This window comes from Ovis canadensis, chromosome Y (assembly GCF_042477335.2).
Source record: "Ovis canadensis isolate MfBH-ARS-UI-01 breed Bighorn chromosome Y, ARS-UI_OviCan_v2, whole genome shotgun sequence".
NCBI classification, from domain to species: domain Eukaryota; kingdom Metazoa; phylum Chordata; class Mammalia; order Artiodactyla; family Bovidae; genus Ovis; species Ovis canadensis.
In genome coordinates this window covers 15,739,762-16,028,119 of record NC_091271.1, presented here as the reverse complement: position 1 = coordinate 16,028,119, position 288,358 = coordinate 15,739,762, and the positions used below count along the sequence as shown (strand labels likewise).

General features: G+C 42.7%; 1 protein-coding gene and 5 pseudogenes across 1 annotated transcript; all 6 read left to right on the top strand.

The window, feature by feature from the left end:
* The first annotated feature begins 18,282 nt into the window (after positions 1–18,282).
* LOC138431444 (testis-specific Y-encoded protein 1-like) lies at positions 18,283–21,881 on the top strand (annotated as a pseudogene).
* Positions 21,882–35,754: 13,873 nt separating this feature from the next.
* Positions 35,755–39,203, top strand: LOC138431443 (zinc finger protein 280A-like; annotated as a pseudogene).
* A 15,308-nt stretch (positions 39,204–54,511) lies between these two features.
* On the top strand, positions 54,512–55,782 carry LOC138431520 (zinc finger protein 280B-like; annotated as a pseudogene).
* Positions 55,783–76,562: 20,780 nt separating this feature from the next.
* LOC138431489 (melanoma antigen preferentially expressed in tumors-like) lies at positions 76,563–80,923 on the top strand. Its single transcript, XM_069573601.1, has 4 exons — positions 76,563–76,598; positions 77,936–78,252; positions 78,537–79,142; positions 80,347–80,923. The coding sequence occupies exons 1-4, from the start codon at positions 76,563–76,565 to the stop codon at positions 80,921–80,923; spliced, it is 1,536 nt and encodes a 511-aa protein (XP_069429702.1).
* A 31,388-nt stretch (positions 80,924–112,311) lies between these two features.
* On the top strand, positions 112,312–113,355 carry LOC138431441 (zinc finger protein 280A-like; annotated as a pseudogene).
* A 19,638-nt stretch (positions 113,356–132,993) lies between these two features.
* LOC138431440 (testis-specific Y-encoded protein 1-like) lies at positions 132,994–215,375 on the top strand (annotated as a pseudogene).
* The last annotated feature ends 72,983 nt before the right edge of the window (positions 215,376–288,358 follow it).

Sequence of the window (288,358 nt, the reverse complement as noted above, 5' to 3'; positions counted from 1 at the left end):
CCGTTCATCTGCTGATGGACATCTAGGTTGTTTCCATGTCCTGGCTATTATAAACAGTGCTGCGATGAACATTGGGGTACATGTGTCTCTTTCAATTCTGGTTTCCTCGGTGTGTATGCCCAGAAGTGGGATTGCTGGGTCATAAGGTAGTTCTATTTGCAATTTTTTAAGGAATCTCCACACTGTTCTCCATAGTGGCTGTACTAGTTTGCATTCCCACCAACAGTGTAGGAGGGTTCCCTTTTCTCCACACCCTCTCCAGCATTTATTGCTTGTAGAGTTTTGGATCGCAGCCATTCTGACTGGTGTGAAGTGGTACCTCATTGTGGTTTTGATTTGTATTTCTCTAATAATGAGTGATGTTGAGCATCTTTTCATGTGTTTGTTAGCCATCCGTATGTCTTCTTTGGAGAAATGTCTACTTAGTTCTTTGGCCCATTTTTTGATTGGGTCGTTTATTTTTCTGTAATTGAGCTGCATAAGTTGCTTGTATATTTTTGAGATTAGTTGTTTGTCAGTTGCTTCATTTGCTATGATTTTCTCCCATTCAGAAGGCTGTCTTTTCACCTTGCTTATATTTTCCTTTGTTGTGCAGAAGCTTTTAATTTTAATTAGATCCCATTTGTTTATTTTTGCTTTTATTTCCAGTATTCTGGGAGGTGGATCATAGAGGATCCTGCTGTGATGTATGTCTGAGAGTGTTTTGCCTATGTTCTCCTCTAGGAGTTTTATAGTTTCTGATCTTACATTTAGATCTTTAATCCATTTTGAGTTTATTTTTGTGTGCGGTGTTAGAAAGTGATCTAGTTTCACTCTTTTACAAGTGGTTGACCAGTTTTCCCAGCACCACTTGTTAAAGAGATTGTCTTTACTCCATTGTATATTCTTGCCTCCTTTGTCAAAGATAAGGTGTCCATATGTGTGTGGATTTATCTCTGGGCTTTCTATTTTGTTCCATTGATCTATATGTCTGTCTTTGTGCCAGTACCATACTGTCTTGATGACTGCGGCTTTGTAGTAGAGCCTGAAGTCAGGCAAGTTGATTCCTCCAGTTCCATTCTTCTTTCTCAAGATTGCTTTGGCTATTCGAGGTTTTTTGTATTTCCATACAAATCTTGAAATTGTTTGTTCTAGTTCTGTGAAAAATGTGGCTGGTAGCTTGATAGGGATTGCATTGAATTTGTAAATTGCTTTGGGTAGTATACTCATTTTCACTATATTGATTCTTCCAATCCATGAACATGGTATATTTCTCCATCTATTAGTGTCCTCTTTGATTTCTTTCATCAGTGTTTTATAGTTTTCTATATATAGGTCTTTAGTTTCTTTAGGTAGATATATTCCTAAGTATTTTATTCTTTTCTTTGCAATGGTGAATGGAATTGTTTCCTTAATTTCTTTTTCTACTTTCTCATTATTCGTGTATAGGAATGCAAGGGATTTCTGTGTGTTGATTTTATATCCTGCAACTTTACTATATTCATTGATTACCTCTAGTAATTTTCTGGTGGAGTCTTTAGGGTTTTCCATGTAGAGGATCATGTCATCTGCAAACAGTGAGAGTTTTACTTCTTCTTTTCCAATTTGGATTCCTTTTATTTCTTTTTCTGCTCTGATTGCTGTGGCCAAAACTTCCCGAACTATGTTGAATAGTAGCGGTGAAAGTGGACACCCTTGTCTTGTTCCTGACTTTAGGGGAAATGCTTTTAATTCTTCACCATTGAGGATAATGTTTGCTGTGGGTTTGTCATAGATAGCTTTTATTATGTTGAGGTATGTTCCTTCTATTCCTGCTTTCTGGAGAGTTTTTATCATAAATGGATGTTGAATTTTGTCAAAGGCCTTCTCTGCATCTATTGAGATAATCATATGGTTTTTATTTTTCAATTTGTTAATGTGGTGAATTACATTGATTGATTTGCGGATATTGAAGAATCCTTGCATCCCTGGGATAAAGTCCACTTGGTCAAGGTGTATGATCTTTTTAATGTGTTGTTGGATTCTGATTGCTAGAATTTTGTTGAGGATTTTTGCATCTATGTTCATCAGAGATATTGGCCTGTAGTTTTCTTTTTTTGTGACATCTTTGTCAGGTTTTGGTATTAGGGTGATGGTGGCCTCATAGAATGAGTTTGGAAGTTTACCTTCCTCTGCAATTTTCTGGAAGAGTTTGAGGAGGATAGGTGTTAGCTCTTCTCGAAATTTTTGGTAGAATTCAGCTGTGAAGCCATCTGGACCTGGGCTTTTGTTTGCTGGAAGATTTCTGATTACAGTTTCAATTTCCATGCTTGTGATGGGTCTGTTAAGATTTTCTATTTCTTCCTGGTTCAGTTTTGGAAAATTGTACTTTTCTAAGAATTTGTCCATTTCTTCCACGTTGGCTTTACAGACAAGCAAAAGCTGAGAGAATTCAGCACCTCCAAACCAGCTCTCCAACAAATTCTAAAGGATATCCTCTAGACAGGAAACACGAAAAGGGTGTATAAACCCGAACCCAAAACAATAAAGTAAATGGCAACAGGATCATACTTATCAATAATTACCTTAAACGTAAATGGGTTGAACGCCCCAACCAAAAGACAAAGACTGGCCGAATGGATACAAAAACAAGACCCCTCTATATGCTGCTTACAAGAGACCCACCTCAAAACAAGGGACACATACAGACTGAAAGTGAAGGGCTGGAAAAAGATATACCACGCGAATAGAGACCAAAAGAAAGCAGGAGTGGCAATACTCATATCCGATAAAATAGACTTTAAAACAAAGGCTGTGAAAAGAGACAAAGAAGGCCACTACATAATGATCAAAGGAACAATCCAAGAAGAAGATATAACAATTATAAATATATATGCACCCAATATAGGAGCACCACAATATGTAAGACAAATGCTAACAAGTATGAAAGGGGAAATCAACAATAGCACAATAATAGTGGGAGACTTTAATACCCCACTCACACCTATGGACAGATCAACTAAACAGAAAATTAACAAAGAAACGCAAACTTTAAATGATACATTAGATCAGTTAGACCTAATTGATATCTATAGGACATTTCACCCCAAAACAACGAATTTCACCTTTTTTTCAAGTGCTCATGGAACCTTCTCCAGGATAGATCACATCCTGGGCCATAAATCTAAACTTGATAAATTCAAGAAAATCGAAATCATTCCAAGCATCTTTTCTGACCATAATGCATTAAGATTAGATCTCAATTACAGGAGAAACACTATTAAAAATTCCAACATATGGAGGTTGAACAACACACTTCTGAATAACCAACAGATCACAGAAGAAATCAAAAAAGAAATCAAAATATGCATAGAAACTAATGAAAATGAAAACACAACAACCCAAAACCTGTGGGACACTATAAAAGCAGTGCTAAGAGGAAAGTTCATAGCAATACAGGCATACCTCAAGAAACAAGAAAAAAGTCAAATAAACAACCTAACTCTACAACTAAAGCAACTAGAAAAGGAAGAGTTGGAGAACCCCAGAGTTAGTAGAAGGAAAGAAATCTTAAAAATTAGGGCAGAAATAAATGCAAAAGAAACAAAAGAGACCATAGCAAAAATCAACAAAGCCAAAAGCTGGTTCTTTGAAAGGATAAATAAAATTGACAAACCATTAGCCAGACTCATCAAGAAGCAAAGAGAGAAAAATCAAATCAATAAAATTAGAAATGAAAATGGAGAGATCACAACAGACAACACAGAAATACAAAGGATCATAAGAGACTACTATCAGCAGTTGTATGCCAATAAAATGTTTCAAATTTTAAATAAAAATAATCTCACAATAGAGTTTCTGTTCCCCTGGTCTTGGCTTTCTTTCAGATAAGTGAGATGCATTCTTATTGTATGTAGCTGTGGAACATTCCTTTTGATTGCTGGTTAGAATCCCCGTGGATGAATGCACATAGTCTTATAGGTCCATTTTACTGTGCCTGAAATTTGAGGCTCTTATTTTGCCTTTTTGAATAAGCTGCCTATGAACCCATGTGTGTGTTTCATAGTAAGTTTTCTAGGATAGCTGTTTATATATGTAGATATGAGATTTTCTGATAATGCATGTCATAGTGGGTTAGTTGCTAAGTGGTATTTGACTTTTGCAACCCCATAGATTCTAGCCTACCAGGCTCCACTATCCATGGGATTTCCCAGGCAAAATACCACAATAGGTTAGAATTTCCTTCTCCAGGGGATTTTCTTGACCCAGGGTTCAAACCTGGGTCTCCTGCACTGCAGGCATATTTGATACTGACTGTTCCATTCTAATATGCAGGTAGAGTCAAATGCTTTTGCAAAGTGATTGAAGTAATGTGTATTTCCACTAACAGTATTGGAATTTCCATTTATAATAAAACTTGGCACTGTCAGTCTGTTTCATCATATATCTGAGCGGGACCCTGCAAGGCTTTCCCAAGCCCACCCCCCCCACCCCCAACCCCTCTCCCCCCACACCAATGTACCTTGCCTCTTATTTGTAGAAAAACTTTAGGTCCTAGACCTTCCATGAGTTTCAAAGAACAATTTTAATTAGAAGTGAAAAACTGAAGAAACAAGAAAAAAAGCAAGCAAGACAGCCAATAACTTGTTTTTGTGCAGTCATGTTCACTCTTTGCAACACCATGGATTGCAGCACACCAGGATTCTCTGTCTTTCATCATCTCCCAGAACTTTCTCAAGTTCAAGTCCATTGAGTCTGTGATGCCATCCAACCATCCCATTCTCTGTCATCCCCTTCTCCTCCTGCCTTCAATCTTTTCCAGCATTAGGGTGTATTCTAATGAGTCGGCTCTTCCCATAAGGTGGCCAAAGCATCGGAGCTTCACTTTCACCATCTGTCCTTCCAGTGAATATTCAGAGTTGATTTCCTATAGGACTGACGGGCTTGATCCCCTTGCAGTCTAAGGGACTGTGTACGTGAGAGTGTGTGTGTGTGTGCATGTGTGTGTGTGTCTGTGTGTGTGTGTATGTGTGTGTGTGTGTGACTTCCATGTCTCAGCTATTTCCTGGGATTATCCACATTTACAACTGTCTGCCGAGGCTGCTCTGGAGTACTGTCTGTGGTCATTCCTGACTTAGAGGTCTCAGGTGCTGCTCCTCCTCGTATACAGGCCTGCAGGAGACATTCAAAATCATAGCTATGACACTTACAGGTGCGGCCCTGCCAGGACTCTACTCAGTTGTGCCTTTGGAGCCTGCCAATTGCACAGGACCAAATTTCCTTCATCGGCCTCCAGTGCCCTTCCTGTGCCCTTGACCCCACCCCTCCTCCTGCTCCTGCTCCTCCTGAGAAGTGGACCCTAAGGGGAAACAGAAAGGATACAGTATTGGGCCAAAATCCAGGGATGCCCTGGATGATGGTGCTTCTCCGAGCCAAGGGATGCTTCCTCCTTTGATGGTTCTTGCACATGAATTGAACATAGGCCCTGAGATTTTTCTCATTCTCAAAACTCAGTTCCACTTGTAGGGCGGCCAGTGCCTGCAGCGCATCTAGCACCAGATGCTCACTCGAGCCTCCAGGCTTTCCTGGCCTTGCTCCTCCACCATCTTCTCCCCCAGGTCCTGGGAGAACCCCTGTTCCTGCTCCTCAACTGCCGTAAACTGCACCTCTTCCATGATGTCTTCCACCAGCTGCTACAACTCCCACCTGATCCCCGCCATGTCTCTGTCCACCAGTGCCTCGCCATCCTCCACCACCTCCACCCTAAAGAGGGTGGCCTCTTCACCTGACGTGACAACTGGTGGCTGCAAGGTCACAGCTATGCACAGCATTACAACAGCAGTCCACGTGGCCCCTGTCCCCTGAGCACCCAGGCTGACAACTAAGAAGGTTCGGGGATCCTGGATGCTCCCGCCTTCCTCTGACTACCTCTCACGCTCCTTTTGGCCCTGGCCATGAACCCAAGCTAAAGCTGAAACTCCATTTCTTTGGCCACCTCATGAGAAGAGTTGACTCATTGGAGAAGACTGTGGTGCTGGGAGGGATTGGTGGCAGGAGGAGAAGGGGACGACAGAGAATGAGATGCCTGGATGGCATCACTGACTCAATGGATGTGAGTCTGGGTAAACTCCAGGAGTTGGTGATGGACAGGGAGGCCTGGCTTGCTGCGATTCATGGGATCACAAAGAGTCAGACATGACTGAGTGACTGAACTGAACTGATGATCCCAAGCTTAGGCAAATGCAAAGACATGGGACATAATAGCACCACATCAAGTGGTGTACAGTGGTGGCCCAGGGTCCAGTAAACCTGTGGGACCCACTAGGTTTTTGTGGGCGGGGAGTGAGGGAGATAGTTGGGAGGCGGGGGCTGGTGTGTTGGGGGTGGCTGGAGGCTGAAGAAAGGGGCGGTGGACAGGCCAGGACAGGGTGAACAGGCCCTGGGAGATCGGTGAAACAGGCAAGGCCCTAGGCTGTGAACCACGCACAGGCTACTGGCTCAAATCTAGACCAATGGCCAAGAAGGTAGTGGGCAGCACACTTATAGACACACCTCTAAACCAGAGGGCGTCTTCTGTGGTTCCCGGGCTTCAGCATCCCCATGGGGCCACATTCTGCTCCAAGGAGGCAGCTGGTTTTGTATCTGCCTCTACCCCAGGTGGAAATTCCAACCACGGGTTCCTGCTCTGCAGTCCGAACAGCAGACTCCTGTGTCCCACGCGTCTTTCAATAACTGGGAGCTCTCCCTGCATAGAAAGCGTAAATCCACATAGGAAGTGTGGATCTTGGGTTTGCCTTGGGTATAAGGGATCCACCTGGTCCCTTTATAGCCACTCCCTCTGCTGGCAATTTCTCAAGCCTAGACTAAGAAAGTCTTTGATCTCCTCCAAACAAAACACACTTGTCTTGGGTACTTTCCTTGGTTTCAATACAAATGTCTGGTCCCTTTGTTCTTCTAGCCAGGTCCTGCGTGTCATTTTGACCTGACCAGCATGACCAATGAGGTGTGGTTGCCACAGAAGCTCAAGATGGTGAGCTGGGAGCAGCAGCAGAGGCAGGGCAGGAAGGCACTGGACTGAGAGTCCATGATGCTGCACTTGTCCAGGTCCTGCAGTACGGCCAAGGTCCTCTTGATCAGTACCTGCAGGGGCTCCAAGCTGAGGCTGGTCAAGTTGACTCCGCTGAGGCCCAGGTCCTTTAGCAGGCTGACATTCAAGAACGGTGACAGGGACATCATGTCTGGCTCCAAAATCAGGCAGTTGGCGATCAACAGGGTCTCTAGAGTGGTCTTCAGGCACCTGGGGAGAGACAGGGCATTCAGTCCCAGGGTCAGAGGTGGTGGGTGGAGGGATGTGGAGAGGAGAGGCCTGTTTCACCGGAACACAAGACATCTCCCTGGCTTGGAGCTTACCTCTCACCTTCTTGACAGGAAGGCAGGGGGTCTTCATGGGGAAAGGTCGTGCTCACATGGGTATGACCTCCCCACGCACAAAATGATAAACTATTTTCAATGTGGGAATCAAACAGTAACCAAATGTTATTTCCTATTTCAGCTTACTAGTATTTGCTTTGCTGGAATTAAGATGTTTTTACAGGACATGACTAGTTGAATTAAACAGCTGGATGCAGTGGACATGGGCTGATGGGTCCCTGTAGTTATAGATGATCCCTGGGTGAATATCCCCTAGGTATCCGGGGGACACAATCTGTCCATTACCACCTACAATTCTTTCTTTCTCTCTTCTTCTGGTTTCTAAGTGAATATATTTATTCCTAATGCTTGGAGTTTGCATCTGCCAAAAAGGGAATAAATGCAACTCATCCATACAGACAGTCTAGGCTGCATCCTCTCAGTTTTGATCACTGTGTTCAACGCAGAGCAATAACCTCTTACTGAGGATTTCCTATGTATTCAGGAGTCTTAGAAGAAAATGATTGTAATTTGGACTTAAAGACTTTGGAGATATTTCAACAATGATGCTCTTTTGACTTTTCCTTTTCTCTGGACTATGTAGGAGCCACAGTTTTCCCCTCCTGATCCCTCCTTGTCATCTCCAGAATCACCCACTTCCCGCAGCTCACCTGATGCCTAAAACAGCTCAGGACAGAAGTGGTAGGTAGGAGGGGACAGACAGAGGTTCAGTCTTCAAACCTCATGCCTGATAGACCAATGTCCTTCTCAGAGTTATCTGTCATCATCTCAGCTAAGACATCACTCTCTCGGAAAGAATACACAAGGGCATCACACCTGACCCCCACTGTGTGGATACCCAGTAACAAGTCCCCTTTGACAGCATCTAACCTAGGCCATGCCTCTGACCCTAACCAGGGAGATGACCTGACAAGACACCAGGGGACAGATCAGTGGCATCGTGAGGACTTCCGAGGGGCCCGTGCACTCTGACAATGTCCCCAGCGGGCACAGAGAAGACGCCCTGAGGGTAATGAAATGAGAGAGGTCTGTTCTGGTCTGTGGAGCGTTCTGCTGAGCTGGCACCACGCCTCACCTTGAGCAGGCGGCTCTCGAGGAAGGAGATGGTGTTCAGGTAGAGCTCCTGCAGGTGCAGCAGGTTCAGGAACTGGGCAGTGAGCTGGCCCATGCAGTGCTTCTCCTGGTCTGGGGTGGTGTGCAGCAGCATGTGGATTCGAGACAGGGCCTGGGTGTGCCTCCCGGAAAAGGCTGCCTTCAACAGCAGCAGGAAAAGCTCGATCGGGAGCTCCTCCAGGGCTGCACTGGCCAAGGCCTCATTCCACAGCAGGCTCTGGTCAGCCAGCTCCATGAGTCTGGGTGGGGCCTGAATGCCCATCCTGAAGAACCTACTCTGGAACGAGTCCTGGGGGAACTTCAGAGAGCAAGGCCGGGGGTTGGGGTGCAGGGGTGGTGGTGGTGGTGGTCTTCCTCTGGCCAAAGAACCGGTGTGCTGTCCCTCCACCTTCAGGGAACCCAAGGCAGAGTCAGAGACATCCTCTGGCCACAAAGTCACAGCTTTGGCCCCACTGGCACGCGGACAAGCATCTCTCCAGGCAGCAACAAACAGACAAGGTGACCTCTTGCCCCATTCTATATCTACCAGCTGCTGCATTTAATTCCAGCCCTGCTGGCCGGTAGATACCTAGGAGTCTGACAACTGACTCCACTCTCTTCAGATAAAGTTTCTAATTATTACTCAAGGGCTGAAAACAGGAATAAGGAGTTTAGCCCAACATGGCCTGTCTCTAAACTCCAGCCAATAATTCACACTTTGCGTGCTGTTATGTCACTTAATACAAAGACGTACCTTTCCCTGTGTGTCTCTTCTACAAATGTTATTAACATTCAGTTCAGTAGAGCAAAGTGCCGATAATCAGAACAAAGCCTCCACTCTTTAAAATAGTATACAGATTTTAATTTTTTTTTGTATTCAATGGAATTAAGAAACAGTTTTTAGCTTTTAAAATAAAAAGAAACACCACAAACCCTTTAAGCTGGTAAAATCACAAAACTATAAAATTATGTGAACTATAATCACTGTTCACAAACGAAAATGTAAAATGTCACCCAAAAATTCCTCCTAATTAGATGTCTTTCTTTAAATTAATTCCAGGAAATTAATTCCCTGGCAGTTCACTGAGGAGGACTCTGTGCTTTCACTACAGGGGCATGAGTTCTATTACCATTAGGGAACTATGGCCCTAGATGTTGTTCGGTGTGGCCCCATCCCCTCACTCTCACCCCACCCTACCCCCCCATCCCGCCCCTCCCTACCAAATTCTCTTTGGTTAAGAAACGGTTATTGCAATGGTTTGGTTATTGTAAACGTCTGTATAAGTGGGGAAGATCAGAGAAGAAAGCAAACTGTCTGGGATAAAGGTAAAACTGCATGTAGCAGCAAAAGCAAAGCGTGCACTTGCCAATGTGAATGGAAAGGGAAAGAAAATTCTCTACAGGATAGTGGCCTGCATGGCCTGTCCCATGAAGAGCCTGGCAGGTACAGCTGTCATAGCCTGAGGTACCTGAGTACCAAAGGCAAGTGTGTTTTGTTTGGAGGAATTCAAAGACATTTCTTAGGCTGGGCTTAAGAAATTGCCAACAGAGGGAGTGGCTAAAAAGGGATGGGGTCAATCCCTTGAACCCAAGGCAAACCCAAGATCCATGCTTCCTCCCTCCCTGGAAACAAAGAGCATTTCCTCCGAGAAATTAGGAGATTAAATTTAGGAATGTGGATTAGGAGAGGATGGAACCCTTTTGGCTGGCCAAACCTGGGACATGCCTTGTTCTGCCTGAAAGTCACTGAGGGCTTAGGGCCAAAAGCCCTCCTGAAGGGAAATAAACATGGGCCAAGGACACAAATCTGTGTCAGCATGTGGCTCCAAACCAGAGGCACAGGTGTCGTCCTGCACATCCCAGTCTGGGCTCTGTCCAGGGACCTGTACTCTCACCATGACCTTCAATGACTTCTGCTCAAGTGTAGCTGGGGAACATACGTTCCTTCAGTGCCAGTGAACAAAGAATGCAAAGTACCTTCAAAACCCCCATCCCCAACACCTCTCCCTCCCATAAAGTTCTCATTTACACAGATTCTCATGGGAGCTCAACTTTAAGCCCACAAATACAATTCAGTATTTCCTTGCTCTGAATTAAGCACAGGTTGTGACATGGACTTTCTCCCTGGGGAGGTGCAAAACCTGCATCAAAGTATCTGGGGTGGAGCCCCTGCTGGGCTGGCTGACATGCTGGTTCAGCTGCTGTCTCAGAACACAGACAGATAGAACCTCTCCACCACAGGGAATGTGATGCCCCAATAGTTCTACTATTGGAAAGGTGAGAAGGTGGCCTTCCTTGAAGGTTACTCTACAGTTTGGTAACTTCCTAAGAGATGGCATTCACATAATTCCTACTATCCCCATCAGCAGCCAGACATGGGGGTGCCCCTTCAGTTCAGTCACTCAGTTGTGTCAGGCTCTTTGCGACCCTATGAATCGCAGCACGCCCGGACTCCCTGTCCATTGCCAACTACCGGAGTTCACCCAGACTCACGTCCATCTAGTCAGTGATGCCATCCAGCCATCTCATCCTCTGTCGTCCCCTTCTCCTCCTGCCCCCAATCCCTCCCAAAATCAGAGTCTTTTCCAATGAGTCAACACTTCACATGAGGTGGCCAAAGTATTGGAGTTTCAGCTTTAGCATCATTCCTTCCATAGAAATCTCTGGGCTGATCTCCTTCAGAATGGACTGGTTGGATCTCCGTGCAGTCCAAGGGACTCTCAAGAGTCTTCTCCAATCCACAGTTCAAAAGCATCAATTCTTTGGCACTCAGCCTTCTTCACAGTCCAACTCTCACATCCATACATGACCACAGGAAGAAAACATAGCCTTGACTAGATGGATCTTAGTCGGCAAAGTAATGTCTCTGTTTTTGAATATGCTGTCTAGGTTGGTCATAACCTTTCTTCCAAGGAGTAAGCGTCTTTTAATTTCATGGCTGCAATCGCCATCTGCAGTGATTTTGGAGCCCCCCAAAAATAAAGTCTGACACTGTTTCCACTGTTTTCCCGTCTATTTCCCATGAAGTGATTTGACCGGATGCCATGATCTTCGTTTTCTGAATGTTGAGCTTTAAGCCAATATTTTCACTCTTCACTGTCACTTTCATCAAGAGGCTTTTTAGTTCCTCTTCACTTTCTGTCATAAGGGTGGTGTCATCTGCATATCTGAGGTTATTGATATTTCTCCCGGAAATCTTGATTTCAGCTTGTGTTTCTTCCAGTCCAGCATTTCTCATGATGTACTCTGCATAGAAGTTAAATAAGCAAGGTGACAATATACAGCCTTGACTTACTCTTTTTCCTGTTTGGAACCAGTCTGTTGTTTCATGTCCAGTTCTAACTGTTGCTTCCTGAGCTGCATACAGATTTCTCAAGAGGCAGGTCAGTTGGTCTGGTATTCCCATCTCTCTCAGAATTTTCCACAGTTTATTGTGATCCACACAGTCAAAGTCTTTGACATAGTCAATAAAGCAGAAGTAGATTTTTTTTTTTTTCTGGAACTCTCGTGCTTTTTCCAGGATCCAACGAATGTTGGCAGTTTGATCTCTGGTTCCTCTGCCTGTTCTAAAACCAGCTTGAATATCAGGAAGTTCACAGTTCACGTATTGCTGAAGCCTGGCTTGGAGAATTTTGAGCATTACCTTAAATAGCATTAAAACCATAAAACAGTGTTAAGCTGGAACGTTCCTTGTGGGCCTTTTCACTTCTGGCAGTCACCTTGACCAGTCAGCTGGAGGAGTTGAAGATCTGCAACAAATATAATCATCAAGTCCCTGATTAAGATGCACCATGCTGACACTGGCACTTTCCACAAGTACCTCAAATAACTTTCAGAGAGAGGCTGTTGTTCACGCCGGTTTCCTTTCCAGCCTGGGTGAGCCCAAGACAGCCAAGGAAGGACGCTGTCATGCTGCATGAAGGAGGAAGCCGAAGACCCACTTGGGCGAAGATGGATGGATGGACAGATCTGCCCCCATTGAACATTAGGAAGAGTTAACCAACTTCACAGCGACTTCCTGGGAAAACAGCAAACAGCAGAGGTCTACGTTTTGGATGTTTCCAAGGGAACTCAGGATCCAGGAGATCTAAGGATGCAGGAGGGACCACTGTCTTCAAATGTTCTAAAAACGGGAAGCATCAGCCAAAAAGTCTTTCCAAGTGAGGCAGGGGACAGGCCTCTGTCCACCTGCAGCTCCACAGAGTCTGTTTGTGCAGGGGACTCACTGGACACAGAAGCATTAGGGGATCATCTGCATGAAGACGTGTTCTTCCTGCCCAGGATGACTCCCAGGAACCAGGTGTGAGTCATCCTGGGGGACATTTCTAACTGCTAGTTTGTTGCACAGGCTGGTACAGCCTATGAGCTTATTTAGGGGTGGGAAGAGCTCATTCCCTCTCTAGTGGCAGAATTCCATCTGCGACTGCAAAGCGTCTTCTCCCCAGGGCTTCCTTGGGGGCCATTGGAATGCCCAAACACGCACTAGAAATGCTGGAAGATAAACCTCCTTTGCTTCTGGAGGAAGACCACAGCCTGGCTGGTCCTTAGAGGCTCAGACTGAGAAGAAGCCTTGGGGACCCAGCCTCCAGCAGACGAGATCTCACCTAGAGTTCCACTATGTCTGTCCTCCCTCCACTCTGGAGTCAGATCTCTTCTTACCCTGGAATAGTCTGCCCTCTTTATGAGTACACTCTGCCTCTTCCTGTTACTGGCAACACAGATTCAATGACATCTTGACCTAAGCAAAGTGGCTCCCTCCTTCTTCCTCCCCTGTGAAGACTTGCCAGATATCCAAATCACCCTAGCTCTAGCCAGCTACGACTGATGATGGTGCTTCTAGAGGTGAAGCAGCAGTAGGGTGGAGCGGGTAGTGAGTGGGGGGTTGAGGGTCCACTCCAGGCAGATAGGACTGCAGAACTTGTCAGAAGGTGGCCCAGAACAAGAGGGAGGAGGAAATGACAGCAGAACTAGAGGCCTGGTCTCCTGGCTCTCAGAGGTGCATCTCATTTACTGGAGCAGTTTCAGGATCACTGAGGGCACTGCAGCCTGCACTTGGGGACTGGGAGTGTCCCCAGGTGGTAGGAACAGAAAACAGAACAGAAAAATCGAGCAGTTAGCTCGATACTCCATTAGGGAACTGTAGACAAAGAAGAAACATTATGGGGTTTTGGGAGAACACAGTAAGACTAATGACACTCAAGAAAGTAACGGGACATTTCTGGAACATGTAGGCTTGCTTGATTCATAAAGCAAAACAAGTTACTTAGCATCAAAGCCAGACTGACTTGGTTAAATCAAGCTAACTTGCTTAGCAATAAAATCATGCAACAGAAGCACGAGACATGGCCCAAAACAATACAACAGTGGTGGCATGAGACTTACATCCTGCCTAGTGAGCTAGTTAATAACCCCCCAAACAGGCTCGATGGCCCCTAAGCCACATTCTTTCCAGAATGTGCCCTGAAACAATAACAATAGCAAAAAACAAGACCTACAACCTGTCCAGTGGTCATCAAGTTAACGACTCCCCAAAACAGGCTCTGTGCATTAAAAAAGACAATCACTTATGGAAAAGCGACTTTTCAAAATGAAACACCTGCATTGTACTGAGACCTAAAATCAGTTTTCCCAAGTAATATGACAGGGAAGTTTAGTGTGCTGCAGTCCACGGGTTCGCAGAGACTGGGACACGACTGAGCAACTGAACTGAGCTGAACTGTGATAGTCCTAGCCTGACCATATACAGCAGGAAAAGTAAACTTGCCTACCCTACCTGGGGGAGGCAGTGGTGCTGGAAATGTACTATCTGCTCAAGAAAAAGAAGATCTTTCCCCCCTCCCTTCTTCCTCTGATTGTGAAAATGTAACTGCATACTTAGGGAAACACAGTGCTTGTGAACCTTCCAAGTGTCCCACTCTAAAAATCGCTTCTTTTCTAGCACTTCACTTCTTGCCTCATTTCTTTCAAGTATTAAGTATTAGTCTCTCAGCGGTGTCTGACTTTTTGTGACCCCTTGGACTGTAGCTCACCAGGTTCCTCTGTCCATAGAATTCTGTAGACAAAAAAAAAAAAAACAAACAAAACAGGAGGGGGTTGCCATTTCCGACTCCAGGGGCCTTCCCAACTGTACATGAAGGAGACATCATTAATGTGCAGTAGAGGATACCCCTGGCTAACCTGTTACAGAAAACTGCCTCTTGAGTCTTTAAATTCTATACCAATTCTTACCTCTCCTGGCCGAATGTTTATTTATGTAGGTTTTAAGGTGAATGACCCGACGCTATTTTTTCCATCATGACACATAAACAACGGTGGTGCCAGAGCTCTTGGGAGCCCTGGAAACAACACCTATTGGTTTTACAGGGTCCGACTTAATTTCTTTTTGCCTAGGGGAGATACCAGTGGCTGTCCCCTCTTCCTACTTCCAAAGGCCCGTGGAGGGAGCACTTAGATTGGACACATAGATGAGAGTGGCACAGAAAGGTGTGGGTGGGAGCAGCCTGGGAGGGGATGTTTCTAATATTTACAAAGTGGCTGGGTCGGGGGGGGGGGGGATCATTTTCAGTGACCGGGACAGACATCTCACAAAACTATCAGGTTCATCTTCTAATTAGAAATATGCGTGAGAGAGGTGACATCCTGACCACTCGGGGGTACTCAGGGGCTAGCTTGCCTGCCAATGGACCAGACCCAGTGGCCGCAACTGGGACCCTTTTGTCCCTGGTCTCCTCCTGACGTGGACAACTGGCCAGAGTGCCCCAATCGGTAAGGAACAAGAGATTTTATTGACCTCTCTTCCCTTCCCTCTCTCTTTTATCTCCTTAACCCATCCTATCCTTCCCTGTTTTTCTAGTCCCCCAGTCCTGGGTGCAGGAATCTGGTCAAAGGGCCCTCATCCTGAGCTGAGGATTGGAAACTGACCACCTCCTCTTGGCAGAGAACTCAAATTCTGGTTCTGGTCTGGTCTGATTTCTGGTAGGGCCGAGTTCCAGTCCTCCCTTCTCTGGAGGCCCAGGGAAAAGTCCCATAATGCCTGGGCACCTGTAGGTGGCAGGAGATGTCTGTAAGGCCACCCCTTTTGCCCCCCCTCTCCCGCATCCTCCCCCTTCTTCTTTCAACCTGGCTTGATTTCCTCCCTTTAAATCTTTGATGTTAATACTTAGATTCTTGTATTTCGGGGCTTCCCTGGTGGTACCGAGGTTAAAGCATCTGCCTGCAATGTGGGAGACCTGGGTTTGATCCCTGGGTTGGCAAGATCCCCTGGAGAAGGAAATGGCAACCTACTCCAGTATTCTTGCCTGGAGAATTCCATGGATGGAGGAGCTTGGTGGTTTACAGCCCACGGGTCTCAAAGAGTCAGATACGACTGAGCGACTTCACTATGAGAAAGGTGACATACAATGCAAATATAACTAACACTCTTTTGTTAGGTGACATACAACACAAGCATAACTAATGCTGTTTTACGTTAGATATAAAAGTTAACAGGGTAAACCCTAAGAGTTCTCATCAAAATGAAATTTGTTTTTTCTATTTAATTTCGTATTCATATGAAATGATGAATGTTCACTAGGCTTACTGCAATCATTACTGCAGGATAGATGTAAGTGGACTTATGATGCTGAACCCCTTAAACTTACACAGAACTATATGTCAATTCAATTGTTATCTCAGTAAAACTGAGAAGAAAAAAAAAAAATCATGATCTTTCAGTCAGGGCGACCGAACAAATGAAAAGCAAGCAAGTCTCAAAAATAATGACAGGCAAACCTGATCTGTACGGTGGAGCAGGGCCACCAGGGTGACCACTCCTGATGAAACTGCAAAGCCAATCTTCATAATATAAGACACAATTATATTTTTCCATGGCCATTCCATATTTTTCTAAAGTCAAGAACCCTGTTATACTAAATGTAGCAAATGTTTGTTGTTGTTCAGTCACTCAGTCCTGTCTCACTCTTTGAAATCCCATAAACCTTAGCGCACCAGGATTCCCTGTCCTTCAGTCTTCCAGAGTTTGCTCAAATTAATGTCTATTGGACAGTGATGCCATCCATCCATTTTGTCCTCTGTATCCCCTTCTCCTCCTGTCTTCCATCTTTCCCAACATCAGAGTCCTTTCCAAGGAGTCAGCTCTTTGCATTAGGTGGCCAAAGTTTTGGAGCTTCAGCTGCAACATCAGCCCTTCCAGTGAATATTCAGGACTGACTTCCTTTAAAATTGACTGGTTGTAAAGGTTTAGAGAAATAAAAATAGTAAAGCTATTTTTTTTTTTTTAGTACTCTGTAATCTTAAGCATTGAAAATTAAAGTGTTTCATTTCATTGCAAGAAAAGTCAGCAGGGAGTCCTCTCAACTCTGCTTCCTTTCTTCTCAGCATATAACTTTCAACTGGGGATGAAGATCTTTCCTATGTACAACCTGGCCAATTGTTGCCCTACTTCCTAACCCTGGATCTGCTTCCAATGTCTCATTATTTGCACTTTCTGGCCTGATACTATCTCCGAGTTTCTTTATCACCACAACGTGAAGTTATATTTGATGGCATCATTACCTCTGAGACATCTTCACTTCTTTTGTCACAAACAGGCTCTTTATTCAAGTTTTTCCAGGGGATGGGGAATGAGATCCTGAAGCTGGGTTCTAAATCAACATGACAATACCTCCTATTTGGCACAATTTAAATCACCAAGCGTTTCACTTTCCTCATCTCAGGTTCTTCCTCAAAAACTGAAATATCATCAGCAAGGGCGTTACCATGCTTTTTCTTTTTCACAGGCAAGGGCTGAGGCTCAAGAGAGTGTCACAGAGGGGGGCACAGAGAGTGACACAGGAACGATGCCCCTGTCCAGGTCCAAGTCTCCCCAAGCCATCCCTGGACCAGTCTGGTACAGCAGTGTGCCCAGGAAAGTCTCTGAGGACTGGAATACCCTACTCTGTTTGTGGATAGTGAAAAACTTAGGGACTACTAGAGCACAGAACAGGAGCCTCCTTCCAGGGGACAACATCCACCAGAGTCTAGGGACTCAGCAGATCTGTGGGTACTGCCAGGTCATCCAGGAGGATGAGAAAACTGCAATATTCAGGGAGAAATCCAGAAAGGCCTAGATTTACACCTTACCTCAGGTCAACAGCTGTGCGCCAAAGCCTCAGGCTCAGGCCATCTCCCGGGAGGAAACCTCCCAATACTGCCTGCCCTCCACAGGGGCAAGTAGGCAGGTTTGCTGATGGGGTGTCACCAGCAAGATCTGAGAAGCAGCCTTGCACAGAGGCCTGTCCCATAGGTGAGGCATGCAGGGTGTGGGGACACTGGTCCAGTGCCATGACTGCAGAAGCAGAGCTCTGGGACTCTCCGCCTTGGCCTGGGCTCTAATCACAATCTGTCTGCATTCTTTCCCTGACCTTGCCATGAGTATGAGCACCTCTTGCCTTTTTTGTGAGGTTTCAGAGATGGACCAGCACTGCAGCATAAGCACTTGCTATCTACAGAGTCTTGCAGTTTGAAATACCACTCTTTGTCCTCTTTGCAGAATGCATATATTGGGTATCAGGACTATAGGATGGATGACTTAGCTTGATCCTCCTGCTGTTCCCAGCCACACAGGCCTGGGAGACCGGCCAGGCTGGGATGTGTTTTCACAGGCAGAACAGAACAACCTTGAAAGGGCCTCGATAGGGTAAATGGGCCAACGTGCATGTCCCCAGCAATGGTGACTCATGGAACTTAATGGGGAGCTGTCCTTAGCGTCTCCTTCGAAGACATTAAAACAAGGTTAAGGGAGTTCCCTCATGCCAGCAGAGCATGCCCCATTTCTCCTTCTTGCAAAGTGTGGTCAAGCTGCCTCAGGTCTGTGCATGTTCACGTCTGTCTAGCGAGGGACGGAGGGTCAACCATCCCCTTCTGCGGTTCAGCAGTGACCGCCCACTGTTGGCTTTCAAGTTTGAGAAAGCTCTCTCCAAATGTGTGCAATAAAACAGTCTGATCTCCCATTGTTGGAATTCAATCAGGAGGAGAAGGGCTTACCTTTGCACCAAGGATAAGTGTCTCTTCCGAGTGCTAGTGTCCCGAGACTGTCAGAAAGCAAGAGCACCACTTAGAGAGATGGAGACACAGAGACACCAAACCCTGGTGCCCACACACAGAAGGATTGCCCAAAACAGGGCTATGCATGAAGCAGAGATAAAGAGACACAGAGAGAGCTCTGTACCCTAAGGCTCTGGTGTCCCTGAACAGTGGAGATGAACTGTGGCAAACAGTGGGGTACTTCCCTACTCCTATACCATCTGGACAGTAACAGGCTCTCTGTCCCACGGAGAAAAGTATCCAGCCACTTGGCACCCCAGTGAATCCTCTGGATACTCAGGGAGAGCTCCCAGTTATTGACGGTCCCATGAGACACAAGAGTGTGCTGTTCGGATTGCGGAGCGGGAATCCGTGGATGGAATTTCCGGAGCCAGGTCAAAGACAGCACCTGGGACTACCCCAGGCAGATGCAAAACCCTCTACCTCCCTGGAATAGAATCTGGCCACGTGGGGCACTGGAGCACAGGAAACACGGAAGATTCCCTCCGGTCCAGGGGTGTGTCCATAAGGGTGCCGTCCACTACCCTCTCAGACATTGGTCTAGATTTGTACCAGCAGCATGTGCGTGGCTCACAGCCTAGGGCCCCGCCTGTTCAGCTGATCTTCCAGGGCCCATTCACGCTGTCCTGGGCTTTCCGGCACTCCTTTCTTTGGCATCAGGCCATCCGCAAAACACCAGCTCCCGCCTTCCCATCATCCCCCTCACACCCTGCCCTCAAAGTGCTAGTGGGTCCCACAGGTTTACTGCAGCCTGGGCCGCCATTACGCACGACTTGCTGTGCTCCTAAATCGCGTCCCTTTGCCCCTGCCCCAGCTCAGGGTCACGGGCAAGGCCAAGGGGAGCGTGAGAGGCGGTCAGAGGAAGGCGGGAGCGTCCCAGGACCCCCGACCTTCTTAGTTGTGAGCCCCGGTGCTCAGGGGATGAAAAGGCATGGCTGCATCACTTAGATGTGTGGCCCTTCCCAGACTCTACTCAGCTGTACCATTGGAGCCTGACAATTGCCCAGAACCACACTTCCTTCAGGGGCCTCTGGCGCCCTTCCTGTGCCCTCGCCTCCACTCCTCCTTCTCCTTCTGCTCTTGCCCTTCCTCCTCCTTCTCCTCCTGAGCAGTGGACCGCAAAGTACAGCAGAAAGGATATGGCTTTGGCCCGGAAGCCAGGGATGCCCTGGATGATGGCACTCTTCTGAACTAAGTGATGCTTCCTCCTCTTCCTCTTCTGTGGCGGGCTGTCGTGATGCTGTGCACGGCTGGGACCTTGCAGCCACCAGTTGTCACAAGGCGCAGAGGCCACCCTCTTCAGGGTGGTGGTGGTGGAGGATGGTGAGACGCTGGTGAATGGAGACGTGGCGGGTATTGGGCGGGAGTTCCAGCTGCTTGCAAAGACATCATGAAGGAGGTGGAGGTTGTGGTGGGTGAGGAGCAGGAACAGCAGCCCTCCCAGGAGCTGGGGGAAAAGACCATGGAGGAGCAAGGCCAGAAAAGGCCAGGAGGCCCAAGTGAGCCTCTGGCACTGAGGCTCAGGTGCTGCAGGCACTGGCCACCCTGCAGGTGAAACTGAGCCCTGAGCATGAGAAAAACCACAGGACCAGGAGCCAGGAGCATCAGCCCTAGTCTGGGGTGGAAGAAGGTTCTGGAGTGGCACAGAACGTTCGGGCTCTTGGTCAAGAAACATCAGAAGAGGAAGCATCACTTAGTTCAGAGGAGTGCCATCATCCAGGGCATCCCTGGCTTCTGGGCCAAAGCCGTATCCTTTCTGCTGTACCTTGGGGTCCACTGCTCAGGAGGAGGAGGAGGAGGGGCAAGACCAGAAGGAGAAGGAGGAGTGGGGGTGAGGGCACAGGAAGGGCGCCAGAGCCCCTGAAGGAAGTGTGGTTCTGGGCAATTGGTAGGCTCCAAACGTACAGCTGAGTAGAGTCTGGGCAGGGCCATACTTCTAAGTGTCGCAGCCATGCCTTTGCATGTCCCTTCAGGCCTGCATCTGAGGAGGAGCAGCGCCCGAGGCCTCTAATTCAGGAATGATCAGAGACAGTACACCAGAACAGCCCCAGCAGACAGTTATTGTTGTAAATGTGGATGATCCCGGAATACAGCTGAGACATAGGAGTAACACACAGACAGACAGACACACACACACACACACACACACGTACACATACACACCCCACCCCTTTGCTTTCAGACAAGGTTTGGCACAAGGACTGCAAGTCTGACCATGTAAGCAGTGACACACAGCATACACAGGTCTGCAGGAGAACAATAGGTATCAGAAACAGCCCCTGCCTGGGGAATGCAGACCACCTCAGATGCACAACACCACAAGGAACCCAGAGCCATGAGCATGTCTGATGGTATGGCAGTGCCTGAGGACATCAGTGATGGCCGGGCAAGCGGCAATGCCAAGCATCCTTGCAGATGCCTGTTCCAGTGTTCTTCCACCCCAGACTAGGGCTGATGCTCCTGGCTCTTCTTGGCCGAGCATGTGGCCTGAATGGCCCATTGACCTATAGCAGATTATGAACTACCCTCAAGTTTCCGTCATGATCAGCGACCAAGATAAAGACTTTCTTGGCTATATGATTGACTTGAAGGTCAGTGAGGGAGACTGAGGATGGGTGGGTATGGGACCTGACGGGGATTGGGTGGATCATGTTTTCCATGTTCCTGCACTGTAAGACTTTGAAGAGGCATCATGGAAGATGTTAATGCCTTCCTGGGAGGCAAGCTGAGGCCCTAGAAGCTTGCAATTTTTCCCTCCTCCATATCCTGGCAGATGTATGTGAGGGTACATCATGGTCCTGCTGCCAGCTGATCTTTTCCTTTCAGGACAACTCCTACTTCTTGAACACGGTGATCATTAAGGAGTATTACCTTGACATCACTGGTAGAACTTGGCTCCTGGGGTGATGAGTGTGGGTGTGCAAGAGTGTGAATGATCCACCTGAGGGATCCACCTCACTCTCCCCTGTCTTTTTGCAGGGTATAGGGCACATTGTTCCACTCCAGTCCACTGGATTTCGGACTTGAACTGGGAACACCCAGCAGCAGCCTGGACACCAGGAGCCTTAACTTTCTCAGCTGGTTGTCAAGCCACAACTGCCCAGAATCGAACAGCATTGCTGAGGTTGGGTTGCTTTGGGACTGCACACAGTTGGTGATTGATGTTGGAGGTCTTGGCTGCTCACAGGAGGGCTCAGGGCCTGGTTAGCCCTGGGCTGACTTTGCTCTTGTTGTGAGTAGATCATCAGTGAGGACATGTGGGATGACCCCTGAAGTACTACCCCAGGGAGGAAGGTTCTTCCACGAGAGGTAACTGAAAGAAACACATGTGGTGAGGGGGTCTAGAGGTGGGCCCTGAAGGGACAGCCCTGTAATAGCTGGGACACTGTCCTTTCCCAAAAGATGAAGCTCAGTCTCATGCAAGGTGGCTGCAGAGCCTGAATTTGGGTCATGCATGTAACCGGTGACCTGCTGAGACTGGGGTCATGGGGACTTGGTATGTCCATGAGTGAAGCAAGTCTCCCTCAAATCAGCTATGGATGCAGTGTAAGAGTCCTAAGTGATACTACTAGAGGCAGGGTGAATTAAGTATCTTTGTCAGAATCATCCTTCCATGGGTCCTGCCTTCCCCCAGCCTACTGGTGCTCACTGAGTTTGAGATTGCCTGGGTCTTTCACTCCTGCTCCTTACCCTGGAAAGTCCTGTCATTGAAGGGGTCCCAGTGTGCCTGCATGCTGACTTTGGGATATTCTGTGAATTTCCACATCCACCACTCAGTGTCTCACCACCACCGCACATACACTGGAAATGGCTTCAGTCTTCCTTAGGATAATACAGAAGAACTCTGGGAGGAGGTGGACATAGTACCACAAGGGCAGGACTTGATGCCAACTGATGCCATCTCTGACATTGCTGGACATGTCTTCAGCTCCTGAAACACCTGTGTTCCCTGTTTGCGTTTGTGTCTCCATGTTGAGCATGTGTGTATACACATGTTTGCTTGGGATGCCTGTGTTTATGTGGGGGTGTGTGTGTGTCTGGCCCAGGGCAGAAGCAGAGATGAAGGCGACAGGAGACGAGGTGCCGAGCAACCAGAAGAAGAGGCACAAGGCGTCCTCTGTCTGAGGATGGTTGGTTGCCTAATCCTGCAGTGACCATGTCCAGGATGGGAATGAGAGGATGGCCAGTGATAACTCTGGACCATGGCTCAAGAAATCTCTAATTAGACTAACACACAAAACTCGCTCAGCATTTCTCCCACGTTATTGTGTGTGTTTGGACTGGGAGGAGGGGGTGCATGGTCTGAGGATTCAGCCAGGGCAAATCAGGTGGGGTGGGACTTCAAAACCACTACCTGCGAAGCCCTAGGTCTGTGGGGACATGGGCTGGCCTGTGGAAATGCTGAACGTGACTTTGGAAGGACCCAGGATGGTGAGGAGGCTAAGGTCTTGCAGAGAAGAGCAGAGACCCGAAGGAGAAAGAGGCACAGATAGCCTGCTGCACTGGAGGTTTATTCCACATGTAAGGAGACCCAGGAAGTTCCTGGGCCTGTGTTACCCAGGATCAGTGCATCAGCCAGCACACTGTCTCCATGATGGTGGCCCACACTGGCACAATGTGACACAAAATGCAAGACGTGCTAAGGTAGGCTATGCATGCAAAACCACAGGCATGCTAGGAGAGATAGAGTGTGAGTTTGGCATGTCTCCAGGCACTTCCAGCTTCCCTGGAAAGTGCAGAAAGGCAGGGAAAACACGGGTGTCCCTGTGAGGGAGGGAGCAGGGAATAAGCAAGGATGGTGGGGTAATTTCATGTCCCAAGGGACCTTGGGTGAGTAGGAGATAGGAAAGGCCCTGGGGGCAGCTCAGAGCCTGCTGGTTTTCAGGGTCCAGGGGCTAGGCAATAGCTTTCCTGCCAAAGATACCCCATGGCCCATGCTGAAAGTCCTGACGTGTATTTCTTCCTTCCTCTGGGGTCTTTCCCCTGGCTGTGGGTCCAGAGGGGCAAAGTTGTGCATCTGCAAGTGAGAGAGGATTCTTGCAGTCTCACTGGAGCAGAATCTCTGATGTTGTCATAGGGATCTGCACCAGATGACACTGAGGACACTGCCTTCCAGGGGACCATCTTGAATGTCCCTGGGCCCAACCAGGAACTGACTTCCTTGGCCTGTGAGCTGGGTAGGAAGGCAGGCATGCCTGACTATAGGGAGTCCTACCTGGGCCTAAAGAGAGCAACTGAAAGAGAATCTTGGAATTTAGCAAGTCAGTGAGGCCTGGGTGATTCAAGGCCTCTTGGTACATTTGACATAGAAAAGCTGCTTTCTGCCCAAGGGAGACATGAGCTATGGCCCCAAAAGGGCAGATTTCCCAGGGCATGATCTGTGTGTCTGGGTAGTGTTAAACAGAAGGGATGACATGTAGGGATGCCACCTTACCTCTATGGCTTCGGGTGCCATACCTAGTATTGGAAGAGAGCACGTATCCATATGCGGGTTCTTCACAACACTGGATCAGACCCAGGCCTGTCACAGTCTCTGGGGGCTCTTGGAGGCTCAGGAATCTCTGTCATTTTCCTGCTACAGAGAGACAGCACTTTGGGGCACAGGTAGACAGGTGCACACAGAAAGCTATATTGATAGGGAGAACAGGGGCCTCACTTAGAATGTTGTGGGCCCTAAAGGGTGCTGGGCTAGCAACAGTGGCACAACATTGACAAGGAATGACCTCGATAGGTGCATACCGAGAAAGTGGTTCTCCAAGTCAGGTGAGCCCAGAGGTCCTTGCTTCCTGGTTCCCTGAAGGAATGCACAGACAATGGATCAGGACAACGTGACTAGAACTGTAAAGCTGTCCAAGGTGATGGGAGAATGCAGAACACAGGCACGTGTCACTCAGCAGTCCAGTGGGAGCACTTCCAACCCTGCCCCCTGCTCTGCAGATTGGTCCCTGTCACGATCAAATGCTAAGATTTTGTAACCTTTGAGGATAAGTCACAGAGTTAGAAGTGCAACCTGACATGATCGATGAGCAAGTGAAAGAAAATAACCAGGACAAAGAAGGTCAGGTGCTTACAAAAATTGATGTTGGAGAAGAAAGCTTGTAAATCGGCATATGTGCAAGTTTCCTCAGGGATTTTAGTGTGTACATGCACATGTATGTGAGTAGGCACATAAGCAACTTCTAGTAGGCTTGTGAGTATGAAACGTCAGACTGACCTAGCCAGGTGATGGAAGTTGGATAATGAAAACATGAAGGTCATAGGGAAAGGTATGTAGACTCATAGGGAAAGGTATGTAGAAAGGTATGGCCAGCAGAAGCAATGAAGCCAGGGAATTGATCCTCATTATCACACTGAGCAAGCAAGCCTAAGTGGAATCACAGCGGTTCACCCAGTTTGCCTGGCAGAAAGGAGGGAAAGGTGAAAGCGCCTGCGGGCAATCAGTGAGAGTGCAGAGGAGCCAAAACACAGAAAAGGCTGTAATCCAGACACAGAAACTTCTCTGGGGGACCCTACAGCCACTTAAACATCCAGCTACAAGGGCCTTTCCATCATTCTAGAGTGTCGGGCATTTTTTCACTGACATTGTCATAAGCATGAGAACCCCTTGCCTTTTTTGTGACATTGTAGAGATCGACCAGCACTGCAGCATAAGCATCTGCTACCTGCAGAGTCTCCCAGATTGAAACATCACTCTTTATACTCTTTGCAGAACACACATATCAGGTATTAGGACTATAGGATAGATAGCTAAGCTGATCCTCTTACTGCTGTCGGCCACACAGGCTTGGACAAACTGGCAGGCAGGGATGTGTTCTCACATGAAGAACAGAACCACTTTGAAAGGGCCTCGATAAAGTAAATGGCAGAGGTGCATGTCTCCAACACAGATGAGTCATGGAACTTAACCTGGAGCTGTCCTTAGCATCTCCCTGGCAGGTATTCAAACAAGGTTCAGGGAGTACCCTCATGCCAGCAGAGCATGTTCCATTTCTCCCTCTGTGAAAACTGTAGCCAAGCCGCCTCAGGCCTGTGGACCATTCACATCTGTCCAGAGAGTGAGGGAGTGTCGCCAGTCCCCTTCTGTAGTTCAGCAGTAATCAGCAACTGTTGCCTTTCAAGTTTGAGAAAGCACTCTCTGAATGTGTGCACTAAAACAGTCTGATGTCCCATTGGTGCAACTCACTTAGGAGAAGGACCTGACTTTATGTCAAGGAAAAGTGTATATTCTGAACGCTGGTGTCCAGAAAGTGGCAGATGGCAACAACTCTACTTAGACATACGAGACACACAGACACCATCCCCTGGTACACATACGGAAATATTGCCCAAAACAGTGCTATGCCAGAAGTAGAGATAAACAGACTCCGAGCAAGCTCTGTAACCTATGGTTCTAGTGTTCCTGAACAGTGGAGGTCAACTGTAGCAAACGGTAGGTATTTTCCCTACTCCCCTAGTATCTGGACAGCAACAGGCTCTCTGTCCAATGGAGAAAATTATCCAGCCACTTGGCGCCCCTGCATATCCTTTAGATACTCAGGGAGAGATCACAGTTATTGACAGTTCTGGGGGACACAGGAGTGTACTGTTTGGATTCTGGAGCAGGAAAATGTTGCAGTAATTTCCAGAGCCAGGTCAATGACAGAACCTGAGGTAGCTGCAGATGCAAAAGCCGTTATCTACCTGAAGCAGAATCTGGCTACTTGGGGGTGCTGGAGTCCAGGAACCTGGTAAGATGCCCTCTGGTCTAGGGTCATTTCCATAAGAGTGCTGCCCACTACCCTCTTGGCCATTGGTCTAGATTTGGGCCTCTAGCATGTGCGTGGCTCACAGCCTAGGGCCTTGCCTGTTCAGCTTATATCTCCCAGGGCCCATTCACCCTGTCATGGGCTGTCTGGCACCCCTTCCTTCAGCCTCTGGTGACCCCAAACACACCAGCCCCCACCTCCCAACCATCTCCCTCACTACCCAACCCCAAAGAGCTAGTGGTCCCACAGGTTTACTGCAGCCTGGGATGCCATTAAGCAGCAGTTGCTGTGCTATTATGTTGAATCCTTTCACATATTCCCCAGCTTGGGGTCATGGCCAGGGCCAAGAGGAGCATGAGAGGTGGTCAGAGGAAGGCAGGAGTCCCGGGTCCCTGGCCTTCTTAGTTGTGAGCCAGGGTGCTCAGGGAGCAGGGGCCCCGTGGCCTGTGGTGCTGATGCTGTGTGCAGCTGGAACTTTGCAGCCACCAGTTTTCATGCCAGGCATAGAGGCCACCCTCTTCAGGATGGAGGCAGTGAAGGATGGTGAGGCCCTGGTGGACGGAGACATGGCAGGGATTGGGCAAGAGTTCCAGCTGCTAGCAGAAGACATCATGAAGGAGATGGAGGTTGTGGTGGATGAGGAGCAGAAATAGTGGCCCTCCCAGGAGCCTAAGCAGAAGACAGTGGAGGAGCAGGGCCCAGAAAGACCCAGAGGCCCGAGTAAGCATCAAGCTAAATGCCCTGCAAGCACTGGAGGCCCTGCAGGTTGAACTGAGCTGTGAGTAAGAGAAAAACCACAGGGCCTATGTTCAGTTCAAGTGCAAGAATCATCAGAGGAGAAGCTTCACTTGGCTCAGAGGAGCACCATCATCCAGGGCATCACTGTATTCCGAGCCAAGGCTGTATCCTTTCTGCTGCTCTTTGGAGTCCCCTGCTCAGGAGGAGGAGGAGGAGGGGCAGGAGCAGGAGGAGGGGCAGGAGCAGGAGGAGGGGTGGGGTGAGGGCACAGGAAATGCGCTGGAGGTCCCTGAAGGAAATGTAGTCCTGGACAATTGTCAGGCTACAAAGGCACACCAGAGTAGAGTCTGGGCAGGGCTACACCTGTAAGTGTCACAGCCATGATTGTGAGTGTCTCCTTCAGGCCTGCATCTGAGGAGGTGCAGCTCCGAGGCCTCTAAGTCAAGAATGACCAGAGACAGTACATCAGAGCAGCCTCAGCAGACAGTTATTGTTTTAAATGTGGATGATCCCAGAAATTGCTGAGACATGGGTGTCACACACACAAACACACACACAGACACACACGTGTACACAGACACACACACATCAACCACTTTGCTTTCAGACACGGTTTGGCCCAAAGACTGCAAATCTGACCGTGTAAGCTGTGACATGCATACACAGCATACAAAAGGTCTGGAGTAGAACAGTAGAGGTAAGAAACATCCCCTCCTTGGGGAATGCAGACCACCTTAGATGCAGAACACCACAAGCAACCCAGAGCCATGAGAGTGTCTGATGATATCACAGAGCCTGAGGACATCAGTGTTGGTCGGGCAAGGGGAAGTGCCCAGCATCCTTGCAGATGCCTGTTCCAGTGTCCTTCCACCCCAGCCTAGGGCTGATACTACTGGCTCTTATTTGCCCGGCATGTGGCCTGAATGGCTCCTTGACCTAAAACAGATTATGAACCACCCTCAAGTTTCCATCATGAAAAGCAACCAAGATAAAGACTGTAGCTGGCCCAGAGAGTAGCCCGGATTTTGACAGGCCTGCCTGGTTCGTGGACTGGCTAAGCTGTTCCCAATACCCAGGTTTGAGGGAGGAATAACGGATGTTTCCAAGTGGTGTATAAGAGCAAGGATCTTACATTTCTGGGTGACATACAGAGGGTATGAATAGCCTCTGTTTCCACTGTTTCCCCATCTATTTGACATGAAGTGATGGGACAGGATGCCATGATCTTAGTTTTCTGAATGTTGAGCTTTAAGCCGACTATTTCACTCTCCTCATTCACTTTCATCAAGAGGATCTTTAATTTTTCTTCACTTTCTGCCATAAGGGTGGTGTCATCTGCATATCTGAGGTTATTGACATTTATCCCATCAATCTTGATTCCAGCTTGTGCTTCATCCAGCCCAGTATTTCTCACGATATAAACTGCATAGAAGTTTAATATGCCTGTTGACAATAGACAGTCTTGACGTACTACTTTTCCTATTTGGAACCAGTCTATTGTTCAGTTTCCTGTTCTAACAGTTGCTTCCTGAGCTGCATACAGATTTCTCAAGAGGCAGGTCAAGTGGTCTGGTAATCCCATCTCTTTGTTAATTTTCCACAGTTTATTGTGATTTTCTGGGCTCCAAAATCACTGCAGATGGTGACTATAGCCATGAAATTAAATGATGCTTACTCCTTGGAAGAAAAATTATGACCAGCCGAGATAGCATATACAAAAGCAGAGACATTACTTTGCTAACAAAGGTCCATTTAGTAAAGGCTATGGTTTTTCCAGTGGTCATGTATGGATGCGAGAGTTGGATTGTGAAGAAAGCTGAGCACCAAAGAATTGATGTGTTTGAACTGTGGTGTTGGAGAAGACTCTTGAGAGTCCCTTGGACTGCAAGGAGATCCAACCAGTCTATTCTGAAGGAGATCAGTCCTGGGTGTTTTTTGGAAGGAATGATGCTAAAGCTGAAACTCCAGTACTTTGGCCACCTGATGTGAAGAGTTGACTCATTGTAAAAGACTCTGATGCTGGGGAGGATTGGGAGCAGGGAGGAAAGGGGATGACAGAGGATGAGATGGCTGGATGGCATCACGGACTCGATGGATGTAAGTCTGAGTGAACTCCAGGAGATGGTGATGGACAGGGAGGCCTGGGGTGCTGCGATTCATGGGGTTACAAAGAGTTGGACATGACTGGGTGACTGAACTGAACCGATTGTGATCTACACAGTCAAAGGCTTTGCCATAGTCAATAAAGCAGAGATAGATATTTTTTTTTCTGGGACTTTCTTACTTTTCTGATGATCCTTCAGATTTTGGCAACTTTATCTCTGGTTTCTCTGAGTTTTGAAAACTAGCATGAACATCTGGAAGTCATGGTTGATGTATTACTGAAGCCTGGCTTGCAGAATTTTAAGCATTACTTTGCTAGTGTGTGAGATGAATGCAATTGTATGGTAGTTTGAGAGTTTCTGCCATTGCCTTTCCTTTGGGATTGGAATGAAAACTGACCTTTTCCAGTTCCCTGGCCATTGCTGAGTTTTCCAACTTTTCTGGCATATTGAGTGCAGCACTTTCATAGCATCATCTTTTAGGATTTGAAATAGCTTAATGGGAATTCCATCACCTCCACTAGCTTTGTTTGTAGTGATGTTTCCTAAGGCCCATCTCATTCCAGGATGTCTGCCTCTTGGTGAGTCAACATTCTATCGTGATTACCTGAGTCATGAAGATCTTTTTTTGTACAGTTCTTCTGTGTATTCTTGCCTCCTCTTAACATCTGCTTCTCTTAGGTCCATATGATTTCTATCCTTTATTGTTCACATCTTTGCATGAAATGTTCCCTTGGTGTCTCTAATATTCTTGAATAGATCTCTAGTCTTTTCCATTCTATTGTTTTCCTCTATTTTTTTGCACTCATCCCTGAGGGAGTCTTCCTTTAATCTCATTGCTATTCTTTGGAACTCTGAATTCAGATGTTAATATCTGTCCTTTCCCCCTTTGTTTTCTAATTTCCTTCTTTCCGCCGTTTTGTAAGGCTCCTCAGACAGCAATTTTGCTTTTTCCCATTTCTTTTTCATGGGGATGGTCTTGATTACTGTCTCTTGTACAATGTCACAAAACTCCATAGTTCATCATGCACTGCGTCTATCAGATCTAGTCACTTAAATTTATTTCTCACTTCCACTGTATAATCATCAGGGATTTGACTTAGGTCACACCTTAATGGTCAAGGAGCAGGCACCTTTTAATCATGGCTGCAGTGGCTATCACTTTGATGTTAGTCCTTAGTAAAAATTTAGTAATGTAGAGGATTTAAATCAACTACCTGTTTCTTTCTCTTTATTCATTTAATGGCCTTTGTCATTTAAATCAAGAAGAATCGTCTTATACTGGCTAATGCTTATGTCAGTATTTTCTAGTGACAGAATCAGGTGGCCTCTTGAAAATTAAATATAATTATTCTTAAATATTTGATGCTTTATCTTGAAACACGACTTTAAGAAAATTGGAATAAGCATGAACGTGTTCTCAAGCAAAATGTGTTAATGATCAGCCTACATGAGGGAAAGGAGAGCCACGATTTGATGAATATTCAGAGTGAGAGGTTGCTAAGTCAGCCTTTAGGGTGCAATTTGAAATGAGTCACTTTGATGTTCAAAGGTAGAGCTTGCAGTCATGAAATCTAAGACTGAATTTTTTTTCTCAAATTAGTGGATAAGTTAAATATTCCCAGTAGCAGGTAGCTTTTCATGATAACATTTGTGATTTTGGATTAACAGCTTCACTTTTGTTGATTTTTACTTGCTGTAACAGTAAGGGCGTAAATACATAAATGTAGCTGGAAGAGAATATACACAGTGTCTGAGAGATTAAGAGTCCTCTCATTTTCATGGAGAAAATTAATATATGTCACCTTGAGAAAGCTCTCATTTGTTATAATACTTGACCTTTTATTTATTTATTTATTTATTTCTTATCATGGTTTGGTCTAAGTTCAGTTCAGTTCAGTTCAGTTCCGTCGCTCAGTCGTGTATGACTCTTTGCGACCCCATGAATTGCAGCACGCCAGGCCTTCCTGTTCATCACCATCTCCCGGAGTTCACTCAGACTCACGTCCATCGAGTCAGTGATGCCATCCAGCCATCTCATCCTTGGTCATCCCCTTCTCCTCCTGACCCCAATCCCTCCCAGCATCAGAGTCTTCCAATGAGTCAACTCTTCTCATGAGGTGGCCAAAGTACTGGAGTTTCAGCTTTAGCATCATTCCTTCCAAAGAAATCCCAGAGCTCATCTCCTTCAGAATGGACTGGTTGGATCTCCTTGCAGTCCAAGGGACTCTCAAGAGTCTTCTCCAACACCACAGTTCAAAGCATCAACTCTTCAGTGCTCAGCCTTCTTCACAGTCTAACTCTCACATCCATACATGACCACTGGAAAAACCATAGCCTTAACTAGACAGACCTTAGTCGGCAAAGTAATGTTTCTGCATTTGAATAGGCTATCTAGGTTGGTCATAACTTTTCTTCCATGGAGTAAGCATCTTTTAATTTCATGGCTGCAGTCACCATCTGCAGTGATTTTGGAGCCCCCCAGAATAAAGTCTGACACTGTATGCACTGTTTAGTCTAAAAGTAGCACTGAAACTGAAGTTAACTACCTAATAAAAAATGTTACATTTTAAGAAATATTGAACAGTATCTTACATTTTTTTTTCTTTTTTGTCCCTTCAGAAGAATATGCTCAGGTAACTAAAATGTTGGGAAATGCATGATTGGAAACAATGTGTTTTGATCATGTGACAAGGATATGTCATATCCGAGAAAGCTTGAGACAAAGGTCAGTGTGGAGATATATTTTACTTTAGTACAAAAGTTGCCTTCAAAAAGTTAACCTGTACTTCAAGTGACTGACGCTGTAAATTCTTGAAGACTTCAAAAATAGTGATTTACGTGGCAATGAAAATGCATAAAATAAGAAAATCCTTCATAACATTCATAATAAGATTTATATTTAGAAAGAATGATTTGTAACATCAAGGCTGGACTTATGCCAGATATGTTTGCATTCAAGGAAACAGACAAATTCTGTGTACGAAACAAATGGCTTAGACACTACACAAAAATATTAAGCCATGAAAGAAATACAGAAAGAAGGAAAAAAATCTGAAAATTATTTTTAAGATAAAGGAGTCTAATGGCTAATTAAATATAGTGTATGGTCCTAGGTATGACTTTGATTTGTGAGAACACCTATAGGAGGTGTTAGGCACATTTGAAACTGGAACATGACAGACTACCTTATTTAGTAATTTTGGCACATTTTATCTTTTTAATCATATTGTTTAAAAGTTCCCTCAACCCTAATATTTTGGATTAAAAGATAGTTTTTTTCTCTTGAGTCATTCTTTTCCAGTTAGTGATTCGGGGCCTGAATTGACATAGATTTGTAACACAGTTCAGTTCAGTTGCTCAGTTGTGTCTGACTCTTTGAGACCCCATGGATCACAGCACCCCAGGCCTCTCTGTTCATCACCATCTCTCGGAGTTCACTCAAACTCATGTTCATTGAGTCAGTGATGCCATCCAGCCATCTCATCCTCGGTCGTCCCCTTCTCCTCCTGCCCCCAATCCCTCCCAGCATCAGAGTCTTTTCCAATGAGTCAACTCTTCTCATGAGGTGGCCAAAGTACTGGAGTTTCAGCTTCAGCATCATGCCTTCCAAAGAAATCCCAGGGCTGATCTCCGTCAGAATGGACTGGTTGGATCTCCTTGCAGTCCAAGAGGCTTACAAGAGTCTTCTCCAATACCACAGTTCAAACACATCAATTTTTCAGCACTCAGCTTTCTTCACAGTCCAACTCTCACATCCATACATGACCACCGGAAAAACCATAGCCTTGACTAAATGGACCTTTGTTGGCAAAGCTTTGTTGTCTCAGCTTTTCAATATGCTGTCTAGGTTGGTCATAACTTTTTTTCCAAGGAGTAAGTGTCTTTTAATTTCAGGCTGCAATCACCGTCTGCAGTGATTTTGGAGCCCAGAAAAGCTAATTCTGACATGGTTTCGATTATTTCCCCATCTATTTCCCTGGAAATGATGGCACTGGACGCCATGATCTCCGTTTTCTGAATGTTGAGCTTTAAGCCAACTTTTTCACTCTCCTCTTTCACTTCCATCAATAGTCTTTTTAGTTCCTCTTCACTTTCTGCCATAAGATTTGTCCCTAGGTGGGCATATTCGTGTAGATGACTTATTTTCATTTGTTTAAAATAACTAAAAATTCCCAGAGCGATTTGTGAACAAAAGTAATTTATGTGACAAAGAACTGTGCTTTTGTAATTTTAAAAGCCTTTAGTTGAAATAAAATTATTGTATACTTTAACATATTAACTAGAAAATTTGACCTAAACTGTACTGCCTAAATTTAGTTTTTGCTTAATATACTGTAACTATCTATAACTAGTTGTCTCCTAGGCATGTGCACACACCCACATCATACACACATACCTGCACATGCACACAAGACATACACATATAAACACACACACTCATCTGTAGTTTCCCCCTAATTCTTAGCAGATACTTTTCACACACTGAGTGAATTTTATTTCTTGTATCATGTTAAGTATGGCTTAACATCAAAAACTATTGTTCGTTTGCATTTTAAATATAATATACTGTGAGTTTTCTTTTATCGATTTGGATAAATACTTCAGATATTATTTTGGTTGGTCTTCGAGACTATCAGGTAAAAATTACACTTAAATTTATAATGTTCTTGAATTTAGGAATCATTAATATCAGTATTTCAATGATGCAATAAATGCATTTGACCTGTTCTAGCCAGTTATGATTCTCATCCTTCTGGCATTAAAATTTGTTATGATCCGCTTATGTTTAAGATGATAGGATTCTGGCTGACTGATGTTATATGTGTTCTGTGTGAAGACTGGTTGTTTCTTTTCTGATTTTAAATATATGCAGTAAATATTCTCTTATATATTTGAATAAATACTACAGCTCATCCTTCTGTCCTTTTTTATAGTCCAGATGCATTCAAGTCTCTATGCTAGGTTTTCAGGGATTATGCTGCAGGCTGACATTTTCAGTGTTGTGTACTAAAATGAAAATATATCTTCATATTTTATCATATATATTTCACAGAGCTAGATTACTCATTTTCCTTTTTTTTTAAAATTTTTGATGACACTGCAGGATGTGGGATCTTAGATCCCCAGTCAGGGATTGAACCCAGAACACTCCTGTGAATGCCCTGAATCTTAATCATTGGACCATCAGAGGACTCCCTCCAGTTTTGCTTTTTAAATATTTTTTCAAAATGACCTTTGCTGAAATAAGAATAGTAGCATATGATCATGATCTTCATTAGTATTCTCACTCATCAAAAGAAAATATTTAGTAAGTTTATATTGGGTTCTCAGCAAGGTCTCAGATCCAAGTTTGAGAAACAACTGCTATAGATGATGCAATTAAATAAGGCAAAACCTCTATCTCCAAAAAAAGGGGTTTTTTTGTTTTGTTTTTCTTTCTTCTTTCTTTTTTTTTTGGCTTATAGGAGAAAATTAAGACATAGGCTAGGTCTTTTAAAGTGTAAGTTATAAATCTGAGATGAATACATACAGAACTACTTGATAGTTGCCCACTATGATCTCAATGTTTGGAATATGACTTGTGAGACAGAAATCCTTTTGATTTCTGTGTCAAACACATTGCTTGTGTTTCATTAAATTTTGAGTGAAATAATAGCTGTCTCTCTCTATTCAATTATCAGGTCATGTTTTCTGTAAATACTTACGACTTTCTTATTTGTAAAATTTCAGTCTTCTATTTCCTTGTTGATTTTTTGGTGTGATTGTTCTATTAATGACTTAAAGAGACAGTTTGAAGTCAGCCGCTCCACTCTTCATCCCCACTGGTTTTCTCTTAAGTAATCTGTATGTCTTGATTCTCTAGTGAAATATTCTTGGTAATTAAAAAAATATATACACATTGTTTCTTGTATCGTTATCTATCTATCGTTTTTACCTGTTGTAAAGTCTCTGTTAAGTCCAGCTTCTAGGCTTTCTGAGCTTTGCTTTGACTACTTATTTCCTTATATGTGATCAGACACCGTCTCCTATTTCTTTGTGTGCTTGTGTTTTTGTTGTTGTTGCTGTTTTTGTTGTTGTTGAAAACTAGAAAATGCAGATATAAAATGCTGGTTTGTCCCCACTTGCCTACCATACAGACAGTAACAGGCTGTTTGTTACATGGAGGAAACCATCCAGTCACTTTGCACCCCTGTGTATTCGAGAGCTCCCAGGGATTGAAGGTAACATGCGACACAAGAGTGTGCTTGGGTTGTGGAGCAGGAACACGTGGATCAAATTTCCAGAGGGCATTTCAATGACAGCGCCTGGGATAGCCCCAGATGCAAACCCCGCAAATTCCATGTAGCAGAGCCAGGACACATGGGGGCGCTGGAGCCCAGGAACCCTGAAAGATGACCCCTGGTCTAGGGGCGTGTCCACAAGGGTGCCCCTCCCCCGCCCCGCCACTGCTCTCTCTGCCATTGGTCTAGATTTGGCCCAGCAGACAGAGCATGGCTTACAGCCTAGGGATCCCGAGGGTTAGGTTGATCTCCCAGGGCCCATGCACCTTTGTCTTGGGCTGTGCAGCACCACTTTGTGGACTGAGACAGGGCAGTAGCTGGATGGCGGTACTTGAGACAGCGCTCCGGTACTTGAGACAGCGTCCAAGGCAGGGGAGCAGCGAAAGTCCTGAGAAGGCCCGTCGTCTCTGCTCGGTACCCTTGGGAGAATGAGTCTGGGAACCCTGCACCTGCAGATACCAAAATCCATGGGTGCTCAAATCCCTTATATAAAATGATGCAGTCTTTGCATGTAACTTAAGCGGATGCTCCTGCATGCTTTAAATCATCTCCACATTCCTTATAATACCTAATACAATGTTGAATCTGTGTAAATAGTTTCATGTGCAGTGTAAATTTTATATATATGGTTTTCCGCATGAGGCAGGTTGAAGTTTTGCTATTAGAACTTTCTGGAATTTTTTTTAAAAAGTATTTTTGATCCATGTATAGAGTCTAGTGCCTTCTGGACTCAGAGAGTGAAGGGAGTGAGGGGCACTCCCAAGAGACAGCTGGGGGCTCTTTTGGACATTTTATGTTGGTCAGCATTTCTGAGTGAGACTTGAGATTTATAAGAAAAATGATGCCTACCAGCTCTCCTGTAGAGTTTAGCAGGAGCACTGGGGCCACCATGGGGAGAAAAGGCAAAAGTGGGGGCTGGGGAAGGAAGTTTAAAACTGTCATGTACTTAATTGAGTTTGAGATGTTTCCTTATGTTTAAAATAACGGTGTGAATAGTTATCCTGATGTTTCAGCCAGTGATTAAATCAGGTAATAATTGTGTCTTTTAAAAGAAATATAATCATTGCCACTTATGCACTAGAGAATAAGTTCCAAGATCCCCAGTGGACATCTGTAAACTCACATAGTATCAAATCCTATATACACAATGTTTTTTTCTATACAAACATACCTGTGATGCAGTTTATTTTATAAAAGTACAATAAGAGATTGGCAACCAACTAATACTAACAGGAAAGTGAAAGTGAAGGTGCTCAGTCATGTTCAACTATTTGCAACCCCATGGACTGAAGTCTACCATGCTCCTCTGTCCACGGGATTTCCCAGGCAAGAATTATAGATTGAGTGCCGTTACCTTCTGCAGAGGATATTCCCAACCCAGGGACCAAGCCTGAGTCTCCCATATTGTAGGCAAACAGTTTACCATCTGAGCCACCAGGGAACGTGTAATAATAACATAGAACAATAATAACAATATACCTTTATAAAACTTTTGTGAATGTAGTCTCTATGTAAAAACTATTACTGTAATAATTTAGTGATTTTTTTTCACCTTAACTAAGCACTGTGGCCATAACTTTTGCAGTTTGAGTTTTGACAGCAAAACTAACCCAGATTTCTTTTCTCTTCTTCACATTCACTAAAGATCTCAGCAACCTCAGCATACAATTTTTTTTCTCTTTTTATATCAAATTGAGAACTTCAATATTTTCACTTAAAGGCAACACTTGGATTGTGTCTGGCATATATAAATGGCCAGCATCACTCCACTTATGCTTTGGGGCCATTACTGAGTAAAATAAGGTGACTTGGTCACAAGCCCTATGACATCTCAACAGTCATTGTGGTAAACGAGTTGCAAATGGGTGGGATGTGCAGGCTAAGGAACGATTCACATCTGGGCAGGAGGAGGCAGGATGGCATGAGATTCCAATCACACTTCTCAGAATGACATTCAATTTAAAACTTGTGGTTATTTATTTCTGGAATTTTCCATTTAATATTTTCAGTGAACAACTGAGGGTTAACTGAAGCCACAGAGAGTGACACCTGAGATCAAAGAGGATGAGCTTTTCCTGTAGTGGAAAGCTTCACTAGAAGTAGGGGCCAGTTGAAGCCAAAAGTGATTGTAAAATCGCCCATCTCTTCCTGTGTGAGGAAAGCACCACCACCGCCCCAGAAAAAGACCAGAGGGTCCAAATCCAGGGATGAGGACAATGACTATGCTGAGGTCATCTTTGTTGGAGTGGAGCACGTCAATAAGGATCCTGAAACCCTCCTTGTCAGAGTTAGTTCAAGTCTAAAGCCAGTTATTTCTAACATTTTGAACAGAGTGACCAGGGACTCATCTTCAAGAAGAAGGAAAGGCCATGTGAGTCCAGATCCCTCCTGCAGGTTGCAACCTACAAATCTCAGGACCCCAGCTTCAGAGCCAGCAGCAGTCTCACCAGCTTCTCAGTCTGAATGTGGAGGAAGAGACAGTTCTATTATTTTTGAGCCTTCATCTAAACCTGATTATAAAATGAGCTCTCTGCAAGCCATGCTTCACAATTCAGAGTTGCTCTCTCCATGGGCTCATTTCTATCTGGAGCTGTTCTCTCATTAGGAGGCAAGGATAAAAGTCCTCTTAATTCAAAGCAATGTCTCACTTCAGATATAAATGTTTACAGTGGGAATCTCAAAAGACCTAAACTCAGCAAAGGGATCCCAAAGGGACAAGCTTCCACCATGGCCAATCCAGGAAACTCTCCTACAAAGAATATGACCTGTAAAGATCTCCCAACCTCACCAAGCCATGTTTATGGTGAGGTTTCATTATCATGGACTCACGCAAATGACCAGGCATGCTTCAGTCTTATGGATCCAGACAGAATATGTAGTTTGGAAGGGCTAGAGAAAACAGACTTTTTGATTCTAGCAAATTAGAGCAAGACTGTTGATCTCATGAAAGGATATCTGATCATGTTACTTGATGACTTTTACTATGGACAGCATACAAGAGATGGGCAACCATAACAGAAGACTCAGACAGCCTTTAAATGTCTCAGCTGCTTTAGAGTTCTAAAAAATGTTAAGTTTATGACCCACGTGAGGAACCATCTGGAGCTTGAGAAGCAGAAGGGTGACAACTGGGAAACCCACACTACCTTCCAGCACTGCCACCACCAATTTCACACCCCAATCCAGCTGCAGTGTCACAGTGAAAGTGTCCATGCTTCCTGGGAGCCCTCCACAGTCTGTAAAACCTGTGAATTCTCCTTCAAAACAGATCAAGTTATCTTACAGTACATGAAGGAGAGTCACAAATCTGGCAAAATGCCCTATGTGTGCCACGTTTGCAATTACAGATCGTCAGGTTTTGAAGTGTAGAGGTGCATTTTAGAACATGGCATGGAAACATGAACAATTTGCTTTGCCTGTTTTGCCTCAAAATTTTCAAACTGGCAACATCCTTCATAAATCAGACTTGGAAGCACTGGAACAAGAGGGTCTTTCCAGGTTCCAAGTGCCGGCTACAGTTTTTGAAGCTGAAGGAAAAGACAGAGCACCAAGCCAAGAATCAGCAGTCATTCAAAAAGCCAGAGCAATTGTGGGGGTTGACTCCTGAAATAGACATCACAATCTGAACCTCAGTTCAGCTGGGACTGAGAAAGACAGCATCTATCATTGTGAGGAACACTGACTCACAAGTGCCACACAGAAAAACTACAAAGAAGATTGACTATGAGCACAAAATATTCCAGACGTGTTGCAGCAAGGGATCTGGCTAAACATTATTTTCTACTCACCTCCAGAAATTCAAAAAAGTCCTATTGAGGTTCAGCCAGCTGTACATAAAGACCCTGCTTGGCATTTGTTGTTCAGTTGCTTAGCCGTATCTGACTCCCTGTGACCCTATGACCTTCAGTACGCCAGGCTTCCCTGTCCATCATGATCTCCTGAAGCTTGCTCATACTCATTCAGTTGGGTTGCTGATTCCATCCAACTGTCTTGTCCTGTCACCGTTTTTGTTCCTGCTTTCAATATTTCCTAGCATCAGGGTTTTTTCCAATGTGTTGACTCTTCCCATCAGGTGGCAAAGTATTGGAGCTTCAGGTTAAGTTCTTCCACTGAATATTTAGGGTTGATGTCCCCTGGGAATGAGTGGTTGGATCTCTTTGCAGTCCAAGGAACACTCAAGAGTCTTCTCCATTCTCCAGTACCACAGTTCAAAAAGATCAATTCTTCAGCACTCAGTCTTCTTTATGATCTAGCTCTTTCATCTGTATCTGACTCCTGGGAAAACTAAAGCTGTGACTTTATGGACATTTATTGGCAAAATAATGTCTCTGTCTTTTAATATGTTGTCTAGGTTTGTCACAGCTTTTCTTCCAAGGAATGAGCGTCTTTCAATTTCAAGACCTCAGTACAGTAACCGTCCACAGTTATTTTGGAGCCCAAGAAAACTAAGTATGGCTTTACTGTAACTGAAACTGTACTTGCTTCATCTCTCCATCATCAAGTATGTTTGAAATATCCATGGTCCTTCCTGGCCACTCTCTGCTCCCCAAACTAATCACTTCTCTGACCTCCTGCACCAGAGATTTCGTTTTTCTTTTTTTAAACTTTAAATAAATAGAATCACACAATACAGTTTCTGTTCCCCTGGTCCTGGTTTTCTTTTAAATAAGCGAGATGCATTCTTATTGTATGTAGCTGTGGAACATTCTTTTTTTATTGCTGGGTAGAATTTTTTACTGTGCCTGAAATTTGAGACTCTTATTTTGCCTTTTTGAATAAATCACCTATGAACCTGTGTATCTCTTTCATAGTAATTTATCAGGGATAACTCTATCTGTATGTCTAGATATGAGATTTTCTGATAATGGATGTGGTAACGGTTTAGTTGCTAAGTGGTATTTTACTTTTTCAACCCCATAGACTCTAGCCCACCAGACTCCTCTGTCCATGGGTTTTCCCAGGCAAGAATACCACAATGGGTTGGCATTTCCTTCTCCAGAGGATTTTCCTGACCCAAGGTTCAAACCTGAGTCTCTGGCATTGCAGGCAGATTTGTTACTGACTGAGCCATTGTAATATGCAGGTACAGGCAAATGCTTTTTCAAAGTGATTAAAGAAACATGTATTACTACTAATACACATTGGCATTTTCATTTCTACCAAATACTTGGCATTGTCAGTCTGTTTCATCATGTAACTGAGTAGAACCCTGCAGGGCTTTCCAAGGGACAGACCACCCCCACCAACCCTACCAATGTACCCTGTCTCTTATTTGTGGAAAAACTATAGGTCCTAGACCTTCCATGAATTTCAAAGAACAAGTTTAATTAGAAGTGAAAAACTGCAGAAACAATAAAAAAAAATTAAGCAAGACAAATAATAATGTGTTGTTGTGCAGTCGTGTGTACTGTTTGTGACCTCATGGACTGTAATACACCAGGCTTCTCTGTCCTTCACCATCTCTTGGAGCTTGCTCAAGCTCAAGTCCATTGAGTCTGTGATACCATCCAACCATCGCATTCAGTGTCATCCCGTTCTCCTCCTGCCTTCAAACTTTTCTAGCATTAGGGTGTATTCTGAGTCATCTCTTCCCATAAGGTGGCCAAAGTATTGGAGCTTCACTTTCAGCATCAGTCCTTCCAGTGAATATTCAGAGTTGATTTCCTGTAGGACTTACTGGCTTGATCTCCCTAGATCTAAGGGACTCTCAAGAATCTTCTCCAATACCACAGTTCAAAAGCATCAATTCTTCGGTGTTCAGCCCTCCTTATGGTCCACCACTCACATCCATACATGACTAGTGAAAGAACCATATCTTTGACTACACAAACCTTTGTTGGCAAAGTAATGTCTCTTATATCCAATATGCCATCTAGGTTTGTCACAGCTCTTCTTCCAAGGAGCAAGTATCTTTTAATTTCATGGCTGCAGTCACCATCTGCAGTGATTTTGGAGCTCAAGAAAATAAAGTCTGTCACTGTTTCCATTGTTGCCTCATCTATTTGCCATGAAGTGATGAGACCTTTGACTGTGTCGACCACAACAAACTCTACAGAATTCTTAAAGAGATAAGAATACCAGACCACCTGACTTGCCTCTTGAGAAATCTGTATTCAGGTCAAGAAGCAACAGTTAGAAATGGACATGGAACAACAGACTGGTTCCAAATAGGGAAAGGAGTACGTCAAGATTGTATATTGTCACCCTGATTATTTAACTTATATGCAGAGTACATCATGAAAAACTCTGGGCTGGATGAAGCACAATCTGGAATAAAGTTTGCTGGGAGAAATATCAACAATGTCAGATATGCAGAAGATACTGCTCTAATAGTAGAAAATGAAGAGCCTCTTGATAGGGGTGAAAGAGGAGAATGAAAGGCTGGCTTAAAACTCAACATTAAAAGAAATGCAAATCAAAACCACAATGAGGTACCACTTCACACCAGTCAGAATGGCTGCGATCCAAAAATCTGCAAGCAATAAATGCTGGAGAGGGTGTGGAGAAAAGGGAACCCTCCTACACTGTTGGTGGGAATGCAAACTAGTACAGCCACTATGGAGAACGGTGTGGAGATTCCTTAAAAAATTGCAAATAGAACTACCTTATGACCCAGCAATCCCACTGCTGGGCATACACACCGAGGAAACCAGAATTGAAAGAGACACATGTACCCCAATGTTCATCGCAGCACTGTTTATAATAGCCAGGACATGGAAACAACCTAGATGTCCATCAGCAGATGAATGGATAAGAAAGCTGTGGTACATATACACAATGGAGTATTACTCAGCCGTTAAAAAGAATTCATTTGAATCAGTTCTGATGAGATGGATGAAACTGGAGCCAATTATACAGAGTGAAGTAAGCCAGAAAGAAAAACACCAATACAGTATACTAACACATATATATGGAATTTAGGAAGATGGCAATGACGACCCTGTATGCAAGACAGGGAAAGAGACACAGATGTGTATAACGGACTTTTGGATTCAGAGGGAGAGGGAGAGGGTGGGATGATTTGGGAGAATCACATTCTAACATGTATACTATCATGTGAATTGAATCGCCAGTCTATGTCTGACGCAGGATGCAGCATGCTTGGGGCTGGTGCATGGGGATGACCCAGAAAGTTGTTATGGGGAGGGAGGTGGGAGGGGGGTTCATGTTTGGGAATGCATGTAAGAATTAAAGATTTTAAAATTTAAAAAATAAAAAACTAAAATTTAAAAAAAAATAAAAAAAATAAAAATAAAAAAAATGAAGATCACCACATCTGGCCCCATCACTTCATGACAAACAAATGGAGAAAAAGTGAAAACAACAGCAGATTTTATTTTCTTGGGCTCCAAAAGCACTGTGGATGGTGAATGTAGTCACAAAATTAAAAGAATCTTGCTCTTTGGAAGAAAAACTACAAAAAACCTAGACAGCATTAAAAAATAAATAAATAAAAAGCAAAGGCAGGCATCACTCTGCTGCCCAAAGTTCTTATAGTCAAAGCTATGGTGGCTCAGACAGTAAGAAGTGCACTTGCAATGCAGGAGACCTGGGTTTGATCATGGGAAGGACATCCCTGTAGTCCAGTGGTAAGACTCTGTGCTCCCAAATTAGGGAGTCCAAGTTTATTCCCGCTTGGGGTATTCGATCCAACATCAGCTCAGTTCAGTTCAGTTCAGTTCAGTCGCTCAGTTGTGTCCAACTCTCTGTGACCCTACGAATCGCAGCACACCAGGCCTCCCTGTCCATCACCAACTCCTGGAGTTCACTCAGACTGTCGTCCATCGAATCGGTGATGCCATCTAGCCATCTCATCCTCTCACGTCCCCTTCTCCTCCTGCCCCCAATCCCTCCCAGCATCAGAGTCTTTTCCAATAAGTCAACTCTTTACATGAGGTGGCCAAAGTACTGGAGTTTCAGCTTTAGCATCATTCCTTCCAAAGAAATCCCAGGGCTGATCTCCTTCAGAATGGACTGGTGCAACTTAAAATACCACATAGGACAATTAAAAATCCTGCATCCCACATGCTAAAATGAAGACTGAAGAGCCCTTGTGCTGCAACTAAGACCGGGTACACTCAAGTAAATGTATACATATTTGATAGAAATAAAGAAAAATATATGAGAATTCCCTGTTGGTTCAGAGGATAGGACTTGAATGTTTTCACTGCCAATGGCCAGGGTTCCACACCTGGTTGTGGAACAAAGATCCAACAGATTCCATGGTATGGCCAAACAAAACCCCAGAAAGATCATTGAGGAGGAAACAATTCCCAACGTTTGAAAATGAAGCAATATAACTGCAAGCAGGCTGAGGATAGAGTAAGGATTGCCAGGAAACCAAAGTGCAAATGTGGTACCTCTGTAATTGACAAGCCTCTTTTAATGTTGTGGTTTTTAGGCTTACTCCTTGGAATAAAAGTTATGACCAACCTAGATAGTATATGAAAAAGCAGAGACATCACTTTGCCAACTAAGGTCCATCTAGTCAAGGCTATGGTTTTTCCTGTGGTCATGTATGCATGTGAGAGTTGGACTGTGAAGAAGACTGAGTGCCAAATAATTGATGCTTTTGAACTGTGGTGTTGGAGAAGACTCTTGAGAGTCCCTTGGACTGCAAGGAGATCCAACCAGTCCACTCTGAAGGAGATCAGCCCTAGGACTTCTTTGGAAGGAATGATGCTAAAGCTGAACCTCCAGTACTTTGGCTACCTCATGCAAAGAGTTGACTCATTGGAAAACCTCTGATGCAGTGAGGGACTGGGGGCAGGAGGAGAAGGGGACAAGAGAGGATGAGATGGCTGAATGGTGTCGCTGACTCGATGGACGTGAGTCTGAGTGAACTCCGGGAGTTGATGATGGACAGGGAGGCCTGGCATGCTGCAATTCATGGGGTTGCAAAGAGTCAGACACGACTGAGCGACTGAATTGAACTGAACTGAGGCTCCTCCTACTCCTGCTTCTGAACCTAAATAACTTGTAGCTCCTAAGAGAAATTGTTATGGATAAAATTAAATATTTGAAATGAATGATATTGACAATAGCAAATCTTTTGAGACAGAGCTAAAGCAGTTTCATGTATTAACATGCATTATGAATGAAAAAGAAGAAAGGTTGGCAAAAAAATGATCTAAGTCAGTGCTATTCACGGAAGTTTCTGCAGCAATAGAAAATTTTTAAATAACTGTTACATGTATTCCCTAATAAGGATGATCAGCTTTTCACAGATATAAATGCATATTTTTCTCTTCCGTGAAGTGACCTATTTGTATCCTTTTTCTGATTTTTTAGAAGGAGTGTTCATCTTGTAGGAATTGTTTTTATTGCCTTACTGTGAGGCTTAAAGCATCTTAGATCTTCAACCAGGGATAGAATCTCTGCCCCCTGCAGTGGAAGCACAAAGCTTTAACTACTAGATCACTAGGGAATTCTCAATGAAAATGTTTCCTATTTCCTTGTGTGATATGCTACTTTGGAGATGTTAAAATGTTGCTAGTGTGACTGAGTTATTAATTCTTTGCATGTGCTCAGTAGCTTCAGTGCTGTCCAACTTTTTGTGACACCATGGACTATAGCCTGCCAGGCTCCTCTGTCCATGGGATTCTCCAGGCAATAATACTGGAGTGCGTTGCCATTTCCCTTTCCAAGGAATCTTTCTGACCCAGGGATTAAATTTGTGTCTTTCACATCTCCTGCATTGGCAGGCAGTTTCCTTATCATTAGCACCACCCTATTCAATTAGAACCCTATTGAATCTTTATTTTTATTTAATTTAATTAATTAAAAATTAAAAGATACGGCTAGAAGAACCAGTTCTTCCTTATAACTGAGTTTCAATTAACCTGTATACTCAGTAATTTGTGTATCCCTTAGACATTTTCCTTAAGATGAGAGCCCATGCCCTTTCCTAAATGTAGGCTTGGTTTAACTACTTCTTTCCAAGAACAGAATATGTCAGGGGGAAGGAGATAACTTTATAGCAGGAACTAGCGGTAAGTCATATTGATAGTATGAATCCTTGATGGGAAGTGATGAGAAAGATATATTTCCTTGGAGGTATAGTTCCAAAAATATAAACCCCAGCGCAACCAGGAGAAATATATCAAACCCATATTGACAGTCTTTCTGCAAAATACCTGTCCCTGAAGGACTCCTGAAAATTGTCAAAATTCATGAAAAGAAAGGAAAGTTTAAGAAACTGCTATAGACCAGAGTAAGCTAAGGGAGGTATCTGGAGCTTTTCAGTATATATCCTCATTTAATTTGGTATCCTATATGGGAATATGAAACTGGAAAAGAACATCTGTGGGAAAACTGGTAAAATCTGAATAAAACCTGGAACTTAGTTAAATTTACCCTACTGAATGATGCTGGAATAATTATGAGGCTTAAAGGAGGTCATTTCACATATATACATTTTAGACATTGCAAGTATTTTCTCTATGTAACACACACTTCATTTTGACTTCACTGGAATGGAAATCTAAAATATGGTATACTTCAATGAATGGAAATCTTCAAATACAAAGGATCAATAATATTTAGACTGTGTGATCTGACCATAACTCAATAATGAGAAATTGACAAAGGAGATCTTGTAAAATGCCATTCATTTGGAAAATATCAATAAATATATTATTACATAATATATATATCCATGGAATTTTCAGGTAAGACTGCTGGAGCAGTTTGCCATTATTTTCTCCAGGGGATCTTCCTGACCTGGGATTGAACCTGGGCCTCTTGTGTCTCCTGCATTGGCTGGAAAGTTCTTTAACTGTTGAGTGACCAGGGAAGCCCATACAATATATAATCTTTGTCTTGAGAATGTTAGGATATATTTGGAAGGGAATGATAATGAACATACTATTCAGCAAAAATTATGGGACACAATTTGTATGGGGAAATGATGGAAGCAGTGACAGACTTTATTTTCTTGGGGTCCAAAATGATTGTGGATGGTGACTGCAGCCATGCAATTAAAAGATACTTGCCCCTTGGAAGAAAAGATATGACAAACCTAGACAGCATATTAAAAAGTAGAAATATCACTTTGCTTACAGTGTGTCTAGTCAAAGCTATGGTTTTTCCAGCAGTCATGTATGGATGTCACAGGTGGATCATAAAGAAGGCTGAGTGCCAAAGAATTGATGCTTTTGAAACGTGGTGTTGAAGAAGATTATTGAGCGTCCCTTGAACAGCAAGGAGAGCCAAGCAGTAAATCCTAAGGGAAATCAACTCTGAGTATTCACTGCAAGGACTGATGCTGATGCCAAGCATCCAATACTTTGGCCACCTGATGTGAAAAGCCAACTCATTGGAAAAGACCTCGATACTGGAAAAGACTGAGTACACAAGAACAAGTGCGCAGCAAAAGAGGAGATGGTTGGATCATATCACCAACTCAAAGGACATGAGTTTGAGTAAACTCCAGGAGATAGTGAAGGACAGGGAAGCTTGGTGTGCCACATGTAGTCCCTGGGGTTGTAAAAAGTCCTACATGACTGAGGGGTTGAACAACAACAGTAAATTAAGGTAAATTTATAGCATTACATATAAGAGAAACAAGAGTTACAAACAACTATCTCAAAAAGTTGTAACAGAACAAACATAGTGATAAGAAGGAATGAAATTAATAAAGAATGAAAAATGAATGTAATCGAGAAGAAAATACTGTACCAAAACCAAAACTTTATTCCTCCGTATGACTACCAGGAGACTTCCAGCAGAACAGGGCATTTAAAAACGACTCTGTAAAGGGCCAAAAAAGAAATACTTTAGGTTTTGTGAATATGTTATTTGGCGATTAATCAAGTTTTCAGCCATAGACAATAACCAAAGGAACTGTCAAATTCCTGCTCAACTTTAAGGATGCTGAAAATTGAATTTCACACAATTTTCACGTCAGAAAATAATATTCTTTTCGGTTTTCCTCAGCCATTTAAAAGTGTAAGGCTCTAATACTAAAATAATAATAAGTAAAGCTCATTCTCAGCTCACTATAGCCTGCACAAAAACAGGGGCAAGGCTACCCTGCAGTGATCCAAATGGAATTCCAAGAGGAGGGACTTCAAGATCCAGGTGTATGGTCAAGTTCTTTAAGCAAAGGGCAGGTCACCCCTGAGTTCCGTGAGTGCTGGACACCGTCACTCGACTCACCTGGTAGACTCGGCTGTCGCTCTCAGCCCTGTGTCGTGGTGGCTGTGCAGTACTTTTCCCCCGCCTTCCCCCTCGCGCCTCAGCTTCCGTGAGCTGTGCAATCTTGACAGACCTCAAATCCTTGAGATTCACGTTCAGCCTGACCACTCCCCCAGTGGTTGCCGCCAGAGTTGCCACCACACACGCATGCGCCCAACTCGGCCTCGTGGCCAATCAGATTGCAGGAGCCAACACATGGCAGCCAATCATCTGTGGTAGCAGGCGCCCCTTGTAGGAGCAGTGACGGCGGCGACCCGAGACTGAGAAGGCGTCGTCCTCTCAGGCTTTACCGGGGGACAGCCCAGGGCCAGGTGAGCTGCCTGCAGTTCTGACATCGCCGCCAAAGGGGACTGGTAAGGACTGGGGCATGGTGCGGCCAAAGCGGTGTCTGAGGGTCGAGGGGAGGGTTTCACGGGTCCCCATACGCGCGGGGCCTGGCTCGCAGGGGTTTCGTGTCAGAACGCGGGGACCCTCAGGAGGGAGCATGCGACTGGGCCCAGAGGCCCCAAGGCCCCTTGCACCCTCTCCCTTCTCTAGTCTGGGTGGGCACTGCTCCCTGGCAGCCTGTCTGCCCTAGGGGTGGGACACGCTAGCTTCGGGGAAGGGCCTGACAAGCCCCCGGCCTCCGTCCAGGCCTCCTGTGGAACCTAATATATTTAAACACACGGAGAAAAATCTTCATGGCTGGTTTGTGAATCAGGCCCGACCTGGTTCTGCACCCAGGCATAGTCAGGAAGGCGCAGAGGAAAAACACACACACAGACACACAGACACAGACACACACACACCACCCCACCCCCACCCCCCTCAGTGGCCTCTTCATTGCCGCAGTTCCTTGGTCATTTTCCTACTTCCTCTGCCTCTCCTCGGACTCCAGGTCTGCCCCTGTCCCTGTAGGCCCCGAGATTCAGGCCTTTGGTTCGGGAAGCTGGCAGATGAGGTATTTGTTTGTTTGTTACTGAGAGAACAGGGGTGGGAGGAAGAAGCTCAGGGAAGAGGAGTTCAGTCACTTGCTCTGGTTAAGTGCGAGACGCCTAGTCAGCATCCGTAGGATAGGACTAGGTAGGGCCTGAGGGATAGAACATTCCCAGAACACGTGACACACCCTGACCTTTCCCTCTGCCCGCCCCCAGGATGTGACCTTCTCCTGCCTGGATAGTCTACAGCACACAGGTTTTCAGTGTGCCCCTGAGGTGAGGTGACAGACATCCATACAATAAGGAACCAAGTTGTGTCTTTCTTGCCTTCCGTTTTTCTCCTTTCATTCATGGGCTGACACATTGCTGTTGAGAGAGAGTTCTGATTGCAGGTGGTGACTTCAGGGCAATCATGGTTCAGGTCACTCTGAAGCTCTCTGAGTTGCACCCTTAAAAACAGGCAGGGAGGCTGGTGGCTTGCTTTCTCCTGCCATCTGGAAAAAAAAAAAAAGTAGTAGCACCATGGGTTTCAAGCTGTGTAGAGCTGAATCCTACCACTTGGTGAGGCTAAAATTGGGCAATGCTCATATCCTAAGGTTTTAGCTACAAAATCAAAGTAATGAAGGTGTGGGAATTCCCTGATGGCCTGGTGTTTAGAATTTTGAGCTTTCATTGCAGTGATCTGGGTTCCATCTCTGGTCAGGGAACTGGGATCCCACAAGCCAAGCAGCACGGCCAAATGAATGAATGAATAAAGTGTTCATTTAGAGAAAATGTGTTTTGATTTAACAAGTTTGCATGGGATTACTTGCTGATTTCTGTACCCTTAAGGGCTTCATTTCATTAAGTAATTGAACTCTACTGGGTGGGGGCCGGGTACTTTCTGAGTTCATTTCATGCCAGTAAAGAAGAGCATAGGTAGCTCTATGCCCAGCAACTTGTGCCTACAGCTCTGTTGTATAGTTATCTATTGCTGGTACAGCTTTGAACTTCACAGCATATCAATGTTGCCATGTTTTGTTTTGGTCCTGCCATGTAACTTCTTAGGATATTAGTTCCTCAACCAGGGATCAAACCCAGGATCCTGGCAGTGACAGGGCTGAGTCCTAAACGCTGGACTGCCAGGCAACTCTGTTTTTAGGTGTTTTGGTTTGTTTTGTGTTTTTAAATTTTTGCCATATTTATAGGAGAACTCTTCTGTGTGTGTGTATGATGTAAATGTTATTATAACTCGAAATGGTTTTGTTGTACATATTATCTCAAAAGTGAATAGTCTGAAAGAACTTACATTTGTTATCTCTTGGTAGAATCCAGTTGGGTCGTTTAGCCTCCGGGTCTCTGCTGAGGTCGTAGTCAAGCTTTTACCTGGTTTGTCAACCTCTGAAGACTTGGTTTGATGAATCTATGCTCTCCCACTTGGCTGTACTCATGAAGCCTCAGCTCCTCCCTCTGTGGGCCTCTCCAAGTGTTAGCTCATATGGGGGCTGCTCATGTGGAGGCTTCTGTGTTTTCCCAGAATGAGTGATTCAGGAAAGAACTTGCAGCCAAGATAAAGTGCAGAGTCTTTTTTCAGAAGTTACACATCTTCACTTCTGTATTTGCTTTGTCTCAGAGGTCAACCCTGTGATAGTTTGAGAGAGAAGTACACAGGGGTGACAATATCAGGAGATGTGATTCACTTGGGGTCATCTTGAAGGCCGGCTACCATACCCATTAATCCACCTTGCTGACCTTTCTTAATATGATCTCAGTTCTGTTACTGTGAGGTAATTTTTTGGATTGTGTACACTTCTTGTGTGCTAGATCTACTCAATTCTTGTTTATTCAGTGATATTCTAGCAAGTCTCTTTTTTGTCCTGGATTAAGTTTTCTGTTTCTCCGGACAGTTACCATCAGCAAACAGATTGACTATAATGTCACCTCTCATGAAAAAGCCATCTTTTGGTGAAACATCCTGCTTCTGCTTCTTTTATTTCATATTTGCTTATTATAGGCTGCTCAGAGTTGTGTAGAATTTATCTCCAATTCTCTCATTTTCCTTTAAATCCACTCTTGTCAAAGTCACCAGCGAATTCAAAATGTTTAATTCAGTGGTCAATTTTTAGTTTTTAATTTAATTTATTGGCAGCCTTTTTCAGAGTAGTCCATTTCATCTTCCCCCAAAAAATATTTCATTTGGATTACAGAGTGCTTCTCTTTCCTGCTTATCTTCTACCTACAGTTCTCCTGCATACAGTGTGCGACCTTTGTGTCTGGCTTTATTCAGATATCATATTTTCTTTTTAAGTATTCATTTATTTAGCTGTGTGGCATGTGGGATCTTACTTCCCAGCCCAGGGATGGGACCTGTGCAGAATCGTAAAACACTGGATCTCCAGGGAAGTCCCCTAGTTTGTGTACTTTCAAGATTCATCCATTTCATGGATGTATAGCAGTGCATGTTTTTCTATGGCTGAATATGGTGTATGATTATCGTATATGGTTTGTATGTAGTCCATTGTGAACATATACCACAGTTGATTTATCCATTAATCAATTAATGGATAATATTTGGATGGTATACTCTTTGTGGCTATTGTGAGTAATGTTGCTGTGAATATTGTTTTTTCATGGACTTAACATTTTCAGTTTTTATGGATATATACAAAAGAGTGAAATTGCTGGATCATATGACTACTCTAATTTTTGAGGCACTGACAAACCACTTTTCCAAAGTTGTATCATTTTATAGCAATTACATCAACAATATCTGAAGATTCCTTTTCTCCACATCCTCTGTAGCACTTGTTATTATTCCTCTTTTTGATTATAGACAAGCTAATGGGTGTGAAGGAGTATCTCACTGAGATTGATTTACATTCTCCTAATCATGTGAAGCAGTATTTTTGTGATTCTTGCCCATTTGCATATCATCTTTGGTGAAAAATCTACTCAAATTATTTTCCTGGTGGTTAAATGTTTTGTTTCTTTTTTTATTGTTATAAAAAACTTGTAACTTAAGTTTTACCATTGTAACAATTTTACATGCTAAATATTTCACAGACTTTCATCAGCCTTTTTGGAGAAGGAAATGGCAGCCCACTTCAGTATTCTTTCCTGGAGAATCCCATGGACAAAGGAGCCTGGTGGGCTACAGTCCATGGGAATGCAAAGAGTCAGACAGGACTGAGCGACTAACACACACACACACATACACACACACACACACACACACATAGTCACAATGTTGTTTTGTTGTTGTTGCCATTGTTTTAACTGTGCTGTGCAGCTTGCATGATAGTTCCCTGGTTGTGGACCATACCCAGGCCCCTGATAGGAAAGCCTGGAGTCCTAACCTCTGAGCTACCAGGGAATTCCTTATCACATTGTTATGAAACAGATCTCTACACCTTTTCATCTTCCAAAATTGAAATTCTATACCCATCACCTGTCCCTTTATACAACAACTCCTCTTTTCATCACTGTTTCCCTAGACACTGGAATCCGTGGTTCTTCTTTGTTTCCTTTCTATTGGTTGGTTATATTAGATATTTCATATAAGTGGAAAGATAGTATTTGTCTTTTTTATAACTGGCTTATTTCATTTAGCTTGATGTCTTAAAGGAACATGCATGTTGTAGCATGTGGCAGAATTTTCTTTGTATGGCTAAATAACATTTCATTGTATGTATATATCACATTTGATGCACATTTAGATGCTTCCACCTCTTAGTTGTTTTGATTTATGCTGCCATGAGCATGGCTGTGCAAATATCGCAAGACCCCATGTTAACTCCTTTTGAATTTATATCCAGAAGTGGAATTGCTGAATCATGTGGTAGTTCTATTTTTAATTTTTGAGGAGCCTTTATACTGTTTTCTGTAGCAGTTGCACCATTTTAAAATATATCCATAATACACAAAGATCCAGTCTTTGTACATGCTTGCCAACAATTGTCCTTTCCTTTGCTCCCCTGTACATTTCTTTTCCTTCATGTGTATACACACATACATGCACGCACAATTTTTTTCATATGCTTTTCCATTATTGGTTATCACAAGATATGAGTATAGTTCCTTGTGCTATACAGTAGGATTTTGTTTATGTATTCTATATATTAATACTGTAGTTTGCCTCTGCTAATCACCAGCTCCCAATCTATGCCTCCCTGACCCTTCCCTTCTTGGTAATCATGTAGTCTGCTGTCTATATCTGTGAGTCTGTTTCTATTTCCTGGATAAGTTCGTTTGTGTCATATTAGATTCTACATGTAAGCGATGCCATATGATATTTGTCTTTCTCTTTCTGACTTCCTAAGTATTCTTTTTAGTGCTAGTGTAGATTGAAGTGTTTACTTAACTTCATTTGCAGAACATTTGTTGCCACTGTATAGAAATGATTGAATTTTAAAATATTTATCTTGTATTCCACAAGATTTTTATTAATTGTAATACTTGTGGTTTCTTCAGGATTTTCTCTACAAAAGTATGCTATCTTCAATATACTTTGACTTTTTCCTTTCCATTCCGAATGATGTTTTTGTTTTTTTTTAAAACAGCAACAGCAACTCCTTTTTCTTACCTGATTGCCCTGGTTACAGAACTGCCAGTATAATATTGAGCCAAAGTGCAGAATAGACATCCTTGTGTTGTTCCCAATCTTAGAGGGAAAGCTTTCAGTTTTTCATTATTAAGTGTGATGTTAGCTGTGGGTCTTTCACAGGTACCCTTTGATTGAGAAAGTTCTCTTCTGTTCTTGGTTATTAAGTTTTTGGGTTTTTTTTAAACCCCTATAATGAAAAGGTGCTAGATTCAGGAAAATGCTTTTTTGGCAGGCAGATGTGTTTTTTGTCCTTTTTTAAAATTAAAATGGCATAATGTAGACTGACTTCTGTATAATGAACCAACTTTGCATACCTTCATAAATTCCACATGATCATGTTACATAATATTTTTTATATATTGTTAGATTTTTTTTGCCAGTATTTTGTTGAGGACTCTTGCCTCTGTATTCATAAGGGATATCAGTCGTGTGTGTCTGTGATGTCTCTGTGTGATACTGGTATTGGAGAAACAGTGGCATCACTTTTCCTGCTATGTGAGGAAGAGACATGTGGAGTGAAGGATGAAGCACTGTTGGATTTGAGTTTAGTCAGGATTAGAGGGAGATATTTAGGATATATCAGTGTGGAATTGAGGTGAGATTATCAAGAGAGTTCATTCTTAATTTGCTAGGTCTGTATTAAGTGCTTGACATTGAATTGTGCTTTTTGCTAACTATGTATAGATACTTTATACTTTGAATTTGCTACCTATTTTCTGTATTAACATTTATGAAATTAGTATGTGTGAATCAGTTGTGATGTGCATTTAAAATATGTTTTCTTCCAATTTTACTACAAAACAGATGCCACTGAATAGCTGACACTTTTTAAAAAGAGCTACTAACCTTAAGTCTAAGAAATAAGCATTTTTGTCTTTAAGGTACAGAAACAGATTTAAAAGTTATAAATTTGCCTAAAAAGATGCAACTGGTGTGTGGCTAACTTAGAATTCCAGCTCAATTTTCTTTGACTCTGAAGTCCATGTTTCTAAACACTGTACAATAGTGCTTTTATAAAAATACTCGTCCTTTACATGTGATTTTTCCCCATAATCAGTGGTGTTGGGTTTTTTCTTTTGTTTTTGTTTTTAAATAGAAGAGTTTAAGATGAACATAGGACAAAGCTATGATTCTAGAGTCATGTAGACTTGTAGTCATATGTTTTTCAACTGTCATTTAGTCTCTTTGATGCTCAAAGTCATTATATGTAAGATAAGGGTGTTTATAACTACCCTAGAGTTTTGGAGATAATCAAATAGCACATTTTTCTGTACTTAACTAATATGTAGTATGTTTATACTTAGGTGGCAGTTTATATAAAGAAATCACTGGGACTTGTGGCCACACTCTTCAGGATTAAAAAAATATATATATTTAAAATATGGAACCACCATGTATGTTATGTGAAGAAGAACAAGAGCCAGAACCGCAGAAAAGCGAGGGAGAAACCAAACAAGTAGATAATGATGATGATGAACTGATCTTGGTTGGAGTGGAACATGTAAATGAAGATGCTGACGTGATCTTTGTTGGGATGACATCGAATTCAAAACCAGTCATTTCAAACATATTGAACATAGTTATCCCAGGTTCATGTTCAAGGAGAAAAAGGTATGGTCACTTCAGGAAAGATAATGCTCACAAATTACTGCCTGTTAGTCATTGACTCCCACATCAGCAGCAAAGACTATCTTGCCAGTTTCTGACTCTGAATCAACACTTAGTTCTGTTATTATTAAGCCTTTGTCTGAAGCTGATTATAAAAATATTTCACCACAAATAGTGCCTAATAGCTTTTCAGAGTTATGTTCTCCTTTGATTACCTTCACCAGTTCATTGCAGCATCCAGTAGAAACAGCAGTTTCTGCAGGAGGTATGAATAAAAGTCCTCGTGTGTCAAAGCAATTTTCCACTTCTGAAACAAATAGTACAAATCCCAAAAGGCCTAAACTCAGTGATGGAATTATAGGGGAATATTCTTTAACTCTGTCCCCTAGGTATTTTTCATACATTGACTACTGAGCAAAGCACACCAGACAGTGTTCATACCTCATTAAGCCATGTTCAGAATGGAGAACCTTTTCCAACAGCTTTTCCAAGGGACAATGTTCATTGCAAGCCTGTTAGTCTTTTAGGAGAAAATGGACTGACAAAAAGGGATTTTCCATGTTTAGCAAGTCAAAACAAGATTGTTGATCCCACAGAAGGAAATCTGATTGCGTTATTTCGTGACTTCTAATATGGACAGCAAGGAGATGGGCAGCCAGAACCTAAGACTAACATAGCCTTTAAATGCCTCAGCTGCTTAAAAGTTCTAAAAAATGTCAAAGTTCTAAATCACATGAAGCACCATTTGGAAGTTAAGAGGCAGAGAGGTGACAGCTGGAAAAACCACATCACCTGCCAGCACTCCCACCGCTAGTTTCCTACTCCCTTCCAGCTTCAGTGTCACACTGAAAGTGTCCACACTTTGCAGAACCTCTCTGCAGTCTGTAAAATCTGTGAGTTATACTTTGAGACAGATCAAGTTCTCTTACAGCACATGAAAGACAATCATAAGCCTGGTGAAATGCCCCATGTATGCCAGGTTTCCAATTGCAGATCATCAGTCTTTGCAGATGTGGATGCACATTTCAGAGCATACCATGGTAACACTAATAATTTGCTTTGCATGTTTTGTCTCAAAAGTTTGAAAACTGCAGCACCATACATGAGTCGTCATTGAGGGCACTGGGTAGAGAGTTTTCACCAGTGTTCCAAATGTCAGCTATAGTTTTTAACTTTCAAAGAAAAAATGGAGCACAAGACCCAGTGTCATCAAATGTTTAAGAAGCATAAGCAGCTAGAAGGATTACCTCCTGAAACAAAAGTTGTTTGTTATTCAGTTATCACTGGAACCTCTTCAACCAGGATTGGTGGAAGTAGCATCCATTACTGTGAACACATCTGATTCTGAACCATCACTCCCCAAATCTAAAACTAGGCGTTAAAACAAACAAACAAACAAACAAACAATAACCCATTAATTCTACTTTCAGGAAGTCTGAAGCAAGTATTTCAGTCAAAATTAAAATCCCCATTAAAAACAAAAAAATCTAAATTATAACATTATTCACAGTATCAAATATAGTGAAAACTAAGTAATTTATGTGTTATTTTTAATCATGAAGTACAGTTTTGTTTGATCTGAGATGTTTGAGGTTGAGATGTTATTTTAAAATATATTACCTGTTTTTCATATAATTATCTTAACACGTAAAAAGTGTGTCTGTGTGTGAGAGAGAATTAGAGAGGGGGAGAGAGGAAAAGTAACAACCTATTTTGGTATTTCATGTTATTTGTAAGTTCGAAAGCTCTAGTATACATATAATCTGTAAGTGTTTTAGCAACATAATTTTCAATTGTTTTCTTGCCTTGAAGATCTCAGTATTAACTTACAGGCAGATTGGAATGGCTTTGTTATTATATGGTCCCCTGTGCTGCTGAACTCTCTGAGGTGCCTCTGTTGTGCTGATCTAAGAAAACCTGGCTCTGAAAGCCTGGTGTGGAAAAGTTGATGGAGAAGCTGTGATGTGAGTTTGGAGCAGACATGGGATTTAGTCAGCAGAGAGCTGTGGCTTCTTGTCCCAGTTGAGGAAGAGGCACACAGTCACTCCAGGCATGGCACCATGGAAGAAGGAACACTGTCTTAGAGTGTCTTTACCTAGCCCAGGGACATCTCAAGGACGCCAACCATTAAAATGCCTGTGTTTGTCGAGGGGCCCCTGCAAGCATCAAGCAGGCCCTGTGTATCATTTAATGCAGTTGGAGAAGCAGATGTAGTTAATAGAATGAGGCCTGGTGCCTGTGGAACTCCTGTTGAGTGATCAGAAGGCGAATTTGATTCATTCTGTCCCCTTTCCCATTTGGCTTGCCTTTAGTCAGAGTGAAGTAGCCATGTCTGTCTCAGTCACAGTAGTAAAGCAAATTAAGATTCAAGGACAAAAGTCTTGCTGTCCAGTTTTATTTGTCCTGGACCCATGTGTCCTGGACCCATAGTTTTAACTGAAAAGGCTCAAACATAGGGAATCTGTTCAGTTTATAAATTGGGCTAAATTCTCTTCCCCTTAAGCTACAATGGAGTTGTCCAAAAATAGTAAATGTAGTGGATAAAAACGTCCCAGGGTGATTACACCCCTTATAGAACTTTTCCTTAGCTTTTCCAGTTACGGGTCTCTTACCCTAGTCAAACATGTGAAGATTTCAGTTTGTATCTTATATTGCCTTGGACACGAATGTATTACAGTTAATAGTTACTTCTTTGTGTGTGTAATTTCCCACTTTATCACAGTAATACTGAGTTTCAGTCTCACTTGACACCGTTTGATGTGCAAGAATTGTCTTGTTGATTTCGGTAATTATCAGGTGATAGAGTTATTATCCTTCCTCTAATCTATCCAGCTATCTAATCTGTGATTATACTTGTGGAAACTTTTTTTCTCGCGATCTCCAAGGGCACTTTCACAGACCTGTGGGGTACCCTCTAAAAATTGACTCCTGAACATCAGCACACTTGGCTGCCTCTGTGGTTTCCTGGAGTTGAGTCTCCTTAGGCATGTTTTAATGCCATCCCTTCTCCACTTCTGGCACAGATACCTAGGAATCTCTTTGCACCATTCAGGGAAGCTTGGATCCTGGCTGTAGACCTATGCCAGGAGAAATCTCTCCATTTCCTCTTTCTTTCTCTTCCTCTTTATCTCTGCCCAGTTATTTTCTTCTCCCTCCTCAGTTTATTTAAATTCTGTAAGCTTTCCAAAATGCTGGAAAGTGATAAGCACCAAGGGCTTAGCATAACTCTCTAGAACTGAAGAGGAAGGACTGCAGATGACTAAGCTGTAGTGAGTCTGTTGTCTGCATTTTAGGTAATTTCCTGAGTGTAAATTCTATTGTATTTATTTACTCAGTGCTTGATTGATTGATTTGCACTTTGAATATTTTACTAGGCCTTTCCAGTTAGTTTGCCTGAGCCAAAGCACTTTACTAAGTTTCAGCTTAAAATACTTTCTTTAGTTGTAAGAAGAGTCTGTATGTGTGTGTTCTGGTCTCAGGTGAAGACATCTATGTATAATTAAACGTGCAGACTTTTGCATACGTATCGCCTTTAGTCTGTTTCTATAGTAAAACTATGAAGTGTGTTTTTATTGTTGCTTAGTGTTATCAACACTGTTACTGTTGTTTGTTCTGTATTTTGCTCCTAAGGAGTGCAAGTTGTTATTTATTGCCAACTACTGCTGAGAGGGATTGGAGGCAGGAGGAGAAGGTGATGACAGAGGATGAGATGGCTGGATGGCATCACCGACTCAATGGACATGAGTTTGGGTGAACTCCAGGAGTTGATGGTTGACAGGGAGGTGTGGTATGCTGCAATTCATGGGGTCTCAAAGAGTTGGACACAACTGAGTGACTGAAGTGAACTGAACTGAAAAAGGTTCCAGTGATGTCGACCCTGACTACCTCCTCTCTTCCATTCTCTGTCATTCTACTCAACTATTTTCCTCACTGCTGCACTGTTTTTGGTGACTCTGGCCTTGCTTTTCCTTGGCAAATTCCATTTCTTCCCGATCCAAAGACTGCACCTGCTGTTCTGGAAATGCTCTTCCCCTAGGCCTGAATGGCTTGCTGCCTCCCTTGTTTGAGCTTCACCAATGCTGTTCAAATCACACAATGGAATCTCCAACCCCCTCCCTTTCTTCCTACTCCTTAAAGGCGCTTTAAGTCTCTACCTTCTTCTTCCCTTTCCAAACTAAATTTCCTAGATTTTCACAAAAAGAAAAACTGAGAAGAGATAATACCATCAGGGCTTTGCTCCTTAGAATTAACTTGAGTCAGTTTCTGTGCCTGCAAATAAAAGATACTTAATAGTGAGTTGAGTCCTTTCAGGAGCTTTCTCTGTTTTTCTATTGATACCACTATATTTTTAAGGCAATGTCATTTGTTTACAAATACATTGAATATCTGTCTGTCAAGATCACTATTTTGTTATTGGCCTTTGTGAATTTCCTTGTCTATTTTGCTTGTTTTTTTTTCAGATAAAATTTATTAATGGTGCCAAAACTTATAAGTAAAATTAATATTCATAGTAATAAAATTTTTTAAATTTATTTATGCTGTCTTTCTACAAATAACATGGCATACCTTTAGTTTTTTAAAACTTATTTTATTTTGTTGGCCAGGACTTCTAAACAGTGATGTGTAAATGGGATTTCTTGTTATTAGTATCATCAAAGGCAGTGAGTATATGGCTTAATAAATTTCTATTTCTGTTTTAGAATTTAAAGAGAATTGTTTTTTTAGTTTACAACATCTGTTGAGACATTTACTTTTCTTTCTTACTCCCTTCCTTTCTTTTTCTTCCTTTCTTCCCCTGTCTCTCTTCCTCTCTTTCCTTCCTTCCTCCTTTCTTTTCCCAGGTTTTTGCTTGACTGGACCTTCCCTGAAACAAAAGTAATTCCACTCATGGCTGAATATTATCCTCTCAGAAAACCATACTATTTTTCGTTTTTAGTATTGGAATTAACTTCCTCTTCCCCTTATTAGATTTGCCACAGTTGTATCAATGTATCTCATTTACTTTTTCCAAGTAGCAGCTCTTGTTTTATTATCCCAACAAGTTTTATATTGGTTGTTTTATATTTTTGTTGCATTCATATATACCTTCTTTCTTTAGGATTTTTTTATAACCTTGTATTTTAAAAGATTTATTTGCAAACTTTTATGGAAATATATTTGATTTACAGTGTTGTGTTTCTGATGTATATCAGTGATTGAATTATGCAGAACATATCCTTTCTTTAGGTTCCTTTCCATTTGTAGGTTATTGCATGATACTATTTATTTTTCATATGTTTAATAAAAGGTTTAGAATGTGACCTACCTTTATTTAAATAGAAATTTTGTCTGAACTCAAAATATTTTTATGTATCAGTTCAGTTCAGTTCAGTCGTTCAGTTGTGTCCGACTGTTTGTGAGCCCATGTATCTCAGCATGCCAGGCTTTCCTGTCCATCACCAGCTCCTTGAGTTCTTTCAGACTCATGTCCATTGAGTCCGTGATGCCATCCAGCCATCTCATCCTTTCTCGTCCCCTTCTCTTCCTGACCCAAATCCCTCCCAGCATCAGAGTCATTTCCAGTGAGTCATTTATTCGCATGAGGTGGCCAAAGTACTGGAGTTTCAGCTTTAGCATTATTCCTTCCAAAGAAATCCCAGAGCTGATCTCCTTCAGAATGGACTGATTGGACCTCCTTGCAGTCCAAGGGACTCTCAAGAGTCTTCTCCAACACCACAATTCAAAAGCATCAATTCTTGAGCACTCAACCTTCTTCACAGTCCAAATCTCACATCCATACATGACCACTGGAAGAACCATAGGCTTGACTAGACAGACCTTTGTTGGAAAAGTAATGTCTCTGCTTTTCAATATGCTGTCTAGATTGGTCATAACTTTTCTTCCAAGGAGTAAGTGTCTTTTAATTTCATGGCTGCAGTCACGATCTGCAGTGATTTTGGAGCCCAAAAATATAAAGTCTGACACTGTTTCCACTATTTCCCCATCTATTTCCCGTGAAATGATGGGACCAGATGCCATGATATTAGTTTTCTCCATGTTGAGCGTTAAGCCAACTTTTCCACTCTCCTCTTTCACTTTCATCAAGAGGCTTCCTCTTCACTTTCTGCCATAAGGGTGGTGTCATCTGCATATCTGAGGTTATTGATATTTCTCCTGGCAATCTTGTTTCCAGCTTGTCCTTCTTCCAGCCCAGCATTTCTCATGATGTACTCTGCATATGTTAAATAAGCAGTATGACAATATATAGGCTTGATGTGCTCCTTTTCCTATTTGGAACCAGTCTTTTGTTTCATGTCCAGCTCAAACTGTTGCTTCCTGACCTGCATATAGATTTATCAAGAGACAGTTGAGGTGGTTTGGTATTCCCATCTTTTTCAGAGTTTTCCACAGTTTATTGTGATCCACACTGTCAAAGGCTTTGGTGCTGGGAGCCAGCAGGCGAGATCCCACCTATGACAAGATAATGCAGGACTCGAGGGACTCCCTGAGCCAATCCCACCCATGACAAGGTCATGTGGAGAGACCTGTCGAGCAAGACAGATCAGGACTTGAGGGACCCCCTCGACCTGCTTGAGCATCTACCCCCAAATCAGAATCTGTCTTCCTATTTTATGCCTATCACCAACTCTTCCAACATTAACAGTGGGCTATCCCCAACCACCATTCTCTGGGGAAAAAAAAATCAACTTAGGCTCTAGTTGATAAATCTCCTGGGCATGAAAGTATTTCAAACCCTCTGTTAGCATTCTAGCTTTCTTGGCAGGTTTATCCAGATTCTTGCAACATCGTTGAGCCAATGCTTGCTGCCAAATTCCCACATTCCTTATCTATTGTGTTCCTGGCAGTGCATATAGTTAGGATGTAGAAGAAACAAGCAGTAGCCTTAGCATTAGCAACATTAGACTTTGAGTTAGTAAGTTTTTTCTTTGCTGTAACCCACTAAATCTTTGCTCCATAAAAATGTAACTCTGTACTTTAAGGGTGACAATGCAGGCTAGGAATTTAAGAAGAAACACTGCAAGGGAAAATTCTATTTCTGGCTGACCAACCTTTATTGCCGGGGTCCAGCCCTGGTGGATCCAGGGTAATTCGAAGCAGGGATGGCTTGGTGAGGAAAAATTTGTTTATTTAAAAATATAAAAGAGATTGAGAAGAAATAGTGTAGTAGGAAAAATCAGTGGAGAAAAGAGGCTTAATAACTTGGTTTACATGGAAAACCAATAAAGTTCCAAGACAAGGAACTTGCACCGTCTATGTTAGGTCACCGGCATCCACTTGAATAGCGGAGGGTGCCCCGCCTTAGGCTCCCTCTCGCATGGGTCTTAGAAACCAGGGCAAGTAAGTAGACTCAGAGACCCTCCACACCCCAGATGGGAATTCAGCCTGAAAATAAAGACACGGGGGAAACCAGTCTTTCCAGTGACTGGCCCATCCTCTATTTTCTGAAAAGGCCTTTTATACTTTTGATAGTACATAGAGATCAATGGATAATACAAAATTATGCAGTGTCAACAACCCTGACTCTTATAGAAACCAGACTTTCTCTCTGCATACCTAGTTGCATACACAAGTCTTAGATGATTTACGTCATCTTATGGCCGGAAGGCCAATTAGCATTTTACAGCCCTTTTCTGATAAGGATAATAATATTGTTCTTCCCAAAATCTGGTGCCACTCTCAAAAAGCACTAAAGTTACATTCTTACATAGCAAGAACACAACAATTTATAACAATGACAGAGAAGTACAGTGATTTATAACAAAGAAAAAATTCATTAACACAAAAGTCTAGTATTGCTATTTCTGCAACCTGATTACATTGATTAATATCCTCCCAGGTGCCTAAAAGAGAAATGATATGGGGGCCTGGCAGCAAACATTAACTCAACAAACTCTTCACCAAACTGATTCTTAACTCTAAAAGGCTCTATATCTTTAAGATATTTTAAGCTTTGTGCCTCTCATGGTTAGGGGCTGTAAACAATCACAAGTTGTAAAAGTCCTGGCAGACCGGTCAGGTAAGTTAGAGAGCCATCAAATGGGTTTAAACTGAGACATTATTTTTATATGCAGGAGACTGTTACCTGGAGCTCTGAATTAACTCTTTCGGGGATAGGCCCCTGTTATGTCAGAAGAGTATAGTATAGCAGACGGTAAACAGACAGATTTTGGTTTCAGGGTAAATGCTCAGGCAGAGGACCCCTTGAGACCTGACTCCCCTTGCCCATCAGGTCTCTCCACATGACTTTGTCATGGGTGGGATCTCCTGTGCTGGCCCCCAGCATCTTATCAAAAAGAGGTCATAAAATATCAACAGGCCTCTGGGCCAGAAGATAATGTAGGAAAAATAAGACTCTTGCAGGAAAGAACCTGATATTGATAAAAGTTAACACTGATTGAATGTTGAGTTGACTCTACATTTTTCGCTTTGCTCAATGTACAACTCAGGGTATAAAAGCCCTCTCTGAAAATAAAGTGATGGGCCTCCCTCACTAAAGCTTGGTCACCCCGTGTCATTCATTCATTCATTCGCCAACATCGTCCATCCTTAAGGTATCCCTGGACTCTGCTGAGGCTGGACCCCAGCACTTTGGCATAGTCAATGAAGCAGAAATAGATGTTTATCCAGAACTCTCTTGCTTTTTCAATGATCCGGCGGATGTTGGCAATTTGATCTCTGGTTCCTCTGCCTTTTCTAAAACCAGCTTGAACGTCTGAAAGTTCATGATTCATCTATTGTTGAAGCCTGGCTTGGAGAATTTTGAGCATTACTTTACTATCATGTGAGAAGAGTGCAACTGTGCATTCATTTGAGCATTCTTTGGCATTGTCTTCCCTATGATTTTTAGCAATTACAAAAATTTCACTATTTGCCTGCTGAATGTTTTAATTTGTAGTTTACTGAGAATTAAGTTTTCCTTGCAACCCTGAGGGTACATGTGTATATACACTGATATGTCTATATACGCATCTTTTTCACATTACTACAAGGTGTTTTTTTTTTTTAACATATATGAATATATTTTAAATGATACTTTCTGTTTGCATGGTAAAAATGTGAAATGTTTTAATTCTAGAAATCTGTTCCCCCAAATGAATATAGAATAAAAGTAAAGGTATAAAAATATTCCTTTGAGAATCATTCCTAGTAACAAGACTTGGAAATGTTAAAAATATATACATTCATAACACTTACAAAAGGTGGTAAGAAAAACTTTATTCAAGGTAAGAGAACTACAGCAGGGTCTTATATTAGGGGAGAGAGATTGAGCTTGCGTCTGACTCCAGCAGGGACACAGCTGGGATTTATAGCTAAGGAACAGGGTGGGTCCATGGAGCTGCAAAGAGAGACTGGGAGACTGAAAAGTAATGAAAAACAACAACAGCAGGGTGGGTGTCAGTGGATGGAAGCTTATTAAGAGGACCATAAGGGTGAGGGTAGATTCTGGCTCAACTGAGAGGATCATTCCTGAGGCTAGGCAAGGCTGATAAGATGTTGAGGTGAGTGGTAAGGAATTAGATCCGATACTGAGGGTGTTCAGATCAAGGGTAGGTTATTTTTACTAAACTGACATAGCAGATTCTGGCTTAGATTGGACTAAATTGGCAGGCACCCCTGGATAAAGACATTGCCCAAAGTTGGCAGTGCATTAATGAACTGCTGCATAACAAATTAGCCCAAACTAACAGCTTAAAACAATATTTCATACTGCCGCTGAAAGTTGGGAATCCAGAAGTAATTCAGCTGAGTGTGCTGGCTCAGGGTTTCATGAGATTTCCATCATCAGAAGCCTTGGCATGGGCTGGTGGATTTCCTTCCAAGATGGCTTACTCACATAGCTGTTAAAACCAGTTTCCTTGCTGGCTGTTGGGAGAAAACCTAAATTTTTTCACGTGGGCCTCTCTACTGGGCTACCTGAGTGTTCTCAATATATGACGAAGCTGGCGTCTAGAGTGAGTGATCCAAGAGGATGAGCAAGGAGGCTGCAGTGCCTTTTATGACCTAGTCATAGACACTTCATTTTCATTTCTACAATATTCTAACATTAGAAGTGAGCCACACACATGTGAAGGGGAGTATAAAGTCCACCCTTGATGGAAAGGATTTGTGGACATAATTTAAAACCACACATAGCCAGAAGTTGTTTACATACTTATATGTGCCAAATTCATTTTCCTGACAATGCTTTCAAAGATTTTATCCATTATAGCATTAACTTGAAATACAGGACCTTTTCATATAAGTCAGGTCCAGATATGGATCAGGGTCCAGTTGTGCAGTATCTCAAGTGTTCAGTCGCCCAGTTGTGTCCTAATATTTACGACCTCATGGACTGAAGCACGTCAGACTTCCCTGTCCATCATCAACTCCAGGAGCTTTCTCAAACTCAAGTCCATTGAGTCAGTGATGCCATCCAACCATCTCATCCTCTGTCGTCACCTTCTCCTCCTGCTTCAATCTTTCCTGCATCAGGGTCTTTTCCAATGAGTCAGTATTTCGCATCTGGTAGCCAAAGTATTGGAGCTTAAGCTTCAGCATCAGTCCTTCCAATAAATATGATTTACTTTAGTATTGACTGGTTTGATCTCCTTGCAGTCCAGGAGATTCTCGAGTCCTCCTACACAACAGTTCAAATTATACAAGTGTAGTTCCTCTAGGCCTGAGGATCTGTGAACACAATAGATGAGTTAATCTGCTCACTTTCATAGCCAAGACACTCCTGTTCCAGAAAGTGGAGGGGAGATGGGAGTCAATAGTAGCAATTCTGAAATCCCACGGGTTCTTGTTGGCAGTGCTTGAATTATGATTCAAGGCCTGGAAGATTTCTAGGCTTCAGTATATGAATTTTTAATTCTGCCCTCTGACATGACTCCATTGCGTGAAAGGTGGGTAGTATATGGTTACCGTGAAACAATTGCCTAGCCTATTTCCTGCTTGTCGAAGGTAGAAGTACAGAGCTCTCTTATTTTGTACTATTGCTATACCTTTCAGTCCAAGCTGAACATAAATATGTTATCTTAAAAACTCGGTGTGTCTCCTGATAATCTTTCTGGTGTCCATCCCAAAGAACCCCACTGCAAATCCACAATCACGTCTTCATAATAAGACCTACTCTGTCTTGTTTTTCTGCTGACATAGCTGAGAATAACACCCTGAAACTTGGTAAAAGTCCTATTGTGTGACTGAAATCATCTCTGAATGACACCCCTAAACTCTTTAGAGGGCATAGGCCTGACTAAATAATGGCATGAAACATCCCATTCCAATTTCTGAGGCCTAACAGAGAATTTTACAGTCTCATTCATCTTTCAGTTCAGTTGAGTTCAGTTGCTCAGTCATGTCCGACTCTGCGACACCAGGCCTCTCTGTCCATTACCATCTCCTGGAGTTCAAACAAACTCACATCCATCGAGTCATTGATGCTATCCAGCCATTTCATCCTCTCTTGTCCCCTTTTCCTCCTGTCCCCAATCCCTCCCAGCATCAGAGTCTTTTCCAATGAGTCATTTCTTTGCATGAGGTGGCCAAAGTGCTGGAGTTTCAGCTTCAGCATCATTCCCTCCAAAGAAATCACAGGGCTGATCTCCTTCAGAATGGACTGGTTGGATCTCCTTGCAGTCAAAGGGACTCTCAACACCACAGTTCAAAAGCATTAATTCTTTGGTGCTCAGCGTTCTTTACAGTCCAAATCTCACATCCATACATGACCACTGGAAAAACCATAGCCTTGACTAGTGGACCTTTGTTGGAAAAGTAATGTCTCTGCTTTTCAATATGTTATCTAAGTTGGTCATAACTTTTCTTCCAAGGAGTAAGTGTCTTTTAATTTCATGGCTGCAGTCACGATCTGCAGTGATTTTGGAGCCCAAAAAATAAAGTCTGACCCTGTTTCCACTGTTTCCCCATCTATTTGCCATGAAGTGATGGGACCAGATGCCATAATTTTTGACTCACCTTTAGAAACTTTAATAAAAAAAATTAAGAACTGACATATAGGTGATGTACAATGTTATATTTAGACCACCTTACCCTAATGCCCTGAACATGATCTTTGCTTGAGAGCCATTAATTTTAGCATCTTCTGCCATCATAAAAGACTGGAAATTTTCCCAATCAGCAAGTTCTGTCTCCTTTTTAAAGGTTTTTTTTTTTTTTTTTTCTAATTTCTCTTCACATTTTACTATAGCCAGCAAGAAGCCAGGAAACATTTTTGGCTCTTTCACTGGAAATATCCACAGCTAAATAATTAATTAGGTCGTTCCTCCTCCCAGCTCATTAGGTACATTTTTCACTTTTCATAAACTGCAGGTGTAGTGGACTTTCCTCTGCACACTCCCCAGGCTGTTTCCTCCTGGCTCTCCTTTCTGCCAGGCATTCTGGGTGCACCACTGTGATTCCACTTAGAACTTGCTCACTCAGTGCAATAACAGGGATCAGTACCCTGGCTTCAGTGCTTCTGCTGGCCAGAGTCTATGTACCTTTCCTGATGGCTTTCATGTTTTTGCTATCCAATTTCCATCACCTGGCTAGGTCAGTTCTGACAGCTCATACTCACAAGTGTACTGGCAGGCGCTTCTCCATGCACAAGTGCACACACATGCACGTGTACACACTAACATCCCTGAGAGGAAACTTGCACATATGCATAAGTACAAGCTTCTTTTCCAGGCACATGAATTTTGGTAACCACCTGACTTTCTTTGTCCTGGTTAAATTCTTTCACTTGCTCATGTATCATGTCAGGTTGCACTTCTAACTCTGTGACTTATCCTCAAAGGTTACAAAATCTTGGCATTTGATCATGACTAGGGCCGAACTGCAGAGCATCGAGTAGGGTTGGAAGTGCTCGCCCTGGACAGCTGAGTGATATATGCCTGCATTCTGCATTCTCCCGTCACCTTGGACAGCTCTATGGTACCAGTCATGTTGGCCTGTTCCATTGCCTGTGCATTCCTTCAGGGGAGCAAAAACAAGGACCTCTGGGCTCACCTGACTTGGAGAACCGCTTTCTCAGTGTGCATCTATCTATGTCATTCCTTGTCAATTTGTGCCCCTGTTGCAAGCCTATCACGCCTTAGGGCCCACAACATTCTGAGTGAGGCCCCCTGTTCTTCCTATCTGTGTAGCTTTCTGTGTGCACCTACCTGTGCCCCTAAATGCCCCTTGGACACCAATCTACGAGGTGCCTCTTTCCATTTCCCCTACCCCACCACCACCCCACACCCATATCCCCACCCCATCCCAAAGCCCTACACCCAACCCCACCGCACTCCCCCACACCACCACCAACCCCACCTTATCCCATCCCCAATCCCAACCCACGTCCACCACACCCCCACACCCCCACCCATTCCACATCCCCACCCCTCCCACACACCCACCCCAGGCAGACCCATCGCTATCCCCATCCTTTCCTACCCCACCCCCACCTTTCCCTACCCTCACCTTACCCCCATCCAAATGCTCCTCCCCCCGAACAGACTGGTGGACATGGCTACAGGCACCACACCTCCCCCCTCTCTCCGAGCCCTCCCCACCTCTCCTGGACTCCCTATTCTTCCTACTGCCTAGCTTTCTGTGTGAACCTGTCTACCTGTACCTCCAAGTGCCCCTTGGACACCCAGCTACAAGGGCCTCTTCCCACTTACCCTACCCCACCCCCACCCAAAACCCATACCTCCACCACAACCGTATCCCACCCCCACCCCACCTTCCCCCACCCCTCAACCCAACGCCCCCCACCAACCTAAACCCCAGTCCCCAACCCGTCCCCCCCAACGAACCCCCAACTCCACTCCCACCCACACACTACCCCTCTACCCTACCCCCAGCCAGCCCTACCCCTCCCTGTTACTGTTGCTGCTAAGTCGCTTCAGTTGTGGCCAACTCTGTGCGACCCCATAGATGGCAGTCCACCAGGCTCCCCTGTCCCTGGGATTCTCCAGGCAAGAACACTAGAGTGGGGTGCCATTTCCTTCTCCAGTGCATGAAAGTGAAAAGTGAAAGTGAAGTCGCTCAGTCCTGTCTGACTCTTAACGACCCCATGGGTTGCAGCCCACCAGGCTCCTCTGTCCATGGGATTTTCTAGGCAAGAGTACTGGAGTGGGGTGCCATTACCCCCTCCCTACCCCACCCTAATGCGCCTACCCCACAACGCCATTCTGGTGGGTGTGGCCACAGACACCACCCCTCCCTATCTCTGCGTGTCCTCCCTCCCTTTCTGGACTCTCTGGGAGACTACACTCGCGATCCCAAGATCTCGTGAGATTTGCTCCAGGAAGAAACAGGACCTGGGTTGGTTGGGCCGCCTGTTTTCCGCGTACTACAGAGTCACCGCTTCTCTCTTCTCAGCATTCAGCAGGGACCTTGTGCCAAGGCGCGGCTGCACAAACCGTAAGTTCCCGCCTTGGGTCCCCCGCTTTCTCACAAGGTGACCTTGAGCTAGCCCCTGGTTCACCCCCACAGACCCCCAGTACTATTTGCCTCCCTACAATGAGTTATCGGGCTGAGGAGTGGAGTAAAAGCCAAAGCGGGTGAGGAGCCAGACGCAGCCACATGCTCTTTGAAGAGGCCTGACCCTGTAGATGCAATAGTCCAGCAAACCAGTGTCTGCCGCCACTTGGTTCTGGACATGGGCTCCCCTCTGGAGGTTCCAGGGCATGGTGGGCTTAGAAAGGGACCAAAATGGGGCTGCTGGACGGTGGTCGGTGTCCTTTGAGGAAGGGCCCTTGGACCTGAGCACCAGCTCAGCACTTCGATTGTCGGCTGGTCCAGCCATTGAGAAATTACTCAGATTTGGAGATAAGAGGGTCCTAGCACTCACATGGCGGGGTTGCCTCTCCAGTTTTCAGTTTATTCTCCGGCTTCCTAAATACACATGTTAACATACCATCGTCTTGGTTTTGGAGCATTTTGGTTCCTGTTCTCAGGCTTAGGAGGACATGGGTGACTGAGAGGATAGGAGACCAGGGAAACCGGGTGTTTGAGAACCTGAGGTCGTTGTGAACTGAACCAGTGTGGGTGGAAGTCATCTTCAGGTAAGCTGGTCCCCTTCACCACCTCTGGTGCCTCCTCCGTGCTAGTTGTCGTGGAGCTGGGTAGTGTCTGCGGTCTGAGGCCCTCAGGTCAGGAGGAGAATGAGCACCCTTTAGTTTCCCAAGTCATTTTCTTAAGAGACTTTGATCCTGCTGCTATCTTATAAGAGGAAGGTGCAGTGTCTTGGGGACCCATTCCCGAAGCCATGGTTAGGTTCAGAACTTGTGCTTGGGAGGCTGGTTTCAGACCCCAGACACTCAACCCCTGTATCGTATTAGATAAGGGCTGGGTGGTGAGTCCAGGGAAGTTTTTCTCTCCCTAAGTGTGGGACCCCTGGGAGTGAGGTGCTCCTGGAAAGAAAGCACTCAGGCAACACAGTGAGTCCTCTACTTGCAGCTGGAGGCGGCAAGGGAGGCTGTGTGGCCAGACTGTAATGGAGAATGGAGAGAGACCCCAAGGGCAAGGATGATATTATGCACTGGGGGTCCTGGGTAGCCCTTGGCCACTGCTGATCCCAGCACACCTGACTGTAACCCTTGGTCACTGCTGTCTCCAGAGAAGAATATGTGGACCCTCTGTCCCAGCACTGCAGACTGTTGAGTGTCTGTGTCAGGACCAACTGGGGCCAGGACCCTGAGAGGAGGAAGATGTGCAAAGAGGAGGAATCAAGGTCATGAATCCAGGGAAATTCAGGGCAGAGGGAGAAAAGTGCCTGGGGCTGCCAGCCAGTCCCCTTCCTGTGCAGACAAAGTGTGATCAGAGCCCTGGCCATGGCAGAGAGTCCCTGAGCTCTGCTTCTGCAGTCATGGCACCGGACTAGGGCCCCCACACCCTTCATATCTCCTGCCTCACCTGTGGGAGGGGCCTCTGTGCACAGCTGCTCCCCAGATCCTGCTGGTGACACCCCATCAGTGAATCTACCTACTTGCCTCTGTGGAGGGCAGGCAGTACTGGGAGGTGTCGTTCTGGGAGATGGCCTGAGCCTGAGCCCTTGGAGGAGGGCTGTTGAGCTGAGGGTAGGTGTAAATCTAGGCCTTTCTGGATTTCTCCCTGAATATTGCACCATTACCCCATACTCCTGGATGACCTGGCACAGACCTGCTGAGTTCCTAGACTGGGGTGGGTTGTGGCACCTGAAAGGAGGCTCCTATTCTGTGCTCTAGTACTCCCTAAGCTTTTCACTGCCCACAAACAGAGTAGGGTATTCCAGTCTTCAGAGACTTTCCTGGGCACACTGCCCTACCAGACTGGCCCAGGGATGGCTTAGGGATACATGCACCTGGCCGGATGTATCATTCCTGTGTCACTGTCTGTATCCCCAGCCCTTACTTGTGAAAAGGGAAAACCACGGTAAGGCCCCTGTTGAAGATGTTTCAGTTTTTGGGGAATAACCTGAGATGAAGAAAGTGAAACACTTGGTGATGTAAATTCTGCCAAATACGAGGTATTGTCATTTTAATTTAGAATCCAGCTTCAGGTTTTCATTCCCCATCCTCTGGAAAAACTTAAATAAAGAGCCTGCTTGTGACAACAGAAATGAAGATGTCTCAGAGGCAGTGATGCCAGCAAATGTTACTTCACTTGATAGTGATAAAGAAACTTGGAAATAGTATCAGGCCTGAAAGCACAAAGAATGAGACATTGGAAACAGATCCAGGCTTAGGAACTAGGGTGACAATTGGCTAGGATGTACATAGGAAAGATCCTCATCCTCAGTTGAAAGTTATGTGCTGAGAAGAAAGGAATCAGAGTTGAGAGGACTCCTTGCTGACGTTTCTGCAAAGTAATGAAACACTTTAATTCTCATTGCTTAAGATCACAGAGTACTAAAAAAAATATATATATATTTACTATTTTTATTTCTCTAAACATTTACAACCAGTCAGTCCTAAAGGAAATCAACCCTGAATATTCACTGGAAGGGCTGATGACGCTCCAAATCTTTGGCCACCTAATGCGAAGAGCTGACTCACTGGAAAGGACTCTGACGCTGGGAAAGATGGAAGACGAGGGGAAGGGGATGACAGGATGAAATGGATAGATGGCATTACTGACTCAACAGACATGAATCTGAGCAAATTCTGGGAGGAAGTGAAGGACAGGGAATCCTGGTGTGCTAAGGTTCATGCGGTCTCAAAGAGTCAGAAAGGGCTGAGTGACTGAACAACAACAAACATTTACAACAGTTAGTGTAACAGGTTTCTTAACTTTAAAAAATATGGACTGGCCTGGAAAAATATCATAATTGTGCCTTAGATTATGAACTTTGGCTTTTCAGTTTCAGCATGAGTGGTCTCCCTGGTGTCCCTGCTCCACCATACAGATCAGGTTTGCCTATCATTATTTTTGTGGCTTGCTTGCTTTTCATTTGTTTAGACACCCTGAGTGGAAAATGATGGCTTTTTTTTTTTTCAGTCTAACTGAGATATTAATCGAATTTACATATAGCCCTGATTAAGATTTCTAATGGTTCAGCATCATGAGTCCACTTACATCCATCCTGCAGTTTTGAGCGTAGTAAGTCTAGTGAACATTAATTTCATATGGATACAAAATTAAATAGAAAAAAGTAATTTTGTTTTGATGAAAACTCTTAGGGTTGACTCTATTAACTTTTATAACTAACATAAAACAACATTTGTTATACTTGTGTTGTATGTCACCTACCTCATACATATTTGTAACTAGAAGATGAACATGATAGTTTCACTAGGTGTCCCTCACAGTCACCAAGAATGATGCGCCCGCAGCCACTTTGTAACTATTAGAAACATCCCCTCCCAGGCTGCCCTCACCAACTTCTCTCTGAGCCTCTCTAATCTGTGTGTCCAGTCTCAGTGCTCCCTCCATCTCACCTTGGAAATAGGAAGGGGAAACAGCCACTGGCATGTCACCTAGGCAAAGAGAAACAGAGTCGGACCCTGTGAAACCATTAGGTGTTGTTTCCAGGGCTCCCAAGAGCTCTGGCACCACAGTGCTTTACATCTCATGATGGAACAAATAGCCGCAAGTCATTCACCTTAAAACCTAAATAAATAAACAGTTGGCCAAACAGAGGTATAGAATTGGTGTAGAATTTATAGACTCAGTTTATAGAGGCAGTTTTCTGTAACAGGTTAACCAGGGGTATCCTCTACTGCACATTAATGAAGTCTCCTTTATGTACAGTTGGGAAGGTACCCTGGAGTCAGAAATGGCAACCCACTGCAGTATTTGTGCCTAGAGAATCCCAAGGACAGAGGAGCCTGGTGGGCTACAGTCCATTGGGTCACAAAAGTCAGACACATCTGACTGACTAACACTTAATACTAGAAAGAAATTAGGTGACGAAGTGCTAGAAAAGGAATGATTCATTAGAATAGGACACTTGGCAGATTCACAAGCCTTGTGCTGCCCTAAGTACTCAGTTACACTTTCACAGTCAGAGGAAGAGGAGGGGGGGAAGATCATCTTTTTCTTTAGTAGACAGCACATTTCCATCATCACTGCCTCCACCAGGTAGGGCAGGCAAGTTTAGTTTTCCTGCTCTATATGGTCAGGCTAGGACTATGATAGTTCACTTCAGTTGCTCAGTCGGACTGCAGCACACTAAACTTCCCTGTTATATTACTTGGGAAAGTTATTTTCAGGTCTCAGTACAGTGTAGGCCTTTCATTTTGAAAAGTCGCCTTTCCATAAGAGATTGTGTTTTGTATGCACAGAGTCTGTTTTGGGGAGTCATTAACTTGATGACCACTGGTAAGGTTGTAGGTCTTGTTTTCTGCTGTAGTTTTAGTGTTTAGGGTTCACATTCTAGATAAAAACGTGTCTTAGGGGCCAAAGAGCATGTTTTGGGGGTTACTAAGTCATGGAGCTCACTAGGCAGGAGGAACGTCTCATGCCACCAGTCTTTGATTGTTTTGGGCCATGTATCATGCGCTGTAGCATGGTGTTATTGCTAGGCAAGTTAGCTTGATTTAAGCAAGGCAACCTGGCTTTGATGCTAAGCAACTTGTTTTGCTTTATGAATCAAGCAAGCCTATGTGTTGCAGAATTTTCCTATTACTTTCTTGAGTGTCATTGTGGTCTCCCAAAACCCTGTAAAGTTTCTTCTCTATCTACAGTTCCCTAATGCAGTATCAAGCTAACTGTTTGGGCATTCTGTTCTCTTATTCTATCCCTACCACCTAGGGACACTCCCAGGCCCCAAGTGCAGGCTGCAGTGCCCTCAGTGATCTTGATACCACTCCAGGAAATGAGATGCAGCTCTGAGAGCCAGGAGACCAGGCTCCTAGTTCTGCTGTCATTTCCTTCCTCCCCCTAGTTCTGGGCTAGCCCCTGCTGTCCTATCTCCCTGGTGCGGACCCTCAAACTCCCCCCCCCCTGCCCACTCCACCCTACTGCTGCTTTGCCTGCAGAAGAACCACTCTCAGGAGTAACTGGCTAGAGTTAGGATGACCTGGACATCTGGCAAGTCTTCACTGGGGAGGAAGAAGGAGGGAGCCTCTTTTGTTGAGGTCTAGATGCCATTGAATCTGTTCTTGCCAAGGACAAGAAGAGGCAGAGTGGGCTCATAGAGAGAGTAAGAAGAGATATCACTCCAGACTGGAGGGAGGACAGACATACTGGAACTCCAGGTGTGATCTCATCTGCTGGGGTCTGAGTCCCCAGGGCTTCTTGTCAGTCTGGGGCCTCTAAGGACCAGCCAGGCTGTGGTCTTCCTCCAGAAGCCAGGGAGGGTCATCTTCCAGCATTTCTAGTGTGTGTTTGGGCACAGATGCATTCCAAAGAGCCCCAGGAAGGGCCTCAGGAGCAAATGCATTGCAGTCACAGAAGGAATTCTGCAACTAGAGAGGGAATGAGCTCTTCCCACCCCGAAATGAGCTCAGAGGCTGCACTAGACTGTGCAACAACAACAACAACAAAAAACAGGTAGAAATGCCCTCAGGTTGACTGGGTCCTTGGAGTCATCCTGGGTTGACCTTACACTGGCCAGGAATAACTCATCTTCATGCAGATGAGCCCCTAGTACTCTGTGCCCAGTGAGTCCTCTGCACAAACAGACTGTGTGGAGCTGGAGGTGGACAGAGGCCTGTCCCATTCCTTGCTCGGAAAGACTTTTTGGCTGATACTTCCTGTTTTTAGATCATTTGAAGACAGTAGTCCCTCTTGCATCCTTAGATCTCCTGGATCCTGAGTTCCCATGGAAACATCCCAAGCTTAGACCTCTGCTATTTCCTGTTTGCCCAACCCCCTGTGAAGTTGGCTAGCTCTTCCGAATGTTCAGTGGGGCAGATCTATCCATCTATTTTTGCCCAAGTGTATCTTCTGGTTTCTCCTTCTTAGAGTATGACAGTGTCCTGCCTCACCTCATGACAATGCCTCAGGCTCACCAGGCTGTAAAGGAAACTAGGGGTGAACTTTGGCTTCTCTCTGAAAGTCATTTGAGGTACTGGTGGAAAGTGCCAGCGTCATCATGGCTGATACTTTATCAGGGACTCGATGATTATCTATATTGCTAAACCTGAGCTTCTGCAGCTGATTGGTCAAGCTGATTGCTGGAAGTCAAAATGCCCACAAGGCACCTTCCAGTTTAACCCTATTTTAGGGTTTTAACTCTATTTAAGGGACAGCTATATCTCTGTTCGCTGACGGGGATGGTAGGAATTTGGTGAATATCATCTTTAGGAAGTTACCAAACTATGGAGTATCCTTCAGGTAAGACCAACTTCTTACCTTCCAAATAGAAGAACTCTTGGGGCATCACAATGCCAGGCGTGGAGAGGTTCCATCTGTCTGTGTTCTGAGACCACAGCAGAACCAGCATGTCAGCCAACCCAGCAGGGTCTTCACCCAGACCCTTTGATGCAGGCTTTGCAAATCAACAGGGAGAAAGTCCATGTGGCTACCTGTGCTTAATGCAGAGCAAAGGAAAAACTGAATTGTATTTGTGGGCTTCAAATTGAGGTCCCATCAGAATCTGTGTAAGTGAGAGCCTTAGGGGAGGGAGAGGAATGGGGGGAGGTGGGTGGGTTTCAAAGGTGCTTTACATTCCTTTTTTCACTGGCACTGAGGGAAGGTCAGGTTACCCAGCTACATTGGGAAGGAGCCTTTGAAGATCATGGTGAGGATACAGGTCACTGGACAGAGCCTAGGCTGGGGTATGCAGGGGGACACTTGAGCCTCCGGTTACAGCTGTTTGCTGACACAGATTTGTGTTCTTGGCCCACGTTTATTTCCCTTCAGGAGATCCCACGGCCCTAAGCCTTCAGTGGCTTTCAGGTAGAACAAGGCATATTCTAGGTTTGGCCAGCCAAAAAGGTTCCATCCTATCCTAACCCACGTTCCTAAATTTAATCTCTTTAACTTCTTTGCCTCCAGGGAGGGAAGAAGTGTGGATCTTGGGTTTGCCCTGAGTTTATGGGATCCACCTAGTCTCTCTTTAGCCACTGCCTCTTCTGGCAATTTCTCAAGCCTAGCCTAAGAAAAGTCTTTGAATTCGTCCAAACAAAACACATTTGTCTTGGGTACTTTCCTTGGTTTCATTACAAGTGTCTGGTCTCTCTGTTCTCCTGGCCAGCTCCTATGTGTCATTTTGACCTGCCAGGGAAGCCTGGCCCCTCAAAATCTGGAGGGCTCATCATCCTTCCATTACACACCTCTGTTCCCCTGTGAACAGGCACATGTGTTGCTGTCTGATGTGTAAGTAACAGTGTGATTCTCGGAAATCTTACTTTGTTTCTTTTTCTTCTGGGGTGACACCACCATCCGCACAAAGCTGTCTGAACGTGAACATTTGGGTGATTTTGATGTGGCCCAAACTCCCGCAACGAATGTACCTTCAGGTTGGTTTTCTTCTTTTATATTTTGCTGTATTTTGCTAACCTATTATGAACAGACATAGGATCCCATAAATTGTATGTAGTGAGAAAGTAAAAATCCCACTCAGACATAGGTAAATGGAGATCTAGTAGTAAGAACACTTTAGCCAGAAATGGAAATTTCAGCCAGAATCTGAAAAGTGTGCCCTGCAAGGATAAGAGGGTTTCAGGACTGAGCACACTACTCCATGCTGGAGCCTTGGGCTCTGACAGCTGTACCTGCCAGGATCTTCATGGGACAAGCCGTGCAGGCCACAATCCTGTAGAGAATTTTCTTTGCATTTCCATTTACATTGGCAGTTGCACACTTTGCTTTTCTTCTACATGCAGTTTTTCATTTCTGCCAGACAGTTCGGTTTCTTCTCTGATTTTCGCCTCTCGTACAGACCGTTAAAACTATTTCTTAACCAGGTAAAATTTGGCCAGGTAGGGGTGGGGGGGTTGGGGTAGGTTGTGGTGAGAGTGAGGGGATGGAGCCATACCGAACGGCATCTGGGGTCATAGTTCCCTGGTGGGGATAGAACTTTTTCCCCTGCATTGAAAGCAGAGTTCTCCTCACTGAACTGCCAGGGAAGTTCCTAGAATTGATTTAATGAAAAACATCTAATTAGGAGGAATTTTGGGGTGACATTTTACATTTTAGTTTGTGACAGTGATAATACATATTATTTTATAGTTTTGTGATTTTACTAGTTTAAAGAATTTTGGGGGTTTCTTTTCGTTTTAAAAGCTAAAAACTGTTTCTTAATTCCATGGAATACAAAAAAAATATCTATAGAATATTTGAAAAAGTGGAGACTTTATTCTGAATGTGAGCACTTTGCTCCACTGACCTGAATGGTAACAACATTTGTAGAAGAGACAGGCAGTGAAAGGTATGTCTTTTTATTAAGGGACATAACAGCACCCAGTGCATGAGTTATTGGTTGGAGTTTAGAGACAGGCCGTGTTGGGCTAAACTCCTTATTCCTGTTTTTAGCCCTTGAGTAATAATCAGAAGCTTTCTCTGAAGAGAGTGAGGTCAGCTGTCAGACTCCTTGGTATCTACCGGCCAGCAGGGCTGGAATTAAATGCAGCAGCTGGTAGATATGGGATGGGGCAAGAGGTCAACTTGTCTGTTTGTTGCTGCCTAGAGAGATGCTTGTCCACGTGCCACTGGGGCCAAAGCTGTGATTTTGTGGCCAGAGGATGTCTCTGACCCTGCTTGGGTTCCCTGAGGGTGGAGGGACAGTAGGGTCTCCCCAGTTCCTTGACCGGAGAAGGACTGGCCCCGCTCCGCTTGCTCTCTGACATCCTCCCAGGACTCGTTCCGGAGTAGGTTCACGACGGGCATCGGGGCCCCACCCAGACTCCTGGAGCTGGCTGGCCAGAGCCTGCTGCAGAATGAGGCCTTGGCCATCATGGCTCTGGAGGAGCTGCCCATTGAACTCTTCCCACCGCTGTTTATGGCGGCCTTTGCTGGGAGGCACACCAAGGCCCTGAAGGCGATGGTGCAGGCCTGGCCCTTCCCCTGCCTCCCACTGGGGGCCCTGATGAAGGACCACCAGCCTCATCTGGAGACATTTCAGGCTGCACTCGACGGCCTGGACGTCCTGCTTTCTCAGGAGGTCCGCCCCAGGTAAGGAGGACCTGGCAGACTGGTGAGGCCTGGGGATGTGAGCATGATGCAGCCAGGGCAGGAGGATGAGGGGTCACCTGGGAACAGGTGATCGGGTGTACCGGATGGGTTGAGGGGGAGGGGGCACAAAAGGCACGTGGGCCAACGCCCAGTTTCCTTTAAAGTGGGGATCAAAGCAGGTCCGGAAGATGGAGGAGCTGTGGTGTGAGGAGTGCAGAACGCTTGCGGGGTCCTGGTGACCATCAGACTCTGCACAGCTCAGCATGTCCCCCATGGCCCTACAGGCGGTGGAAGCTGCAGGTGCTGGACTTACGCCGGAACACCCATGAGGACTTCTGGACCCTGTGGTCTGGCATCAAGGCTAGCGTTTGCTCACTGCTGGAGCCTGACCCGATCCAGCCCATGCAGAAGAGCCAAAGGGTGGAGTCACAGGCAGTACTAAAGCTGGTGCGGGCCCCTGTGGAGGTGCTGGTCGACCTGTGCCTCAAGGAGGACACCCTGGATGAGACACTCAGCTACCTGCTGAAGAAGGCCAAGCAGAGGAGGAGCCTGCTGCACCTGCGCTGCCAGAAGCTGAGGATCTTCACCATGCCTATGCAGAGCATCAAGAGGATCCTGAAGGTGGTGCAGCTGGACTCCATCCAGGACCTGGAGGTGAACTGCATCTGGAAGCTGGGCACACTGGGCAGGTTTGTGCCGCATCTGGGACGGATGGGAAATCTGCGCCGGCTGCTGCTGTCACGCATCCACATGTTGCCGCGCACCACCCCGGACCAGGAGGAGCACTTAGTCGACCAGCTCACCACCCAGTTCCTGAACCTGCCCCACCTGCAGGAGCTCTACCTAGACTCCATCTCCTTCCTCGAGGGGCGCCTGCACCAGGTGCTCAGGTGAGGCGTGGTGAGAGCTCTGCAGACCAGAATGCCCTCGTTTCATTACCCTCGGGGCGTTTACTTTGTGCCCGCTGGGGACATTGCCAGGGTGCATGGGCTGCTCATAAGTCCTCACGATGCTGCCACTGTGTCCCCGGGCATTTTGTCAGGTCACCTCCCTGATTAGGGTCAGAGGCATGGCCTAGGTTAGATGCTGTTAAAGGGGATTTCTTGCTGGGAGTCCACATAGTGTGGGTCAGGTGAGATGCGCTTGGGAATTCTTTCCGAGAGAGTGATCTCTTAGCTGAGATGATTGCAGATAACTAAGCGAGAAGGATATTGGTACATCAGGCATGAGATTTGAAGTCCGCAGCTCTGTCTCCCTCCCACTTGCCGCTTCTGTCCTGAGCTATTTTAGACTCCAGGTGAGCTGTGGGAAGTGGGTGATTCTGGAGATGACAAGCAGGAATCAGGATGGGGAAATTGTGGCTCATAAGCAGTCCAGAGAAGAGAAAAAATCAAATGAGAATCATTGTTCAAGTGGCTGCAATCTCTTTAACTCTAAATTACAATTAATATTTTGCTCTAAGACTTCTGAATACATAGGAAATCCTCAGTAAGAGGTTATTGTTCTGCTTTGAACACAGTGATAAAAGCTGAGAGGATGCAGCCTAGTCTGTCTGTATGAATGAGTTACATTGATTCCCTTTTTGGCAGCTGCAAACTCCAGGCATTAGGAATAAATATATTCACAGAAACCAGAAGAAAGAAAGGAAAAAAAAAAAAAGAATTGTAGGTGGTGATGGACAGTTTGTGGCCCCTGAATATCTGGGGGATATTCACCCAGGGATCATCTGTAACTGCTAGGATCCAGCAGCCTATGTCCACTGCATCTAGCCTGCTGTTTAATTCAACTAGTCGTGTCCTGTAAAAACATCTTAATTCCTGCGAACCAAATACTAGTAAGCTGAAATAGGCAAATAACATTTGTTTACTGTTTGTTTCCCACATTGAAAATAATTCATCATTTTGTGCATGGGGAGGTCATACCTATGTGAGCATGACCTTTCCCCCAGAAGACACCCTGCCTTCCTATCAAGAAGGTTAGAGGCCAGCTTCAAGCCAGTGAGATGCCCTGTGTTCCAGTGAAACAGGCCTCTCCTCCCCAGTTCCTCTGCCCGCCACCTCCCACCCTGGGACTGACTGCCCTGTCTCTCGCCAGGTGCCTGAAGACCCCTCTGGAGACCTTGTGGATCACCAACTGCCTGCTTTCAGAGTCAGACCTGATGTACCTGTCGCAGTGCCCGAGCATCAGCATGCTGAAGGACCTGAGCCTTAGTGGGGTCAACCTGACCAGCCTCAGCTTGGAACCTCTGCAGGTCCTGATCGAGTGGACCTCGGCCACCCTACAGGACCTAGACCTAAATGAGTGCGGCATCATGGACACCCAGTTCAGTGCCCTCCTGCCTTCCCTGAGTTGCTGCTCCCAGCTCACTACCTTCAGCTTCTGTGGCAACCCCATCTCCATGGCCGTGCTGGAGAGCCTACTTCAACACACCATGGGGCTGAGCAAGCTAAGCCACGTGCTGTACCCCGCACCCCTGGAGAGCTATGAGGATGTGAATGGCACTCTGCACCTGGGCCTCCTGGCTGAGCTTCACACCCGGCTCAAGCAGCTGCTGTATAAATCTGGGCGGGCCAGCATGGGCTGGGTCAGCGCCAGCCCCTGTCCACACTGCGGTGACCAGATCTTCTATGACACTGAGCCCATCCTGTGCCCCTGCTACATGCCAGCCTAGCCCAGCTCACGAGTTGCAGGCTTTGTCCCCCGCACTGGGACACTGCCACCTAGACCTTACTTCATCTAGAAGGAACTCAAACCATGGTTTCAGACAATAGTTCACTGCATGCTGGCAAAGGAAAGGTGATTTAAAGTGGGCATGGGGGGAGGGCTTGGTGGGATTTTTGGAGAGATGTGTTCCTACAAAGTTAGAAATGTGAATCTGAATTTTGGAGGGGGAATTTTGGGCTTGGGAGGTTGATGGAGTCGTTACCCCTGTATTGGATTGTTACAAATAAATAAAGGGAACTTCAGTGTCAATCACTGGGTGTCCTCTGTGATCTGTGACCATGATTCTCCCCTTTAAATTAATGACTTCCCTGTTGATGTTTAAGTTAAAGGGCCTGAACATGAATGGGTTCTAGATGCTCTCTGATAGGCAAGGATCAACTATAGGAGTTCAGGGCAGTATTTACCTGTGGTTCTCATTTCCAAGGCATCCACCTCCTCACTTATTTCTGAGGCTGTTCAATCTGTCATCATATACAAGGTGCATCCTTAGGGCTTGGAACGAACTAAGTGTCCAGGAGTGAGCATGGCTGGAGAGAACCTTCTTCCAAGGGACCTTTGCTGCTAACCCTGGACTCAAGCATTTTCCCCAGTGGAGCCAGTAGGTGTAAAGCCTCCATCTCGGACCCTGGGCAGTGCCAAGATGGTTTCACTGTGCAAAGCCAGACCAGGAGTCCTGGGGGTTATTCAACAGTAGACTATCTGGAACCTCTGGGACCCACCAGCCTTTGCACACCTTTCTACTGCTCAGCCATATCTGACTCTTTGGAACTCCATTGATTGTTGCCTGCCAGGCTTCTCTGCCCATGGAATTCTACTGGTGAGAACACTGTACTCGATAGCCGTTCTCTTTTCCAGGAGATCTTCCAAACCCAGGGATTGAACTTGCGTCTTGTTCCTTGCAGGCAAATTCTTTGCCATCTGAGTTGCCAAGGAAGCCTCCAGTTTGTAAGAGACAACCCAGCATCACTGAATCCATTGTCCAAATGTGCTTTTATGCCACTAATATTCCCACAGGCTATATTTTGTTTTTACATTAATCAAAACTTTCACATACATTCATTTATTCAAAGGCTGACAGAAATCCGTTCCCAATTGTCAAAAAAGTCACTTCTGAGTTGAGTATTTCAGTGTTGAGTGTAACTTTGCATTTTTCTCCTTGGTGTGATTCATCTGGAACTTTTTTTTTTTTACTTTAATCCTTAAGTTTTTACCTTAAGCCACATGGTAAAGATAAATTTTCTTCCAAATCCTAGTTATCTGCCAACCTGGCAGCACTAAGGCTTTTAACTAATTTTCGTTTCCCATCAGAGCTCTTTGCTGAGACCAAGTCCTCTAAGATTCAGAGAAGATATAGCAACTAAACAAAATAAGAGCACCCCTTCAGAGTGGAGGGCTCCAACTATACCCCTTTTTTGTGACCAAAGGAGTTGGGACCAGCATGGACCAGCAAAATTTTTATCTAGGAATGTCCTGGAAATGAGCGTCACCTTGATTTGAGTTTTCCTGGTGGCTCAGATGGGACAGAATCCACCTGTAATGCAGGAGACTTAGGCTTAGTCCCTGAATCAGCAAGATCCCCTGGAGAAAGGAGTGGCTACCCACTCCAGTATTCTTTCCTGGAGAATTCCATGGAGGAGGCTGTTGGGCTACAATAATGGAGTCACAAAGAATCAGACAGGACTCACTAACACTTTCACTTCACCTTTAATACTGTGGGTAAGCAGGTGGTGCAAGTTGTCATTGATTGAGTTTTTTAATGTTTCATGGTCCTTTAAGTTTTGGTCCCTCTCTATCCCACCCTTGGATGTAAGCTGCGAAACCATCCTTTCATGATTTCTTACCCAGGGAATTAGAACTGAGAGCAAAAGCAGCAAGAAGCCAGATGCTCCACATTGATTAGGTGAGGGTGAAGGTGGAGAGTGAAAGAGCCGGCTTAAAAATAAGTATTTAAAAAACTAAGATCGTGGCATCTGGGCCCATTACTCCATAGCAAATAGAGGGGAAAATGGTGGAAGTACTGACAGATTTCCACTTCTTGGGCTATTCAATCACTGAAATGATGATTACAACCATGAAGTCAAAGGATGGTTGCTTCTTAGCAGGAAAGCTATCACAAACCTAGACAGTGTGTTGAAAAGCAGAGACGTTATTCTACTGACAAAGGTCTCTATAGTCAAGGCTATGGTCTTCCTAGTGGTCATGTATGGTTTTGAGAGCTGGACCACAAAGAAGGCAGAGTGCCAAAGAGTTGTTGCCTTTGAGTTGTACAGGTGAAGACTCCTGAAAGTCCCTTGAACAGCAAAGAGATCGAACCAGTCAATCTTAAGGGAAATCAACCCTGAATACTTGTTAGAAGGACTGATGCTGAAGCTGAAGGTCCTCTATATTGGCCATCTGATGTGAACAGCTGACTCACTGGAAAAGTCTCTGATGCTGCACATGATTGAGGGTAGAAAGAGAAGAGGGCAACAGAGAATGAGATTGCTGGATGGCATCACCAATGCAATGGATATGAACTTGGGCAAACTTTGGGAGCTAGTGAGGGACAGTGAAGTCTGGCATGCTGCAGTCCATGGGGTTGCAAATACAACTGGGCAAATGAACAACAACAGTCTCTTGATACAAAGCTGTCCCAGGAAGAGTAGAAGAGGACATGATTTGTGAGAACAATGGAAACACCAAGCTCTCCCCTACTGATGGAAGAAATTGGTAGAGGATGACCACCAAGATTAGTGGCCTCTTGAAAAGTGTGCGTTCTGGCCACCTTTTAGAGTGCACTTCTCACACAGCCCTGATCTGTAGGTCAGCAGGCACCTGCCTGTGTCCTTAGGGCCTGATCTCCTGGGTACCAGGTTCTCAGTTGCTGTGAGATGCCCAGCCCTCTTGGTGGACACTCAGCCTGACCATATGTCACTCCATGGCCACAAGCCACAAGGACCTTCCTGCTTGTCCATAGCAATGGACTGGACTGGAGTTGGCATTGGGGTTGTCCATGGAAGGAAAAGTGGGAACAGGCCATATTTGTCTTTCTTTTTTGGTCTCTTTTGTTGGTCAGCCAACACAAACTGCAGGGTCTTAGTTCCCCAACTAAGCATAGAATCAATGCCCTCAGCAGTGATAGTGCACAGTTCTAACCACTCCAGGACTACAAGAGATTTCCCAGTAGGTCATTTCTTGACCCTAGCAGACGGCCCAGAAGTCTGACATTGGCTGCTGAGAGGCAGCCTTCTATGCATCAGGCTTTTATGATGTCACCAAATAGCCCTCTCTCCCTGACCTTTGGGAGCCCTGTGACCATCGTCCATATCATAGAAACTTCTGGAGGTAGAGAGGACTGAAGGACAACATACCCCCTCCCCACTGTATTTGTTTCCTAGCTACAGACCCAAATGCCTTCCAATAAATTCATCTGCTGTCAACACATCTACATAAAGCATGTTGTCCTCCTTCCTGGAAACCTTCTCTGAAGAAGAGGTTGAACTCATGTCCCCTGCTTCTTCCTAACCTAACATGTGAAGTCTTTCTGTACATCTGGTGATAAGCATCAGTGTATTCTGCTGGACAGCTGTGAGATTCCACCCTCCCGCCTTTTTTTCTTTTTTGGGTAAAAGACATAGTCTGCTTCACATCCAGGATGGTTTGAGCACAGTCCTTGCTCTGTTCTCAAGGTTCTGTACCTCACAGTCTAGGAGAGAAGTAAAAATAGTTGGGGCCATAAGAGAGTTGGGTGGGGACCTTTAGTAGCAGTGGCCTGCAAGAAGTGGTCCAAAGGAGCAGGCTGCATCCTGGATAATCTGGGTGGGTAAGAATTTGTTGATGGGTGGGAGTCACCTGGGAGATGAGTCATCACCTGCATACACCCTACCTGTCCTGAAGGTGAGCATTCTCTAGGGACTCCTGATATAAAGAACCTGTTAAGGTACTAAAGTGGCCACCAGAAATACCACAGACTTAAACAACAGGAAATTGTTTTCTCCCAGTTTTGGAGGCCAGAAGCCCAGAATCAAGGTGTTGACAGTGTGGTGTTTCTGGAGTTCTCTTTCTTTGATGTGCAGACAGCTGCATTCTCCTCTCCTCCTGTCCCATTATGTCCAAGCATCCTTGATGTCTTGTGTGTCCCAATTTCCTCTTTTTCTTTTTTGTTCTCACCATGCTTCTTCACTTCTGGGTCTTCGTTTCCAGACCAGGGATGGAACTTGGGCCCTTGGCAGTGAAAGCTCTAAGCCCTAACCACTGGCTTTTCAGGGAATTCCCCTTTCTCTTTTTATATGGAAAACCATCAGATTTGGACTAGGCTCACCGTAGAGACCTCATTTAAACTTAGTCACCTCATTAAAAGTATTATCTCCAAATCTGGTTACATTCCAAAGTGTTGGGGGGGTCAGGATTTCTGCAGATAACTTTTTAAATGAATTAATTTATTTGACTGCACCAGGTTTTAGTTGTGGCATGTTGAGTCTTCTGTCTTCCTGGCAGCATGTGGGATCTAGTTCCTTGACCAGGGACTGAAGCCCAACCCCTTGCACTGGGAATGCAGAGTCTTAGCCACTGGACCTTTGTGAAAGTCCCCTCAACCTATGGATTTTGCAGGACACAATGAAGTCCAAAACAGGGTTGATGGTAGGATGATTTGCTGGCTACACATTTGCACCATACCTGCTCATTAGAAAAATCTGAGAGCTTTAATAACGTTGACTCCCTGGTCCCAGTTGTGGAGATACTGATTCTGTGGGTATGGAGTAAGATCCACAGAATCAACCAGAACATCAGTATTTTTCAAAAGCTTTCTAGTACTCATGTTTAATATGGACACCTTAAGCAGCCTGGGCAACACCTGGGGCTTGTGAGAAACTCAGACTCTCAGGCCACACCCACAACTGTTGGATGATAAAGTGTTTTTGAATAAGACATGTAAGGCAATTCACTGATGGTTAAGAAGCACAGCCCAGGAGATCTGAAAGTATGGCTCAAACTGAGAAATTTGGATCCAAATCTCTGGGCTTTGCTTATACCCTAACTTCCTTCAATACAAAGGACATCTAGAAGCCCCAAGAGAGAGTGTGCCAGTCCTAGAATCTCTAAAGGGTGCTGGGGAGAATGCAGCTCCCAGCTCAAGCAACAACCTCTGATTGGTGTATTGAATTTCCAGTGACCTGCTCTTCCCAAGGCAAGTGCTCAATGTGTCACATGAAAAAAAAAAAAAAATTCCTGACCCTCAATCCTCAGGGTCTCCTGAAGGAGTAGATTCTTGAGTGCTTTAAACATGTTCTTATTGTTGTTTGGGCTCCCCTTGTGGCTCAGCTGATAAAGAAGCTGCCTGCACTGTCGGAGACCTGGGTTTGATCCCTGGGTTGGGATGATCCCCTGGAGAAGGGAAGGCTACCCACTCCAGTGTTCTAGCCTTGAGGAGTCCATGGACTGTATAGTCCCATTGGGTCGTGAAGGACCAGACACAACTGAGTGACTTTCACTTTCACTGTTGTGATTTAGTTGCTAAGTTATGTCTGACCCTTTTGTGACCCCATAGACTATTGCCTGCCAGGCTCCTCTGCCCATGGGATTTCCCAGGCAACAATCCTGGAGTGGGGTTGCCATTTCATCCTCCTGGGGATCTTTCTGGCCCAGGGCTTGAACTCAGGTCTCCTGCATTAACAGGTGGATTCTTTACCTCTCAGCCACCAGAGATCAATCTTTCCCAAAGTATTGGAGGATTTTACACCCTGGGATTCACTTCACTTCAGAATCAACTGAGGCAAACATTAAACTTTCAGATTCCCAGGCCCCCTCCTCTGGCAATTTGATTTTCTTAGGTGTGTTATGCAGCCCTGGAATCTCTATGTTTAACAATGTCCCAGGTGATTCTGAGATTTGATCAATTGTTAGAAGCATATGAAAATGACAGTGTTAGTCATCCAGTTGTGTTTGACTCTTTCAAACCCATGGATAGTAGCTCCCCAGACTCCTCTATCCATGGAATTCTCCAGGCAAGAATACTGGAGTAGATAGCCATTTCCTTCTTCAGGAGGTCTTCCTGACCTAAGGGTCAAACCCCAGTCTCCTGTACTTCAGGCAGATTTTTACTGTCTGTGCATCAGGGAAGCCTAGAAGCATAAATAAATGGTCAAAATTTTTCTTCCTTTGCCCTAAGTTTTTGCAAATATTTTAAAATTGACATCCAAAATGTTTTTGTTATAATTTTAAATGCTGCAAAACATAGTTTCTGGCATACAATAAAAATAAACCCTTTAAGTAAGTAAAACTAGAAATTCCCTGGTCAACCAGTGGGTAGTGCTCAGTGCTTTCACTCTGGTGACCTGGGTTCAGTCTCTGGTCAGGAAACTAAGATCCTGCAGGAAGTTGTATAGTATGTTCATAAATAAATAAAACTTAATATCATGCTTTCAAATATATCCATAAGAATGTAAATAGCATAGACATTTAAAATTATTTATTTTTATTTACTTATTTGGGTGTCTTGGGTATTAATGTGGCTTGCAGGATCCTTTGTCAGTTCTACTGCCCTCTGACATGTGGGATCTTAGTTCCCCAGTCAGGGATCAAACCCATGCTCCCTGCATTGGAAGGCAGATTCTCAACCACTGGACCACCAGGAAAGTCCCTAGTCTTGGGTTTTGATACTCACCAACGTTGGAGGAGGAGATGGCAACTCACTGCAGTATTTATGCCTGGAGAATTCCATGGATAGAGGAACCTGGCTGCCTACAGTCCATGGAGTCACAAAGAGTCAGACATGACTGAGCAACTAGGCACAGCATTCACCATCTTAAAAGAGTATAAAACAAGCTCTTTCTAATGGTCAGGTTTTTTCTTTTTTGCTTGCTTCATTGAGATGTAATAGACATATATTGTGTAAATTTCAGGTGAACACATGTTCATTTGATAAGAAAGGTATTTTCAATGTTCTATTTGGATACAGTACTTGAGATCATGTACATTAGTAAACTTCATTTTTGTTCTACTGCAGTGACTCTGTTACCTTACAAGAAATGGAAATACATATATTTCTTCTCTGAAACCCTCCCTCTCCCCTAAAAATCTGTGTGCAGAGGGCTGTAAAGGCAGTGGGAGGGAAAGCTTGAGATTAGAATATAGGTGGTGCAAAGTGGAAAGAGAGAGAAGAGAGGAAGTGAGGGAGGAAGGGAGAAGGAGGGGGACTAGAATGTGACCAGACACCCCTGACATAGTTTAAGAAAGCATGAGCCCCTATCTGGAAAAAGCTCCTGGGGTTCACCATGAAATCCACCGTGAGGACCCAGGGAATCCAGCGGGTGCTGAGTCTTCAAGTGCAGATCACCTGGGCAGTAAGCTCACTTCCTGCCCCCGTCACCCTGTCCCCCTCGCCCTGCAACAAACTCCCTTGCCTCTGGAAGAGAACAGGGGTTTGCTGTTTGCAGCTGGCCAATTTTCTGACATTGGAAGAGGATCCCTGCCCTTTTAGACTCCTGACATCAGCCCAAGCTCTGTTGAAATAGCTGTGTGGACCACCTTCCCCTACCCTTAAGCTATTGAACCCCAAATAACTAAAGATGCAGATAAATTGGACATAAGGTGATGGGCCTCTGGATGCCAGATAAGGAAGTGGGGACTCTCACCACCGTGAGACCTGGAAAACAGCCCCTGTGGAAAGGAGGGACCTGAAGCCCCACCCACATTCTTTCCTCTCTATAGCAATTTGATAGAAAGGTTTCTAGTTGAAAGATCCTATGGGGAAAAACTTGTTCAGAAACCTGATTGAAGCCCAGTTTGGGCAGTAGTGGATTGGATTAGAATGGACTTTTAAAGGCTTAGAATCACACCAGTCAGAATGGCAGCGATCCAAAAGTCTACAAGCAATAAATGCTGGAGAGGGTGTGTAGAAAAGGGAACACTCTTACACTGCTGGTGGGAATGCAAACTAGTACAGCCACTCTGATGAACAATGTGGAGATTCCTTAAAAAATTGCAAATAGAACTGCCTTATGACCCAGCTATCCCACTGCTGGGCATATACACCGAGGAAACCAGAATTGAAAGAGACATGTGTACCCCAATGTTCATCGCAGCAGTGTTTATATTAGCCAGGACACGGAAGTAACCTAGATGTCCATCAGCAGATGAATGGAGAAGAAAGCAGTGGTACTATACACAATGAAGTATTACTCAGCCATTAAAAAGAATACATTTGAATCAGTTCTAATGAGGTGGATGAAACCAGAGCTAATTATACAGAGTGAAGTAAGCCAGAAAGAAAAACACCAATACAGTATACTAACACATATATATAGAATTCAAAAAGATGTATTTGAGACAGCAAAAGAGACACATGTTTAGAATGGACTTTTGGACTCTGTGGGAGAGAGAGGGGGTGGGATGATTTGGGAGAATGACATCGAAACATGTATACTATCATGTAAGAAATGAATCGCCAGTCTATGTTCGATACAGGATACAGGATGCTTGGGGCTGGTGCACGGGGATGATCCAGAGAGATGATATGGAGTGGGAGGTGGGAGGGGGGTTCAGGATTGGGAACTCATGTACACCCATGGTTGGTTCATCTCCATGTATGGCAAAACCAATATAGTATTTTAAAGCAAAATAAAGTAAAAATAGAAATTGAAAAAAAAAACACAAATCATAAAAAATAAATAATAATCAGTTCTGATGAGATGGATGAAACTGGAGCCGATTATACAGAGTGAAGTAAGCCAGAAAGAAAAACACCAATACAGTATACTAACACATATATATGGAATTTAGGAAGATGGCAATGACGACCCTGTATGCAAGACAGGGAAAGAGACACAGATGTGTATAACGGACTTTTGGACTCAGAGGGAGAGGGAGAGGGTGGGATGATTTGGGAGAATGACATTCTAACACGTATACTATCATGTGAATTGAATCGCCAGTCTATGTCTGACGCAGGATGCAGCATGCTTGGGGCTGGTGCATGGGGATGACCCAGAAAGATGTTCTGGGGAGGGAGGTGGGAGGGGGGTTCATGTTTGGGAATGCATGTAAGAATTAAAGATATTAAAATTTAAAAAATAAAAAACTAAAAATTTAAAAAAAAAAAATTAAAAAAAAAATAAATGAAGGCTTAGAAACTTCTATTCCAGCCTCACTGATAAAAGTCTTTTGGAGACCCAAGTAGGAGTACCATGGACACAGGACACAGAAAGTGGTGCTGGTATTTCCAGAGAACTCTCTCTGGAACGTGCAGAAAAAGATACTCCAGCTTCACCCACCACTGGGGCTCAGAGTGGGAAGTGTTTAGCTGCACTGAGTCAACTGGACTTCAACAGCTGGTGAGCCATGGGGTGTGGAATTCTTCTTTTTGTGCTCTGAAGCCATGAGTCTGCAAAATTTCTCTGTAAAGGACTAGAGAGTAACCAGGAATTAAGGGCCATGCGGTCTCTGCCATTAGTAGTGTGAAACAGCCTCAGGCAGCTGCAAATGATCACAGCTGTGTTCCAATAAAACTTTATTTGTGACACTGAAATTTAGATAACATAATTTTCACGTCACAAAACACTTCGTTGTTTCCCCCCAAATTAAAAAAAAGTAAAAATATTGAACATATTTTTAAAAGTTAAAAAAAAAAACACGCACTAAAACATAAAAATCATTCTTAGCTTGCTGGTTAGTAGAAAAAAACAAACAGGAGGCAAGCCAATTTGTCAATCCCTGTCTAAAACATTTGCCTATATAATACAGCTAGCATCCCATTAGTGGCTTGTGACATGAATTTAGTAGGCTGGATTCTGCTTGTGAAAAATAGAAATTTTCATTAAAATGACATCAGGTGTAAGATACAACATTATTCCTTTTTTTTTTTTTTTTTGGCCATACCCTGTGGCAGGCGGGATAATAGATCCCTGACGAGGGATTGATCCCATGCCCCCTGGTGTGGAAGTGAGGAGTATTAAATACTGGATCACCAAGGAAGTCCCATATATATATATATAAAATATATATGTATGTATGTATGTATACATGTGTGCTCAGTTGCTTCAGTCATGTTTGACTCTTTGCAAGCCTACGGACTGTAGCCTACCAGGCTCCTCTGTCCGTATGACTCTTTAGGCAGGAATGCTGGAGTGGGTTGCCATTCCCTCCTCCAGGGGGTCTTCCTGACCCAGAGATGGAACCTGCATCTCTTACTTCTTCTGAATTGGCAGGAGGGTCCTTTACCACTAGTGCCACCATTACACACAGCCAAACAAACTGTTATATGTTACTGATGAAATGTGATCTGGTATCAGACATGGTCAGATGTAAACTTTAGAATGTCCCTTAATGTCAATGAAATGTATTAATGGCATAAAACTCTCAACAGAAGTATTATATGGAGAGAAATTATGTTACAAACCTTTTATTTCAATGACCACCACCTGTAGAGTTTAACAGGAGTGCTCAGGCTGCCATAGGGAGAAAAGGCAAAGGTAGGGGCTGGAGAAGTAACTTTAAAACTGTTATGTCACTTAACTGAGTTTGAGATGTTACCTTAAGTATAAAATACAGTGTGAATACTTATCTCAATGTTTCAGCCCATGATTAAATCAGGTACTAATTTTGTCTTTTGAAAGAAATATAATCATCACCACTTTTCTGCAGAGAATAAGTTCCAAGACACCCAGCAGACATGTCTAACCTCACATAGTATCAATATTTTTTCTATACAAACATACCTGTGATGCAGTTTATTTTATAAAAGTACAGTAAGAGATTGGCAACTAACTAATAATAACAGGAAAGTGAAAGTAAAGTCGCTTAGTCATTTCCAACTCTTTGTGACCCCATGGACTTCAGCTTAGTACGCTCTTCTGTCCATGGGATTTCCCAAGCAAGAATTCTTGACTGGGCTGCCATTTCCTTCTCTAGAGGACCTTCCTGACCCAGGGATCAACCCAGGTCTCCCTAATTGTAGACAGACATTTTACCATCTGAGCCACCAGGAAAGGTGTAATAACAACATAGAACAATTATAACAATATACTTTTATAAAAGTTCTGTGAATGTAGTATCCATGTAAAAAAATTACTGTACTAATTTAGTGATTTTTTTCACCCTAACTAAGCAGTTACTATGCTTTGTGTCCATAACTTTTGCTGTTTGAGGTTTGACAGGAAAACCAATGCAGATTTCTTTTCTCTTCTTCACATTCACCAAAGATCTTAGCAACCTCAGCATACTTTTTTTTCTCTTTTTATATCAAATTGAGAACTTTGATCTTTTCACTTTAAGACAGCACTGAATGGATTGTCTCTGGCATATCTAAATGGCCAGCATCACTCCACTTATGCTTTGGGGCCATTATTGAGTAAAATAAAGATGACTTGGTCACAAGACCAGTGACATCTCAAAAGTCATTGTGGTAAACGAGTTATAAATGGGTGGGATGTGCAGGACTAAGGAACGATTCACATTCAGGGCAGGAGGATGCAGGATGGTGTGAGATTCCAATCACACTCCTCAGAATGACATGCAATTTAAACTGTATGAGTTATTTCTTTCTGGACTTTTCCATTTAATATTTTCAGTGAACAATTGAGGGTTAACTACACCACAGAGAGTGACACCTAAGATCAGAGGGGATGACCTTCTCCTGCGGTGGAAAAAACACTAGAAGTAGGGGCCACTTGAAGCCAAAAGTGATAGTAAAATGGCCCATCTTCCCATGTGAGGAAGCACAAACACCGCCACAAGCCAAGAAAAAGACTGGAGGGTCCAAATCCAGAGATGAGAACAATGACGATGCTGAGGTCAGATTTGTTGGAGTGGAACATGTCAATGAGGATTCTGAAGCCCTCTTTGTCAGAGTGAGTTCAAGTTCAAAGCAAATCTTTTCTAATATTTTGAACGGAGTGACCAGGGACTCATCTTCCAGAAGTAAGAAGGGCCACTTGAGTCCAGATCCCTCCTGCATGTTGCAACCTACAAATCTCAGGACCCCAGCAGCAGAGCCAGCAGTTGTCTCACCAGCTTCGCAGTCTGAATATGGAGGAAGAGACAGTCCTATTATTTTCAAGCCTTTGTCTAAACCTGATTATAAAAGGAGCTCTCTGCCAGCCATGCTTCACAATTCAGAATTTCTCTCTCAGTAGCCTCGCTGTCTGAAACTGTTCTCTCATTAGGAGGCAAGGATGAAAGTCCTTTTATTCAAAGTGAGGTACCACTTCAGATGTAAATTTTAACAGTGGGAATCCCTAAAGACCTAAACTCTGATGAAATCCCAGGGAGACCTGCTTCCACCATGCCCCTCCAGGAATCTCTCCTACAAAGAATATGATTATCACCTTGGAAGATACCCTGACCTCACCAAGTCATGTGCATGGTGGGGTTTCATTATCATGGACTTATGCAAATAACCAGGCATGCTTCTGTCTTATGAATCCAGACAGAACATGTAATTTGGAAGGGCTGGAGAAAACAGACTTTTGGACTCTAAGAAGTCAAAGCAAGACTGTTGATCCCATGAACGGAAATCTGATCATGTTACTTGATGACTTTTACTATGGAAAGCATACAAGAGATGGGTAGCCAGAACAGAAGAGTCACACAAACTTAAATTGCCTCAGCTGCTTGAGAGTTCTAAAAGATGTCAAGTTTATGACACATGTGAGGAACCATCTGGAGCTTGAGAAGCAGAAGGGTGACATTTGGGAAATCCACACTGCTTGCCAACACTGCCACTGCCAGTTTCCCACCCCATTCCAGCTCCAGTTTCACACTGAAAGTGTCCACGCTTCCTGGGAGCTCTCCACAGTCTGTAAAATCTGTGAATTGTCCTTTGAATCAGATCAGGTTCTTTTACAGCACATGAAGGAAAGTCACAAACCTGGTGAAATGCCCTATGTGCGCCATGTTTGCAATGACCTATCGTCAGCCTTTGCCGAAGTGGAGGCATGTTTTAGAATGTGACGTGGAAATATGAACGATTTGCTTTGTCTGTTTTGCCTCAGATTTTTCAAACTGGTGAATTCCTTCATAAATCACGCTTGGAAGCACTGGAACAAGAGGGTATTTCCATGTTTGAAGCGCTGGCTACAGTTTTTTAAGCTGAAGGAAAAGACAGAGCACCAAACCAAGAATCATCAGTCAAAGCAATTGTGAGGGTTGCCTCCTAAAACAGAGGTAATGATCCGAACTTCAGTTCAGCTGGAATTGAGTTGATTTCCCTGAGAGAGACAGCATCCATCATTGTGAGGAACAATGACTCCCACTGCCACCCGGAAAAACTACAGAGGATTGACTATGAACACAAAATATTCCAGACATGCTGCAGCAAGGGATCTGGCGAAAAATTATGTTCTACCCACCTCCAGAAATTTGGAAAAGCCCTATTGAAGTTCAACCAGCTGTACATAAAGACCCTGCTTGGCTTTTGTTGTTCCGTTCTCAGTCATGTCTGACTCCCTGTGACCCTATGAACTTCAGTATGCCACGCTTCCCTGTCCCTCACCATCTTCTGAAGCCTGCTCAAACTCATTCCATTGGGTTGCTGATGCCATCCAACCATCTCATCCTCTGTCTCCACTTCTCCTGCCTTCAATATTTCCCCAGCATCTTCCCCCACCTCCTCACCAATGGGTTGACTCTTCCCATCAGGTGGCCATCAGGATCAGTTCTTCCACTGAATATTCAGGGTTGATTTCCCTTAGGATTGACTGATTGGATCTCCTTGCAGTCCAAGGGACTCTCAAGAGTCTTCTTCATTTTCCAGCACCACAGTTCGAAAAGATCAATCCTTCAGCACTCAGCCTTCTTTTTGATCCAGCTCTTCCATCTGTATCTGACTCCTTGGAAAACCATAGCTTTGACTTCATGGACGTTTGTTGGCAAACTTATGTCTATGTCTTTTAATAGGCTGTCTAGGTTTGTCACTGCTTTTCTTCAAAGGAGTGAGCATCTTTTAATTTCACAGCCTCAGTAACCATCCACAGTTATTTTGAGGCCCAAGAAAATAAAGTCTGGTTTACTGTAACTGAGATTGTACTTGATTCACCTCTGTAACATCAAGTAGCTTTGAAATCTCCATGTTCCTTCCTGGCCACTCTCTGCTCCCCAAAGTAACCATTTCTCTGACCTCTAGCACTACGGAGTCATTTTTCTCTGTTTCAAATTTTAAACAAATACAATCACACAATAAATTTTCTGTTCCTCTGGTCTTGGTTTTCTTTTAAATGAGTGAGATGTATTCTTATTGTATGTAGCTGTGGAACATTCTTTTTCATTGCTGGGTAGAATTCCTTTGGATGAATGGGTATAGTTTTATATGTCCATTTTACTGTGCTTGGAATATGAGGCTTTTATTTTGTCTTTTCGAGTAAGCCACCTATGAACCTGTGTATGTCTTCCTTAGTAATTTCTAGGATAGCTGTATGTGTATATTTAGATATGAGATTTTCTGATCATGCATGTGGTAGTGGTTTAGTTGCTAAGTAGTATTTGACTCTTGCAACCCCATAGACTCTAGCCCACCAGGCTCCACTGTCCATGGGATTTCCCAGGCAAGAATGCCACAGTGGGTTGGCATTTCCTTCTGTAGAGGATTTTCCTGACCCAGGGTTCAAACCTGGGTCTCCTGCATTGGAGGCAGATTTGTTACTGACTGAGCCATTCTAATAAGCAGGTACAGTCAAATGCTTTATCAAAGTGATTGAAGCAATGTGTATTTCCACTGACAGTACTGGCATTTCCATTTCTACCGAACACTTGGCACTGTCAGTCTGTTTCATCATATAACTTAGCAGGACCCTGCAGGGCTTTCCCAAAGACAGATCACCACTGCAACTATCACCAATATACCCATTCTCTTATTTGCAGAAAAACTTTAGGTCCTAGACCTTCCATGAGTTTCAAAGAACAATTTTAATTAGAAATGAAAAACTGCAGAAACAATGAAAAAATCAAGCAAGACAAGCAATAATTTGTTGTAGTGCAGTCATGTTCACTCTTTGCAACCACATGGTCTGCAGCACACCAGGCTTCTCTGTCCTTCACCATCTTGCTCAAGCTCAAGTCCATTGAGTCTGTGAATGTCACCCAACTATCTCTTTCTATGTCATCCCCTTCTCTTCCTGCGTTCAGTCTTTTCCAGCATTAGCATGTGTTCTAATGAGCTGGCTCTTCCCATAATGTGGCCAAAGTTTTGGAGATTCACTTTTAGCATCAGTCCTTCCAATGAATATTCAGAGTTGATTTCCTGTAGGACTGACTGGCTTGATCTCCCTGCAGTCAAAGGGACTCTCAAGAGTCTTAGCCAACACAACAGTTCAAAAGCATCAATTCTTTGGTGCTCAGCCTTCTTTACTGTACACCTCTCACATCCATACATGACTAGTGGAAGAACCATAGCCTTGACTACACAGACCTTTGTTGGCAAAGTAATGTCTCTGCTTTTTAATATGTCATCTAGGTTTGTCTCAGCTTTTCTTCCAAGGAGCAAGCATCTTTTAATTTCATGGCTGCAGTCACCATCTGCAGTGATTTTGGAGCTCAAGAAAATAAAGTCTGTCACCATTTCCATTGTTGCCTCATCGATTTGCCATGAAGTGATGAGACCTTTGACTGTGTGGACCACAGCAAACTCTGGAAAATTCTGAAAGAGGTGGGAATACCAGACCACCTGACCTGTGTCCTGAGAAATATGCATGCAGGTCAAGAGGCAATAGTTAGAACTGGACATGGAACAACAGACTGGTTCCAGATAGGGAAAGGAGTACGTCAAGATTGTATATTGTCACCCTGATTATTTAACTTATGTGCAGAGTACATCATGAAAACCTCTGGGCTGGATGAAGCACAATCTGGAATAAAGACTGCTGGGAGAAATATCCACAACCTCAGATATTCAGATGATACCACCCTATTGGCATAAAATGAAGAGTCTCTTGATGAGAGTGAAAGAGGTGAGTGAAAAGACTGGCTTAAAACTCACCATTCAAAAAATGAAGATCACTGCATCTGGTCACATCACTTCATGGCAAACAAATGGAGAAAAAGTGAAAACAACAGCAGATTTTATTTTCTTGGACCCCCAAATTACTGTGGACAATGAATGTAGCCACAAAATTAAAAGAAGCTTGCTCCTTGATAGGAAAGTAATGACAAACCTAGACAGCAAAAGAAAAAAAAAAAAGGAAAGAATAATTAATTAATTAATTAAATTTTTAAAAACAGCTAAGGCATCACTCTGCTGACCAAAGATCTTATAGTCAAAGCTATAGTGGCTAGGAGAGTAAGGAATTCACTTGCAAGAGGGAGACCTGGGTTCCAGGACATCCCTGTAGGACAGTGGTAAGACTATGTGCTCCCAAATTGGAGAGACGAAGTTCATCCCTGGTCATGGTATTAGATCCCACATACTACAACTAAAAATGCCTCATGTGACAATTAAAAATCCCTCATGTGACAATTAAAAATCCTGCATCCCACATGCTGCTATGAAGATTGAAGAGCCCTTGTGCTGCAGCCCTTGTACTGCAAGCACAGCCAAGTAAATGTATAAATATTTGAAAGAAAGAAAAATATATGAGAATTCCCTGTTGTTTCAGTGGTTAGCACTTGATACTTTTACTGCCAATGGCCAGAGTTCAACACCCGGTTTTGGAACTAAGATCCCACAGATTATGTGGGATGGCCAAACAAAAAAACAGAATGATAATAGAGGAGGAAAAAACTCCCAGAATTTGTAAATGAAGCAATATAACTGCAAGCAGGCTGAAGATAGAGTAAGGATTGCCAGGAACCCAAAGTGCAAATGTAGCACCTCTATAGTTCACAAGCCTCTTTAATGTTGTGGTTAGGCTCCTGCTTCTGAACATAAATAACTTGTAGCTACTAAGATAAATTGTTATGAAAAAAAGAAAATGGTTGAACTGAATGATATTGAAAATAGCAAATGTTTTGAGACAGGGATAAAGCAGTTTCATGTGTTAACGTGCATTATGTTTGAAAAGAAATATTGGCAAAACAATGATCTAAGTCAGTGCTATTCACAGAAGTTTCTGCAGCAATAAAAATTTTTAATATCATTGTTACATGTATTCTGTAATAAGGATGATCAGCTTTTCACATATATAAATGAATATATATTTTTCTCTTCTCTGAGGTGACCTGTTTATATTTTTATCTGATTTTTCAGATGGAGAGTTCATCTTGTAGGAATTTTTTTTTGAGGGGGGGGGTTGCTTAAGTGATCTTAGATCTTCAACCAGGGATCAAATCTCTGCTCCCTGCAGTGGAAGCACAAAGCCCTAACTACCAGATCACTAGGGAATTCTCAATGAAAATATTTTCTATCTCCTTGTCTAATATGCCGCTTTGGAGATGTTAAAATGTAGCTAGTGTGACTGAGGTATTAAATCATTGTTTGTGCTAAGTCACTTCAGTCCTGTCCAACTCTTTGTGACCCCATGGACTGTAGCCCACCAGGCTCCTCTGTCCATTGGATTCTCCAGGCAAGAATACTGGAGTAGGTTGCCATTTCCCTGTCCAGGGGATCTTTCCAGTGATTGAACCTGGGTCTTTTACATCTCCTGCATTGGCAGGCGGTTCCTTATGACTAGCACCACCTGGGAAATCTATTAAATCTTTAATTTAATTTAATTAATTTAAAACCAAAAGATATGGCTAGAAGAACCAGATCTTCCTTATAAATGAGTTTCAATTAATCTGTATACTCAGTAATTTGTGTATCTCTTAGATATTTTCCTCAAGATGAGAGTCCATGCCCGACCTCAAGTGTAGGCTGGGTTTAGTGCCTTGTTTCTAAAGAACAGAGTATGTCAGGGGGAAGAAGATAACTTTATAGCAGAGGAAATAGTGGTAAATCATATTGAGAAATCTGTATGGAGGTCAGGAAGCAACAGTTAGAACTGGACACGGAACAACAGACTGGTTCCAAATAGGAAAACGAGTATATCAAGGCTGTATATTGTCACTCTGCTTATTTAACTTATAAGCAGTGTACGTCATGAGAAACACTGGGCTGGAAGAAGCACAACCTGGAAAAAAGATTGCTGGGAGAAATATCAATAACCTCAGATATGTAGATGACACCACCCTTATGGCAGAAAGTGAAGAGGAACTAAAAAGCCTCTTGATGAAAGTGAAAGAGGAGAGTGAAAAAGTTGGCTTAAAGCTCAACACTCAGAAAACGAAGATCATGGCATCCGGGTCCATCATTTCATGGGAAATAGATGGGGAAACAGTGGAAACAGTGTCACACTTAATTTGGGGGGGCTCCAAAATCACTGCAGATGGCGATTGCAGCCATGGAATTAAAAGACGCTTACTCCTTGGGAGAAAAGTTATGACCAACCTAGATAGTATATTCAAAAGCAGAGACATTACTTTGCCGACTAAGATCCATCTAGTCAAGGCTATGGTTTTTCCTGTGGTCATGTATGGATGAGAGAGTTGGACTGTGAAGCAGGCTGAGCACTGAAGAATTGATGCTTTTGATCTGTGCTGTTGTAGAAGACTCTTGAGAGTCCCTTGGACTGCAAGGAGATCCAGCCAGTCCATTCTGAAGGAGATCAACCCTGGGATTTCTTTAGAAGGAATGATGCTAAAGCTGAATCTCCAGTACTTTGGCCACCTAATGTGAAGAGTTGACTCATTGGAAAAGACCCTGATTTTTGGAGGGATTGGGGGCAGGAGGAGAAGGGGGTGACTGAGGATGAGATGCCTGGATGGCATCACAGACTTGATGAATGTGAGCCTGAGTGAACTCTGGGAGTTGGTGATGGACAGGGAGGCCTGGTGTGCTGCGATTCATGGGGTTGCAAAGAGTTGGACATGACTGAGCGACTGAACTGAACTGAACTGATATTGATAGTATGGATTCTTGATGGGCAGTGATAAGATATATATACCCTTGGAAGTATAGTTCTAAAAATATATAAACCCCAGTGCAACCAGGAAAAACATATCAAACCCATATTGAGAGTCATTCTCCAAAATACCTGCCCCTGAAGACTTCTGAAAATTACCAAAAGTCATGAATAGCAAGGAAAGATTAAGAAAATGCTATAGACCAGAGTGATGGACAGGGAAGCCTGGCATGCCGTGATTCATGGGGTCACAAAGAGTTGGACATGACTGAGCGACTGAACTGAACTGAACTGAACTGAACTGAACTGAACTAAACTGACAGACCAGAGTAAGCTAAGGGACGTATCTGTGGCTTTTCAGTATGTGTTCTCATACAGTTCAGTATTCTATATGGGAATATGAAACTGGAAATGAACATCTGTAGAAAAACTGGTAAAATCTGGGTGAAACCTATAACTTAGTTAAAGGTTATCCTACTGAAAGTTGCTGGAATAATTATGAGGCTTAAAGGAGGTCATTTCATATATATATACATTTTAGACATTGCAAGTATTTTCTGTATATCACACCAATTTCATTTTTACTTCACTGGAATGGAAATCTAAAGTATGGTATAATTAACTGAATGGAAAAATTCAAATACAGTGGATCAATAATGTTTAGACTGCATCAACTGACCATAATGCAATAATGAGAAATTGACAAAGAAACTTCTTTTAGAATGCCATTCACTTTTAAAATATCAATAAATATATTAATACATATCTTCATGGAATTTTTAGGCAAGACTACTGGAGTAGATTGCCATTATTTTCTCCAGGGGATCTTCTTGTTCTGGGATCAAACCTGACCCTCTTGTGTCTCCTGCATTGGCTGGAAAGTTTTTACCATTTGAGCCCAGGGAAGCCCATGCATTATCTAATCTTTGTCTTAAGAACAGAATATTAGGATATACTTGGAAGTGAATGATAATGAACATACTATTCAGCAAAAATTGTGGGACACAATTAAAGTTGCATGCGGAAACGATGGAAACATTGACAGATTTTATTTTCTTGGGGTCCGAAATGATTGTGGATGGTGACTGCAGCCATGAAATTAGAAGATATATGCCTCTTGAAAGAAAAACTATGACAAACCTAGATAGCATATTAAAAAGCAAAAACATTCCTTGCTGACAAAGCCCAGCTAGTCAAAGCTAAGGTTTTTTCAGCAGTCATGTAAGGATGTGACAATTGGATCATAAAGAGGGCTGAGTGCTGAAGAATTGACGCTTTTGAACTGTGGTGTTGGAGAGGATTCTTGAGAGTCCCTTGGACGGCAAGGAGATCCAACCAGGCATTCCTAAGGGAAATCAACTCTGAATATTCATCAGAAGGACTGATGCTGAAGCTGAACATCCAATATTTTGGCCACCTGATGTGAAAAGCCAACTCATTGGAAAAGACTTTGATGCTGGGAAAGAATGAGGGCAGGAGAAGAAGTGGGCAGCAAAGTATGAGATGGTTGGATGGTATCACCAACTCAATGGACAATGAGTTTGAGCAAACTCCAGGAGATAGTGAAGGACAGGGAAGCCTGGTGTGCTGCATGCAGTTCATGAGGTTGCAAAGTGTCCTACATGACTGAGGAACTGAACAACAGCAAATTAAGGTAAATTTATAGCATCATCTATAAGAGAAAGGATAGTTACAAATAACTATCTCAAAAAGTTGTAAAGATGAGCAGCAGAACAAACATAGTGATAAGAAGGAATGAAATGAATAAAGAATGAAAAATGAATGTAATAAAGAAGAAAATATTGAAACAAAACCAAAACTTTATTCCTGCATACGACTGCTTGGAGACTTCCAGCAGACCAGGGCATTAAAAAAAATTAAAAAAAAAAAAAAACTCCTTAAAGGGCCAAAAAAGAAATACATTAGGCTTTGTGAATATAATCTTTGACAATTAATCCAGTTTTCAGCCATAGACAATAACCAAAGGAATTGGCAAGTCCCTATTCCAACTTTAAGGACTCTGAAAGTTGAATTTCACACAATTTTCAAGTCTGAAATAATATTCTTTTCTGTTTTCCTAAGCCATTAAAAAGCCTAAATCTCTAAAATTTCAAAAAAGAAGTAAAGTTCATTCTCAGCTCACTCTAGCCTGTGCAAAAACAGGGGAAGGCTGCCCTGCATTGATCCAAATGGAATTCCAAGAGGAGGAGCTTCAAGATCCAGGTGCATGGTCAAGTTCCATAAGCAAAGGGCAGGTCACCCCTGAGAGCTGTGAATGCTGGACACCATCACTGGACTCGCCTAGTAGACTTGGATGCTGCTCTCAGCACTGTGCCCTAGGGACCGTGCAATATGTTTTTTGTTTCCATCCCCCACCCTCCCCACACCCCAGCCCACCCCCCCATCCCCGACCCCCGGCCCTCTGGTGAGCTGCACAATCCTGACAGAACCAAGTCCATTGAGATTCAGGTTCAGCCTAACTGCGCCCTCAGCGGTTGCCTCCAGAGGTGCCACTGCGCATGCAGGCCTGCAACTCGGCCTTGCGACCAATCAGATTGCTGGCGCCGACACCTGGCAGCCAACCATCGGTGGCAGCTGTCGCCCTGTAGGGGCAGCTGCAGCGTTGCCCAGGGCATGAGAAGGCGTCTTTGCCTCAAGTTTAACCCAGAGACCGCCTAGGGGCAAGTGAGCTGCGGACAGTTCCGGCCCCACCGCCAACGGGGACCGGTAAGGACTGGGGCATGGAGTGGCCAAAGTGGTGCCTGAGGGCCAAGGGGAGGGTTTCTCGAGTCCCCACGGGCACGGGGCCTTGGTCGGCGGGGCGGCATGTGTGGGGTGGCGGGCCCTCGGGAGGGAGCATGTGGCCGGGCCCACAGGCCCCGAGGCCCCTTTCGTCCGCTCCCCTCTCTAGTCTGGGCGGGCGCTGCTCTTCGGCAACCTTCCTGCCCCAGAGGTGGGTCAAGCCAGCTTAAGGGAAGGGCCTGTCATGCGCCCGGCCCCGCTCAGATCTCCATTAGAACCTAATATATTTAAACACACAGAGACATATTCACAGCGGGTTTGTGACTCGGGCCGACCCCGTTCTGGACCCATACAGTCAGGTGGGCGCAGCAAAAAAAAAAAAAAAAAAAAAATCGATCTAGTGGCCTCTTCACTGCCACAGTGCCTTGGTAGTTTTCCTGTTTCCTCTGCCTCTCCTCGGACTCCAGGGCTGCCCCTCTACCTTAGGGCCCCAAGATTCAGCCCATTGGTTCAGGGTATTGGCATATGAGGTATTTGTTCCTTTGTTACTGAGAGAAGGGAGGTGGGAAGAAGCAGCTCAGAGAAGAGGAGTTCAGTCACTTGTTCTAGTTGACTGTGAGGAGCCTGGTCAGCATCCATAGGGTAGGACCAGGTAGGTACTGGGGGATAGGACATTCCCAGAACATGTGACTCACTGTGACCATTCCCTCTGCCCGCCCCCAGGATGTGACCTTCTCCTGCCTGGGAAGTCTCAAGCGCTTGGGTCTTCAGTGTTCCCCTGAGGTAAGGTGACAGACATCTTTACAATAAGGAACACAGTTTTCTCTTTCTTGTCTTCCATTTTTCTCCTTTCATTCATGGGCTGACAATTGCTGATGAAGGCATTTCTGTACATCTTGTGATAAGCTTCAGTGTATTCTGCTGGACAGCTGTGTTTTTTTTTGTTTGTTTGTTTTTGTTTGTTTGTTTGTTTGTTTGCTTTGGTTAAAAGACATACTCCCCTTCACATTCAGGATGGTTTGAGCACAGGCTTCACTCTGTTCTCAAGTTTCTGTCCCTCACAGTCTAGGAGAGAAGTAAAAGAAGTTGGGGATGGAAAGAGAGTTGAGTGGGGACCTTTAGCAGCAGTGGTCTGAAAGAAGTGATCCACAGGAGCAGGCTGCACCCTGGAAAATCTGGGTGGGTGGGCATTTGTCAATGGATGGGAGTCACCTGGGAGCTGAGTCATCACCCTACCCATCCTTGAGTGAGCCCTCTCTAAGGACTCCTGACCTACAGAAGGTGTTAAAGTACTAAAGTGGCCACCAGAAATACCACAGACTTAAACAACAGGAAATTGTTTTCTCCCAGTTCTGGACGCTAGAAGTTCAGGATCAAGTTGTTGACAGTGTGGTGTCTCTGGAGTTCTCTTTCCTTGATGTGCAGACATTCTCCTGGTATAATGTACCTTATTTCCAATCATACTTGATGTCTTGTGTGTCCTAATTTTCTCTCTCTCTCTCTCTCTCTCTCTCTCTCTCTCTCTCTCTCTCTCTCTCTCTCTCTCTCTCTCTCTCTCTTTTTTTCTGGCTGTGCTTCTTCTCTTCTGGGTCTTAGTGTCCAGAAAAGGGATTGAAATTGGGCCCTTGAAACTGAAAGCTCTGAGTCCTAGTCATTGGCCTTTCAGGGAATTCCCCTCTCTCTTTTTATATGGAGAACCATCATATTGAACTGGGGCCCACCCTAGTGACCTCATTTTAACTTAATCACTTCATTAAAGGTATTATCTCCAAATATGGTTACATTCCAACGTGTTGGGTTTTAGAACTTCTACAGATAATTTTAAAAATGATTAAGTTATTTGCCCCAGGTCTTAGTTGTGGCACCTGGGGTCTACAGTCTTCCTGGGATCTAGTACATGGGATCTAGTTCCCTGCCTAGGGACCGAAGCCTCCCCTGCACTGGGAGTGCAAAGTCTTAGCCAATGGGCCATTGTGAAACTCCCCTCAACATATGGGTTTTGAAGGACACATTGAAGCCCAAAACAGGGTTGATGATAGGGTGATTTGCCTGGCTACACATTTGCGCCCTACATGCTCCTTAGAAATATCTGAGACCTTTATTAACGTTGACTCCCTGGTCCCATTCCTGCAGTTGCTGATTCTGTGAGTATGGAGTAAGATCCACAGAATCAACCAGAACATCAGTACTTTTCATAAGCTCTCTAGTACTCACTGTTTAATATGGACACCTTAAGCAGCCTGGGCAACACCTGGAGCTTGTGAGAAACTCAGACCCTCATGTCCCACCCACAACTTTTGGATAAGAATGTGTTTTTGAACAAGACACGTAAGCAATTCCTTAGATTCACTGAGGTTTAAGAAGCAGAGCCCAGGAAATTTGAAATTGTGGCCCAAACTGAGAAGTTTGGATCCAGATCTCTGGTCTTTGCTTATACACTAAATTCCTTCAGTAAGAAGGACATCCAGAAGCACCAAGAGAGGGTGTGGGAGTCCTAGAATCTCTGAAGGGTGGTGGGGAGGATAAATTACCCATAACCTGCTCCTCCCAATGCAGGTGCTCAGTGTGTCACATGATGAAAAAATGAATCATTGACCCTCAACCCTCAGGGTCTCCTGAAGGAATGTATTCTTGGCTATTTAAAACAAGTTCTTGTTGTTTGGGCTCCCCTGTAGCTTAGCTGGTAAAGAATCTACTTGCAATGTGAGAGACCTGGGTTTGATCCCTGGGTTGGGAAGATCCCCTGAAGAAGGGAAAGGCTACCCAATCCAGTATTCTAGCCTGGAAGATTCCATGGACTGTATAGTCCAAGGGGTCTGGAAGGGTCAGACACAACTGAGCAACCTTCACTGTTGTGGTTTAGTTGCCAAGTTGTTTCTGACTCTTTTGTGGCCCCATAGTCTGTAGCCTGCCAGGCTCCTCTGCCCATGGGATTTCCCAGTCAAGAATATTGGAGTGGTTTGTCATTTCTTCCTCCTGGGGATCTTTCTGATGCAGAGATTGAACCCAGGTCTCCTGTATTAACAGGTGGATTCTTTCCAGCTAAGCCACCAGAGATCAATCTTTCCCAAAGTATTAGAGGATTTTACACCCTGGGATTCACTTCACTTCAGAATCAAGTGAGGCAAACACTGAACTTTCAGATTCCCAGGCTCTGTCCTCTGGGAATTTGAGTTTCTTAGGTGTGATATGCAGCCTTGGAATCTCTATGTTTAACAATGTCCCAGGTGATTCTGAGATTTGAGCAATCACTAGAAGCATATCAAAATGAAAGTGTCATCCAGTTGTGTTCCATTCTTTGTAAATCCATGGATAGTAGCTCCCCAGACTCCTCTGTCCATGGAATTCTCCAGGCAAGAAAACTGGAGTGGATAGCCATTCCCTTCTCCAGGAGATCTTCCTGACTCAGGGATCAAACCTCGGTCTCCTGTACTGAAGGCAGATATTTTAGTCTCTGACCCAACAGCGAAGACTAGAAGCAAAAATAAGTAGTCAAATTTTCCTTCCTTTCCCCTAAGTTTTTGCAAATATTTTAAAATTGACATCCAAAAGGTTTGTGTCATCAGCATAAACACTGCAAAGGATGTAGATTTGGCATACAATAAAATTAAACCTCTTAATTAAATCAAACTAGGAATCAAACAAATTGTTAGTGCTCAATGCTTTCACTCTGGTGATCTGGGTTCAAGCCCTGGTCAGGAAACTAAGATACTGCAGGAAGTCTCATGGTGGGCCCATAAATAAATAAAACTGTTAATAACATGCTATCAAATATATCCATAAGAATGTAAATAGCATAGAGTTTTTAAAAATATTTATTTTTATTTACTTATTTGGCTGCCTCAGGTCTTAGTTGTGGCATGCAGGATCCTTCATCAGTTCTACTGCCCTCCAGCATGTGGGACCTTAGCTCCCCAACCATGGACCAAACCCTGCATTGGACCTGCATGGACAAAACCCCATGGACATTCCCTGCATTGGAAGGCAGATTCTCAACCATTGGACCATCATGGAAGTCCTTAGCCTTGGGTTTTGATACTCAGCTTTGGAGAAGGACGACGCAACCCATGCCAGTACTTTTGCCTGGATAATTCCATGGATAGAGGAGCCTGGCTGGCTACAGTCCATGGGGTCGAAAAGAGTCAGACAGGACTGAGCAACTAGGCACAGCACTCACCATCAACCATCGTAAGATTGTAAAACCAGCTGTTTCTAATGGTCAGGGTTTTTTTTTTTTTTTTCCTGCTTCATTGAGATATAATGGACATGTATTGTATAAATTTAAGGTAATCTTATGTTGATTTGATAAGAAAGGTATTTTTGATGTTATATCTGGTTACAGCAGTTGAGATCATGTTTATTAGTAAACTTCATTTTTGTTCTAATTCAGTGACTGTTACCTTATAAGGAATGGAAATACACATATTTCTTCTCTGAAACCTTCCATACCCCTAAGAATCTGTGTGCAGTGGGCTGTAAAGGCAGTGGGAGGGAAGGCTTGAGATATAATCTAGGTGGTGCAAAGAAGGAGAAGAGAGAAGGGGGAGTGAGGGAGGAAGGGAGAAGGAGGAGGATCAGGGTGTGACCTGATACCCCTGAGGTAGATTAAGAAACATGAGCTCCTGCTTAGAAAAAGCTCCTGGAATTCAGCATGAAGATCCACAGTGAGGACCCCAGGAATCCAGTGGGTGCTGAGTCTTTAGGTGCAGGTCACTTGGGAGTAAGCTTGTTTCCTGGCCCCCTCATCCTGCCCCCCTTCCCCCCAAACCTCCCCACTTTCTCCCGGAAGAGAATAGGGGTTTTCTCTTTGCAGCTGGAGGATTTTTTGGCATTGATAGAAGACCCCTCCCTTTCTAGGTTCTGGAAATCAGCCCAAGTTGGAATAGCTATGTGGACCACCTTCCTCTGCCCTTAAGCTATTGAACCCCAAATAACTAAAGATGCAAATAAATTGGAGATAAGATGGTGGGCCTATCAATACCAGAGAGGGAAGGTGGGTCTCTCAACACACTGAGAACTGGAAAACAGCCCTTGGGCGGGGCCCTGGAGCCCTACCCACATTCTTTCCTCTCTCTAGCAATTCAGGAGAAATATTCTAGCAACTAAAATCTTTCCAGTTGAGAGATCCTATGGGGAAAAAACTGGTTCAGAAACACGATTGGAGCCCAGTTTGGATACTATGGATTGGATTAGAATGGACTTTAAAAAGTTTGGAATCTCCTGATTCAGCCTCACTGGGATTTTGGAAAGCCAGGTAGGAGTTCAAAGGACACAGGACACAGGAAGCGATGCTGGTATTTTAAAAGAAATCTCTCTGGGACACGGAGACAGACACTCCAGCTTCACCTTCCACTGAGGCTCAGAGTGGGAAATGTTTAGCTATACTGAGTCAACAGGAGCTGGTGAGCCATAGGGTTTGGAATTCTTCATTTTGTTCTCCATCGCCATGAGTCTGTAAAATTTCTCTGTAGTTGTCTAGAGAGTAACCAGGCATTAACAGCCATGCAGTCTCTACCATTAGCAGTGTGAAACAGCCTTGGACAGCGACAAATGATCACAGCTGTATTCCAATAAAATTTTGTGACACTGAAATTTAGATATCATATAATTTTCACGTCACAAAATATTTGTTTCCTGCCAAACTAAAAGAAGTGTAAAAATATTAAATGTACTTTAAAAGTTAAAAAAAAATAAAAATCATTCTTAGCTTGCTGGTTGGGAGAAAAAAAAATAAATAGGAGGCAAGCCAATTTGTCAACCCCTGTCTAAACCATTTGCCTATATAATGCAGCTAGTATCCCAAACCATTTGCCTATAAATGCAGCTAGCATCCCATTAGTGACTTGTGACATGAATTTAGTAGGCTCGATTCTGCTTATGAAAAACAGAAATTTTCATTAAATCTAAGATGACATCAGCCATAAGGTACAATAATTTATTATTATATTTTTGGCCACACCCTATGGCATGTGGGCTCATAGGTCCCTAACCAGGGGTCAAATCCATGCCCCCCTGGAGTGGAAGTGAGGAGTCTTATGTACTGGATCTCCAGGAAGTCCCACAGCATTATTTTTAATACCACTATAAAATATATATTTATATATATTTGTATGCATGTGTGCTCAGTTGCTTCAGTCATGTTTGACTCTCTGCAACCCTATGGAATATAGCCCACCAGGCTCCACTGTCCATAGGATTCTTCAGGCAGGAATACTGGAGTGGCTTGCCATGCCCTCCTCCAGGGGGTCTTCATGACCCAGAGATGGAACCTGCATCTCTTATGTCTTCTGCATTGGCAGGAAGGTCCTTTACCGCTAGGGCCACAGTTTATGCACAGCTAAACAAACTATGATATGCTACTGATGAAATGTGCTCTGGTATCAGAAATGGTCAAATGTAAACTTTAGAATGTCCCTTAAGGTCAATGAAATGTATTAATGTCATGGAAGCTATCAACAAATGTATTATAAGGAGAGAAATTAAGTTCAGTTCAGTTCAGTTCAGTTTAGTTGCTCAGTTATGTCCGACTCTTTGCGACCCCATGAATCGCAGCATGCCCGGTCTCCCTGTCCATCACCAACTCCCAGAGTTCACTCAGACTCACATCCATTGAGTCAGTGACACCATCCAGCCATCTCATCCTCTGCCGTCCCCTTCTCCTCCTGCCCCCAATCCCTCCCAGCATCAGAGTCTTTTTCAATGAGTCAGATCTTCACATGAGGTGGCCAAAGTACTGGAGTTTCAGCTTTAGCATCATTCCTTCCAAAGAAATCCCAGGGCTGATCTCTTTCAGAAACTGTGTTACAAACCTTTTATTTCAATGAGTACCACCGCCCCTATTAGCATCCAGCTACATACTGGCTGACTTTCTCCCTTGCATGTTAGTTTTAAATCATTAAGATTTGGATTTCATGACATGCTTGGAGAAATAGATTCTCAGCCTTTTGGCTAAGATCAAGTGGAAATACTTGCGGAGCCAGGAATTAACGGGTTGAGCGTGTGGTACAGATAAATGATTGCATTAATAACACTTACTGTTTATTTTTGCAGCAGATATGTAACACGGACAGATGCCACATATTATAGAAACAAAAATACAGCAACCCAATAGCTCTGGAGGTGAATATGGCATGTGAGTTGGGGGAGGCTATGATTTCTGACATCTTGGTTAGGGAAGCCTGGCAGAGAAACTGTGGACTGAGGCACGTTTGGAACTGGGTGGTGATACTTGAGATGGCATCCAAGGCAGGGGGAATGGCAGAAGTCCTGAGAAGACTCCGTCCTCTCTCCTTGGTACCCTTGGGAGATTAAGTTGGGAACCCTTCATCCACAGATACCAAAATCCATGGATGCTCAAGTCCCTTATATAAAATGGTGTAATCTTTGCATGTAACTAGAGGGGATGCTCCTGCATACTTAAAATCATCTTCACATTCCTTATAATACCTAATACAATGTTAATGTTATGTAAATAGTTTCAATACAGTGTAAATGCTATATATTTATATATGGTTGCCAGTATGAGGCAGGTTCAAGTTTTGCTATTAGAACTTTCTGGATTTTATATATATATATATAAAATATATATAACAAAAATTAAATAAATAAATAAATATATAAATAAAAAATATATTATATATAATTTATATATATGTTTACAATTTTATATATATATATATATTTTTTTTTTTGGATCCATGTATAGAGTCTGGTGCCTTCTGGACTCACAGACTGGAGGGAGTGAGGGGTACCCCCTAGGGACAGCTGGAGGCTTTTTTGGACATTTTATGTTGTTCAGCATTTCTGATTGAGATTGGAGATCTATAAGCAAAATGGTGCCCAGGAGCTCTCCTTTAGAGATTAACAGGAGCAGTGGGGTCACCATGGGGAAACAAGGCAAAAGTGGGGGCTGGAGAAGTAAATTTAAAACTGTCGTGTCATTTAAACGAATTTGAGATGTTTCCTTATGCATAAAATAAGGGTGTGAATAGTTATCTCAATGTTCCATATGATGATTAAATCAGGTACTAATTTTGTCTTTTGAAAGAAATAGAATCATCACCACTCATCTGCAGAGAATAAGTTCCAAGTCCCCCAGCGGACATCTCTAGCCTCGTATATTATCAAACCCTATATACACAACGATTTTTCTATACAAACATACCTGTGATGCAGTTTATTTTGCAAAAGCACAGTAAGAGATTGGCAACTAACTAATAATAACAGGAAAGTGAAAGTGAAGGCTCTCAGTCATGTTCGACTGTTTGCAACCCCATGGACTGCAGTTTACCACCCTCCTCTGTCCATAGGATTTCCCAGGGAACAATTCTGAAGTGGGTTCCCATTTCCTTCTCCAGAGGATCTTTCTGACCCAGGGATCAAACCTGGATCTCCCAAATTATAAGCAGACACTTTTTCATCTGAGCCACCAGGGAAGGTGTAAGAATAACAGAACAGTTATAACAATATACTTTTATAAAGTTTTGTGAATGTAGTCTCTAAAGTAAAAAAATATATATATATTACTCTATTAATTTAGTGGGCTTTTTTCCCACCCAAACTAGGCACTTACTATGCTCTGTGGCCATAACTTTTGCATTTTGAGGTTTGACAGCTGAACTAACCCAGATTTATTTTCTCTTCTTCACATTAACCTTAGATCTTAGCAACCTCAGTATACAATTATTTCTCTTTTTATATCAAATTGAGAACTATCATCTTTTCACTTTAAGGTAGCACTTAATGGATTCCCTCTGACATATCTAAATGGCCAACAACACTCCACTTATGCTTTGGGACCACTATTGAATAAAATAAGGGTGACTTGATCACAAGCCCTGTGACATCTCAACAGTCATTGTGGTAACCGAGTGACAAATGGGTGGGATGTGTAGGACTAAGGAACAAATTACATCTGGGCAGGAGGTTGCAGGATGGTGTGAGATTCCAGTCACACTGCTCAAAATTACATGCAATTTAGAACTTGTGAGTTATTTATTTCTGGACTCTTCCATTTAATATTTTCAGTGAACAACTGAAGGTTAACTGAAACCACAGAGAGTGACACCTGAGATCAGAGGGGATGACCTTGTCCTGCGGTTGCCTTTAGGTAGAAAAAGCACTAGAAGAAGGGGCCACTTGAAGCCAAAAGTACTATAAAATGGCCCATCTCTTCCCATGTGAGGAAGCACAAGCACCATCACAAGCCAAGTAAAAGACCAGCGGGTCCAAATCCAGAGATGAGGATGATGACTATGCCGAGGTCATCTTTGTTGGAGTGGAGCACGTCAGTGAGGATGCTGAAGCCCTCTTTGTCAGAGTGAGTTCACGTTCAAAGCCAGTTATTTCTAACGTTTTAAACAGAGTGACCAGGGACTCATCTTCCAGAGCAAAGAAGGGCCACGTGAGTCCAGATCCCTCCTGCAGGTAGCAACCTAAAAATCTCAGGAACCCAGCATCAGAGCCACTGATCATCTCACCAACTTTTCAGTCCGAATGTGAAGGAAGAGACAGTCATGTTATGTTTGAGCCTTTGTCTAAACCTGATTATAGACGAGCTCTCTGCCAGCTCTGCTTCACAATTCAGAATTGCTCTCTCTGTGGCCTCATTGTCTATTTGGAGGTGTTCTCTCATTAGGAGGCAGGGATGAAAGTCATCTTAATTCAAAGCAATGTCCCACTTCAGATGTAAATGTTAACAGAAAGACCTAAACTCAGCAATGGAATCCCAGGGGGACCAGCCTGCACCATGGCCCCTCCAGGATTCTGTCCTACAAAGAACACAATTATGACCTTGAAAGACCTCCCGACCTCACCGGGCCATGTTCAAGGTGGGGCCTCATTTTCACAGACTCATGCAAATGACCGGGCCTGCTTCAGTCTTATGGATCCAGACAGAACATGTAGTTTGGAAGGGCTGGAGAAAACAGACTTTTGGACTCCAGCATGTCAGAGCAAGACTGTTGATCCCATGAAAAGATATCTGATCATGTTACTTGATGACTTTTACTATGGGCAGCATATAAGAAATGGGCAGCCAGAAGAGGAGACTCGCATAGCCTTTAAATGCCTCAGCTGCTTGAGAGCTCTGAAAAATGTCAAGGTTATGATCCACGTGAGGAACCATCTGAAGCTTGAGAAGCAGAAGGGTGACAGCTGGGAATGCACTCTACCTGCCAGCACTGCCATCGCTTGTTTCCCACCCCCTTCCAGCTGCAGTGTCACACTGAAAGTGTCCACAGTTCCCAGGAGCCCTCCACGGTCTGTAAGATTTATGAATTGTCCATCAAAACAGATCAGGTTCTCTTACAGCACATGAAGGACAGTCACGAACCTGGTGAAATGCCCTATGTGTGCTGCATTTTCAATTACAGATCTTCTGCATGTGGCAACGTAGAGGCACATTTTAGAATGTGGCATGCAAACATGAACAATTTGCTTTGTCTGTTTTGCCTCAAAATTCTCAAACTGGTGACATCCTTCGTAAATCACTCTTGGAGGCACTGGAACAGGAGGGTCTTTACATGTACCAAGCACTGGCTACAGTTTCTGAAGCTGAAGGAAAAGAGAGAGCACAAAACCAAGTATCATCATTCATTCAAAAAGCCAGAGCAATTGTTCAGGATTGCCTCCTGAAACAGAGGTCATGATCTGAACTTTAGTTCAGCTGGGACTGAGAGAGACAGCATCCATCATTGTGAGGAACTCCCAAGTGCCACCCAGAAAAACTACAAAGATGATTGACTACCAACACAAAGCATTGCCGATGTGTCTCAGCAAGGGATTTGAGTAATAATTATGTTCTCCCCAGCTCCAGAAATTCACAAAAGCCCTATTAATGTTCAGCCAGCTCTACATAAAGACCCGACCTAGCTTTTGTTGTTCAGTTGCTCAGTCATTTCGGACCCCCTGTGACCATATGAACTTCAGCACGCCAGACTTCCCTGTCAATCACTATCACCTAAAGCTTGCTCAAACTCATTCCGTCGGGTTGCTGATGCCATCCAACCATCTCATCCTCTGTCACCGCTTCTCCTGTCTTCAACATTTCCCCAGCATCAAGTTGTTGTTGTTGTTGTTTTCCCCCAATGGGTTGACTCTTCCCATCAGGAGGCCAAAATATTAGAGCTTCAGCATCAGTTCTTCCACTGAATATTCAGGGTTGATTTCTCTTAGGATTGACTGGTTGGATCTCTTAGCAGTCTAAGGGACTCTCAAGATTCTTCTCTATTTTCCAGTACCACAGTTCAAAAAAAAATCAGTTCTTCAGCACTCAGTCTTCTTTATGGTCCAGTGCTTACATCTTTATCTGACTACTGGGAAAACCATAGCTTTGACTTTATGGACATTAGTTGGCAAAGTAATGTCTCTGTCTTTTACTATGCTCTCTAGTTTTGTCACAGCGTTTCTTCCAAGGAGTGAGCGTCTTTTAATTTCATGGCCTCAGTAACCATCCACAGTTATTTTGGAGCCCAAGCAAATAAAGTCTTGCTTGACTTGTAACTGAAATTGTACTTGCTCCATCTCTCCACCATCAAGTAGCTTTGAAATCTCCATGTTCCTTCCTGGCCACTCTCTGCTCCCCAAAGTAAACATTTCTCTGACCTCTAGCACTAGGGATTCATATTCTTTGTTTCAAATTTTATTTTTATTTTTTTTCCTCTTTTTTTTTAATTTTAGTTTTTTATTTTTTAAATTTTAAAATCTTTAATTCTTACATGCATTCCCAAACATGATCCCCCCTCCCACCTCCCTCCCCATAACATCTTTCTGGGTCATCCCCATGCACCAGCCCCAAGCATGCTGCATCCTGCGTCAGACATAGACTGGCGATTCAATTCACATGATAGTATACATGTTAGAATGTGATTCTCCCAAATCATCCCACCCTCTCCCTCTCCCTCTGAATCCAAAAGTCCGTTATACACATCTGTGTCTCTTTCCCTGTCTTGCATACAGGGTCGTCATTGCCATCTTCCTAAATTCCATATATATGTGTTAGTATACTGTATTGGTGTTTTTCTTTCTGGCTTACTTCACTCTGTATAATCGGCTCCAGTTTCATCCATCTCATCAGAACTGATTCAAATGAATTCTTTTTAATGGCTGAGTAATACTCCATTGTGTATATGTACCACAGCTTTCTTATCCATTCATCTGCTGATGGACATCTAGGTTGTTTCCATGTCCTGGCTATTATAAACAGTGCTGCGATGAACACTGGGGTACATGTGTCTCTTTCAATTCTGGTTTCCTCGGTGTGTATGCCCAGAAGTGGGATTGCTGGGTCATAAGGTAGTTCTATTTGCAATTTTTTAAGGAATCTCCACACTGTTCTCCATAGTGGCTGTACTAGTTTGCATTCCCACCAACAGTGTAGGAGGGTTCCCTTTTCTCCACACCCTCTCCAGCATTTATTGCTTGTAGAGTTTTGGATCGCAGCCATTCTGACTGGTGTGAAGTGGTACCTCATTGTGGTTTTGATTTGTATTTCTCTAATAATGAGTGATGTTGAGCATCTTTTCATGTGTTTGTTAGCCATCCGTATGTCTTCTTTGGAGAAATGTCTACTTAGTTCTTTGGCCCATTTTTTGATTGGGTCGTTTATTTTTCTGTAATTGAGCTGCATAAGTTGCTTGTATATTTTTGAGATTAGTTGTTTGTCAGTTGCTTCATTTGCTATGATTTTCTCCCATTCAGAAGGCTGTCTTTTCACCTTGCTTATATTTTCCTTTGTTGTGCAGAAGCTTTTAATTTTAATTAGATCCCATTTGTTTATTTTTGCTTTTATTTCCAGTATTCTGGGAGGTGGATCATAGAGGATCCTGCTGTGATGTATGTCTGAGAGTGTTTTGCCTATGTTCTCCTCTAGGAGTTTTATAGTTTCTGATCTTACATTTAGATCTTTAATCCATTTTGAGTTTATTTTTGTGTGCGGTGTTAGAAAGTGATCTAGTTTCACTCTTTTACAAGTGGTTGACCAGTTTTCCCAGCACCACTTGTTAAAGAGATTGTCTTTACTCCATTGTATATTCTTGCCTCCTTTGTCAAAGATAAGGTGTCCATATGTGTGTGGATTTATCTCTGGGCTTTCTATTTTGTTCCATTGATCTATATGTCTGTCTTTGTGCCAGTACCATACTGTCTTGATGACTGCGGCTTTGTAGTAGAGCCTGAAGTCAGGCAAGTTGATTCCTCCAGTTCCATTCTTCTTTCTCAAGATTGCTTTGGCTATTCGAGGTTTTTTGTATTTCCATACAAATCTTGAAATTGTTTGTTCTAGTTCTGTGAAAAATGTGGCTGGTAGCTTGATAGGGATTGCATTGAATTTGTAAATTGCTTTGGGTAGTATACTCATTTTCACTATATTGATTCTTCCAATCCATGAACATGGTATATTTCTCCATCTATTAGTGTCCTCTTTGATTTCTTTCATCAGTGTTTTATAGTTTTCTATATATAGGTCTTTAGTTTCTTTAGGTAGATATATTCCTAAGTATTTTATTCTTTTCTTTGCAATGGTGAATGGAATTGTTTCCTTAATTTCTTTTTCTACTTTCTCATTATTCGTGTATAGGAATGCAAGGGATTTCTGTGTGTTGATTTTATATCCTGCAACTTTACTATATTCATTGATTACCTCTAGTAATTTTCTGGTGGAGTCTTTAGGGTTTTCCATGTAGAGGATCATGTCATCTGCAAACAGTGAGAGTTTTACTTCTTCTTTTCCAATTTGGATTCCTTTTATTTCTTTTTCTGCTCTGATTGCTGTGGCCAAAACTTCCCGAACTATGTTGAATAGTAGCGGTGAAAGTGGACACCCTTGTCTTGTTCCTGACTTTAGGGGAAATGCTTTTAATTCTTCACCATTGAGGATAATGTTTGCTGTGGGTTTGTCATAGATAGCTTTTATTATGTTGAGGTATGTTCCTTCTATTCCTGCTTTCTGGAGAGTTTTTATCATAAATGGATGTTGAATTTTGTCAAAGGCCTTCTCTGCATCTATTGAGATAATCATATGGTTTTTATTTTTCAATTTGTTAATGTGGTGAATTACATTGATTGATTTGCGGATATTGAAGAATCCTTGCATCCCTGGGATAAAGTCCACTTGGTCAAGGTGTATGATCTTTTTAATGTGTTGTTGGATTCTGATTGCTAGAATTTTGTTGAGGATTTTTGCATCTATGTTCATCAGAGATATTGGCCTGTAGTTTTCTTTTTTTGTGACATCTTTGTCAGGTTTTGGTATTAGGGTGATGGTGGCCTCATAGAATGAGTTTGGAAGTTTACCTTCCTCTGCAATTTTCTGGAAGAGTTTGAGGAGGATAGGTGTTAGCTCTTCTCGAAATTTTTGGTAGAATTCAGCTGTGAAGCCATCTGGACCTGGGCTTTTGTTTGCTGGAAGATTTCTGATTACAGTTTCAATTTCCATGCTTGTGATGGGTCTGTTAAGATTTTCTATTTCTTCCTGGTTCAGTTTTGGAAAATTGTACTTTTCTAAGAATTTGTCCATTTCTTCCACGTTGGCTTTACAGACAAGCAAAAGCTGAGAGAATTCAGCACCTCCAAACCAGCTCTCCAACAAATTCTAAAGGATATCCTCTAGACAGGAAACACGAAAAGGGTGTATAAACCCGAACCCAAAACAATAAAGTAAATGGCAACAGGATCATACTTATCAATAATTACCTTAAACGTAAATGGGTTGAACGCCCCAACCAAAAGACAAAGACTGGCCGAATGGATACAAAAACAAGACCCCTCTATATGCTGCTTACAAGAGACCCACCTCAAAACAAGGGACACATACAGACTGAAAGTGAAGGGCTGGAAAAAGATATACCACGCGAATAGAGACCAAAAGAAAGCAGGAGTGGCAATACTCATATCCGATAAAATAGACTTTAAAACAAAGGCTGTGAAAAGAGACAAAGAAGGCCACTACATAATGATCAGAGGAACAATCCAAGAAGAAGATATAACAATTATAAATATATATGCACCCAATATAGGAGCACCACAATATGTAAGACAAATGCTAACAAGTATGAAAGGGGAAATCAACAATAGCACAATAATAGTGGGAGACTTTAATACCCCACTCACACCTATGGACAGATCAACTAAACAGAAAATTAACAAAGAAACGCAAACTTTAAATGATACATTAGATCAGTTAGACCTAATTGATATCTATAGGACATTTCACCCCAAAACAACGAATTTCACCTTTTTTTCAAGTGCTCATGGAACCTTCTCCAGGATAGATCACATCCTGGGCCATAAATCTAAACTTGATAAATTCAAGAAAATCGAAATCATTCCAAGCATCTTTTCTGACCATAATGCATTAAGATTAGATCTCAATTACAGGAGAAACACTATTAAAAATTCCAACATATGGAGGTTGAACAACACACTTCTGAATAACCAACAGATCACAGAAGAAATCAAAAAAGAAATCAAAATATGCATAGAAACTAATGAAAATGAAAACACAACAACCCAAAACCTGTGGGACACTATAAAAGCAGTGCTAAGAGGAAAGTTCATAGCAATACAGGCATACCTCAAGAAACAAGAAAAAAGTCAAATAAACAACCTAACTCTACAACTAAAGCAACTAGAAAAGGAAGAGTTGGAGAACCCCAGAGTTAGTAGAAGGAAAGAAATCTTAAAAATTAGGGCAGAAATAAATGCAAAAGAAACAAAAGAGACCATAGCAAAAATCAACAAAGCCAAAAGCTGGTTCTTTGAAAGGATAAATAAAATTGACAAACCATTAGCCAGACTCATCAAGAAGCAAAGAGAGAAAAATCAAATCAATAAAATTAGAAATGAAAATGGAGAGATCACAACAGACAACACAGAAATACAAAGGATCATAAGAGACTACTATCAGCAGTTGTATGCCAATAAAATGTTTCAAATTTTAAATAAAAATAATCTCACAATAGAGTTTCTGTTCCCCTGGTCTTGGCTTTCTTTCAGATAAGTGAGATGCATTCTTATTGTATGTAGCTGTGGAACATTCCTTTTGATTGCTGGTTAGAATCCCCGTGGATGAATGCACATAGTCTTATAGGTCCATTTTACTGTGCCTGAAATTTGAGGCTCTTATTTTGCCTTTTTGAATAAGCTGCCTATGAACCCATGTGTGTGTTTCATAGTAAGTTTTCTAGGATAGCTGTTTATATATGTAGATATGAGATTTTCTGATAATGCATGTCATAGTGGGTTAGTTGCTAAGTGGTATTTGACTTTTGCAACCCCATAGATTCTAGCCTACCAGGCTCCACTATCCATGGGATTTCCCAGGCAAAATACCACAATAGGTTAGAATTTCCTTCTCCAGGGGATTTTCTTGACCCAGGGTTCAAACCTGGGTCTCCTGCACTGCAGGCATATTTGATACTGACTGTTCCATTCTAATATGCAGGTAGAGTCAAATGCTTTTGCAAAGTGATTGAAGTAATGTGTATTTCCACTAACAGTATTGGAATTTCCATTTATAATAAAACTTGGCACTGTCAGTCTGTTTCATCATATATCTGAGCGGGACCCTGCAAGGCTTTCCCAAGCCCACCCCCCCCCACCCCCAACCCCTCTCCCCCCACACCAATGTACCTTGCCTCTTATTTGTAGAAAAACTTTAGGTCCTAGACCTTCCATGAGTTTCAAAGAACAATTTTAATTAGAAGTGAAAAACTGAAGAAACAAGAAAAAAGCAAGCAAGACAGCCAATAACTTGTTTTTGTGCAGTCATGTTCACTCTTTGCAACACCATGGATTGCAGCACACCAGGATTCTCTGTCTTTCATCATCTCCCAGAACTTTCTCAAGTTCAAGTCCATTGAGTCTGTGATGCCATCCAACCATCCCATTCTCTGTCATCCCCTTCTCCTCCTGCCTTCAATCTTTTCCAGCATTAGGGTGTATTCTAATGAGTCGGCTCTTCCCATAAGGTGGCCAAAGCATCGGAGCTTCACTTTCACCATCTGTCCTTCCAGTGAATATTCAGAGTTGATTTCCTATAGGACTGACGGGCTTGATCCCCTTGCAGTCTAAGGGACTGTGTACGTGAGAGTGTGTGTGTGTGTGCATGTGTGTGTGTGTCTGTGTGTGTGTGTATGTGTGTGTGTGTGTGACTTCCATGTCTCAGCTATTTCCTGGGATTATCCACATTTACAACTGTCTGCCGAGGCTGCTCTGGAGTACTGTCTGTGGTCATTCCTGACTTAGAGGTCTCAGGTGCTGCTCCTCCTCGTATACAGGCCTGCAGGAGACATTCAAAATCATAGCTATGACACTTACAGGTGCGGCCCTGCCAGGACTCTACTCAGTTGTGCCTTTGGAGCCTGCCAATTGCACAGGACCAAATTTCCTTCATCGGCCTCCAGTGCCCTTCCTGTGCCCTTGACCCCACCCCTCCTCCTGCTCCTGCTCCTCCTGAGAAGTGGACCCTAAGGGGAAACAGAAAGGATACAGTATTGGGCCAAAATCCAGGGATGCCCTGGATGATGGTGCTTCTCCGAGCCAAGGGATGCTTCCTCCTTTGATGGTTCTTGCACATGAATTGAACATAGGCCCTGAGATTTTTCTCATTCTCAAAACTCAGTTCCACTTGTAGGGCGGCCAGTGCCTGCAGCGCATCTAGCACCAGATGCTCACTCGAGCCTCCAGGCTTTCCTGGCCTTGCTCCTCCACCATCTTCTCCCCCAGGTCCTGGGAGAACCCCTGTTCCTGCTCCTCAACTGCCGTAAACTGCACCTCTTCCATGATGTCTTCCACCAGCTGCTACAACTCCCACCTGATCCCCGCCATGTCTCTGTCCACCAGTGCCTCGCCATCCTCCACCACCTCCACCCTAAAGAGGGTGGCCTCTTCACCTGACGTGACAACTGGTGGCTGCAAGGTCACAGCTATGCACAGCATTACAACAGCAGTCCACGTGGCCCCTGTCCCCTGAGCACCCAGGCTGACAACTAAGAAGGTTCGGGGATCCTGGATGCTCCCGCCTTCCTCTGACTACCTCTCACGCTCCTTTTGGCCCTGGCCATGAACCCAAGCTAAAGCTGAAACTCCATTTCTTTGGCCACCTCATGAGAAGAGTTGACTCATTGGAGAAGACTGTGGTGCTGGGAGGGATTGGTGGCAGGAGGAGAAGGGGACGACAGAGAATGAGATGCCTGGATGGCATCACTGACTCAATGGATGTGAGTCTGGGTAAACTCCAGGAGTTGGTGATGGACAGGGAGGCCTGGCTTGCTGCGATTCATGGGATCACAAAGAGTCAGACATGACTGAGTGACTGAACTGAACTGATGATCCCAAGCTTAGGCAAATGCAAAGACATGGGACATAATAGCACCACATCAAGTGGTGTACAGTGGTGGCCCAGGGTCCAGTAAACCTGTGGGACCCACTAGGTTTTTGTGGGCGGGGAGTGAGGGAGATAGTTGGGAGGCGGGGGCTGGTGTGTTGGGGGTGGCTGGAGGCTGAAGAAAGGGGCGGTGGACAGGCCAGGACAGGGTGAACAGGCCCTGGGAGATCGGTGAAACAGGCAAGGCCCTAGGCTGTGAACCACGCACAGGCTACTGGCTCAAATCTAGACCAATGGCCAAGAAGGTAGTGGGCAGCACACTTATAGACACACCTCTAAACCAGAGGGCGTCTTCTGTGGTTCCCGGGCTTCAGCATCCCCATGGGGCCACATTCTGCTCCAAGGAGGCAGCTGGTTTTGTATCTGCCTCTACCCCAGGTGGAAATTCCAACCACGGGTTCCTGCTCTGCAGTCCGAACAGCAGACTCCTGTGTCCCACGCGTCTTTCAATAACTGGGAGCTCTCCCTGCATAGAAAGCGTAAATCCACATAGGAAGTGTGGATCTTGGGTTTGCCTTGGGTATAAGGGATCCACCTGGTCCCTTTATAGCCACTCCCTCTGCTGGCAATTTCTCAAGCCTAGACTAAGAAAGTCTTTGATCTCCTCCAAACAAAACACACTTGTCTTGGGTACTTTCCTTGGTTTCAATACAAATGTCTGGTCCCTTTGTTCTTCTAGCCAGGTCCTGCGTGTCATTTTGACCTGACCAGCATGACCAATGAGGTGTGGTTGCCACAGAAGCTCAAGATGGTGAGCTGGGAGCAGCAGCAGAGGCAGGGCAGGAAGGCACTGGACTGAGAGTCCATGATGCTGCACTTGTCCAGGTCCTGCAGTACGGCCAAGGTCCTCTTGATCAGTACCTGCAGGGGCTCCAAGCTGAGGCTGGTCAAGTTGACTCCGCTGAGGCCCAGGTCCTTTAGCAGGCTGACATTCAAGAACGGTGACAGGGACATCATGTCTGGCTCCAAAATCAGGCAGTTGGCGATCAACAGGGTCTCTAGAGTGGTCTTCAGGCACCTGGGGAGAGACAGGGCATTCAGTCCCAGGGTCAGAGGTGGTGGGTGGAGGGATGTGGAGAGGAGAGGCCTGTTTCACCGGAACACAAGACATCTCCCTGGCTTGGAGCTTACCTCTCACCTTCTTGACAGGAAGGCAGGGGGTCTTCATGGGGAAAGGTCGTGCTCACATGGGTATGACCTCCCCACGCACAAAATGATAAACTATTTTCAATGTGGGAATCAAACAGTAACCAAATGTTATTTCCTATTTCAGCTTACTAGTATTTGCTTTGCTGGAATTAAGATGTTTTTACAGGACATGACTAGTTGAATTAAACAGCTGGATGCAGTGGACATGGGCTGATGGGTCCCTGTAGTTATAGATGATCCCTGGGTGAATATCCCCTAGGTATCCGGGGGACACAATCTGTCCATTACCACCTACAATTCTTTCTTTCTCTCTTCTTCTGGTTTCTAAGTGAATATATTTATTCCTAATGCTTGGAGTTTGCATCTGCCAAAAAGGGAATAAATGCAACTCATCCATACAGACAGTCTAGGCTGCATCCTCTCAGTTTTGATCACTGTGTTCAACGCAGAGCAATAACCTCTTACTGAGGATTTCCTATGTATTCAGGAGTCTTAGAAGAAAATGATTGTAATTTGGACTTAAAGACTTTGGAGATATTTCAACAATGATGCTCTTTTGACTTTTCCTTTTCTCTGGACTATGTAGGAGCCACAGTTTTCCCCTCCTGATCCCTCCTTGTCATCTCCAGAATCACCCACTTCCCGCAGCTCACCTGATGCCTAAAACAGCTCAGGACAGAAGTGGTAGGTAGGAGGGGACAGACAGAGGTTCAGTCTTCAAACCTCATGCCTGATAGACCAATGTCCTTCTCAGAGTTATCTGTCATCATCTCAGCTAAGACATCACTCTCTCGGAAAGAATACACAAGGGCATCACACCTGACCCCCACTGTGTGGATACCCAGTAACAAGTCCCCTTTGACAGCATCTAACCTAGGCCATGCCTCTGACCCTAACCAGGGAGATGACCTGACAAGACACCAGGGGACAGATCAGTGGCATCGTGAGGACTTCCGAGGGGCCCGTGCACTCTGACAATGTCCCCAGCGGGCACAGAGAAGACGCCCTGAGGGTAATGAAATGAGAGAGGTCTGTTCTGGTCTGTGGAGCGTTCTGCTGAGCTGGCACCACGCCTCACCTTGAGCAGGCGGCTCTCGAGGAAGGAGATGGTGTTCAGGTAGAGCTCCTGCAGGTGCAGCAGGTTCAGGAACTGGGCAGTGAGCTGGCCCATGCAGTGCTTCTCCTGGTCTGGGGTGGTGTGCAGCAGCATGTGGATTCGAGACAGGGCCTGGGTGTGCCTCCCGGAAAAGGCTGCCTTCAACAGCAGCAGGAAAAGCTCGATCGGGAGCTCCTCCAGGGCTGCACTGGCCAAGGCCTCATTCCACAGCAGGCTCTGGTCAGCCAGCTCCATGAGTCTGGGTGGGGCCTGAATGCCCATCCTGAAGAACCTACTCTGGAACGAGTCCTGGGGGAACTTCAGAGAGCAAGGCCGGGGGTTGGGGTGCAGGGGTGGTGGTGGTGGTGGTCTTCCTCTGGCCAAAGAACCGGTGTGCTGTCCCTCCACCTTCAGGGAACCCAAGGCAGAGTCAGAGACATCCTCTGGCCACAAAGTCACAGCTTTGGCCCCACTGGCACGCGGACAAGCATCTCTCCAGGCAGCAACAAACAGACAAGGTGACCTCTTGCCCCATTCTATATCTACCAGCTGCTGCATTTAATTCCAGCCCTGCTGGCCGGTAGATACCTAGGAGTCTGACAACTGACTCCACTCTCTTCAGATAAAGTTTCTAATTATTACTCAAGGGCTGAAAACAGGAATAAGGAGTTTAGCCCAACATGGCCTGTCTCTAAACTCCAGCCAATAATTCACACTTTGCGTGCTGTTATGTCACTTAATACAAAGACGTACCTTTCCCTGTGTGTCTCTTCTACAAATGTTATTAACATTCAGTTCAGTAGAGCAAAGTGCCGATAATCAGAACAAAGCCTCCACTCTTTAAAATAGTATACAGATTTTAATTTTTTTTTGTATTCAATGGAATTAAGAAACAGTTTTTAGCTTTTAAAATAAAAAGAAACACCACAAACCCTTTAAGCTGGTAAAATCACAAAACTATAAAATTATGTGAACTATAATCACTGTTCACAAACGAAAATGTAAAATGTCACCCAAAAATTCCTCCTAATTAGATGTCTTTCTTTAAATTAATTCCAGGAAATTAATTCCCTGGCAGTTCACTGAGGAGGACTCTGTGCTTTCACTACAGGGGCATGAGTTCTATTACCATTAGGGAACTATGGCCCTAGATGTTGTTCGGTGTGGCCCCATCCCCTCACTCTCACCCCACCCTACCCCCCCATCCCGCCCCTCCCTACCAAATTCTCTTTGGTTAAGAAACGGTTATTGCAATGGTTTGGTTATTGTAAACGTCTGTATAAGTGGGGAAGATCAGAGAAGAAAGCAAACTGTCTGGGATAAAGGTAAAACTGCATGTAGCAGCAAAAGCAAAGCGTGCACTTGCCAATGTGAATGGAAAGGGAAAGAAAATTCTCTACAGGATAGTGGCCTGCATGGCCTGTCCCATGAAGAGCCTGGCAGGTACAGCTGTCATAGCCTGAGGTACCTGAGTACCAAAGGCAAGTGTGTTTTGTTTGGAGGAATTCAAAGACATTTCTTAGGCTGGGCTTAAGAAATTGCCAACAGAGGGAGTGGCTAAAAAGGGATGGGGTCAATCCCTTGAACCCAAGGCAAACCCAAGATCCATGCTTCCTCCCTCCCTGGAAACAAAGAGCATTTCCTCCGAGAAATTAGGAGATTAAATTTAGGAATGTGGATTAGGAGAGGATGGAACCCTTTTGGCTGGCCAAACCTGGGACATGCCTTGTTCTGCCTGAAAGTCACTGAGGGCTTAGGGCCAAAAGCCCTCCTGAAGGGAAATAAACATGGGCCAAGGACACAAATCTGTGTCAGCATGTGGCTCCAAACCAGAGGCACAGGTGTCGTCCTGCACATCCCAGTCTGGGCTCTGTCCAGGGACCTGTACTCTCACCATGACCTTCAATGACTTCTGCTCAAGTGTAGCTGGGGAACATACGTTCCTTCAGTGCCAGTGAACAAAGAATGCAAAGTACCTTCAAAACCCCCATCCCCAACACCTCTCCCTCCCATAAAGTTCTCATTTACACAGATTCTCATGGGAGCTCAACTTTAAGCCCACAAATACAATTCAGTATTTCCTTGCTCTGAATTAAGCACAGGTTGTGACATGGACTTTCTCCCTGGGGAGGTGCAAAACCTGCATCAAAGTATCTGGGGTGGAGCCCCTGCTGGGCTGGCTGACATGCTGGTTCAGCTGCTGTCTCAGAACACAGACAGATAGAACCTCTCCACCACAGGGAATGTGATGCCCCAATAGTTCTACTATTGGAAAGGTGAGAAGGTGGCCTTCCTTGAAGGTTACTCTACAGTTTGGTAACTTCCTAAGAGATGGCATTCACATAATTCCTACTATCCCCATCAGCAGCCAGACATGGGGGTGCCCCTTCAGTTCAGTCACTCAGTTGTGTCAGGCTCTTTGCGACCCTATGAATCGCAGCACGCCCGGACTCCCTGTCCATTGCCAACTACCGGAGTTCACCCAGACTCACGTCCATCTAGTCAGTGATGCCATCCAGCCATCTCATCCTCTGTCGTCCCCTTCTCCTCCTGCCCCCAATCCCTCCCAAAATCAGAGTCTTTTCCAATGAGTCAACACTTCACATGAGGTGGCCAAAGTATTGGAGTTTCAGCTTTAGCATCATTCCTTCCATAGAAATCTCTGGGCTGATCTCCTTCAGAATGGACTGGTTGGATCTCCGTGCAGTCCAAGGGACTCTCAAGAGTCTTCTCCAATCCACAGTTCAAAAGCATCAATTCTTTGGCACTCAGCCTTCTTCACAGTCCAACTCTCACATCCATACATGACCACAGGAAGAAAACATAGCCTTGACTAGATGGATCTTAGTCGGCAAAGTAATGTCTCTGTTTTTGAATATGCTGTCTAGGTTGGTCATAACCTTTCTTCCAAGGAGTAAGCGTCTTTTAATTTCATGGCTGCAATCGCCATCTGCAGTGATTTTGGAGCCCCCCAAAAATAAAGTCTGACACTGTTTCCACTGTTTTCCCGTCTATTTCCCATGAAGTGATTTGACCGGATGCCATGATCTTCGTTTTCTGAATGTTGAGCTTTAAGCCAATATTTTCACTCTTCACTGTCACTTTCATCAAGAGGCTTTTTAGTTCCTCTTCACTTTCTGTCATAAGGGTGGTGTCATCTGCATATCTGAGGTTATTGATATTTCTCCCGGAAATCTTGATTTCAGCTTGTGTTTCTTCCAGTCCAGCATTTCTCATGATGTACTCTGCATAGAAGTTAAATAAGCAAGGTGACAATATACAGCCTTGACTTACTCTTTTTCCTGTTTGGAACCAGTCTGTTGTTTCATGTCCAGTTCTAACTGTTGCTTCCTGAGCTGCATACAGATTTCTCAAGAGGCAGGTCAGTTGGTCTGGTATTCCCATCTCTCTCAGAATTTTCCACAGTTTATTGTGATCCACACAGTCAAAGTCTTTGACATAGTCAATAAAGCAGAAGTAGATTTTTTTTTTTTTCTGGAACTCTCGTGCTTTTTCCAGGATCCAACGAATGTTGGCAGTTTGATCTCTGGTTCCTCTGCCTGTTCTAAAACCAGCTTGAATATCAGGAAGTTCACAGTTCACGTATTGCTGAAGCCTGGCTTGGAGAATTTTGAGCATTACCTTAAATAGCATTAAAACCATAAAACAGTGTTAAGCTGGAACGTTCCTTGTGGGCCTTTTCACTTCTGGCAGTCACCTTGACCAGTCAGCTGGAGGAGTTGAAGATCTGCAACAAATATAATCATCAAGTCCCTGATTAAGATGCACCATGCTGACACTGGCACTTTCCACAAGTACCTCAAATAACTTTCAGAGAGAGGCTGTTGTTCACGCCGGTTTCCTTTCCAGCCTGGGTGAGCCCAAGACAGCCAAGGAAGGACGCTGTCATGCTGCATGAAGGAGGAAGCCGAAGACCCACTTGGGCGAAGATGGATGGATGGACAGATCTGCCCCCATTGAACATTAGGAAGAGTTAACCAACTTCACAGCGACTTCCTGGGAAAACAGCAAACAGCAGAGGTCTACGTTTTGGATGTTTCCAAGGGAACTCAGGATCCAGGAGATCTAAGGATGCAGGAGGGACCACTGTCTTCAAATGTTCTAAAAACGGGAAGCATCAGCCAAAAAGTCTTTCCAAGTGAGGCAGGGGACAGGCCTCTGTCCACCTGCAGCTCCACAGAGTCTGTTTGTGCAGGGGACTCACTGGACACAGAAGCATTAGGGGATCATCTGCATGAAGACGTGTTCTTCCTGCCCAGGATGACTCCCAGGAACCAGGTGTGAGTCATCCTGGGGGACATTTCTAACTGCTAGTTTGTTGCACAGGCTGGTACAGCCTATGAGCTTATTTAGGGGTGGGAAGAGCTCATTCCCTCTCTAGTGGCAGAATTCCATCTGCGACTGCAAAGCGTCTTCTCCCCAGGGCTTCCTTGGGGGCCATTGGAATGCCCAAACACGCACTAGAAATGCTGGAAGATAAACCTCCTTTGCTTCTGGAGGAAGACCACAGCCTGGCTGGTCCTTAGAGGCTCAGACTGAGAAGAAGCCTTGGGGACCCAGCCTCCAGCAGACGAGATCTCACCTAGAGTTCCACTATGTCTGTCCTCCCTCCACTCTGGAGTCAGATCTCTTCTTACCCTGGAATAGTCTGCCCTCTTTATGAGTACACTCTGCCTCTTCCTGTTACTGGCAACACAGATTCAATGACATCTTGACCTAAGCAAAGTGGCTCCCTCCTTCTTCCTCCCCTGTGAAGACTTGCCAGATATCCAAATCACCCTAGCTCTAGCCAGCTACGACTGATGATGGTGCTTCTAGAGGTGAAGCAGCAGTAGGGTGGAGCGGGTAGTGAGTGGGGGGTTGAGGGTCCACTCCAGGCAGATAGGACTGCAGAACTTGTCAGAAGGTGGCCCAGAACAAGAGGGAGGAGGAAATGACAGCAGAACTAGAGGCCTGGTCTCCTGGCTCTCAGAGGTGCATCTCATTTACTGGAGCAGTTTCAGGATCACTGAGGGCACTGCAGCCTGCACTTGGGGACTGGGAGTGTCCCCAGGTGGTAGGAACAGAAAACAGAACAGAAAAATCGAGCAGTTAGCTCGATACTCCATTAGGGAACTGTAGACAAAGAAGAAACATTATGGGGTTTTGGGAGAACACAGTAAGACTAATGACACTCAAGAAAGTAACGGGACATTTCTGGAACATGTAGGCTTGCTTGATTCATAAAGCAAAACAAGTTACTTAGCATCAAAGCCAGACTGACTTGGTTAAATCAAGCTAACTTGCTTAGCAATAAAATCATGCAACAGAAGCACGAGACATGGCCCAAAACAATACAACAGTGGTGGCATGAGACTTACATCCTGCCTAGTGAGCTAGTTAATAACCCCCCAAACAGGCTCGATGGCCCCTAAGCCACATTCTTTCCAGAATGTGCCCTGAAACAATAACAATAGCAAAAAACAAGACCTACAACCTGTCCAGTGGTCATCAAGTTAACGACTCCCCAAAACAGGCTCTGTGCATTAAAAAAGACAATCACTTATGGAAAAGCGACTTTTCAAAATGAAACACCTGCATTGTACTGAGACCTAAAATCAGTTTTCCCAAGTAATATGACAGGGAAGTTTAGTGTGCTGCAGTCCACGGGTTCGCAGAGACTGGGACACGACTGAGCAACTGAACTGAGCTGAACTGTGATAGTCCTAGCCTGACCATATACAGCAGGAAAAGTAAACTTGCCTACCCTACCTGGGGGAGGCAGTGGTGCTGGAAATGTACTATCTGCTCAAGAAAAAGAAGATCTTTCCCCCCTCCCTTCTTCCTCTGATTGTGAAAATGTAACTGCATACTTAGGGAAACACAGTGCTTGTGAACCTTCCAAGTGTCCCACTCTAAAAATCGCTTCTTTTCTAGCACTTCACTTCTTGCCTCATTTCTTTCAAGTATTAAGTATTAGTCTCTCAGCGGTGTCTGACTTTTTGTGACCCCTTGGACTGTAGCTCACCAGGTTCCTCTGTCCATAGAATTCTGTAGACAAAAAAAAAAAAAACAAACAAAACAGGAGGGGGTTGCCATTTCCGACTCCAGGGGCCTTCCCAACTGTACATGAAGGAGACATCATTAATGTGCAGTAGAGGATACCCCTGGCTAACCTGTTACAGAAAACTGCCTCTTGAGTCTTTAAATTCTATACCAATTCTTACCTCTCCTGGCCGAATGTTTATTTATGTAGGTTTTAAGGTGAATGACCCGACGCTATTTTTTCCATCATGACACATAAACAACGGTGGTGCCAGAGCTCTTGGGAGCCCTGGAAACAACACCTATTGGTTTTACAGGGTCCGACTTAATTTCTTTTTGCCTAGGGGAGATACCAGTGGCTGTCCCCTCTTCCTACTTCCAAAGGCCCGTGGAGGGAGCACTTAGATTGGACACATAGATGAGAGTGGCACAGAAAGGTGTGGGTGGGAGCAGCCTGGGAGGGGATGTTTCTAATATTTACAAAGTGGCTGGGTCGGGGGGGGGGGGGATCATTTTCAGTGACCGGGACAGACATCTCACAAAACTATCAGGTTCATCTTCTAATTAGAAATATGCGTGAGAGAGGTGACATCCTGACCACTCGGGGGTACTCAGGGGCTAGCTTGCCTGCCAATGGACCAGACCCAGTGGCCGCAACTGGGACCCTTTTGTCCCTGGTCTCCTCCTGACGTGGACAACTGGCCAGAGTGCCCCAATCGGTAAGGAACAAGAGATTTTATTGACCTCTCTTCCCTTCCCTCTCTCTTTTATCTCCTTAACCCATCCTATCCTTCCCTGTTTTTCTAGTCCCCCAGTCCTGGGTGCAGGAATCTGGTCAAAGGGCCCTCATCCTGAGCTGAGGATTGGAAACTGACCACCTCCTCTTGGCAGAGAACTCAAATTCTGGTTCTGGTCTGGTCTGATTTCTGGTAGGGCCGAGTTCCAGTCCTCCCTTCTCTGGAGGCCCAGGGAAAAGTCCCATAATGCCTGGGCACCTGTAGGTGGCAGGAGATGTCTGTAAGGCCACCCCTTTTGCCCCCCCTCTCCCGCATCCTCCCCCTTCTTCTTTCAACCTGGCTTGATTTCCTCCCTTTAAATCTTTGATGTTAATACTTAGATTCTTGTATTTCGGGGCTTCCCTGGTGGTACCGAGGTTAAAGCATCTGCCTGCAATGTGGGAGACCTGGGTTTGATCCCTGGGTTGGCAAGATCCCCTGGAGAAGGAAATGGCAACCTACTCCAGTATTCTTGCCTGGAGAATTCCATGGATGGAGGAGCTTGGTGGTTTACAGCCCACGGGTCTCAAAGAGTCAGATACGACTGAGCGACTTCACTATGAGAAAGGTGACATACAATGCAAATATAACTAACACTCTTTTGTTAGGTGACATACAACACAAGCATAACTAATGCTGTTTTACGTTAGATATAAAAGTTAACAGGGTAAACCCTAAGAGTTCTCATCAAAATGAAATTTGTTTTTTCTATTTAATTTCGTATTCATATGAAATGATGAATGTTCACTAGGCTTACTGCAATCATTACTGCAGGATAGATGTAAGTGGACTTATGATGCTGAACCCCTTAAACTTACACAGAACTATATGTCAATTCAATTGTTATCTCAGTAAAACTGAGAAGAAAAAAAAAAAATCATGATCTTTCAGTCAGGGCGACCGAACAAATGAAAAGCAAGCAAGTCTCAAAAATAATGACAGGCAAACCTGATCTGTACGGTGGAGCAGGGCCACCAGGGTGACCACTCCTGATGAAACTGCAAAGCCAATCTTCATAATATAAGACACAATTATATTTTTCCATGGCCATTCCATATTTTTCTAAAGTCAAGAACCCTGTTATACTAAATGTAGCAAATGTTTGTTGTTGTTCAGTCACTCAGTCCTGTCTCACTCTTTGAAATCCCATAAACCTTAGCGCACCAGGATTCCCTGTCCTTCAGTCTTCCAGAGTTTGCTCAAATTAATGTCTATTGGACAGTGATGCCATCCATCCATTTTGTCCTCTGTATCCCCTTCTCCTCCTGTCTTCCATCTTTCCCAACATCAGAGTCCTTTCCAAGGAGTCAGCTCTTTGCATTAGGTGGCCAAAGTTTTGGAGCTTCAGCTGCAACATCAGCCCTTCCAGTGAATATTCAGGACTGACTTCCTTTAAAATTGACTGGTTGTAAAGGTTTAGAGAAATAAAAATAGTAAAGCTATTTTTTTTTTTTTAGTACTCTGTAATCTTAAGCATTGAAAATTAAAGTGTTTCATTTCATTGCAAGAAAAGTCAGCAGGGAGTCCTCTCAACTCTGCTTCCTTTCTTCTCAGCATATAACTTTCAACTGGGGATGAAGATCTTTCCTATGTACAACCTGGCCAATTGTTGCCCTACTTCCTAACCCTGGATCTGCTTCCAATGTCTCATTATTTGCACTTTCTGGCCTGATACTATCTCCGAGTTTCTTTATCACCACAACGTGAAGTTATATTTGATGGCATCATTACCTCTGAGACATCTTCACTTCTTTTGTCACAAACAGGCTCTTTATTCAAGTTTTTCCAGGGGATGGGGAATGAGATCCTGAAGCTGGGTTCTAAATCAACATGACAATACCTCCTATTTGGCACAATTTAAATCACCAAGCGTTTCACTTTCCTCATCTCAGGTTCTTCCTCAAAAACTGAAATATCATCAGCAAGGGCGTTACCATGCTTTTTCTTTTTCACAGGCAAGGGCTGAGGCTCAAGAGAGTGTCACAGAGGGGGGCACAGAGAGTGACACAGGAACGATGCCCCTGTCCAGGTCCAAGTCTCCCCAAGCCATCCCTGGACCAGTCTGGTACAGCAGTGTGCCCAGGAAAGTCTCTGAGGACTGGAATACCCTACTCTGTTTGTGGATAGTGAAAAACTTAGGGACTACTAGAGCACAGAACAGGAGCCTCCTTCCAGGGGACAACATCCACCAGAGTCTAGGGACTCAGCAGATCTGTGGGTACTGCCAGGTCATCCAGGAGGATGAGAAAACTGCAATATTCAGGGAGAAATCCAGAAAGGCCTAGATTTACACCTTACCTCAGGTCAACAGCTGTGCGCCAAAGCCTCAGGCTCAGGCCATCTCCCGGGAGGAAACCTCCCAATACTGCCTGCCCTCCACAGGGGCAAGTAGGCAGGTTTGCTGATGGGGTGTCACCAGCAAGATCTGAGAAGCAGCCTTGCACAGAGGCCTGTCCCATAGGTGAGGCATGCAGGGTGTGGGGACACTGGTCCAGTGCCATGACTGCAGAAGCAGAGCTCTGGGACTCTCCGCCTTGGCCTGGGCTCTAATCACAATCTGTCTGCATTCTTTCCCTGACCTTGCCATGAGTATGAGCACCTCTTGCCTTTTTTGTGAGGTTTCAGAGATGGACCAGCACTGCAGCATAAGCACTTGCTATCTACAGAGTCTTGCAGTTTGAAATACCACTCTTTGTCCTCTTTGCAGAATGCATATATTGGGTATCAGGACTATAGGATGGATGACTTAGCTTGATCCTCCTGCTGTTCCCAGCCACACAGGCCTGGGAGACCGGCCAGGCTGGGATGTGTTTTCACAGGCAGAACAGAACAACCTTGAAAGGGCCTCGATAGGGTAAATGGGCCAACGTGCATGTCCCCAGCAATGGTGACTCATGGAACTTAATGGGGAGCTGTCCTTAGCGTCTCCTTCGAAGACATTAAAACAAGGTTAAGGGAGTTCCCTCATGCCAGCAGAGCATGCCCCATTTCTCCTTCTTGCAAAGTGTGGTCAAGCTGCCTCAGGTCTGTGCATGTTCACGTCTGTCTAGCGAGGGACGGAGGGTCAACCATCCCCTTCTGCGGTTCAGCAGTGACCGCCCACTGTTGGCTTTCAAGTTTGAGAAAGCTCTCTCCAAATGTGTGCAATAAAACAGTCTGATCTCCCATTGTTGGAATTCAATCAGGAGGAGAAGGGCTTACCTTTGCACCAAGGATAAGTGTCTCTTCCGAGTGCTAGTGTCCCGAGACTGTCAGAAAGCAAGAGCACCACTTAGAGAGATGGAGACACAGAGACACCAAACCCTGGTGCCCACACACAGAAGGATTGCCCAAAACAGGGCTATGCATGAAGCAGAGATAAAGAGACACAGAGAGAGCTCTGTACCCTAAGGCTCTGGTGTCCCTGAACAGTGGAGATGAACTGTGGCAAACAGTGGGGTACTTCCCTACTCCTATACCATCTGGACAGTAACAGGCTCTCTGTCCCACGGAGAAAAGTATCCAGCCACTTGGCACCCCAGTGAATCCTCTGGATACTCAGGGAGAGCTCCCAGTTATTGACGGTCCCATGAGACACAAGAGTGTGCTGTTCGGATTGCGGAGCGGGAATCCGTGGATGGAATTTCCGGAGCCAGGTCAAAGACAGCACCTGGGACTACCCCAGGCAGATGCAAAACCCTCTACCTCCCTGGAATAGAATCTGGCCACGTGGGGCACTGGAGCACAGGAAACACGGAAGATTCCCTCCGGTCCAGGGGTGTGTCCATAAGGGTGCCGTCCACTACCCTCTCAGACATTGGTCTAGATTTGTACCAGCAGCATGTGCGTGGCTCACAGCCTAGGGCCCCGCCTGTTCAGCTGATCTTCCAGGGCCCATTCACGCTGTCCTGGGCTTTCCGGCACTCCTTTCTTTGGCATCAGGCCATCCGCAAAACACCAGCTCCCGCCTTCCCATCATCCCCCTCACACCCTGCCCTCAAAGTGCTAGTGGGTCCCACAGGTTTACTGCAGCCTGGGCCGCCATTACGCACGACTTGCTGTGCTCCTAAATCGCGTCCCTTTGCCCCTGCCCCAGCTCAGGGTCACGGGCAAGGCCAAGGGGAGCGTGAGAGGCGGTCAGAGGAAGGCGGGAGCGTCCCAGGACCCCCGACCTTCTTAGTTGTGAGCCCCGGTGCTCAGGGGATGAAAAGGCATGGCTGCATCACTTAGATGTGTGGCCCTTCCCAGACTCTACTCAGCTGTACCATTGGAGCCTGACAATTGCCCAGAACCGCACTTCCTTCAGGGGCCTCTGGCGCCCTTCCTGTGCCCTCGCCTCCACTCCTCCTTCTCCTTCTGCTCTTGCCCTTCCTCCTCCTTCTCCTCCTGAGCAGTGGACCGCAAAGTACAGCAGAAAGGATATGGCTTTGGCCCGGAAGCCAGGGATGCCCTGGATGATGGCACTCTTCTGAACTAAGTGATGCTTCCTCCTCTTCCTCCTCTGTGGCGGGCTGTCGTGATGCTGTGCACGGCTGGGACCTTGCAGCCACCAGTTGTCACAAGGCGCAGAGGCCACCCTCTTCAGGGTGGTGGTGGTGGAGGATGGTGAGACGCTGGTGAATGGAGACGTGGCGGGTATTGGGCGGGAGTTCCAGCTGCTTGCAAAGACATCATGAAGGAGGTGGAGGTTGTGGTGGGTGAGGAGCAGGAACAGCAGCCCTCCAAGGAGCTGGGGGAAAAGACCGTGGAGGAGCAAGGCCAGAAAAGGCCAGGAGGCCCAACTGAGCCTCTGGCACTGAGGCTCAGGTGCTGTAGGCACTGGCCACCCTGCAGGTGAAACTGAGCCCTGAGCATGAGAAAAACCGCAGGACCAGGAGCCAGGAGCATCAGCCCTAGTCTGGGGTGGAAGAAGGTTCTGGAGTGGCACAGAACGTTCGGGCTCTTGGTCAAGAAACATCAGAAGAGGAAGCATCACTTAGTTCAGAGGAGTGCCATCATCCAGGGCATCCCTGGCTTCTGGGCCAAAGCCGTATCCTTTCTGCTGTACCTTGGGGTCCACTGCTCAGGAGGAGGAGGGGCAGGAGCAAGAGGAGGAGAGGGCATATGGGCAAGGGCACATGTGTCCTGGAGGCCCCTGAAGGAAGTATAGTCCTGGGCAATTGATAGACTCCAAAGGCAGAGGAGAGTAGAGTCTGTGCAAGGCCACACCTGTAAGTGTTGTAGCCATGACTTTGCTTGTCTCTTGTAGGTCTGCATCTGAGAAGGAACAGCGCCTGAGGCCTCTAGGTCAGGAATGACCAGAGACAGTACATCAGAGCAGCTTCTGCTGACAGTTATTGTTGTAAATGTGGATGATCCCGGGAAACAGCTGAACCATAGGAGTCACACACACACACACACATACACACACAGACTGCCCCCTTGCTTTCAGACACGGTTTTTCACAAGGACTGCAATTCCTGACCATTTAAGCAGTGACATGCCACTACCCAGCTCATAGGTCAGGAGGAGGACAGTAGCAGTCAGAGACAGCCCCTGCTTGGGGAATGCAGACCACTTCGGTTGCACACCAAAACAAGGAACCCAGAGCCATGAGCATGTCTGATGGTATGGAAGGGATAGAGGACATCAGTGGTGGCCAGGTAAGTATCTTTGCAGTTGCCTGTTTCAATATCTTTCTTCCAACCCAGACTAGGGCAGATGATCCTGGATATTCTTGGCCTGGCATGTGACTTGAATGTCCCATTGACCTAAAGCAGATTATGAACGATCCTCTAGTGTCCATCATGATCAGCGACCAAGATGAAGACTTAGCTACATGATCGAAAAGAAGGTCAGTGAGGGAGACTGAGGCTGGGTCAGATAGGGGACCTGGCAAAGAGTTGGGGGATCATGTTACTCATGGTTCTGTTCTGTGACACTTTGGAGGCATCTTAGAAGCCATTAATGCCTGGCTAGGAGGCAAGCTGAGGCCCTTAGACACTTGCATCTTTCCCTTCTCCCTATCCTGGCAGGTGCAGGTACATAGCCATTTACAGTCCCACTGCAAGCTAATCTTTTCCTTTCAGGACAATGCCTACTTCTTGAACACAATGATCATTAAGGAGTATTACCTTAACGTCACTGGTAAAATGTGGCTTCTGGGGTGGTGAATGTGGGTTTGCAAGGGGGTGGAAGATCCACCTGCGGGATCCGCCCTGTCTCCCCGGTCTTTCTACAGGTTATAGGGCACATTGTTCCACTCCAGTCCACTGGCTCTGGGACTTTGAACAACGATCACCCAGCCACAGGCTGGGTGCCAGGAACCGTAAATATATCAACTGGTTGTCAGGCCACAACTGCCCAGAATTGAACAGGATTGCAGAGGTGGCGTTGCATTGGGCCTGTGCACAGTTGGCAATTGATGTTGGAGTTCTTGGCTGTGTTTACATGCACGCACACACACACACACACACACACACACACACAGTGTGTCTGTGAGTGAACCAAGTCTCCCTGATATCAGCTGCAGTTTCAGCACAAGAGTCCTAGGTGATACTACTAGAGGCAGAGTAAATTAAGTATCTTTGTCAGAATCATCCTTCCATGGGTCCTGCCATCCCCTAGCCTCCTGCTGCTCACTGAGTTTGAGATTGCCTGGGACCTTCACTCCTGCCCCTTACCCTGGGAAGACTTATCACTGTTAGTGTCCTCTCTGGGGTCCCAGTGCCCCTGTGTGGTGACTTTGGGATCTTATGTGAATTTCTACATCCACCACTCAGCATCTCACAACCACCACATATGCTGCGCTGGAAGCGGCTTAAGGCTGCCTTGGGAAAATATGGAAGAGCTGCTGGAAGAGATGGCCAGGGAGCCCTAAAAGCAAGACTTGATGCCTACTGATGCCATCTCTTACATTGCTGGACATGCACCCATGTCCAGCAGGTACTGAAACACCTCTAATTCCGTTTGTGTTTGTGTCCCTGTGCCGAGCATGTGTGTATATATAAGCTTGTGCTTGTGTCACCTGTGTTTATATGTGTGTTTGTGTGTATGTGTGTTTGTGTGTGTGTCCTGCCCAAGGCAGATGCAGAGATGAAAGTGACAGGATCAGAGGTGCCAAGCAACCAGAAGAGGAGGCACAAGTCTTCCCCTGCCTGAGGATGGCTGGACAACATATATCTGAAGTGACCCTGTCCAGGATGGGAGTGAGCAAAGGACGGCCACTGATTACTTTGGACTGTGTTTCCAGAAATCTGCAGTAAGACCAAATACAAAACAAGCTTACCATTTCTACCATGTCTGTGTGTGTGTTTGGACTGGGAAGAGGGGATGCATGGTCTAAGTATTCACCCAGAGCAAATCAGATGGGATGAGGCTTTGAAGCCACTGCATGTGGAGCCCTCAGTCTGTGGGAACATGGGCCAGCCAGTGTAAATAGTGGACGTGGCCCCAGCAGACCTGTGATGGTGAGGAGGCTAAGATCCTGAAGAGAAAGGCAGAGACATGAAGGAGGAAGAGGCACAGAGAGCCTGCTGCACTGGAGAATTGTTCCACACATGTGACTAGGACACTCAGGTAGGTCCTGGGCCAATGCTGCCAAGTATCAGCCCATAAGCCAGCATGTTCTCTCCTCGAGGGTGGCACACACTGGCACGATGTGACACAAAATGCAAGACGTGTTAAGGTAGGCTTTCTGTGCAAAACTCCAGGATTCCTAGCACAGGTTGTGAGCATGGCATACCTCCAGGCACTTCTCAGCTACCTGGCAGTGCAGAAAGGTGATGAAAGCATCATTGTTGTGTATGTGTTTTGCTTGTCTTTCGGAGTGTGCATCTTAGGGAGCTAACATGGAGGAAGCAAGAATGTGGCCTGTTTGCATGCAGAGACCTTGGGACTTGAGAGGCATGTTATGGGGTCAGTATGCCTGAGGGTCAGTTCAGAGCCTGCGGGTATTCATTCCATGGACTTGATAATAGTGGTCCTTCTGAAGATGTCCCATTGCTCAGTCAGATAGTCCTGACGTGAATTCTTTGCTTTCTCTGAAGTCTCGTCTTTAACAGTGTATGACTCTTGAGTGATTCATGAGTTGATTGACATGAAGGCCAAGAAGCAGGGACGTTCAGTGCACAGCCCCTTTCTACTTGTACACATTTTGATTTACAAAAAATGAAGCATTAAGTAAATCAGTAGCAGTAGCCTCAGTTCAAGTGCTAAACAGACACATGAGGCTTAAGGGCTACAGTGCTGAGAAACAGAACTATTTATGCAGACAGACTCACAATGCTGTGCTAGATGATATGGACCTATGAGAGTGGAGAAAAGAGAATACAGTTTCTAGGGAACCTTCAAACACTAGGATGATGGAAACAGTGGATAAATGTTAGTGTCTTCAGTGATGTAGAGCAACAGTGATGTAAAAGTGCCTATCCTGGAGAAACTTCTCCATTTAAACTCGACAACTAGCACTGCCATTCAGGAAGATACCAGAGGTAAAGGACATCTGCTACTTATGTCCAAGGCTTTGCTGGGAATGAAAATAACATATGGAAGAACTGAGGTTACCCAGAAGATTAATAGCATGGCCACAAAGACTCAAAGACATAAACACCTGTTTGGCTTGCAGCTGGCCCAGACAGTAGCCTGGATTTTGACAGGTCTGCCTGGTTCATGGACTGGCAGAGCTGTTCCCAATACTCAGGTCGGAGTGGAGGTATAAGGGATGTTTCCATTATTCCACATTATTGGATAAATAGATATTTCCATTATTACATATTCCAAGGGATGTGTAAGAACAAGGGTCTTACATATCTGGGTGACATACAGAGGGTATGAGTAGCTACCTTTAAACACCCAAGTTGGTACCAGATGCTAAGCAAGAGATATGGTGGCAGCTGAAAACACTCGATTCTTCAGCTGTCTGGACACTGTGTTGGTTGTGCTTGACAATGCTTATGTAACCATCATTGGTACTCTCACTGTTCATCTATGAGATAAAACCGTTTAAGTCTTCCCAGTCTGCTGATATTCAAGGGAAAAACAGGGAAACCCAGAGATGAGGAAGCAGGGTCCAACACAAAGGGACTTTTCTCCTCCAGTCAATAATTTCTTCATACGTGTACAATACATCTTAAAGCCATGAAACCTCAGGTAAACAGAGCATAAGATGAGGCTCCTGCACAGCAAAGAAGCATGGTTATAAATCATCTGAGTGCAAGTAAGATAGAAGTGGACCAAGCTATAATACACAGAGAAGCTGAAGTATATTCTCAGTGGAAAAAAGAAAAAGTATCATGGGCACTACTACTTGTAACACTTATAGGTATTAATTAAATATTATTCTTCTTCTAAAGAACTCTTCATCCGATCATTCAAGAGATGAAAGACTATTCACACTAGCAAGATTCAGAATTCAAACCAATAATCTAGACCCAGAGTCTACCACCTTGAAAACTGTTATTGCAAGATAATTGTGGGAAGGGAAGGGAAGATAGTAGAACTTGAATCAGATTTAATTCATGTGGTAAGGCTAGATATGCTCTGCATCCAACCTACAAATGTCTCTTTTTCTCTGTAAGCAGAGGACAGGAGGAAAATGGTGCAGAACAACTGGATTTAATCTTACCTGATAACCCTGGATTTGAGAGAAATTGCATGCAGTGTGGAGCCTTTTGGATTAATATGCTAACCTGCTTCTTCCAAAGACAACTGAGTTCTAGCCTTTGCCAAAGGAAGGGTATGGCACACTTGGATTAATGCCTCTTTATTAAGAATTCCAATGCTAAACACAGAAAGCAGCAACAAGAAGTGCTCAAAAGGATGTAAGGGTCAGCTTTTGCCAGAAAGTTGAGTTGACTGAAACATGGAAGAGGGGCACCAGGGAAGCCCTCCAGGCACTGTACTAACAAATTAACATACTAACTTAATAAACAGCAATCAAACTTCACAAAACTCTCATGAAATTAGGTCATTACTAATTCCATGATGAGTATACTGAGGTGAAGAGAGGAATTGCATAACTTGTTCCAAGAGAAAACAGCTAGATTCTATGCCATTAACTCTGAATTTTTGTTTTCTACAGTTTTGACAGTCTTGACTGAGAATCTGGAATGACACATCCTACATGTAAAGGAAATTGATACCAAGCATCTCAGGGCTAGAGGAAACAGTAACTGGGGATTAGAGAACAGTGGCAGTCTTTGACCTCAAAAATCATTTGCTTATTTGTTTTAAGAGCTGTCAAAACTTTGCTGACCTTGCCACAACTGGCTTAACTGGAGTGAATCATGTCAAAAGCATGGCAGAAGTCAACGCAACAGTGTAAAGCAACTACCCTCCACTGGAGAAAAGGGAACCCTCCTACACTGTTGGTGGGAATGCAAACTAGTACAGCCGCTTTGGAGAACAGTGTGGAGATTCCTTAAAAAATGGCAAATAGAACTACCTTATGACCCAGCAATCCCACTGCTGGGCATACACACCGAGGAAACCAGAATTGAAAGAGACACATGTACCCCAATGTTCATCGCAGCACTGTTTATAATAGCCAGGACATGGAAACAACCTAGATGTCCATCAGCAGATGAATGGAGAAGAAAGCTGTGGTACATATACACAATGGAATATTACTCAGCCGTTAAAAAGAATTCATTTGAATCAGTTCTGATGAGATGGATGAAACTGGAGCCGATTATACAGAGTGAAGTAAGCCAGAAAGAAAAACACCAATACAGTATACTAACACATATATATGGAATTTAGGAAGATGGCAATGACGACCCTGTATGCAAGACAGGGAAAGAGACACAGATGTGTATAACGGACTTTTGGATTCAGAGGGAGAGGGAGAGGGTGGGATGATTTTGGAGAATGTCATTCTAACATGTATACTATCATGTGAATTGAATCGCCAGTCTATGTCTGACGCAGGATGCAGCATGCTTGGGGCTGGTGCATGGGGATGACCCAGAGAGATGTTATGGGGAGGGAGGTGGGAGGGGGGTTCATGTTTGGGAACGCATGTAAGAATTAAAGATTTTAAAATTAAAAAATAAATAAAGAAAATTAAAAATAAATAAATAAATAAAAAATAAATTATACCATGCTGGGGAAGACTGTTCCCAGTAGACCTATTCTGACAAATGGTCCCTGCAACTGTGTTGCTACCTGGTTAGGGGGAAAGTTATGCAGCAACTGTCTGATGTTGTTGGAGTACTGGGTATGCCAATGGTAGTATGCCCAGGTCACACAGTCATCCCATGATTGTGGCTGCTGCAGCAGTAAGCTGTGCTGCACAGCCTCCAGCACCTCCAGAGGTTGGGTGCCTGCCAGGCACAGCATTCATTCCACAAACTTGGTGTCTCTATCAAGAATCAGGGGGGAAACCAATGCAGAATTACAAAGTGATCCTAGGAGTAAGCTTATGTCTGTGGAAAGTCAGTCCTGTCTTCCAAAAGTATAAGCCCCAAGCAACCATTAATTTATTTAGAAAGTAGACCAGGGATTTCCCTGGTCACCACTAACTGTGCTTATACCACAGGGGGTATGGTTTCAATCCCTGACTGTGGAAATAAATGTCCACACACCACTGGTGTGATTCTTGGTGTGTCCCCAAAACCCCTGGAAAAAAAATAAAAGTACAGTAGGTCCTAACTGTTAAATGGTTACAGAGTACTTTGACTGACAGGCCAGAGGCAGGGTGAGCAGGCATTTGCACCAAAGTATTCATGTAAGGTATTGGTTGGTGTTTTCTGCTGGCTTCTTGCAAATACCTTCAAACTTATCTCATGACCACTGCAGACAGAGCAGAAAACATTACGTGAGTGACAGGAAACAAAGTTAAGTTTTCTGCAGGCATTAAGGGAGACCATTAAGGAAATACATTAAATAGGAAGAGCATGTCTACTCTGGGAAAACAGAGGAATGAAGCCCTACCAATGAGACTCCTCAAACTTTTGAAGCCCCCACCATTCCATTTAAAAATCAATGATGTAGAATTCAGCTGTGAAGCCGTCTGGACCTGGGCTTTTGTTTGCTGGAAGATTTCTGATTACCATTTCAATTTCCGTGCTTGTGATGGGTCTGTTAAGATTTTCTATTTCTTCCTGGTTCAGTTTTGGAAAATTGTACTTTTCTAAGAATTTGTCCATTTCTTCCACGTTGTCCATTTTATTGGCATACAACTGCTGATAGTAGTCTCTTATGATCCTTTGTATTTCTGTGTTGTCTGTTGTGATCTCTCCATTTTCATTTCTAATTTTATTGGTTTGATTTTTCTCTCTTTGCTTCTTGATGAGTCTGGCTAATGGTTTGTCAATTTTATTTATCCTTTCAAAGAACCAGCTTTTGGCTTTGTTGATTTTTGCTATGGTCTCTTTTGTTTCTTTTGCATTTATTTCTGCCCTAATTTTTAAGATTTCTTTCCTTCTACTAACTCTGGGGTTCTGCAACTCTTCCTTTTCTAGTTGCTTTAGTTGTAGAGTTAGGTTATTTATTTGACTTTTTTCTTGTTTCTTGAGGTATGCCTGTATTGCTATGAACTTTCCTCTTAGCACTGCTTTTATAGTGTCCCACAGGTTTTGGGTTGTTGTGTTTTCATTTTCATTAGTTTCTATGCATATTTGGATTTCTTTTTTGATTTCTTCTGTGATCTGTTGGTTATTCAGAAGTGTGTTGTTCATCCTCCATATGTTGGAATTTTTAATAGTTTTTCTCCTGTAACTGAGATCTAATCTTAATGCATTATGGTCAGAAAAGATGCTTGGAATGATTTCGATTTTTTTGAATTTATCAAGTTTAGACTTATGGCCCAGGATGTGATCTATCCTGGAGAAGGTTCCATGAGCATTTGAAAAAAAGGTGAAATTCGTTGTTTTGGGGTGAAATGTCCTATAGATATCAATTAGGTCTAACTGATCTAATGTATCATTTAAAGTTTGCGTTTCTTTGTTAATTTTCTGTTTAGTTGATCTGTCCATAGGTGTGAGTGGGGTATTAAAGTCTCCCACTATTATTGTGCTATTGTTGATTTCCCCTTTCATACTTGTTAGCATTTGTCTTACATATTGCAGTGCTCCTATATTGGGTGCATATATATTTATAATTGTTATATCTTCTTCTTGGATTGTTCCTTTGATCATTATGTAGTGGCCTTCTTTGTCTCTTTTTACAGCCTTTGTTTTAAAGTCTATTTTATCAGATATGAGTATTGCCACTCCTGCTTCTTTTGGTCTCTATTTGCGTGGTATATCTTTTTCCAACCCTTCACTTTCAGTCTGTATGTGTCCCTTGTTTTGAGGTGGGTCTCTTGTAAGCAGCATATAGAGGGGTCTTGTTTTTGTATCCATTCAGCCAGTCTTTGTCTTTTGGTTGGGGTGTTCAACGCCTTTACGTTTAAGGTAATTATTGATAAGTATGATCCCGTTACCCCAGAGCTAACACCTATCCTCCTCAAACTCTTCCAGAAAATTGCAGAGGAAGGTAAACTTCCAAACTCATTCTATGAGGCCACCATCACCCTAATACCAAAACCTGACAAAGATGTCACAAAAAAAGAAAACTACAGGCCAATATCTCTGATGAACATAGATGCAAAAATCCTCAACAAAATTCTAGCAATCAGAATCCAACAACACATTAAAACGATCATACACCTTGACCAAGTGGACTTTATCCCAGGGATGCAAGGATTCTTCAATATCCGCAAATCAATCAATGTAATTCACCACATTAACAAATTGAAAAATAAAAACCATATGATTATCTCAATAGATGCAGAGAAGGCCTTTGACAAAATTCAACATCCATTTATGATTAAAAACTCTCCAGAAAGCAGGAATAGAAGGAACATACCTCAACATAATAAAAGCTATCTATGACAAACCCACAGCAAACATAATCCTCAATGGTGAAAAATTGAAAGCATTTCCCCTAAAGTCAGGAACAAGACAAGGGTGTCCACTTTCACTGCTACTATTCAACATAGTTCTGGAAGTTTTGGCCACAGCAATCAGAGCAGAAAAAGAAATAAAAGGAATCCAAATTGGAAAAGAAGAAGTAAAACTCTCACTGTTTGCAGATGACATGATCCTCTACATGGAAAACCCTAAAGACTCCACCAGAAAATTACTAGAGCTAATCAATGAATATAGTAAAGTTTCAGGATATAAAATCAACACACAGAAATCCCTTGCATTCCTATACACAAATAATGAGAAAGTAGAAAAAGAAATTAAGGAAACAATTCCATTCACCATTGCAACGAAAAGAATAAAATACGTAGGAATATATCTACCTAAAGAAACTAAAGACCTATATATAGAAAACTATAAAACACTGAAGAAAGAAATCAAAGAGGACACTAATAGATGGAGAAATATACCATGTTCATGGATCGGAAGAATCAATATAGTGAAAATGAGTATACTACCCAAAGCAATTTACAAATTCAATGCAATCCCTATCAAGCTACCAGCCACATTTTTCACAGAACTAGAACAAATAATTTCAAGATTTGTATGGAAATACAAAAAACCTCGAATAGCCAAAGCAATATTGAGAAAGAAGAATGGAACTGGAGGAATCAACTTGCCTGACTTCAGGCTCTACTACAAAGCCAGCAAGACAGTATGGTACTGGCACAAAGACAGACATATAGATCAAAGGAACAAAATAGAAAGCCCAGAGATAAATCCACACACATATGGACACCTTATCTTTGACAAAGGAGGCAAGAATATACAATGGAGTAAAGACAATCTCTTTAACAAGCGGTGCTGGGAAAACTGATCAACCACTTGTAAAAGAGTGAAACTAGATCACTTTCTAACACCGCACACAAAAATAAACTCAAAATGGATTAAAGATCTAAATGTAAGATCAGAAACTATAAAACTCCTAGAGGAGAACATAGGCAAAGCACTCTCAGACATAAATGACAGCAGGATCCTCTATGATCCACCTCCCAGAATTCTGGAAAGAAAAGAAAAAATAAACAAATGGGATCTAATTAAAATTAAAAGCTTCTGCACAACAAAGGAAAATATAAGCAAGGTGAAAAGACAGCCTTCTGAATGGGAGAAAATAATAGCAAATGAAGCAACTGACAAGCAACTAATGTCAAATATATACAAGCAACTTATGCAGCTCAATTACAGAAAAATAAACGACCCAATCAAAAAATGGGCCAAAGAACTAAATAGACATTTCTCCAAAGAAGACATACGGATGGCTAACAAACACATGAAAAGATGCTCAACATCACTCATTATTAGAGAAATGCAAATCAAAACCACAATGAGGTACCACTTCACACCAGTCAGAATGGCTGCGATCCAAAAATCTGCAAGCAATAAATGCTGGAGAGGGTGTGGAGAAAAGGGAACCCTCCTACACTGTTGGTGGGAATGCAAACTAGTACAGCCACTATGGAGAACAGTGTGGAGATTCCTTAAAAAATTGCAAATAGAACTACCTTATGACCCAGCAATCCCACTTCTGGGCATACACACCGAGGAAACCAGAATTGAAAGAGACACATGTACCCCAATGTTCATCGCAGCACTGTTTATAATAGCCAGGACATGGAAACAACCTAGATGTCCATCAGCAGATGAATGGATAAGAAAGCTGTGGTACATATACACAATGGAGTATTACTCAGCCATTAAAAAGAATTCATTTGAATCAGTTCTGATGAGATGGATGAAACTGGAGCCGATTAATACAGAGTGAAGTAAGCCAGAAAGAAAAACACCAATACAGTATACTAACACATATATATGGAATTTAGGAAGATGGCAATGACGACCCTGTATGCAAGACAGGGAAAGAGACACAGATGTGTATAATGGACCTTTGGACTCAGAGGGAGAGGGAGAGGGTGGGATGATTTTGGAGAATGGCATTCTAACATGTATACTATCATGTAAGAATTGAATCGCCAGTCTATGTCTGACGCAGGATGCAGCATGCTTGGGGCTGGTGCATGGGGATGACCCAGAGAGATGTTATGGGGAGGGAGGTGGGAGGGGGCTTCATGTTTGGGAACGCATGTAAGAATTAAAGATATTAAAATTTAAAAAATAAAAAACTAAAAAAAAAAATCAATGATGTTAGTCTGGACAGAGATTACTGCGAAGCCTAAGTTTGTGGAAATCTTCTTCTGAGGTTGTACATGCTAACCTGGGCATGTCATGCTTCAATTATAGAAAAAGTTCACTTGAAGAAGAAAACATGAATAATCTATCCACAGTGATCTGAGGACTAAGCAGCAAATAATAATAGCACTTTGTCCCCTGAGAATTAAAGAGATAACTAAATGCAGTCCCAGGCAAAGTTATGTGAAGCATCTTGTTGGTGGAAATCCAGATTCAAATGCCAGGTCTGCCACACTTTTGTGACCTTTAGGTACATTTTGTCTTTTGTATTCTTATTTCATAATTTTATATCACTAATATCTACAACTCATAGAATTAATATCAAAGAATAAGCTCACAGGTATGTATTTTAAACTTATTTTAAATGTCACAAGGACATACCAAATGCAAATGCTTTACAAAAGTCCTCGGAGAGTTACAACTTTCATTTTCATTTTACAGATAAGGGATCAAGTGTCAAACAGGTATTTGTTTCAAAAGCCCTTTTATTTGCCTCCCTGTATGTCAGTAGAAAGAAACAGAGTAACAGAACCATAATCTTGCAAAGGTTTTACATATTGAGACAAACAGACACAGACACCAACACATCTTACTACCTCTCCCTCTGTCTCTGACTATAAATATATACATACATACAGGAACATGGGAGGTATGGACAGGCAGAGAAAGACTGTGTACTGAATCCCTAAGTATAAACTCATCCTGAAAGGGAAAGTGGTAGATTCAATGGTTTCTTCTCATTTTCTTACTATTCCCATACTTTCTAAACATACTCAAAACTGCATTAAGAAATATTTTGATAAAATGATGGTTATTTGAGACCGAAAAGGAGACAGGAATTAGGGGTAGATTCTGAGTGTCAGCTAACTGGAGGCTTTTATGTTGTCAGTCTAGATGAAGGATCAGTTCAGTTCAGTTCAGTAGCTCAGTCATGTCTGACCTTTGTGATCCCATGAATCGCAGTATGCCAGGCCTCCCTGTCCATCACCAACTCCTGGAGTTCACTCAAATTCACGTCCATCGAGTCAGTGATGCCATCCAGCCATCTCATCCTCTGTTGTACCCTTCTCCTCCTGCCCCTAATCCCTCCCAGCATCAAAGTCTTTTCCAATGAGTCAACTCTTCACATGATATTATGCATATATATATATATATATATATATATGCATTATATAAACTGAAGTATTCTGACAAGCTGCTAAATGTATTTGGATATAAATCAGAAAGCTATACTCAAAGCTATGTACTCAGTGTTAGAGAGGGTTTTAAACAATGAGCAGAGCTGTATTAAGAAGATGATTTTGTTTACCAAGGAAACAATAACCTGTATATTAAGAAAAACACCTTCTCTTGTTAGATATACACTTTTTATGCAAATTATTTTACATAGTATACATAATACTTCCCTGTATGTTTGCAAAATAAAATTCTCAAGTTAAGAAAAAGCATTGCAAAAAGTTTAGGGTGTTAGGTTTAAAGTGAATGATGGAGATTTGAAGGCAGGGCATATTTTATACACACTGAGGCTTGCATCACTGGAATAAAAAGAGCTTGGCACTGTCCAGATGCCTACCTGTTCCACCTCTTTCTACCCCCACAGCTGATCACCTGCAAAGTGTGCTCAGTTACATTCAGGAAGTTCTTCAGGGTGGAGAGGGGGATGGACTTCTCAGGAGGGTCCTGGCTGGAGCTGTAGGTCTCTGTCAGGAAGGGGATAACCGCTTGTACATTACCGTTAGTTCCCAGGGTGCCTGACTCCAGGAGTGGCTTACAATAGTAAATACAGCAGCGGTCCATGTACATGCCTGTGGAAAAGAGTCAGCAGATGAAAGGGAGGTAAACATCAGTACCTGAGATGATGACACTGCCTTCTGAAAACACAAACATGGTTCTGGCCTTGTTCTCACCCATCCAGAACACTTACAGGCATTAACACTTTCCAGGGCAGGGCCGCACCATCCACGTTTTGGAAGAAGTCATCATCATACACATGCTGTTTCTCAGGGCCCACATGGTTCTGATGGCTTATAACCCAGGTGTGTGGATTTATTTGGCTCATAGCTGCAGCAGCTGTGTCAGAATTCTATTTCTGGGTGGGGGCAGAGGAAACAGAACTGTCACTCATATAATAATCCAACTAACCTGTGCAGACCTATTTTGAAAACTGATGAAGTAATGATGCTCAAGACCGATACTGTGAGTTCTGGGGCTCTGTCAGTTCAGTTCATTTCAGTTGCTCAGTCGTGTCTGACTCTTTGTGACCCCGTGAATCGCAGCACGCCAGGCCTCCCTTCCATCATCAACCCCCGGAGTTCGCTCAGACCCACGTCCATCCAGTCAATGATGCCATCCAGCCATCTCATCCTCTGTCATCCCATTCTACTCCTGCCCCCAATCCCTCCCAGCATCAGAGTCTTTTCCGATGAGTCAACTCTTCACATGAGGTGGCCAAAGTACTGGAGTTTCAGCTTTAGCATCATTCCTTCCAAAGAAATCCCAGGGCTGATCTCCTTCAGAATGGACTGGTTGGATCTCTGTGCAGTCCAAGGGACTCTCGAGAGTCTTCTCCAACATTCACATGACTAGTGCCACACAGCTGAGGCTGAAATAAATTGGGAACGGGGCTGAAAAATAAAACAGTGATACAATAGGAGACAATGGGTTGAGCACCTGTTTCTTCTGTCTACCCAATATGCATTGTTAGTTTTACTTACCACCTTCCAGAATGCACTTGGGGTGCATTCGCTGTGAGAAAACCAAGATCCTCTGGTTTATAAAACCAGGATCCTCTGAAACTCTGTATCAGCTCAAGTTCCTTGTCTGTTCAAAACCCTTTATCAGTTCCCACTTTAAACTAAGGATAAAATGAGATAAATCCTATTACTTTTGCAAGTTTCTCTATTCCTATGATCTCCCACTGTCTCTGTCTCTTAACCACAGAAATAATATTTCAAACTTGAGATTTTCCTTACGCTGCCACCTTTCTGTGGTGTATGCTTTCCTGAGATTTCTTCCCCTTCACCTAATCATTTTTAATTTTCTGTGGCATTGCCAACTCTCCAATGAGACCTTTTTTTTTTTTTTAAACACATTGCAAACTACCCTTTCATGGTGCTAAGTTCTTTATCTTGTTTTTCATTTTTCTATTATGGTAGGGAATATTGGGGGGGGGGTGGGAAGAAAGGCAGTAAAAGACAAAGGAATAGGCATAAGCTCTCACAGTGACTATGAGAGCTATTCTTAAACAGCCTGAGAAAAATGCCCAGAGGGACCCAGGTGAAAAGGGATGGGCTTGCTATTACTGTGGAAAGGAAAGGTACCTCAAACCTGATCGCACTCGGACATCTAAGCCACCCCTGGCTTCATGTCTGGTCTGCAAAGAACAACACTGGAAGAGAGTTTGCCCCCAGAGGCATAAGTTTCAGGCCTCAGACTCTCAAGACAATCAGGACTGAAGGTTCCTGGGTGTCCCCACACAAGCTCCCATTCTAATTACACCTGAGGAACCCCAAGTATTAATAATTGTGGGGGCCAATCCATCGATTTCCTTTTAGACACTGGGACAACTTACTCTGTGCTTACTGAAGCACTTGGCCCACTTTCCTTCCAATTTTTGACCGTCTGGATGAGCCAAAAGGCATTACTTCAGCTGTTCTTTAAGTTATAATGGAGACTCTGTGCTATTTTCACACGAGTTTCTGATTGTGCCAGAATCTCCCTCCCATTTTGGGGAGGTGCACTGAAAAGGTGTATGCCTCTGTTTTCATGAATATGGACCCCTCCCTTTCTCTCCCCTTAATTGAAAAAAATATAAATCCTAGAGTATGGGCTGATGGAAAATCTGTGAGTCGAGCACAGAATTCTCTTCCTGTAGTTTTCATGCTCAAAGACCTGCACTTATTTCCAAATAAGAAGGAGTATCCACTGTAACCTGATGTTAAGGAAGGTTTAAAACCCATCATGGAAATTTTAAAGGAGCAGGGACTATTAATTCCCTGTTACAGTCCATGCGATACCCCTATTTTTGGGTATAAAGATATCAAATGGTAAATGGAGACAAGATCAAGATTTACAAATAATAAATGAGGCTATAGTTCCTTTACACCCCATGTTGCCTAATCTTTATTGTCTGAAATTCCTGAATGAACCAAATATTTCTCAGTAATTGATTTGAAAGCTGCCTTCTATTCCAGACATTTGGCAGAGGACAGTCATGTTCTATTTGCCTTTGAGGACCCTACACAGCCAGCTTCTCTGTTAACTTAAATAGTTTTGCCCCAGGGATTTCGTCAAGGACTGTCAAGTCCTCACTTATTTGGACAAAGTTTGTCACAGGAATCTAAAAATCTTTAATAACATTGAAGCAGTGGTGTTACAATATGTAGATGATATTTTGCTCAGTGCTGAGACAGAGGAAGCTTGTTCACGAGCCTCAGAAGACTTCTTAAACTTTCAGGCAGGCTGCGGTTACAAGGCATCAAGAGAAAAGACTCAGCTTTGTCAACAATCTGTTAGATATTGACCCTAATTATATCAGAAGGGACTAGGGCCATAGGCCATGAGATAATTAAACCTATACTAAATCATCCCCTACCTATGAATTTAAGACAATTGAGAGGACGTTGGGGAATCAGGGATTACTGTCGCATTTGGATTCCAGGTTATGGGGAACTTGCCCAGCCTTTATACAAACTTATAGCTGAAACTCAGCAGGCCCAAACACAAAAACTGGTTTGGACTCCAGATATTCAAAAGGCTTTTAAGGTTCCTCAGAGTACTCTCCTGGAAGCTCCCGCTCTGAGCTTGCCAACAGGGTCAGAATTTAATTTGTTTGTCACTGAAAAAAAAAGGGGTGGCCTTGGGAGTTTTGACACAACCCTGAGGGCCTCACCAGCAGCCTATTACTTACCTAAGCAGATAATTAGATGTACTTTCTCTTGAGTGGCCCCAGTGCCTGAGAGTAATTGGGACAGCAGAAATATTAGCACCTGAAGCTCTAAAAATAACTAATGGACAAAATCTTACTGTACTGACTTCTCATGATGTGAGTGAAGCCTTAAATTCTAAGGTTAATATTTGGATTACAGACAGTAGGCTTCTTAAATATCAGTCATTGTTGTTAGAAGGACCAGTATGAAAGCTTAAAGTTTGTGGAAGTTTAAATCCTGCCACTGTCCTTCCTGAGAAGGAAAATGAAACACCTGATCACGATTGTTCCCAATTCCTAACTTCAAACTAGGCAGCTCAGGAAGATCTAATGGGTACTCCATTAGACAATTCTAATACAGAAGTATTTACTGATGGCAGTTCCTTCGTTTGCAATGGAAAACATAAAGCAAGTTACACCATGGTGACTGCTGAACAGGTTATAGAAGCAAAATCTCTCCCCCAGGGAAGCAGTGCTCAGTTAGTGGAGCCTGCGGCTCTGACCTGAGCTATCAGTGCAATTCAGTTCAGTCACTCAGTCGTGTCCGACTCTTTGTGACCCCATGAGTCGCAGCACGCCAGGCTTCTCTGTCCATCACCAATTCCCGGAGTTCACTCAGAGTTGCACCATCGAGTCAGTGATGCCATCCAGCCATCTCATCCTCGGTCATCCCATTCTCCTCCTGACCCCAATTCCTCCCAGCATCACAGTCTCTTCCAATGAGTCAACTCTTCACATGAGGTGGCCAAAGTACTGGAATTTCAGCTTTAGCATCATTCCTTCCAAAGAAATCACAGGGTTGGCCTGCTTCAAAATGGACTGGTTGGATCTCCTTGCAGTCCAACGGACTCTCAAGAGTCTTCTCCAACATCACAGTTCAAAAGCATAAATACTTTGGCGCTCAGCCTTCTTCACAGTCCAACTCTCACATCCATACATGACCACAGGAAAAACCATAGCCTTGACTAGACGGACCTTAGTCAGCAAAGTAATGCTTCTGCTTTTGAATATGCTATCTAGGTTGGTCATAACTTTTCTTCCAAGGAATAAGCATCTTTTAATTTCATGGCTGCATTCACCATCTGCAGTGATTTTGGAGCCCCTCAAAATTAAGTGTGACACTGTTTTCACTGTTTTCCCATCTATTTCCCATGAAGTGATGGGACTGGAGGCCATGATCTTCATTTTTTGAATGTTAAACTTTAAGCCAATTTTTTTTGCTCTCCTCTTTGACTTTAATCAAGAGGCTTCTTAGTTCCTCTTCACTTTTTGCCATAAGGGTGGTGTCATCTGCATATCTGAGGTTATTGATATTTCTCCCAGCAATCTTGATTCCAGCTTGTGTTTCTTCCAGTCCAGCATTTCTCATGATGTACTCTGCATAGAAACTAAATAAGCCGGGTGACAATATACAGCCTTGACATACTACTTTTCCTATTTGGAAGCAGTCTGTTGTTCCATGTCCAGTTGTAACTGTTGCTTCCTGACCTGCATACAGATTTCTCAAGACGCAGGTCAGGTGGTCTGGTATTCCAATCTCTTTCAGAATTTTCCACAGTTTATTGCGATACAAACAGTCAAAGGCTTTGGCATAGTCAATAAAGCAGAAATAGATGTTTTCCTGGAACACTCTTGCTCTTTCCATGATCCAGCTGATGTTGGCAATTTGACTCTGGTTCCTCTGCCTTTCCTAAAACCAGCTTGAACATGAGGAAGTTCACAGTTCATGTATTGCTGAAGTAGGCTTGGAGAATTTTGAGCATGACTTTACTAGTGTGTGAGATGAGTGCAATTTTGCGGTAGTTTGTGCATTCTTTGGCATTGCCTTTCTTTGGAATTGGAATGAAAACTGACCTTTCTCCAGTCCTATAGCCTCTGCTGAGTTTTCCAAATGTGCTGGCATATTGAGTGCAGCACTTTCACAGCATCCTCTTTCAGAATTTGAAATAGCTCTACTGGAATTCCATCACCTCCACTAGCTTTGTTCATAGTGATGCTTTCTAAGGCCCACTTGATTTCACATTCCAGAATGTCTGGCTCTAGATGAGTGATCATGATCACACCATTGTGATAATCCAGGTCGTGAAGATCCTTTTTGCACAGTTCTTCCATGTATTCTTGCCATCTCTTCTTAATATCTTTTGCTTCTGTTAGGTCCATGCCATTTCTGTCCTTTATCGAGCCCACCTTTGCATGAAATGTTCCCTTGGTATCTCTAATTTTCTTGAAGAGATCTCTAGTCTTTCTCATTCTGTTATTTTACTCTATTTCTTTGCACTGATCGTTAAAGAAGGCTTTCTTATCTGTTCTTGCTATTCTTTGAAACTGTGCATTCAGATGCTTATATCTTTCCTTTTCTCTTTTGCTTTTCACTTCTCTTCTTTTCACAGCTATTTTTAAGGCCTCTCCAGAGAGCCATTTTGCCTGTGTGCATTTCTTTTCCATGGGGATGTTCTTGATCCCTGTCTCCTGTACAATGTCATGAACCTCATTCCATAGTTCATCAGGCACTCTGTATATCAGATCTGGGCCCTTAAATCTATTTCTCACGTCCACTGTATAATCATAAGGGATTTGATTTAGGTCATACCTGAATGGTCTTGCGGTTTTGCCTGTTTACTTCAATTTCAGTCTGAATTTGGTAATAAGGAGTTCATGACAGAGCCACAGTCAGGTCCTGGTTTGGTGTTGTTGTTGTTTTTTGGTCGTTGTTGTTGATTCTATGAAGCTTCTCCATCCTTGGTTGCAGAGAATATAATCCATCTGATTTTGGTGTTGACCATCTAGTGATGTCCATGTGTACAGTTTTCTCTTGTTTTATTGGAAGAGTGTGTTTGCTATGACCAGTGCATTTTCTTGGCAAAACTCTATTGGTCTTTGCCCTGCTTCATTCCATATTCCAAGGCCAAATTTGCCTGTTACTCCAGGTGTTTCTTGACTTCCTACTTTTGCATTCCAGTCCCCTATAATGAAAAGAACATTTCTTTTGGGTGTTAGTTCTAAAAGGTCTTGTAGGTATTCATAGAACCATTCAACTTCAGCTTCTTCAGCATTACTGGTTGAGGCGTAGACTAGGTTTACTGTGATATTGACTGATTTGCCTTGGAAACGAACAGAGATCATTCTGTCGTTTTTGGGACTGCATCCAAGTATTGCATTTCAGACTCTTCTGTTTTCCATAATGGCTGCTCCATTTCTTCTAAGGGATTATTGCCTGCAGTAGTAGATATAATGGTCATCTGAGTTAAATTCACCCATTCCAGTCCATTTTAGTTCGCTGATTCCTAGAATGTCGACGTTCAGCTTTGCCATCTCTTGTTTGACCACTTCCAATTTGCCATGATTCACGGACCTGACATTCCAGGTTCTTATGCAATATTGCTCTTTACAGCACCGGACCTTGCTTCTATCACCAGTCAAATCCACAGCTGGGTATTGTTTTTGCTTTGGCTCCAACCCTTCTTTCTTTCTGGAGTTATTTCTCCACTGACCTCCAGTAGCATATTGGGCAGCTAATGACCTGGGGACTACCTCTTTCAGTATCCTATCATTTCACTTTTTAATACTGTTCATGGGGTTCTCAAAGCAAGAATACTGAAGTGGTTTGCCATTCCCTTCTCTAGTTCAGTCTCTCAGTCGTGTCCGACTCTTTGTGACCTCATAAATGACAGCACGCCAGGCTTCTCTGTTCATCACTAACTCCCAGAGTTCACTCACACTCCTGTCCATCGAGTCCATGATGCCATCTAGCCATCTCATTCTCGGTCGTCGTCTTCTTCTCCTGCCCCCAATCCCTCCCAGCATCAGAGTCTTTTCCAATGAATCAACACTTTGCATAAATTGGCCAAAGTACTGGAGTTTCAGCTTTAGCATCATTCCTTCCTAAGAAATCCCAGGGTTGACCTCCTTCAAAATGGACTGGTTGGATCTCCTTGCGGTCCAACGGACTCTCAAGAGTCTTCTCCAACACCGCAGTTCAAAAGCATCAATTCTTTGGTGCTCAGCCATCTTCACAGTCCAACTCTCACATCCATACATGACCACAGGGGGAAAAAAAAAATAGCCTTGACTAGATGGACCTTTGTTGACAAAGTAATGTCCCTGCTTTTGAATATGCTATCTAGGTTGGTCATAACTTATCTTCTAAGGAGTAAGCGTCTTTTAATTTCATGGCTGCAGTCACCATCTGCAGTGATTTTGGAGCCCCCCAAAATTAAGTGTGACGCTGTTTCCACTGTTTCCCCATCTATTTACCATGAAGTGATGGGACCAGATGCCAAGATCTTCGTTTTCTGAATGTTGAGCTTCAAGCCAACTTTTTCGCTCTCAACTTTCGCTTTCATCAAGAGGCTTTTTAGCTCCTTTTCACTTTCTTCCATAATGGTGGTGTCATCTGCATATCTGTGGTTATTGATATTTCTCCCAGCAATCTTGACTCCAGCTTGTGTTTCTTCCAGTCCAGTGTTTCCCATGATGTACTCTGCATAGAAGCTAAATAAGCAGGGGGACAATATACAGCCTTGATGTACTCCTTTTCCTATTTGGAAGCAGTCTGTTGTTCCATGTCCAGTTCTAACTGTTGCTTCCAGACCTGCATACAGATTTCTTAGCAGGTCAGGTGGTTTGGTATTCCCATCTCTTTCAGAATTTTCCACAGTTTATTGTGATACAAACAGTCAAACGCTTGGCATAGTCAATAAAGCCAAAAAAATATACATTTTTCTGGAACTCTCTTGCTTTTTCCATGATCCAGCTGATGTTGCCAATTTGATCTGTAGTTCCTCTGCCTTTCTTAAAACCAGCTTGAACATCAGGAAGTTCACGGTTCATGCATTTCTGAAGCCTGGATTGGAGAATTTTGAGCATGACTTTACTAGCGTTTGAGATGAGTGCAATTGTGCGGTAGTTTGTGCATTCTTTGACATTGCCTTTCTTTGGAATTGGAATGAAATCTGACCTTTTCCAGTCCTGTGGCCTCTGCTGAGTTTTCCAAATTTGCTGGCATATTGAATGCAGCACTTTCACAACATTCTCTTTCAGGATTTGAAATAGTTCAAGTGGAATTCTATCACCTCCACTAGCTTTGTTAGTAGTGATGCTTTCGAAGGCCCACTCGACTTCACATTCCAAGATGTCTGGCTCTAGAGTAGTGATCACATCATCATGATTATCTGGGTCATCAAGATCTTTTTTGTACAGTTCTTCTGTGTATTCTTGCCATCTCTTCTTAATATCTTCTGCTTCTGTTAGGTCCATACAGTTTCTGTCCTTTATCGAGCCGATCTTTGCATGAAATATTCACTTGGTATCTCTAATTTTCTTGTAGAGTCTCTAGTATTTCTCATTCCGTTATTTTACTCTATTTCTTTGCATTGATCACTGAAGAAGGCTTTCTTATCTCTCCTTGCTATTCTTTGAAACTGTGCATTCAGATGCTTATATCTTTCCTTTTCTCTTTTGCTTTTCACTTCTCTTCTTTTCACAGCTATTTTTAAGGCCTCCCCAGACAGACATTTTGCTTGTTTGCATTTCTTTTCCATGGGGATGTTCTTGATCCCTGTCTCCTGTACAGTGTCATGAACCTCATTCCATAGTTCATCAGGCACTCTATCTATAAGATCTAGGCCCTTAAATCTATTTCTCACTTTCACTGTATAATCATAAGGGATTTGGTTTAGGTCATATCCGAATGGTCTAGCGGTTTTCCCCACTTTCTTCAATTTAAGTCTGAATTTGGTAGTAAGAAGTTCATGATCTGAGCCACAGTCAGGTCCTGGTCTTGTTTTTGTTGACCTCATATAACTTCCCCATGTTTGGCTGCATAGAATATAATCAATCTGATTTTGGTGTTGACCATCTGGTGATGTCCATGTGTACAGTCTTCTCTTGTGTTGTTGGAAGACTGTTTTTACTATGACCAGTGCATTTTCTTGGCAAAACTCTATTAGTCTTTGCCCTGCTTCATTCCGGATTCCAAGGCCAAATTTGCCTGTTACTCCAGGTGTTTCTTGACCACCTACTTTTGCATTCCAGTCCCCTACAATGAAAAGAATATATTTTTGGGGTGTTAGTTCTAGAAGGTCTTGTAGGTCTTCATAAAACCATTCAACTTCAGTTTCTTCAATGTTACTGGTTGGGGCATAGACTTGGATTACTGTGATATTTAATGGTTTGTCTTGGAAATGAACAGAGATCATTCTGTCATTTTTTAGATTGCATCCAAGTACTGCATTTCTGACCCTTTTGTTGACCATGATGGCTACTCCATTTCTTCTGAGGGATTCCTGCCCTTAGTAGATGATATAATGGTCATCTGAGTTAAATTCACCCATTCCATTCCATTTTAGTTCACTGATTGCTAGAATATCAATGTTCACTCTTGCCATCTCCTGTTTGACCAATTCCAGTTTGCCTTGATTCATGGACCTGACATTCCACATTCCTATGCAATATTGCTCTTTACAGCATCGGACCTTGCTTCCACCAGTCAAATCCACAGCTGGGTATTGTTTTTGCTTTGGCTCCAACCCTTCATTCTTTCTGGAGTTATTTCTCCACTGACCTCCAGTAGCATATTGGGCTCCTATGACCTGGGGAGTTCCTCTTTGGTTATCCTATCATTTTGCTTTTTCATTCTATTCATGGGGTGTCCAAGGCAAGAATACTGAAGTGGCTTGCCCTTCCCTTCTCCAGTGGATCACGTTCTGTCAGACCTCTAAACCATGGCCCGCCCATCTTGGGTTGCCCTGCAGGCATGGCTTGGTTTCATTGAGTTAAAGAAGACTGTGGTCGTAGTGTGATTAGATTGACTAGTTTTCTGTGAGTATCATTTCAGTGTGTTTGCCCTCTGACGCTCTCTTGCTGCACCTACCATCTTACTTCGGTTTCTCTTACATTGGGCGTGGGGTATCTCTTCATGTCTGCTCCAGCAAAGCACAACCGCTGCTCCTTACCTTGGACGAGGGTTATCTCTTTATGGCCGCCGTTCCTGACCTCCAATGTGGGATAGCTCCTCTAGGCCCTCCTGCGCCTGCGCAGCCACTGCTCCTCAGGTTGCTCCTGCCGGCCACCGGCCCTGGCCTCAGGCTTGGGGTGGCTCCTCAGGGTCACTGTCCCTGGCCTCAGGCACGAGGTGGTTCCTCCCAGCTGCTGCCCCTGGCCTTGGGCTCGGGGTGGCTCCTCAGGGTCACTGCCCCTTGCCTCATTCACAAACCACAAAATCAAAGGGCAGTGGGTAAATATCTACACTGATTCTAAGTATGCTTATTTGACTTTTTCATGCTCATGCTGCAATATGGGGGGAAAAAGGTTTAAAAAAGCAAAAAGAGAACCTATTAAACATTTCAGAGAGAATGAGAGATTTTTAACTACTATATATAGTGCTAATGAATTATTTGTTATGCATTGCAAAAGGGATGGGTTTAAAGTAGCTTAAGGTAATCAGCTTGCTAACTGTCAAGCCGGAAAAGTGGCACTGTATGAAACCCCATCACTACAGACATCTTTGATCTGGACAGGTCCTGTGGAACAGGAAAAATAACAATATACTGAGCAAGAATTAGAAAGATATGAGAGAAGAGGAGCAAAGTTTGCTGATAAAGGATGGTTACAGTCCAATGATGGAATATTAATAATTCCTGAAAATGCCCAATGGAAAATTCTTAAGGGTTTACACCAGAGTTTTTATTTGGGTTCAAAGAGTACTTACCAGATGGCTTCTCGTTTGTTTGAAGGTAAAAATGTAATGGAAACTTTAAAGAACATTATCAAAAAGTGTGAGGTTTGTCAGAAAAATAACCCAAAGTCTAAAAAGCTAGCAAAATCTGGATTACAACAAAGTGGAGAGTATCCTGAAGAAGACTAGGACATTGATTTTACTCCAATGCCAAAAGCTAATGGCTATTCTTGCTTACAAGTTTGGGTGGATACTTTTACTGGATGGATTGAGGCTTTTCCCTGTCATAGTGAACAGGCTAAGGAGGTTATAATGATTTTAACCCAGGAAATTATCCTCAGGTTTGAGCTTCCATGGAGCCTTCAGAGTGACAATGGCTCTCCTTTAATGCTGCTGTAACTCAGGGGTCATCTAAAGCTCTAGGAATAGAATATCACTTACACTGTTCCTGGAGACCCTAATCCTCAGGAAAGGTCAATAAAGCTAAAGACGTTATCAAAAGCCATCTACACATATTAACTCAAGATGTACAGTACAATTGGATTAAAGTCCTACCAAACTTTAATGAGGGGCCAAACTGCTCCCCAAAAGGAGGGACTGTCTGCCTTTGAAAGTATTAATGGAAGGAATTTTTTAATGCACAGACATTGCTATAGACCTTGAAGTCTTGGAGTTAACTAAGTTATGTAACTCAGCTCTCAGCTTTTCAACAGGCATTAACAGAACTCTATGAAACAACTCCTGACCCAGCGTCTGAGTCCAGCAAGCCTCTATTTGAACCAGTAACCGAGGTCCTCATAAAAACTTTGGGGCCCATCCTTTTAGCCCCTCTGGGAAGGCAGAGAGAAGGCCCTCACCAGGTTTTTATTTCTTCTCCCATAGGTGTCAAAGTGCCAGGAATTGACTCATGGGTACATCACAGTCAGATTAAGAGGTGGCACCCTGACCAGAACTAAGTCTTTACTTTCTATGCTCTGACATTGTACTTTTCAGATAGGCCTGATAATCTATGTGAGCCTACTTCTGCTAACTCCAAAGTCCTGAGTCTGCTATTTGAGCCTCAAAATAATGTGTTCCTGTCCAGGGCTCACTCCTAAGCAGCATTTCACAATCAGTCTAACTGCTGGAGCTGTGGAGTGCTCCCTTCTGCATCAGTGAAGGCTTCACATGATGGACATCTCCACTTCAGGGAAAAGACTTCCTCCAAGTATGGAAATATTTTCAACAACAATCATATGTGATGCCTCTTCTTCATCTGATGACATCTACCAACACTAAAATGGACTGGAGCAGCACGTTGTACTTTAACTATGGACACAAAGTGCCTTTTAATTTTGATTATACATTGTCTCAGTCAATGACTATTTCACTACACATAAAGGTGAATAGGTATAGATCTAGTGGTTTTTTACCTGACGTTTATCAAATATGGGATGAGGTTATATGGCTAACTCCTGAAAAAGGGCTTCTAATTTTTACTCCCCCTATATGCTGGAAACAAACAGAGTAATTCCCAGAAGTTAGTCAACAACTTAATTATAATGATTGGAAATACTTGGGATTTTTGCCTCAGGAAATATGCAATATAGTCATTCCCGAGTTTTCCAACCGCAGTTCAGGTCCTCTGTTTGTCTGACCAGTAATTAATTGGGACTGGATATCTCACGCTGGCTTACTCCAAATGGGACTTATTGGGTATATGGCTCTTACCGATGGACATGGCTTCCCCCTGGTTGGATAGGGAGATGCACGCTAGGTCTAGACTTTACTCATGGTTTTATATTTTCAAAGCTTCCAGAAAGGCTTACTAATTTACCCCACCTTAAAACTTGGTGGCAAGATCTGTGTTTCACTGTTATGATTATTTGGCTGCAGTGTTTTTCCCCTCTTTGGAAACTACAGATGTTATGCTATGAATGGATGCTTTGACTAACTTACTCAACAGGCATTCCAAGATTATCAAAAAGTGATTTCAGCTCTTAATGCTGAACATGTGCAAATTAGAAAGGTGGTTTTACAAAAAAGTTTGCCTTTAGATATTCTGACAGCTGCACAAGGAGGAATTTGTGCCATTATTCATAGCCAATGTGTACATATATAGCTGATATGAACACTAATGTTACCCATTTTGCTAAACACATGAACAAGATGACTGAGGCTATGGATACTCCTGAAGCCTCAATCACCTCACTTTTGGAGACATTAACTAGTTTCCCATTGTGGAAAACTATCTTAAATACCATCATTCTGATTGTTTTATTTTTGCTGTTTGCTCCCTGAATCTGTAATTGTATAATTGGACTTGTTTCTAGTCGCATGAAGGTTTTTAAGTTACAAATGGTTGTCTGAGCTCATCCGAGTGTCACAGCCTCCTCCAACTATTACTTGGGGCCACAGGATCAGAAACCCTCAGCATGAGGGTTAGGAGAATATGTTGCTTTAACAATATAGGGACCATGAACCTGAACAGCAGAAAGTAGTTATGGAATGTAAATGATGCCCTTTTCCCTTGACAACATAATTCTCCTAAAAGAAAAGGGGGGAATGAAGAGTCAATTCCTAGGCAGATTTATAAGAAGTCCAGGGATCCCCAAGGAGAGAGGGGTCTAGACTTCTCAAAGTGGGAGAAAGACAATTATTTTTCCCGCTACATATTTTAGGATTATATAACAATAATGCATCCTGCTTGAGGACAGTCTCTGGAAAAAACCTCCTAGCTAATCCTGTTATCTTAAAATGTAAATTATGGTAGTAGGTCTAGTGAGGTCTTTATAACCTCCAGACATTCTTTTGAAACACTGTAATACTAATTAGAATATATAACTCTATTGCTAACACTAGCAAGGGGGTACTCTTTCTGACCCCTTCTGGTGCCTATGTCAGAAACATTCTATATCACTTTTATACTTAAAAAAAAATACACAAAACTCTGGGTGATCAAGCCTCATCTCTGGCCTGGATTGAATTCTTCTCCTCTGGAGACCAAGAATCCAGGCGTCTTTTCATGGTTCAGCAACAGCCTTTCAGCAGCAATGAAAATGTGAATAATGCACGCTCTGTAGTTTTGGTATGCCAGCTGACAGGAGGCACACTCATTTGAGATGCAAATGCTCCAGATTTAAAGCTGACTAGAGTTGCAATGTATGCTTTAGAGTGCAAGTTAATTACTTGTGGTACATGTGCCCTAATCTTATGTTCAGTAGAAGTAGGGTGCATGCTCCAATTTTCTAACTCAGTATTGCAGCATGCATAACCTAGAATGTGGTCTTAGTTGTGACACGTGAATTTGGAGAATCACTGCAGAAGTGAAACTTGGATGTTACAAAATGCCAGCTAATTAGTATTGGGGTAAATTCTCCAGAGTACAAGCTCAGCAGTTGTGTAATGTCTCCTCCAGAGCATGCACTTAGAAGAGCAGGATATGTGCTTTGAAATACAAGCCCAAAGACATGGGAGGATACATAGACTGCAAATTATGTCATTGTAGCATGATGCTCAGGGCCACAGGCAAAGTCTTAGAAAACCACATATTCCAGAGTGAAGCTCAGTATTTGCGGCATCCCTGCTCCAGAGCAATAGACTCCGTATGGGGCAGTTACATGCACTTGTGCCTGCGCTCAGTAGTGGTGGTTCACATACTCCAGAGTGCCAGCTCATTAGTTGCAGCAGAATTGAGGAGAGCGGATTGCGATACAATAGAGGGAAAAAACATTCTTCAGAGTGGAACTTTGTTGGTGAGTTGTGAAAGATGCTGGCCATCCTGGCTTCCAGATTCAAGGAATTCAATCTGGGGCCAGTGATGAAACTTTGTCACTCAGCTCTTTTCTGTAAAAAGTTTTATTAACGTATAAAATAGACAGAGAAAGCTTCTGACATAGGCATCAGAAGGGTGTGGAAAGAGTGCCTCTCCACCTTGTTTTTAGCTGGATGTTATATAGCTACCTGTAGGCTGCTAATTAGAGAAAGAAAATGTCTCAAAACTCGATGTGGCACCAGGCCACTCACAAACAAACATTTTGTGATAACACGGGCACAAGGTGAGTCATCCTAGGCCATAACACGATTGACATGAATCTTGAAGAGAGACAGGCTTCCAAGAAAATACATAGTTTCATTAACATAGATTAGGAGAACAACTGTGTGAGTAAACATACTGATTTGTTGAACCATTATCAGTTCAGAGTCATAAGTGGAACTGACTTGAAGAAAGAGTCTGGGGTAAATGCATAGTTTATTAATATAGCTTAAAGATAACATTTCCATAAGAAAAATGCATTTGTTAACTCAAGGTTTGAGAAAAGGTAAGCTCAGGTGGAGCCAGGTGTCATCATAGTAACAGAGAAACCTTCTTTTAATTTTGCGTAGAGATGGGAAAAAAAATCTGAAACTTGTAATTTGTTTCTCCCTGCCATTTAAGAGAGATTAAAAAAAACAAGTTTGACACTTGTAGTCTATTTCCTCCTTTTGGAGACTCCTAGCCTTCCTGCCTGTTACCCTCTCAAGAGTATAAACTGAGTAGTTGTGGGACACATGCTATAGTCAGAAGGTGAGCTCAGTAGTTTCCATGCGTGCATGTTGTACAGTGTGAGCTCAATAATACTCAAAGGTGCTATAGAGAACAGACATAATATTGACAGAATACCTGCTTTAAACAACAACTTAGTAGGACCAGTATAAGAGCCTCAGATAAAGCTCAGTACTTACAAAATGCCAGCTCTTGAGCACAAATTGAGTATGTGGAACACTTGTTCCGAGATTCAATTCAGTAGTTTCAGCATGGGTTTTCTGGAGATCAGTCTCAGTAGTCATAAAATTCATATCCTTGAGTGAAAGAACACTTGCAGATGCTTCCTCTGTACATAGGCTCACAAGTGGCAACACATGTCCTTACAGTACAGCTTCAGTAGTGATGTGGTAGGTTCTGCATAGTGCAAGGTCAGTAACTTTGGTCAGGAGTTTTAGACTACTAGTTCAGTGGTACTGGAAAGTGTGCTCCAAGGTGGAAGCTCAGTAAGTTGAAAGACCAGTATTCCAGAGCACACTTTCATTAGTGGAGGAATATATGCTTCTGAGTTTAAGAACACTGGTTGTGAATGTATAATCTTTTAAGTGTGCTGATTAGTTCCAGTACTCCTGCTTAGTTCATGCTCAGATTTGGTGCGATTTGTGCTACATTGTGGAGTTCTCTAGTAGCAACATGCAGACTTAAGAACCAGAGATCAGTAGCGGTGAGACACATTCTCCAGCGTGAAACTCAGTACTTGTATCACTCATATTTTAGTGTGCAGGCTCATTAATTGTGTCACAACACTTTTAGAGCACATAATTCATAGTGGCATCAGGTGTCATATACCAGCTCATTTAAAACATGCCAAGAGCAAATTCAGTGATTGCAGTACAGCTGATTGAAACATAGGATTCATGCTGGCAAGACACATACTTGCAGAGGAAGGGAATCTACTTAAGGTTATTCAGCTTTAGAGCACATGTTCCGTAGTTGTGGAATATTTACATTGAAATGCAAGTTCAGAAGTGGAAAGATGCATTCTCCAGAAAGCAATTGAGAAAATTTAGCCCTTCTGCTGTAGAGCAATGGGACAGCAGGGATGGGAGTGTGTTCTAGGATGCTGTCTCAGTAGTTGGCTGGTTGTATCTTCCCATGTACCAGCTGGCAGTATTAGACAGTCTTCCCTAAATTCCAAGCACTCTAGTGGCTGGACACATGTTCCAGAATGTAAACTCAGTAGTTTCAGGCCTCAAATTCTGTCGCTTTGGGACACAGACTCCGAAGTGCCATTGAACTAGTTGTGGCACATCTGTGGTAGAGTAGAGTCAGTAGAGTAATGTCAGTAGTGGTGGGAGGCATGCTGTAGTGTGCAAGCCATGGAGATGTGCACATGTTCTCTAAAGCACAGGAGATACTTGAAGCATGCCCTCTAGATCATGGGTCTATGGTGACAGGCATATTTTGTAAGGTGTAGGTTCCTTGATGGTGAGATGAATGATCTAGAGTGAAAGTGCTGTAGTTTCAGTATGAATCCTCTAAAAATGGGTGTCAGTATTGGCTGACACATAATGCACAGTGTCATCTCAGTAGTTGTGAGGCACTAGCTCAAGAGTGCAGACACAGTTGTTGGTGGACATTCCCAGCTGAATGCTGGATCACTTTGTTGGGATGCAGGCTCCAGAGAGGAAGCTCAGGAGGTGCAGTATGTCTCGTCCAGAGGATGATCTCTGTAGAGGCAAGACAAGTGGTCAAGAGTAGAAGCTTAAGGGGCGTGGCATGTGTGCACTGGATCACAGGATGCAGGATCAGTTGAGGCAGGAAATGTGATGCTTTGTACCAGACATGAAGTTGTGGCATATCAGCAAGAGACCCCAGGTACACTATTGCATGATCTAGAGTATAGAGTGCTAGTCGACAAGCAGCTTAATGGGTTGTCTATAGTGCCACATTGTAGCACACATCCTCTAGAGCATTGGAACACTTGAAGTGAGATTCCTACTTCAGTTTTCAAGCACAGTAGTGGCCCCACCCTTGATCTGGAGTAATGGCTTACTTGTGGGCAGAGTATATGCCAGGGTACACATGAGTGTACCATGCTGCAACGTCTGTAGTATGGGTATTTTGGCGCATGAGCTTAGGAGTAGATGAACACTTGGTTCAGAGTGCAAAATCAGTAATTTCAATGCAAGGGTTATGGAACACTGGATCTCTAACTCTCTTATACCTGCCTAAATATGAGTACTCAGAAGTGGCAATAAATGTCCTGTAGTACTCAGACTCAAACTGTGGGATGCATGATCCAGAGTCACATTCATAGTTTAATTGTGGCAAGAGCTGTTCTTCAGAGTGCAAGTTCAGCAGTTGCTTTGCTACACCTGATATAGACTGCAGAAGTAGAGGGGGTCAGAATTACATTTAAAACATCAAGCTAACACTTGTGGCATGCCTACTTAGAGTGAAGGGTCACAAAGGGAGGCACACTTTATCTAAAATGTAATTTCAATATTGCAGGGATGCAGGATCTAGAGTGCAGTATTGGTAGATGTAGTAGGCAAGTTTTATGATGCAGTCTTAGTTGTGGCAGGTCATATACTCAAAAACACAACTTTTGTAGTAGTGGACTACATTGTATTTGCAGCACATGGCTCTAAAGCACACGAATGATAGTAGCAGCAAGGTGCTCCAGAATTGAAACTCAGTGTGGCAGCACTCATGCTGTGGATGGTGCCCTCAACAGTGAGGAGACACATATTTCAGAGTGTAGTCTCTTTTTTGTAGCACACATAGTTTGCAATGAGCGCTTAGGAATGATGAAATCATGTTGCACAATACATGATCAGTAGTAGCAGCATGCCACTTCCAAAGCATAGGCAAAATTGGTTGTGATATATATGCTTAGGTGTGTGGGCTGACTAGAGTTGTAAAGTATGCTCTACATTGCAAGCTAATTACCTGTGTGTGGTACACATGCTCTAATATCATGCTTATTAGCAGCAGGCATATATTCCATGTCCAAGTTCAGTCATTGCCATAGGCATAATTTAGATTGTGGTCTTTGTAGTTATAGCACAGGAGTTTGGAATTTTGATCAGAAGTGGTGTACATGTGATTAAAAAAAAAATCTGAGTTCATTAGTATTAAGGCACATGTTTTAGAGGGCAAGCCTAGCAGTTTTGTCACGTCTTCTCAAAAGTTCAGGTTCTGAAAGGCAGGATTTGTCCTTTGGAATACAAGCCCAATAGACACTTGAGGAATGTAGCAGACATCATGCTATGTCATTTTAGCATGATGCTAAATGTCACAAGCGTAGTAGTTGTCAGGCATAGTAGTTGTAAAATATAAGTTCCAGAGTGCAAGCTCAGTAACTACGGTATGCCTGCTCTGGAACACAGGCTCTGGATTGACTGGATGCACGTACTTCAGCATGTGCTCAGAGGTGGTAGATAATGTGTTTCAGGGTGCCAGCTCACTAGTTGCAGCAACAGTGAAATAAAGTGTGGTACAGTAGCAGCAAGAAACATGGTTCAGATGCAGACTGAGATATTGTGGGACACACGTTACACAGGGTGATCCAGTAGTTTTGAGGCATGATTGGTGTACACTGTTGGTTCAATGGTACTCAGAGATGTTATAGCAGGCAGGTTCAATATTGACAGGATGCCTGTGTTAGAACACATGCTATTGGTGACAGAATACGAACCTCATATTTCAAGCTCAGTAATTGCAATGTGACAATTCTAGAGTGAAGCTGAGTAGTAGTGGGCATGTTATCCGCAGTCCAAGTTCAGTAGTTGTTTCATGTGATTTCTAGAACTCAGTCTCAGTAGTGGTGGAATGTATACCCCACAGTGCAAGAAAAGCAACTGCAGTTAGTTACCATACACACAGGATCACAAGTGACAGCACATATGCTTAGAATGCACACTCAGTAATGAGTGATAAGTTCTCCAGAGTGCAAAGTAAGTAAATTTGGCACATCTACTACAGACTTCTATTTCACAGTGGTGGGATTTGTGCTCCACAGGGAAAGTTCAGTAGTTGCAGCACCTGTGTCATATAGCACAGTCTCACTAGTGATAGAATGTGTGATTCTGATTACTATAAAATTGGTCATCAGTGCATAGTCTAGTGTGTGGGCTGATTAGTTACAGTACACTTACTTAGGGTGAAGCTCAGTTGTGATGAGTGCTAAAGAATGAAGGTCAATAGTTGTAGCATGTGTATTTAAGAGACAGGGCTTAGCAGAATTGAGAATCCTGCTCCAAGGTGAAAAACAGTACTTGTCACACACATAATCTAGAGGGAAGGCTCATTTGTGGCATGACAGTTACAGTGCACAGACTCCATTGTGGCAGTAGGTGTGCTACAAATCATGGCTTCAGACATGATCCTGAGAACAAACTCAGTAATGGCAGTACAGCTGACCTAAAATTAGTCTGCGTGATAGTGAGACCCATGCTGTAGAAGTCAAGGACAGCATTTGGCATATGCTTGTTTTAAAGCACAGGCCCAGTAGTTGTGGAATATCTGCTATAGAATGTAAGTCCAGTAGTAAAAAGATACATGTTCAGAAAGCAACTGAGCAGTTTTAGCCATCCTGCTGTAAAGCACGTGCTGTGTAGTGGTGGCAAGTGTGCTCTAGAATGCAGTCCAGTAGTGACTGGTTCATCTTCCCATGTATCAGGCTAAGTAGTTTCAGACAGACTACTCTAAAAATGCAAGCACACTAGTGCCAGGGTATCTGCTCCAGATCACAAGCTCAGTAGTTTTAGCACTGCTGCTAAGTCAATTCAGTTGTGTCCGATTCTGCGCAACCACATAGATGGCAGGCCACTAGCCTCCCCTGTCGCTGGGATTCTCCAGGCAAGAACACTGGAGTGGGTTGCCATTTCCTTCTGCAATGCATGAGAATGAAAAGTGAAAGTGAAGTCACTCAGTTGTGTACGACTTTTAGCTACCCCATGGACTGCAGCCCACCAGGCTCCTCCATCCATGGGACTTTCCAGGCAAGAGTACTGGAGTGGGGTGTCATTGCCTTCTCCTAGTTTTAGCACTAGTACTCTAAAACTCAGACTCTGTAGTGGTGGGATGAAGGCTCCTATGTGCCACAATCCCACTCACTGTGGCACACTTGCCCTGGAGCACTGGCACAGGAGCGGTCAGAAATGTGCTCTAGATTGCCAGCTTAGGAGATGCAGCACGTGTTCTCTACAGCATAATTTATCTCAGTACTTGAAGCATATCTGATCTAGATCACGAATCTGTTGTTAATGGCCTGTGTACTAAACTGTTGGTCTTGTTCTGGTGAGGCACATGCTGAAGAATACTCTAGCACACGCATATCACAATAAATGAACTTACAATCAGGCAAAAGTGTGTTGGCTAGAGGTTTCCAATCAGATAAAATAGACTATAAGTGTCAGGCTTTTTATATCCCTTTTCCACACAAAAATTGAAAGGAGCTTTCTTTTAAAATTCTGTGTCACCATGATACATCTGGTTCCACCTGAAACTAACTTTTCTAAAATGTGCTTTTCTTGTGGAAATGTTTTTCTTAAGCTATGTTGATGAACTATATATTTACCTTATACTCTGCTTTCTTCAAGGCAGTTCTGCCTAAGACTCAGAACAGATAATGGCTCAGCAAATCAGTAAATGATCTCTTAAGCTATGTTAATGCACTTAGTATTTGCTTGGAAATCTGCCTTTCTTCAAAATTCATGTCAGTTTTTTTTTTATGGCCCAGGATGACCTCCTTCCATTGCTATCTTAAAATGCATGCTCTGGGTGAGGCACCTGGTGCCACGCCCTCAATTTTGAGGCCTTTATTTTCTGTATTTAGCAGCTTGTTAATAGGTATATAATTAGTTGCTAAAAACTAGCAAAGGGGCACTTTTTCTGACCCCTTCTGATGCACATGTCAGGAACTTTTTCCATCTCTTTAAAAATTTAGCCAAACTTTTTTATACAAATGTTCTGAGTGATCAAGCCTCATTACTTAGCCCCAGATTGAATTCCTCTCTTTCAGAGGCCAAAAATCCTAGCATCATTCATGGCTCATATAAGCAAATTTTCATTTGGGTACTTCAGAATTCGAGTTCCTAAGTTGTGGGGAAAACATTCCAGAGTGAAAGTTCAGATGATTTTCAAGTCTACCAAGAGCATAGGTTTAGGAGAGGCAGGACTTTTCCTTTGTCATCCAAGAAAATAGACACTAGAGGAACCCTCCAGGCAACAATGTTGTGCTTAAGGTCACAGGCATACTAATTGCAGAACACAGGATCCAGTTTGCAAGTTCAGTAGCAGCAGTATTCCTGTTGCACAGGTTCCTTAGGTGCCAGATGCATGCACATGAGCATGCACTTAGTAGTGGTGGTTCATGTGCTCCAGTATGCCCACTCATTAGTTGCAGTAAAAGTACCATAGTCTGAGATACAGCGGTTATAAGAAACACGATTCAGAGTGCAACTGCATAATTGTGTGGCACATGTGCAGAGGGTGAGCTCATTAGTTTTGATGAATGCATGCTGGTCACTTGAGCTCAGTAGTACTCAGAGATGCTATAGACATCAAGCTCAGTATTGGTATAATGCTTGCTAAAGAACCTGCTCAGTAGTGGCAGAATATGAGCCCCATAACCAAGCTCTGGAGTACACGTTGAGTAGTGGTGGGACATGTGTTCCATGCTTCAAGTTCAGAAGTTGGAGAATGTGTTTTGTAGAACTCAGTTTCAGAAATGATGGAACACATGCTCCAGAGTGCAAAAACTGTAATTGCAGATGCTTTCTCTAGACACATGGCCAAAAGTGGCAGCACATGTGTTTACATTCAGATTCAGTAATGATGTGATAGGTTCTCCAGAGTACAAGGTTAGTAGCTTGGACACATCTGCTCTAGACTACTATTTCACTAGTGGTGGAATGTGTTGTTCATACTGGAAACTCAGTAGTTGCAGCATCTGTGCTCCAGAGCACAGTCTCAGTAGTTGCAGAATATGTGCTTCTGAGAGCAACAACAGTGGTTGTGAATACACACTTTAGTGCTTAGGCTGAGTAGTTGCTGCACACTTGCTTCCTGTGAAACTCACTCACGGTGTGACATGTGTGCCAGTGTGTATCTCAGTAATTGCAGCATGTATATTTTAGTGTCAGGAGTCAGTGGTGAGATGCATGCTGCAGAGTGAAAATCAATACTCGTAGCACACATAGTCTGCAGTTTGGGCTTATGTGTCTTCATAACTGTGTCCTTTTCAAGCACAACATCCATTTTGCAGTAGGTGTGGTATTAAATGTGGGTTCAGGCATGCTCTGGCAAGCTCAGTGATTACAACACGGTTGATCTTAAGCAGTGTTTTAGCGTTGGCAAGACACAGGCTCCAGAAGTCAAGGAAAGTATTTGGGGGTATGCCAGTTTTACAGCACAGGCTCAGTACTTGTGGGACATTTGTTGTAGAATGCAAATTCAATAGTAGAGAGTCCCATGTTCCAGAATGCAAATGAGGAGTTTTAGTCATTCATACATAGTGCATGGGCTTCATAGTAATGGGATGGCCCCTAGAATGCCTGCTCAGTAGTGGTTGGATATATCTTTCCATGTACCAGTTGGGTGTTTTCAGACAGCCTGCTCTAAAGTGCAAGCACAATAAGTGGCAGGAGGGTGCTGTGCTACATATTGCATATTCAGTAGTTTGAGCACATGCACTCGAATTCAGACTCAGTTATTGTCAGACACAGGCCCAAAGTGCCATCCCGCTAGCTTACCATGTCTGCTCTAGACCACAGGCTTGTTAGTGATGGGAGCTATGCTGTAGAATGCAAGCTCAGGAGATGTGGCAAGTGTTCTTAGAGCACCATCTCAGCACTTGAATCATGCCTGAGGTGTTCCCAGGATTATAGACAAATAGTAAAGGAAGACCATAAATACATTAAAAGATCATCTGCATGTGAAGAAGCTTCCACAAAACAACTTCTGAATGCTGACCGAGCACCCTAGATACACAGAAAGGCACACCAATATCTTCCTAATGAAGTAGCACAAAAGATAAACACAAAAAGAGACAAAGTATTTGTGGATGGAGACTCATCCTGTGGAGGGAATCATGATGGAACAGTAGTTTCCACGCAATAGGAAACCCTTCACAGGTGGGTCAGTGGGGAACTTTAGATTGTCAGAGGGCAGAATAACTGAAGAGGGGGGAAAGTCACCACAGAATTTGCACCACAATTCAATTACCAGTGAAGAAACTGCTCACAACTCTTATTTCCCAGCATCAAGTGTGAGATGGTTGCAGAGATGTGGGAAGAATCATCAGTCTTTAGATTAAGGACCAGGATTAAAAGCCCTGAGTACACTCTGAGGGGACTAATGTGACATAGAACCCAAAACTGTGGGAACACCAGAGAGACAAAGAAAAACAAAAGACCTTTTTTGAAAGAAATATTTAAAGCCAGACTGTGGCCCCTGGCACACACATGAAACAAAGGGTTACATCCTAGTGAATGCCAAAGTAGAGCAAGGCAAGTGCTGTTAAGCCCACTGCGGAGGCAGGGAGGTAGATGTGTGGCAGCCAGAGGCAAAATGTACCGATCTGTGGTAATGTAGACCCCAGAAACTGCATCTTCCTCTAAGTGTAAGCCTGCTGCCAGTCACAAATCACTTCTTCCGGAGATCCAGGAGTGTTTATATCTGCCAGGAGTGTCACAGCCTGCAACCAGATCTCATGAGATGCACAGCCCACCTGGACTGTTCCACCCTAGGGAATATCCAAGAACCTAAGTGGCTTGGACCCAGGAGGTTGATGAGACATATGGCCAATCTGGGATTGTGTGCTCCCAGCATCCATGTGAGACTGAGTGACTTGGACTTGGAAAGTGAAGGAGATATTCATATCAGTTAAAACAAAGTTTAAAACAAAGATCATTATAAGATACAAAGAAGGACCCTACATAATGATCAAGGGATCAATCCAAAAAGAAGATATAATAATTATAAGTATATATGCACCCACACAAAAGCACTTCAATACATTAGGAAAATGTTCACAACTCTTAAGGGGAAAACTGACAGTAACACAATAAGAGTGACAGATTTTACTACCCCACTCACACCAATGGACAGATCATCCAGACAGAAAATTAATCAAAACACCTAAATTTACATCCAAAACACATAGAAAAAAAATCACTTATACACACACACACACACACACACACACACACACACACAAAACCAGTTTGGTAGAAAGAAATGCAGGTGATTACAGAAAAACCAATAAAACTAAACATATTTATTTGAGTAGATAAACAAAATAGACAAATCCTGAGTGAGTCTCTTCAATAAAAAAGGGGGGTGGCGGGGGAGAAGACCCAAGTCAATAAAATTAGAAATGGAAATGGAGAGATTATAACAAGCAACACAGAAATACAATTATAAGAGAATACTATGGGGGTGGTCCTAAGATAGTAGAGGAATAGGATGGGGAGACCACTTTCTCCTCAAGAATTCATCAAAAGATCATTTGAATGCTAAGGAACCTCCACAAAACAACTTTTTAACACTGACAGAGGCAGTGACATCAGGCACCCAGAAAGGCAGCCCAATCTTTCAGAATTAGGTAGGACGAAATGTAAAAGGCAAAAAGAGAGACAAAAGGCTTACGGATGGAATCTTGTTCTGGGGAGGGAGTCATGAAGGAGGATAAGTTTCCACATAGTAGGAAACCCTCTCACATGCATGTCTGTGGAGAGTTTTGGAATCTCAGAAGGCAATATAACAAGGAGTTGGGTGAAGCTCACAGAATATGGGCCTAGCTGTAATAACTAACAGAAAAGTGGACAGAATGCTTGTTGTCTGCTACCAGTGAGAGGGGGTTAGGCAAGAAGGCATGGGCTGCATCATCAGTCCTTAGGGTAAAGACTGTATTGAATGCCCGGAGGGCAATCTGAGGGAACTAATGTGAGATAGCAATCCAAACCGTGGGATTTCCAGAGAGACCAAAAAAAAAAAAAAAAAAGACTTTTCCCACTAAAGTCTCTAATGCCTGGCACAATCACAGAACAAAGGATTGAGGAAATACTAAAGGAGACTAAGCCAGCTGCCTGACATACAGGGACCTCACTCCTCAAAGATAGACTGGCAGTAGAGTGACAGCCAAAGCTGGAAGGCAAGGGGCTGTTGCACTGTTGACCCCAAAGACCTCATTTCCACCAAATTGTGAACAGGCTCCCAATTGCTAACCACATTTTCCTCATATCCTGGATTATTTTACATCAGCCAGGAGTACCACAGCCTAAGATCAGCTCCCAAGAGGAGACACAAGACCCACTTGGGACTGTGTCCTCTCAGTGTACCTGGGAAACTGAGCAGCAGAACCAGGCATGTGAATAAGATGCATGGCCCTCATTAGACAGTGTGCTCACAGAGCACCCTGTCACCTGAGTTGCACAAACCTGGGAAAGGCACAAATTGCACACCCCATCTGGGTCTGTATCCCTGCAGAGCACCTGAGAACCTGAGAAACATAGTCCTGGGAACTGCATGAAAAGCAGGGCCCACTTGAGATGGTCATGCAGGTCACCCTGGAGACTGAACAGTGCAGATCTGGGAAGTACACCCCACTTGGGCTGTGGCAAACCCAGTGTGGGCCATCCACTGTGAGCACTCCCCACACATGCCAGTGGTATTTGATGTCTCCCTCCCTCCCGAAAACACAACTGAACAAGTGAGCCTAAGTAAGTGGCCAGTTTAATGTAAGGAAAGGTAGTTAGAGAAGGCAAGGTTCAGAAAAAGAACAAGACTGGCACTTTTCAGGAACAGATCACCTTTAATGAGGTGAGAAGGGGCAGCAGTCAGATGAGCTAGCTTCTGTGCTTTGCCATGGAAAGAGTAAGTATATATAGGCATATATGTGGAAAGCTACTGTCTTAAGGGGTCTCTTCTTCTTCAAAGTTGATTGGAGTAGTTCTCTCTTAAGTGGCTTGGGCAAGAATGTCTGGAGATCGGCAGACTTTTGACCAGCAGGCAGCTGGGCGTTCAGTTCGGTTCAGTTCAGTCCAGTCGCTCAGTCATGTCTGACTCTTTGTGACCCCATGAATAGAAGCACACCAGGCCTCCCTGTCCATCACCAACTCCCGGAGTTCACTCAGACTCATGTCTATCAAGTCAGTGATGCCAACCAGCCATCTCATCCTCTGTCGTCCCCTTCTCCTCCTGTTCCCAATCCCTCCCAGGATCAGAGTCTTTTCCAATGAGTCAACTCTTCACATGAGGTGACCAAAGTATTGGACTTTCAGCTTTAGCATCATTCCTTCCAAAGAAATCCCAGGGCTGATCTCCTTCAGAATGGACTGGTTGGATCTCCTTGCAGTCCAAGGAACTCTCAAGAGTCTTTGTTGAGAGCGAAATGACACAAAGACAAAACACACGAGACACACAAGAGACAGACAATACACCACGCTGGCCTGAGGAAAAACTGCACAACACAAATTGTGGTTTATTTTTATAAAGCCCCCTAGGCAAAATTCCAGACTGCATGAATAAGCCTTTTCAGTACAGCACAGGTGCATACATGTTATCATACAGCAAGGGGAGTGAAATCCCTGTCTACTGCAGTGTCTGTCCAGAGCCCTTTTTTTTTCTTCCTTATCACAAGAAGGGAATGTTCCCTCGTTTGCAAGGGACCATTAAACCCAAGGCTGTGTCCAGACTCCTTGGCAGAATGCCTCGTTTGCAAGCACGTTCAGCCCAAGCAGAGAGACCTATTTGCAGGGCATCTCTGCTACCCTATTGTGGCTGCCTTAACCCTTCATCTCCCCCTATTTTATTTGCTTTTATAAACTGAACTGAACTGAACGCCCAGCTGCCTGCTGGTCCAAAGTCTGTCTATCTCCAGAATTTCTTGCCCCAGCCGCTTAAGAGAGAATTACTCCAATCAACTTTGAAGAAGAAGAGACCCCTTAAGACAGTAGCTTTCCACATATATGCCTATATATACTTACTCTTTCCATGGCAAAGCACAGAAGCTCGCTCATCTGACTGCTGCCCCTTCTCACCCTTCTCTGCTTCACGCTTTAGTTGTTTCCTTTTCTGCCATCCCTGGAAGACTAGCAAAGCAACACAACTTAAAAGTAATATAAACAGTGTTCCCAAAGATAGTCCCACTTAGTGAGGATACATGCCCTAATGGATTTAAGTTATTCATTCCCTCTTGAAGACTTTTGAGCAAATCAGACCCTGTAATGTCAGGTAAAGTCCTGCTTAAAGTAGACAAAATTTGTCGTTCCAGATCCATAATCTCCGTAGTGAGATTTTGATGCCCAGTCAAGGATCGTTTTACTTTATACCATCCTTCACTCATGTTAAATGGTACAGGTGTTACACAAAACTGAGGAGAATTCCAATCACATTTCAACACACTTCATGTAGATAAAACAGCTAATTGATCTCCAAGCCAGGAAACGGTGTGTTGAAGATTGAGCACATTGGTAGCAAGTTGTGCATCCCTATCTCGCTGTTGTTGCCATAACAAATGAGAGTCTTTATGCCAGTCCCAAATAAAATCAGCTGTTTGAATTCCTTGGTGTAACGCAGGACCTGCCACCACCGCTGTTGCAGTTACTAACACTACTGCTAGAATCAAAGCAATGACCACACCAAGCATACGTTGAGATTGGTGTAGCAAAGTCTGTACAGCGATTACTAGATGAGAAACAGCAAAAGAATCTGACCACGGCCAAGTCAGATTTATATGTAACCATACTTCTGTCCAAGCCTTAACAATTACTAATGAGAAATTGGAGTTATAGGCTCGTCTTTCAAATTCTTCCCACCAAGACTGATTTACACATTGAGATAAATTACAATAGTCGCATGACACAGACCCCAAAGTATCATTCCAGGTCCAATTCCCATATAACAAAGCAAAAAGATGTTTTGCACATCCCATTGCAGAATAAGATTTATTAACATGTAAATTAACATGGAATTGACCTGAAGAGTCACCACTGTCCAAAGTATAGTTTCCTGACCAGATAGTGAGATTACCAGAAACTACCCATAGTTTCCAAATATCTCCTTGAATGTGTGGATATCCTTGCAATTGTAATTGAGGAGGGACAAGTGCAAATTGCTGCCATTTAACTGTCTCATTACCATTGCCCATCAAAGTGCTATTTGCACGATGCCACCTAAGAGATTTATTTGACCATTTTTTAAAGAATTGCCCATGATCTGGACTTCAATCTACAATGATGGCCCCAGAATAATTCATGACTTTAAAGGGTCCATGACCTCGGCAATGTTCCCACTACAAAGATTCTAGAGAAGGAACAAGAAAGTTAACAGGACATAGCGACATGTGTTTTCCATTATGAATGTCTATCAGTTCTGCTGAGGTGTTAAATCCCCTGGTGGAAATAAGCACAGTAAAAGTAGCAAAATGGTAATTATTATACTTTACCCCCCATGTATTATAGGAATGATGAGAATGTTCCTTGATGGACAGACAGAAAGGGGTGTCCTCCTATGCACAAAGGAATACCTTCCACTGCAATGGCCAAATTACTAATATTACATTGTTGTTTATGATGAGATAGTTGTTCTATTCCCCCACAAGCTGTTGGGGGAAAGAAGGGAGCCCTATTAGTACACACCTGCACTTCTAGTTCCCCCCAGGAAACTGCTCTTACTAATGGGGGATTAGGTATATATGTTCAATATGTATGATTACTTGCCGATACACCAATTACCTGACATGTCACCACCTCCATCATGGCAAGCAAAAGATTGGTAGGATTCAGAGGTTGCCCCGCCTTCATTAACGTCTTCTCTGCTTCCTGGGTCAACCTCTTCACTTGACCCCACTAGGAGGTGTTGCTTCCCTCGTGCGGAAAGTAAAGCTCCTCTGCATAGTAAGCTCTTCAAATTTTTGAAAAAGGGGATCAGCCATTGTTGGTTTTGATCAATCTTGCTAGGGTCCAAAACCTGTAATTATCAACAGAAATGAAAGCATACCCTCGTCCCAGATATATTAATGATGCTGGGATCCAGCCTTTCTCTTTATCTTTATACCAAATAGGCTTATTCAAGATCTTCTTATCCTCTTCTTTCCCTTGAAAATGCAACTCTGCTGCTGATAAATTTCCCTTGCTCCAAACATTCAAAAAATTTAGGGTAAGTACGGTTTTATTCAGAATGTCTTTAGGTTTCATAAATCTCTCTTGTTCCCCCTTTTTTTATTTTTTCAAGATATTCATGCAAGGTATGATTAGCTCTTTCAATGATAGCTTGCCTTTGACTATTATAAGGAATACCAAAAGTATGAGTTATATGGTATTGAGATAAAAAGTGAGCTAATTTTGCGGATTGGTAGGCAGGTGCATTATCAGTTTTGAATTCAATTGGTAATCCCATAACTGCAAAACAAGATAACAAATGAATAATAACAGCATCAGCCTTTTCAGAATGTAATGTAGTGGCCCATTGAAAATGTGTGCAAGTATCTATGGTATGATGCACACATTTTTGTTGTCCAAAAGAAGAAATTTAAATTACATCCATTTGCCATATTTGATTTGCTTGTTGTCTTCTCATGTTGACCCCTGGTGGGGTAAATGGCAAAGCAAAGGGTGCACATATGGAACAAGAACACGCAATATTTTGAGCTTGTTTTCGAGTAATAGCATGAGATTTTTGTAACCCTTTGGAGTTGGTATGCTGTAAGAGATGTTCTTGTTTTGCTGCTTCTATACGATAAAGTAAGGCATCAATTGTAGCATTTCCAAATTATAAGGGTCCAGGAAGGGCAAAATGTGCATGGATGTGAGTAAAGAAAACTAACTCTGAACGCTGCAAGAGCAATTGTTGTACTTGGTAAAACAATTTATCAATAGCTGTTTTAAGGGTCAGTGGAAGGGAGACATGGGGAAGCTGTAGGCAAGAGAGAACAGCATATCGAGAATCTGAAACAATGTTAATAGGAAGTTGGGGAAAATCTTGCAAAACTAAATAGATAGCCCACAATTCAGTGGGCTGTACAGAAGAAAATGAGTTGGGGAGAACCTTGGAACTTTCTGGGGTCCAATATCCAGCAGTATTTTTATTTGCATCTGTAAAAATAGTGGGTCCCTTAACAGGGACATCTGAAATTGGGGAATGAGATATCATAGCATTAGTCTGGAGAAAACCAATCAATTTAGATGACAGATAATTATTAGAAAACGAACCAGGATATGAGGCAAGAGAAATTTGCCAGTTTTCATTAAATTGTAAACATCGAGATATTTGAGCAGTTGTTAACTGAGTAACAATCTGGTGTGGTTCACATCCTGACAATTGTAAAATATGATGGCGACCTTTCTGTAAAAGGAAGGCTAATTTATCCATATATGCAGTCAATTTTTTGGAAAAGCTGTTAGGTAAGAAAATCCATTCTATTAATCCTTTTTCTTGAGCAATTACACAAGATAGAGAATAAAGGGTATGAAATATTAGAAACAAAATAGTTTGAGACGCATTAAGTAAGTCAAAAAGCCGTCATTTAGTCGTTGCTCAACAAATTGAAGTTCCTGTAAAGCCAATGAGGGTAAGGTCCAGGAGCTATCCAGAGCTGTATCTCCATCTAAAGTAGAAACCAAATGTAGTAATTGATAAGTAGGAATCCCAAGTACTGGGCGTAGCCAATTAGTATCTCCCAATAACTTTTGAAAATCATTTAAGGTTTTGAGATTGTTTCCTAATTTGCAGCTTTGGGGACATTATTCTATGTTGTTCCAATATTGTCCCTAAATATGAAATAGGGAAGCCCTTTTGAATTTTTTTCTGGGGCTATTTGCTAATTGAATAGTTTTAAAGCCTCCTGTACTTTTAAAAAGAATTCATCACGTTCAGCAATATTAGGAGTTGCTAAAAGGAGATCATCCATATAATGATACAGAATATAATTGGGGTATTCTTGACAGAGGGATCGTAAAGAGTGAGCTATGAATTCTTGGCATAAGGTAGGACTATTTATCATTCTTTGTGGTAAGACTGTTCACTGATAACGCTTAACAGGCTGCACATGATTAAGAACAGGAACTGTAAAAGCAAATTTATCTCTATCTTGCAATTGTAGGGGAATGGTAAAACACACACACACACACACACACACACACACACACAGTCTTTAAGTTCTAGCACCATTAAGGACCAATTCTGAGGAATAAGAGCTGGAGAGGGGAGTCCCAACTGCAATGCTCCCATAGGTTCAATACATTTATTAACTTCTCATAAATCAGTTAACATTCTCCATTTTCCAGATTTCTTTTTTATAACAAAAACAGGAGAATTCCAGGGAGAGGTAGAGGGCTCTATATGACCAAGTTGGAGTTGTTCTTGTACTAATTGTTCTAATGCCTGGAACTTAATTTGTGGTAATGGCCACTGCTCAACCCATTTTGGAGTATTAGTTAACCATTTTAATGGGAGTGCTCGAGGAATTTGAACAGTGGCTACTAGTTTTCCGATGGAATAGTTACAAAAGCCCCCAAAGGAGAGAGAAGATCTCTTCCCCATATATTAATAGGTATGTTTACAATATAAAAGGTAACAGACACTGATCTTCCATTATGGAACTGGCATTGCAAGGGATGGGTACACTTCCAGACATCTGCAATTGAGCCCAGTCCCATCAGCATTAGAGGGCTTTTTTCTCTTTTCCAATCTTGGGACCATTGTTGAGAAGAAATGACTGAAACATCCGCCCCTGTGTCTACTAGTCCCTCAAAGTTGTTTCCTTGTATAATCAAGGAGAGAACAGGGCGAGAATCTTTGATAAGCATTTCCCAAAATATGTGTCGCCCAGTACTTCCAAATCCTTCTTTTTGTTCATTAGGAAGAGCCCAAAAGGGGTGATAAGGTAGGAGAAGTATTTGAGCAATAGGCTCCCCAGCTAACAATGAAAGCGTGGTAGAAGCAGAGACCATAATTAAAATCTCCCCAACACAGTCAGAGTATATTACCCCAGGAATTATGGTTAAACCTCTCAAAGCCGTGCTGCTACAGCCTAATATCAAAGCCAAAAGTGCCTTTAGGCAGTGGTCCAAATACATTTGTTTTTAATTTATAAATGCTTCCCCCTGGTGACAAAAGAGCATTATCAGTTAGTGGCAAATCAGCAGGAGCACTCCCTGAAGTAGCAGACCGTAAGTCTGAAATCATCATCTGAGGTCTTTTTAATGGGGCATCGACTTGTAATGGTTGCTGGGAGGGAACAGGGTTGGGGCAGGTGGGATGGCAGGAGGGCAAGGAGGAGAAGTCCCTGGTATTGTTCTTGGGCCCCAAGGACTTAGGCCCGCAAGATAGTTTCCCGGTATCAGGTTACCCATTTTGTCTGCCTTAGATCTGCATTCATTAGTCCAATGAAGCCCCTTCCTGCACCGATGGCAAGGTCCAGGAGGAGTCTTATTCTTCCCAGCAAGAGATCTGTCTTTAGGAATTGCACCTTGATCAGCTTTTAATTTCTGAAAATATGACCCGGTTTTCCACAATGCAAGCAGTTACCTCCCTTTTGTGGTCTCATAGCTTTGGCCAAGGCTGTAGCAAAGACATTAGCCTGATGCTCTGTTCCTCCTACTCCCAAGCAGGCTCTGATATATTCAGCTATAGATGGACCCTGTCCCTTTAATGGTCCCAGTATATGCTTGCATTCAGGATTTACATTTTCAAATGCTAAAGTTTGTAATAATGTCTCTGAAATCTCATCCCTCCCTACAGCCTGTTCCACAGCTACCCTCAATCTTGCTAGAAAATCAGTATATGACTCATTGAGGCCTTTCATTGTTTTAACAAAGGAGGGCTGGTGTGGCCAGTAGGCACCACATGGCGCCATGCTCATCAAAAGACCTGGCGGACTTGTTGTAAGTCCTGATCAGAGCACTGAGCCTGTTCTCTTAAAGCCCGATAAGGACCCTCTCCCATTAGCTTGTCCTCGAGAGGACCAGGGGGATTCTGTCCCTCATTCATCTGAGCCTGCTTTCTAGCTTCTTCTTCCCATCAGCTATGAAGTTGCAACCATTGAGAGCCCTCCAAGACAGCTTGGGCAATAGATTCCCAATCTAACGAGATGATTAATTTGCCTTTTCCCAATGATTCCAGCATAGCCAAAACAAAGGGAGATTGAGAACCATACTGCACTACTGCAGCTTTAAGATCTTTAAAAAATTTATATTCCAAAGGAGTGTATTGAACATTTGCCACATTGGCAATTTGCAGTCTCTGGATGGGAAACAATTGTGGAGGATCGATAAAACCACCAGCGGGGAGCAGGCGAGTCGTCATCATGAAGCATAGACAAAGGAATGAGAACCGACAATGTTCCCTGCCCACATGGGGCCGATTAACCGCAGTGGGGAAAAGAGAAGCACACGGAGGAGCAGACGGTGTAGATTTCTTCTCCTCCTTACAGGATTTCCACCATTCCTGGAATAGATGGGTCATTTCTTTAATCTCTTTGCCCTCCTCTGATGAAACTGAAGAAGCCTCTGAATCTGATTCTGAACTATCAGATTTTTCACCATTTGCAGGAGGAGGCCCACCTGTATCCTTGCCTTCAGGTGATGCAGAAGCCCCACCAACATCTGACACATCCTCATAAATTATTTCTCCCTTCCTTGAAGGATTGATTTAGTTTCACTATCAGTAGAAAGCAAGATCAAAGCCTGTGTTATAACACTACACAAAGTCCATAACTTCAAAGAGATCACTTACCCTTCTGATGTTGCTTTCTCAGTTCCTTTTGAATTATTTTCCATTCCTTCAAGTTTAACTGTAACTTACTTTGATATTGAAACCAATGACAATATTGCTCCACCAAGTGAAATAGCTCACTCAATCAAGAAGCCGAGGCCTTAACACCTATGGAGTGGATAAGTCCTTTGACTAACTCCATGTATCGTGTCTGTAATGTGAGGAATTCCCCATGATTTTCCCAAAAGTTCCCCTGCTATGGATGTAAAATCCCCCCAGTGTTACTCTCCCTTTTGGTTTCACTCGAGCCCCACATTGGGTGGCAGATGTTGTGAGCGAAATGACACAAAGACAAAACACATGAGACACACAAGAGACAGATAATACGCCACTCTGGCTGGAGGAAAAACTGTGCAACACAAATTGCGGTTTATTTTTATAAAGCCGCCTAGGCAGAATTCCAGACTGCATGAATAAGCCTTTTCAGTACAGCACAGGTGCATACATGTGATCGTACAGCAAGGGGAGTGAAATCCCTGTCTACTGCAGAGTCTGTCCAGAGCCCTTTTTTTTTTTTTTTTCCTCTTTATTACAAGAAGGGAATGTTCGCTCATTTGCAGGGGACCATTAAACTCAAGGCTGTGTCCAGACTCCTTGGCAGAACACCTCGTTTACAAACACGTTCAGCCCGAGCAGAGATCCATTTTCAGGCACATCTACGCTACCCTATTGTAGCTGCCTTAACCCTTCAGTCTTCTCCAACCCCGCAGTCCAAAAGCATCAATTCTTCAATGCTCAGTCTTCTTTACATTCCAACTCTCAGATCCATACATGACCACTGGAAAAATCATAGCCTTGACTAGATGGACCTTAATCGGCAAAGTAACATCTCTGCTTTGAATATGCTATCTAGGTTGGTCATAACTTTTCTTCCAAGGAGTAAGTGTCTTTTAATTTCATGGCTGCAGTCACCATCGGCAGTGATTTTGGAGCCTCCATAAATAAAGTCTGATACTATTTCCACTGTTTCCCTATCTATTTCCCATAAAGTGATGGGACCAGATGCCATGATCTTCGTTTTCTGAATGTGGAGCTTTAAGCCAGCTTTTTTGCTCTCCTCTTTCACTTTCATCAAGTGGCTTTTTAGTTCCTCTCACTTTCTGCCATAAGGGTGGTGTCATCTGCATATCTGAAGTTATTGATATTTCTCCTGGCAATCTTGATTTCAGCTTGTGTTTCTTCCATCCCAGCGTTTCTCATGATGTACTCTGCATATAAGGTAAATAAGCAGGGTGACAATACACAGCCTTGACGTACTCCTTTTCCTATTTGGAACCAGTCAGTTGTTCCATGTCCAGTTCTAACTGTTGCTTCCTGACCTGCATACAGATTTCTCAAGGGGCAGGTCAGGTGGTCTGGTATTACCATCTCTCTCAGAATTTTCAACAGTTTATTGTGGTCAACCTTAATATATATGTCTTATTTTGGTGAGAGAGTTCTTTGTTTTGTATAGAACAATGGGGAGGACCTGGAGGGGAGTTTTAACTCCAGGCTATTTTAAGCCATGTAGCTTTCCTTCATTTATCCCATCATTTATCCCTGACATTTATCTGTCAGGTCAGAAATTAAACACTGAAGAGATTTGTGAACAGAAGAAGCCAAAATAAACAATGAAAGAGGAACTGCTCTGCAAGTGACAAGTGCAAAAACTTAAAAACCTGCATTTATTACTGAAGACTGTGTCTTTCACAGACATCTATAGAAGTTGAGAATAAGCACAAGCCAGAACAAGGAACTATCTGATACAGAACTGGCTCCACGCTGCCCACAACAAGAAATTATCAAGATATATTTTAACAAGATATATCTTACCTTATATTAACAAGAAATTATCAGATATATTTTTACTAAAACCACTTTTTAATTTACTAAAAAAAAGTTAGTTCTTTATTATTCCTTTCCGTAAAATTTATTTGAATTGGAGGCTACTTACTTCACAATATTGTTGTGGCTTTTGCCATACATCTACATGACTTGCCAAACGTGCACATGTCTCCCACCATCCTGAAACAAATAAATTTTGTTTATTGCAAAGTGTGTAGAAGGAAAGAAATCATAATAGTCCTAGTACAAATCAATGAAAAAGTAAAGAAGGAGACTATCTCAAAAATCACAAAGACTTAAAGTTAGTTCTTTGAGGAGATAAGTACAATAGACAAAAATTAGCCAGACTCATCAAGGAAAAAATGGGTAAAAGTTAAAATCAATAAATTAGAATTGAAAATGGAGAAATCACAACAGACAACACAGAAATACAAAAGATCATAATAGACTACTATGAGCAGTTATATTCCAATAAAATGGACAGGTTGGAAAAAATTGAGAAATTCTTAGAAAAGTATAATTTTCCCAAACTGAACCAGGAAGACATAGAAAATCTTAACAGACTCATCACAAGCATAGAAATAAAAGCTGTAATACAAAATCTTACAACTAACACAAGCCCAGGACCAAATGGCTTCACAGATGAATTTTATAAAAAAATCTAAAGAGCTAACATGTATTCTGTGTGTACTCTTCCAGAAAACTGCAGAGAAATGTTAACTCCTAAACTCATTTTACAAGGTCACCATCACTGCAATACTAAAACCAGACAAAGATGCCACAGAAATAGAATGCTACAGGCTAATATTACTGATGAATATAAAAATTTGTTGAGCTAAAATCCTCAACAAAATTTCAGCAAACAGAATGCAACAACATATTTAAAAGACCAGACACCATGGCCAAGTGGGCTTTATCACAGGGATGTAAGGATTCTTCTACATCACAAATCTATCAATATGATACACCATATTAACAAACTGAAAGATTAAAAACCATATGATTATCTCAAAGGAGGCAGGCAAGCCTTTGACAAAATTCAACATACACCTATGATGTGAAAACCCTCCAGGAAGCAGGGAGAGAAGGAACATATTCCAACATAATAAAAGCCTTATAAAATAAACCCACAGCAAACATTTTCCTCAATGGTGAAAAATTGAAAATTTTTACTCTAAAAACAGTAACAAGACAAGGGTGTCCACTCTTATCATTACTAATCATTGTAGTTTTGAAAGTCCTAGTCACAGCCAACAAAGAAGAAAAATAAAGAAATAAAGGAAATCCAGATTGGAAGAGAAGTAAAATTCTCACTGTTTGCTGCAGACATGATCCATTACATAGGAAACCCTAAAGACATCACCAGAAAATAATTAGAGATAATCAATTAATATCTCAATTTTTCAGGATATAAAATGTAACACACATGACACCGTTGGATTCATATGCAGAAATAATGAGAAAACAGAAAATATATTTTTAATTTATTTTAATTGGAGGCTAAATACTTTAAATATTGTAGTGGTATTTGGCATACATTGACATGAGTCAGCCATGGGTGTACATGTGTTCCCCATCCTCAGCCTCCTTCCCACCTCCCTCCCTATCCCATCCCTCTGCGTCATCCCAGTGTACAAGCTCTGAGCATCCTGTCTCATGCCTTGAACTTGACTGGCGATCTGTTTCACGTATGAAAACATATATGTTTCAATGCTATTTTCTCAAATCATCCCACCCTCAGAGAAGACCTGTGAGCCTTCTGTGGAACTTCTTCCACAGAGTCCAAAAGACTGTTCTATATATCGGTGTTTCTTTTGCTGTCTCACATATAGGGTTATCCTTACCATCTTTCTAAATTCCACATATATGCGTTAGAATATTGTATTGGTAGTTTTCTTTCTGGTTTACTTCACTCTGTATAATAGGCTTTAGTTTCATCCACCTAATTAAAATTGATTCAAATGTATTCATTTGGCTGAGTAATATTCCATTGTGTATCAGTACCATGATTTGTTTATCCATTCGTTTGCTGATGGACATCTAGGTTGCTTCCATGACCTGGCTATTATAAACAGTGCTACAATGAACATGGGGGTACACGTGTATCTTTGAAGTCTGGTTTCCTTGGTGTGTATTTCCAGCAGTGGGATTGCTGGGTCATATGGCAGTCTTATTCCCAGGGTTTTTGTTTTTGTTTTCAAGGAATATCCACACTGTTCTCCTTGGTGTCTGTAATAGTTTGCATTCCCACCAACAGTGTAAGAAGGTTCTTTTTCTCCACACCCTTTCCAGAATTTGTTGCTTATAGACTTTTGGATTCCAGCCATTCTGACTGGTGTGAAATGGTACCTCATTGTGGTTTTGATTTGCATTTATCTGATAATGAGTGATGTTGAGCGTCTTTTTATGTGTTTGTTAGCTGTCTGTATGTCTTTGGAGAAATGTCTGTTTAGTTCTTGGGCCATTTTTATTTTTTTTGTTTTTTTTTGGGGAGGGTCGCTTATTTTTCTGGAATTGAGCTGAAGGAGTTGCTTGTATCTTTTTGAGATTAATTCTTTGCCAATTTCTTCATTTGCTATTATTTCCTCGCATTCTGAAGCCTGTCTTTGCACCTTGCTTATAGTTTCCTAAGTTTTTCCAAAGCTCTTAAGTTTAATTAGGTCCCATTTGTTGTATTTTTGCTTTTATTTCCATTATTCTGGGAGGTGGGTCATAGAGGATCCTGCTGTGATTTATGTTGGAGAGTGTGTGCCTATGTTTTCCTCTTGGAGTTTTATAGTTTCTGGCCTTACTTGAAGAAAAAAAAAAATAAATAAATTAAGGGAAAAATCCCATCCACCATTCCAATGAAAATAATAAAAATACTTAGAAATAAATTTACCTAAAGAAACAAAATACCTATACATATCAAACTATAAATCATTGACAAAATAAATGAAAGATACCACAAATAGATGGAGAAATAAATCATGTTCATAGATTGGAAGAATCAATACAGTGAACATGAATATACTGCACAAAACAATCTGTAGATTGAACACAACCCCTATCAATCTACCAACGGTGTTTTTCAGAGAACTAGAACAAATAATTTCACAATGTGTATGGAAACACAGAAAACCTCACACAGCCAAAGAAATCTTAAGTAAGAGGAATGGAAGTGGAGTATGAACCTTCTTGTCTTCAGACAATACTACAAAGCTATATTCATCAAGACAATACGGTACTGGCACAAAGACAGAAATAAGGATCAATGGAAAAAATAGAAAGCCCAGAGATAAATCCACACTCCTATGGACAGCTTATCTTTAACAAAGGAGGCAAAAGTATACACTTGGGAAATGACAAACTCTGTAACAAATGGTGCTGGGAAAACTGGCCAACCACCTGTAAAGGAATAAAACTAGAACACTTTCAAACACCATAAACAAAAATGAACTCAAAATGGATTAAATATATAAGTGTAAAACAAGAAACTATAAAACTATTAGGGAAAACATAGGCACAACACTCTGACATATATCACAGCAAGATCCTCTATGATTCACCCCCCATAGTAATGGAAATAAAAACAAACTTAAACAATTGGATAGTGTTTAAATTTAAACAACGAAGGAAACTATAAGCAGTTATAAAACAGCCTTCAGAATGTGAGAAAATAATACTAAATGAAGAAATTGACAAAGAACTAATCTCCAATATACACAAGGAGCTCATGCAGCTCAATGCCAAAAGACTAAATGACCCAATTTAAAAAAAAAAAAAATGGGCTAAAGAACTAAACAGGATTGTCTCCAAAGAAGACATACAGATGTCTAACAACCATATAAAAAGATGCTCAACGTCACTCACTATCGAGAAGTGCAAATCAAAATCACAATGACTTACCATCTTATGCTGGTTAGAATGGCTGCCATCAAAAAGTTTACAAACAATAAATGCTGATGGTGTGCTGAAAAGAAAACCCTTTAAACTACTGGTAGGAATGCAAACTTGTACAGCCACTGTATAGGACCGCGTGAAGATCCCTTTAAAATCAGTTCTGTTGAGATGGATGAAACTGGAGCCGATTATACAGAGTGAAGTAAGCCAGAAAGAAAAACACAAATACAGTATACTAACACATATATATGGAATTTAGAAAGATGGCAATGATGACCGTGTATGCAAGACAGCAAAAAAGACACAGATGTGTATAGTGGACTTTTGGATTCAGAGGGAGAGGGAGAGGGTGGGATTATTTTGGAGAATGACATTGAAACATGTATACTATTATGTAAGAATCGAATCACCAGTCTATGTCCGATGCAGGATACAGCATGCTTGGGGCTGGTGCATGGGGATGACCCAGAGGGATGTTGTGGGGAGGGAGGTGGGAGGGGGGTTCATGTTTGGGAACGCATATACACCCGCGGTGGATTCATGTCAATGTATGGCAAAACCAATACAGTATTGTAAAGTAAAATAAAGTAAAAATAAAAATTTAAATTATAAAAAAAAAAAAAAACTACAAATGGAATTGCCATATAACCCAACAATCCCCATGCTGGACTTACGCACCTCAGAAATCAGAACTGAAAGAGATGCACATACTCTAAAGTTCAATGTAGCACTGTTTACAATAACTAGAACATGGAAGCCACTTATATATCCATCAGCAGATGAATTTATAAAGTTTCTGGTACGTATGCACAATGGAATATTTAGAACTCAGAATTAATTTCAGTCACTCAGTTGTGTCCGATTCTTTGTGACTCCATGCACTGCAATACTCCAGGCTTCCCTCTCCATCACCAGCTCCCTGAGATTGCCCAAACTCATGTCCATTGAGTCAGTGATGCCATTCAACCATCTCATGCTCTGCCATCCCTTTCACTTTCTGTCTTCAATCTTTCCCAATAGCGTTTATTTATTTATTTATTTATTTATTTTTCCAATGAGTCAGTTCTTCCCATCAGGTGGCCAAAATATTGGAGTTTCAGCTTCAGCATCAGTACTTCCAAAGAATACTTAAGATTTATTTCCTTTAAGAGGGACTGGTTTTATCTCTCTTCAATCCAAGGGACTCTCAATAGCCTTTCCAAACACCACAGTTCAGAAACAAATTCTTTGGTTTTCAGCTTTCCTTATAGTAAAAGCCTCACTTCCTTAAATGGCTATTGGAAAAACAATAGCATTTATTCAGTTCAATTCAGTCACTCAGTTGTGTCCAACTCTCTGCGACCCCATGATTCGCAGCATGTCAGGCCTCCCTGTCCATCACCAACTCCCCGAGTTCACTCAGACTCAAGTCCATAGAGTCAGTGATGCCATTCAGCCATCTCATCGTCTGTCGTCCCCTTCTCCTCCTGCCCAAAATCTCTCCCAGCATCAGAGTCTTCCAATGATTCAATATTCGCAAGAGGTGGCCAAAGTACTGGACTTTCAGCTTTAGCACCATTCCTTCCTGAGAAATCCTAGGGCTGATCTTCAAAATGGACTGGTTGGATCTCCTTGCAGTCCTACGGACTCTCAAGAGTCTTCTCCAACACCACAGTTCAAAGCATCAATTCTTCAGTGCTCTGTCTTCTTCACAGTCCAACTCTCACATCCGTACATGACCACAGGAAATACCATAGCCTTGACTAGACGTACCTTAGTTGGCAAAGTAACATCTCTGCTTTTGAATATACTGTCTAGGTTGGTCATAACTTTTCTTCCAAGGAGCAAGCATCTTTTAATTTCATGCCTGCAGTCACCATCTGCTGTGATTTTGGAGCCCCCCAAAATAAAGTCTGACACTGTTTCCACTGTTTCACCATCTATTTCTCATGAAGTGATGGGACCGGAGGCCATGATCTTCATTTTCTGAACGTTGAGCTTTAAGTCAACTTTTCACTGTCCTCTTTCACTTTCATCAAGAGGGTTTTTAGTTCCTCTTCACTTTTTGCCATAAGGGTGGTGTCATCTGCATTTCTGAGGTTATTGATATTTCTCCCGGCAATCTTGATTCCAGCTTGTGTTTCTTCCAGTCCAGTGTTTCTCATGATGTACTCTGCATAGAAGCTAAACAAGCCGGGTGACAATATACAGCCTTGACGTACTCCTTTTCCTATTTGGAGCCAGTCTGTTGTTCCATGTCCAGTTGTAACTGTTGCTTCCTGACCTGCATACAGATTTCTCAAGAGGCAGATCAGGTTGTCTGGTATTCCCATCTCTTTCAGAATTTTCCACAGTTTACTGTGATCCACACAGTCAAAGGCTTTGGCATAGTGAATAAAGCAAAAATAGATGTTTTTCTGGAACTCTCTTTTTCCATGATCCAGCGGATGTTGGAAATTTAATCTCTGGTTCGTCTGCCTTTTCTAATACGAGCTTGAACATCAGGAAGTTCACGGTTCATGTATTGCTGAAGTAGGCTTGGAGAATTTTGAGCATGACATTACTAGCGTGTGAGATGAGTGTAATTATGTGGTAGTTTGTGCATTCTTTGGCATTGCCTTTCTTTGGAATTGGAATGAAACCTGACCTTTTCTGGTCCTGTGGCCACTGCTGAGTTTTCCAAATTTGATGGCATACTGAGTGTACCACGTTCACAGCATCATCTTTCAGGATTTGAAAGAGCTCCACTGGAATTCCATCACCTCCACTAGCTTTGTTCATAGTGATGCTTTCTAAGGCCCACTTGATTTCACATTCCAGGATGTCTGACTCTAGATTAATGAACACACCATCATGATTATCTGGGTCCTCAAGATCTTTTCTGTACAGTTCTTCTGTGTATCTTGCCACCTCTTCATACCTTCTGCTTCTGTTAGGTCCATACCATTTCTGTCGTTTATCTAGCCCATCTTTGCATGAAATGTTCCCCTGATATCTCTAATTTTCTTGAAGAGATCTCTAGTCTTTCCCATTCTGTTCTTTTCCTCTATTTCTTTGCATTGATCGCTGAAGAAGGCATTCTTTTCTCTTCTTGCTATTCTCTGGAACTCTGCATTCAGATGCTTATATCTTTCCTTTGCTCCTTTGCTTTTTGCTTCTCTTCTTTTCACAGCTATTTGTAAGGCCTCCCCAGACAGGCATTTTGCTTGTTTGCATTTATTTTCCATGGCGATGGTCTTGATCTCTGCCTCCTGTACAACGTCATGAACCTCATTCCACAGTTCATCAGGCACTCTATCTGTAAGATCTAGGCCCTTAAATCTATTTCTCACTTCCACTGTATAATCATAAGTGATTCGATTTAGGTCATACCTGAATGGACTATCGGTTTTCTCTACTTTCTTCAATTTAAGTCTGAATTTGGTAATAAGGAATTCATGATCTGAGCCACAGTCAGGTCCTGGTCTTGTTTTTGTTGACTGTATAGAGCTTCTCCATCTTTGGCTGCAAAATATATAATCATTCTGATTTCAGTGTTGACCATCTGGTGATGTCCATGTGTAGAGTCTTCTCTTGTGTTGTTGGAAGATGGTGTTTGCTATGACAAGTGCATTTTCTTGACAAAACTCTATTATTCTTTGCTCTGCTTCATTCCACATTCGAAGGCTAAATTTTCCTGTTACTCCAGGTGTTTCTTGACTTCCTAGTTTTGCATTCCTGTCCCCTATAATGAAAAGGACATCTTTTTTTTAATTTTATTAAATTTTTATTTATTTATTTATTTATTTTTTTTAATTTTAAAATCTTTAATTCTTACATGCGTTCCCAAACATGACCCCCCCTCCCACCTCCCTCCCCACAACATCTCTCTGGGTCATCCCGATGCACCAGCCCCAAGCATGCTGCACCCTACGTCAGACATGGACTGGCGATTCAATCCTTACATGATAGTATACATGTTAGAATTCCCATTCTCCCAAATCATCCCACCTTTTTTAAGGTGTTAGTTCTACAAGGTCTTGTAGGTCTTCATAGAACCATTCAACTTCAGCTTTTTCAGCATTACTGGTTGGGGCGTAGACTTGGATAACTGTGATATTGAATGGTTTGCCTTGAAGATGAACAGAGATCATTCTGTTTTTGTTTTTGTTTTTCTTAGATTGCATCCAAGTACTGCATTTTGGACTCTTTTGTTGACCATGATGGCTATTCTTCTAAGGGGTTCCTGCCCACAGTAGTAGATATAATGGTCATCTGAGTTAAATTCACCCATTCCAGTCCACTTTAGTTCATTGATTCCTTGAATGTCGACGTTTACTCTTGCCATCTCTTGTTTGACCACTTCCAATTTGCCTTGATTCATGGACCTGACATTTCAGGTTCCTATGCCATATTGCTCTTTACAGAATTGGACCTTGCTTCTATCACCAGTCACATCCACAGCTGAGTACTGTTTTTGCTTTGGCTCCATCCTTTCATTCTTTATAGAGTTATTTCTTCACTGATCTCCAGTAGCATATTGGGCACCTAATGACCTGGGGAGTTCCTCTTTCAGTATCCTCTTTTTGCTTTCTAATACTGTTCATGGGGTTCTCAAGGCAAGAATACTGAAGTGGTCTGCCATTCCCTTCTCCAGTGGACCATATTGTGTCAGACCTCTCCACCATGACCCTCCCATTTTTGTTGCCCCACAGGCATGGCTTGGTTTCATTGAGTTCAACAAGGCTGTGGTACTAGTGTGATTAGATTGACTAGATTCCTGTGAGCATGGTTTCAGTGTGTCTGCCCTCTGATGCCCTCTTGAAACACCTACCATCTTACTTGGGTTTATCTTACCTTGGGCATGGGGTATCTCTTCAAGGCTACTCCAGCAAAGTACAACCACTGCTCCTTACCTTGGATGAGGGGTATCTCCTTACCACCACTCTTCCTTACCTTCAACATGAGATAGCTCCTCTATGCCCTCCTGCACCTGCACAGCCAAACCTCCTCGGGTTGCTCCTGCCAGCCGCTGCCCCCCCCCCCCCCCCAGCTTCGGACACAGGGTAGTTCTTCTGGCCACCGCCCCTTACTTAGGATGCAGGATGTCTCCTCCCGACCATCACTGACACTGGACATGGGGCAGCTCCTCTCGGCCACTGCCCCTGGCCTTGGACATGGGGTAGCTCCTCTTGGCTGCCGCCCCTGACGTTGGATGTGGGTGTCTCCTCCCAGCCCCCACTGGCCTTGGACATGGGATAACTCCTCTAGGCCACCGCTCCTGGCCTCGGTCAAGGGGTAGCTCCTCTCAGCTGCTGCCCCTGACCTCGGACTTGGGTAGCTCCTTTCGACCTTTCCTGCTCCATCACAGCTCGCACTCTCAGCCGCTGCCCCTGACCTCGGACGTGGGGTAACTCCTCTCGGCTGTGCTTAGTGCAATGGGTCGCAGTCATCCATAGCACTGATTAGACTGACCTTTGTTGGAAAAGTAATGACTTTGCTTTTTAATATCCTGTGTAGTTTGGTTGTAGCTTTTCTTCCAAACAGCAAGTGTCTTAATTTTATGGGCTGTAGTCACCATCTACAGCGATTTGGGAGCCCAAGAAAATAAAGTATCTCACTCTATTGTTCCCCCATCTATTTGCCATGAACTGATGAGACTGGATGCCATGATCTTTGTTTTTTGAATGTTGAGATATAAGCCAGCTTTTTCACTGTCCTTTGCTTTCATCAAGAGGCTCCTCAGTTCATCCTTGTTAACTCCCATAAGGCTGATGTCATTTACATACCTGAGGTTATTGGCATTTCTCCTGGAATTCTTGATTCCAGCTTGCGCTTCATACTGTCCAGCATTTTGCATGATGTACTCTGCATATAAGTAAAAAAGCAGCATGACAGTATACAGCCTTGACATACTCCTTTCGAAGTTTGGAACAAGTCCATTGTTCCATGTCTGGCTCTAACTGTTGTTTCTTGACCTGCATACAGATTTCTCAGGAAGTAGGTAATGTGATGTGTTATCCCATGCAGTCAATAAAACAGAGATTTAGTTTTTAACTCTCCTGCTTTTTCTATGATCCAACAGATGTTGGCAATTTGATCGCTTGTTCCCCTGTAATTTCTAAATCTAGCTTGAACACCTAGGAGTTCTTGGTTCTTGTACTGTTGGAGTCTAAACTGGAGAATTTTGAGCATCACTTTGCTACTGCGTAAGATGAGTGTTATTGTACAGTAGTTTAAATACTCTTTGGCATTGTCTTTTTTAGGGTATTTGAAAAGTAGAACCTCCTAAAAATTAAACAGAACAAAATAAATAATTTACACAGATGAATCATGATTATGGAAATCAAAACTTTTATATAAATTCTTCCAACAGGAATAAACCAGAACAAGAAGGCTTAAGAAGTAAATTCTAACAAAAAAAAAAAATAGAGAAAAGATAACATCCATCGTATTCAAACTCTTCCACAAATTTTCGGAGAAAGGAAAACTCCAGCACCCATTCTAAGTCACAACCATCACCCTGATAACAAAACTAGAAGATGCCATTAAAAAAAAAAAAGAAAGAAAGAAAGAAAAAAGAGGAAAACAGGTCAATATCACTGAATACCATATACGTAAAATCTGCAACAAAATTCAGGCAAGTAGAATGCAATAGCATGTCAAAAACATCATACCTCATGATCAAGTAGGCTTTATCCCAGAGATGCAAGGATTCTTCAATAGTCACAAATAAATAAATGTGATATGTCTTATCAGCAAATTGAATTATAAAAGCCATATGATCATTGACAAAATTCAGCATTGATTTACGGTAAAAACTCTCCAGAAGGTATACTCAGAAGAAAAATACCTCAACAAAATAAGACCATATATGACAACCCCACAGGAACCTATATGTGAGGCAAAATATTGAAAGCATTTTCTCTAAAATCTGGAGGAAGGAAAGAGCTCTAACTCTCACCACTACTATTAAGGTTAAATTTGGAAACCCTAGCTGCAACAATCAGAGTAGAAATAAAATAAAATAAATCCAGATTGAAAAGGAAGAATTATAACATGCTGTTTGCAGATAAAATACAACTCTATGTAGAAAATCCTAAAGATATCATCAGAAAATGACTAGGACATATCCATGAATACAGTAAAGTTGCAGGATATAAAATTTTTCACAGAAATCCCTTGGATTCCTATACAATAATCAGAAAAAAACAGGAAGAGAAATTGGGGGGGGGAATCACAGTCATTGTTGCAATGAAAATAATAAAATATTTAGAAATAAATTTACTTGAAGAGACAAAAGACCTATGTAAAGAAAAACATAAAAGTGATGAAAGAAATCAAAGGTGACATAAATAGTTGGATAAATATACCATAGTCTTGGGTTAGAAAAATCAATATAGTGAAAAGGAGTATATGCCCCAAAGGAACCTATAGAGTCTGCTGCTGCTCCTGCTGCTGCTGGTGCTGCTGCTAAGTCTCGTCAGTCGTGTCTGACTCTATGCGACACCATAGACGGCAGCCCACAAGGCTCTGCAGTCCCTGGGATTCTCCAGGCAAGAACACTGGAGTGGGTTGCCATTTCCTTCTCCAATGCATGAAAGTGAAAAGTGAAAGTGAAGTCGCTCAGTTGTGTCCAACTCTGTGCGACTCCATGGACTGCAGCCTACCAGGCTCCTCTGTCCATGGGTTTTTCCAGGCAAGAGTACTGGAGTGCGGTGTCACTGTCTTCTCCATAGGGTCATTGCAACATTTATCAAACTACCAAAGGTATTTTTCACAGAGCTAGAACTGATAGTTCTACAATTTGTATGGAAATGCCGAAGACCCTGAATAACCAAGGCCTTCTCCAGAAAGTAGAATGCAATGAAGGAATCCACCTTTCTGACTCCAGATTGTGTTACAAAGTTACCGTCATCAACATAACCCTGGCACAACAACAGAAATATAGATTGATGAAACTAAACAGAAAGTCCAGGGATAAATCCACCCATCCATGGATACCTTTTTTTAACAAAGGAGGTAAAAATATATAATGGAGAAAAGACAGTCTCTTCAGCAAATGGTGCTCAGGAAATTGGTCAACTATTTGTAAAAGAATGAAACTAGAATGCTATCTAATACCATAAACAAATATAAATACAAAATGGATTAAAGACCTAAGTGTAAGGCTAGAAACTGTAAAACTCCTAGAGAAAAGCATAGGCAGAACACTCTCCACATAAACCACGGCAAGGTCCTCTATTACCCACCCTCCACAGTACTGGAAACAACAATAAAAGAGACGTAATTAAACTTTAAAGCTTTTGGAGAACGATAAGCAAGGTGAAAAGTCAGCCCTCAGAATGGGATCAAATTAATAGAAAATGAAACAGCTGACAAAGAATTAATCTGTAAAATAGACAAGCAGCTCATTCAACTCAATATCGGCAAAGTGAATGGCCTAAATAAAGGGGACAAAAGCCCTAAACCGACATTTCTTTAAAGAAGACATACAGATAGCTAAAAATCACATGAAATATGCTTAGCACCATTCATTATTAGAGAAATGAAAATCAAAATTGCAATGAATTGTCTTCTTACAATGTTCAGAATGGCCATCACCAGAAATTCTACAAGCAAGAACTCTTGGAGATGGTGTGGAGAAAACGTAACCCTATTACACTCTTGCTGGTAACATAAAGTGGTACAACCTGTATGCAGAACAGTTTGGAGATTCCTTGAGAAACTTGAAATAGAACTGTCATAAGACCCAGGAACCCCATTTCTTGGCATACATCAAGCGGGAATTAGAATTGAAAGAGACACATGTACCCCAATGTTTATTGCAATAATCTTTACAATAGCTAGGACATGGAAGTAATCTAGAAGTGTATCAGCAGATGAATAAATAAGGAAGTTGTGGTATATATACAAATGGAATATTACTCAGCTACAGAAATGCATATATTTGTGTCATTTTTAATGAAGCAGTTCAACCTGAAGCCTATTATTCAGAGTAAAAAAAAAATCAGGAAGAGTCAAATATTGTTTAACGTTACATATATATGTAATTTAGGAAGACAGTAACAATGATCCTACATGGAGGCTAGTAAAGGTGATGCACATATAAAGAACAGACTTAGACTCAGTGGGAGAATTCAAGGATGGGACGATTTGAGAAAATAGCATTGAAACAGGTGCATTACCATATATAAAAGAGCTGACCAGTGCAAGTTCAATGCTTGAAAGATGCACCCAACTCTGGTGCTGTGGAAGAACCCAAAAAGATGGGGTAACAAGGGAGGTTGGGTTGTGTTCAGGATACTGGGACACATGTATCCATGTGGATGAGTCGTGTTGATGTATATGTCCAAAAACATCACAGAAATGCATAGTAACTCTATTCCAAATAAAATAAATAATTTTTTAAAAGAAATATGAAGAAATGAAAAAAGTGAGTTCAGAAATAACAGGGACATGCTCCAGAATACAACCTCAACATTTGTTTGATACCTATTCAAGAAAGTGGGCTTCAGTTCAGTTCAGTTCAGTCGCTCAGTTGTGTACAACTCTTTGTGACCCCATGAATTGCAGCACCCCAGGCCTCCCTGTCCATCACCAACTCCAGGAGTTCACTGAAACTCACGTCCCTCAAGTCAGTGATGCCATCCAGCCATCTCATCCACTGTTGTACCCTTCTGTTCCTGCTCCCAATCCCTCCTAGCATCAGAGTCTTTTCCAATGAGTCATCTCTTCTCATGAGGTGGCCACAGTACTAGAGTTTCAGCTTCAGCATCATTTCTTCCAAAGAACACCCAGGACCAATCTCCTTTAGAATGGTTGGATCTCCTTGCAGTCTCAAGAATCTTCTCTGGAGGGGAAAACATGTGTGCTGGTATAGAAGCTGAAAGTAAAAGAAGATGTTCTTGAGATTGCAAATATGTAGTTGTAGCATGACCTCAGTATCATAGTCTAAGTAGTGGAAGATGCATGCAGCAGAATGTACTACTCTGGAGCATAGGTTTAGTAGGAGTTAAATACATGCACTTGAGCATCCTCTCAGGAGAGACGGTACATGTATTTCAGAGTGAAGATAAATAGGTGCAGCAAAAGTACTCTAAAATGTTGGCCAAACACTTATAAGAAGGAAGGTTCAGAGTGGAAGCTCAGTATTTATGGGACTAATGCTATAGACTTAGGCTTAAATTGAAGAAATTGGGGGAAACCACTAGATGATTCAGATATGACCTAAATCAAATCCCTTATGGTTTTACAGTGGAAGTGACAAAATATTTAAGGGGTTAGGTTTGATAGAGTGCCTGAAGAACTATGGATGGAGTTTCATGAAACTGTACAGGAGGCAGTGATAAAGACCCCCAAGAAGATAAATGAAAAAAGGCAAAATGGTTGTCTGAGGAGCCCTTACAAATGGTTAAGAAAAGAAAAGAAGCAAAATGAAATGGAGAAAAGGGAAGATATACATCTATGAATGCAGAGTACCGAAGAATAGCAAGGAGAGATAGGAAAGCCTTCCTCGGTGATCAGTGCAAAGAAATAGAGGAAAAGAATAGAATGGGAAAGATTAGAGATGGCTTCAAGAAAATTAGAGATACCAAAGGAATATTTCGTGCAAAGATGGACACAATAAAGGACAGAAATGATATGGACCTAAGAGAAACAGAAGATACTATGAAGAAGTAATAAGAATCCATACAGAAAAGATTGAAGAACTATACAGAAAATATCTTCATAATCCAGATAATCATGATGGTGTGATCTCTCACCTACAGCCAGATATCCTGGAATGTGAAGTCAAGTGGGCATTAGGAAGCATCAATACAAACAAAGCTAGTGGATATGGAACTCCAGTTGAGCGATTTCAAATCCTAAAAGACAGTGCTGTGAAAGTGCTGAACTCAATATGCCAGCAAATTTGGAAAACTCAGCAGTGGCAAAGGAGTGGAAAAGGTCAGTTGTTGCAGTATATGTATTTTAGAACTTATTCTCTAGTGTGGTGAAATGCATCCCACAAAGTGTTAGACACGACTGAAGCAATCCTGTGGAAATAGTTGCAAGATTTTTTTTTTAAACCTGTGGCAGCTTTTTCCCAGTGAGAGTTAACTGTGAAGGTGGAGCAGCTGCTTGGCTTTCAGGGACCCTGGTGGAGCCAAGTGTGCAGTGTCTAGGGACGCAGACTGACTACACCACAGGAGTTGTGGCACTATCAGAGTCTTTTCACAAGCTTCTTGTAGCTGGTGACCAGAAGGCCTCTTTGGCCAGTCTTTCTCCCTAGTTCCACCTATTCAGGTACTTAGAAGGCTTCCTTGCCTTGGGTCCTTCTCTGTTGTTCTATTTGCCAGCACATAGAGAGACCTCCCAGCACATAGAGAGACCTCCCTGGCTGGGTCCTACTCTGTAGATCAGTGCATCAGGCACTTAAAGGAGCATTCTGAGTGGGGTTCTACTCTAGCTTGGTGCATCAGAGACTTAAGGGAGCACTTAAAGGAGTAGGGTGGTGTCCTACTCTTTATCTCAGTGTGTCAGGACTTTGATGGGCCAGCCTCTCTATTGTAGTAACTGCTGATGCTAGCATGTGGGAAGAGAGAGACTATGATCATTGTTCCACCCCCTACATGTCACTCAGCGATATTGCCTTTCTTCTGTGGCTGCCTGGCTTTCCTCCACAGGCGTATCCTACCACAGTCTCCTCCCTCACACCACCTCTCTCCATCTCTCCACAGTTAACAGCAGTCCATGCACTGGAGTTGCTCCAGAATCCCTAAACTCCAGCTCCCAGCCACTGTGCCTTTCAGGGGACACGTGTTCCTGTCTGGGGTATGTATACCTGCAGTAAGGACAGTCTGATTCTCATTCCACCTAGATTTCCACAGATCCACTGTTTCACTCTCAGCTTTAAATATTTATTCTATGATTCAAATAACTACCCCAATGTGGAATTGGACTCCTGCTTTAGTTCTTTCACCCAGTGAGGGCAGATCGAGTCCTACTAACACTCCTGTTTCCCACCTCCCCAGTTCTTCCATCCTACTTAGTTTTGCATGGTTCTATATATTCTTTTCCACTGGTCAGATACTCCTGTCTACTTTCAGCTGATGTTCTGATTACTCTTCCGTGTCTGACGGTGTATGCCTGATGTATCAATAAAGGGATGTACTCCACATCAACCTACTACACCACCATCTTGTTCTCACGTCTCACGATAGTTTCAGGGCACAGAAGCCACAGAGGCAGTAGGTGTGCTATAAAATGTGAGTTCAGTCATACTCCTGAGGTCAAACTCAGTGATTTCAGCATAGCTGATGTAAAGCATGGATTTAGTGCTGGCCAGACACATGCTTCAGATGTTAAGAAAATTATTTATGATGTGCCAATTATAGAGCACAAGGTCAGTACTTGTGTAACATTTGCTGTAGAATGCAAGTTCAGTTGTGGAAAGAGGTGTATGCTCCACAATGTGACTGAGCAGTTTTGACATCTTATGTTAGATTGCACACTCAATAGTGGCAGGAACTACTGTGCATTCAGCAGTGGCTGGATGCATGTTGCCAGTGCCAATGGGATGGCTTCAGACAGTCTGCTCTAAAGTGCAAGCACACTAGTGGCAGAATGTGTGCTCCAGACTGCAAGCTAAGCAGTTTCAGTAATTTTATGCTAGAGCTGAGACACAGTAGTGATGTATGCAGGCTCCAAAGTGCCATCTTATTTATGTCACGTCTGATCTAGAGCACAGTCTAGTAGTGGTGGGGAGAATCGTCCAAAGCACAATCTCAGGAGATGAGGCACGTGTTCTCTAAAGCAAAGATTCAGTATTTGAAGCACACCTGCTCTAGATCATGGGGCTGTATTAACTGCGGTATGTCTAAAGTGTGTTTCACTATTGAGATGCATGATGAAGAGTTAAGCTCAGCATATGCAGCACGGATGCACTAAGTGTGATTCAGAGTGTGGTCTCAGGAATTGCAGTGCACTTGCTCAAGAGTGCAGACTCAGTAATTGAGGGACAGGTTCTCTTGAAGGCTGGGTTTTATTTTTGGGTGCATACCCAGAGATAAAATTCAGAAAGTGTGATACACCTGCTCTGCCACACATGCTCAGTAATGGGAAGACAAGTCCTCAACAGTGCAAGCACAAGTGTTTTGGCAAATGTGTGTTTTGATGCATGATCAACTGAGGCAGGAAATATGAAGTATACAACACATTTGTAGTTGTGGAACATCATCCATAGATGTTACTCACAGCTTGCATAGTCTAGAGTGCTGGATGACTAGCAGCATAATGGCTGGTATAAAATGCAACGGAGTACTTTTTGCACACGGCTTCTAGAGCAATACTTCAACAAAGTGATTATAATATTTTAGAATTCAGGGTCACTAGCGGTCACACAGTAGATCTAGAATGAGGGTTCATTCGTGGGTAGGATATGTGTTTTAAAATACAGCCTATTCCAACTGCCCTGGAATAGGTTCCCCAGAGTGAAACCTCAGTAGTTGGAACACCTGCTCTAGAGTACTGGAATAGTGGATGGAAATATGCAACAGAGGGCAAGCCAGTTCAATTCAGTTCAGTAGTTCAGTCGTGTCCGACTATTTGTGACCCAATGAATTGCACCACGCCAGGCCTCCGTCTCCAACACCAACTTCTGGAGTTCACTCAGACTCATGTCCTTCGAGTCAGTGATGCTATCCAGCCATCTCATCCTCTGTCATCCCCTTCTCCTCCTGCCCCCAATCTCTTCAAGTATCAGAGTCTTTTCCTGTGAGTCAGTTCTTCGCCTGAAGTGGTCAAAGTACTGGAGTTTAAGGTTTAGCATCATTCCTTCCAAATAAATCCCAGGGCTGATCTCCTTTAGAATGGACTGGTTGGATCTCCTTGCAGTCCAAGGCACTCTCAAGAGTCTTCTCCAACACCACAGTTCCAAAGTATCAATTCTTCAGCACTCAGCCTTCTTCACAATCCAACTCTCACATCCATACATGACTACTGGAAAATCCATAGCCTTGAATAGATGGACATTTGTTGGCAAAGTAATGTCTGTTTTTCAATATGCTATCTAGGTTGGTCACAACTTTTATTCCAAGAAGTAAACGTCTTTTAATTTCATGGCTGCAATCACCATCTGCAGTGATTTTGGAGCCGCCCTCCCCCCCCAAAAAAAAATAATAAAGTATCACACTGTTTCCACTGTATTCACATCTGTTTCACATGCAGTGATGGGACCGGATGCCATGATCTTCGTTTTCTGAATGTTGAGCTTTAAGCAACTTTTTTGCTCTCCGCTTTCACTTCATTAAGAAGCTTTTTAGTTCCTGTTCATTTTCTGCCTATAACGGTGGTGCCATCTGAATGTCAGAGGTCATTGATATTTCTCCTGAAAATCTTGATTCCAGCTTTGTGCTTCTTCCAGCCCAATGTTTCTCATGATGTACTCTGCATAGAAGTTAAATAAGCAGGGTGACAATATGCAGCCTTGATGTACTCCTTTCCTATATAAAACCTGTCTGTTGTTCCATGTCTAGTTCTAACTGTTGCTTCCTGATCTGCATACAGATTTCTCAAGAGGACAGTCAGGTGGGATGGTATTCCCATCTCTTTCAGAATTTTCCACAGTTTATTGCTATCCACACAGTCAAGGCTTTGGCATAGTCAATAAAGCAGAAATAGACGTTTTTCTGGAACTCTCTTGCTTTTTCCATGATCCATCAGATGTTGGCAATTTGATCTCTGTGTCCTCTACATTTTCTAAAACCAACTTGAACATCTGGAAGTTCACAGTTAGTTCACTTATTGTTGAAGCCTGGCTAGGAGAATTTTGAGCATTACTTTACTAGCATGGGAGATGAGCACAATTGTGCAGTAATTTTAGAATTCTTTGACATTGCCTTTCTTTGGGATTGGAATGAAAATTGACCTTTTGCAGTCCTGTTGCCACTGCTGAATTTTCCAAATTTGATGGCATTTTGAGTGCAGCACTTTCACATCATCTTTCAGAATTAAACAGCTCAACTGGAGTTCCATCACCTCCACTAGCTTTGCTCATAGTGATGCTTTCTAAAGCCCACTTGACTTCACATTCAAGGATGTCTGGCTCTAGATGAGTGATCACACCATCGTGATTATCTGGGTCATGAAGACCTTTTCTGTGCAATTTTTCTGTGTATTCTTTCCATCTATTCTTAATATCTTCTGCTTCTGTTAGGTCCATACCATTTCTGTCCTTTATAGAGCCCTTCTTTGCATGAAATGTTCCCTTGGTATCTCTAATTTTCTTGAAGAGATCTCTAGTCTTTCCCATTCTGTTGCTTTCCTCTATTTCTTTGCACTGATTGCTGAGGAAGGCTTTCTTTTCTCCTCTTGCTTTCTTTGGAATGCTGCATTCAGATGCTTATAACTTTCCTTTTCTCCTTTGCCTTTCACTTCTCTTCTTTTCAAAGCTATTTGTAAGGTCTCCCCAGACAGCCATTTTGCTTTTTTATATTTCTTTTTCTTGGAGATGGTCTTGATTCCTGTCTTCTGTGCAATGTCATGAACCTCATTCCATAGTTCATCAGGCACTCTATTCATCAGATCTAGTCCCTTAATATATTTCTCACTTCCACTGTATACTCATAAGGGATTCGATTTAGGTCATACCTGAATGGTCTAGGGGTTTTCCCTACTTTCTTCTAGGAATTCATGATCTGAGCCGCAGTCATCTCCTGGTCTTGTTTTTGTTGACTGTATAGAGCTTCTCCATCTTTGGCTGCAAAAAATATAATCAATCTGATTTCAGTGTTGCTCATCTGGTGATGTCCATGTGTAGAGTCTTCTCTTGTGTTGTTGGAAGAGGGTGTTTGCTATGACCAGTGCATTTTCTTGGCAAAACTCTATTATTCTTTGCCCTGCTTCATTTGTATTCCAAGACCAAATTTATCTGTTACTCCAGATGTTTCTTGACTTCCTACTTTTCCAGTCCCCTATAATGTAAAGGATAACTTTTTTGGGGGTATTAGTAGTAAAAGTTCTTGTAGGTCTTCACAGAACCAGTCAACTTTAGCTTCTTCAGCATTACTGATTGGGGCGTAGACTTGGATTACTGTGATATTGAATGGTTTGCCTTGGAAATGAACAGAGATCATTCTGTCATTTTTGAGACTGCATCCAAGTACTACATTCCAGACTATTTTGTTGACCATGATGGCTACTCCATTCCTTCCATGGTAGGTGTTGCAAGAAGTCATCGGAGGGCAGACACCCTGAAACCATAATCACAGAAAACTAGTCAATCTAATCAAACTAAGACCACAGCCTTGTCTTACTCAATGAAACTGAGCCATGCCTGTGGGGCCCCTCAAGACAGGGGGGTCATGGTGGAGAGGTCTGACACAATGTGGTTTACTGGAGAAGGGAATGGAAAACCACTTCAGTATTCTTGCCTTGAGAACTCCATGAACAGTATGAAAATGCAAAGTGATAGGATACTGAAAGAAGAACTCCCCAGGTCAGTAGGTGCCCAATATGTTACTGGAGATCAGTGGAGAAATATCTCCAGATAGAATGAAGTGATGAAGCCAAAGCAAAAACAATATTGTGTTTGTGACTGGTGATAGAAGCAAGGTCCAATGCTATAAAGAGCAATATTGCATAGGAACCTAGAATGTCAGGTCCATGAATCAAGGCAAATTCGAAGTGGTCAAAAAGGAGATGGCAAGAGTGAACGTCAACATTCTAGGAGTCAGTGATGTAAAATGGACTGGAATGCATGAATTTAACTCAGATGAGCAATATATCTATTACTGAGGGCAAGCCAAGTCTTTGACAAATTCCAGCTGCAGAGTGTCGGCTCATTAGTTTAAGCACACAGGCCATGGAACAAGATTATTTGTAGTGAAACTCATGCTCTACAAGGTAGGCTCAGCAGTTATAAACAGTGTGCCATGGTGCAAAATCAGTAGCTGAAGCATGAGTATTTTGGGGCCTGGGTTTACACATGGCAAGACACATGCTTCAGAGTGCAAAATTAGTAATTGCCACACATATGTTCTAGACCACATGCTCACTAGCTGTGCCATGCCTGCTTAGTGTAAGGACTCAGAAGTGACAAGTGTGCTGTTGTACCAGGATTTATACTGCTGGCATGCATGATTCAGTGTGCAGTTATGTAGTACAGGCATTCTTACTCTATAGCATAATCTCAGTAGTATCAAAATATTGGCTCTAGAAGGTACACACAGTAATGGTGGGAGATGTGATTCTGAGTAAACCTCATTAGTGCAAAATCCATGCTAAAATGTGTGCACTCTGTAGTCATGAGACCTGTACCCGCAATTGCAAGTTCAGGTACTGTGGCATGTGTGCAACTAGGGCACGTTCTCAGCAGAGCCCAGATGCCTGCCCTTGAGCTCATGTCCAGTAAAGGCGTATCATGTCCTCTAATGGTCAAACTTACTGTGTCAGGAGTGCTGACTTGGTTGTGTCCCAAAATGTCCAGAAGTAAACTTCAGAGTGAAAGTTCAGTAATTTCTTAGGCACACATGAACTACAGCACACATTGAGTAGTGGCCTGACTTGCCCATAAGATAACAAGCTAACTATTGTGATATTTATGCTTTAGAGTGAAAGTTCAGTAGGTGATGCACTCTTGTTTGGGAAGGCAGTTGCAGTAGTTCAGGGATGCAGGAGCCAGAGTGTAATATATTAAATGTGCATGTGTGCTTACAACAGGCATACTTTAGAGACAGGCTCAGGAGTCACAGGCCATATTCTTAAGAACCTGGGCTCAGGAATGATGAGATGTATGCTCTATTGTGCAGTCTCAGTGACAGCAACACACTTGTTCTAAATCTTGTTAATAATCTCAATAGTGGCAGAAAGGGTGATCCAGATTGGAAACTAAGTAGTTCCAGCAAGGGTCCTCTAGATGGTGGTCTCAGTATTGACAAGTGCATTTTCCAGAGTGAAAGCTCAGTATTGATAGCATGTGCGGTTTGAAATCAGAGAAGAAAATGGTAACCCACTCCAGTATTCTTGCTTGAAGAATCCCATGGACCGAGAAGGCTGGTGGACTGCTGTCCAAATGAGAGGGTAACAGGCAGGAAGGCCAGGAGTCTCCAAACAGAGGAAATAGCCTGCAAGTGTCAGACATTTTTATCTCTCTTAAGTGGCAGGAAGAAACAAACTGGCATTTTTTTTTTCCTTTTCTATACAAATTTAAAAGAAAGTTTCTCTTAAAATTCCAACCTAGATGTCCATCAGCAGATGAATGGATAAGAAAGCTGTGGTACATATACACAATGGAGTATTACTCAGCTGTTAAAAAGAATTCATTTGAATCAGTTCTGTTGAGATGGATGAAACTGGAGCCGATTATACAGAGTGAAGTAAGCCAGAAAGAAAAACACCAATACAGTATACTAACACATATATATGGAATTTAGGAAGATGGCAATGACGACCCTGTATGCAAGACAGGGAAAGAGACACAGATGTGTATAATGGACTTTTGGACTCAGAGGGAGAGGGAGAGGGTGGGATGATTTGGGAGAATGACATTCTAACATGTATACTATCATGTGAATTGAATCGCCAGTCTATGTCTGACGCAGGATGCAGCATGCTTGGGGCTGGTGCATGGGGATGACCCAGAAAGATGTTATGGGGAGGGAGGTGGGAGGGGGGGTTCATGTTTGAGAATGCATGTAAGAATTAAAGATTTTAAAATTTAAAAAATAAAAAAAAGGGAAAAAAAAGAATTTAGTTTTTTAATTGAAGTAACATTGGTTTATAACTTTATGTAAGTTTCATGTGTGCAACATTATAGTTCAGTTTCTGTATATATGATTGCATGCTTACTGCCAAAAAGTATAGTTTCCATTTCTCACCATGCTACTAATCCCCTGTAACCATTTCATTCTCCCCCGACCCTGTCTTTCCCAGTGGTAACCACCAATCTGTTCTCTGTATCTATGTGTTTGTTTTTGTTTTGTTTATTTTGTTTTTTTTTAATATTAAATATATGAGAACAATCAAAAAAAAATTCCTTGTTGCCATAATGACATCTGGTTTCACCTGAAGTTACTATTCTCAAACCTAGAGATAATCAATGCCTTTTTCTTATGGAAATGTTTATCTTAAGCTATACTAATGTACTATGCATTTACCCCAAACTCTGTCTTCAAGTCAGTTCCGCCTTTTGGCTCAGAACCTACTTGACAAACCAGTATGTTATACTCAGGTATTGTTCCTCTAATCCATGTAAATGAAACTCTTTGCATGGTGATCTGCCCTTCTTCAAGATTCAAGTTAATTATTTTATGGCCCAGAATGAACCATTTGGTGTCAAGATTATCCAAAAATGCATCTTATGGGTGAGGGGCCTGGTGCCATTCTGAGTTTTGAGACATACCTTTCTTTCATTAATAGACTGCTTGACTATATAACATCCAGCTGAAGACTAGACTAGATCCCATCATTTCTGCCCCCTTCTGATGCCTATTTCAGAAGCTTTCTCTATCTCCTTTATACTTTAATAAAATTTTATTACACAAAATTTCTGAGTAATCAAGCCTGTCTCTCCCCAGATTGAATTCTTCTCCTCCGGGGGCCAAGAATCCTAGCATCGTCATTCAACAACATTTCACATAGGTTTGCACGGAGTCGGACAAGACTGAAGTGACTTAGTATGCATGGATGCATGCATTGGAAAGTGGCAACCCACTCCAGTATTCTTGCCTGGAGAATCCCAGGAATAGGGGAGCCTAGTGGGTTGCTGTCTATATGGTCACAGAGAGTTGAACACAACTGAAGTGATTTAGCAACAGCTACGGCAGTGGTATGAAATCAGGGGTCAATAGTTGTGAAAAGCTTTTTGCATTTTCAGTCATTATGGTATGCCAGATCCAGAGCGCAGGCACACTTGGCTGTGATACTCATGCTCTAGAGTTGTAATGTATACTCCAGAATGCAAGCTAATGACCACATGTTCTAATTCAATTCTCAGTAAAAGCAGAATGCAAACTCATGATTCAAGCTCAGTAGTTGCTGCATGCATAATCAGGAGTAGTGGTTCAGGCACTCATGAGTGCCAGACCATGAGTTGCAGCATAAGTGCCACAGAGTGGGGCACAACAATGGTAAGATGCATACTTCAGAATGCAAATTATGTAGTTACTAGATGCATACTACAGAGGGTGAGCTCAGTAGCTTCACTGCCTGCATGCTTTACACTGTGAGCTCAAGAGTACTTGATTGTGTTATATTGACAGTATGCCTACTTTAGAGCACTTGCTTAGTAGCGGCAGAATGCATACCTTATAACATAAACTCGGTAGACTAATCCTAAGATGGTAGTGGAATATTACAAGAAGTTCAATTTTCCCCCAGTAAATACCTCAAAAGATTGTCAGCATGTGCAGTAACTGTCACAAAACAAGTTCTATATGCTGGCAGAGGACACTAGATACCCATAAAGGCAAATCAATTTGCTCATAATGATGTAGGAGAAGAGATAAACAAGAAAAGAGAGACAAAGCATTTAGGGATAGACCCTGGTTCTAGACCCAGACACACAACAATGGACTGGTTCTGAATTGTAACACTGCTTATTTAAATTAGATGCAGAGCACATCATATGAAATGCCAGACTGGATGAAGCACAAGCTGGAATCTAAATTACTCAGAGAAATATCAATAACTTCAGATATGCAGATGACAAAACTCATATGACAAAAAGTGATGAGGAACTAAACAGCCTCTTGATGAAAGTAAAACAGCAGAGTGAAAAAGCTGGCTTAAAACTCAGCATTCAAAAAGGAAGATCACAGCATCTGGTCCCATCATTTCATGGCAAGTACATGGGGAAAAAACGGAAATGGTGAGAGACACTATTTTCTTGGCTCCAAAATCACTGTAGATGGTGGCTGCAGCATGAAATTAAAAGACATTTGCTTCTTGGAAGAAACGTTATTACCAACCTAGACAACATATTTAAAAACAGAAACATTACTTTGCCAATAAAATTCTTTCTAGTCCAAGCTATAAATTTTCCAGTAGTCATCTATTGATGTGATAGTTGGACTATACAGAAATCTGAGCCCAGAGAAGTTTATGCTTTTGAAGTGTGGTGTTGGAGAAGACTCTTGAGAATCCCTTGGACAGCAAGGAGATAAAATCAGTCAGTCCTAAAGAAATTCAGCCCTGAATATTTATTGGAAGGATTGATGCAAAAGCTGAAGCTACCTGATACTTTGGCTACCTGATGCAAAGACGTGAGTCCTGCAAAAGATCCCAGTGCTGGGAAAGATTGAAGGCAGGAGGAGAAGCAGATGAGAGAGGATGAAATTGACTCAATCATGGACTTAAGGGAGATTAGTTTGAGCAAGCTGTGAAAGTTGATGATGGACAGAGGAGCTTGGTGTTCAACAGTCCTTGGGGTTACAAATAGAAGGACATGACTGAGCAACTGAACTGAATTTGTGCTGGGGATAGAGAGTCAATTCCTAGGCAGATTGATAAGATGCCTAGGCTCCACAAAGAGGAGAAAGGTGTCTGTGTTCTTGAGGAGGAGATAGGGTTCTGAAATTCTCAAGGAGGAGAAAAGGGAAAACAAGTTTTCCTATATATACACACACACATTTTAAAATACATTTTCTATATATTTTTTCTATATATATTATTTATGTATTTCTATATATTACTTTATATATATATATAGGCTTAATCACATTTTTTTTTCTTCTTTAAGCCTGGAACTGATGAATACACAACAAACAACTCAGTTTAAACTGTGTAATTGGGATTACATAACAACAAAGCATGATGCTTGAGGTTGGTTTCTCCTTCCTGAAAACCTGACTAATCTTAATATTTTAGAAGGTATTTTATGGGTGTGGGTCTGATAGTATCTTTCCATTGTTAAATTCTAATCCTGTTATCCTAAAATGTACATAGTGGGAGTAGGCCTCGGACACTTCAAAAATTTGAGACATTCTTTTGATTTATTATAATAACTAGATTAAAATGTATGTAACTCCCTTAGTAACACTAGCAAGGGGGGCATTCTCTGTCCCCCTTCCGATGTCCATGTCAGAAGCTTTCTCTGTCCCTCTTGAGTGATCAAGCCTGGTCCCTAATCCTGAAGTTAAATCTTCCTTGAGATTGCAAATCCAGCACCATTCATCTTAAGCTATTAGAGAAGGAGAAGTTTCCATACCACAGGAAACCCTCTCAGAGGTTGATTCAGTGGGCCACTTTGGAATCTCAGAGGGTAGTATATCCACCCCCCCCCAACCCCCTCCCCCCGCCACACACACACACACAATTCAAGCTCTCAGAATTTAAGCCCGAAAGGCAGTTACCAGTGGAGAATTTTCTCACAGTCTCGTGTTCAACCACAAGGTGTGGGGGCTATGTACAGAGGAGCCCTCTGCATCTTCACTTCTGAGAATAAAGATGGGGCTTTAATGCCCTAAGAACAGTCTGAGAGGACTAATGTAATGTAGCAGCCTGAACCACAGAATGCCAGAGAGACAAAAATTAAAAAAAAAAAAAAAGGAAGTTTCCCATTGGAACGCTCTAAGACCACACTGCGACCCCTGACCTGCTCACAGAACAGACTGTGCCCTAGTATTGACCAAAGGAGAGCAAGCCAGCTTCCATTATGGCCCTCGCAGGAGGCAAAAATTCAGAATGTTGACAACCAGAGGGAGAAGGCCATGACCTTTTAGGCCCAGGGGACTGCATCTCTTGCCAAGCTGTGAGCAGACTCTATCCATGAGTAGCAGCTATTCATGGCTTCCTGGGATCTGGGACAGTGTATAGCTGCCAAGAGTGTCATAACTTGAAAGCAGCTCCTCTGAGGAGATGCACAGCTCACCATGGACTATTGTGGAATATCTGAGAAACTGACCAGATTGAACCTGAGTAGTGCATGAAAAAGATGGCGCACCAAGGACTGTGACATCACAGCTATCCTGAGAGCCTGAGTGGCTCTCTGAAACAGTGTACACTGGAACATGCTGAAACCTTATCGGCTTGGACCTGGGAAGTGCATGAGACAAAGAGCCCACATGGGACTACACTCTGGCAGAACACTACACCACTTGGGCATGGGAAGAGCAGGAGATATATGGCTTAACTGGGACTGGGCCTTCATAGAACACCCAGGAATCTGAGCAGCTTGGACCTGGGAAGTGCAGGAGACACACAGCCAACCTGGGAATGCATGCCTAGCACAGGATGGACCCTGAGTAGCTTGGGCCTGGGAAGTGCATGAGATACATGGCCCACCTGTGACTATGCCCTCACGGAGCGCCCAGGAGATTCAGTGGTTGGATCTGAGAAGTGCACATGACCTTGGACTTTGGCAGACCCTGTGCTGTCCATTCACTACAAGGACTCCCCACAAATCTGAGCGGTATTTGGTTGCAGTGTTCCTGCCTCTCCACAGCACAACAGAGCAAGTGACCCTGAATAAATGTCCACTGTCACCTCTTCCTATCAGGACTTAGATTAAATACTGAAGAGACTTGCAAGCTGAGGAAGCTAGCCTAAGCAAAGACAAGATGGGAGAACGACCCCAGAAGTGGCAGATGCAATGGATTAAAATCAAGCAGTAAAATTTCATTCAAGGATAATTGCAGACCTTGAGAAAAAGTGCAAGCTAGAACAAGGGATTACCTGACACTGAACTGACCTCACAATACCTTTTCTAATTTTTGTGTTCATTTAGGTTTTGATTTATTTAATACTGTACTTTTGAGAGTCCAAATCCTAGTCTAGGTTTTTAATTTTTGCTTTAATTTTGTAGCTTTAAGAGTCTATTTTTTTAATATCCATTTTCACTCAAGGATTTGACCACAGGCTTGATTGCTCTCTTTCTTTTTGACTGTCTTTTCTCATCCTGATCACCTCTATCTACCTCTTCCCTCTTCTTTTCTATATATAATGCTGTGAATCTCTTTGACTGTTCATGATGTGGAGTTATTTTACCCCTAACACGGGGTTTTGTCTTCTGGGCAATGTTGAAAGTATAGTCTTTATGTTACTGAAAAAGGAGTACCAAAAACCAGAGCAAGATAGTTCAGCTCCAGAACTTTGGATCATCATAAAACACCTGACCCTAGGGAATAGTGATAGAAAATATGCTTTCTAAAAGGATACTGAAAGCAAGCTCCACCCAGGAGAAACAAGCTACAGTGTAAGACCACCCATGCTAATCTTTCAGCAAAACAGGAAGACACTCAAAAAAAGTGAAAGACAGACTTCTTAATTCAGGCATTCATTTGTGTCTGACTCGTTGCAACCCCATGGACTCCAGCAGAGCAGGCCTCTCTCTGCATCACCAACTCCCAGAGTTTACTCAACTCATGTCCCCTGAGTCAGTGACGCCACCCAACTATCTCATCCCCTATCATGGCCTTCTCCTCTGGACCTCAATCTTTCCAGCATCGGACTCTTTTCAAATGAGCCAGCTCTTCACATCAGGTGGCTACATACTGGAGTTTCAACTTCAGCATCAGTTCTTCCAATGAATATTCAGGATGGATCTCATTTAGGATGGACGTGTTGTATCTCCTTGCAGCCAAAATGTCACTCAAGAGACTTCTCCAACACTACAGTTCAATAGAATCAATCCTTTGGTGCTGAGCTTTCTTTATAGTCCAACTCTCACATCCATACATGATTACTAGAAAAACCATAGCTTCTACTAGACAGACCTTTGTTGGCAAAGTAATGTCTGTTTTTTAACTTGACTTTCCTTCCAAGGAGTACGTGTCTTTTAATTTCATGGCTGCAATCATCATTAGCAGTAATTTTGGAGCTCCCCAAAATATATTCAATCACTATTTCCCCATCTAATTGCCATAAAGTGATGGGATTGGATGCCATGATTTTAGTTTTCTGAATGTTGAATTTTAAGCCAACTTTTTCACTCTCCTCTTTCACTTTCATCAAGTGGCTTTTCACTTCTTCTTCACTTTCTGCCATAAGGGTGGTGTCATCTGCATATCTGAGGTTATTTCTCCTGGCAAACTTGATTCTAGCTTTTGCTTCATCCAGTCCAGCATTTCTCATGATGTACTCTGCATAGAAGTTAAATAAGCAAGGTGACAATATACAGCTTTGACACACTTGTTTCCTAATTGGAACCAGTTATTCCATTTCCAGTTCTAACTGTTGCTTCCTGACCTGCACGTAAGTTTCTTAAGAGGAAGGTCAGGTGGTCTGGTATTCCCATCTCTTTCTGAATTTCCCATGGCTTATTGTAACCCACACAGTCAAAGTCTTTGGCATAGTCAATAAAGCAGAAGTAGATCTTTTTCTGGAACTCTCTTGCTTTATTGATGATCCAGAGGATGTTGGCCATTTGATCTCTTGTTCCTCTGACATTTGGAAAACCAGCTTGAACATCTGGAAATTCACTGTTCATGTATTGCTGAAGCACGTCTTGCAGAATTTTGAGCATTACTTTACTAGCACATGAGATAAGTGCAGTTGTGCAGTAGTTTGAGCATTCTATGACACTGCCTTTCTTTGGGATTGTACCGGGAGCCAGCAAGTGAGATCCCACCCATGACAAGATTATGTGGAAGAGACCTGACAGGAAAGATGGATCAGGACTCGAGTGACCCCCTAGACCTGCTCGAGCATCTAAGCTAACACCAGAACCTGTCTGTCCTACTATCCTGATATTAACGGGGGGCTATCCACTATTACCTTTCTCTAAAGAAAATCAACTTAGGGCTCTAGTTAATAAGTCTCCTGAGAAGGAAAGGAGTGTCTCAACTCAAACCTCTTTGCTGGCAGTCTAGCCTGCATGGCAGGTTTGTCCACTCTTGTGAGCTAGCACACATGATTGTTTATGACTTTTCAACCATAAAAAGCACAAAGAGTTTAGAACATTCTGAAAGTCCTAGTTAACACAGGGGTTTTCTAAGGATAAAAAATTAGAGTGGTGAAGGGTTTTATTGTTGAGTTAATGATTGCTGCCAGGCATGCATATCCTTTATCTTTTAGGCATCTGAAAGTACATTAATCAAGGTAGTTGGCATGTAGAAAAAGAAATATAGTAGCCTTGATATTAGCAATATTAGTCTTTTGAGTTAATGAAATTTTACTTTGTTATAAAGCACTGTACCCTTGTTATGTAAAAATTTAAATTTATCATTTTCTTAGGACATAGCAGCAGAGACAACAATGACACCCCACTCTAGTACTCTTGCCTAGATAATCCCATGGACGGAGGAGACTGGTGGGCTGCAGTCCATGGGGTCACTAAGAGTTGGATACGACTGAGCGACTTCCCTTTTACTTTTCACTTTTATGCATCGGAGAAGGAAATAGCAACCCACTCCAGTGTTCTTGCCTAGAGAATCCCAGCGACAGTGGAGCCTGGTGGGCTGCCGTCTATGGAGTCTCACAGAGCTGGACACAACTGAAGTGACTTAGCAGTAGCAGGACAAAGGAGATTTCAGAAAAATCATTTTAAGGGAAAACAAGTTTTCTGGTTAACTACCTTTATCAATATGGGATCATAAAATGTTAACAGGACTCCTGGCCCAGAAGATGATGTAAATCACCTAAGACCTGTGTATACAGATAGGTATGCAGAAGGAAAGCCTGGTGTCGATAAGGGTCAAGGACTTGTGAGCCTGCTTGATTCTGCATCTTCCATTATTATCTATGTAAAACTTAAGGTATAAAACTTCTCTGTGAAAATAAATTTTGGGCCTTGCTCACTGAAGCTTGGTCTCCCCATTCTTTTCTTCCTTCTCTCTCTCCTTTTCTCTCCTTTTCAGGTTGACCCCCTGGAATACAGAGGCCCTCTGAGCTCACTTTCCTGCCAGGGCTTGAGAAGGTGCTCTGTGCCTTCGCCACATAAAGGGGGGCCTGTGGCCTTTGTGAACAGAGCAATTCCCTTGCAGGTGCACTATTGGCTTTCTGTATAAACCGTTCACTATTGGCTTTCTGTATAAACCAAGGAATATCAACATATTTTCTTTTTTCTCACTCTCCTTTCCCTGATGCCAGCACCGCTCATCCTGAGGGTATCCCTGGATCCTGCTAAGGCTGGACCCCGATAAGTGGCACCTGGAACAGGCACCTGAAAGTCAGCTACCCCATTGTTCAGTTTTTGAGATGGCTAGGACCCCACTCAGGGTGTTGCGGACCCCCCTGCATAAGATAGGTAGGGTGAGTAGGAGTGGATAGTGGTGAATCCTTCTTTGGAAGACAGAAATCTCTGACATGGGTAACAATGAGTCAAAAGAATGACAACTTTTTATATGAGTAATTTTGCAACTGTTAAACAAAAGAGGAATTAAGGTTAAGAAAGCTAATGTTCAGTCCTTTTTTACATTTGCACAAAGGCAATGTCCTTGGTTTCCAGAAGAGGGCACTGTTAACCTAGATACTTGGGAAAAGGTAGGAAAACAGCTAAAAATCTATTACACTCAGCATGGTCCAGAAAAGGTGCCCACTGATGCATTTTCCTTGTGGAATATGATTAGAGATGGTTTAGATCCTGCTCACAAATTTGAAAAGGTACATATTAAAGAGGAAAGTGAAGATGAAGAGGCCATACCTAGCTATCGACAATTAAGGGGTATGTTTGCTGCCGTGAACACCGATAGTCATACTGAGAATAGAGATGAAAAGAAAGACCAGCTTTCCACGCAGAATGAGGAAGATTTAGAGGAAGTAGCAGCTTGATATAATTCTGATGAGGATTGGTCCTTTTTAGCTAAAGATGCTCCTAAGAACTTAAAAGAAACATCCCCAATCAGACCATCCATAAGATTTAAACATCAGACAGTTAAAGAATCCCTGGAACAAGAGAGGAAAAGCATGTGGCACTCTCGTCTCCCCATGCCTCCCCTTTCGTTATGGGATTAAGGGGACTCTGCTAGGAGTTTCCAGGAGAAGGGTTCTCTCTAACGCCGAGGATGAATTTGATCCCCTCCTTGAGGCTTGTTTCCTCATAATGTTTGATGAATGAGATGGAGAGAGGTCCCCTCCTGGGAACCCCTTCCAATGAAACTAATTAAAGAACTCAAACAAGCTTGTGTCTTATATGGGGCTATAGCCCCGTACACTTTAACATTGTTAGACGCTTTAGGGATCAGATGGATGACACCTTATGATTGGAAAACAATTGCTAAGGTTTGTTTATCTGGAGGGAAATATATACTTTGGAGAGCTGAATATGAAGACCTCGCCTGAAAGCAGGCGAGTGCTAACAACAAATATGATCTGCAAAATATTTTAAAATAAATGTTGGCAGGAATTGATAAATTTGGAACACTTAGAGATCAGATGGATCCAGACAAAAGGACTTTAGAACAGGTAACAGCCTGCGCCCTTGGGGCCTTGGCAATCATTGCCCTAAGGAAAAGAATCAACCTCTTCCTTTTCAAACAAACAGAAACCAGAAGAGCCATATGAGGACTTTATATCACGACTTATGGAGAAAATTCAGAGTAATTTCTAATAATGAGGCATCTGAAATATTGATAAAACAATTGGCATTTGAAAATGTTAATTCTACCTGACAGGCCATCCTACGTCCTATTAAAAAAAAAAAAATCTGGGGAATTAGGAGATTATATCAAACAATGTGCAGACGTATGACCAGCAATGATGTAGGGGGTTGCCATAACTGCAGCCACAAAGGGAAAATCGTATCAGGCAGTACAGCCCTTTTTTACAAACATGAAGAACCCATCAAAGAATCATTCCAGTAGTCAAGGACAGAATACTAGTTTTTCCAAAACCTGCTTATCTTGTGGCCACGGGGACACCTTAGCAGTGCTTGTCCCCAAAAGGCAGCTGGTTCTTCTCTGCCAAATCCTGCCTTCCCAGCTGGGACTTCCAATTTCCCTAAGGCTCTTTGGCCTAATTGTCAGAAGGGATATCACTGGGCAAAGGATTGTAGATCAAGCATCGATAAAGACGGAACAATGTTAGTTCCTTACCAGCAGTCAGGAAACGGGTTGAGGGGCCAGCCTCAGGCCCCGACAATGACTGAGGCAAAGACATGGAACCCATTCATACCCTTCATCCCATTGCAAAACTCATCAGAGAAACCCCAGGCAGCGCAGGACTGGACCTCAGTTCCATAAAATCAACACAAGATAGTCCTACTACAAAAATCACTACAGGGTTTAAAGATCCATTACCAACAGGCCAGGTGGGAATTATGTTAGGCAGAAGCTCCTCAGCTATGCAAGGTCTGACAATTACCCATGGAGTGATTGATTCAGAATATACAGGAGAAATTCAGATAATGATTTCACCCCCCAATTAAAACTATAAAAATTCATAAGGGACAAAGGCTAGCTCAACTTTTACTTTTGCCCTACCACACTGCCATAGAACACACTGCTACTCAATATGAAAGGCAGGAAAAAGGATTTGGGTCCAGTGATATGGTTTTCTGGATAACAGAAATTACTCAAAAACGTTCCATAAAAAATATCCTGGTCAGTGGCAAGTCTATTGTGGGGCTATTAGACACAGGAGCAGATGTCTCTTCCACTGCTGGGAAAGACTGGTCTACCTCCTGGCCAACACATACTACTGAAAATGAGTTGGTGGGATTATGGAGAGCCCCCATAGTAGTTAAGAGTGCAAAAATATTAGATTGGCGATTTGAGGATACCTGTGGAACTTTCCAACCCTATGTAGTTCCTTCACTCCCCTTTACCCTATGGGGGAGGGACAGACTATCTCAGATGGGAATGTTAATTTTTAGCCCTGATGATAAAGTGACCTCCCAAATGTTCCATATGGGCTATGATCCATCCAAATGATTAAGTAAACAACAGACAGGAATAATTGAGCCAGTCTGCCCAACTCCTTGACAGCAACATACTGGATTGCGGTATCCCAATTTATAATGGAGGTCATTGTCTTTGTTGCTGACCCCAGTACATGGACATCTCAAGATCCAGTGTGGGTAGAACAATGGCCTCTGCCTAAAGAAAAATTGCTGGCAACTAAAACATTAATCTTTGAATAACTACAATTGGGACATATTGAAACCTCCATAGCCCCTGAAATACTCTATTTTTGCCATTAAGAAAAAAATCTGGTAAATGGCGACTTTCACAAGATCTGAGAGCTATTAATGCCACTATAGAAGACACAGGAGCCTTACAACCTGGGTGCCCTTCTCGAGTAGCCGTTCCAGAGGAATATAGTATAATTGTAATTGATTTACAAGACTGCTTCCTTACCATTCACTTAAGTGCTAAAGATAAAAAGTGATTTGCCTTCAGTCTGCCATCAGAAAATTTCAAAAAGCTTTATTTGAGGTTTCAATGGAAAGTGTTACCACAAGGGATGAAACACAGCTTTACCAAAGGGCGGCTGCGACTGGTGCACGAAACATGGGCAGCTGTGACCAGTGCATGAAGCATGGCCTAGATGAGCTATCCCATGTCCAAGGTCAGGGGCAGAAACCGGGAGGACCCCATGCCTCAAGGGCTGTGGCCAAGAGGAGTTACTCCACATTTGAGGTTGGGGCAGTGGCCAAGAGTGGCAGGCTGTGACAGTGCAGGAACAGCCAAGAGGAGCTACCCAACTCCGAGTCAGGTACTGCAGCTGGGAGGAGCTATCCTGCATCAGAGGTTAGGGGTGGCAGCCAAAAGGAGCCACCCAGCGCCCAAGGCCAGGCGTGGCAGTTGGGAGGAGTCACCCGGGGCGCGAGGCCAGGGGCAGTGGTGGGGAGGAGCAACCCAAGTCCAAAGAGTGGTGGCTGCGCGGGCACAGGAAGTCATAGAGGATCTATCCCATGCTGAAGGTCAAGAAGTGCGGCAGTAAGGAGATACCCATCATCTAAGGTAAGGAGCAGTGGTTGTGCTTTGCTGGAGCAGCCACAAAGAGATACCCCACGCCCAAGGTAAGAGAAACTCAAGTAAGATGTTAGGTGTTGGAAGAGGGCATCAGAGGGCAGATACCCTGCAATATAATCACAGAAAACTGGTCAATGTAAACACACTAGGACCACAGCCTTGTCTAAATCAATGAAACTAAGCCATGCCTGCAGGGCAATCCAAGAAGGGCGAGTCATGGTGGAGAGGTCTGACAGAATGTTATCCACTAGAGAAGGGAATGGCAAACCACTTCATTATTCTTGCCTTGAGAACCCCATGAACAGTATGAAAAGGCAAAATGCTAGGATACTGAAACAGGAACTTCCCAGGTCAGTAGGTGGCCAATATGCTACTGGAGATCAGTGGAGAAATAACTCCAGAAAGAAAGAAGGGATGGAGCCAAGGCATAAACAATACCAGCTGTGGATGTGAATGGTAATAGAAGCAAGGTCCAACGCTGTGAAGAGTAATATTGCATAGGAATCTGGAATGTCAGGTCCATGAATCAAGGAAAATTGGAAGTGGTCAAACAAGAGATGGCAATAGTGAACATTAACATTCTAGGAATCAATGAGTTAAAATGGACTGGAATGGATGAATTTAACTCAGGTGACCATTATATCTATTACTGCGGCCAGGTTTCCCTCATTAGAAATGGAGTAGCCATCATGGTCAACAGGAGTCCAAAATGCAGTACTTTGATGCAGTCTCAAAAATGACAGAATGATCTCTGTTCATCTTCAAGGCAAACCATTCAATATCACAGTTATCCAAGTCTATGCCCTAATCAGTAATGCTAAAGAAGATGAAGTTGAACGGTTCTATGAAGACCTGCAAGAAATTTTAGAACAGACACCCAAAAAAGATGTTCTTTTCATTATAGGGACTGGAATGCAAAAGTCAGAAGTCAAGAAACACCTGGAGTAACAGGCATATTTGGCCTTGGAATACAGAATGAAGCAAGACAAACACTAATAGAGGTTTGCCAAGAAAATGCACCGGTCATAGCAAACACCCTCTTCCAACAACACAAGAGAAGACTCTACACATGGACATCACCAGATGGTCAACACTGAAATCAGAATGATTATATATTTTGCAGCCAAAGATGGAGAAGCTCTATACAGTCAACAAAAACAAGACCAGGACTTGACTGTGGCTCAGATCATGAATTCCTTATTACCAAATTCAGACTTAAATTGAAGAAAGTAGGGAAAATCGCTAGACCATTCAGGTATGACCTAAATCAAATCCCTTATGATTAAACAGTGGAAGTGAGAATTATATTTAAGGGCCTAGATCTGATAGATAGAGCGCCTGATGAACTATGGACAGAGATTTGTGACACTGCACAGGAGGCAGGGATCAAGACCATCCCCATGGAAAAGAAATGCAAAAAAAGCAATATGGCTGTCTGGGGAGGGCTTACAAATAGCTGTGAAAAGAAGAGAAGCAGAAGAAGAAGAAGAAGGAGAAGGGGGAGGAGGAGGAGGAGGAGGAGGAGGAGGAGGAGAAGTAAAGGAAAGATATAAGCATCTGAATGCAGAATTTCAGAGAATACCAGAAAAGATAAGAAAGACTTCTTCAGTGATCAAAGTAAAGAAATAGAGGAAAACAACAGAATGGGAAAGACTTGAGATCTCTTCTAGAAAATTAGAGATGCCAAGGGAACAAGAGAACATTTCATGCAAAGATGGGCTCGATAAAGGACAGAAGAAATACGGACCTAACAGAAGCAGAAGACATTAAGAACAGGTGGCAAGAATACACAGAAGAACTGTACAGAAAAATCTTCATGACCCAAATAATCACAAGGTGTGATCACTAATCTATAGCTAGACATCCTGGAATGTGAAGTCAAGTGGGCCTTATAAAGTGTCACTACGAACAAAGCTAATGGAGGTGATGGAATTCCAGTTGAGCTGTTTCAAATCCTGAAGATGATGTTGTGAAAGTGCTGCACTCAATATGCCAGCAAATTTGGAAAACTCAGCAGTGGCCACAGGACTGGAAAAAGAAAGGCAATGCCAAAGACTGCTCAAACTACCGCACAGTTGGACTCATCTCACATACTAGTAGAGTAAAGCTCAAAATTCTCCAAGCCAGGTTTCAGCAATACATGAACCGTGAACTTCCTGATGTTCAAGCTGGTTTTAGAGAAGGCAGAGGAACCAGAGATCAAATTGCCAACATTCGCTGGATCATGGAAAAAGCTAGAGAGTTCTAGAAAAATATATATATTTCTGCTTTATTGACTATGCCAAACCCTTTGATTGTGTGGATCACAATACATTGGAAAATTCTGAAAGAAATGGGAATACCAGACCACCTAACCTACCCCTTAAGAAACTTATATGCAGGTCAGGAAGCAACAGTTAGCACTGGAAATGGAACAACAGACTGGCTTCAAATAGGAAAAGGAGTACATCAAGGCTGTATATGGTCACCCTGCTTATTTAACTTATATGAAGAGTACATCATGAGAAAAGCTGGACTGGCAGAAACACAAGCTGGAATCAAGATTGCCAGGAGAAATATCAATAACCTCAGATATGCAGATGAACCAACAATTAAGGCAGAAAGTGAAGAGGAAATTAAAAGCCTCTTGGTGAACTTTAAAGTGGAGAGTGAAAGATTTGGCTTAAAGCTCAACATTCAGAAAATGAAGAGCATGGCATCTGGTCCCATCACTTCATGGGCAATAGATGGGGAAACAGTGGAAACAATGTCAAACTTTATTTTGGGGGGCTCCAAAATCACTGCATATGGTGATTGCAGCCATGAAATTAAAACATGCTTACTCTTTCGAATAAAATTTATGACCAACCTAGATAGCATATTCAAAAGCAGAGACATCACTTAGCCGACTAAGGTCTGTCTAGTCAAGGCTATGGTTTTTCCTGTGGTCATGTATGGATGTGAGAGTTGGACTGTGAAGATGGCTGAGCTCCAAAGAATTGATGCTTTTGATCTGTGTTTCAACTGTTTCTGTACATACCAATTCACACACACTCATAAATTTATCACCATTTTGTGTTTTAGGGCTATCATATGATAAAATGGGTCCCCACATCCTACCCAGGTCAAACACACAACATCCAGACTGATCAACATCCAGTCTTTCAGCTATGTGACACATTTCAAGTGCTTTTTATCACCCATTCTTGGAAGATACATGCAATAATTTATCAAAGTCCGGTGTGAAGTTTTTAAGTGTTTCTGCATCCTCATAGCTTAGGCATGGTTAATAGATTATAATCATCACTATTTCTATTTTATAACATGATTCGAGTACATCTTGATTCACTTTAAGTGGAACACACTCAGTAATTACCACCATCCTGTAAATCAGAGGTAAACCATTCTTGTAATGCTACTTTGTCTACTATGGGTCAAACATACCAAGTAGTTTTTCACCATTCAGTGTTTCAGTGCTGTGACAACATCCACTGCTTCTTCGTGTACTACAGGTCATCACACCAAATGTTTTGTAACTACTAGCTGGCACTCTAGAGAACATATCTCTCCACTACTGAGACTGAGATGTAGAGCATGCATGTCACCACTACTAAGACCCCATTCTAAGCACACATGCCACTTCTGCAGTGGCTAAACTCTAGAGGAAATGCAACAACACTATTGATCCTGTATTTTAGAACACACATCTTACCATTACTGAACCAGTGTTCAACAGTGGGCTTAGCACAACTACTGAGCTTGCATTCTGGAAGTATCACCCTACCTCCACTGAGTCAAAATTATATGGCACAAGTGATCCAGCTTATGAGTTTATACTATGGAATACACTACTATCCAAACTCTAGTGTACACATGACAAAATACTGATCCCCACATCAAGGAGCAATGCCAAAAATTATTTAAAGTACTGCATAATTTTGCTCATTTCACATACTAAGCAAGATAATGCTCAAAATTCTTTGAGTTAAGCTTCAAAGTATGTGAACTAAGAACTTTCAAATATATATGCTGGATTTAGAAAAGGCAGAGGAGTGAGATCTTATACTGCCAATATCCATTGCATCCACGAAAAAGTAGGAAGTCAATAGATACCTGGAGTAACAGGCAAGTTTTACCTTGGAGTAAAACATGAAGCAGGGCAAAGGCTAACAGATTTTGCTAAAAGAACTCACCATTCATAACAAAAACTCTCTTCCAACAACACAATAGATGACTCTAGAGATGGTCAAAGCTGAAATTAGATTGATTATGTTCTTTGCAGCCAAAGATGGGGGACCTCTATACAGTCATACAGTGACATGGCTCAGATCATGAATTCCTTAAAGCAAAGTTCAGACTTAAATTGAAGAAAGTATGGAAAATTGCTAGACTATTTGGGTTTGACTGAAATCAAACCCTTATGATTACACAGTGAAAGTGACAAATAGATTTGAGGGATTATATCTTATAAACAGACTGCCTGGAGAACTGTGGACCAAGGATCATGAAATTCTACATGAGACAGTGACCAAGACGAGTCTCAAGAAAAATAAATGCAAAAAGGCAAAAGGATTGTCTGAGGAGGCCTTACAAATAGCTTAGAAGAGAACCTAAAGGCATAGGAGAAAAAAAAAAAAAAAGATAACCCATTTGAGTGCAGTTTTCTAAAGAATAGTAAGGAGAGATAAGAAAGCCTTGTTCAGCGATCAGTGCAAGGACACAGAGAGAAACAATAGACTGGCAAAGAACAGAGATCACCTCAAGAATACTACAGATACCCAGGGAACATTTCATGCAAAGATGGGCACAATGAAGTAGAGAAACTATATGGATGTAACAGAAGCAGAAGATATTAAGAAGAGGTGGCAAGAATACACAGAAGAACTGTACTAAAAATAGATCTTAATGTGCCAGATAACCATGATGGTGTCTTCACTCACCTAGAACCAGACAACCTGGAATGTGAAGTCAAGTAGCCCTTAGGAAACATCACTATGAACAAAGTTAGTAGAGGTGATGGGTTTCCAGTTGTGCAATTTCAAGTTCTACCAGATGATGCCATTAAAGTCTTGCACTCAATATGCCAGCAAATTTGGAAAGCTCAGCATCGGCCACAAAACTGGAAAAAGTTAGTTTTCACTCCAATCCCAAAGAAAGTCTATGCCAAAGAATGTTCAAACTACCATACATTTGCACTCATCTCACATGCAAGCAAAATAATGCTCAAAATTCTCCAAGACAGGCTTCAACAGTACATGAACCTAGAACTTTCAGATGTTAAAGCTGGATTTAGAAAAGTTAGAGGAACCAGAGATCAAATAGCCAACATCCTTTGGATCAGAGATAAGCCAAGGGAGTTCAAGAAAAATACCCACATCTGATTTGGACTATGCCAAAGATTTTTACAGTGTGGATGACAAGAACTTATGGAAAATTCTTGAAAAAATGCACATATCAGATCTCTTCAGCTGCCTCCTGAGAAATCTGTAGGCAGATCAAGAAGCAACAGTTAGACTGGACATGGGACAATGCACTAGTTTCAAATTGGAAAAGGAGTACTACAAGATTGTATATTGTCATGTAGCTTATTTAACTTATATAAAGAGCACATCATGTGAAATGTCAGGCTGGATGAAGCCCAAACTAGAACAAAGATTTCCTGGAGAAATGTCAATAACCTCATAAATGCAGTTGACACCACATATTTGACAGAAAGTGAAGAATAGCTAAAGAGCCTGTTAATGAAAAGAAAGAAGAAAGTGAAAAAGCTGGCTTAAAACTCAACATTAAAACAATGAATATTATGGTATCTGGTCCCATCACTTCACATCAAATAGATGGGGGAAAAATGGAAACAGTGATAGACTGTATTTTTTTGGGCCCCAAAATCACTGCAGATGGTGACTGCAGCCATGAAATTAAAAGATGCTAGATCCTAAGAGTCGACACGACTGAGCAACTTCACTTTCATTTTTCACTTTCATGCATTGGAGAAGGAAATGGCAACCCACTCCAGTTCTTGCCTGGAGAATCCCAAAGATGGCGGAGCCTGGTGGGCTGCCATCTATGGGGTCTCACAGATTTGCACACGACTGAACCGACTTAGCAGCAGCAATAGTAGATCCTTCGAAGTAAAGCTGTAACAATCTAGAGAGCATATTCAAAAGCAGATGCATTATTTTCCAATTAAAGGTCTGTCGCGTCATGCCTATGGCATTTCCAGTACTCATGTATGGATAGGAGATTTGGACTGCACAGGAAGCTGAGCATGGAATAATTGGTTTTTTTGAACTGTGGTGTTGGAGAAGACTCTTGAGAGTCCTTGGACTGCATGGAGATCAAAGCAGTCAACCCTGATGGAAGTCAGCCCTGAATATTCGTTGGAAGGACTTTTGCTGAAGCTGAAACTCTGATACGTAGGTCACCCGATGCAAAGAACTGACTAAAGGAAAAGACCCTGATGTTGGGAAAGCTTGAGGGCAGAAAGAGAATGGCCTAGCAGAGGATTAGATGGTCAGATGGTACAAATAATTTGATGCACATGAGTTTGAGCAAACTCGGTATTAGTGGTGGACAGTGAGGCCTGGTGTCCTGCAGTTCATGGTGTTGCACAAAGTTGCTATGACTGAGAACTGAACAACAGCAGAATAACACATTTCAGTAAGACGTTAAGACACAACTTTCTAGAAGATACTCAGAAAAATAGAGACAAAATATCGATTCACTTCTCATACAGCCATTTTACTGCTTTTGAAACGCTTTTTCATATTTGAATATGACGTTCCTGAAGTATGTGAATTCTAATTTTTTTTTTCAATCTCAAAGTGGTGTATTGATGAAATCATAATGCACAGAAAAATGTCAGTTCTCACAGAGTCTCTATAAAATCATAATGTACTTAAGGGGTATTTTTTCCATGGCAATGAAATATTTTGATGAGAAACTCTTTAATTCTTTAGAAGCATTGATTATTATAATCAAATTATTTTGGAATATTTGTAGTCTCTCCTTTGGTATCAGAAGATACTACAGCCCTAACAATAATTCAGGATTTTCCAGCCAAAACCTGAAACACACGAGCTCACCACCCTCTAACAGAACTTTAGAAAAGTGTTGTTAATTTGCTATTGAAAACAGTAAGCATTATACACAAATTAAAGAATGGCAGAAACAGCTTGAAGTGCATCCCTGCTGCTGCGGCTTCTAAGTCACTTCAGTAGTGTTCGACTCTATGCGACCCCATAAATTGGTAGCCCACTAGGCTCTTCTGTCCTGGGATTCTCCAGGTAAGAACACCTGAGTGGGTTGCCATTTCCTTCTCCAATGCATGAAAGTGAAAAGTGAAAGTAAAGTGGCTCAGTCATGCCCGACACTTAGCGACCCCATGGACTGCAGCCTACCATGCTCCTCTTTCCATGGAATTTTCCACGCAAGAGTACTGGAGTGGGTTGCTATTGTCTACTCTGAAGAACATCCCTCAGTTCAGTTCAGTTCAGTCGCTCAGTCGTGTCCGACTCTTTGCGACCCCATGAATCGCAGCACACCAGGCCTCCCTGTCCATCACCAGCTCCTGGAGTTCACCCAGACTCACATCCATCAAGTTTGTGATGCCATCCAGCCATGTCATACTTTGTCATCCCCTTCTCCTTCTGCCCCCAATCCCTCCCAGCATCAGAGTTTTTTCCAATGAATCAACTCTTCACATGAGTTAGCCATAGTACTGGAGCTTCAGCTTTAGCATCATTCCTTCCAAAGAAATCCCAGGGTTGATCTCCTTCAGAATGGACAGATTGCATCACCTTGCAGTCCAAAGGACTTTCAAGAGTCTACTCCAACACCACAGTTCAAAAGCATCAATACTTGGGCGCTCAGCCTTCTTCACAATTCAACATTCACATCCATACATGACCACAGGAAAAACCATAGCCTTGACTAGACAGACCTTACTCAGCCAAAGAATGTCTCTGCTTTTGAATATACTGTCTAGGTTGGTCATAACTTTTCTTCCAAGGAGTAAGAGTCTTTTAATTTCATGGCTGTAGTCAGTGTCTGCAGTGATTTTGGAGCCCCCCAAAATAAAGTCTGACACTGTTTCTGCTGTTTACCTATCTATTGCCCACGAAGTGATGGAACTGGATGCCATGATTTTGTTTTGATGAATGTTGAGATTTAAGCCAACTTTTTCACTCTCCTCTTTCAATTTCATCAAGAGGCTTTTTAGCTCTTCTTTAATTTCTGCCATAAGGGTGGTGTCATCTGCGTATCTGAGGTTATTGATATTTCTCCCAGCAATCTTGATTCCAGCTTGTGTTTCTTCCAGTCCAGCGTTTCTCATGATGTACTCTGCATAGAAGTTAAATAAGCAGGGTGACAATATACAGCCTTGATGTACTCCTTTTCCTATTTGGAACCAGTCTGTTGTTCCCTGTCCAGTTCTAACATTGCTTCCTGACCTGCATAGGGATTTCTCAAGGGGCAGGTTAGGTGGTCTGGTATTCCCATCACTTTCACAGTTTTCACAGTTTGTTGTGATCCGCACAGTCAAAGGGTTTGGCATAGTCAATAAAGCAGAAATAGATGTTTTTCTAGAACTCTTTTGCTTTTTCCATGATCCAGCGGATGTTGGCAATTTGATCTCTGATTCCTCTGCCTTTTCTAAAACCAGCTTGGACATCAGGGAGTTCATGTTTCACGTATTGCTGAAGTCTGGCTTGGAGAATTTTGAGCATTAATTTACTAGCATGTGAGATGACTGCAATTGTGCAGTAGTTTAAGCATTCTTTGGCATTGCCTTTCTTTTGGATTGGAATGAAAACTGACATTTTCCAGTCCTGTGGCCACTGCAGAGTTTTCCAAATTTGCTGGCATATTGAGTGCAGCAATTTCACAGCATCATCTTTCAGGATTTGAAAGAGCTCAACTAGAATTCCATCACCTCCACTAGCTTTGTTCATAGTGATGCTTTCTAAGGCACACTTGACTTCACATTCCAAAATGTCTTTCTCTAAATTAATGATCACATCAACTGGGACATGATTATCTGGGACATGAAGATCTTTTTTTGTACAGTTCTTCTGTGTACTCTTGCCACCTCTCTTAATATCTTCTGCTTCTATTAAGTCCATAAAATTTCTGTCCTTTATTGACCCCATCTTTGCATGAAATGTTCCCTTGGTGTCTCTAATTTTCTTGAAGAGATCTCTAGTCTTTCCTATTCTGTTGTTTTCCTCTATTTCTTTACACTGATCACTGAAGAAGGCTTTCTTATCCCTTCTTGCTATTCTTTGGAACTCTGCATTCAGAAGCTTATATCTTTCCTTTTCTCCTTTGTTTTTTCCTCTCTTCTTTTCGCAGCTATTTTTAAGGCCTCCCCAGACAGCCATTTTGCTTTTTTGCATTTCTTTTCCATTAGGATTGTCTTGATCCCTGTCTCCTGTACAATGTCATGAACCTCATTCCATAATTCATCAGGCACTCTATCTATCAGATCTAGGCCCTTAAATCTATTATTCACTTCCACTGTATAATCATAAGGGATATGATTTAAGTCATGCCTGAATGGTCTAGTGGTTTTCCCAACTTTCTTCAATTTAAGTCTGTATTTGGTGATAAGGTGTTCATGGTCTGGGCCACAGTCAAATCCTGGTCTTATTTTTGTAGACTGTATAGAGCTTCTCCATCTTTGGCTGCAAAGAATATAATCAATCTGATTTTGGTGTCGATCATCTGGTGATGTCCATGTGTAGCGTCTTCTCTTGTGTTGTTGGAAGAGGGTGTTTGCTATGACCAGTGTATTTTCTTGGCAAAACTCTATTAGTCTTTTCCCTGCTTTATTCCGCATTCGAAGGCCAAATTTGCCTGTTACTCCAGGTGTTTCTTCCCAGTCAAACAGCTATGACATCACAAAATTACTGGTCTCCTAGCAATCGAAGGTTAGTTGTGACATGACCAAGTCACTGGTCTCCTAGCAACTGAAGGGTAATGTTCAACCAAGTGTTTACTTCACCATCAACTTAAAATACAGACTGCTGGCAGAAATAGTAACCAAAACCATGAAGCATGCAAAAATCTCATTAGTAAAGTTGGACTTTTCTTTTTTTTGGGGGGGTGGGGGGAGGTTCCTGTGTTTGGGATGGTCTTTCTCTTTCTGGCAGTTTGTGGTTCCTCTTTATTGTGGAGGTTCCTCCCTGTGGCTGGGGTTGGACGAGGGGCTTGTCAGGTTTCCTGGTTAGGGAAGCTTGTGTCAGTGTTCCGGTGGGTGGAGCTGCATCTCTTCTCTCTGGAGGGCAATGAAGTGTCCAGTAGTGAGGTTTGAGATGTCTATGGGTTTGCTGTTTGGGCAACCTGTGTATTGAAGCTCCAGGTTCTGTTCCTGTGTTGCTGGAGAATTGGCATGGTATGTCTTCCTGTGGAACTTGTTGGCTCTTGGTCGTGCTTGGTTTCAATGTAGGTGTGGAGCTTTTTGGAAGATTTCCTTTTTTTAAAAAAATAAATTTATTATTTTAATTGTAGGTTAATTACTTTACATCACAGGTGTACACATGTTCCCTTTCCTGAACCCCTTCCGTTCTGCCAACCCGTACCATCCCTCTGGGTCGTCCCAGTGCACCAGCCCCAAGCATCCAGTATCATGCATTGAACCTGGGCTGGAGACCCATTTCATATATGATATTATACATGTTTCAATGCCATTCTCCCAAAACATCCCACCCTCTCACTCTCCCACAGAGTGCAAAAGACTGTTCTATACATCTGTGTCTCTTTTGCTATCTCGCATACAGGGTTATCGAAAACTCACATCAATAAATCTACTTTATTTCTGAAATAAAAGTGATTTATCATCCTTCTATGCACACATTCTTAATATTCAGTACTGTTACCCTAGCAGACTTGGTCTACTTGCTTCTGTGCAAACAAATTTATGAATTGACTGTGGGTTTCAGTGGGGGGGGGGGGAGTGCTTATTGTAGGACGAAGCAAGGTGTCTTAGCAGCTGGTGCTTCAAAGACACAAATCCCCAAATACTTTCAGGGGGACTATTTTAATGGCTGAGTGAGGGTGGAACATGGGGTCTGTGATCAATATTGGGACATTCTACTAATGGCCTATTAGTGAGGATATTGGGAGTCCACATCATTAACCGTCTAGTTCCAACTATGCACTTACATTTCAGCCTGGTTTGGGCTTTAGCATCTCTAAAATTGTTCACAGGATATTGCTCAGAATGTCATCGATGGTCCTTGCTGCTGCTGCTGCTAATTCGCTTCAGTCGTGTCCGACTCTGTGCGATCCCAAAGATGGCAGCCCACCAGGCTCCCCCATCCCTGGGATTCTCCAGGCAGAACACTGGAGTGGGTTGCCATTTCCTTCTCCACGCTGGCCCTTGAGGAGGGACTAAAGACCCTTGAGTTTGATTAGTGGCTAAATCCTTATTATTTTCTATCACTTGATTGTTTTCCTTAGTTTCTGTCTTTTCTAGCTTCTCTGATTAAAATTCCTTTTGAACATGAGGAGGTCTACAATCTCCTACCTCTCTCTCTCGATTTCCATGCTTTTCAATCTTAAGAAGGGACTGCTTAGTACAATAAAGGAAAACAAGTCTTGGACTTAGAGCTCGATCATAAATATGACAGCAAATCTCAGTGCAGGTTCCGTTTCTTTTTCAGGTTTCCCAGCACTTGGAGTGATTGAGTCAGCAACAACTTTGGCTCTTTCCTGTTGAGATGGAGCATGGAGGTGGAAATAATTCTAAAATCTAGGCTTGCTATCAACAGTTTATGATATGAAAACATATCTCTATTTTATATATATTATATATATATATATATGTCTATGTTAGTATTTTGTCATTAAACTGGACAAACATTTGAAAATTGGTCTATATTTATGAAAAGGAGAGAGGTGAGTGATATAAAAGAGTCCTCATATGTTACATGCAGCCAAGGAAACATATTTTGAAGTATTTCAACTTCCATAATATTCAACAATCGAGTAGAATTTGAATCATTCTACATTTGGGTTTTATTGTTTTCCCATTTCTATTACACCTAACATGAATTAAAAGCCAATGTTTATTACAATTCTCTTTCCGAAAGCTATGACTTGCACGTAATCTAGATGCACATCAGCAGATGAAAATATAAGGAAGTTGTGCTATATTCAAATATAATATTACTTAGCTACAGAAAACCACATATTTGTGTCACTTTTGGTAAGGCAGTTCAACCTGCAGCCTATTATTCAGAGTAAAAAAAAAAAGTTCGAAAGAGAAAGGCAAATATTGTTTATTAATGCGTACAAATGGGATTTAGGAAGACAGTAACAATGATTCTGCATGAAGGCTAGTAAAAAGATCCACATATAAAGAACAGACTCTGAGACTCAATGGGAGAGTTCAAGGATGGGATGATTTGAGAAATTAGCATTGAAACAGGTACATTACCATACATAAAAGAGATGACCAATGCAAGTTCAATGCATGAAAGATGCATCCAACTCCTGTGCTGTGGACGAACCCAGAAGCGTGGGGTAACAAGGGAAGTTTGAGTTGTGCTCAGGATAGGGGGACGCATGTATCCATGCGGCTGATTCATGTTGATGTATATGTCAAAAACCATCACAGTAATACACAGTAATTCTATTCCAATTAAAATAAATCATTTTTTAAAAGAAATATGAAGAAATACAAAAAGAATGCATTCAGAAATAGCAGGGACATGCTCCAGAATACAACCTCAACAGTTGTTTCATATTTCTTCAAGAAAGCGGGCTTAGGAGGGGCAGAACATGTGTGCTGGTATAAAAGCTGAAAGTCGAAGAAGGTAAGCTTGAGATTGCAACTATGCAGCTGCAGCATGACCTCAGTATCATAGTCTAAATAGTGAAAGATGCATGCGGCAGAATGCAAGCTAAGTAGATCGGCATGACTACTGTGGAGCTTAGGCTGAGTAGGAGTTCAATGCATGCACTTGAGCATCCTTTCAGGAGTGACGGTACGTATGTTTCAGAGTGAAGATAAAGAGATGCAGCGAAAGTGCTCTAAAATGGTGGACAAATACTTGTAAGAAGGAAGGTCCAGAGTGGAAGCTCAGTATTTGCTATAGACTTAGACTTAAGTTGAAGACAGTAGGGAAGACCACTCGATGATTCAGGTATGACCTAAATCAGATCCCTTATGATGGTACAGTGGACATGAGAAAATATTTAAGGGATTAGGCATAATACAGTGTTTGAAGAACTACATTTGGAGGTTCATGACATTGCACAGGAGGCAGTGATGAAGACCATCCCCAAGAAAATGAATGCAAAAAGGCAAAATGGTTGTCTGAGGAGGCCTTACAAATAACTGAGAAAGGAATAGAAACAAAAGGCAAAGGAGAAAAGGGAAGATATACCCATATGAATAGAGTGTACCAAAGAATAGCAAAGAGCGATAAGAAAGCCTTCCTCGGTGATGAGTTCAAAAAATAGAGGAAAGCAACAGAATGGGAAAGAGTAGAGATCTCTTCAAGAAAATTAGAGATACCAAGGGAACATTTCATGCAAAGGTGGATACAGTAAAGGACAGAGATTGTATGGACTGAACAGAAGCAGAAGATATTAAGAAGAGGTAGCAAAAATCTATACCGCAAAGATTGAAGAACTATGCAGAAAAAGATCTCCATGATCCAGATAATCATCATGATCTAATCACTCACCTAGAGCCAAACATCCTGGAATGTGAGGTCAAGCGGGCAGCAAGAAGCATCAATAGAAACAAAGCTAGAGGAGATAGAGAACTCCACTTGAGTGATTTCAAATCCTAATAGATAGTGAGTGCTATGAAAGTGCTGAACTCAATATGCAAGCAAATTTGGAAAACTCAGCAGTGGCTACAAGACTGGAAAAAATCAGTTGTTCCTGTATATGCATTTTAGAGCTTCTTCTCTGTAGTGGTGAAATGTGTTCCACACAGAGTTAGACAGGACTGAAGCAATCCTGTGCAAATAGTTGCACGATTTTTTTTTTTTTTAGCCAGTAGCAGCTTTTTCCAATGAGAGTTAACTGTGAAAGTGGAGCGGCTGCTTGGCTTTGAGGGACGCAGGTGGTGTCAAACGGGCAGGGTGCAGGGACACAGACTGACTACACCACAGGAGTTATGGCCCTATCAGAGCCTTTTTTTTTTTTTCTTTTTTGAGCCCTTGTATCCGGTGATAAGAAGGCGTCTTTGGCCAGTCTTCTCCCTAGTTCCACCTATTCTGCCACTCAGAAGGCTTCCTTGCCTGGAATCCTTCTTTGTCGTTCAATGGGTCAGCACATAGAGCGAATTTCCTGGCTGGGGTCCTCCTGTGTAAATCAGTGCATCCGACACTTAAAGGAGCATCCTGAGTGGGATTCTACTCGAGTATGGTGCATCAGGCACTTAAAGGAGGACCCTGCGTGGTGTCCTGCTCTGCATTTCAGTGTGTTCAGCATTTGATGGGTCAGCCTCACTATTGTAGTAACTGCTGATGCTAGCATGTGGGGAGAGAGAGGCTATGGTGATTGCTCCACCCCCGACATGTGACTCGGTGTTATTGCCTTGCTTTCATGGCTGCCTGGCTTTCCTCCACAGGCATACCCTACGACAGTGTCCTCCTTCAAACCCCCTCTCTCCATCTCTCCCCAGGAAACAGCAGCCCTCCCCATGAATTGCCGCAAAGTCCCTAAACTGCAGCTGCCAGCCACGGGGCCTTTCAGGGGACGGATGTCCTTGTACGGGGTATGTACGGCTGCAGCAAGGACCCTCTGATTCTCATTGCACCCAGCTTTCCACAGATCAGCTGTTTCACTCTCAGCTTTAAATGTCTATTCTACAATTCAGACGATTGACCCAATGTGGGATTGGACCTCAGCTTCAGTTCCTTCCCCCACTCAGGGCAGATCCAGTCCTACTAACACTCCTGATTTTTCACCCAGATCTTTCCCCCGACTGAGTTTTGCATGGTTCTATATATTCTTTTCCACTTGTCAGGTACTCCTGTCTACTTTCTGGTAACATTCTAAATACTCTCCTGTGTCTGAAGGTGTATGCCTGATGTATCCATGGAGAGATGTACTCCACATCCACTTATAGCTCCACCATCTTGTTCTCTCACCTCACGAGAGTTTTAGAGCACAGAATCCACCGTGGTAGTAGGTGTGGCTATAAAATGTGAGTTCAGATATACTCTTGAGGGCAAGCTCAGTGATTTTAGCACAGCTGATCTAAAGCGTGGATTTAGTGTTGGCCAGACATATGCTTCAAATGTTAAGAAAATTATGTATGGTGTGCCAATTCTAGAGCACAAGGTCAGTGTTTGTGTACCATTTCCTGTAGAATGCAAGCTCAGTTGTGGAAAGAGGTATGCTCCGCAATGCAACTGAGCAGTTTTAGACATCTTGTGGTAGAGTACATGCTCAATAGTGGCAGGAACTGTGCTCTAGTGTGCATTCAGCAGTGGCTGGATGCATGTTGCCTGTGCCAATGGGATGGCTTCAGAAGGCCTGCTCTAAAGTGCAAGCACACTAGTGGCAGAATGTGTGCTCCGGATTGCGAGCTAAGTTGTTTCAGTACTTCCAGGCTAGAGCAGAGACGCAGTAGTGAGGCATGCAGGCTCCAAAGTGTCACACCCGCTCTAGAGCACAGTCTTAGTAGCGGTGGGGAGAATCCACAAAAGCACCATCTCAGGAGATGAAGCACGTGTTCTCGAAAGCCAAGATTCAGGATGTGAAGCATGCCTGCTCTAGATCATGGGTCTGTATTAAGAGGGGTATGCCTAAAGTGTGTTTCACTGTTGAGAGGCATGCTGAAGAGCTAAGTTCAGCAGATGCAGCATGCCTGATCTACATGTGCTTCAGAGTGTTGTCTCAGGAGTTGCAGTGCCCTTGCTCAAGAGTGCAGACTGCAGAGGGACATTTCTCTTGAAAGATGGGTTTTTATTTTTGGTTGCATATCCAGAGATCAAATTCAGAAAATGTGATATACCTGCTCTGCCACACAAGCTCAGTAGAGGGAAGACAAGCCCTCAACAGTGCAAGCGCAAGGGTTGTGGCATATGTGTATTGTGACGCACGATCAATTGAGGCAGGACATATGAAGTATACACCAGGTCTGTAGTGGTGGCACGTCATCCACAGATATACAGGTACACTACTCACAGCTTGCACAGTCTAGAGTGCTGGGTGACTAGCAGCAAAATGTCTGGTATAAAACGTCACTGGGGTAATTGTTACACACACCTGCTCGAGCAATACCTCAAGGAAGTTAATATAACACTTCAGAATTCAAGGTCACTAGTGGTCACACAGTTGATCTAGAATGACGGTTCACTCGTGGAGATGATATGTGTTTTAGAAAGCAGCCTCCTGGAGTAGGTGCTCCAGAGTGCAGGAAGAAGCGTGGGGAAAATATGCAACAGAGGGCAAGCCAAGTCATTGGCAATTTTCAGCTGCAGAGTGTAGGCTCACAGGTTTAAGCACCCAGGCCATCGAGCAAGATTAGTAGTAGTGGAATTCATGCTCTGTAACGCAGTCTCAGCAGTGATAAGGAGTGTACCAGGGTGCAATATCAGTAGCTGAAACATGAATATTTGGGGGCCTGGGCTTACAAGTGGCAAGACACAGGCTTCCGAGTCTGAAATTAGTAATGGCCACACACATGCTCTAGACCACATGCTCACTAGCTGTGCCATGCCTGCTTAGTGTAAGGACTCAGAAGTGACAAGTGTGCTGTAGTGCTAGGATTTATACTGCTGGGATGCATGACTCACTGTGCAGTTGTGTAGTTCAGGCATTCTTACTCTACAGCACAGTCTCCGTAGTGTCAGAACATTGGCTCTTGAAGGCACACGCAGTCACGATGGAAGATATGCTTCTGAGTAAACCTCAGAAGCGCAAAACCCATGATGAAATGCGCTCACTCTGTATTCATGAGATCTGTACCCCCAGCTGCACGTTCAGTTACTTTGGCATGTGTGCAACTAGAGCATGTTCTCAGCAGAGCCCGGATGCCTGCACTTGAGCTCATGCTCAGGAGAGGCGTACCATGTCCTCCAGTGTTTAAACTCACTCTGTCTACAGGAGTTCTGGCTCAGTTGTGTCCAGAAGGAAACTTCAGAGTGCAAGTTCAGTAACTATTTAGGCACACCTGAACTACAGTGCTGAGTAGTGGCCTGACTTACCTATAAAGCAACAAGCTAATGATTGTGATGTTCATGCTTCAGAGTGAAAGTTCAGCCGGTGATGAACTCTTGTTCTGGAAGGCAATTTCAGTAGTGCAGGGATGCAGAATCCAGAGCGTAATACACCAAAAGTGTATGTGAGTTTACAACAGGCATGTTTTAGGGACAGGCTCAGTAGTGGTAGGCCATATCCTAAGGAACCCGGGTTTAGGAGTGATGGGATGGATGCTCTACTGTGCAGTCTCAGTGACAGCAATGCACTTGTTCTAAAGCTTGTTAATAGTCTCAATGGTGGCAGAAAGGGTGATCCAGATTGGAAACTAAGTAGTTCCAGCGAGCGTTCTCTAGATGGCGGCCTCAGTATCGACAAGCGCGTATTCCAGAGGGCAAGCTCAGTGTTTGTAGCATGTGTGGTTTGACATAAGAGAAGGAAATGGCAACTCACCCCAATATTCTTGCCTGGAGAATCCCGTGGACAGAGGGGCGTCGTGGGCTACTGTCCATAGGTTCGCATGGAGTCGGATAAGACTAAAGCGACGTAGCATGCATGCATGCATTGGAGAAGGAAGTGGCAACGCACTCCAGTATTCTTGCCCCAAGAATGCCAGGGACAGGGGAGCCTGGTGGGCTGCTATCTATGTGGTCACACACAGTCGGACACAACTGAAGTGACTTAGCAGCAGCAGCAGCAGCAGTGGTTTCAAATCAGGGGTCAGTAACTGTGAAAAGCTTCTTGCATTTTCAGTCGTTACCGCATGCCAGGTCCGGAGTGCAGACGCACTTGGTTGTGATACTTATGCTCTAGAGTTGTAATGTATGTGCCAGAGTGCAAGCTAATTAGTGCACCTGTCCTAATTCAATTCTTAGGAAAAGCAGAATGCAAACTCGTGATTTCAACCTCAGTAGTTGCTGCATGCATCATCAGAAGTAGTGGTGCATACACTCATTTGATCTCTGGTTCCTCTGACTTGTCCAAAACCAGCTTGAACATCTGGAAGTTTATGGTTCATGTATTGCTGAAGCTTGGCTTGGATATTTTTGTGCATTACTCTACTAGCGTCTGAGAAGAGTGCAATTGTGCAGTAGTTTGAGCATTCTTTGGCATTGCCTTTGTTTGGGATTGAAATGAAGACTGAACTTTCCCAGTCCTGAGCCGCTGCTTAGTTTTTTAAATTTGCTGATATATTGAGTGAAGCACTTCCGCAGCATAATCATTTAGGATTTCAAATAGCTCAACTGGAATTCTATCACTTCCACTCACTTTGTTCATAGTGATGCTTCTTAAGGCCCACTTGACTTCACATTCCAAGGTATCTGGATGTAGGTGAGTGATCACATCGTCATGATTATTTGGGTTGTGAAGATCTTTGATGTACAGTTCTTCCGTGTATTCTTTGCCACCTCGTCTTGATACCTATTGCTTCTGTTAGGTCCATACCATTTATGTCCTTAATAGTGCCCATCTTTGCATGAAATGCCCCCTTGGTATCTCCGGTTTTCTTGAAGAAATCTTTAGTCTTCCCCATTCCATTGCTTTGCTTTATTGCTTTGCTTTATTTCTTGGCACTGATCGCCGAGGAAGGCTTTCTTCTCTCTCCTTGGAACTCTGTGTTCAAATAGGTATATCTTTTCTTCTCTCCTTTGCTTTCATTTCTCTTCATTTCACAGCTAATTGTAAGGCCTCCTCAGGTAGCCATTTTGCCTTTTTGCATTTCTTTTTTCTTGGGAATGGTCTTGATCCCTGTCTCCTTTACAATGTCATGAACCTCCATCCATAGTTCATCAGGCATTCTACCAGATCTAGTCCCTTACATTTATTTCTCACTTACACTGTGTAATCATAAGGGATTTGAGATAGGTCATTCCTGAATGGTTTATTGGTTTTTTCCTCCTTTCTTCAATTTAGGTCTGAATTTGGCAATACTGATTTCATGATCTGAGCTGCAGTCAGCCTCTGGTCTTGTTTTATGCTGTCTAGGAAGAGTAAGTGTCTTTTAATTTCATGGCTTCAGTCAGTATCTTCAGTGATTTTGGAGCCCCCCCCCCCCACCACCAAAAAACAGTCTGCCACCATTTCCACTGTTTTCCCATCTATTTGTCATGCAGTGATGGGACAGGATGCCATCTCAGGTTTCCTAATGTAGAGCTTTAAGCCTTTTTCTTCACTTTCCTCTTTCACTTTCATCAAGAGACTCTTCAGTTTCTCTTTAGTTTCTGCCATAAGGCGGGTGTCATCTACATATCTGAAGTTTTTGACATTTCTCCTGGCAGTCTTGACTCCCGTTTGCATTTCTTCCAACCACACATTTCTCTGCATAGAAGTTAAATAAGCAGGGTGACAATATATACCCTTGAGGTGCTGCTTTTCCTATTTGGAACCAGTCTGTTATTCAATGTCCAGTTCTAACTGTTGCTTCCTGAACTGTATACAGGCTTCTCAAGAGGCAGATCTGGTGGTGTGGTACTACCGTCTCTTTCAGAATTTTCCACAGTTTATTTTGATCCGTACACTCAAAGGCTTTGGCATACTCAGTAAAGCAGAACTAGATGTTTTTCTGGAACTTGCTTGCTTTTTTGTGAAGATCCAGCAGATGTTGGGAATTTGATCTTTGGTTCCTCTGTATTTTCTAAAACGAGATTGAATATCTGGAAGTTCATGGTTCACATATTGCTGAAGCCTGGCTTGGAGAATTTTGAGCATTTCTTTGTTAGCATGTGAGATGAGTAAAATTGCATGGTAGTTTGAGCATTCGTTGGCATTGCCTTTTTCGAGACTGGAATGACAACTGACCATTTCCAACTGAGCCACAGCTGAGATTTTCAAATTTCTTGTCTTATTGAGTACATCACGTTCACAGCATTGTCTTCGAGGATTTCAAATAGCTCATCTGGAATCGAAGCCGTAATAGAGCCTTCTAAGTCCCTAATGGACACTGCATGGACTCTCAGAACAAGTGAGATCAACAGCCATCTTCTTTAACAACAACAACAAAAAGTTCTCTCAACAAGAAAACTTACACAAGCCACTGGTCCCACCACATTCACTTGGAGGAGACCACCCAATTAATAGCAATGATGGCCCTCCGGTGTGCAGAAAATAGACCTCGAAGACAGTCATCAAAACAACATGAAAAGGCAGAGACATATCCAGCGATGAAGGAATACAATGAAAACCAACAAACCAGTGAAAGAGGAGGAGGTAGGAAGTCTACAGGAAAAAACAGTTCAGCACAATAATAGTCAATGTCTTGGAAACAAATGGATCTACAGATAAATAGACTTCAGGCATGGATTGAGAAGATGAACGGGGTGTTTTAAATGGACCTGGAAGAAATCATGAGTAGTCAATCAATAATGAGCGATGAAATAACTGAGATAGAAATCAGTCTGGACAACAGGAACAGTACTGTAACTGAGGCAGAAGAAAGACTAAGTGAGCTGGAAGATCAGATATGGGAAATAAATGAAGCATACTAGGAAAAAAAAAAAAGAAAGAGAGAAATGAAGACAATCACAGAGACCTATGGGACAATGTTAAATGCCCCCATATTTAAATCATAGATTTCTCAAAGAAAGAAGACAAAAGGAAAGGGCATGAGAAAATATTTGAGGAGGAAATATTTAGAAACATCCCTGAAATGGGAAAAAGAACAGACAACTAAAATGAAAAATCCCAGTGTGTCCCATAGGGGGAAAACCAAGACACAATACATCAAAACACACATTAATCAAAATGAAAACAAACAAACAAATAAATATACAAAATGAACAAATATTCAAGGTAACAAAGGAATCACAACAAATAACATAGAAGGGAATCCCCATAAGGATAACAGATGATCTTAAAATAGAAACTCTTCAGCTTAGAGGGAATGGCAGGATGCACCTAAAGTGCTGAAAGGCAAAAGCCTAAAATTGTTGGATAGGGTTAGGGTTAGTGTTAGTGTTAGGGTTAGGGTTAGGGTTAGGTTTACTCTATCCAACAAGGATAGTATTCTCATTCAAAAGACAAAACAAGAGCTTTACAGACAAACAAAAGCAGTTAGTGTTCAGAACCACCAAACCAGCACTTCAGCAAATGCTGAAGGATCTTCTCTAGATAGGAAACAGAAAAGCTTATAAAAACAAAGCCACAAAATATATAGTAAATGGTAAGAAGATCATACTTATCAACAACTACCTTAAACAGAAATGGGCTAAATGCTCCAACGAAAAGGCAAAGACTGGGTGAATGCATACAAGAATGTACTGTCTGCAAGAAAACCACCTCATACCTAGGGACACATACAGCCTGAAAGTGATGGCCAGGAAAAAGCTATCGATGAAAAAAGAGACAAAGGAGGTAAGAAGGGAGCTCCGTCCCGGGAAGGGAATCCCGTTCTGGGAAGGGAATCTTAAGAAGAGAGGTTTAAGAGAGGTTTCCAAACACCAAGAAACATTCTCCCTGCCGAGTCTGTGGCGAGCTTTGGAAGCACAGAGGGCAACGTAGCAGGAAGGAAACATAGATATATAATTAGAACCAACAGATTACAAGCCCAAAGTAACTCCCCCATCAGAAAAGCAGCACAGATGCCTGCATCCGACACTAGCAAGTGGGGGCAGTGCAGGGAGGCGCAGGAGGCGCGGGCTGCAGTGCTTTTTAAGAATCAGGCAGGAACGCCCCGCACATAACCTCAACGAACGAACCTGCGCTAGCAAACCAGACTGTGGGACAGCTACCACGTGAAAAGCCCGAACATAAGACACCCCCAGGACCGCACACAGAACAAAGGATGGAGCAGAAATAGCCGGTTACAGACCATCCCCCACCGGTGACAGGCAGCCAGAACCGTATGGGCTGGAAGGGGGTGATCACAGCCCGGGAGAGACTTTACCTAAAAAACTGCAAGCAGGATTCTTTGCTATGACTTCTGGGGGTTCTGGACAGTCACCATCCACCTCACAAGGGGCACCAGTGGTACATTCAGAAAACTAGCAGCGTAGACGGGAAAGGCGATAAGTCACAGTGACCGCGCTCACCACACACCTGAGCTACTCGGACGTCAGAAGGACACAAAAGGCAGTCCCAACCGAATCTCCGCCTCTGAGGGCTTTCCTGAGTACCGAACCTGAGTGGCTTAGACCTGGGAGGTGCGTGCAGCGTAGGGCCGGCCTCAGACCCTGGAGCAACGTAGAGCCTGACCGGTGTGCATCGTGAGCAGGGGCAGGCCCAGTGGGCCTGAGACACTGAAAGCACATGCAGGTGTTATTTGTTTGCAGCATCCCTCCCTCCCCACAGCGCAACTGAACAAGGGAGCCAAAAAAATAAAAATAAAAAGTGTCCACCATGCCCCCCCGCCTTATTAGGACGGAAATCAGACACTGAAGATACCAGCAAACAGAAGAAATTAAATGGAGGGAACCGCCTTGGAAATAACCCCACACTGCCCACAACACCAGAGAAAGGGCCAGAAATATCTTTACTATTTTTATGACCATTTCTTTTTCTTTTTTTCTTTTTTGCTGATGTTGTTGTGTGGTAGTTTTTTCTTCTTTTCTTTGTCTTCTTCTTCTTTTCTTAACTTTTAGAAATATTTAAGTCCTCCATTTATCCTTTAATTGATATTCTTATAACCTACTATTACTTAAAAAGAAACCTATTTTTAAAACCTATTTAAAAACAACCTATTTTGTTGTTGTTTTAGAGTTCTTGTGGCTTTTTTTTTTTTTCTTCATCTTCTTCTTCTTTTCCTTAATATTGCATTTTTTAACATCCAACCTCTATTCTGGATTTTTAATCTTTGCTTTTAGGTATTTGTTGTCAATTTTGTACATTTAAAAACCCAAACTTCACTACCCAATTTTACCTGAGAGCGAGATTACTGGCTTGACCACTCTCTCCTCCTTTGGACACTCCTTTTTCTCCACCAGGTGGCCTCTGTCTCTTCCCTCCCCCTTCTCTTCTCTACCCAATTCTGTGAATCTCCGTGTTCCAGACGGTGGAGAACACTTCAGGAACTGGTTACTGGCTGGATCTGTCTCTCTGCTTTTCATTTCCCTCTTTTATCCTCCTGGTCACCTCTGTCTACTTCCTCCCTCTCCTCTTCCCTGTATAACTACATGAATACCTCTGAGTGGTCCAGACGGTGGAGCACACATAAGGATGTGATTGCTGGCTAGCTTTCTCTCTCCTCTTTTTTTTGTTTTTCTCTCTCCCCTCTTTTGATCCCACCTCATCTCATTCCAGTCACCTCTAACTACCCCCTCCCTCTTCTCTCCTCCATGTAACTCAGTGAACCTCTCCGGGTGCCACTCACTGTAGGTAAACCTTTCATCTTTAACCTAGATGTCTTATCATCGGTGCTGTATAGGTGGAGAGGTCTTGAGGCTACTGTAAAAATAAAACTGAAAACCAGAAGCAGGAGGCTTAAGTCCAAACCCTGAGAACATCAGAGAAGTCCTGACTCCAGGGAACATTAATTGATAGCAGCTCATCAAATTCCTCCATACCTACACTGAAACCAAGCACCACCCAAGGGCCAACAAGTTCCAGAGTCAGACACACCATGCAAATTCTCCAGCGACACAGGAACACAGCCCTGAGCTTCAATATACAGGCAGCTCAAAGTTACTCCAAAACCATTGGCGTCTCATAACACATTACTGGTCATTCCACTGCACTCCAGAGAGAAGAAATCCAGCCTCACCCACCAGAACTCCAACACAAGCCTCCCGAACCAAGAAATCTTGACAAGCCACTGATACAACCCCACCCACAGTGGAGAAACTCCATAATGAAGAGAACTCCACAAATTCCCAGAATATAGAAAGGCCACCCCAAACGCAGCAATATAACCAAGATGAAGAGACAGAGGGATACTCAGCAGGTAAAGAACAGGAGAAATGCCCACCAAATCAAACAAAAGAGGAAGAGATAGGGAATCTACCTGAGAAAGGATTCCAGATATTGATACTGAAAGTGATCCAAAAATCTTGAAATCAAAATGGAATCACAGATAAATAGCCTGGAGACAAGGATTGAGAAGATGCAAGAAAGGTTTAACAAGGACCTAGAAGAATAAAAACGAGTCAATAGATAATGAATGACTCAATAAATGAGATCAGAAACACTCTGGAGGCAACAAATAGGAGAATAACAGAGGCAGAAGATAGGATTAGTGAAATAGAATGGTAGAAATAAATGAATCAGAGAGGAAACAAGAAAAACGAATTAAAAGAAATGAGGACAATCTCAGAGACCTCCAGGACAAAATGAAAGGCTCCAACATTCGAATTATAGGAGTCCCAGAAGAAGAAGACCAAAAGAAAGACCATGAGAAAATCCTCCAGGAGACAATAGTTGAAAACCTCCCTACAGTGGGCATGGAAAGAATCACCCAGTCCCAAGAAAACCAGAGAGTCTCAAACAGGATAAACCCAAGGCAAAACACCCCAAGACACATATTTATCAAATTAACAAAGAGCAAACACGAGAACAAATATTAAATGCAGCATGGGAAAAGCAAGAAATAACACATGAGGGGATTCCCATAACGGTAACAGCTGATCTTTCCAAAGAAACTCTTCAGGCCAGGAAGGAATGGCAAGACATACTTAAAGTGAAGAAAGAGAATAACCTACAGCCCAGATTACTGTACCCAGAAAGGATCTCATTCAAACACGAAGGAGAAATCAAAAGCTTTACAGGCAAGCAAAAGCTGAGAGAACTCAGCACCACTAAACCAGCTCTCCAACAAATGCTAAAGGATATTCTGCACACAGGAAACACAAAAAGGGTGTTTAACCCCAAACCCAAAACAATAAAGGAAATGGCAACGGGATCATAATTATCAGTAATTACCTTAAACGTGCTTAGTCACAGCTCCAGAAAGCTATTCTCTTTTCCTTCTAAGGACAGGCTTACCTCTGTGGGGCTTGGTATTTAAGTATTCCCTTTGGATAGATTCCTTGCCTTCAACCCCAGCTCAGTGCTGACAACCTTCAGGTCTCAAATAGCATACTATGCAACTGGTGCATTTTACATTCTTACCAAAGAAAGTGACTGTCAGTTGTATCTCCTCAGTATTAATTTAGCCACAAGGAATCTTCCGCAAAACTAAACAAAACGTTAGAGAGATGACAGCACTTCTACGAAATATGTTGTCAGCTTTACAAACGACCTATAAACTTCAAAGTCATCACGAAATAGACAACTACTTAATACACATTTCATTATTAGATTCTTTCTTTGTATATAACCATTTTATACTTTCAGATTTGCAACTGATACTTTCTCAAATAAAACTGGTGCTTTTTTTTTGCTTGTTTTTAAGCCAAGATTTAACTGATGTCTTTAAGATGTTCATTTTAACATTGACATCATTCATAACTCCAAATACATAAAAGATGATGACAAAAACATCATAAATACAAAAGATAGCAATGCAGTTATATTACTATCGCCTCTGATAAATGATAGCAAAACTGGAACAGAAACATTTTAAAAACATTTAGTGATACTTCAGCATTTTTCTAATCTTTTTTGATTTCATATTTCTCATGTGCTTTAGAATGCATTACAACATCAGTAGAGTATTGGGCTTCCGTGGTGGCTCAGAGGGTAAAATGTCTGCTTGAAATGGAGCCCTGGGTTCTAATCCTGGGTTAGGAAGATCCCCTGAAGAAGGAAATGGCAACCCATTCCAGTATTCCTGCCTGAGAATCCTATAGATGGAGGAGCCTGTAAGGCTACAGTCCATGGGGTCGCCAAGGGTCGGTCGGGCACGACTGAACGGCTCCACTTTCACTTTAGTCGAGTATTGTCATATGTTTAAAAATCTATAAAAATATGGTAAATAATACTGGTACAAATTTCATCATTAAACATACATATTCAGCTGTTTTAATGCATGATGAGAGAACTCTGAAACAACTTGCATTTTCATTGTTATTGGTGACCATGCCTGACCTGCCTCTTGAGAAATCTATGTGCAGGTCAGGAAGCAACATTTAGAACTGGACATGGAAAAACAGACTGGTTCCAAATAGGAAAAGGAGTACATCAGGCTGTATAATGTCACCCTACTTATTTAACATCTATGCCTAGTACATCATAAGAAATCCTAGACTGGACGAAACACAAGCTGGAATCAAGATTGCCGGGAAAAATTTCAAGAACCTCCGATATGCAGATGACACCACCCTTATGGCAGAAAGTGAAGAGGAACTAAAAAGCCTCTTGATGCAAGTGAAAGAGGAGAGTGAAAAAGTTGGCTTAAAGCTCACCTTTCAGAAAATGAAGATCATGGCTTCCGGTCCCATCACTTCATGGGAAATAGATGGGGAAACAGTGGAAACAGTGTCAGACTTTATTTTTTGGGCTCCAAAATCCCTGCAGATGGTGACTGCAGCCATGAAATTAAAAGACACTTACTCCTTGAAAGAAAAGTTATGACTAACCTAGATAGCACGTTCAAAAGGAGAAACATTACTTTGCCGACTAAGGTCCGTCTAGTCAAGGCTATGGTGTTTCCTGCAGTCATGTATGGATGTGAGTTGGACTGTGAAGAAAGCAGAGCACTGAAGAATTGATGCTTTTGAACTATGGTGCTGGAGAAGACTCTTGAGAATGCCTTGGACTGCGAGGAGATCCAACCAGTCCATTCTGAAGGAGATCAGCCCTGGGACTTCTTTGGAAGGAATGATGCTAAAGCGAAAACTCCAGTAGTTTGGCCACCTCATGTGAAGAGTTGACTCATTGGAAAAGAACTCTGATGCTGGGAGGGATTGGGGGCAGGAGGAGAAGGATACGACAGAGGATGAGATGGCTGGATGGCATCACCGACTCGATGGACGTGAGTCTGAGTGAACTTCGGGAGTTGGTGACAGACAGGGAGGCCTGGCGTGCTGCATTTCATGGGGTCACAAAGAGTCAGACACAACTGAGTGACTGAACGGAACTGAACTGAACGGAACTGAAGCTAGGGACTGTTGGTGGCAGAGGTAGAGTCCCTAGTTTGTGTATCCAATGTTGGAGTGATGGAATACAGTTAAAGTGACTGTAAACATAGGGAATTTGGAAAGATGGTAACGATAACCCTGTATGCGAGACAGCAAAAGAGACACAGATGAATAGAACAGTCGTTTGGACTCTGTGGGAAAGGGAGAGGGTGGGATGATTTGCGAGAATGGCATTGAAACATGTATAATGTCATATAAGAAAAGAATCGCCAGTCTAGCTTCAATGTAGGAGAGGATGCTTGGGACTGTTGCACGGGGTTGACCCAGAGGGATGGTAAGGGGAGGGCGGAGGGAGGGGGTTTAGGATTGGGAACACGTCTACACCCGTGGAGGGTTCATGTTGGTGTCTGACAAAACCAATGCACTATTGTAAAGTACAATATAAATAAATAAAGTGACTGTTACCAAAGAAACAGAAAAGAGTTTCTCTTCAGAAATAAAGTGTTCAGAATTGATTTTCATACTGAGGGAAGACCTTTTCACCTACTAAGTATTAGTGAACATTCTGGCTAGATATAGTTTTGCTTGAACTTTATGCTAGACAGCCTATTTTTGACCTGGGAAACACATATTGTACATCTGCTTTAACCATGGAGGAGAGTCACTGGGTATTCACTTGAATGGGAAAGTGAAAATCTGTTGCAGTTGTCTTTCATCAGTGTACCCTCTGGGGAAGTCAGGATATGAAAATGAGATTGTGCATTTCTGTGCTTTGGAGTTATGTGTTCCTAGTTAGTGAAGATAATTAAGAAGTGTAATGATTCCAGATTCTCGCCTAGGAAAACACTAACATCACTCTTGTCAGACCTGTATTTTGTGGTTAACAGGATACTTTTCCCACGAGATATGTTTCATTCATGTACTTTCAACTTTAAAGAATTTTCTCTGTGTCCTGGCTCTGCCCCTACAGCTTCAGAACACTCCTCTTTAAACTGTACGGAAGACCATTTCCCAGGCTGTGGTCCTTGAGTTTATTTTTATTTTTCTCCTAATTTTAGTATATATAATTTATTGGGTATTTTTATCATTATGGCATAATTTTCTTCAAACTTCGTACTGAAAGTTGTCTCCTATTTAATCATGACATATGATCAGTGAGTCCACATACTAAGGAACGACAATTGGCACTTTTTAGCAGAAACCAGGGCTTCCCTGGGAGGTAACCTGCCTAAGAATCCGATGCAATGCAGGAGACCCCAGTTTGATTTCTGGTTTGGGAGGATGCTCTGGAGAAGCAACAGGCCACTCCCTCCAGGGTTCTTTAGGCTTCCCTGGTGGTTTAGATAGCAAACAATCCATCTGCTATGAGAGAGCCACTGGAAGAGTGGCCTAACAACCCACTCCAGTATTCTTGCCTGAAGAACCCCCATGGACAGAGGAGCTTGATGGGCTATATTCCAGACACTCACAAAGAACCAGACACGACTGTGAGAATGAGCAGACCAGAAACCAAAATATATTTTTAAGAAATCCTTGAAAACCTTGAAATTTGGAAGTGTTCCTTAGAAAGAGCATGTTAACCTTGAAAAAAAAAATACCATAAAGAAATAAACTTTACTACTCTCTTTTCCCTATAAGATCAGAAGAGAAATGGAGTGTCATTTCCCTTTTTAGAAGCTAGTTGTTCTCGTAGAAACTATGAAATGATTAAATAAATTATTGAAACCTACTGAAATGCTGCTTTCAAATTAAATAAATAAATAAATAAATAAATAAATAAATAAATAAAACCTAATTCAAGATGGATACCAAAGCAAGAACATAATCGAAATCACTTGCTGTTGCGAGACATGGCTTCAAAAGAGAACCAAATTAATGTATATAATGACTGGCTAAATTCTCTGGCAATACGTTATAACAATTTACAGTCAACATCAAAAGGGATTTTTACACACAATAAAATAAAAATGCCTTTTACTTATGCATACTTTTAATAATCAAAAGCACTGACTACTTTTCAGACATTCCAGGCCAAGGACATTTAAACAAACTATCTACTTTATCTGCCAAAACAACACGGTGGTGGTGGTCATGATTAGCTGCTAAGTCATTTCCGTCTCTTCATCTTCATGGACCATAGACCACCAGGCTCCTCTGCCCGTGGGATTTCCCAGGCAAGAATACTGAGTCTGGTTTTCATTCTCTCTTCCGGAAGATCTATCTTCCTAACTCAAGGATTTCTCAACCCTGGGTCATCTACATTGGGAAGTGGACTCTTTACCAATGAGCCACCAGGAGAATACCCCAAAGAAAAACAGTATCTACTTAAGTACTTCCTGGCTTTCATATGTACGGTATCAACCTTCCAGCCTATATAGTCTGTGTTGAACTACCCTAGTGATCCATCGATTAATAGTCAGCCTCCCAGTGATTCTTGTCTGGGAAGATCCCACATGCTGAAGTGTAACTAAGCTCATGGGCCACAACTCAGGAGCTCATGTGCCGAAACTAGAGCCAGCGTTCTCCAGCAAAAGAAACATCACAATGGGAAGGCGATGCAGCATAGTGAACTGCACCATACCACTTGCCTCAGCTAGAGAAAGCCCTTGAACATCCATGACTACCTGGCCCCGCCAAAATAAATGCAGTTTTAAAAATAACAAATATTCATGTCAATGTATGGGAAAACCAATAAAGTATTGGAAAGTAAAGTAAAAATAAAAATTAAAGAAAAAATTAATAAAATGGAAAAATAACAACATAAATAAGATCTTAAGGGAAAAAACAAACAAACAAAAAAACAAAAAACAGTGAGTTTAGCAGAGAAGTTAGTTACATATATTTAGCAACAAGCAAATATAATTTGCATGTTGAAAGTGCAAAAATACTTATTTTTCAAAACGTGATAGAATGATACTGATTAGAAGAAATCTATCACAGAATAAAAATATTCTAGGCAATAGTTCAGCAGGATGAGAGGTAAGGGTATCCCAGCCATCAGAGTTCACTTTTGTGGTGTGAATGCCGAAAAGCCTATGAAACATCATGTTGGTCATATAATTCGAGTATCCATATATCCACTTAAGCTCTTAGCTATCTCTTCTGCACCTTTATATTTCATTCTGAGGCCATTTGGATTTTCTGAAAGAATGTGTAGATTTGTTTTGTTTGTTTTAGTTTCTGCGGAGACTTCTCATTCTGCCCACATGCTAGGAAACTTTTACTATATTTTCCATTAATATAATTCAAGTTTCATCTACTCTAACCTTTCATACCATTAATCCCATATTGATTTCTTTTAGCAGGCTCTAGTGATGTTCTTCAAGCTCTTTTAGCCATTCTTTCACTTGGGTATAATGCTTACTGATTTGAATAGCAAATTAACACTTTTCTAATGTGCTTTTAGAGTGTGGTGAGCTGCTCTGTTTCAGGATTTTGGTTGGAAAACCCTGCCTTATTGTCAGGGCTGCAGTATCTTCTGATACCAAAGGAAAGACTACAAATATTCCAAACAAATTTGATTATGGTAATTAACATTTTCTAAAGAATTGAAGAGTTCCTCATCAAAATATTTATTCCCATGGAAAAAATACCCCCAGCTCCTTAAGTACATCATGATTTTATTTAGGGAATCTGTGAGAACTGCCATGTCCTCTGTGCATCGTGACTTCATCAACACACCTCTCTGAGGTGAAAAACAAGTTAGAATTCACATACTTCAGGAAAGCCATATTTAAATATGGAAAAACCTTGTTTCAATAAGAGTAAAAATGGCTGCATGAGAAGTGGATTGATATTGTTTCTCTATTTTTCTCTGAGCATCTTCCTGTAAGTTGCGTCTTCACTTCTTACTGAAATGGTTGATTCTGCTGTTGTTCAGTTGCTCAGGCATAGTAACTCTCTGCAACATAATAAGGCATGTTACGCTCCTTATTATGCAGCACACCATGCCTCACTGTCCATCACTAACTCCCAGAGTTTGCTCAAAGTCATGTGCCTCAAATTAGTTGTACCATCCAACCATCTCATCGTCTGCTAGGCCCTTCTCCTTCTGCACTCAAGCGTTCCCAGCATCAGGGTCTTTTCCTATAGTTAGCTCTTTGCATCGGGTGGCGAAAGTACCAGTTTCAGCTTCAGCAAAAGTACTTCCAATGAATATTCAGGGCTGATTTCCATCAGGATTGACTGCTTTGATCTCCTTGCAGTCCAAGGAACTCGCAAGAGTCTTCTCCAACACCACAGTTCAAAATCATCAATGATTCCATGCGCAACTTCCTGTATAGTCCAACTCTCCCATCCATACATGAGTAATGGAAACTCCATAGGTATGACCTGATAGACCATTAATTGCAAAGTAATGCCTCTGCTTTTGCATATGCTCTTTAGGTGGTTACAGCTTTTCTTCATAGGATCTAGCAGTTTTTAATTCCGCGGCTGCCCTCACCATCTGCAGTGATTTTGGAGCCCGAGAAAATAAAGTCTATCACTGTTTCCATTTTTCCCCGTGATTTCCCTATTTCATGTGAAGTCACGGGGCCAGATGCCATGATCTTCATGGTTTCAACATTGAGTTTTAAGCAAGGTTCTTCACTCTCTTCTTTCTTTCCATCAATACGCTCTTTATTTATTCTCCACTTTCTGTCATATATGTGGTGTCAACTGCAAATCTGTGGTTATTGATAGTTCTCCAAGCAATCTTGATTCTAGTTGGGCTTCATCCAGCCTGGCATTTCACATGACGTGCTGAATATAAGTTAAATAAGCCACATGACAATATACAGCCTTGATGTGCTCCTTTCCCAATTTTAAGCTAGCACATTGTTCTATGTCCAAGTGTTGCTTCTTGACATGCCTACAGATTTCTCAGCAGGCAGCTAAAGAGGTCTGGTATTTGCATCTTTCCAGGAATGCCCCATAGCTTGTTGTCATCCACACAGTCAAAACCTTTGGCATAGTCCAAATCAGATGTCGATGTTTTTCTTGAACTCCTTTGTTTTTTCTCTGATCCAATGGATGCTGACAATTTGATCTCTGGTTTCTCTGACTTTTCTAAATCCAGCTTTAACATCTGGAAGTTCTCGGTTCATGTACTGCTGAAGCCTAGCTTGAAGAACTTTGAACATGACTGTGCTTACATGTGAGATGTGTGCAATTGTGTGTTAGTTTAAACAATCTTTGGCCTAGCTTTTCTTGAGGATTGGAGTTTAAACTAACCTTTCCAAGTTATGCGGCCAGTGCCGAGCTTTTCAAATTTGCTGGCATATTGCGTGCAGGATTGTAATGTCATAATCTGGTAGGACTTGAAATTCCACAACTGGAAACACATTACCTCTAGTAACTTTGTTCATAGTTATGTACTAAGGGCTGCTTGATTTCACATTGCAGGATGTCTGGTTCTGGGTGAGTAAAGACACCTTCATGGTTATGTGGGTCATTAAGATCTTCTTCTTCCTTTTTTTTTTTTTTTAAGTTCCGTTCTTCTGTGTATTCTTGCCACCACTTCTTAATATATCTGCTTCTGTTAGGTCCATATATTTTGTCTCCTTTACTGTGCCCATCTTTGCATGAAATGTTCCCTTGGTATCTGTATCATTCCTGACGTAATCTCTGTTCTTTGCCATCCTATTGTGTTTCTCTGTTTCTTTGCATTGATCCCTGAGGAAGGCTTTTCTTATCTCTCCTTGCTATTCTTAAGAAAACTGCATTCAAATGGATTATCTGTCTTTTTCTCCTATGCCTTTAGCTTCTCTTCTTTTCTAAGTTATTTGTAAGGCCTCCTCAGACAAACCTTTTGCCTTTTGGCATTTCTTTTTCTTGGGTAGGTTTTGTTCATTGTCTCATGCAGAATATCATGACCCTTGGTCCATAGTTCTCCAAGCAGTCTGTCTATAAGATCTAATCCCTCAAATCTATTTGTCACATCCACTGCGTAATCATAAGAGACTGATTTTGGCCAACCCAAATGGTCTAGCGGTTTTCCATACTTTCTTCAACTTAAGTCTGAAGTTTTCTTTAAGGCATTCCTGATCTGAGCCGTGTCACTGCTCAGTCTTGTTTTTTTTTTTTTTTTTTTTCTGACTGCATAGAGCTTCTCCATCTTCAGCTACAAAGGACAGAATCAATCTGATTTCAGCATTGACCATCTCAAGAGTCATCTCTTGTGTTGTTGGAAGAGGGTGTTTTCTATGAATGGTGAGTTCTCCTCGGGAATTCTGTTAGCCTTTGCCATACTTCATATGTACTCCAAGGTCCAACTTGCCTGTTATTCCAGGTATCTCTTGACTTCCTACTTTCTCTAGGAGGCAATGAACATGGGCAGTATAAGCCCTCATTCCTCTGCCTTTTCTAAATCCATCGCATATATTTGGAAGTTCTTGGTTCAAATACTTTGAAGCCTAGCACAAAGGATTTTGAGCCTTATCTTGCTTAGTATGTAGAATGAGCACAAGAGTGCAGTACTTTGACAAATTTTCAGCATTACCCTTTGATGTGGGGATCAGTACGTTGTCATGTGTACACTAGAGCTTGCTCAGTAGTGGCATAATGTGTATTCCATAGTGCAAACTCAGAAGTTGGAACATGTATGCCATATAATGTTGACTCAGTAGAGGTAGGATGATACTTTCAGAGTGCAAGCTCAGTAGTTGTGCTAAGCCTTCTGTAGAACACTGATTCAGCAATGGTAAGATGTGTGTTCTAGAATTCAGGGTAAAGAGTGTTGTCACATTTCCTCCAGAGTTTAGCCACTGCAGAAGTGGCATGTGTGCTTAGAATGGGGTCTTAATAGTGGTTAGATGCATGCTCTACATCTCAGTCTCAGTAGAAGAGAGGTATGTTCTCTAGAGTGCAAGCTAGTAGTTACAAGACACTTGGTGTGCTGACCTGTAGTACACAAAGAAGCAGTGGAAGTTGTCACAGCACTGAAACACTGACTGGTGAAAAACTCCTTGGTGTGTTTGACCCACAGTAGACAAAGAAGCATTCCAAGAATGTTTTACCTATGAGATACAGGATGGTGGTAATATTGAGTGCGTTCCACCTAATGTAGATGGAGATGCGCTTAAGCCATGTCATAAAACTGAACCAGTGATAGTTACAATCTCTTAGTCTTGCCTGAGCTATTTGGATGCAGAAACACTTAAAAAATTCACAGCACTGAAGCACTGGAATTCGACAAATTATTGGCTGTGTCTTCCAAGAATGGATGATGAAGCACTTGAACTGTATCAAGTAGCTGAAGACTGGATGTTGACGAATACTGGGTGTATTTGACCTGGGGTAAGAAGGGGACTCATTTAACCATACGACAGCCCTAAAACACAGGATGGAGAAAAATGTATGCGTGTTTATGAACTGGTATGTACAGAAACAATTGAGACATATCACAGAACTCAACAGTTGATGGTGAACAACTTCTAGGTGTATTTGAACCAGAGTATATGAAACAAGACTTGAAGAATGTAACAGAACTGAAACAACTGATGGTGATAAACTATTGCATGCATTCAGCATGGCGTAGAAGAAGAAGGACTTGAAACATGGCACAGCACTGAAACACCAATGGTCATAAGCTACTGGGTATGTTTCGGCTCAAGTGGATTAGAGAACCATTTGAAGCATGTCGCACAACTGAAACATTGCATGCTTATGAACGACTGCATGTACATGATATGGAGTGAATGAAGAAAGCGCTTGAAGCATGTGACATCACTGAAGCACTGGTTGAGAATATGGACTATGTTTGAGCCGGAATGGACACAGAGGCTTCAGAATCATTTCATAGTACTGAACACTAGCACTAGATGGGGAAAAAACTACTGAGTTCGTTTGACACAGGAATGGATGAAGAAGCAGTTGACATTATGTCACAGCAGTGAAACAAGATGGTTATGAATGGTGAGTGTATTGACTTTAGTGGGGCCAAGAACATATTTAATCTTATCAAAGTCCTGAAACACTGGAGCATGGTGATCTGATGGCTATGTATGCCTCAGTGTGCACAGACAACATTTCAAATCATGTCACAGCACTGAAACGCTTGTATGGAGACGACAGACTGTCTAGATCTGGGGTGGATGAGGAAGCTCTTTAAGCATGTCAGTTCATGTAAACACTAGATGGCGACAAACTACGGAGTTGGTGTATGGGTGAGCATGAAGAAGCCATTGGGTCGTGCTGCAAAGTAAAACACTGGCCGTTTATAACTACTAGAAATTTTACACCAGGATTAATGTAGAAGCATTTGAAGACTGTCAGTGTACTGAAGCAATGGATGGTGATAAATGACTATGTTAACCTGGAGTGGGTGAGGAAGTATTCGAATCCAGGGGCAGCCATGGAACACTGTGTATTGATAAACTCCGGGATGTTTTATTTAGTCACTTGGTTAAGGAAGAATTGAAATTGGTCGTATGTCACAGCACTGGACACTGGTTGGTACCACGTATTGACTATGACTGACCAGAGTGGGAAGAGAGCCTTTGAATTGTGCCACACCCACTGCACTAAAGAAATAGAGGAAACAATAGAATGGGAAAGACTAGGGATCTCCTCAAAAACTTAGAGACACCAAGCACACATTTCTTGCAAAGATGGGCTGAATAAAGGACAGAAGTCGTATGGGCCTAACAGAAGCAGAAGATATTAAGAAGAGGTAGCAAAAATACACAGAAGAACTGTACATAAAAGATAGTCATGATGCAGATAATCACGATGATGTGATCATTCACCTAGAACCAGACATCCGGAAATGTAAACTCAAGTGGGTCTTAGGAAGCATCACTACAAAGAAAGCTAGTGGAGGGGATAGAATTCCAGTTGAGCTAGTTCAAATCCCAAAGGACCATGCTATGAAAGGGTTGCACTTAACATGGCACCAAATGTGGAAAATTCAGCACTGGCCACAGGACTGGAAAGGGGCAGTTTTCACTCCAATCCCAAAGAAAGGCAATGCCAAAGAATTCTCCAACTACTACACAGTTGCACTCATCTCATATGCTACTAAATTAATGGGCAAAATTATCCAAGCCATGCTTCAGCAATACAGCAACCAGGAACTTCCAGATATTCGAGTTGGTTTTCCAACAGGCAGAGCAACCAAGATCAAATTGCCAACATCTGCTGGATCATTGAAAACCCAGGAGAGTTCCAAAAGAAGATCTACTTCCGTTTTATTGAGACTTTGACTATGTGGATCACAGTAAACTTTGGGAAATTCTGAAAGAGATGGGAATACCAGACAACCTGACTTGCCTCTTGATAAACTTGTATGCAGGTCAGGAAGCAACAATTAGAACTGGAAATAGAACAACAGACTGGCTCCAAAAAGGAAAAGGAGTACCCCGAGGCTGTATAATTGCCACCTTGCTTATTTAACTTCTACACAGACTACATAACGAGAAACACTGGGCTGGAGGAATCTCAAGGTGGAAACAAGATTGACAGAGAAATATCAATCATCTGAAATATGCAGATGACACCGGCCTTATGGCAGAAAGTGAAGAACTAAAGAGCCTCTTGATAAAAGTGACATGAGAGAGTGAATAAGTTGGCTTAATGCTCAACATTCAAAAAACAAAGATCATGGCATCTGATGCCGCCACGTCATGGCAAATAGGTGGGAAACAGTGGAAACAGAAGATGACTTTATACTTCTGGGCTCCAAAATCGCTGCAGATGGTGACTGCAGCCATGAAATTAAAAGACGCTTCATCCTTAGAAGGAAACTTATGACCAACCTAGATGATTAATTATCATTATTGATTATTGCTGATAATTGATTATTATTGATTATTACATTCATATTGAAAAACAGAGGCTTTACTTTGTCAAGAAAGGTCCATCTAGTCAACGCGACAGTTTTTCCAGTAGTCATGTGTGGATGTAAGTTTTGGAATATAAAGAAGGCTGAGCACTGAAGAATTGATGCTTTTGAACTGGGTGTTTAAGAAGACTCTTGAGAGTCCCTTGGACTGCTAGGAGATCCAACCAGTCCATCCTAAAGGAAATCAGTCCTTAGTGTTCACTGGCAGGACTGATGTTGAAGCTGAAACTCCAATAATTTGGCCCCGTGATGTGAAGAGCTGGCTCATTTGAAAGCATCTTGTTGCTGCAAATGATTGAGGGCAGGAGGAGAAGGGGACGTCAGAAGTTGAGATGGATGGATGGTATCACCGACTCAATGGACATGGGTTTGGGTTACCCATGGGAGTTGATGATGGACAGGGAGGCCTGGCTTGCTGCGGTTCATGGGATAACAAAGAGCTGGACATGAATGAGTGACTCAACTGAACTGATCACCCCTTAAAGAGTGATTTTTTTTTCTTTCTTTTCCTTTTTCTTTTACATAATCTTGGGCACATTTGACTGAAGCATGTCATGCAATGAAACGTTAAATGGTCAGTAACTACCAGCTGGGCTTGACATTGGATGGATGGAGAAGCACTGCAGGCATGTCACTGAACTTCAACACTGTATGGTGATAGCCTAGTGAATGCCTTTAAACGAGGAGAATGAACACACCATTGAAGTGGATCTTGGCATTGGAACTGGAGGTGGTGAATGTTATGGATGTGTTTGACTTGCGATAATGAGGAAGATTTGAGGAATGTCACACACAGTAAAACATTGGATGGTGTTAATGATTGAGTGTGTTTGGCCTGGTGAGGATGGAAACGTCCTGGAATCTGCCATAAAATGGAAACACTCAATGGTCATAAGCTACTGCATGTGCTTCACCTAGAGAGGATGAAGAAGCACATGAAGCATGCTACAGGACTAAAACAGTGCATGGTGATAATCCACTGGGTATGTTTTGTCTGGGGTTGTGAAGAAGCACTTGAGGCAAGTCCTCAAACTGAGGCATGGGATGCTGATAAACTGTTGGGTACTTCTGAACAGTGGTGTGTGGCAAAATTCTTGAAATATGTTACAGTACCGAAACATTGGATGTTGCTAAACTACTGGTGTGTTTGATCCAGGATAGGCAAGAAGCACTTGATGCATGTCAAAAACCTGAAACAGGTGATAAACAACAGGGTGTGTATGACCCAGAGTGCATGGGGAAGTATCTGAACCTTGTCACCAACATGAAACACTGGATGGTGACAAACTGTTGAGTGTGCTTGATTCAGGGTGGACAGGAAGCACATGATCCATTTCACAGAACTCAAACGTGGACGGGGCAAGAGACTTGGAATGTTTGACCCAGGGAGAAAAAGAAGCTCTGGAAGCATGCTGTAACCCTGAAACACTGGATAGTGAGAAACCACTTGGTGTGATGACCTGAGGGAATGAAGAAACCCAGAAGCATGTTGCAGAACTGAAACATTGGATAACGACACACTACTGGGTGTCTTTGACCCAGTGTACACAAAGGAGCACTTGAAGCATGTCACAGAACTTGAACACTGGATGGTGAAAAACTCCTGGGAGTGTTTGACGGGGTGGATGAAGACGCTCCTCAAGCATGTCTCTGCACTAAGACACTGGATGATGAGTGTGTTTTAGCCTCAGAAAATGAAGCACTTGACCTGTGTAACAGCACTAAAATACAGTATGGCACTTATACCACTGGGTGATTAGTCCCAGGTGACAAGGAAACACCGGAAAGTGCCGCATGTTAATGCACTGAATACTCTACGGGGATAAAGTACTGAATGTGTTTGATCAGGGGTTGAGAAGAAGCAGGTAAAGCAGGTCCCTGGGGTGACACAAGGGATTCTGATACACTACTGGGAGTGTAGGAATTCAAGTGGAATAAGAAGCACTGGAAGCATGTCACATCCATGAAACAATAAATGTTGCTAAACTACTGAGTGGGAATGAGAGCCTGGGAAAGACTAGAGATCTCTTCAGGAAAATAAGAGGTATCAAGGGAGTATTTCATGCACATATGTGTATAATAAAGGGCCGAAAATGTGTGAACCTAAAAGAAGTGGAAGATATTAAGGAGTGCTGGCATGATTACATAGAAGAACTATCCAAAAAGTTCCCGATGACCTAGATAACCATGATGGGGTGATCACTCGCCTACAGCTAGACATCTTGGAGTGTGAAATCCAGTGGCTCTTAGAAAGCATCACTACCAACAAAGATAGTGGAGGTGATGGAACACCAGCTGAGCTATTTCAAATTTTAAAAGATGATATTGTGGAAGTGCTGCACTCAGTATGCCAGAAAACTTGGGAAACTCAGCAGTGGCTGCAGGACTGGAAAAGGTCAGTTTTTTGTTTGAAATCCAAGGAAGGGCAACACCACATGATGTTCCAAATATCACACAACGGCCATTATTTCACGCACTAACTCCTTTGAAGACAATTTATGAACAACTGAGATAGCTGGATGACATCACTGACTCGATGGACGTGAGTCTGAGTGAACTAAGAGAGTTGGTGACGGACAGGGAGGCTTGGCTTGTGGCGATTCATGGGGTCGCAAAGAGTCGGACACGGCTGAACTGAACTGAACTGAGACAGCATATTAAAAAGCAGAGATGTTAATGTGCCAACAAAGCTCCACCTAGGTAAGATTATGATTTTTCCAGTAGGCGTGTGTGGATGTACCAGTGGAACTATAAAGGAAGCTGAGCACCAAAGAAGTGATGCTTTTGAACTGTGTTGTTGGAGGAGATTCTTGAGAGTCTCTTGAACTGCAAGGAGATCCAACCAGTCCATCCTAAAGGAGATCAATCACGAATATTCATTAGAAGGACTGAGGTTAAAGCTGAAACTCCAATACTTTGGCCAACTGATGTGAAGAGCTGACTCATTTGAAAAGACCCTGATGTTTGGCAAGATTGAAAGCAGGAGGAGAAGGAGACGACAGAGGATGAGACAGTTAGATGGTATCACCGACTCAAAGGACATGAATTTCAGTAAACTGCGGGAGTTGGTGATGGACAGGAAGGCCTGATTTGCTGTAGTCCATGGGCTCACAAACAGTCATACACAACTGAGCAGCTGAAGTGAATCGAACAAAGACATGCTCACAATTCTCCTGGCAAGACTTTAACAGCACATTCACCTAGAAGTTGCAAATGTTCAAACTGGATTTAGAAAAGACAGAAACCAGAGGTCAAATTGGCAACATCCATTGGATCATGGAAAAAGCAAGAATATTATTGAAAAAAACAAACAAACTATGTCTGCTTTATTGAGTATGATAAAAATCCACTGTGTGGATCACAACAAACTGCAGAAAATTCTTAAAGACATGGAAATACCAGACTACCTACATGCCTCCTGAGAGACCTGTATCCAGGTCAAGAAACAACCAGTGAGAACCAGATAAAGAAGAACAGATGGTTTGAAATTGGGAAAAACAAACAAACAAACTACTACATGTGTCACCCTGTTGATTTAACTTATATGCAGAGCACATCTTGGAAAATGTGGGGCTGGAGGAAACGCAAGCTGAAATTGAGAGAAAAATAGAAATATCAATAACTTCAGATATGCAGATGACACCGCCGATATAGCATCAAGCAAAGAATAACTAAAGAGCCTCTTGATGCAGGTGAAAGAGGAGAGTGAAAAAGCTGGCTTAAGACGCAACATTCAAAACACTAAGATCCTAGCATCTGGTCCTATTATTTCATGGCAAATAGATGGGAAAACAATGGTAACAGTGAGAGACTTCTGTTTTCTTGGACTCCAAAATCATGGCAGGTGATGACTGCAGCTATGAAATTAAATGACACTTGTTTCATGGAAGAAAAGCAGTGACAAACCTAGACTGCATGTTAAAGAGCAGAGGCATCCCTTTGCCAAGAAGCGTCCATATAGTCAGAGCTATATTTGTGTTTTTTTAAGCAGTCATGTGACAATGTAAGTTAGACCATAAAGGAGGCTGAACATTAAGGAATTGATACTTTTGAACCACAGTCTTGGAGAAGACTCTTGTGAGTCCCTTGGGCTGCAAGGAAATCAATCCAGTCAACTGTAAAGGACATCAATCCTGAAAATTCACTAGAGGGGCTGATGCTGAGGCAGAAGCTCCAATATTATGGCTATCTGATGTGAAGAGCCAACTCGTTGGCAACGACTCTGATGCCGCAAAAGATTGGAGCAGAAGAAGGGGACGATGGAGGACCAGATACTTGGATGGCATCACCGACCCAGTGGATTTGAGTTTGAACAAGCTCCGGGAGATGGTCAAGGGCAAGAAGGCGTGACATACTGCAGTCCATGGGATTTGAAGAGTTGGAGATGACTGAATGACTGAACAACATATAACAGCCAGCAACAACAAATCTACAGAGTGCCTTTGACCGTGAGTAGTTTCAGGAGCTCTTGAAGCATGTCACAGATCTGAAACCCAAGATAGTGGCAAACCACTGAATGTGTTGGACTTGGAGTTAGTGAAGCAGCCATTAGTATGTGCTACAACATTGAAACAATAAATGTCGATAACCTATATGGTGTATTTGTTGTGGAGTAAGTGAAGAACCACTTGAAGTGGGTTTCATGACTGAAACACTGTATGTTCACACTTCAGATGGTCTGTGTTTGATCTTGGATATAGAAAGAAGCACAAGGAGCCTGTCACAACACTGAAACTGGATCATGGTAAATCATTGTGTATGATGAGCTGTGGTAGTTGAAAAATCAATGAAAGTATGTACTAGCCCTGAATCAATGGATGGTGATAAACTAAGAATGTGCTCAACCTTGAGTGGACAAAGGACCTTTTGAAGCATATGCCAGAATTAACACACTGGATTGTGATAAATTATTGGTTATGTATTTTCTGCAGAGAATGATGAAGCAGTTGAGCAGGAAACAGCCTTGAAACACTGGATGATGATAAACTACGGGGTTTGTTTGATACATGTTGAATGAGGAGAAACTGAAAGCATGGCACAGACGGAAACATGGGACCGTCATAAACTTCTGAATGCGTTTTATCTAGAATGGCCTAAAGAAGGACTTTAAACTCAGCACAGAACCGAAACAGGAATTGTGTAAGCTACCTACCATATTTTATTTGGAGAGGATAAAGAAGTACATGAGGCATGCCACAGTACTGGAACACTGGATAGTGGTAAACGACAGGGAGTGTTTGAGTAAATGAGACAAAGGGACCCTTCAGGCCGGTAATAGCGCAGCATCAACGAATGATGAAAATGTACAGGGTGTGTTTTACCTGGAGGGGATGGAGGAGGCTCAAAACATGTCACAATACAGAAAAAATGGATGGTGATAGCTGTCACATTAGTTTCTTCTGGAGTGGATTAAAAACCACTTGAAGCATATCTAAACTTACACACTGGATGGGGATATAATATTGTGTGTATCTAATGCCAGTAAGAAATAGAGGGAACAATAGAATAGGAAAGACGAGAAATCTTGCCCAGAAACTGAAGACTGCAAGGGAATATTTCATGAGACATGGGCACAATCCAGGACAGAAGGGGTATGAACCTAGCAGAAGGAGAAAATGTGATGGAGTGCTGGCAAGAGTATAAGAGAAGAGCTGTACCAAAGCAAGGTCTTAATCACCTGCTGCCGCTGCTGCTGCTGCTGCTATGTTGCTTCTCTCGTGTCCAGCTCTTCGTGACCCCATGGACAGCTCACTACCAGGCTCCTCTGTCCATCGGATTTTCCAGGCAAGAATATTGGAGTGGGGTGCCATCACCTTCTCTGCTTAATCACCCACATAACCATAATGGTGTGATCACTCACGTAGAGCAGACAACCTGGGGTGTGAAGTCAAGTGGATCTTAGGCAGAAATACCACAAACAATGATAGTTAAGATGATAGACTTGAAGCTCAGCTATTTCAAATTGTAAAAGATAATGCTGTTAAAATGCTGCACTCAATGTGCCAGGACATTTGGAAAACTCATCAATGACCACAGGACAGGGAAAGGTCAGATTCACTCTGATCCCAAAAAGGGGCATTGTGAAGGCATGCTCAAACTGCTGCCCAGTCGTTCTCACATCATATGCTGGCTGGGTAATGCTCCAAATGCCTCCATCTAGGTTTCAAAAGTATGTGAACTGAGAACTTTCAAATGTACAAATTGGATTACGAAAGGCAGAGAAACCAGAGATCAAATTGCCAACATTCATTGGATCATAGAAAAAGCAGGGAGTTCCAGAAAATGACCTACTTCTGCTTCATTCACTATGCTAAGGCCTTTGACTGTGGGGGTCACAGAAACTGCGGAAAATTCTTAAAGAGGTGGGTATACTAGACCACTTTACCTGGCTCCTGAGAAACCTGTATGCACGTCACGAAGTAACAGAATCAGGCAGGAACAATGGAGTTGTTCAGAATTGGTAACGGAGTAGGTCAAGGCTGTCTTGTTGTCACGCCACTTATTTAACTTACATACACAGTATATCACGCAAAATGTCAGACTGGATGAAGCACAAAGTGGAATCGAAATTGCTGGAGAAACATAAATAAACTCAGACATGCCCATGACAGAAAGTAGACGAGGGATTAGAGCTCTTTGCTGAGATAAAAGTGGAGATTTAAAACGTTGACTTAAACCTCGACATTCAATAAATTAAAATCATGTCATCCAGTCCCACCTCTTGATAGCAAATAAATCAGGACACAATGGAAACTGTGAAAGATTTTTATTTTCATGAGTTCCAAAACTACTGTATGTATTTGAAAGAGGATAGTTGAGGAAGCACTTGTGCATTAATCAGCACTGAAAGAACGGATGTGTGTTTTAACCCAGAGCAGTTAAGGAAGCACTGTAGTGTGTCACAGTCTGATAGAATAAATGGCGAAAAAACAGTTGTTGAGTTTCATCTCTGGGGATCAAACAAGCGCCTACTAAATGCCACAAGTTACGGGCCTGAAAACTTGGCTAATGATAAAATGCTGGGAATGTTCAACTGATGTGGACTAGTAAGCACTTGAAGCATATCACTGTACTGAATACTGGATGATGATACACTAATGAGTATGTTTTCAGGAGAAGATGAAGCACATGAAGCACATTACAGCACTGAAGCACTGAAGGGTGGTAAACTCCAAGGAGTGACGGGCCAGGATTGACAAAGGAGCATACGCAGTGATTCACAGTACTGAGATACAGATGTTGGAAAACTATTGAGTATTTGACACCAGGTGGACAAAGAAGCATTCGGAGCATGTCCTCTGTCAAGGCACTGAGCACTGCATGGTGATAAACTACAGAGTGTGTTTTTGCAGAGAGTGGCTGAATAGGCACTTGAATCACGTCATAGCACTGAAACACTGACTTTAGTAAAGTACCGGATGTATTTTTCCAGTCTGGATGATACAGCAGTTTGTGTCACAGCTTGGAAGTGCTGGATGGTGATAAACTGCTGGTGTGTTTGATAAAGATGCACTTGAACTTGTGACAGCAGTGAAAAGCAGCAAGGGATAAGCTGGTGAGGCTATTTTACCTGGGGTGGAGAAAGATGTGGCTGAACCTCCTCTCTGAAGTGTGGATAATAAGTGACTTAGTATGTTTGACCTGGGGTGGATGGAGAAACACTGAAAGCATGTCACAGCAGTGCAACACTGGATGGAGATACACAACAGGATGTGTTTGACCCAGGGTGCATGAAGAATAACTCGAGGTGTCACTGCACTGAAGCAGTAGACGATGATAATCTACTGGATACGTTCAGCCAGTAATCAATGAAGAAGCACATGGAATGGCACTACATTGTGATAAACACCTGCTTGTATTTGACCAGTGTGGACGAAGAAGTTCCTGAAGCATGTCCAATCTTTGCAACCCTGGATGCTGATATGTTCCCATCAAGCAATGTGTCTCTTTCATATGAGGTGTAAAAGCAGGCACTTAGAGCATGTCACAGGGCCTCTCCTGGTGGTCCAGCGGTTAAGCATCCACCTTGTAGTGTAGGGGATGAAGGTTCAATCCCCGATTGGGAAAGTAACATCCCATATGCTACAGAGTAACTAAACCTGCATAGCTGCAAATACTGAAGTTCTCACACTCCCGAGACTTCATGCCATGGTTAGAGTTGGCTTGTCTCAGGGACCATCTTACGTGACACAACTAAGACCCAGCACAGCCAACTACATAAATGAAGAAGAATCACGTCTCAGGTGAAGCAGTGGTGACAAACTACTGAGTGTGCTTTACCTGGAGGAAATGAAGAAACGCTTGAATCATCTCTCTGCACTGAAACATGGGATAGTGATAAGCTACTGGGTACGTTTGACATGGGGTGCATGAAGAAGACTTGTGGGATGTTCCGCAGTTAAGACATTGGATGATGATAATCTACTGAGTGTGTTAGACTTGGACTGGATAGAAGCCCGTCACAAAATGAAACACTAAGGGTGGTAAACTACTGTTGTGTTTAACTAGGGGAGGATGAAGAAACACTGAACCTGTCACAGCACTGAATACTAGATATGTTTGTCCCGGAGTGAGTTGAACAAGCACTCGAAACAGGTTACAGAACTGAGAGAAACACTGGATGGTGGTAAGCGACACAGAGTGATGACCAGAGATGAAGAAGCAATGGGAACATGTCATGACAGTGAAACACTAGCTGATGATGAACAGTATTGTCAGTGGCAAGATGCCTGCTCCAGAGTTCCGGTTCAAGACGCAGCATGTTTGCACTAGAATGTGGGCTTAGTAAGTTTGTGATGCCCCCCCCTAAAGTGCAAATTCAGCAGTTACCACAGCCTACCCTGGATCGTGATGTCAGAAAGGGTAAAAGGAGAGCTGGAGGCTGCAAGCTCAGAATGTGCACGACGTGCACTAGAATGAGGGCTCCTTGGTGGCTGATGCATGCATTAGATTGCAAGTTCAGAAGCTGTGACATGGGTATCCCATATCACCCATGTTGTAAAACCTCACACTGGTCTTCTATTTTTTACATATGGTACCGTACCCATTTAAATGCACTTTTCTCAAGGCATCCCACCTTCACCTTCTCCCACTGAGTCAAACGTCTGTTCTTGAGATCCTTGTCTCTTCTCCTTGCCTGCGTAGAGCCCATCTTTCTAAATTCCACATCTGTGCATTAATATACAGTTTTGTCTCTCTCTTTCTTAGTTCCTTCATTCTGTGTAATAGATTTCATGCTCTTCCCACTCATTAGAACTGACTCAAATGCATGACTTCTTATACCTGAGTAATACTTCATATGTATATGTAGCAAAACTTCCTCATCCATTCATCTGCTGATGGACCTCGTGGTCACTTTCACATCCTTGGTATTGCAAACAGTGCTTCAATAAACATTGGAGTACTGTTTCTTACCATTCTCGTTTCCTTGAAGTTCATGCCTAAGAGCGGGATCGCTGGGTCATATAGTATTTCTCTTTCCAACTTTCTAAGGAGTCTCCATAATGGTTGTACCAGTTTGCATTCCCATCCACAGTGTAAAAAGGTTCCCTTTTCTCCACACCCTCTCCAGCAGTTATATTGTAGACATTTTAATGATGGCCAATCTGACCAGTGTGAAATGATACCTCAATGTGGTTTTCATTTGCATTTCTCTTATAATGAGTGATGCTGAGCAACGTTTCTGTGTCTCTTAGTAATCTGTGTATCTTCTTTGCAGAGGGCTTTTACCTATGTTTTGATTGGTGGTTTGTTTTACTGAGTAGTATTTGTAGCTGAGTATTGAGATGCGTGAGCAGCTTGCATATTTTGGAGACGAATTTTTTGTTAGCTTTTCAGTTGCTATTCAGTTCAGTTCAGTTCAGTCGCTCAGTCGTGTCCGTCTCTTTGTGACGCCATGAATCGCAGCACGCCAGGCTTCCCTGTCCATCGCCAACTCCCGGAGTTCACTCAGAGTTGCTCTTATTTTCTCCCAATTCTGAAGATACATATTCACCTTAATTATAGTTTCCTTCATTGTACAAAAGCTATAGAGTTTAATTAGGTTCCTTTTTTAAAAACATTTTTACTTCCTTTAGGCAATGGGCCACAGAGGACCTTGCTGTGACTTATTTTGTGGTGGTTATACCTATATTGTACTCTGAAGGTGGTATATTTTCTGGTCTTACTTTTCCACCTGTAATCCATTTTGAGTTTATTTTTGAACATGATGTTAGATAGCGTTCTAGCTTCTACACAGAGCTGTCCACTTTTCCCATAACACTTTTTTGAAGAAAATGTCTTTTTCTGTTGCGCATTTTTGCCTGCATCATCAAAGATAATGGGGGCAGGAATCTATCATTGGACTTCATATTTTTTTTCCATTGGTCTATATTTCTATATTTCTGCAAGTTTCATACTCTCTTGATATCTTTGTAGTGTAGTCTGAAGCTAGAAAATTTGACTCCTCTAGTTCCATTCTTCTTTCTCAAAACTGCTTTGGCTCCTTGAGGTCTTATGTGTTTCCATGCAGATCGTAAAATAATTTGTTCTAGTTTATGAAAAATACTGTCGGTAGTTTGAGAGGTATTGCATTGAATCTATTGATTGTTTTGGCTAGTATACTGATTTTAACTCTATCAGTTTGTCCAATCCAAGAACATGATATCTGTCTCCATCTATATATGTTTTGATTTCTTTCCTCAGTGCTTTCTTTTATCCTTCTAGGAAAGTGAAAGTTGCTCAGTCACGTCTGACTCTTTCCAATCCCATGGGCTATACAGTGTGTGGAATTTGAAATTCTCCACGCCAGAATACTGGAATGGGTAGCTTTCCCTTCTCCAGAGGATCTTCCCAACCCAGTCCTCAAACACAGGTCTCACACATTGCAGGAGGATTTGTCACCAGCTGGGGCCACAAGGGAAGCCCAAGAACACCATAGTGGCTAGCCTATCCCTTCTTCAGGGGGGTCTTTGTGACCCGGGAACCAAACAGGAGTCTCCTGCATTGCAGGCAGCTTCTTTACCAATTGAGCCATAGGGGATGTCCTTTGTCTCCTTATGCAAACTTATTTCTAGTTGTTTTATTCCTTTCATTGCAATGGGGAACAGGATTGTTCCTTAATTTCTCTTTCTGATTTTTCATTGTGAATGTGTAGGACTATAAGGGTTTCTGTGTATTAGTTTTATACCCTGCACGTTTACTGTATTCATTGATAAACTCCAGGAATTTTCTGGTGGCATCTCTTGGGTTTTCTTTGTAAAGGGTAATAGCATGTGCAAATAGACAGTTATACCTCTTCTTTTCAAATGAGGATTCTGTTCATATCTTTTTCTTCTTTGAAAACTGTGGCTAGAATTCCCAGAACGAGTACTGATGAGTGTGGGCACATTGTCTTCATGCTGACTTTAAAGGAAAATTTTTCAGCTTTTCATTATTGACAATAATGTTTACAATGGTTTTGTCATATTTGGCTTTCATTATGTTGAGGTATGTTCCACCTATGACTACTTTGGCAGAGGTTTGTTTGTTTGTTTGTTTGTTTTTTCATAAAAACTCTGGATTTTGTTGAATTCAAACGTGAATTTTGGGGGTTTTAGCCTCCAAATTATTTGTGTTTCCTCTAGTTGTTGTTGTTGTCATTTTCCTGTGGTTGATATCTAATCGAACAGCATTGTGATCAGAAATTATGCTTGCAAATATTACAATATCTTGAAGTTTATTAAGGTTAGATGTGATCTAAACTTGGGTGTGATCTGTCCTAAGATAATGACCATTTGCACGTGAGAAAAAGGAGAAAAGAAGGAGAAACAGGTGAAATCTGTTCTTTGGCGGTGGGATGACCTGTAGATATCAATTAGCTCAAACTGGTCTAATGTATCTTCTAAAACCTGAGTTTCCCTTATTTCATTTTCTGTCTGGATGATCTGTTCATGTTATGAGTGAAGTATTAAAATCACCCAATACTATTGGTTAGTGTCTATTTCTGCTCTACTAGTTGTTGGCATTTGCCTCTTGTATTGAGGTGCTCCTACATTGGGTGCATGTAGCTTCTTCTTGGATTGATCCCTTGAATGTTCTGTAATGCAACCTTCTTTGTCTCCTATAGTGGTCTTTAGGTAAAGTCCACTTATCTGATATGAATATCGCTCCTCCCACTTTTGCTCTCCATTTTCACAAGATAGCTTTTTCCTGGCCATCAATTTCAGGCTGTATGTGTCCCTAGGTATGAGGTGGTTTTCTTGCAGACAGTACATTCTTGTATGCATTCACCCAGTCTTTGCCTTTTCGTTGGAGCATTTAGCCCATTTCTGTTTAAGGTAGTTGTTGATAAGTATGATCTTCTTACCATTTACTATATATTTTGTGGCTTTGTTTTTATAAGCTTTTCTGTTTCCTATCTGGAGAAGACCCTTCAGCATTTGCTGAAGTGCTGGTTTGGTGGTTCTGAACACTAACTGCCTTTGTTTGTCTGTAAAGCTCTTGTTTTGTCTTTTGAATGAGAATACTATCCTTGTTGGATAGAGTAATTTTGGCTTTAGGCTTTTGCCTTTCAGCACTTTAGGTGCATCCTGCCATTCCCTTCTAAGCTGAAGAGTTTCTATTGTAAGATCAGCTGTTATCCTTATGGGGATTCCCTTCTATGTTATTTGTTGTGATTCCTTTGTTACCTTGAATATTTGTTCATTGTGTATATTTATTTGTTTGTATGTTTTAATTTTGATTAATGTGTGTTTTGACATGTTGTGTCTTGGTTTTCCCCCTATGGGACACACTGGGATTTTTCATCTTAGGTGTCTGTTTTTTTTTTTTCCCATTTCAGGGATGTTTTTAACTATTTCCTCCTCAAATATTTTCTCATGCCCTTTCCTTTTGTCTTCTTTCTCTGAGAAACCTATGATTTAAATATGGGGGCATTTAACATTGTCCCATAGGTCTCTGTGATTGTCTTCATTTCTCTCTTTCTTTTTTTTTCCTGCTCTGCTTCATTTATTTCCCATATCTGATCTTCCAGCTCACTTAGTCTTTCTTCTGTCTCAGTTACAGTACTGTTCCTGTTGTCCAGAGTGATTTCTATCTCAGTTATTTCATCGCTCATTATTGATTGACTACTCATGATTTCTTCCAGGTCCATTTAAAACACCCCTTTCAACTTCTCAATCCATGCCTGAAGTCTATTTATCTGTAGATCCATTTGTTTCCAAGACATTGACCATTATTGTGCTGAACTGTTTTTCCTGTAGACTTCCTACCTCCTCCTCTTTCACTGGTTTGTTGATTTTCATTGTATTCCTTCATCTGCTGGATATGTCTCTGCCTTTTCATGTTGTTTCGATGACTGTCTTCGAGGTCTATTTTCTGCACACCGGAGGGCCATCATTGCTATTAATTGGGTGGTCTCCTCCAAGTGAATGTGGTGGGACCAGTGGCTTGTGTAAGTTTTCTTGTTGAGAGAGCTTTTTGTTGTTGTTGTTAAAGAAGATGGCTGTTGATCTCACTTGTTCTGAGAGTCCATGCAGTGTCCATTAGGGAATTAGCGGCTCTATTACGGCTTCGATTCCAGATGAGCTATTTCAAATCCTCGAAGACGATGCTGTGAAATTGATGTACTCAATAAGACAAGAAATTTGAAAATCTCAGCTGTGGCTCAGTTGGAAATGGTCAGTTGTCATTCCAGTCTCGAAAAAGGCAATGCCAACGAATGCTCAAACTACCATGCAATTTTACTCATCTCACATGCAAACAAAGAAATGCTCAAAATTCTCCAAGCCAGGCTTCAGCAATCTGTGAACCATGAACTTCCAGATATTCAATCTTGTTTTAGAAAATACAGAGGAACCAAAGATCAAATTCCCAACATCTGATGGATCTTCACAAAAAAGCAAGCAAGTTCCAGAAAAACATCTAGTTCTGATTACTGAGTATGCCAAAGCCTTTGAGTGTACGGATCAAAATAAACTGTGGAAATTTCTGAAAGATACGGTAGTACCACACCGCCGGATCTGCCTCTTGAGAAGCCTGTATACAGTTCAGGAAGCAACAGTTAGAACTGGACATTGAATAACAGACTGGTTCCAAATAGGAAAAGCAGCACCTCAAGGGTATATATTGTCACCCTGCTTATTTAACTTCTATGCAGAGAAATGTATGGCTGGAAGAAATGCAAACGGGAATCAAGACTGCCAGGAGAAATGTCAAAAACTTCAGATATGTAGATGACACCCCTCTCATGGCAGAAACTAAAGAGGAACTGAAGAGTCTCTTGATGAAAGTGAAAGAGGAAAGTGAAGAAGTAGGCTTAAAGCTCTACATTAGGAAACCTGAGATGGCATCCTGTCCCATCACTGCATGGCAAATAGATGGGAAAACAGTGGAAATGGTGGCAGACTGTTTTTTTTTTTTTTTTTTTTTTTTGGGGGGGGGAGGCTCCAAAATCACTGAAGATAGTGACTGAAGCCATGAAATGAAAAGACGCTTACTCTTCCTAGACAGCATAAAACAAGACCAGAGGCTGACTGCAGCTCAGATCATGAAATCTGTATTGCCAAATTCAGAATTAAATTGAAGAAAGGAGGAAAAAACCACTAAACCATTCAGGAATGATCTATCTCAAATCCCTTATGATTACACAGTGTAAGTGAGAAATAAATGTAAGGGACTACATCTGGTAGAATGCCTGATGAACTATAGATGGAGGTTCATGACATTGTACAGGAGACAGGGATCAAGACCATTCCCAAGAAACAAGACACGCAAAAAGGCAAAATGGCTGCCGGAGGAGTCCTTACAATTAGCTGTGAAATGAAGAGAAATGAAGGCCATTTTTTCCTTTTGAGCATTAAGCCAACTTATTCACTCTGTGGTGTCACTTTTATCAAGAGGCTCTTTAGTTCTTCACTTTCTGCCATAAGGCTGGAGTCATCTGCATATCTTATTTCACTCAGACTCACGTCCATCGAGTCAGTGATGTCATCCAGCTATCTCAGTTGTTCATAAATTGTCTTCAAAGGAGTTAGTGCGTGAAATAGTGGCCGTTGTGTGATATTTGGAACATCATGTGGTGTTGCCCTTCCTTGGATTTCAAACAAAAAACTGACCTTTTCCAGTCCTGCAGCCACTGCTGAGTTTCCCAAGTTTTCTGGCATACTGAGTGCAGCACTTCCACAATATCATCTTTTAAAATTTGAAATAGCTCAGCTGGTGTTCCATCACCTCCACTATCTTTGTTGGTAGTGATGCTTTCTAAGAGCCACTGGATTTCACACTCCAAGATGTCTAGCTGTAGGCGAGTGATCACCCCATCATGGTTATCTAGGTCATCGGGAACTTTTTGGATAGTTCTTCTATGTAATCATGCCAGCACTCCTTAATATCTTCCACTTCTTTTAGGTTCACACATTTTCGGCCCTTTATTATACACATATGTGCATGAAATACTCCCTTGATACCTCTTATTTTCCTGAAGAGATCTCTAGTCTTTCCCAGGCTCTCATTCCCACTCAGTAGTTTAGCAACATTTATTGTTTCATGGATGTGACATGCTTCCAGTGCTTCTTATTCCACTTGAATTCCTACACTCCCAGTAGTGTATCAGAATCCCTTGTGTCACCCCAGGGACCTGCTTTACCTGCTTCTTCTCAACCCCTGATCAAACACATTCAGTACTTTATCCCCGTAGAGTATTCAGTGCATTAACATGCGGCACTTTCCGGTGTTTCCTTGTCACCTGGGACTAATCACCCAGTGGTATAAGTGCCATACTGTATTTTAGTGCTGTTACACAGGTCAAGTGCTTCATTTTCTGAGGCTAAAACACACTCATCATCCAGTGTCTTAGTGCAGAGACATGCTTGAGGAGCGTCTTCATCCACCCAGTCAAACACTCCCAGGTGTTTTTCACCATCCAGTGTTCAAGTTCTGTGACATGCTTCAAGTGCTCCTTTGTGTACACTGGGTCAAAGACACCCAGTAGTGTGTCGTTATCCAATGTTTCAGTTCTGCAACATGCTTCTGGGTTTCTTCATTCCCTCAGGTCATCACACCAAGTGGTTTCTCACTATCCAGTGTTTCAGGGTTACAGCATGCTTCCAGAGCTTCTTTTTCTCCCTGGGTCAAACATTCCAAGTCTCTTGCCCCGTCCACGTTTGAGTTCTGTGAAATGGATCATGTGCTTCCTGTCCACCCTGAATCAAGCACACTCAACAGTTTGTCACCATCCAGTGTTTCATGTTGGTGACAAGGTTCAGATACTTCCCCATGCACTCTGGGTCATACACACCCTGTTGTTTATCACCTGTTTCAGGTTTTTGACATGCATCAATTGCTTCTTGCCTATCCTGGATCAAACACACCAGTAGTTTAGCAACATCCAATGTTTCGGTACTGTAACATATTTCAAGAATTTTGCCACACACCACTGTTCAGAAGTACCCAACAGTTTATCAGCATCCCATGCCTCGGTTCGAGGACTTGCCTCAAGTGCTTCTTCACAACCCCAGACAAAACATACCCAGTGGATTATCACCATGCACTGTTTCAGTCCTGTGGCATGCTTCATGTGCTTCTTCATCCTCTCTAGGTGAAGCACATGCAGTAGCTTATGACCATTGAGTGTTTCCATTTTATGGCAGATTCCAGGGCGTTTCCATCCTCACCAGGCCAAACACACTCAAACATTAACACCATCCAATGTTTTACTGTGTGTGACATTCCTCAAGTCTTCCTCATTATCGCAAGTCAAACACATCCATAACATTCACCACCTCCAGTTCCAATGCCAAGATCCACTTCAATGGTGTGTTCATTCTCCCCATTTAAAGGCATTCACTAGGCTATCACCATACAGTGTTGAAGTTCAGTGACATGCCTGCAGTGCTTCTCCGTCCATCCAATGTCAAGCCCAGCTGGTAGTTACTGACCATTTAACGTTTCATTGCATGACATGCTTCAGTCAAATGTGCCCAAGATTATGTAAAAGAAAAAGGAAAAGAAAGAAAAAAAAATCACTCTTTAAGGGGTGATCAGTTCAGTTGAGTCACTCATTCATGTCCAGCTCTTTGTTATCCCATGAACCGCAGCAAGCCAGACCCCCCTGTCCATCATCAACTCCCATGGGTAACCCAAACCCATGTCCATTGAGTTGGTGATACCATCCATCCATCTCAACTTCTGACGTCCCCTTCTCCTCCTGCCCTCAATCATTTGCAGCAACAAGATGCTTTCAAATGAGCCAGCTCTTCACATCACGGGGCCAAATTATTGGAGTTTCAGCTTCAACATCAGTCCTGCCAGTGAACACTAAGGACTGATTTCCTTTAGGATGGACTGGTTGGATCTCCTAGCAGTCCAAGGGACTCTCAAGAGTCTTCTTAAACACCCAGTTCAAAAGCATCAATTCTTCAGTGCTCAGCCTTCTTTATATTCCAAAACTTACATCCACACATGACTACTGGAAAAACCGTAGCATTGACTAGATGGACCTTTCTTGACAAACTAAAGCCTCTGTTTTTCAATATGAATATAATAATCAATAATAATCAGTAATCAGCAATAATCAATAATAATAATTAATCATCTAGGTTGGTCATAAGTTTCCTTCTAAGGACGAAGCATCTTTTAATTTCATGGCTGCAGTCACCATCTGCAGTGATTTTGGAGCCCAGAAGTATAAAGTCATCTTCTGTTTTCACTGTTTCCCCACCTATTTGCCATGACGTGGCGGCATCCGATGCCATGATCTTTGTTTTTTGAATGTTGAGCATTAAGCCAACTTATTCACTCTCTCTTGTCACTTTTAGCAAGAGGCTCTTTAGTTCTTCACTTTCTGCCATAAGGCTGGTGTCATCTGCATATTTCAGATGATTGATATTTCTCTGTCAATCTTGTTTCCACCTTGAGATTCCTCCAGCCCAGTGTTTCTCGTTATGCAGTCTGTGTAGAAGTTAAATAAGCAAGGTGGCAATTATACAGCCTCGGGGTACTCCTTTTCCTTTTTGGAGTCAGTCTGTTGTTCTATTTCCAGTTCTAATTGTTGCTTCCTGACCTGCATACAAGTTTATCAAGAGGCAAGTCAGGTTGTCTGGTATTCCCATCTCTTTCAGAATTTCCCAAAGTTTATTGTGATCCACATAGTCAAAGTCTCAATAAAACAGAAGTAGACCTTCTTTTGGAACTCTCCTGGGTTTTCAATGATCCAGCAGATGTTGGCAATTTGATCTTGGTTGCTCTGCCTTTTGGAAAACCAACTCGAATAGCTGGAAGTTCCTGGTTGCTGTATTGCTGAAGCATGGCTTGGATAATTTTGCCCATTAATTTAGTAGCATATGAGATGAGTGCAACTGTGTAGTAGTTGGAGAATTCTTTGGCATTGCCTTTCTTTGGGATTGGAGTAAAAACTGCCCCTTTCCAGTCCTGTGGCCAGTGCTGAATTTTCCACATTTGGTGCCATGTTAAGTGCAACCCTTTCATAGCATGGTCCTTTGGGGTTTGAACTAGCTCAACTGGAATTCTATCCCCTCCACTAGCTTTCTTTGTAGTGATGCTTCCTAAGACCCACTTGAGTGTACATTCCTGGATGTCTGGTTCTAGGTGAATGATCACATCATCGTGATTATCTGCATCATGACTATCTTTTATGTACAGTTCTTCTGTGTATTTTTGCTACCTCTTCTTAATATCTTCTGCTTCTGTTAGGCCCATACGACTTCTGTCCTTTATTCAGCCCATCTTTGCAAGAAATGTGTGCTTGGTGTCTCTAAGTTTTTGAGGAGATCCCTAGTCTTTCCCATTCTATTGTTTCCTCTATTTCTTTAGTGCAGTGGGTGTGGCACCTTTCAAAGGCTCTCTTCCCACTCTGGTCAGTCATAGTCAATAAGTGGTACCAACCAGTGTCCAGTGCTGTGACATATGACCAAGTTCAATTCTTCCTTAACGAAGTGACTAAATAAAACATCCCGGAGTTTATCAATACACAGTGTTCCATGGCTGCCCCTGGATTCGAGTACTTCCTCACCCACTCCAGGTTAACATAGTCATTTATCAACATCCACTGCTTCAGTACACTGACAGTCTTCAAATGCTTCTACATTAATCCTGGTGTAAAATTTCTAGTAGTTATAAACGGCCAGTGTTTTACTTTGCAGCACGACCCAATGGCTTCTTCATGCTCACCCATACACCAACTCTGTAGTTTGTCGCCATCTAGTGTATACATGAACTGACATGCTTAAAGAGCTTCCTCATCCACCCCAGATCTAGACAGTCTGTCGTCTCCATACAAGCGTTTCAGTGCTGTGACATGATTTGAAATGTTGTCTGTGCACATTGAGGCATACACAGCCAGCAGCTCACCATGCTCCAGTGTTTCAGGACTTTGATAAGATTAAATATGTTCTTGGCCCCACTAAAGTCAATACACTCACCATTCATAACCATCTTGTTTCACTGCTGTGACATAATGTCAACTGCTTCTTCATCCATTCCTGTGTCAAATGAACTCAGTAGTTTTTTCCCCATCTAGTGCTAGTGTTCAGTACTATGAAATGATTCTGAAGCCTCTGTGTCCATTCCGGCTCAAACATAGTCCATATTCTCAACCAGTGCTTCAGTGATGTCACATGCTTCAAGTGCTTTCTTCATTCACTCCATATCAAGTACATGCAGTTGTTCATAAGCATGCAATGTTTCAGTTGTGCGACATGCTTCAAATGGTTCTCTAATCCACTTGAGCCGAAACATACCCAGTAGCTTATGACCATTGGTGTTTCAGTGCTGTGCCATGTTTCAAGTCCTTCTTCTTCTACGCCATGCTGAATGCATGCAATAGATTGTCACCATCAGTTGTTTCAGTTCTGTTACATTCTTCAAGTCTTGTTTCATATACTCTGGTTCAAATACACCTAGAAGTTGTTCACCATCAACTGTTGAGTTCTGTGATATGTCTCAATTGTTTCTGTACATACCAGTTCATAAACACGCATATATTTTTCTCCATCCTGTGTTTTAGGATTGTCATATGGTTAAATGAGTCCCCTTCTTCCCCCGGTCAAATACACCCAGTATTCGTCAACATCCAGTCTTTCAGCTAAGTGATACAGTTCAAGTGCTTCATCATCCATTCTTGGAAGACACAGCCAATAATTTGTCGAATTCCAGTGCTTCAGTGCTGTGAATTTTTTAAGTGTTTCTGCATCCAAATAGCTCAGGCAAGACTAAGAGATTATAACTATCACTGGTTCAGTTTTATGACATGGCTTAAGCGCATCTCCATCTGCATTAGGTGGAACACACTCAATAATTACCACCGTCCTGTAACTCATAGGTAAAACATTCTTGGAACGCTTCTTTGTCTACTGTGGGTCAAACACACCAAGGAGTTTTTCACCAGTCAGTGTTTCAGTGCTGTGACAACTTCCACTGCTTCTTTGTGTACTACAGGTCAGCACACCAAGTGTCTTGTAACTACTAGCTTGCACTCTAGAGAACATACCTCTCTTCTACTGAGACTGAGATGTAGAGCATGCATCTAACCACTATTAAGACCCCATTCTAAGCACACATGCCACTTCTGCAGTGGCTAAACTCTGGAGGAAATGTGACAACACTCTTTACCCTGAATTCTAGAACACACATCTTACCATTGCTGAATCAGTGTTCTACAGAAGGCTTAGCACAACTACTGAGCTTGCACTCTGAAAGTATCATCCTACCTCTACTGAGTCAACATTATATGGCATACATGTTCCAACTTCTGAGTTTGCACTATGGAATACACATTATGCCACTACTGAGCAAGCTCTAGTGTACACATGACAACGTACTGATCCCCACATCAAAGGGTAATGCTGAAAATTTGTCAAAGTGCTGCACTCTTGTGCTCATTCTACATACTAAGCAAGATAAGGCTCAAAATCCTTTGTGCTAGGCTTCAAAGTATTTGAACCAAGAACTTCCAAATATATGCGATGGATTTAGAAAAGGCAGAGGAATGAGGGCTTATACTGCCCACGTTCATTGCCTCCTAGAGAAAGTAGGGAGTCAAGAGATACCTGGAATAACAGGCAAGTTGGACCTTGGAGTACATATGAAGTATGGCAAAGGCTAACAGAATTCCCGAGGAGAACTCACCATTCATAGAAAACACCCTCTTCCAACAACACAAGAGATGACTCTTGAGATGGTCAATGCTGAAATCAGATTGATTCTGTCCTTTGTAGCCGAAGATGGAGAAGCTCTATGCAGTCAGAAAAAAAAAAAAAAACAAAAAAAACAAAAAAAACAAGACTGAGCAGTGACATGGCTCAGATCAGGAATGCCTTAAAGAAAACTTCAGACTTAAGTTGAAGAAAGTATGGAAAACCGCTAGACCATTTGGGTTGGCCAAAATCAATCTCTTATGATTACGCAGTGGATGTGACAAATAGATTTGAGGGATTAGATCTTATAGACAGACTGCTTGAAGAACTATGGACCAAGGGTCATGACATTCTGCATGAGACAATGAACAAAACCTACCCAAGAAAAAGAAATGCAAAAAGGCAAAAGGTTTGTCTGAGGAGGCCTTACAAATAACTTAGAAAAGAAGAGAAGCTAATGGCATAGGATAAAAAGAAAGATAATCCATTTGAATGCAGTTTTCTTAAGAATAGCAAGGAGAGATAAGAAAAGCCTTCCTCAGGGATCAATGCAAAGAAACAGAGAAACACAACAGGATGGAAAAGAACAGAGATTACCTCAGGAATGATACAGATACCAAGGGAACATTTCATGCAAAGATGGGCACAATAAAGGAGACAAAATATATGGACCTAACAGAAGCAGATATATTAAGAAGTGGTGGCAAGAATACACAGAAGAACTGAACTTAAAAAAAAAAGAAGAAGAAGAAGATCTTAATGACCCACATAACCGTGAAGGTGTCTTTACTCACCCAGAACCAGACATCCTGGAATGTGAAATCAAGCAGCCCTTAGTACATAACTATGAACAAATTTACTAGAGGTAATGTGTTTCCAGTTGTGGAATTTCAAGTCCTACCAGATTATGACATTGCAATCCTGCACGCAATATGCCAGCAAATTTGAAAAGCTCGGCACTGGCCGCAGAACTTGGAAAGGTTAGTTTAAACTCCAATCCTCAAGAAAAGCTAGGCCAAAGATTGTTTAAACTAACACACAATTGCACACATCTCACAAGTAAGCAAAGTCATGTTCAAAGTTCTTCAAGCTAGGCTTCAGCAGTACATGAACCGAGAACTTCCAGATGTTAAAGCTGGATTTAGAAAAGTCAGGGAAACCAGAGATCAAGTTGCCAGCATCCATTGGATCAGAGAAAAAACAAAGGAGTTCAAGAAAAACATCGACATCTGATTTGGACTATGCCAAAAGTTTTGACTGTGTGGATGACAACAAGCTATGGGACATTCCTGGAAAGATGCAAATACCAGACCTCTTTAGTTGCCTGCTGAGAAATCTGTAGGCATGTCAGGAAGCAACACTTGGACATAGAACAATGCACTAGCTTCAAATTGGGAAAGGAGCACATCAAGGCTGTATATTGTCATGTGGCTTATTTAACTTATATTCAGCATGTCATGTGAAATGCCAGGCTGGATGAAGCCTAACTAGAATCAAGATTGCTTGGAGAACTATCAATAACCACAGATTTGCAGTTGACACCACATATATGACAGAAAGTGGAGAATAAATAAAGAGCGTATTGATGGAAAGAAAGAAGAGAGTGAAGAACCTTGCTTAAAACTCAATGTTGAAACCATGAAGATCATGGCATCTGGCCCCGTGACTTCACATGAAATAGGGAAATCACGGGGAAAAATGGAAACAGTGATAGACTTTATTTTCTCGGGCTCCAAAATCACTGCAGATGGTGAGGGCAGCCGCGGAATTAAAAACTGCTAGATCCTATGAAGAAAAGCTGTAACCACCTAAAGAGCATATGCAAAAGCAGAGGCATTACTTTGCAATTAATGGTCTATCAGGTCATACCTATGGAGTTTCCATTACTCATGTATGGATGGGAGAGTTGGACTATACAGGAAGTTGCGCATGGAATCATTGATGATTTTGAACTGTGGTGTTGGAGAAGACTCTTGTGAGTCCCTTGGACTGCAAGGAGATCAAAGCAGTCAATCCTGATGGAAATCAGCCCTGAATATTCATTGGAAGTACTTTTGCTGAAGCTGAAACTCTGGTACTTTCGCCACCCGATGCAAAGAGCTAACTATAGGAAAAGACCCTGATGCTGGGAAAGCTTGAGTGCAGAAGGAGAAGGGCCTAGCAGACGATGAGATGGTTGGATGGTACAACTAATTTGAGGCACATGACTTTGAGCAAACTCTGGGAGTTAGTGATGGACAGTGAGGCATGGTGTGCTGCACAATAAGGAGCGTAACATGCCTTATTATGTTGCAGAGAGTTACTATGCCTGAGCAACTGAACAACAGCAGAATCAACCATTTCAGTAAGAAGTGAAGACGCAACTTACAGGAAGATGCTCAGAGAAAAATAGAGAAACAATATCAATCCACTTCTCATGCAGCCATTTTTACTCTTATTGAAACAAGGTTTTTCCATATTTAAATATGGCTTTCCTGAAGTATGTGAATTCTAACTTGTTTTTTCACCTCAGAGAGGTGTGTTGATGAAGTCACGATGCACAGAGGACATGGCAGTTCTCACAGATTCCCTTAATAAAGTCATGATGTACTTAAGGAGCTGGGGGTATTTTTTCCATGGGAATAAATATTTTGATGAGGAACTCTTTAATTGTTTAGAAAATGTTAATTACCACAATCAAATTTGTTTGGAATATTTGTAGTCTTTCCTTTGGTATCAGAAGATACTGCAGCCCTGTCAATAAGGCAGGGTTTTCCAACCAAAAGCCTGAAACAGAGCAGCTCACCACACTCTAAAAACACATTAGAAAAGTGTTAATTTGCTATTCAAATCAGTGAGCATTATACCCAAGTGAAAGAATGGCTAAAAGAGCTTGAAGAACATCACTAGAGCCTGCTAAAAGAAATCAATGTGGGATTAATGGTATGAAAGGTTAGAGTAGATGAAACTAGAATTATATTAATGGAAAATATAGTAAAAGTTTCCTAGCATGTGGGCAGAATGAGAAGTCTCCTCAGAAACTAACACAAACAAAACAAATCTACACATTCTTTCAGAAAATCCAAATGGCTTCAGAATGAAATATAAAGGTGCAGAAGAGATAGCTAAGAGCTTAAGTGGATATATGGATACTCGAATTATTTGACCAACATGATGTTTCATAGGCTTATCGGCATTCACACCACAAATGTGAACTCTGATGGCTGGGATACCCTTACCTCTCATCCTGCTGAACTATTGCCTAGAATATTTTTATTCTGTGATAGATTTCTTCTAATCAGTATCATTCTATCACGTTTTGAAAAATAAGTATTTTTGCACTTTCAACATGCAAATTATATTTGCTTGTTGCTAAATATATGTAACTAACTTCTCTGCTAAACTCACTGTTTTTTTTTGTTTGTTTGTTTGTTTGTTTGTTTTCCCTTAAGGTCTTATTTATGTATTTATTTTTCCATTTTACTTATTTTTTTCTTTAATTTTTATTTTTACTTTATTTAACTTTACAATACTCTATTGGTTTTCCCATACATTGACATGAATATTTGTTATTTTTAAAATTGCATTTATTTTGGCGGGGCCAGGTAGTCATGGATGTTCAAGGGCTTTCTCTAGCTGAGGCAAGTGGTATGGTGCACTTCACTATGCTGCATAGCCTTCCCATTGTGATGTTTCTTTTGCTGGAGAACACTGGCTCTAGTTTCGGCACATGAGCTCCTGAGTTGTGGCCCATGAGCTTAGTTACACTTCAGCATGTGGGATCTTCCCAGACAAGAATCACTGGGAGGCTGACTATTAATCGATGGATCACTAGGGTAGTTCAACACAGACTATATAGGCTGGAAGGTTGATACCGTACATATGAAAGCCAAGAAGTACTTAAGTAGATACTGTTTTTCTTTGGGGTATTCTCCTGGTGGCTCATTGGTAAAGAGTCCACTTCCCAATGTAGGTGACCCAGGGTTGAGAAATCCCTGAGTTGGGAAGATAGATCTTCCGGAAGAGAGAATGAAAACCAGACTCAGTATTCTTGCCTGGGAAATCCCACGGGCAGAGGAGCCTGGTGGTCTATGGTCCATGGAGATGAAGAGACGGAAATGACTTAGCAGCTAATCATGACCACCACCACCGTGTTGTTTTGGCAGATAAAGTAGATAGTTTGTTTCAATGTCCTTGGCCTGGAATGTCTGAAAAGTAGTCAGTGCTTTTGATTATTAAAAGTATGCATAAGTAAAAGGCATTTTTATTTTATTGTGTGTAAAAATCCCTGACTGTAAATTGTTATACCGTATTGCCAGAGAATTTAGCCAGTCATTATATACATTAATTTGGTTCTCTTTTGAAGCCATGTCTCACAACAGCAAGTGATTTCGATTATGTTCTTGCTTGTTATCTGTCTTGAATTGGGTTTTATTTATTTATTTATTTGAAAGCAGCATTTCAGTAGGTTGCAATAATTTATTTAATTATTTCATAGTTTCTACGAGAACAACTAGCTTCGAAAAAGGGAAATGACACTCCATTTCTCTTCTGATCTTATAGGGAAAAGAGAGTAGTAAAGTTCATTGCTTTATGGTTTTTTTTTTTTTTTTAAGGTTAACATGCTCTTTCTAAGGAACACTTCCAAATTTCAAGGTTTTCAAGGATTTCATAAAAATATATTTTGGTTTCCGGTCTGCTCATTCTCACAGTCGTGTCTGGTTCTTTATGAGTGTCTGGAATATAGCCCATCAAGCTCCTCTGTCCATGGGGGTTCTTCAGGCAAGAATACTGGAGTGGGTTGTTAGGCCACTCTTCCAGTGGCTCTCTCATAGCAGATGGATTGTTTGCTATCTAAACCACCAGGGAAGCCTAAAGAACCCTGGAGGGAGTGGCCTGTTGCTTCTCCAGAGCATCCTCCCAAACCAGAAATCAAACTGGGGTCTCCTGCATTGCATCAGATTCTTAGGCAGGTTACCTCCCAGGGAAGCCCTGGTTTCTGCTAAAAAGTGCCAATTGTCGTTCCTTAGTATGTGGACTCACTGATCATATGTCATGATTAAATAGGAGACAACTTTCAGTACGAAGTTTGAAGAAAATTATGCCATAATGATAAAAATACCCAATAAATTATATATACTAAAATTAGGAGAAAAATAAAAATAAACTCAAGGACCATAGCCTGGGAAATGGTCTTCCGTACAGTTTAAAGAGGAGTGTTCTGAAGCTGTAGGGGCAGAGCCAGGACACAGAGAAAATTCTTTAAAGTTGAAAGTACATGAATGAAACATATCTCGTGGGAAAAGGATCCTGTTAACCACAAAATACAGGTCTGACAAGAGTGATGTTAGTGTTTTCCTAGGCGAGAATCTGGAATCATTACACTTCTTAATTATCTTCACTAACTAGGAACACATAACTCCAAAGCACAGAAATGCACAATCTCATTTTCATATCCTGACTTCCCCAGAGGATACACTGATGAAAGACAACTGCAACAGATTTTTATTTTCCCATTCAAGTGAATACCCAGTAACCCTCCTCCATGGTTAAAGCAGATGTACAATATGTGTTTCCCAGGTCAAAAATAGGCTGTCTAGCATAAAGTTCAAGCAAAACTATATCTAGCCAGAATGTTCACTAATACTTAGTAGGTGAAAAGGCCTTCCCTCAGTATGAAAATCAATTCTGAACATTTTATTTCTGAAGAGAAACTCTTTTCTGTTTCTTTGGTAACAGTCACTTTATTTATTTATATTGTACTTTACAATAGTGCATTGGTTTTGTTCAGACACCAACATGAACCCTCCACGGGTGTAGACGTGTTCCCAATCCTAAACCCCCTCCCTCCGCCCTCCCCTTACCATCCCTCTGGGTCAACCCCGTGCAACAGTCCCAAGCATCCTCTCCTACATTGAAGCTAGACTGGCGATTCTTTTCTTATATGACATTATACATGTTTCAATGCCATTCTCGTAATTCATCCCACCCTCTCCCTTTCCCACAGAGTCCAAAAGACTTTTCTATTCATCTGTGTCTCTTTTGCTGTCTCACATACAGGGTTATCGTTACCATCTTTCTAAATTCCCTATGTTTACAGTCACTTTAACTGTATTCCATCACTCCAACTTTGGATACACAGACTAGGGCCTCTACCTCTGCCACCAACTGTCCCTAGCGTCAGTTCCGTTCAGTTCAGTTCCGTTCAGTCACTCAGTTGTGTCTGACTCTTTGTGACCCCATGAAATGCAGCACGCCAGGCCTCCCTGTCCATCACCAACTCCCGAAGTTCATTCAGACTCACGTCCATCGAGTCAGTGATGCCATCCAGCCATCTCATCCTCTGTTGTCTCCTTCTCCTCCTGCCCCCAATCCCTCCCAGCATCAGAGTTTTTTTCCAATGAGTCAAATCTTCACATGAGGTGGCCAAACTACTGGAGTTTCCGCTTTAGCATCATTCCTTCCAAAGAAGTCCCAGGGCTGATCGCCTTCAGAATGGACTGGTTGGATCTCCTCGCAGTCCAAGGCATGCTCAAGAGTCTTCTCCAGCACCACAGTTCAAAAGCATCAATTCTTCGGTGCTCTGCTTTCTTCACAGTCCAACTCACATCCATACATGACTGCAGGAAACACCATAGCCTTGACTAGATGGACCTTAGTCGGCAAAGTAATGTTTCTCCTTTTGAACGTGCTATCTAGGTTAGTCATAACTTTTCTTTCAAGGAGTAAGTGTCTTTTAATTTCATGGCTGCAGTCACCATCTGCAGGGATTTTGGAGCCCAAAAAATAAAGTCTGACACTGTTTCCACTGTTTCCCCATCTATTTCCCATGAAGTGATGGGACCGGAAGCCATGATCTTCATTTTCTGAAAGGTGAGCTTTAAGCCAACTTTTTCACTCTCCTCTTTCACTTGCATCAAGAGGCTTTTTAGTTCCTCTTCACTTTCTGCCATAAGGGTGGTGTCATCTGCATATCGGAGGTTCTTGAAATTTTTCCCGGCAATCTTGATTCCAGCTTGTGTTTCGTCCAGTCTAGGATTTCTTATGATGTACTAGGCATAGATGTTAAATAAGCAGGGTGACATTTTACAGCCTGATGTACTCCTTTTCCTATTTGGAACCAGTCTGTTTTTCCATGTCCAGGTCTAAATGTTGCTTCCTGACCTGCACATAGATTTCTCAAGAGGCAGGTCAGGCATGGTCACCAATAACAATGAAAATGCAAGTTTTTTCAGAGTTCTCTCATCATGCATTAAAACAGCTGAATATGTATGTTTAATGATGAAATTTGTACCAGTATTATTTACCATATTTTTATAGATTTTTAAACATATGACAATACTCGACTAAAGTGAAAGTGGAGCCGTTCAGTCGTGTCTGACCCTTTGCGACCCAATGGACTGTAGCCTTACAGGCTCCTCCATCTATAGGATTCTCAGGCAGGAATACTGGAATGGGTTGCCATTTCCTTCTTCAGGGGATCTTCCTAACCCAGGATTAGAACCCAGGGCTCCATTTCAAGCAGACATTTTACCCTCTGAGCCACCACGGAAGCCCAATACTCTACTGATGTTGTAATGCATTCTAAAGCACATGAGAAATATGAAATCAAATAAGATTAGAAAAATGCTGAAATATCACTAAATGTTTTTAAAATGTTTCTGTTCCAGTTTTGCTATCATTTATCGGAGGCTATAATAATATAACTACAGGAGGGAGGGAAAGATGGCGGAGGAATAGGACGGGAAGATCACGTTCTCCCTCACAAATTCCTCAAAAGAACATTTCAACGCCGAGCAAACTCCACAAAACAACTTCTGTAGGCTGGCAGAGGACATCAGGCAACCAGAAAAGCAGACCATTCTCTTCAAAACAGGTAGGAAAAAATATAAAAGACGAAAAAGGAGACAAAGGAGGTGGGGAGGGAGCTCCGTCCCGGGAAGGGAAGCCCGTCCCAGGAAGGGAATTTTAAGAAGAGAGGTTTCCAAACACCAGGAAACACTCTCCCTGCCGAGTCTGTGGCGAGCCTTGGAAACACAGAGGGCAACATAACAGGAAGGAAAAATAGATAAATAATTAAAACCAAGAGATTACAAGCCCACCAGTAACTCCCCCAGCGGAAAAGCAGCACAGACGCCTGCATCCGCCATTGGGAAGTGGGGGCAGGGCAGGGACGAGCTGGAGGCGCGGGCTGCAGAGCTTTGTAAGAATCGGGCAGGAATGCCCCACGCGCAACCAGAACGATCTAACCTGGGCTAGCAAACCAGACTGTGGGATAGCTACCACGCGAAAATCTCGAACATAAGACGCCGCCAGGACTGAGCACAGAACAAAGGACGGAGCGGAAAAAGCCGGCTGCAGACCATTCCCCGCCGGGGACAGGCAGCCAGAGCCGTAAGGACTGGAAAGGGGCAATTGCAGACCCGGAGAGATTTTACTTACCTAACTGCAAGCAGGCTCCTTTGCTAAGACTTCTGGGGGTGCTGGACAGTCACAGTCTGCTTCACGGGGTGCGCCAGCGGTCCACCCAGAAAGCTGAGCAGCAGCGGCGGAAAAGGTGACAAGCCCCGGCGATTGTGCTCGCCAAACTCCTGAGCTACTCGGACCTGGGAAGGGCACAAAGCGCAGTCCCAGCCGCATTTGTGCCTCTGAGGGCTGCCTGAGGGCCGAACCTGAGCGGCTTGGACCGGGGAAGTGCACGCAGCCTAGGGCCAGCCCCAGACGGTTCCCGGCTGAGCATCATAGAGCCGGAGCGGTTTGTGCGCCGCGAGAAAGGACAGGTCAAGCGGGGCAGAGATACTGTGTACACACGACAGTGCTATTTGTTTGCAGCATCCCCCCTCCCCACAGCGCGACTGAACTAGTGAGCCTAAAAACCAGCAAACAGAAGAAGTTAAACAGAGGAAACCACCTTGGAAGTGAGCCCACATGGCCCATAACATCAGAGAAGAGCCAGATATATTTTTAATTTTTTAATATTTTTAAAATCATTCTTTTTTTTTTGCCTTTTGCTTTTTTTTTCTTTTTTTCCAAGCTTTTTTTTAATTGTTAAGTCTTCTATTTCTCCTCTAATTTTTATTTCTATAACCTAGTATTACCATTTAAAAAAAAAAAAAAGACTTTTTTTTTTTAAGGCAAACACCATATATACTCTTTGGCTGGTTGTTGGTATTTTGGTTTTTTTTTTGTTTGTTTGTTTGTTTGTTTTTTAATAATTCGTTTTTTTTCTTTCTTCCTTTTTCCTTCTGCTTTTCTTTAATATTGTATCTTTGAAAATCCAACCTCTACTCCAGATTTTTAATCTTTGTTGTCAATTTTGTACATTTAAAAACCCAAACTTCACTACCCAAGTTTACCTGAGAGCGAGATTACTGGCTTGTCCACTCTCTCCTCCTCTGGCCTCTCCTTTTTCTCCACCAGGTGGCCTCTGTCTCTTTTCTCCCCCATCTCTTCTCTATCCAACTCTGTGAATCTCTGTGTGTTCCAGACGGTAGAGAACACCTAAGGAACTGGTTACTGGCAGGATTTGTCTCTCTCCTACTCATTCCTCTCTCTTATCCTCCTGGTCACCTCTGTCTACTTCCTCCCTCTCCTCTTCCCCGTATAACTCTGTAAATACCTCTGAGCAGTCCAGACTATAGAGCGCACATAAGGAAGAGACTACTGGCTAGCTTGCTCTCTCCTCTCTTGATCTCACCGCATCTCATTCCAGTTACCTCTAACTACCCCCTCCATCTTCTCTTCTCCTTGTAACTCAGTGAACCTCTCTGAGTGTCCCTCAAGGTGGAGAAACTTTTCATCTTTAACCTAGATGTTTTATCATCGGTGCTGTATAGATGGAGAAGTCTAGAGGCTACTGTAAAAATAAAACTGAAAACCAGAAGCAGGAAGCTTAAACCCAAAGCCTGAAAACATTAGAGAACTCTTGAATTCAGGGAACATTAAGCAATAGGAGCTCATCAAATGCCTTCATACCTACACTGAAACCAAGCTCCACCCAAGGGCCAACAAGTTCCAAAACAAGACATACCACGCAAATTCTCCAGCAACACAGGAACACTCCCCTGAGCCTCAATATACAGGCAGCTCAAAATTATCCCAAAACCTTTGATGTCTCATAACCCATTACTGGTCACTCCACTGCACTCCAGAGAGAAGAAACCCAGCTCCACCCACCAAAACTCCAACACAAGCCTCCCTAACCAGGAAACCTTGACAAGCCACTGATAGAACCCCACCCAAAGTGAGGAAGCTCCATAATAAAGAGAACTCCACAAATTATCAGAATATAAAAGGGCCACCCCAAACGCAGCAATATAACCAAGATGAAGAGACAGAGGAATACTCAGCAGGTAAAGGAACAGGAGAATTGCCCACCAAACCAAACAAAAGAGGAAGAAGTAGGGAATCTACCGGAGAAGGAATTCCGAATATTGATAGTGAAAATGATCCAAAATCTTGAAATCAAAATGGAAACACAGATAAATAGCCTAGAGACAAGGATTGAGAAGATGCAAGAAAGGTTTAACAAGGACCTAGAAGAAATAAAAAAAGAGTCAAAATATAATGAATAACACAATAAATGAGATCAGAAACACTCTGGAGGCAACAAATAGTAGAATAACGGAGGCAGAAGATAGGATTAGTGAAATAGAAGATAGAATGGTAGAAATAAATGAATCAGAGAGGAAACAAGAAAAACGAATTAAAAGAAACGAGGACAATCTCAGAGACCTCCAGGACAATATGAAACGCTCCAACATTCGAATTATAGGAGTCCCAGAAGAAGAAGACAGAAAGAAAGATCATGAGAAAATCCTTGAGGAGATAATAGTTGAAAACTTCCCTAAAATGGGGAAGGAAATGATCACCCAAGTCCAAGAAACACAGAGAGTCCCAAATAGGATAAACCCAAGGCGAAACACCCCAAGACACATATTAATCAAATTAACAAAGATCAAACACAAAGAACAAATATTAAAAGCAGCAAGGGAAAAACAACAAAAAACACACAAGGGGATTCCCATAAGGATAACAGCTGATCTGTCAATAGAAACTCTTCAGGCCAGGAGGGAATGGCAAGACATACTTAAAGTGATGAAAGACAATAACCTACAGCCCAGATTACTGTACCCAGCAAGGATCTCATTCAAATACGAAGGAGAAATCAAAAGCTTTACAGACAAGCAAAAGCTGAGAGAATTCAGCACCACCAAACCAGCTCTCCAACAAATTCTAAAGGATATCCTCTAGACAGGAAACACGAAAAGGGTGTATAAACCCGAACCCAAAACAATAAAGTAAATGGCAACAGGATCATACTTATCAATAATTACCTTAAACGTAAATGGGTTGAACGCCCCAACCAAAAGACAAAGACTGGCCGAATGGATACAAAAACAAGACCCCTCTATATGCTGCTTACAAGAGACCCACCTCAAAACAAGGGACACATACAGACTGAAAGTGAAGGGCTGGAAAAAGATATACCACGCGAATAGAGACCAAAAGAAAGCAGGAGTGGCAATACTCATATCCGATAAAATAGACTTTAAAACAAAGGCTGTGAAAAGAGACAAAGAAGGCCACTACATAATGATCAAAGGAACAATCCAAGAAGAAGATATAACAATTATAAATATATATGCACCCAATATAGGAGCACCGCAATATGTAAGACAAATGCTAACAAGTATGAAAGGGGAAATCAACAATAACACAATAATAGTGGGAGACTTTAATACCCCACTCACACCTATGGACAGATCAACTAAACAGAAAATTAACAAAGAAATGCAAACTTTAAATGATACATTAGATCAGTTAGACC

What these genes read in the sequence shown, in the direction of transcription:
- LOC138431489 (XM_069573601.1), top strand. Translation starts at nt 76,563, where the DNA reads ATGTGGCCCAAACTCCCGCAACGAATGTACCTTCAG. An exon ending in CGCAACGAATGTACCTTCAG is followed by an intron (nt 76,599 to 77,935) that starts GTTGGTTTTCTT and finishes ACATCCTCCCAG; the next exon opens with GACTCGTTCCGGAGTAGGTT. An exon ending in TCTCAGGAGGTCCGCCCCAG is followed by an intron (nt 78,253 to 78,536) that starts GTAAGGAGGACC and finishes ATGGCCCTACAG; the next exon opens with GCGGTGGAAGCTGCAGGTGC.